Source organism: Pangasianodon hypophthalmus, chromosome 5 (genome assembly GCF_027358585.1).
Source record: "Pangasianodon hypophthalmus isolate fPanHyp1 chromosome 5, fPanHyp1.pri, whole genome shotgun sequence".
Lineage (NCBI taxonomy): Eukaryota > Metazoa > Chordata > Actinopteri > Siluriformes > Pangasiidae > Pangasianodon > Pangasianodon hypophthalmus.
In genome coordinates, this window is record NC_069714.1 from 9,738,289 (window position 1) to 10,004,729 (window position 266,441).

General features: G+C 39.9%; 9 protein-coding genes across 35 annotated transcripts; 4 read left to right on the forward strand and 5 right to left on the reverse strand.

Annotated features, from left to right (window-relative positions):
• Nucleotides 1–46,913: 46,913 nt before the first annotated feature.
• Nucleotides 46,914–104,952, reverse strand: plcl1 (phospholipase C like 1). The gene is made up of 8 exons (XM_026912336.3): nt 104,040–104,952; nt 61,474–62,097; nt 58,723–60,417; nt 54,293–54,655; nt 52,741–52,944; nt 50,767–50,842; nt 50,006–50,115; nt 46,914–49,793 (listed from the first exon to the last, which is right to left on the reverse strand). The coding sequence occupies exons 1-8, from the start codon at nt 104,199–104,201 to the stop codon at nt 49,626–49,628; spliced, it is 3,402 nt and encodes a 1,133-aa protein (XP_026768137.1). The 5' UTR covers nt 104,202–104,952; the 3' UTR covers nt 46,914–49,625.
• Nucleotides 104,953–117,748: 12,796 nt separating this feature from the next.
• rftn2 (raftlin family member 2) lies at nt 117,749–134,416 on the forward strand. Its single transcript, XM_026912459.3, has 9 exons — nt 117,749–118,318; nt 126,786–126,966; nt 128,173–128,281; nt 128,517–128,682; nt 130,122–130,340; nt 131,198–131,304; nt 131,598–131,701; nt 131,782–131,860; nt 132,881–134,416. The coding sequence occupies exons 1-9, from the start codon at nt 118,180–118,182 to the stop codon at nt 133,079–133,081; spliced, it is 1,305 nt and encodes a 434-aa protein (XP_026768260.3). The 5' UTR covers nt 117,749–118,179; the 3' UTR covers nt 133,082–134,416.
• LOC113525856 (MOB-like protein phocein) lies at nt 134,377–145,279 on the reverse strand. 3 transcript variants are annotated; one of them, XM_026912463.3, is made up of 10 exons: nt 145,178–145,279; nt 144,939–145,087; nt 143,000–143,161; nt 139,225–139,287; nt 137,470–137,570; nt 137,211–137,253; nt 136,950–137,036; nt 135,894–135,973; nt 135,522–135,633; nt 134,377–135,026 (listed from the first exon to the last, which is right to left on the reverse strand). In XM_026912463.3, the coding sequence occupies exons 2-10, from the start codon at nt 144,939–144,941 to the stop codon at nt 134,895–134,897; spliced, it is 783 nt and encodes a 260-aa protein (XP_026768264.1). In that variant the 5' UTR covers nt 144,942–145,087; nt 145,178–145,279; the 3' UTR covers nt 134,377–134,894. The 3 variants fall into 3 exon arrangements, with proteins under 3 accessions (XP_026768264.1, XP_026768262.1, XP_026768263.1); XM_026912461.3 differs by lacking the exons at nt 143,000–143,161; nt 144,939–145,087; nt 145,178–145,279 and adding an exon at nt 140,301–140,455; XM_026912462.3 differs by lacking the exons at nt 134,377–135,026; nt 135,522–135,633; nt 135,894–135,973; ... (3 more) ...; nt 139,225–139,287; nt 145,178–145,279 and adding exons at nt 142,518–142,724; nt 142,825–142,914 and having other exon boundaries at nt 144,939–145,096.
• Nucleotides 145,280–145,504: 225 nt separating this feature from the next.
• hspd1 (heat shock 60 protein 1) lies at nt 145,505–150,670 on the forward strand. The gene is made up of 11 exons (XM_026912458.3): nt 145,505–145,660; nt 146,874–147,049; nt 147,457–147,792; nt 147,903–147,998; nt 148,083–148,176; nt 148,270–148,438; nt 148,794–148,893; nt 148,983–149,228; nt 149,311–149,485; nt 149,579–149,757; nt 149,888–150,670. Exons 2-11 carry the CDS (start codon nt 146,876–146,878, stop codon nt 150,041–150,043), a joined length of 1,725 nt encoding a protein of 574 aa, XP_026768259.3. The 5' UTR covers nt 145,505–145,660; nt 146,874–146,875; the 3' UTR covers nt 150,044–150,670.
• Nucleotides 150,671–152,658: 1,988 nt separating this feature from the next.
• On the reverse strand, nt 152,659–159,949 carry coq10b (coenzyme Q10B). Its single transcript, XM_026912460.3, has 5 exons — nt 159,794–159,949; nt 155,654–155,806; nt 154,067–154,259; nt 153,842–153,943; nt 152,659–153,327 (listed from the first exon to the last, which is right to left on the reverse strand). Exons 1-5 carry the CDS (start codon nt 159,892–159,894, stop codon nt 153,160–153,162), a joined length of 717 nt encoding a protein of 238 aa, XP_026768261.1. The 5' UTR covers nt 159,895–159,949; the 3' UTR covers nt 152,659–153,159.
• A 6,419-nt stretch (nt 159,950–166,368) lies between these two features.
• On the forward strand, nt 166,369–177,412 carry sf3b1 (splicing factor 3b, subunit 1). 7 transcript variants are annotated; one of them, XM_026913113.3, is made up of 25 exons: nt 166,369–166,488; nt 167,274–167,446; nt 167,678–167,779; nt 168,644–168,758; nt 170,725–170,804; nt 170,951–171,136; nt 171,292–171,541; nt 171,653–171,865; nt 171,955–172,076; nt 172,174–172,371; nt 172,455–172,556; nt 172,653–172,832; nt 172,924–173,010; nt 173,111–173,381; nt 173,557–173,702; nt 173,820–173,966; nt 174,069–174,194; nt 174,306–174,527; nt 174,633–174,815; nt 174,937–175,048; nt 175,508–175,628; nt 175,943–176,074; nt 176,169–176,441; nt 176,544–176,760; nt 176,873–177,412. In XM_026913113.3, exons 1-25 carry the CDS (start codon nt 166,461–166,463, stop codon nt 177,029–177,031), a joined length of 3,945 nt encoding a protein of 1,314 aa, XP_026768914.1. In that variant the 5' UTR covers nt 166,369–166,460; the 3' UTR covers nt 177,032–177,412. The 7 variants fall into 7 exon arrangements, 6 of the variants coding, with proteins under 6 accessions (XP_026768914.1, XP_053090391.1, XP_053090390.1 ...); XM_053234414.1 differs by lacking the exons at nt 166,369–166,488; nt 167,274–167,446; nt 167,678–167,779 and adding an exon at nt 170,388–170,442 and having other exon boundaries at nt 168,742–168,758; XM_026913114.3 differs by lacking the exons at nt 166,369–166,488; nt 167,274–167,446; nt 167,678–167,779; nt 168,644–168,758 and adding an exon at nt 168,802–170,442.
• Nucleotides 177,413–182,096: 4,684 nt separating this feature from the next.
• ankrd44 (ankyrin repeat domain 44) lies at nt 182,097–209,560 on the forward strand. 3 transcript variants are annotated; one of them, XM_026911864.3, is made up of 28 exons: nt 182,097–182,577; nt 191,157–191,240; nt 192,950–193,028; nt 193,255–193,325; nt 194,297–194,497; nt 195,032–195,119; nt 195,329–195,471; nt 196,789–197,001; nt 197,095–197,173; nt 197,277–197,391; nt 197,486–197,568; nt 198,685–198,802; nt 199,585–199,653; nt 199,915–200,055; nt 200,682–200,747; nt 200,949–201,060; nt 201,346–201,417; nt 202,004–202,205; nt 202,320–202,407; nt 203,057–203,174; nt 203,436–203,655; nt 204,900–204,987; nt 205,381–205,464; nt 205,618–205,763; nt 205,849–205,931; nt 206,792–206,874; nt 206,980–207,071; nt 207,434–209,560. In XM_026911864.3, exons 1-28 carry the CDS (start codon nt 182,551–182,553, stop codon nt 207,676–207,678), a joined length of 3,210 nt encoding a protein of 1,069 aa, XP_026767665.3. In that variant the 5' UTR covers nt 182,097–182,550; the 3' UTR covers nt 207,679–209,560. The 3 variants fall into 3 exon arrangements, with proteins under 3 accessions (XP_026767665.3, XP_053090393.1, XP_053090392.1); XM_053234418.1 differs by having other exon boundaries at nt 207,531–209,560; XM_053234417.1 differs by having other exon boundaries at nt 198,739–198,802.
• A 2,660-nt stretch (nt 209,561–212,220) lies between these two features.
• Nucleotides 212,221–241,519, reverse strand: pikfyve (phosphoinositide kinase, FYVE finger containing). 17 transcript variants are annotated; one of them, XM_053234410.1, is made up of 44 exons: nt 241,362–241,519; nt 237,452–237,642; nt 236,717–236,755; nt 236,354–236,512; nt 232,186–232,233; nt 231,955–232,064; nt 231,081–231,252; nt 229,185–229,392; nt 228,636–228,662; nt 228,347–228,436; nt 227,853–227,988; nt 227,533–227,690; nt 227,065–227,176; nt 226,813–226,960; nt 226,503–226,721; nt 226,006–226,068; nt 225,784–225,913; nt 225,382–225,562; nt 225,187–225,261; nt 224,994–225,101; nt 224,746–224,886; nt 224,407–224,536; nt 223,013–224,253; nt 222,819–222,919; nt 222,620–222,691; nt 222,357–222,528; nt 222,010–222,188; nt 220,948–221,061; nt 220,746–220,854; nt 220,491–220,645; nt 219,508–219,604; nt 219,229–219,289; nt 219,011–219,145; nt 218,271–218,391; nt 217,620–217,715; nt 217,449–217,532; nt 217,240–217,337; nt 217,073–217,132; nt 215,656–215,832; nt 214,814–214,917; nt 214,372–214,500; nt 213,831–214,092; nt 213,670–213,744; nt 212,221–212,388 (listed from the first exon to the last, which is right to left on the reverse strand). In XM_053234410.1, the coding sequence occupies exons 2-44, from the start codon at nt 237,630–237,632 to the stop codon at nt 212,273–212,275; spliced, it is 6,393 nt and encodes a 2,130-aa protein (XP_053090385.1). In that variant the 5' UTR covers nt 237,633–237,642; nt 241,362–241,519; the 3' UTR covers nt 212,221–212,272. The 17 variants fall into 17 exon arrangements, with proteins under 17 accessions (XP_053090385.1, XP_053090381.1, XP_053090380.1 ...); XM_053234406.1 differs by lacking the exon at nt 241,362–241,519 and adding an exon at nt 240,484–240,964 and having other exon boundaries at nt 217,240–217,334; XM_053234405.1 differs by lacking the exon at nt 241,362–241,519 and adding an exon at nt 240,484–240,963.
• Nucleotides 241,520–244,868: 3,349 nt separating this feature from the next.
• On the reverse strand, nt 244,869–249,978 carry cfap97d2 (CFAP97 domain containing 2). Its single transcript, XM_026913079.3, has 5 exons — nt 249,843–249,978; nt 249,623–249,703; nt 248,278–248,396; nt 247,976–248,156; nt 244,869–247,844 (listed from the first exon to the last, which is right to left on the reverse strand). Exons 1-5 carry the CDS (start codon nt 249,936–249,938, stop codon nt 247,788–247,790), a joined length of 534 nt encoding a protein of 177 aa, XP_026768880.2. The 5' UTR covers nt 249,939–249,978; the 3' UTR covers nt 244,869–247,787.
• Between the last annotated feature and the right edge of the window lie 16,463 nt (nt 249,979–266,441).

Below are 266,441 nucleotides of genomic sequence, written 5' to 3' on the forward strand. Positions count from 1 at the left end.
GGGACACAATAAAAGGCATTATTGTTGCAGCAGTAAGGTTTCAGATGTTGCATTGTGTGTAATAAAGAGTTATTTGGGCGGCACTGTTGACTGATTCCTGTGTTTCTTCATGTTTTTTATATGTGTGTCCTTTTTTGCCTAAAAACCATGGCTTAGTTTACCATTTATATCTTTGTTTGACCACTGAACATTTGGAGTCTTTATAGATGAATGTTTTTTTTTCCTCTGATGTATTTGGTGCATCCGTGATGGACGGTGAGCAGGAAGGGAGATTGACAGCTCTCTGGCGGGGGAGCAGGGGCAGCTGCCAGGGCACTGCTGCTGGGGTATTAAGGCCTGATGGCAGCATGATTAGGGGCCATTAGAGGTGAGAGCAAGGGGGCGGCAAGGGACGCAGGTGCACCAATGCCAGCTATTACCCAGAATTCAGTGGGGTGGAGTGCAAAAACACACCTGTGGTCTCCCGTTGGCACGCTGTCACACTGCACACCCCCTCATCTTCCTCCCGCACATTAATACACACACTGATAAACAAGCTAATACCCAGAGCACTCTCTCTCCATCATGTGCTGTTTCTCCTCTTCCTGTTTGCCTGCTTGTCACTCAATCCAATGTGATATTTTCGTATTTCACATTTACACTGCCTTTGTACCATCAGCTGCAGCCCAAATATTTTAAATGATTTGATCATACATACTATACAAGATCTCATCTTTAACACAAATAAACCAACTGTGGACATTAACTGGGTAATGCAGTTTAGTTATCTGCTTCCTACACACTGAAAACATTTATGATTATGAACTGTGGCAATGAATGAGCATTATGAATCCCTGTTCTGGGATAAGTAGCTCAGCTAGTGCACTCAATTAAGGCCGTAAACCTGACAGACTGAGATGGAGAGAAATGTGAGCTGTGGTGATGGCCTCCCCAGGGACACCAGGCTAAAGCAGGGCATCTGTCACTGGCCTGTATCAGAGTGTCGTACGCCGACATTAATGCACTAAACAACAACACTCACATGAACACACACACACACACACACACCCAATAAGCACTCATGAGCAAACATTCAATTACCCCAACCAAGCAAAAACATTATAACTGTCTTCATTTGATTGGTGTTCTCAATTAGCATCACAACCAAATGAGAAATAGCTTTTGGCATATGTGAGAAGACTTTTATTCTACATTCCCAAAATTAAAAGATGTGTCTCAAAGCAGCAATCATAACTTTTAAGTGTAACCATCTAGTATATATAATCTTGAAAGAGAAAGTCCTTGTTAGTGGTTCAGGTATCGGATGAACAAATTATTTACACCAAAACGAGCAACTTGGTGCGTTGTGCATTGTGCTTGATTTGTCTAATTCAATCAGTATCAAGCATTGAGCACAATATTCAATAAGAGACTAAACAGATGCTGTGATTAAAAATATATTACTCTCTGCATTTCTCTAAATCCCAGAATTACTCGTCACATCCTTACGTGAAAAATGCATGAGGGGAAATGTAATGGTTTTGTCCATCAAAAAAAAAGAACAAACTTCAAGATTAAGAAGAGTATTTACCAGGAATTTATCTAGGAATCTATTCACATTGTTCAGGCAATGTGGTGGACTTTCACATGAGAATATCTCAGTTTAGTGGTTTAAATGAGAAACAGCAGGTATTCACTCCAGAGCAGAGTACATCTATAAGCAATTACATCGTTTTTAGATGAAGTATAGTAATACTGTAATATATTCATTTAACCATGTGCAACACAGGTAATTCATTCCTTCTCTTGTGAGTAACAAATATACAGTATATTAACTGTATATATACAGTATATAATATTATACACTTGTAATGTTATCAGTATATATTGTTTTCAGTTGAATACATCTGTTTATAAAGGTTTAGTAAGTTACTCAGGGTTGTTAACTGGTTGAACAACAATTCCACTCACAGAACACCACTTAAATGCCATCACTGCCTCCCCCTTCAGCAAGCGTGGGCATGGTGACAGGTGTGTGAAGCTGGGGTGCCTGAGGCAGTCCCGAGGCACCCACACCACTCTGCCCACTACTGATGCCTTCTGACAACATGTACTGCTATGAAGAAAATGCTGCAAAATTCATTCAGCTCAGAACATACTTTCTAGTCATTTCTGGAGACACATTAATGAAAAAAAAACACCTAGAGAATCACTCAGACGCCTGAGACCAAAGGGTTCATCAGCTCAAATGTAATGTTATTCCCTTGTTGTTAGGTTATGTCTCATGCGAAAGCTTTATCTACTTTAACTGTGCGTTCTATTTGATCTTTTTTTCAAAACCAATGATATATGTACCAACAGAGAAGAAAATACAAAGCTCTTGAGTTCTATCATTATTGTCTATAAACATCAGTCAGTTCTAATTCACCCTCTTACATGCAGTGACACACATTCTATGAATGATTGACCCTCTGAGACACGACGGTTTTTGAACCTGGCCTCTATCTAGGTATTAACTGCTGGACGTGACTGCGAGGACTTAAGTGGTGTCACTTATTGGCTCCGCACTGGAGGACTTATTAAAGAATCACTGGTCATGTCACTCTCTCACTCATCAGATCCTCTCATTCTCTATCAGATATTAAACTGAAAGCATACATTGTCAGCCAAAATAAACAAAGACTTTTAAAGATTTACTGATTTACAGAAATGCCATGTACATTAATAAACTTTTAAGAAACATTCAAGAAATTAAACTCTCAAAACTCATGTCTTGGGTGCTGTAAAATAGATTTGTGCATGTTATAAACCAGGCCCTGGGCAACACAGGGAGTGGCCTTTACATTGCATTTGTTCTCCCACACATACCATTTAAATCATCATCACAGACAAAAAAAAACACCCTCACAACCTCTGCACGCCCTCACACAAATATCTCTATACATGCAGTTTTCAATATTCAATGGCAAGCTGTCACATAATAGGTCTCTTCCTCTAAGACAATCCAATGCTGACAATGCAGCCCCAGAACTCTCTGCAGCTTCCCTCCCTCCAGCTAACCAAGCCACTGTGGAATGAAGGTTTCGGGGGCTTTCAGGTTTCCCATCTATGTATAGCAGCTGAACATCGCCTGCGAGGCCACGTTTATGCGGACAGTTGCGGCCGATTGTGCCTTTTACAAACTGTGGGCCCCAGTGATTGTTGGTCACTAGCGACTGTACAAAAATAGAGAATAATGATGGCCTTGGGGCTCATTGTGCCTCTTCATGGTATTAAAGGTTTGAGCTGCACACAGGGCAAGAGACAGAGAACTCGTAAAAAAAAAAAAAAAAAAAAAAGACCAGGAATAACCCCAGCTTTTCTGGTCAGCTCAATAATGCTTGCCCTGTTATAAAGCAGGGCCTTTTACACAAACTGGGTGTAAGTTTTAGCTCTATAAAGTTTGAATTGTGCAAATCAGAGTAAACAAACAAATCAAGCCTAAACAGGCTTAATTTAGAGATAGGTATTCCAGCTGGTTTTGTTGTAGGTGCCTCACTCACACTATCAAAACTTGGATGATGACTGGGATCAATGTAACATGTTCTCAACTCATTCACTGCCTTAAGACTTCAGTGGGGGGGGGGGGGGGGGTCTTTGTTTTCCCTGTCCTTTTTGTTTTTTCAGAAGGGATTAATGTGTGACAGATAGTGGTCAGCTCCCAGGCCAGTGTGTGCTTTAAATGCTACTGCTCTCTGACCCTGTAGCGGTTAATGGCTGAGTGTCAGTCATTAGGACAGTCAGTGCCATCAATGTTAACTTTCACCATTCAGCCGAGGGAAGGGGAAGGTGAATAAGGTCAGAGGCAAGGACAAAGAATGTCACAGAATGGAAAAATAATCAAATTTGAGTCCAAAGTTGTACTTTTTTATATAAATATAATTATAAACACATAACCCAAATACACTTGTTAGTTTGGTTAGCATAACGACTGTATCCAAAATTCAACAAAATATAGGGGTGTGTGTGTGTTTTTACATAACCATGTGTGGGCGGCTGGGCTGTATTAGCTCACCTGTGCCGCTCAGTACCTCCTATCCCCTCCGTCACGCTCAATTAGCCTCCACTGAGCGCGTGCAGAGCTGCCTCTTCTACTGGCTGCCATTGGCCGATAGCCTCTGGAGATAGGATTGAGCTGCTGTCTCCTCTGCAGCCCCAGCATGCAGCTCTCTGTCTGAAGATGGCTGGACTGATAGCATTCACAGCTATGGCAGCAGTCTTTCATCTACTGCACATCTCTCAGTCCCACACCAACTACAGGCAAGAGGGAACAAGCACTGGACCGTGCCACCTCTTATGAGGCTATCATCAGGCAGATGAAGTGTTGGAAGTCCTTGGCATATGATGTGAAGACATCCTGACTCATATATAAATATCATAGTTAAATGTTGGTAACTGGTATAGTTAATACAATATGACACAATGGATGACATTTTGAAATTTCAGTTAAGTCCAATTATTTATCACATTCAAGATGTCAGTTACATAAGGTTTTATGGCTGTTTTCACATCTGGATAATCAAACACAGAAATTTGGGTTTATAATGAAACTTATTTCATTTAGCTCTTTTTTATTATTATTATTATTAAAAGCCTTCTCAACAAAACATTAACTCAGTCAATTGTAATTTTAACTCCAATTCTAATTTTGATTCTTGAATTCACTCTGTAGCTGATATTTTTATTGCCCCCAGTGGAACCTCTGTAGATCATCTGTTGTAGTGTGTTTGTGTATTTGTGTGTTAATGATGAATCAGTTTCCACACTTCAGAGGCAGTGGCCCAAGACGGCTTTAAGAATGTTAACCTTCTCCCTAATAGATGACCACTGAAACTGTGACTGTTCACTCAACACACACCATTATCTGTGAATGAATCATTTGCTCATGTGTTCATAGCACTTTCACTAGGGAAGATGTGGAAACTAGTGATACTCTTAGGTAAGACTGCTCCAATTTTTAATCTTTATTTGCAGTACTTGATAATTAGTTAATGTTACACCCTTTCATTGCAGTAAGTCTTCTTCATGTAGGTCTGCACTTCCTTTTCTGCATGTCTGTAAACTTCACCACTGTTAAGGAGCTGATAACTCCTTATCCTGAACGTCAGCACTTATCAGAATGGGGATGAATGTGGGATGCCCACCCTCCAGGGCAGAGTTCTCTCTCCCCTCATTCCCCAGAGCCCCCTCTCCCTGTCCAAATCTATAATTGTGGTCTAATGGCTGTGTTTGAAGCTGATCTGGTGCATAAACAGGCGGAGGAAGTCTTTAGAGCCATAATCACTCTATTCCTCCTCTCTCCTTCGCTCTCCCTTGCTCTGCATCCCTCTCTCCACTTCTCTTATTCGGCCCGATTAGGCCCCTGCCTCCCAGACAACTGCAAACAATTAGGCAAATTAGTGGCTCCACCATCACCATCAAGAGGCCTGCTTGTTTATAATTTAATCGAAGCGAATGTCAAAACAGTCAAGCCTTGAGAGAAACAAGATGTGTCCGTGAGATGAAATTTAAACTGCCAGCCAGTCCAAAATATTAAGAGAGTTTGTTTAATAGGGAGGCAGGAAAATAAGAAAAGAGAGAATAAAGGGGGTAAGAGGTGGAGAACAAGTAAAAAAACACTCAGCATTTTTTCACATTTGTATAAAGATGCAGTTGGGTTCCTCTCAGTTCCCTTTTTCTCACACTCACTCACACACAAGCATGCATTTGTACTCGCTTTTCTCATTCTTTCTCAGAGTTTTAAGGGCGCCAGAGCTTGTGTTGCTGCAACTAAGTCAGATTTCCCAAACGAAAATGCAATGTTTACAAGGTTCTTTCCACACCGATCACAGGCAAACAGGAGTGACCTGATGTAGAAGTAAAAGGGACAAAATTCTGAAAGACATCTGTAAAAGTGCTGGATTAACACTCAGCACAACTGAATTTCCCAGCAAATATTGATAGATTAAAAAAAGAGATACAGAAGCAGCAAGCTACAGAGTGAGTGTTGGGCATCAGGCATATGTAGTAGCGAATACCACAAAGTGACATCTCTTTCCATATAAATGTTGCATCATCTGAATTGTAGAGAAATAATGGTTATGATCTAGGGTCAAATCACGCCATGCTGTCACTGATCATTTTCATATAATGGCGTGTCCTGCCATGTTTTACTCCTTATGTATAGCATGCACTCTAGGTTAATTCTAAACCCCTTAAGGGTACTTTGGCCTGTCTTTATGGAGGTTCTATGTTGAACCCTACAGTCAAGTGTTTCCCCATCAGAGAGAGTTTGAAGTAAAACAAGAAGAGCCCCTTTAGGAAGCTTGAGAATCCAGAGTTGAACTTATTACAGAAAGAAAGAAACAAACAAACAAAGAAGTCCATGATAGTACCATAAACAAGAGGAAATGATTATTTAAAGAACAAATTTCCTGTCAGTGGTCCTGATGCTATAGCTAAAGAGAGCATTGTTTAATAGGTAGATAGATGGGCATGGGGCAGGTGAGCTGAGAGCTTGGCTCCAGCACTAATGGCCCAGACAGACACACAGGCTCTACCTATCAGCCTCCAGTCTGCATACAGCCCACGAGTATCAGCCCTCTAATTGGATCAGTGGCACGAATGTGATTACCGGCGGCGTATTTATTTACATAATAATTATTACTGCCAGCCCTGTGGTGCTAGAGTAGAGAGGGGGCCTAAAGAGACGGTCAAACTGTGAACATGTTTGTGTGTGTTTGTGTGTGTGTGTGTGTGTGTGTGTGTGTGTGGGTGAGTGTGTGGGTGGGTGGATGGGTGGATGTTTGTGTGGGTGTATTGTGGGTGTGTGTGTGAGGGACATGCCTCCGCCCTCAGTACAGAGCTGATCTGATGGTATTATTCTATTAGTGCTGCAGTGTGAAGTTTGAAATGAGCTCTGATTGGATTAGTTAACAGCAAGGACTAGATAGTGGGGAATGAGGTTAGCGCTCGCACGTGCAAGCAGGCAGCCCGAACACAGACAGTCATAATTAGGCATCTGTCCACGATAGAAAAGCTGGACAGGTGCCAGCGCACAACAATAACGCCTTCTAGCACGCATATATAGGCACTCACTATAAAACACTCACTTTCTATTATTCTACTGTTTGTTTCCAGATTACGTAAACCCAACATATATCACTGCCAACTGATATGTATCTCATTAGATGACTTCCCCCATGATCTCCCCACCACCGCCCTACACACCCAAACCCAGCCCCCCCCCCCACCCCCCATCACTGACTGGGAACTGATGCTCTCTGAGGCTGGACTTTGGTAGGAGTGAAATGGTGCTTAATCACTGCATGCCTAAAACAGGCCATTACAGGAGCATTGAGCTCTGGCAATACATGGCGCCTGCAGGGCCAGAACAAACCACCTTTTGTTAATATCCCTCCATTAATCAATCATTATGGAAGCCACAAGACCAGAGGGCCATGCAACTTGATAAATACCCTCCAAAAAAAAACAATTTACTCACCTAGTCTAAACCAACCTCCCCTGGGTGCTTGTGTGTGTTCTTTTATATTTGTTTTGATATCTGTAGATATCTATGCATGCATAAACACATGGCTAGCTTCACGGTGAATGTGTGTGTGTATATGTGTGTGTGTGTGGTTAGCACAGGGTGGAACAGGAACTACACTCTATGGCTAAAGTGACCCAGAGGAGCAGTTGAGGTTGAACACTTGAGTTGTGTCTATGGGCCAACGAGGCTGTAGACACGGCTGTGTGTCATTCAGTGATGTGTGAGTCCTTTTCTCTTTCAGTACTACAGCTCCATAGGACCAAACACAATCCATCCACCCTCTTAGAACCCAATAAACTATCTAGCACCCATGCTGTTCTTGTGGGGCTTAGTAATATAATCCAAGTAATCATCTCAACCAGGACATTGGAACATGACCAATGACTAGTGAACACATTTATGTGCAACATAGCTGTGATCAAGTTGAAAATACAGAAAGGAGAGAAGAGCTCACACTGAATCTCAAGAAACATTAATAATCACTGGTCATTCATTTATTTTCATCTTGGTCAGGGTCACAGTGGATCCAGAGCCTATCCCAGGAACACTGCAAACTGGGAGATTTCACCACTGATGGGATGCCTGTCCAATGCAGGGCACCACACACACACACACACACACACACAAACACACACTCACATCTATGACAATTTAGCTTAGTCATCCCACCTACCACCATATTTTTGGACAGGGGAGAAAACCAGACAACACAGAGGAAACCCACATGAACTCAGGGAGAACATGCAAAACTCAACACAGAGACTAACCCAAGCTCAGGATCGAATCAGAGACCCTGGAGCCGTGAGGCAGCAATGCTGTCTGCTGCACCACCATGCCATCTAATCACAGTTCTAAAAAGAAATATTTGTATGAAGATAAGCCTCTCATGTATAAGATTCTTTTTCCTCTTTTCTGACATCTATTTGTCTCCTGGTTTTATTCTTTTATTTTTGTCCTTCTTACCTTGATACAGCCTAATTTTTCTGTCATCTTCATTTTTGTCCAACCCATTTGCTCATTAGTGGCATTCTGTTCACTTTGTAATTCCACCCCCGACCAACTCCCCCAACCCCACCCTCATGCCACATTTCTCTCTTTCTCCCCTCTCTTCAGAGTGCCTCATGCTAGTGGTGGGATCTTCACAACAGATAACAGCACTAATTTCATTAATTATAAACCAATATGTTACTGCAATCCTCCTGAGAATCCTGGCCCAACATCTGTGCACATATTGAGGAGGGAGGAATAGCAAAATTTAGGGGTTCAGACATGGTTAGAAAAGAGAGGAGGATGGGTGTAAACTTCCATGTCTGTCCTTGTCATTTGCAGATACAAGTGCAACAATAATTACTCTGAAGTGTAGGTTATATGATATGTTAAACCCTCTTTTGTGGGGTCACACAGGGACCACCTAGATAACCCTCAGCTTTCAAATTTCAATCTGCATAGAAACTCTAGGTTATATGTCATACATCTTAATATTTTTAGCAAAAATTCCAATTCTGTTTTTAATGCTCAAATGCTTAAAGTATGTGGAATTTTGCCTGGTAGAACAATTGTAAGCTACATGCAAGAATATTTCATAATATGGGATGTTCCGTGGATCTTTTTACCTAAAGATTAATCTCACATCTGCAAGTGTGTAGTCAATACACATTCAGAAAGAAAAAACAAACTGGATAATGCACACTAAGTATTAAGCCTAAATATGTCTAAATGACTCCAATATTGTACTGAAAAACAGTTTACTAGTGTGCAGTTTGGGGCCCAGGTATTCATGAATGTGAGGATATAATTATCTGCTGCTATTACTGTTGTTCCCTCAATATTACAGAAGTGTTATATGAATAAAACAACTTGTATACACTGTACAAATTAATGTGACTGTCACAGTTGAGGACCAGATAAAAAAGCAAAACCTTCTCTTTCCAGAGCTTGACATTTAACTACGGTCAGTTGTGACTGAATGTTCCAACAGGCCATGGTGGAACCAATGCTGTGGTGTAACTGTGCTCATTCTGTGGAATCATAAATAGCAGACAACCTACAGAATGAACTAGTCACCTAATGCTAGCTAGCTAAAATATAAATTCTGGCAGAAGGGGAAAGGGTTGCTCAGCTATAAGCTCACAACACCGTGCCACAAGTGAATTTATTTGTTTTCTCAGAGGATCCATGCAGGACTGAAGCTGATGGTCACGAGCTAGCCATAAATATAGCTAGCTAAAATCCAGTCTAGATAATAAATCACTTCCAATGTTTGTACTCCCTAGTGAAAAAAAAGTATACTTTATTGTATTTGTAATATATTTCCTGTTTCAATAGTACATTGCAAATGTACTAACAAAAGATTATACTAACTTTAAATATATAAAAAGTGTATTACCACCATGCTTTTACCTATTTTTACCATACAACTTTTAACACACTTTGAAATAATTGTAATTTAGTATATTTTCTAAAAATATATTTTGAAAAAATATACTTGAATTGAAAGTTTTTATTTTTTTAAAAGTGTATTTATTTGCACTTATGTAAATATATTTTAGTATTATTTTTAACTGTGTGCTGAAAATGACCATTGTAACAATGCATTGAAAGTATACTTTCAAAATACATTATTAAATAACCTGAAGTTGTAGTATACTTTAAGTTAAATTTTGGAGTAATTCTTTAATATCACTAATCAAGCATGCAATTATCTTACACAGGCATATACTTAAAGTGTCCTAAGTATACTTGAAATTATTCCAATTTAGCACATAAAAGTACACTAAATACACTTAAAGTTATGCTTTACTACAATTTAATTACAACTAAAATATACTTAGCACAAAATTAGTTGTTCCAAAATAGCACACTTCAAGTTAACTAATCATTAACACACTTAAACTATACTGACAATTAGTCTGGCTCCAAGTGTACTTAGCATATTTTTTTCTTCTTTAGGGCTTTTATTAACTAATCTGTGTTCTCTGTTAATTTTAACTGATCTGTGCATTTTGTAATCCAGTTTGTTTTCCCCAGCCTGGCAAACACCTTTTGTTGGATAATCGCTGGATATAGTTAGTCCTCTAGCTAAAACACTTAGCAGAAACTAAAAGACATATCTGTGGATAAAATATACACCAATGGCATTATCACAGAGTTTGAAGTGATGAAGTGAAGTGAAGTGACATGTAGCCAAGTATGGTGACCCATACAAAATACACTTGCCCACTAGCCTGGGTAACAATAGAAACTCCACAATGAGGATAAATTAACTGACTATATACGAATTTATATATAATCTATACAAGAAAAAAGCTAAACTCCATCTGTCCTGAATCCTTTCTCCTATCACAGTATTATGTTGGACTGTCACAGTCAGACAGCCATGTCTGTAGTTGGGGCATGGTGGTGTTTGACATATCTGAGCTAGCATATGACCTAAACACACACACATTTCCTGTGGATTCTGACCTGACATCCCTGATACAGCTCTGGCTGTGAATTACTTTTACTGTAGCTTTAAAGTAAAACCCTTAATAGTTATTTTATATACAATAAAGATTACCAACTTGCAGTCTTAAGCATTCAACATGCAGTAGAAGTAAGTACCAATGGTGAATAAACAAAACAATGTGTATTTTGCATATACTGAATAGTTATTCAACGTGTGAAGTCTATTTCAGTATTTTTTCTACCACAACAAAATGTTCCACAAATATGAATAGGCTGGTTGTTATTTTTTATTGTACTATAATTAACCATGACTAAGGAGCAAATTTTTTTTCAGGAGAGTGTAGTCTTTTATTTTGCTTTATAATAATTTTCACATTTGCAATTTACTGTCAAATAACCTTGATGTGACCATTACTGAACATTTTTTAGAGCTCATAAAATACTTCACTTATGCATTATAAACATTTTCAAAGCATTATTTTACATTCAAATGCAGCCGGTTTTCAAATGCATTTTACATTCAAATGAAGCCAGCCATTTTGTGGCCAGAAAAGCACATGGACCAAGTAAGGTCTATGGCCAAGACTAAAATTACTAAGGTTTACTTTTTTAATGCTTCTAAAAAAAAACCCACTAGTTTATATATATTATAACAGCACTTACAGCACTTTTGTATGTGGTTATGTCCCCCACCTTTTTAAGGGACCAAAAATAGATGAACAATTAGCTAATCAGCAGTTCCGTAACCAGGTGTGTGTTCCTACAAGTGAGCAGATAAAAGATGTAGAGATGATTTCAAGTGTGGCATTTGCATTTGGAATCTGTTGCTGTTAACTCTCAATATGAAGTCCAAAAAGCTGTCACTGCCAGTGCACAGCAAGCCATCATTAAGCTTAAAAATCAAAACAAACCCATCAGAGCGATAGCAAAAACAGTAGCTGTGGTACATTCCTAAAAAAGAAAGAAGGCACTGGTGAGCTCGGGAACACCAAAAGGCCCAGAAGACCACGGAAGGCAACTGTGGTGGATGCTTGAACTCTCCAGGAAGTAGGTGTATCTGTGTCAAAGTCAACAATCAAGAGAAAACTTCACCAGAGTAAATACAGAGGGTTTGCCACGAGATGTAAACCATTGCTAAGCCTCAGAAACAGGAAGAGTAGATTAGAGTTTGCCAAAACATCTTTTAAAAATAAAACATACAATTCTAGAACAGCATACTATGGTCAGAAGAGATAGAGATCATCTTGTACCAGAATGATAGAAAGAGAAAAGTATGAAGAAGGGAAGGAACCACTTATGATCCAAAGTGTATCACCTCATCTTATGGCATAGGCATGTATGCCTTTCAATGGAACTGGTTCCCTTGTATTTATTGATGATGTGACTGCTGACAAAAAACAGCAGGATGAATTCTGAAGTGTATAGGGTTATATTGTCTGAGCACATTCAGCCAAATGCTTCAAAACTCATTAGACAGTGCTTCACAGTGCAGATGGACCTGAAGCATACTTTTTTAAGGCAAAAAAAGTGGAATGTTTTACAATGGCCAAGTCGATCCCCAGAACTGAATCCAGTTGAGCATGCATTTCACTTGTTGAAGGCAAAACTGAAGGCAAAATGCTCCAAGAATAAGCAGGAACTGAAGACAGATGCAGCAAAGGCCTGGCAGAGCATCACCAGGGAAGAAACCCAGCATCTGGTGATGTCTATGGGTTCCAGACTTAACATAATCATAAAATTTATGATTGTTATTTTGTCCAATTACTTTGGGTTCCTTAAGAAAAGGTGTTGCACATATAAAAATGCTGTAATTTCTACACCATTCACCCAATTTGGACAGACATCCCTAAATTACAGCTGAAAGTCTGCTCTCTGAAACTCGTATTCATTATTTAATTTCAAGTCCAATATACTGTGGTAGACAGATAGTAAGTGAATAATGAACTAAAACTTGAAATGATACCTAATATGGAAAGTAGAATGCCAAAAGTGTCAATACAGATGAGAATGTAGGAAGCCATTGGAGTAAGAATTTGGGTGAATTCTGGGATCAGATCCTGACCATGTCATTACTACCACTATAACTGTACTACATTTGGCAGACACCCTTATCCAGAGGAACTCACATTTATCTCATTCATACAACTGAGCAGTTGAGGGTTAAGGGCCTTGAAACTTGTTGAGGGTTAAGGGCCTTGCTTAAGCCCAGCAGTGGCAGTTTGGCAGCACAGGGATTTGAACTCACACCCTTCCAAAGAGCAAGCTAATGTCTTAACCACTGAGCTGCCAGTTCCCCATGTCATATACCATGTACATGATGGGTCAATGTTTTGGAGTTATGGTACTCATTAATATTAAAATGTCCAATTTCTTGCAAATATCATATTGTTGCAAAATTTCTGTGGTGCTAGCACAGTGCAAGGCAATATGTTGTTTAGCAATTAGTAACATTAACCCAGAATACATAAAATATTGCATGTAACATTTAAGATACTACTTGGTTTCTGGTTTATATTATTTAGATCTATATTTTTAGTGAGTGTTGAATAAGATATGACAGGTGATTCCAAACTTGGTAATAAATAGTAATGTATATGTGAGCCACCTAACTATTTTAGGAAGGATCTACATAAAAGATATGGAAGCGTCATGGTAGGATTCTGCGTAAGGCTAACAGGTGTGTCCCTCACGCTACGTTGCCTCCCGGTGCACACAACAACACCCAATCAGTCATGCTTCACATCCACACAACAGCATTGCAGTAGATAAATAAATAAAGGAGGCCCCTGTGTCTCAGGCATTAATAGTAATTGTGTGTGTAAACTGTTTCACATCGTCCTCTTCACTCACAGCTGCCCCTTAATCACTACTATGCCAAGCAGATGATGAGATGTGTGTGTGTGTGTGTGTGTGTGTGAGAGAGAGAGAGAGAGAGAGAGAGAGAGAGAGAGAATATGGTCTCTCGTCAGTTGGTGAAGTTGAATAACACTGAAAAACTGATTTCAAATCTCACATCAAGGGAGCAGCACATCTGGCCCACTTGCAGATAAATGATTTTCCCACCTGCTTTCAGTTAGGCAAATTATGACACAGCTCAATGAGAAAGAGGGTGAAAGAGGGACAAGTGAGAGACTTCATAAACCAAGAAATAATAAATAACAATAAAAGAGGCAGGAAAGACGTGAAGTGGCGAAGGGTGGACATGATGATACAGAATGCTGCTAGCACCAAACCAATAAAAAGTGCCCTGTAGACCCCAGACAAATGACTGTCAATCATACCTACAGTATACAAACAAAAACAAAATGACAAAGCAAAAAAAGTGAATCACAGCTTTCTTAAAGTCCACGTATTCTGTAACTTGTATTTAGAGTTGTGCCAGTGTTAATATTAACTGCTGAATCACTTATTTTTTATGATTTGGTTGACATGCTGAAATCTTGTGTCAAGAGTTTATTTACTTATTTGCTTGTTTGTTTGTTTGTCTGTTTATCTGTTTATCTATTGATACAATGTAAAGGAAGTACCTTTACACTATAGTATCTACTCTGCTGGGAATGTCATTATTAAATATTCAAGTTCTGTTTCCATCTTTGGCTCCTTCTTTTTAAGAAATCTTATCAATAGCCATTTAAATAAATTTGTCTTTTGTTAGGTTTATTAATGGTTAAGAGCACCATTGTTTTAGGAATTTTTGTGCATTTATTACAGAATTTAGAGTGTTGTGCTGAGCATTAACAATCCTGATCTAATTGTGATTTTTGTGATGTATTATGATCAAATTGTGGGACAAGTGATGAGTATTGATCAAAAGCTACATGGCAATACTCAGTCCAATGTTAATACAAGTTAACTTCCATAACACACAGTAAACAATGTTACTTTTCCAGCGCATATTCAGAATAGTGTTGAATCTCAGCAGCACAATCCAGATGTTGACACATACACAGACAGTCCAACAAACATGCACACACAGTCCAATAAATTTATCCCAGATTTAATCAGTGATAGTTTATTAACATGTGGGCTTTCTCTCTCTCCACCATCTTTCCTGATCCTGATATATCTGTCTGCATAGTCTATCTCTCCTCCAATCCCCTCACTTTTGCTCTTCTCTTTACTGCTTTATTTTTTTTTTATATTTGTCCTCTGACCTCTGACAGTGTGTATATATATATATATATATATATATATATATATATATATATATATATATATACAATAAACATGTGAAATATGTCTATCCACTGAAAACCTCCTGCCTTTAATACAACTGTGCTAGAAATGAAAAAATAAACTATATGGCCAAAAGTTTGTGGACACCTGACCATCATACCCCAATCAACATCCCATGCCAAAACTTTGGGCTGTAATATGAATGTGGTCCCCCCTTTGCTACTATAACAGCCTACATGGGGATTTGTGCCTATTCAGCCACAAGAGCATTAATGAGGGAAAGCTCTGATTTCAGGCGAGAAGACTTGTAGTTCCACTTCATCCTAAAGATGTACAGTTGGGTTGAGGTCAGGGCTCTGTGCAGGCCGGTCAAATTCTTATGCATCAACCTTGGCAAGCTCTGTCTTTATGGCGCTTGGTTTGTGCACAGGGACATTGTCATTTTGGAATAAGTTTGGGCCTCTTAGTTCCAGTGATGGTAAATTGTAATGCTACAGCTTAAAAAAAGACATCCTGTACAATTGTGAGCTTCCAACTTTGAGGCAACAGGTTGGGGAAGAACCACATATGGGTGTGATGGTCAGGTATCCTAACCTTTGGCCATAAACGTAGTGTACCTCTTTGAACATGCAAAGAACAACAATATTTCAATTAGTTCTTTTTATCATGGTTGAGAGCTTTTATCAATGACAACCAAACACCGAACTTATTTTCTAAATAGTAGTGCATTGGAGTCCATGCTGTCACACCATGTTCTTCACTGGCTTAGAATCCAGACATGGGATCAGAGGGCACATCTTTCAGAGGTTTGTCAAAGGCCATGCTCTGGGTAAAATTCACGGTCTAATATTAAACTCTAATTGTAAAATCAATTGTTGCTGTGCTGTAATTTTTCAAAATATAGTTATTCTGGTTTGCAAATTCCATACATGAGCACACAATATTTTCCACTGAGTTACTAAAGACAATAAGTAATATTAAACTTAATAAATAAAATTTATTTATTGAATGCAGCAATATAATAAACTGTGCACTTACGTATGGACTTGAATTAATAGTTTTGTTTTATTTATGCTCTTCTTAAAACGAAAATGTAAATATGGATTAATGGACAAGCAGCAAAGTCAAATCAGTGTGTGCATTAACTTCTTGTATTAACTTCTAAATATGCAGGCTTAGTTCAACTCTAAATATGAGCTTACTTTTTATGTTTTTTTATTGCATTTGAACCATAACAATACTGGAGAACAAGACAAGGAGATCTGTTGTGGTTGTCAGATGAATTGAGGCAATAGGTGTAATCATAAAATGGGAGGTTGCTCATCTGTAGCCACACTGCCCCTTGTGCTGAGTGAAAATAACCGAATGGTTTTCAAACAAGATTGTTCAGTGCAACAGAAGTTAATCTCTATAAGATATTGATCTGAGTGATACCTTCCCCAAGCACAAACACATATAAGCGAATCCATAGCAATCTTTTAGATTTAGCTGTGCTTTTGGATAAAGTGAGGGACATAAAAACAAAGGCAGAAGAAACTGCGCCCTTTGGACTTAAGGATAATCCCTTGTCATAAACATACCCATCTCCTCCATAACCATGGAAAGACACACCCCCACCCACCCACATACACAGTCATCAGCACACTCTATCTCAAATGTAATGTACTTGTGCATCCAAACACAGAGGTTACAAAGGTTTAGGGAAACAGCATCTCATTGGATAATCTACTCCTTAATCAAGCTTGGAAATGTGGATGTACACAGTTTACAGGAAACCAACATTAGACAACAGCAGTGAGAACACATAAGTGTATTGGAAGAGACAAAAAGAACATGCCTCTTTAGTAATGAAAGACTGGGAGCAGAGAACAGGACTGACAGGCTAGTTTAGTGTTTCATGGGCTACCATAGCTTTCCACATTGTTTGTGTAAGCCAGGCTCTGTGATGTTTCCAAAGGTATCACATGTCCCTAGGTTCTCGTGGAGTGTGTGTGTGTGTGTGTGTGTGTGTTGATTACCACTGGAACAGCGTTGCTCTGTAATCAGACAGGTCAGAGAAAGCCTTGTTTTAAAAGCTTGTACTGTGTTTTTGCTACACCCTTATACATATATATTTACACACATGCAGATATAAAGTTTCCTTTAAACATTTGGACAAACACAGTGCAGACTTGCACAGTGGAGATTATCTAAGCAGAGGAGCCTGTTTCCTAACAAGGTAGTGGAGCTAAAATGCAGTTGTGTAACTATTGTGAAAAGGGGGGGCATAAAAGACGTAACAAGTGACCAATTCATAAACAGACTTTTAGTAGAACAATATGTTCATTCTGTCAATTTCAATTTCAATACTGGTGACTTGCTAAACTCAGCCCAGGCGGCCCCTGGAGTTTTTCTGTTTGCTCGTTTCCTAGCCAAGTACTAATAGCAAAGTCTTCAAATTGTGACTTCATGGGTGAAGACTATATAAGATCCCCACTATATCACAGTCATCCTCCTTCCTGTTCTTGCCTTGGAAGAACAGCACTTACAAATCTTAATAGTTTTTTTACTTAATAGTACTTAATAATAACGAAAAAAATTGTTATGGTAAAATATGCACCATCAAATAGAGTGTGTTGATGTTCCCCTTTGGTGGTGTTAACTTTATCATTTTATTGATATTCACCAGGGACGCAGAGATAAGATGTGGCCTATTGTCTATGTTGCAATGGAGCAGAATGGTGATGTGAACACAGAGTAATTAATAGCATAATGTTGATTCATTTATCTACTTAGTCACTTTCATAACTTTCTAACTTGAACTGTTTACTCCAATCTCTTAAGCACCTGGATTTCAGGGAACAATGGAGAGTTGTTTGTGCTGTCAGACCAAATTGTTTAGGACATGCAGTTACACGGCATTGCCCTAACTCAGGTTATAGAGGAACTGCTGCCTATTCAGCATCTTCTCCCAACTCTGTAGTATTGCAGTAGGAAGTGGGCAACAGATGTGACTGCCAGGCCCGCTAGGAAAAGGAAGCCGAGCTCCTCTGTGGCAAAAAGAACAGCAGCCAACAGAGGGTTTGGCTGTGCAGCGCTGTGGAGAGGAGAAAACGAGCGGCCTTACGCAGAGTAGAGGAGCTGGCAGCAGGCATGGGCCAAATGCAAGAGCTGTTAGCGAGTTGTTAAAGTGCAGAGCTCGGTGGAGCTTAATACAGCTTCCTTGCATATAGAGACAGACCCTGATATATTTTCAGTGGCTTCATTTGATTGACTAAGCTTGAGGCCCACCTTGGAGGGGAGTGTTAATAGCCCGCCAGTGGAGCATTCTGAAGGCCTGTGTAACAGTTGAACACAGCAAAGGAGAGGTTAACGCACTGCAAGCTGGCATTGAGGCATCCTTAGCAAAACTAAAGCTCCACCTAATGGAATGGATCAAATCCCTGACCCATTTTGTGCTATATTTTGAGGCCGCTGGTGCATGGGCAGGTCTCTGGCACCCAGGTTTCAGGAGACATGGGATGATCGCCTGTCCTTGGTTTACAAACTAAAAAACTAAACTAACACTAACTATGCACATGGGATGTCAGACTACCAGTAGGGGTTAGCCATGTTAACAGTGGAAGTGCAGTAATTTTTCAAGATATCTTCTGATTCGAAAAAAAATACAGGGTGGAATCTGGCCTTTCCTAGATTTGACAGACTTAAATGTCTTCTGAAAACAGCTGTGATTCTATATGCTTCACATACCAGATGTGATTTGAGCAGTGAACAAACCTGAAAAAAATCTGAAAGATGCATATCTCCACATTCCAATATGTCCAGACAGTTTGTCTGCTTGGACATAATTGGAGTGATCTTTCCCTTTGAGTTAGCTCTAGCACCCAGAACTCTAGGGCAAGTGTCTGTGGCAAGTGCAAGTTGCCCTAAAACCCCTGCAAATCCAGGGACTGTGTCTACTTCTCTAGCTAGACGATTGGCTTCTATGGGGACAGTCTCAGCAAGTGATGAGACAGAGCTCCTGATTTTACATATGGAAGCTCTGGAGCTAAAAGTAAATCATGAGAAGAGCCATTTGACTCTTCACAGACTGTGCAGTTCTGACACAAAACAGAGCAGCTTCAATTATGAAGCCAGTCACGGAAATGCAAGTGGCCACACATCGCCTATATGCAGCTTTTCTTGTGGGGATGTTGGCAGCAGAAACCCCAGTAATAAAACCAGGAATGCTTAATCTCAGCCCATTTCAGTGCTGGTTGAATGCTCAGCGCTCGGTCCTGAGTCTGGCAAAAGTCAGGTAAGTTAGGAACTTTTTGTTTACAGTTTGGCGTTTCACCGGGAGCTTACTGCTAGCAGTAGGTGAACAGATCTGAGGTAACACGTAAGACAAAGAGCAATTATAAAGCAGCCCCATCAAATGTACAAAAAAAGACTAAGTGTACCCTGCCTGGATTAGGGTTACTGGGACCCATCCCTGGAGCCAGGCCTGGGGGTAGTGTCTGCAGACGAGCACCCAACGAGAACCTTGTTATTGTTTCTTTTGACATATAGTGTCATAGCAGTAACCTACTGTTGCAGTGAATACATTATTGTTGCTAATGGATGAAAAACACATATCTCCACTTTTTTGCAGTATAATTGGAAAGTGCATTTACCACCTCCGTCCTTGAATGACCAAAACACACCTCACTAGACTTAGTAAGACATCACTGACGGCATTTATTTCTCTTTTATTCTCTAAATGAAGCCCCACCATACCCCATCCAGGGTGTCCCCTTCCTTGTGCCCCAAGTTCCCTGGGATAGGTTCCAGGCTCCCCCGTGACCCTGTGCAGGATAAGCGGTACTGAAAATGGATGGGATGAATGAAGCGCCACTATATTGGGTGGAAAAAAAATAATAACCTTGCTGGGAGTGTGTTCTCACCTACCACATTACTATACAACTGCATGCTGTCAACATGTAGTTCCATTAAAATGTGTTCTGCTGGCTGTGTTCTTCTGCATCAAACTCAGCCCAACTGTTAACTAAAAGAAGTTGTTGTCAACCACACAGGCAGTAAGACTCATTCTTAGTATAACACACACACAAAATTGTCATACTATCCTTGTGAGGACCTTTCATTGACATAATTATTAATGCTGCAATTAATGCTTTGCATATACCTAAATCTAACTCTAACCTTAACCTCATTAAACAAAATTAAACGTTTTTGCTTTTTCAGTTTTTTTCAATAAAAGCTGCATTTATTCTTGTGGGGACCAGCCAAACGTCCCCACAAAGTCTAAACGGTCTGTCTGTCCCTCTCTCTCTCTCTCTCTCTCATACACACACACACACACACACACACACACACACACTTTCTTAGGTTTTCTGTGTAGTGATTTTTTTTTCTTACCATATTTTGGGTTTATGCTTTGTTTGTGTGTCTCTGTGCAGAAATATTTAGCTGATCATGTGTGATTGTAACGTCGGGCAGCAACACCCAATTATTACCCTAAGAGGAGCCTTCTATTTAGGCTTATTCTATGGCTACTATATTTACCCAGGCATGCCTTGATGCCGCCGCACTGAAGGCCTGACTCTAGTATTCAGAGAACCTGCGCCCTGCTACATTCCTCTCTGCCCATAATGGAGGACTCAGTCTGGCCGAGAGATCCACCGACTCCCAAAAACAGAGTCAAACAGTGGAGCAGTGGTGTGCAATCCTTGTAGCATAAAATGCAGAACTTGATCTGAAAAGCATCTGGTTTATTACAAGGTAATGTTGTTTGATCAGTTGAATTGTGTTATCTACAGTGAACATAATCAGCTTAAATGAAAAAAGAGACATTTCAGATGCCCAGTATTGCTATTCTCACACACAACTCACCCAAGTTCCCAATTTTAGAGTCTGCTGGTAGCAACGAAGATTGTGTTACTTACATGCAAATGGAGCTGAAAGGAAAATTCACCCCATACAACCAAGCAAATACAGTCCTATATTAGTAATGTTTGCAGGTGCGTTTAATAATGCAGAGGGTTTTCTCTATAAGATTCATAGTTGAAGGATTGAGCAAAGAACATCAGTACAAACAAAAAAAAGGAGAGGAGGAAGGTGAATCAAGTAATTCATCACAGGGCTTAAAAAGCACTCATTCTCGGGTCATGAATAATTTGGCAACACAACACTAATTTTGCATTAGACTAACGATTCACAGCCCAGGAATACTTTCCAGCTCTCATGGGCTGTTTAGCCTGGTGTAATTTTTTTTCCATTTAGTAATGTTTTTCCTTTTTTCCCATGGAACATGGTTCATGGTGAATATAGGTCATATGGAGGAGCTTGGAGAGGCTGTGCAGGGACTCCACAAGCAGCAGGGCTTCACGCCACGACGCTATTAATTCAGGCCTCGGCAGCTTTAATATTTGATTTCGCTGATGGACTGCATCTGTGCTGCTCTGCGATGCAAACATTATTATACGTACTAAGTGGCTTAATTGTAATTAGAGCTGAAAATTTAATTAAACCCAACAATAAAGCAGATCGCTGAGAGTTTTTCCATCCACCTCTCCTCCCTAATGTGCTCTGTTAACTCTTTGTCCTCTCTAACTATCACATGTCCCATTTTTAGATATTTTAATGTATACGGGATATTTCAAATATAATTCTGTTTTATATTTATACTCATATTGTATATTAGTAATATTTATATTAAAAGTGTTTATATATGAATACTGAATCATAAACGATATATACTCGTTCTGCTTCATGTGACAATTAGGTATTTTATAAGAAAAATTTCTGTATATTCAACACTGTACTCATGAACTTTGTATGTATGAAAGGAACATTCAAGACAGATGATGATGATAGTTCGATCTAACCTCACAATTTCAGACCTATTTCTAGTATTTGAAGAGAGCTGTCTTAATTACTCACACATACATAGACACACAAACAGTGAAACACACTCGTTGCCTTACCAGCCCGTCTGTTGTGCTATATTATTTATTAGATGTGAGGCCTGTTAGTGAGGCTGCTGCTGGGCTGGTCTGTAAACAGCATGGTGTTGGGCTGACATGCTTTTGCACTCTGCTTACAGGCCCTGTGAGGCTGATCAGGGCCGAGGTGAGGCGACAGGCTGCCAAATACCGCCTCCCCAAACCCCTTTCCCTTGCTGACAGCTACAAATAAAGGCCACTCCATTAAATGCGTACCCAAGCACTGGCTGGAAGGATAGAACGAAACTGTCACTTTGGTGTGCAAGGTATTACAGTCAGTTATGGAATCTTTATGCAAATAATTATTTGCTTTAGTCAGTGATATCTGTCTGTATATGCAATGTCTGTGTGAACATTCACACTAGAGGAAAACAATAATTAGATTTCTCCACTCCAGGATAACCACATGGTACTGTTCAGATATTCCCAGATGTGTCACTGCTGTCCTCTTGTATTTCATCCTTTTTTGTCTACACCTTGATGCACCTCGTGACTGCTGCATGAACAACAAGACAGCAAGCAAACACCTAAGAAATAAACAATGAATTATTCTGTAGAGAGAAAAGGCGTGTTCAGACATTTTCTTGTCTGGATGGTCAAAGTGAATTAAGTGATTCAGGCAAAACCAAAATGGACCACATTCACATTCAACACAGACATTTCATTGTTTCTTTTTACTTTACTTCATCAAGCTTTTTGGGAATTCTTCTACATCACGTTAATCAGCAGGCCAATGTCAGTATATCTTCCTGAATGATTGACTTGCCAAGTCATTAAGAAATAAAAGGCAATATGTAGGAGTACAATGGTAACTCTATAGTCACCCTGCAGCAGCACTACACCACTTCATTCCCTAATGCCACACAATTTATCAGTTATGTGATGTTTAAAATCTTGACGCACTGATTGAACTCCTACACACCACATGCTATACAGCATATCTTCACTCCCCAGGATCCTAGGTTCCAGCTATAGCTCAACAAGACTTTTTGGTTTTTTTTTCCATCCTTTGCATGACACTTTTGCTTAACAAAGAACAGCACAGTACGCCTGCGCTGATCCACGTCACATAGGCTTTATAATGAAGACTGACGTTGTATTGTCAACGGCTCGGTGCACGTGACTATGCAAAACTATGTATAGCTCCACCTCTATCCTAGTGCATTTAAAAGGAGGCAGACTGTGTGGTATGGCACAGTATTGTTACCAGACTGAAACCAGAACTATTTGTACTCTGGCAAAGTGCTTTTTTCATTGCATAGCATTATTCATAAACGTTGGAATAATTGTGGATGTGGAGTGGCAACACTATTCCATAAGCAAAGCTAGTGTTAACAGTAACACAACAGAAGCACCAATAGAAGAGGTCAAGCTTCAAGTTTTGGCATTTAGTTTTATATGATAGAAACAGCAAGCATTTGAGCAGAATGTACAGTCCAACAGAAAAAGGAATGTTATCAGCAATACTAATATTTTTCTAGCTAGGAAGAGTTTTTTTTCCAAAATGGTGATGGTCTGAATTGAGTGAGACAATTCTGTGAAGATTGTGTTTGACTAATCAATGATCACTCTTCCCAACTCATCCCTTTTTGGTATCCAGGCAAGAAGGGTTAACTAATTCATCATGGGTACTTAGTCACACTATAGGTCATTTGGCAATGGTAATAATGACAAAATGTGAGAGTTTTTTTTTTTACCCTACCGTGGTGTGCTGCACTTGTCCAGCAGAAATGTGCTGCAAATTTGGGCATTTGGTCAGTTCTAGAACTAGAGTTTGAGTATTTTTCTGTTTCAGCTGTAATAACAGTGCCACTGAAATGAGCCACTGATTTTTGTCAGTGATGGCACCAGTATAAGACACTGCATCTGTGAGAACAGTGGAGATAGAGGCAGCACCAGGAGTGAAAGTGAATTGAATGTGACCTGGCAGTACTGTGTGTGTTTGCAGGAAGCTGTGAGAAGCACTGCATGTGGCTGGGGCTGGCGCAAGGCAATGGGGCATAGGCCTGCACATCTGCTGGCAAGCTGGAGCAGCATCAACCACCGCTGACTGCTTTTACCCCACTGAGCTTCCCACAGCCAACCGGGGCCAATGCAGCATAAGGTGTGTGTGTGTAAAAGTAAAAAGTGTGAGGAGGGAACATAGACAGCTACCTTGATTCAACAATGCTGGTTAGGTCGACCTGACTAGCGATGATCTCTCTCAGTCTGGCTCTATCATGCCATCTGTCTTATTTTCATCCACTTCATGTTCTTAATGTGGTAAGGCACAGAGGTTTAGTGTTTGGATATGCTAGCAGGTATTGTTCTCTTTTATCTGCTAGACTCATAAACATCCACAGCATCATCCTCAACAAGGCAGACAGCCTTGCATGAACTGAAGAACAGGCAGTGAAAAATGTGGAGGGTCTTGCAGTCTGGCACAACGAGTGTATGAGAGGGTGAGGGCATGCGGTTGAGTGTCACCAGGTTGTCATTAGTTCAGCATCTGCTCCCATCACACATTCCATTATTCGAGTGAGTGCTGGATTTCACATTTATTGGATCGTTAACTCAACCAGGCAGGCAATCAGTGTGGATGGCCTCCATGCCAGGATCCCCAGCTCCTCACATTGAAGACCTTTTTGCTCAAAATGGTGATTCTACAATTGCTTAATGGCCCCCCACTTCACCATCAACTGCTTTTGATATTACTGTTATCTTGGAATGAGTTCAATTATGTTCACTAATGAAGGTCCTCCACTGCAATAAATTTTATTTCAGTCCAACATGTAGCCCTGTACACAGTAAGCCCCAGGGCTTCAGTTTTCTAATGAACTAAAATAGGAATGGTCTGCTACAGTTTTGCCAAAAGAAAGGCTAAAAAGTATCATGATGAATGCTATTTTCCAAAGCACAAAAGACGTTAATTGGTATTGTTGATGTGTATTTTGATTCTGTGTGGTTTTGCTTTTTTACTGCAGTCTATTTTACTCCAGTAGGAGAAAACCTAATGATTGCTTCCCATTAATTTAAAGTGGCTGTAATGAACAGCTGTGAGTGGTATGAAGTTCATGGTGTGGTCACTAATTAGCAATCACACCAATGATGATAGGTACTTAGTAATACAATGACACACTTTTTTTTTTTTTGGAAAATGGGCATCCAACGTTGACTTCTTGAACAGCTGAAAACGAGCCTCAAAGAGCCTGACCTGATGTGCAGCACTCCTGAATATGACACACCTTCTGTAATTATAATCAGTGTTATATAATCTTTACAACAAGGAAGAGTAAACATGCTCACACTGACACTATCTAAAATCCTGCATGACCTTATGAATCCTGTGTGCAAAATATCTTTTAACCTCAATATTGGCAGTGTACGAAAGTGAGCTTTTTTTATTCTGAATTTACTTAAGTATAACTTAGTGATCATGTGGGAAGATTGTTTTTCTTAGATTTGTTTGAAACAAACCTCAAAAATATACATGGAGTCCTTAAGAGCTTTTTATTCAAACTGACAGCATCCAACCCTCAACTATGAACAACACAAATAATATGTATAAATGGAGGGCAGCATAGCAGTGAAATGGATTAGCCAGTAATGTGATTTCAAATGCCAATAGGTCATGGTCCTTATTTATACAGTAAATAAATGTTATCTTATATATTATTACATTGGAGAGAGAAAGAGGAAGAGATATGACAAGTTGAATCTCCGCAGGGATGTTGCATGTGAAAGGCATCTCTGTTCATGGAATGGATCACAACTGAAGCACTAGTTGCTCTATTGACAGTAGCCAGATGTTTGCCATGGATCGAACAAGAACTTCTCTTGGCCCTTCATGCTGAGGGAGTGACAGAAGCCAGCTGAGTGGAGCCACAGTGCCACAAGTTCTGTCTAACCTCTACATGCATGCTCACCACAAATCATTCTCCAGGTACAACACTTTTTCCTTCAGCACTGTGCATTGTAAAGACCTGTAGTAGTAAGGACAGCACTGAACCATAGGAGTCACCACTGTATCATTAACACGAAATGTTAATTCTGATGTATTTGACTGATTCAGTCTCCTGTGCTCATATGTATATAACTCTGTGAGCAATTAAATTGTCCTGCCCTCAAAATGCAAATAAAGGCTTATTATTATACTGCCACTGGGCTTTACAGTACATGTACAATATCCTGATAGACCAGAGTTAATGATCAGATCTAATGTTGAACTTGCTGTCCCTCCCAGTTTCAGTTATGACTAAATGAGGACACAATATGGCAATATGGCAATTTTATTAGCTATTGAGAAAAAAAAAATCTTGTAAAAATGGTCCTCCTGACCCCATGTGTGTAAAGCCTCTGTGTTTATGAGCTTTTCAAGGTTTCTCTTAGTTTGTAGTAAGTGCTAAGTCAGTGTGTTTTGTTTTTATTACCATATGAGGAGCATACTGCTGAAGGCCACTTCACTTAATAGATGCCCTGCTTTATGAGACCTTACTTGGCATTACTCACCGTGTCACTAACTGACATTTTGATTCCTGCCACTTCAAAGATAAAGCCTTTTCAAAGATGCATCATAATGTGGTTATACACACATCTCTCTCAGCCACTGTCCCATGACAGATCAACAGAGAGATAATTATTACCAACCTGCAGAATCCAACAGTACTCCAGTGCTTTTGTGTATATTTATTTGTGAGCAAACAGAGATAAGCAGATCCAGCATTAGCTTTTAGTGCATTTTGATGCCAGTTAATACAACAGGAAATCATGATTATATCAAGGATTAAAATTAATTTACAAAAATAGTGCTGTTGTAGTCTCTCTGCCTCCATGGTTCAATGTGTTGTGCATTCTGAGATGCTTTTCTACTCACCACAGTTGTAAAGAGTGGTTATTTGAAACTGTCAGTTCAAATCAGTCTCAAAGCCTTCAAAGCCATTCTCCTCTGTCCACCCACAAAACTGCCCTCACTGGATGTTTTTAGCGTTTCACACAATTTTGTGTAAACTCTACAGACTGTTGTGTGTGAAACTCCCAGGAGATGATCAGTTTCTGAAATACTCAAACTGGCACCAACAACCATACCATAGTCAAAGTCAAAGTCAGTGAGTCACATTTTTCCCCATTCTGATGTTTGATGTGAGTGTTAACTAAAACACTTGACCTTTATGTGCATGATTTTATATGCTGTGATGCTGCCCATGATTGGCTCATTGGATAATTGAATGAGTGTGCATGTGTATATAAACTGTATAGATACGTAGATATATCTGAAGAAGAAACCAGGGAGTAACTGCAGTGTACGTCAGTAAATTAAACAAACAAACAAACAAATAAAGAAAGAAAGAAACAAACATAGTGCATAAAATTTCCAGAAAAACAGGACATTCTGGACATACATTGTCAAATTAATCTATAATACAAAATGTATCACACTAACTATGCAGCTATTTTAGTCCCATTACATAGAAATGGTTAACGATGCATCATAATCGTTAAGTGCATTATTAAGACATACCATGTTAGCTGTTATTACACTGTGCACATGTAATTAGATCAACAGTGACCAGGCCTCCTTCATGAGCTTTCATTAGCCGTTCATTTTAGAATGGAAGTCAATGGAGGAGGCAGGCAATGAGAATCGATGAGGTCATTGGCTGTGATAACATGGCGGGTCTGTTTGCCTGTTGCACTGTCTGCCTGTCGTTTAATTCCCTATTAAAGTCATAATGTGTGGGAAAACATCATGTGGACTGTCCTACCACTCTATTGATGACAGTCATATGCCTTCCCACTATAAAACAAAAGCGAGTCATTAAGCCAAAGAGACAGCCAAGTCATTTAACACTACTTAACGGCTGCTTTTTATTTTTACTGCAATCGTAAAAATAAACGTGCACTTTACAGCATTATTGTTTTTAAACAGCCACTAAAAAGTAATGATAAAGGTGAGCAGAATATCTTATGAATGTCATTTTTGAGCCAAGATGGCATTTATAAAAAGCTCATTCTCACGCTAGGGCTGTCAAAAAGCTGTTGATGAATTATGCATTTAAGAGGTCATTAAATGATCAAGGATGTGCTATTCATGACCTACATGAGAGATAGTAATTAGAGTCGCATTTAACCCATCTGCATCATGCAAATATCTTAGTAAACATTAACAATGAATATCTGACTATCCCTTTTGCCCTATAGCCTTCATCTTAATGTCTTGAGAGTAAAGGAATTGATAAGACAATCACGAATGCAATCAATTTAACAGAGGTGGGGCATGGATGCCTGGCCATGTACTGAGCAAATCTATAGAAAGGAGCTTCGCTCTCTTATTATTGGGAATCACAATCAATCAAACAGTGAGGTACTGGCAAGTCTTGCCATAATAATTACACTCCTAATTCAAACAATTCTGTTTGTGGTTTATGGGTTTAGGTTTGCCTAAAATCCTTCCACCTACATAGAAAACAGATCCATACAATAGCCTCATCAAAACAACTGATAGCCTGAAATATCAGTAATGTATCAGTAAGTTTATTGGTCTAATTTCCAGATCATGGAATTATTTATTTATCTGCACTTACTATTCATAGATTCATATTACTGAATATGAGAAGCAGGCAGTATTTATTAGAGTGCTGTCTGATGTTGCCACTTGAGTGTCAATACTGTCAGTGATTGACCGGTCTGTTCAAAAGGAATCAGAAAGCAGGGTGTAACGACATTAATCTGTTAAAGACATTTGAGATGGTGAGTGTGAGACTACATTCATCATAAATAATTGCTTGTTAAAATCGAATAAATAAGAAATGAACATCAGTGATCAAAATTTTATTTCAAAAGGAATTAATTAATTGATATGAAATAATTTATAATGATTGGGAATGTAAAGGAGCTATGTAAATGTCAATTTGAAATAGAATGAGTTTGCCAGTGAAAGTATACATAGGTGAAATCAGTGAAGAATATGTAAAAAGTCATCAGATACCAGGTCTAGCCATCAAGTTTAGATAAAAATTCAGATAACTATTCATCAGTCACTGAAGAACACAGACACACCCACAAACCTCATATAAGATGGTTCACAAAGGTCAGAATCATTAATGGCTTGTCAGAGATGGTTATCTACATCGCCTTCTACTCCTCATCATCCTCCTGCACCTGCTTATCTTAAACGATCAGATCTGGTATTTACAATGGTGTCATAAAGATCCCTCAAAGCTCCCTTTCCGTGCCAAAGATGCACCACACACACACACACAAACACACACACGCACACAGACATACACACACTTCCTCTTCACAACTCACATAGTGACATTCATCACTACACTTCCCGTAAAATGCACTTTAACCAGCCTGGTCATTGAGGGAGGAGCCATGCATTGTATCTATGGACACCTATCAGATCACCCGATGTCCTCCCACTTCCCATAATGCTCATAAAAACTGGTGCTGCAAATCTCAGGGATGGGCACATAAATGCACCATTTTGCAGCTTGCTTACTACTGAAGACATACTGCAACACACACAGAAAGATGCACACATACACACACACACACACATACAGAATGTACATATAATTGGACATATCATTGGTTTTGAGCCACATGAACTTTCCTGTCACATTACAGTACCTAAATCATGACAAAGTAGGCCGTCCTCAATTCCAGTTAATTCATGTGCTCTGATCTCACACTCCCTGTGCCACACCGCTCCCCAGCCAGTAGTGGAAGAGTCCTTGGTGACAGCAATTCAGCCCCAGCAAAGACAAATCACTTAGATTGAGATTCAGTACCATCTGAAAATTGGACATTGGCTGAACTTTGGCTGAACTTTGAATGAGGCCAGTTTATCATTACAGCTACAGTGACCTTCCAACAAAGTTACCAAGTAACGTATGACACAGTATTTACAATAAATACAGCCATCGTATAATCTCTATCTATCTATATCTATCTATCTATCTATCTATCTATCTATCTACCTATCTATCTATCTATACCATTACAGTACTTTGACCGGTACGCAGCCCCATACGCAGCTAGCTGCGATGCACTCTGTTCTGACAGCATTAACTGTTTCAGAAATTAAATTAACTAACTTTCACTCTGTTCTGACAGCATTAACTTTTTCAGAAATTTGCGCTACAGTAGCTCTTCTGTGGGATCGGAACAGATGGGCTAGCCTTCGCTCCCCACATGCATCATGCATAGCCTTGGTGGTTTGTGACCCTGTCGCCGGTTCACTGGTTGTCCTTCCTTAGATGCCTTTTGGGTACATACTAACCACTGCATACCGGGAACACCCCAGAAGACCTGCCATTTTGGAGATGCTCTGACCCAGTCATCTAGCCAGTGATTATATGAGTTACTATATCCTTCCTGGCAGCTCGAACCAGTTTGGCCATTTCCTCTGACCTCTCTTATCACCCTATCACTCAATGTTTTTTGTTTTTCGCACCATTCTGTGTAAACTCTAGAGACTGTTGTGTGTGAAATTCACAGGGGATCATACTTAAACCAGCCCATTTGGCACCAACTACCAAGTCACAGAGATCACATTTTACTTCATTCTGATGTTTGATGTGAACATTATCTCAAGCTCTTGACCCATATCTGCATAATTTTATGCATTGTGCTGCTGCCACATGATTGAATGATTGGATAACTGCATAAATGAGCAGGTGTACAGGTGTTCCTATTAAAGTGGATGGTATATGTATATTTCATTAAATAAAAGACAAATTGTCTAATATTTCTCATTATGAGATTAGTATATAACAAATATAAGACCTATAATCCTATTTCTAGACATATTTGCTATAATCAAGCTTAGTAATGTTCTTATTCTATTGGCAGATAAGTTTGATTCTTTCTAGAAATAAACACTTTATGTAAGCACAACTATCTGTCAATAGAAAAAAAAAATCAAAGGAAAAAAGAAAATACTGAAATGAGTAAGAATATCTGGAGATAGGCTTGCTAAGATGTCAGTTTTTACTGTGTATTTTTCCCATTCTTCATATCAGATCACATGTACACTATAAGTAGAGTAGGACAGCTAACCTGACCTCCAAAGTTGGCAAAAGCCTCCTCTCATTTTTCTTCCCGTTGACTGTTTTTTTTGTGCATTATCAGTGCTAGTTAAACATGACAGAACTCCATGGTACCTGCTAGCTTAGCACTGGCATTCCATATTTAGCATTTCTGGCATTATTAGCTATCACTCATGGTACTGCTTGCTAGTTATCTCTACATATTTGCAGAACTTGCCTGTCATTCCCCCTGCCAGGGTGAGTTCTCCCTCAGTGATGTATCTTCCGAGTAATTCACATACCCCATCTAGCCAGCCAGTGGGACGGTGACTATGTGCAGGTAGCGTGGTTGACCCACTTCCCCTACTGAGCCTAATGAGCCTGCTTGGTTAGCTAACTACTAATGCTGGGAGTCGGATATTGGATATATCAATATATAATTGTATATCAATCATTAGGGCAGCACAAGGACAGAGAGTCTCTCTGCTTTACACGAGATCTGCTCAGGTGTTCCCATTCATGGTTAGCCTCACTGAGAGCAGCTCATCAACCAGGGCTGTACAGTAGTGCAGCAGACACATTCCCAAAATATATACTATTCTTCAGGAATCATTACACAGCAGAAAATCCCCAACTACATTAAAGGTGTGTGTGGCAGAAACTGCAGCATATCACAGCACCATAAACTTTTATATAAGAAGCAAGACACCTCCAGCTACTACAGTTCCTTATTGTGTGAAGGCCCCTCTAAGGAGCCTATGCAACATGCTGGTCTCAGATGGGTGTCTCTGAACTGTATTTCACCACTGTTCTCTTAATGGAATATTTAACAGTTATACCTAAATAACAATGAATTCAGTACATCAGTGCTTTCCTGTTTCCTTTGTAACAGGAAATGTAGGATCATTCCAGATGCATATATCACAAAAGTCCTTTAGGTCAATTAAATGACCAATAAACCACAACCTCATACCACAAAATCACCAGACCAGTGTAGGGCATATTTGAAGCCCATTAGGTCCACTCAAGGGTCACTGTTTAACCATTAGGACCATTTATGTTGGCATATTAACCCATAAGAAAATATTATATAGGATGACATTTTCATATTGCTGCTCTACTGAAAAGGCTATAAGCATGTTGTAACTGTCCTGGTTGACAACTTATAAATGTATGTAACATGAAACAAGAGCTTTCTTAGGACAATAAATAAGTGAGTGATTCCTAAATAGCTTTCGGGACAGTTGCACGCACACACCTGCTGCCAAAATTGTTTTTTGTAATTAACCTGCGGACAGTTAGTAGTCAGTCACACACTGTGCTCTGTGGTGAAAAGAAGCAGTGCCAAGCCAGGCCCAAGAGAGCCGCTGCTGCTCGTGTCTGCGGCTGCTGTGAGCCCATTTCCATGTGGGCACTAAGAGAAACCGACTCCATCTTTATGTGGTCAGCTTGGGCAGCATGCGGGTCGCTCTCTGGCTCTGGTCCTGCTCTGGCCTGCAGTTATGACCCAGGCTGGCCTTGAGAGCAGGCGCCAGGGGCGATGGCCCAGTGCGGTGACTACGAGCAACCGCACTGCACAGACAATCAGGGGCCACTGGACACTCTCACCCGACTGAAGAGATTGTGCTGCACGGTTTGGGCACATATCTGGGCGGACAGAACTCGCCTTCATTGCTTATTTAAGCCCTCTCTCACATTCTTAACCACATGCTTGTCATTTTTTGCTCAGACTGTATTTTATGCATTTCCTTTAATATTTAGGATGTTTTTGTATGTGCACTGATGATGTGTCACTCTTTTGCTACTGCTATACATATCTTACATATCAGAAGTTACGTCAGTTTTCCAATGTTTTATTTCTTATTTTGTCAGAAATATTTCTTCTACACTCTTGTTCCACAGCCCTGTTTGTTTCTCTAGTTCTTTCTCAGTTCAGCAGTAATTCATAGGGATTACACTGTTTATGTGGAGGTGGAGGTTCTTGGATGAGTCTTTTGTATGATTGCCCACCTTTGCAATAGAGTACAGCTGGAAAAGTCAGTCTGGAGATCAGAGAAGCTGACGAATTAAAGGGAGGACCACCAAGCAGACACAACAGACCTCAGGTCAGCCTTTTCCAATGTGATCTGGGCCTGGGCATTATGGTCTCAGAATTGGAACTGAACAGAGGTCAGAGAATCAGGTTAAAGTTTAGTGTAGGTCAATTTGGTTATTTGAGGCGTTCCAGCTCTGGACACAAAGTGTCACCCATCCCACTTTCTCTCCTAACATACACATGCAACACGCCTTCTCAACACACTCATAAAAACAGAGCCCAAAAAGCTTTCCTATACTTAGGGTGGTAATTACTGGTACTATTTTACAGGGTTATATATTTTGATTAGTCTATAATTTTGTTTCCTGTCATGTCTGTGTGGCTGTGAAAAGGACACGAGACATCAATGGAAAACAATGGCACCAGCATGGTTTCACCTAACAGTTACTTATGTGAGGAGTGTGCAGTGGATGAGCGTTACATCCCAGGTCGAAATCTCAGCTGTGCTTAAGTGAGTTCACTGGATAGTTGTCTTCAGGAATGCAACTGACAATGTTATGATGAAGAAGCTACAACCTGTCTGTTCTTACTTTTGTCTTACATTATGGAGATTGAATGAAACATGACTTCACACTCACGAACCAGTGGTGCTACCTTGACACATATGTGAGACATTCTGTACTGAAAATTGATTATCAGAGAACTCTGTGAGGAAAAAAATTAAGAGAGAATTGACCAAAAAGTGTACATCCTTTTGGGGACAGCTAGTCCAGGTGCACTAACACCTCCAATGCCCAGGAACCACTGGTGGGTCCAGATTTACTCTCATAACACACCCTTCCCATTAATCACATTCATTACTGAGTAATTTATAGTAGTTAATGTCTAATATGCTTTAGGATGAATAACTGAACAATGTACTATACAATGGACTCTGGCTTCTCAAGGGTTCTGTGGAAAGATAAGGGTTCTCTTCTTCCTAAAGGGTTTTTATTTGGAATTCTTTCTGATAAACATCCTGTTGCACAGGGTTTTACATATAACCTTCAAGGGTTCCCTCAGAGAGACAAATCAGAGAATTTTAAAGGTTCTATATTTAAGGGTTTCTTTCTGTTTGAATATCTTTATTATCATTCAGGCATGGAAAAAATAAGGTTCTGACTACATTTTCCCCATTTCCGCCTCAATCAGTAATTAGGCTGGAAGTTTGGAGGGTGACCGAATAAAGTAAAACGTACACACGCACACACACACACACACACACACACACACACACACACACACACTGTTTATGCTCTATCAGTGGTGTGTGTCTGTCAGGGCCAAACGTTTTCCTGTGTACAGCACAGTACTGTTGATGGATCCTTCACAGCACAACACCTCAGGGTCTGCCAATCAAAACATACACATACTCAAGCCAGAGCACATATTCAGAGCCCAGCACTAACGCAATTTGCACTGAAAAAAGTTTAAATAAGTCAGAGCACAACTTTAATAGAAAAAAATAGCTCAAATCACATTTTTACATTGTATTCAACATGAATCCCAAAAACACAATTTCATACGCCCAGAAACACACTGGGGAATGTAGACTAGCCATATTTTTGACACTCCAATACTAAATGGCAGATAAAGCCTAAATGGTAGATTAAGACCAACAGCATCAAAGGCTCCCGACCTGTTACTAAGACTTTTGCTCCCTCTAGGGGTCTATAACAAAATCCCAACTCCCAACAACACTCTGTAGGAACACACTATTTGCTTCTCAAATTTAAGATAACCTCAAAAAGAGCCTCTACTATGTTTGATGTTTAGACAGTGGTGCACTCTGTTTAGTACACAGAATATAACAGTCCTTCTCCACCCAACAGCCCAGCACAAAACCACTCTTCACCTCACATAAATAACTCCCATTGTTCTGGGTCAGGTGTGTATAAACCAGACTGTTTGAAGTGGACAAGTGTATTGTTCAAATTGTGTTTGCTTTGTGGAAAGGGTTTGCTTTGACCAAAAGTCACTGAACAGGATCAAGTTTCTATACAGGCAGGCCCACAAAGAGAAGTGTACTTTCTCAGTTGTGTGCTCTAGAACTGTAATTGTATACATACGAATATAAATATATTGTATATGGCCACAAATTAGTTCCATTTATGACGACACTGCAACAGATCGTGCCAATTATTTGCTTGCATTTGGCTAAGCTTGGCGTTGTTGGTCCACTCCCTTTCTGTCACTCCGACTCAAATCAGGTTAGGTTTATTAGAATGAAGTTAGTTCCAATGAAGTGAGATCACCTTTATTCAGTCTAATTTACTCTCAATAACAGGCATGAGTAGCACACATGGTAGCAAGGTAATAATCTTTACCAGGTAATGTAACAGTGCCGGTCATAACTGAAGGCAATATAGGCTGTAGGTTTATTCAAGTAATACCATCATTTGTTACTTCATATAATAGAGCGCTATTTAAATCTATAGAATGTGGTTTGCTGTATTATATGCTGGATGTGCAATTAGTATATAGTGATGCCCAGTAAATTTGGTATTTAGCATTTAATAATACCCCGTAAATTTGGATTTATAATATTGATGAATTATTTTTTTTATTTTACTGTATTTATTCTGGTACATTAATCAAGTTTATAGCCTGTATCTGTATCTGATTATTGCTGGATGTATTTATATCTGTATCTGTAATCTGTATCTGTATACGTGGGCATGGGTTTTTGTTTGTTTGTTTGTTTGTTGGTTGGTTTGTTTTAATTATTATTATTATTAAATTTTAAACCTGCCACTATGCCCCCAGAAACACAGGAAAATTCAGAGAAAAAACTCAAATGTAGAAATGTCCGTACTCTTAGTATGTTCTGTGAATTTATCTCACCTTATCACTGCAGTTCAGATTTCGTCTCAGCTAGGGATGTATGCTCGAATCTTTCTACTCCAACTCACACAGTTTTTTTTATACCTGCCCACGATATTTTCTAACAAATATATTTGGTTATATTTGCCAAATTACAGTATAAACAAATTAGTAACAAAAATCACTGCGGCTCTGACCAGGCAGTTGTTAAGGGCTGCCATACATTCACATTAATGTACATGGTCTTTAACTGAGCCTCGTTTACGAAAGTAAAAACCACTCGCTCATCCAACTTTTTGTTTTTTGTCCTACTTGTATCTGTATTTGTATCCATTTAGAACACACTATCTGTACAATCCTATTTGTATTTAGTTACATCCCTACTGTGTAAGTATCTAGGTAATCTAAGAATCTGGGTTATCCTTGTATCTGGGTTACATCACTGTGAATACAGTGATAGATTGCATGTATCATTCTACAGCACAGTATTAATAATTTTGTAATTTGTTCATTTTAATTGTATCCTATTACATTTGGAATGACAGTTGGTATTTTACTGGTAAAATACTGGATGATTACTAAATGTGGAAAAACAACTATGCACTGGTGATAATTTCAAGTTCTGCTTACATGGCCTTCCAAGTTCAGCCAGTGAGCACAATACAACAAACTGGTCTGTCAAATGAAATGCAAAGGACTGCAAATGCGGGTTGTACTGAATGGGTAAAGCGTTGTTGAAGCACCACTGTGCATTGTAGGTAAAGGGTTAAGTCTTTGTGAACGAGTGGGTCTGTGCTGCACTGATTGCGGCAGCATGGCATGCTCTCCTCAACAAACATCAGACCAGGAGCAGGAGCCTTATCTGCAGCTTTATCTGTGTGATCAGCATCAGGGAGTGAGGTAGAAGGAAGGAGGGAGGGAGAGAGGGACGGAACGAATGACACATACCCTGCTTGGTTGTCTAACACAGGGTTCTGTTACCAATGAGAGGAAACACGGCATGGCAAGTTTAAAAGTTTATGTGTGTGTGTGAGAGAGAGAAAGGGAGAGGCACATGGACAGAGAAAGAGAAATTTTACCAAGTGGTAACATTACTCGCTGTCTCTTTCTATTAGAATCCCTGTCTGTGTTTGGCCATCGTCTTGCTTCTAAGTGGCTGTATGAAGAAGTGTGTGAGTACATGAGATCCACAGTGTGTGTGTGTGTGTGTGTGTGAATGCACTATATTTGACAGTTTTGTCCTTGTGGAGACATTTGACTTGTCCCCAGGAGGGAAATTCCTTTTGAACAAAAAAAATGCAGTTTTAATTTAAAAATAAAAAAACTAAAAGACCCAAAAGATCTCCTATTGGTTGCTTAGGTTATGGTCAGGTTTAAATTTAGGCATGTTAGGCATGTACACAGTGTTAAATTGCATTAATAAACAGAGGACAGAAATGAGAATAAAGAAGTGATACGACAAGCAAAATACAGAGAAGTAAAAAGACAGGGGAAGGAAATAAAATAAGCTAAATAAAAACTAAAGAAAGAAGTGAAAACAAAAAGATTAAAGGTCGAAGGATGGATGCAAGGAGCAAAGAGGGAGAGACAATGAGGGAGGGAGGAAGAGACGCATATGTTATTTATTTCTCTGGTAAACAGAATTCGAGGCAGACATAATCAATAGGAAACTCCAGATTGTAAATAGGCTGTTCTAATAGCCTAAACACAGGGCACTATGGTTACACCGGCCCATCAGGACTGGTTAGTTTCCCCAGAGAGCGACGGAGCCCGACCGGGCCGCCGAGCCTTATTTACCAATAAAGAGGCTTGATGATAAGATAAACACATCGGAGACAGAGCTGGCTGGGGGAGGGAGAGAGCCAACGAGGGAGGAGAAAAGAGGGCACAGCTTTCATCCTCCATTTAGTACTACAGGAGTGAGCCAAGAGGAAGGAGGCTAGTGTCAAAAGGTATCAGAGTGACGCTGCACTGTGACCTGCCGACCCCATGCAAGCACACACACAGACACACACATATACACACACACACACACACAGAGACACACATTTTCTTTCTCATACACGCACACACAGAGTTGCAGATTGAATAGCAAGGCCCCTGACTAAGCTGAATGTTTATGATGCTGACTGTGGTTTTGTGGCAAGACCCAGAGTCTGACTCTGTTGGTGGTCCTATAGTTGCTCTATAGAGTCTGCAGCATGAAACATATCTCTGCATGACTACCAGTTCACAAACATCCACCATCAAAAAGAGAAGGGTTCTGCAGAGAAACACGTGGTGTAGAAAATGCACTATGCACTGCCTGACCTGGAGTTTAAGAATGTGCATTACAACAACATAAAAGTGAAGGGGTGTGACACAGGCAACTGAGTGACAGCGAGCAAAACAAAGAAAAAGAAAGAAGCGAGGGATGAAGGGGAGGAGGTCAGAGGGACGGTGGTCAGGACTAACCCGCTCATCTCTGCTCTCCTCTCTGCACAGACTGCGGACTGCAACCATTAATTGCTGGTGTTGTGTTTGTTCAAGCCAGCGCTTATTTTGTCAAAGGAATGCAGGGCTAGGCAGCGGGAGAGAGGGAAGGAGAGAGAGATGGCGGAGAGGAGTAATAACAGGGCAGAGAGGAACCAGTGTTTACCAAGCCGACCACGCAGGCCAGCGCTCCTCGTCCCCAGACGCCCCGTCTCCCAATGACCAGAGCATGTGGAGTTACACTCTAGACTAGAGTGTGCGGCAATCAGGTGGCCTGAGAGGCTTAAGGGGATTTACGCGCCATTGTCCATCGGTCCTTACGTGCCAAATTTATGTTGATTATTTCATCTCTCTGTGTCTGTATATGTCCTTTGTCATGCCACTGTCAACGTGTCACTTGATAGGCCACCCTTTAGTCCAAAGTACAAAGGATCCTCAACCATCCATCATGCAGAAGCCGCAATGCATGTGGGGGAAACTGCTGATTCTTCACTTTGTTCATACTTTGCATGAAGAGCATTTGTTTCCATCAGTCCTTTAATTTTTTTCCTTTTTTTTATCTTTCTCCTCATTCTCATTCTTTGCTATTATTTTTCTATTGGTGTTCTTCAGTCATTGTGTTTTCTCTGTATCTTTCTCTCTCTCTCAGTCACTTTATGCTTTCTCTGTATTTTCCTCTGTGTCTCTTTAGAAGAGACATGGATCTAAAGACTCTACAAGGAATAAATGATCTGAGCAATTCCCCACAGTCGCAAAACAGCAGGAGGCAAATGTCACTCACTTTTTGTGTGTGTATCTCTGTATGTTTGCAACTGCAGCTCTTACTGGAATAAGATGCAACTCATAATTTAAGAGTCTTTAAAGGCGTCAACTTTCAGAAATTGACGTGTTTAATGGCACACACACCATCACTTTTTGATGGTGCATTGATTCTTCAATAACATGTAAAGAACAAATTTCTAAAATGTCATTCACATCATTGTATGTCATATTTAAACTTATAAGATAAGTTTATCAAAATGCCTAGTACACTCATACACATGGCTTTTGAATTATGGCTGTTAAGCAAAAAGGGTCCATCTCTGGTCCATATTATCATATCATCTTTACTCTTAAAAAACATACTAATGGGATGATATTAAGTCAGTCATTTACCTTTGTACTGAGAGGGTTACTAGAATGCTCTTTCACTTCCTAATTGCTCAAAGAAATGCCAAAGGCATGCAGTAAGCCCTACCAATTAGCCAAGTGTATTCCTGCTTCTCTTAAAACCCTCTGTGTTTAGAGTGAAAGGCACTGGCTTGCCTCTCACTTGTTGATTTACCCAAGGGACCCTCTGAAAAATCATACACACACACACACACACACACACAAACATTTCATATTTCCCTTATGTAAAGCATCCGTGCACACACACATAAACATAAGTACGGCAGTTATATTTGGGCGCTTCACATTGTCCAGACGGCACACTGTCAGAGAGTGAAATGAATGGCTGTTTATATTAGAGCTCTGGTTTAATGAATTAACCAGCTGCCTGGCCATGTCAAACCAGAGGTTCATAGAGAGCAGAAGGGCCCACGAACTCCCCCTCTCTTTCTCTTTCTCCCTGCACACAGTGGCACACGATGATTGCATCCTGGGGGAGCATGTAGGGCAAGATGCCCAATGCCCCTCCATGGATCCACAATCATTTAGAAGAGGGCGTCTGGTGAAGGGCTTGCCTTCTCTCACCCCTCCACACTCCATCTCTCCTCTCCTCCTACTCTGCTTGTCTCACTCTGCCTGTGTGGTTGCTTCCATTTTTCAGAAATTGGCATATGTTTAAACAAATGGCAAAAATATGTATACAAGCATTGGGCTCCACTGAGTCTCAACACAGGCTCTGCTTTTTAACCAAGATTCTTTTTTCCCTCTCTTTTTTTCCTTTCGGTCCTTTTAAGTTGTCCTGTATTTTGCCACCACCTACATACTTTTTGATCTTGACCTACCTGACTGAGTTCTGGTTCTCTAATGACTTTTTTATGCATATTTTATAAAAGTGTATTGGAATACTGACTGTATGTGTGTTAAAGAGATTGGGTGTCATTTCAGACCTCCACTGACAGCCTTGGAGGCCTGAGATCAGAACTCCAGTCATCTAGCAGATGGAGAGAGATAAAAATCACAAGTCCTCTTCTCTGACTGGACTGTAACTTGGTACTATAGGAAAATCAGGTGTCACCTTATTGATGGTTAATCACTGGTCCCTGTCTATACACACAGATGATGGTAAAAAATGGTATTTTTTAATGGTTATGTAATTTATGTGAAATTATGAGAAATTAGATTTCTTTTTTTATGGGCATAGTTGTTTTTCAATTTAAGGTATTTCTAATGAACAGCCTCAGAAACTTTGGGAAAGAAAGTGTCAAGATAAATTGCAATGAAGATGCCTTTGTCATTTTTAAAATAACATTCATCATTACAACGCTTGTCTCCTCAATATACCATTAAGCAAAACTACAGCTCATGTTCTGTACAAACCTATGCCTCGCACGAAGACTTACATGTTTTAGCTCTGTTGTAAACACACCCTTGGGCTCCATACGCCGCTCCCGCACTAAATGGCCAATAATAGCCAGTTATTATATTTAAATCTCTCTCTTCAGTCTCCTTTGTTTTCCTCTGCAGTTTCTCTCTCTCCCTCTGGCCTCGTCCTCCTGCTTCTGCAGACTCCTGCAGGGCCCAGTTTCCTTTTAGGCTTTGTGTGGTCCAGGTCAGTGTGTGTGCAAGTGTATGTGCGTATGGTGGTGATGGTGGTGGGGGGGGAGGGGTAAGATTGCAGTAATTACCCAGTCATACCTGTTCATTAAGCTCACAGTTGGATTCTCACTCATAAACGGTTAGAAACCAATTAAAGCAACGTGGGCCATTAACAACTCCTGCCTGGCTGTATGGTACTACAGTGACGGAGAGAGTGCAAGGAAAAAAGGAAGGAAGATTCATCATAATGAGCAAAGATAAATGGCAGAAAGACACAGTGTGTTAATGACAAGGTCCTCAGCTTTAGCACAGTGAGTGATGTTGAAAGAGACTGGAGGAAGCAACCATGGTAGGTATAGAAGAGAAGAGAAGAGAAGAGAAGAGGAGAGAAGAGAAGAGAAGAGAAGAGAAGAGAAGAGAAGAGCAGAGCAGAGCAGAGCAGAGCAGAGAAGAGAAGAGAAGAGATCTGAACTGAGGACAAATAAGTACAACACAGTAACAGAGAACTCCAAAAAGCAATGCAGGGTCTAAATTAGTGGGTAAAAAAAAGGAATCCTGGCTAAATGGCTTGTGAAATGGAGGATAATGAATCCCGCCATGTAAAAGCTGAAGTGTGTGAATTGGAGTGATTATGATACAATAGTTCTTGGTGTGAAGTCTGATTGCACAGGTATCCTCTCATCAGTAGGAGGTAACACTCAGTCCACAGGGCCAGAGGAGGGGGCTAACTCTCAGCCACATTTGTACAGTGAGACAATTACGCTCCCTCTCCCAAACAACTTTCTCCTTAACTCTACCCCACACTTAAACAATGGGCAATGATTTAAGATTGACATAAAGAACCACAGAGTCCTGCCTTCCTCATTTGGAGTCTACTTCCTCATTTACAGACTACTTAGGTGCCACTGCTGTGCTGTAAAGAGGTTGTCCCTCAGGCTCTCAATCAGTGATCAACTTTTAGACTTGAGATGAATTAGCTTAAGAGTAGCTGGTTGTCCCCTTTGTATCATATACTTACTTGGATGTTAGTGAGCCCATTTGATTCATCAGAAACGTGACCGCTGTTTCAGTCGAGGATGGTGTCTAATCTGCAGTGATGACAGGACTTGAGAAGTCTTGTGCCTAGATCTGGAGGAGAGAAATATCTCTACTCTAAAAAAACGTTCAGGGCAGCTCACTTAACTCAGAGAGTGTAGGGATGTATTAAGAATCTAAAATGAGTTGAAATAATAGCTTTTAAACCAAGAGATGTATTGGAAGATAAAGTGACAGCACAAGACTGCTACAAAAACTTTGCCTGACAAACTTTTCAATCATGGCACATCAGTCCTCCTGTGCCACTTTTAATAGAGCCCAGATAATGGCACTGGTAATTGGTCACAACACACTTCTGCTTAGGAGGAAGCATGCCGCGCTATTGTCACCATCCCTTTTGTTGTGGTTAAAAAGAGGGGAAAATAAGATGCAATTTAGACACTTTTAAGAGGTGATCTTTTCTTGCTCTTTTTTCCCTTCCTCTCCTCCTCAATCACGGTAAAATTGCTGCTCGAGTAAGACTGTAATTAAACCCCAAAGTGGCTCTCTTCGGAGCCGCACGGCAGGCTTAAATTAAAAAGGCCCTATTAAGGCGGAAGTGCACCATGCTAGCGCCGGTGGCTAAGCATCTTCATAACGTAACTGCTTTTGGAAGGCTAACTAACCACAGAGGGGCTCCAGCTGCTAATGCTCGGCTGTTTTAGCGCTAGCTGTGTTCAGCTACTGATTGCTCTCTTGCTGTTGATAAGTAGGCCTACAAGCTGATAATGACGCGTGTCACTTTTAACTTTCTGAATGCCAAATGACTGCCTTGCTTAAGACATATCAATGGGGTTACCTACTTTAACATTTAACTGATTTCTCTTTCAAGCATTTAATAGGCTATGTCACTTAGTCTCTCAGTTGAGATATTAATTTCAAACGTATGTTCTCCTGAAGGTTTTAAAGCTACAGTGATTTTTTGCGATTTCTGTGAAATTAAACAATTAAACATTTCAACAACATAATAATATCCTTAGCTTTTTGTTAACTACAAATGAGTATTTGAGTAAATGAATATTTTAAAATATTTTGTGCTATTTATCTATTAACGTTATGGCAAACATTCGGAGGGGTTTGAGTTAGCCTGTGATCCTTTTCCTGATTTATAAGTGCTTTATGAAGACCAGACAAATCACTCTACACAATTTATTGAAAGAAAAATATTTTAAAGATCATGTCTGCACAGTGCACCTTTTAGTCAGATCCTTAGGAACAAGCCAATAGTTATAGGCACAGCGTTCTTAACTTCCTGGACAACTATTGCTGAATCAATGTGCAGTTACAGATATAAACAAATGATGAGGCAAATAATTATATTCTGTACACAGATCCAGATGAGGAGGTGAAACAGATGGAAAACCCGACCATCACACCCATGTGTGGTTATTCCCCAAAATGTTGCCACAACGTTAGAAGCAATAATTGTATAGAATGTCTTTGTATGCTGTAGCATTACAATTTCCCTTCACTGGAACTAACGGGCCCAAATCTGTTCCATCATGATAATGCCCCTGTGCACAAAGCGAGGTCCATGAAGACATGGTTTGTCAAGATTGTTGTGGAAGAACTCGAGTGTCCTGCACAGAGCCCTGACCTCAACCCCACTGAACACCTTTGGGATGAACTGGACTGACTGCACCCCAGGTCTTCTCACCCAACATCAGTGCCTGACCTCACTAATGCTCTTGTGGCTGAATGAGCACAAATCCCCACAGCCACATTCCATAATCTAGTGGAAAGCCTTTCTAGAAGACTGAAGGTTACTATAACAGCAAAGGGGAGAATAAATCTGGAATTGGCTGTTCAACAAGCACATAGGAATGTGATGGTCAGGTGTCCACAAACCTTCGGCCATATAGTGTATATGCAAGACAGTGTATATAGTTTATATTAGTATAGTATATATCAGTGATATAATTTATTTAACCCATTTTTAAATAATCAAGATTTTGTATAGAACCTTGGTGCCTGGATTAAAGGTAATTCTACCTGGAGCTTGATTTCAACAAAAATTTGATAAAACATTGAAGATGTTGGAAGATGTTTATTATTTGTTTTGGACTTTTTTTTTTCATTTTGGTTCACATCAGTCCAAATGACATGCTTTACCTGAAATGTCTTGTTTATTTACACACTGAAGTTAACATGGATCATGGAGCTGTCCTTTAACAAATTATTATATTATACTACTACTATATTTAGGTGTTGACAGTCTTACATGTAACTACTTTAATTCTATACTGAATCCAGCTATAATGTAGTTGAGGAAGTAGCGTTCCCTGAGATCCCTGAAAGTGGCTTGGCCCCGAGCAAAATCATAATGTAGACGAATGTGTGTTGACACACACAGCAGCAGCCAGATGTTGCCTACATTAGAGGCTGATGTCCTGTCATGTCACCTGTGTAGTTATCATAGTGTCCCATCTGCTTATGTCTGCTCCATCAGTCCCTGTGAGACACACAACTCCTAACAATATTGTACGGGGGCAGGAGAGAGAGATACTTTTACATATACTTTTACTCCATGTAGTGCACTAATTCAGAATATTTGTAGCTTTGCACACTGGGGCTAGAATCCCAAGTAATTCCAACAAACAGAAATACAGTATATTTAATTTATTTAAGTAATCATTTTATTCTGTGCAGGAAAAAACTGGAAAACAAAATTCTCTGTACCTAAAGTGAGTCTGAAATGAATGCATAATCTCAGTTGATCTAAGGTTTGAGCAAACTTCTGTCTTTACAGAATAATTTTATGACAATGTCTCCACCTAGAGGTGCTTATGCTAATAACAACTTCCAGTCTCTGGTAGTGTAGATGCAATGCAATGGGAGTGATCCTCATTACTGTACCTGAGATGAAGGCACAATGACAAAAGAATTGAAAAAGACTCTTATTCTAAAATAATTAAATCAGAGTTACAAACAGCTGCAAAGATTACATTACATTTTGTATCATCATTTGCATGTATCAGCTATATAAGAGGTCTTGAGAGTTAGCACTTTGATATGAGAGATTTCAAAGCAGTCAAAGAGTTCCAAAGAGGCCAGATAGTGAGGGCATAACCTGCAGCTACATCAATACAGAAGTGCATTGCAATAAAAAATCTTCATCAGCATCTCATTATTACAAGAAAAGCATCTTTTTATTGTGAGAAAAAGCACTTTGTTACTACAAGCATCTCTTCATTATGAGAAAAGCATGGTGGTATTACCAAAAAATCCATCTTGTTATTATGATATAATTGTTATAATAACAACATAACTGGCATAGCCTATTTGATTATGTTGATTCTGACAATTGGAGCAGTTGACAGCATCACTAAAATATTGCTTCATATTGCTTGGCTTAAATCACGATGAGTTTTTAATGTCACTGAGCAATGGCTCCTCAGATCCAAGTGTTTATACAGATGCTAAAATATTCTTGTAATATAATAACAAGATAAGTTTTCTTATAGTAATGAGATGTTTTCTCAAAATAGTAAGAAGCATCTTGTAATAATGATGCTGATAGGGATTTTTTTCTTGCATGGCAGCAATGCCCTTCTGTACATAAGTCACGTAAAATGGAAAATTGTTTAAAGTTTCATGGTCAACAGTCCCAAAAGTCATGGCAGCATATGGTATTTGCAAAGAGGGACAGTGGTCGTAAGTCAAGCCTCACTGACAAGGACAGACAAACATCATACAGGATACTTGCTAAATGCCCCAAAAACCTGTTCCGATGAGTAATGGAAAAATTAATACAGTCGGATGAGTCAACTTTTGCCATACTTCCGACATCTGGAGAGAAGAAGACAAAAGATGCCTGTTGCCAGCTGTTAAGTATTGTGGGGGATCCATAATGGTCTGAGTAGCCATCTTGTGGAAATCATTAGGTCCACTGATTGCTTTGCATGGTCCTATAACCACCAACTCATACAGTATGAGGCAATTTTACAGGACCAGGTGCACACTATGGTGCAAACACTCTTTCCTGATGATATTCCTATATTCCAGGATGATAATTCTACAATTACAAAATGATAATAATATATACTGCTAAAGGTAATTGAAGAGTGGTTTGATGAACACCAGGATGAAGTCAAGAAATTCTGGAGTGTAGACTACGAAGTTGATATCGACTGCCACCATAAAAGATCTTCTAAACCACAAACTATTCAAGACATGTGACAGCATTCCAAGAAGGATTAAAGCTGGCAAAGTGTAGCTCTTTGTTTTGTCCATTTTATTTTGTCCAACAAAAATAAAATTTAGAGCAATTCCTATCAGAAATGGTTATATACTGTCAATATCATTTACTTTGCAAGGATTACAGTACAGAATAAGGAAGTAGTTTGTTCTAGCCTAAATTTATTAAATGTCAGTGCATTTATCTTGCTGGTTTCAGATCTGCTGTCTCAAGCTGATGTTTATTTACTAAACATTGCCACCTAGTGGGTAAAATGGGAGCTCATTATAATAAGGGATAACAGAATTACAAAAATAGAAGCATATTGCATTAAGAAAAGAAACAGGCAAGTCAGTCTGACAGTGAATTAAAAAAAAAAGTACAAAAATAACAGAGACAGTGATAGTCAGTAAAAGATTTATTTAGTCTGTGCCACATCTGTATTATATTATCATATGTTAATCTTTAAGAATACAAAATGGCTTTTCAAAATAAAAGCAAAGTCGCTTTAAAGTTAATTTTCTTTAAAACACACTTATCACCTTTAATAAATACTCTGTTTATACAATGACAGCTGGGGATGGAATGTAGGCAAAAGCAGGTTTGTTTTGAAAGGTCAGAGGAAAGGCAGACAGAACAGAAGCAGGCCAAGCGCAGAGGACAGCAGTCACACAGGAAAGCTTTTTAAGACAAACTGGACTACTGTTGCAGATTCAGAGAGGTCATTCGGGTAAATAAACAATGCAATACCAAAGCACCATCTGAAGAGTTCACCTTCAGGCTACTTAATACCGCAGAGCTTATCTGGCTTGTCAGCTTGGCAGACTGATACAGTACATTTTTCATCTACGTGTAAATAGACCACAAGCTAGAGAACAAGCTAGAGATAAAAGCTATAGGTGCGCTGATACCATCTGTTAACCAGCATACTGCAAACAAGTCCTTCATTGGTTGGTATTGTTTCATTCCACACAGCAATACAAACTATCCTTTTTAATATAATTTACTTGTTTACTTGTTCATTCATTCATTCCCCTAACAAGTAGTACTTCTCTAATCTCACAGACATGAACATTGCCATGTAAAACTAACCTACTGACTACTATTCAGTGTCAAGGCAAAAAACTGAAACCGAAAGCTAATACTGGCATTCATTATTCAGTCATGAGTCCAGCTACAGGTAAGTGGATCCTATGCAGGATAGGCCATTTGTGGATCACGCATACAGGTCATTAAGGAATGCCTCAGTGCTCTGCTCTAGGGAGTGGATGTGTAAGTTTGCATTACTGGGATTGGTGACAGTCTCACCAACACACACTAACTGTTAATTAAGAAGCACTGAGTACAACATGATGCACATAAGTATGCACAAGCAGGGCTATACAAGTTCACCTGCAGACATTCCTCACCAGAACACCACTGTAATTAAAATCCCTTGTTCAGAGACACAGAGAGAAAGAGGGGTAAAAAGACAGACAAAACAAGGTAGAAAAAAGCTTTCATAATGTGTACCGCTGTTGAGATTTAAGAAGAAATGGTAAAAGGAGAAAGATAGGTACAGACAGACTGGAATGATTAGAAATACATACATTCATGCTAAGAAAATATTACATTGCCTGTTAGTTCTCTAGGTGATAAATCCAAAGTGGCTCTTCTCTGATTCGTTCAGATAAACCAGGAAACAAGAAATGAGAATTCTCAATCATTCTTAATCCTTCTGAATGCAACAATCTTTCAGCAAAGTTATTCATACACATTTTTTCCCTAATAATCACACAGATTTACGTACCTAGCTACAGATATTGGTGTATTCACACAAATACTGACTACTCACACATTATCTACTTGTCAACAATACAAAAAAGAAAAATATGCATACATAGTCAAAAGTCACATATTGGCATTTCTATATTACTATGTTAAAGTAAATTGTAGCATGAAAACACAGTCCACTTTCAGTGCTGTTTTTAAAGCAGTTGAGAAAATACTTTGGAAGGTTTCTCTTGTCTGTATCACAACACTGTTAATAAGTGTTAAACAATGTAAGTCATAACATTAGCCATGAAGTTGGTTAATGCTCCAGTGTTCTTCAGCCATTTCAGGTTTTAGCTGGTTATTCGGTGCTTACTTTTAACTAGGTGAGCTGGTTAAAGCACATCTTTCCAACATTCACCATGACAGGGCAGTCCTTTTCCTTCTTTGTCCTAGGCCATTAACTGCTGGTATTGTGAAGGATGTCTAGGTTGTAGATACAATACTCATATTATGGTGTGAATAGCATTGTTCACTCTTTAAAGGAGTTTGATCAGAGAGCTCAGTTAATGCAAGTGAGCAACACACACTGCAATTCATGCTCTCTCTCTGTAAATGTGATGAGACAGGGGGAAAAATCGCTTCCTTTTAAATATGTGGATATGTAAAGTATGTATCTGAATCCACAAAAGATTTGATATATTCCAGTCATAATGGGCCGGAGGAGAATGCGAATAGGATGTGCAGGAGATGATCTCCTCTATATGCTGGATGAGAAAGGATGCATGAGCTTGCTAACCTCCAGTGATACCACTTATCAGCTCTCAATCCAATTTTGAATTGAACAACTGGAAGTACAGCGCTGAAGTGACTGCACTCACGTAATCAAGGAAGTGATTACTGACTTATGGCAATATCAACAGCTCAAAGTTTAATGTTCCTTGCAAACCCAGGAGCTTTTAGAAGTTTTTACTTGCCACTACGGAAATATTGGATTCTCGTAACAAATAGTTGCCACAGAGCAAAACCGCTAACCAATTTATATGCTCCACTCAATAGTATTACAGGTATGCTACACAGTTTAGTTCTCAGAAACCAAGAAAGTTTAGAGTCAAACATTTCTGGTCATCACAAACAAGAACCTGCCCTTACATGTTTTTGAGGCATTACCTTTTATTGTCCCTTGGTTCTATCACACAGTACTTATATATTGACATGGCTACTGTCCAAATCACATCACCTGGCTACACTCTTCAAGAGAGGCTCTCATCTCATACAAGAGGCTCTCTTCTCTTATTTATTGCACCATTTATCTATATACATTCTCTGCAGATTCACCAACCCATTCTCAGGCCGGAAGGGCTCAGATGCGTCCATTGCCATGGCTGCTGCCCCTTCTGGAGGTTAGGCTGTGTGGTGTGTACTGGAGTTCAGAGGTCAGAGTCAGTCCGGAGGCTTCGCAGGCCAACACCAGCTGCCGCAGAGCATCCAGGGCATCCATTTTAGCGCTGCGCAGCAGATCGCACTGACCCTGGGATAGGGAAGGAGAGGTATCATTTGTTTTGTGAGTGACAGGCACTGAGACTACTGAATACTGAAAGATTTCATCATTCAACCGCTGCAAAAACAACATGGAGAAAAAGGTCTACAAAGAATAATAATACAGTGCTAAAAGCCCCAGTGGCATTTAATCTGAGAAGATTAGGGGAATGAGTGAATGTAGGAAAAATGAGGAGCATGAACCTTTAGTACAGTGATGTTCCAGATAAAGCTCTCCACAGCTTTACTCAGCTTCCTCTCCTTCAGGTTCTCCTTCTCCCCCAGCTTGGCCAGATCCTCATGAAACACCATGCCTTAGAGAGGAGTACAATATACATTAATGCATGTAAATAATTATCACATTCAAACAGAAATACATTATTTATGGTGCAGGAACCAAGTTGACCAATAGTGGCCCGTGTCTATTTCTGCTTGGAAAACATGATATTTCTCTTGATGGAATCCTCTCTGGTTTGTGTCTCTTCTCTCAGCTGCCCTCTTGCCTCTCTCATTTTCTCTCATACCAGACCAGCAGTGTGGCGCTCATCCTGTTCCATTACAGTGTTTCATCCTCATAAGGACATAAGCACCATCATTCCACCTCCCTCTGGCTGGCAGCTTTTTTAAAGTCATTTGCACACAAGATTAAATAAAAAACTTAAGTTTGGCTTAATAAGAAATGTCACGCAATATGTGGAAGTGTGTGTAGAGAGAATGGTAGCTGGAGAAAAGGAGCTTTATGGAGTCCCAATATATATCTCCATCTGCTTATCCAGGATAAGCATTTCCCATGACAGAAGATGGCACAGTACTATCAAACTGATCTTGGTTTATAGTCTGTGCTTTACTTATAATTCTACTGCAATAACTACTAGATGTACACTCTGATGGCTGTATCTTCGTCATGGACAGTCTGATATAACCAAGATAAGCAGAGCAGATTTACCCTCCATTAACATACTCACCTTCCTTCTGCACCTGAGCGATCCGCTCCTGTACAGCATCCGCATTCTCTATTAGCTGTTTATTAGCTGAGATCATCTGTGAGGACACACACACAGGCAACATGACTTTTACAGAGGACATATACTCACTGCCACACATTGTAGACTTGTCTCAGACTAAGCAGAGACCCTGTTTGCCCTCTCCCACAGTGTAGATATTTATAACATGCAGCCCAGCCAGACAGCCAGGCCAAACTCCTGCCTGTTTCAGATGCACCACATGAACCTGAGTCAACAGTCCTTCTGGAAGAGAACAAAAGATGGATGCAAGCTAGGAGCACAAATGACCATCACTACGCCAGATGTAATCACACCACAACTGGATTCTAATCAGTGTGCTCCACAGATGAACGATTCACCAAATTTGGTAGAGAAAAAAAAAGATGAAACCATGAGTAAAAAAAGAACTCTGTTGAAACAGGTTTATAGTTTGTAGTGTTATGCCGAGCTGCTCTGCTGTGTCTGAACCTGTCTACACACAGAGATATAAACAGAGAGAAATAAAAGCATTGGGCTCATTAGCAAGACAACTTCAGGTGGTTGCCCATGTGGAGCCAAGCATTAACGTTACCCTAAATAGCGCAGTGGCTCAGTACTGTTATGTTTGTGGGGACAAACAAGACAGCCCTCTCCAGCTCACTAACAGGAAACACCCGTGATGAGGGCTCCATATATTTGGTAACACTTTACATTACGTTTTCCTTAAGTGATATTATTTATTGCATAATGCGTTACAGTATTAACACTATAAGTGCTATAAGTAATATTAACGAATTAAGTAACTAACACGATAACATAACATAATAAACAAAATTATTCAAAATTGTTATCCACTGTTTATCCCATCGAGTAAAATTAAGTCCACTATTAATTTTTTTTGTCATTTACCATTCCTTGTGAGTACTGATACTGTGTTAAGTTTTAATATCTTCCATTTACAATATAGTAATCTAAATCTAACAACAGGTGATTGACTGTCTGTCAAATGACACTAGTGTCTTATTTTGACGCTTCAGGCCAAAGTGTTTTTATCCAGACTCACACAGCTGACTGATATTTATTCTTCAGGAAGCACTCAATATTCCCTCTGGGTATTTATGTAAATACAAAATTCATATAAAAACCTGAGAAGTTTAGCTTCCTCTTGTCCACAAAGAGTATCTATCTGAAGGCATGTTTGTGTATATATTAGGGATGTAACTGAACATGAATATATTATTCCAAATGAAAAGATCATGTGTTCTGAACAGAAGCAAACAGAGATAGACAGCTTGCCAGAAAGGTTCACAGGGCATCTGGTTGAGACTAGAGGTGTGCAGCTAGACTGGGATCCAGTGGGACACAACTAAAAAGTCACATTTTTTACTTTCATGCAGACAAGCAGTCAGACAAAAAGCTCAAAGGAGAAAGAAAGACCACATTCATTAACATGAACGTGATCGATGCATTTACAGCATGCATTCCTTTGTCCTTAGTAACTGCCTTAGTAACAGGGTCATAGTGGTTTATATTAGTCTGTTAGTTTGTTTATATTTTGTTTACAGTTCATTTGTGAATTCATTAGAAAATGATGCATGCAGTTACAAAACAAAAATAACAACTACTCGAGTGGGACTGAAAAAACAATTCGGGTTTAAATTTGAATACAAACGCAGATATGAATATTTGAATATTTGGAGCACTAAGATGCAGATACAGATAGTGGCATTGCTTGTGTATATTCTGTCTCCAGACATGAGTCAGGCTAAAGAGAGGCTCTGCCTTCCAAGATCTGTTTCTCCTTAAAATTGTTGCATTCGTATCTTAGGAAACAGTTTCAATGTAATCAATAAAACCGGGCATAACCCTTCAGTCTTTGCTGTGTCAATTACAGAGCTTTGAGGTCCTTCGAGTATATTTTTTCACAATAAATTATTGGGCATGTGAGTTATTCACCGTGTCATAGGCGTTAAGCAGCTTGCGTGTGGTGTCGTTCAGGTTTGCAAGTGGCTCCAGGCAGGGATAACCGTCTTTCAGGATCAGGCTGGCTCCTGGGGGACCGTCAGGGCCCTGCAGCCTTGTGGCTAAACTCTGCATGCACTGCTTCAGAGTGGACACTGGGGGGAGCCCACATTGCTCTTTGAATGCCACCGTAGCACTCTACAGTAAAGCAGAAATAATAAATAACTCATTGGTGATACTGTATGATTATTCACAAATACACACAAACAAACAAATGCAATAAAGCAAACATGAGCAAGAACACACCACTTTCATGTTTTCTATTTGCTTACAGTTATCTTTCCATATAAATAGTGTGGTGACCAATCATTGGACACTTCCTGTTAAATAGCTGGATATAATTAACTAATCTTACAAAAACATTGTTTTTGTCCTCTGTTGTTGTGTGATATAGTGACAGTTTATGAAAAGAAGCAGGGAGCAGTAATGCCAGTGCTTATTATTCAGTTATTAATATTAAAGAATATTATTTAGGAACTACTATGAATTATTCAGCAACTACAGGAAATGAGAGTGAATAATGTAAGCCTGGATGCCCACCTTGGTCCTGGGAATTTAAAGGATTATCTTAGCAAGTCTTTTGTTTTTCTCCTTTCTGAATTCCCTTCTTGTCCTACAGTATCCCAATCAACTGTTTTACACTGACTGGCTGACACCAGACACTTTATCTGAATGTAATCTAAATACAGCAACGGATAACAGAAAAACAGAGTAATCACAAATGTAATCATTGACTGAGTTTACATTGTACTGAAAAATCTACAGTTTTATCAGCTTTTATCAGTCTCTTTAGTTTTGTTGAGCTATTGTTGAGCTTACATCTTTTGAATGTGTTTAAGTTTTATATCACTTCTTCCTTCATTAGAATTTTCCACCTGGCAGTCATGTACCTTGTGTCATTATTACCATAACCACCTGTGGCACTGTGTGCCTTTGTGTGTGTGTGATAAGTGAAAGGTATTTATACACCTGGAATAATCCTACCCGCCTGCTTTCTCAGTACAGGCAGGTAACATCTCATTCCACAAAATACCTGACACACATCAGTGTATCAGGAAGGCAAGTCCTGGCTGCTCAACGTAGGAATGAATGGATGCTGAATGTGGTCCAACCTACACGTTTTTTAATAGACCCAAAGGCTTTAGCTGACAATTACATATAAACACAGGTTGTATTTAATGATGGATATATATACAGTATATATACAGTTGGTAACGGGTTTTTCAGATCGTCTTGGTTCTTGCTTCTCATTTGATTAGAATACATGGATATTTTTAATTCGCTAAATCAGAACAGATGGATCATATCATTTTTCCACCAACTTATTCTGCCCCTCAGATATATTTCTCCATATTACACTGGTACATGTAAACTGCAGAGTAAAATATATAGTGGTGTACAAGCGAATTTAGCACTGATCCTTCGATACAGTCTCTGAAAAATGAAACAATCAAATGTGTTACGTGAATCTACCAGTCACACTTACCAGTGCGTTCTCTCGCAGGTCAGTGGCCTCTCTGAGTGGAAGGCCAGCAGAGCGAAAGGTGTCGTCTAACACTTTAATGGCCGTGTTTCGGAGGGTGACATACTCCCTTCCTCGACGCACTCCTCGCTTCACAGATAGGCCCCGTCTTTGAGCCTTGCCTCCACCACGGCGGTTTGTGATAGCCACGTGCACAAACAAGCTGGCATGGGCTAAAGGCTCTCCCGCCAGCCCCAGCAGTGGCACATTCCTGTAGCCAGGCTGTAGACATTCAAAAGCGATGGTGTACTGGCCAATAAAGTCATCACCAATGTAGTCGTCATCCAGAACGACAAATCGCAGCAGTGCCAGTTCTGGCATGTTCACCTATGGAGTGAGGAGTTTAAAGCCCACACACATAATAAATAAAGAGAGCAGAAAACTCAACACATTAAAATATGCTTTTTTGGCATTTAAATTTTTTAAGGTCTAATTTGAATGTTACAATTAAAGTGATTTTGAAAAAAAGCACTCACATACACACAACTGTCGGCATAAATCCAAATACTAAGCACCAAAACACACATTTACTATTAAACATTTACTATGTATTAAACTAGATTTTTATCCAAACACTAAATTTTCACAGTTTGTGCACCATTTTAATGTCAGTGTCACAGTAAGTCACAGTAAGTTTAAACACATTATCAAACTGAGCTGCTCTACCAATAATGTATATCAATATCAGCCTATATTGCACCATTACTCCTAGTTTATTGTCAAGGCCAATATGATGTCAACCCTATTCATTTATTCATTAAAAAAATTTAGAGTACAAATGCTCAATCTGTGCAGCGTTCTTCTCATCAAACCTTTAAATCAATAGTCATGTTTGGGAAAAAAGATTGTGTGCATGATACACACACACATATACACAGAGAGAGAGAGAGAGAGAGAGAGAGAAAGGTAAGTCAAGGTTTTGCTCAATAATCACAATTGTTCATTTTTCAATTGTTCTTTAGCATTTTAAATAAAAAGAAATTCAAGCTTTTCTTCCATATTCTACATAATAAGCCTATTCCTAAAATATTTCCTGAATATACCCTAAAATGTAGAAATGTATTTGAATCAAAATAAAACTGCTCCTTAGTCACGTCAACTAAGTGTACCTTTGTAGATTCAGTAAGCCTGTTACACTTAAAATGAATGACTTAATATTTATAAATGTTAGATATTGGCCAATAAAAAACAATTATTGTGATAATTAAATAATAAAAGTGTACAGAGAGATGGGTATGATTAAGGTTTCATCACTCTCTATGATGAATGTGCGTAATGAAAAATCACGAAAGCAAACTGAGGAAGCAACAGTCAGCGATCATACCACACATGGTTTCTGAAGTGTGTGTGTGTGTGTGTGTGTGTGTGTGTGTAGAGCAGATCTCTTCTTGATAATTGTGAAGCAACAGTCACCAAAAGGCCATAGTTGCAATAAGATGCATTTAATGCTCAGTGCAGTCTGGTACAGAATCAGTGTGGGTCAGAATGAGTCTTATTTACACAGAGTTTGAATCCTCAAACATATGAGCATTCAGAGGCAAAGTAGCCTTGTTAAGTGGTCCAGGGACAGTTTCTCCTTATCTGCATTCCTTAATTACAAGCTGACTATGATCTGAAGGTGTAGTGTTAGCAGTAGCATTAGTTGGTGCTTCCATAATTGCAGATCTGAGAGAGCTGTATTGTCCATTTGCACCTACATCTGTGTCATTACTGAATCTAAAACCTTAATAGCAGGTCTTAGTCATTATCCTTATTATAGCTTTATAACACTGCATTAGCCATAATTACATGTATGTTATAAACTCCATTAACCTCATTATAGCTTGTAACATGCTTGTATAATTTGTCAAACACTTCACCACCAAAGTTCAACAAGATCAGAGTAGCCTTCTGGTCATTTTCACATGATTTCTTTTTGAGATCATACAAAAGCAAAAAAAAAAAAAAAAAAACATCTCCTCAGATCTCCTTAGTTAGAAGTGCAAAGTCCCTTTCAATGGCAACTACAGTACATCCTAACAGACACCATTCTTTGGGAGGAGCAAAGTCACACCTACTATAAACATATGTCACGAACCCCCTCTCTCTCAGCATGCCAAACACTGTTTTCATGTTGTGTTTTGTGTTCCTGCCATGTGATTATGTCTAGACATGATTTTTACTCTTGTTCGGCCTTGATTAGTTCTTCTGTTCATACACTGTTGTATCTTAGTCCCGGTGCGAAATTCTATCGTGCATTAGTGACAATTCGTTTTAAGCCCAAGCCTGTTTTCTAGTTCTGTGTTTTCAGTTTCCAGGTAATGACCCTAGCTTGTGTTTCATTGTTTTTTTGTTTTTTTTGAGGATGGATTATTCCCACGCATTACAGTATAAAATGTAATGCAATTTGATGCATAATTTCCTATGTTGGCAAACATTTTATTTTGGAAGATTACATTCCACATTCCTCATGGTCTCATGAGATTAGCTGGGTGAAACAGCAATATTAATTAAGAGTGCTTGAATGTGCATATAAGTAAAATGAAAAAAAAAAAGTGGTAAATGCACACGATTGCATAAATGCAAAAGCTATTTTGATACAGATCTAGTCTCACATATAGACTTTCCTAATGTGCGAACTCATATGCGGAAACTAGCATGCATAGCATGTATACATATACTATGTCATTTTCACTCATTTGCATGTGTGCTACCGTACAACCTTTTTAGCATTTTTTTGTAAAACTTCTAAAACATACACTCCTGTGACTCAAGGCCTTGATGAAAAAATATCAGTGGTCAGAACAATTTGTTCCCATTGTATAATGCGTTTGCACAAGACTTCTGCACATGTTCAAACTAGATTACAATCTCTGTTTTTAGAGCAAATCATGATTATCATGATTCATATGAAACTGGCTTACTTAGAGTTTGCACTAAAGGGAAAACTATGAAACATTTTATAATCACTGTGCGTAAATGACCATGGAACCATGGAGCTACTTCAAGCTCATTTCAACCTCCTGAGAGTTAATTAGATCAAACAGGTTGTTTATAGTGGTTGTCTAGTGAGAAACTGTTTTTATTATAGTCAGCGTGTATACATGTGCTCATTCTGTATTTGTTTCCATAACAATAATTTACAGTGAAAGTCCATAATCTTATCAATTTGATCAATTTGTTGAGGGCACAAGATCGGATGACTCCAGGCATCCTCTCCATGGAGATTTGGCTTCTAGTTTTGAGCTACACAAAGAGTCTGTCTTGTTTCAGACCTCAGAGTTGCATTGGCCCTCTGCCATAGTGTGGTACTCACTCAGATCTTCCTGAACTGTTTATGCAAAGTCCAGGCTAAGCAATAATATTTCTGTTATTGTCACATTTCAATAAGACATTACCTTAGCAATAGGCTATAGTAGCACTTTTTTGTGAAATGTTGTAAAAGCTAAGGTTGTGACATTTGTGGTGTCTCGTTATAGTGGTACATTGTGCATAAGATATTGGTGAAACATTTAAACATGGCAGTGTATGCAAAGATACAGTGACAGCAGTCAGTGCTACATTAAAGGAAAACCCTTAATATGTTTATAATGAAATATTTGTGAGATGCTTTGCAATTCTAGTGTTAATTTGTCAAGTAGTGCTATATTTTTGTCATCCCTATGAGAAGTTAGTGGTTGTGTGCTGCACTGAAGTCATGGGGTACATTACTAGCGCTGTTAAGTTGGCGTTTAAAAGGAGAAAAGATTCAAACATAAGAGATAATGGTGAAGCTTCGCTGTTCGCTCCAAAAAAACAGAAGAGCAAGAGCTTCTTTTCTCATTCACCATTTTCCAGTGATGTTGAAAGTCATATTACTGTGAAATCCAGCATAGAAGTAGTGGAGACAGCATGGAAAAACAAAGTTCCAGATTGCAATTACAACACAGTGGCACTGAGTTATGGCAGAGATACGGCTCGGCTAGTTGTCGATCTACGAGATGAAAATTAATATTCATGGATTTTTCTTTCCTTTAATGATATTAGTGTAGCTGGTAGCTACAAAGTTTTTGTTCGTGGTTGTGTGTAACATGATCCAGTTGATCATGTTCCAGGCATATTCACATAAAAGGCTTTAAAGCCATCTTCTACCATCATATTTCAAAATCATATTTAAAAATTTCAATCAGGTAAGCATTTTATAATGAATGTATCAATCAATATGGAAATGAACCAGTGAAATATATATATATAATTCTTCCCTGCTGTGTTTTGTCCTCCAGTAATTACAAGCCTGTCTGATTCTTAATCCCAATTAAAAACCCCATTTAAATAGCTTGACTGTTAAATCCATCTTGTCAGGCTGGTCTTTAAATATGTCTTATGGAATATATAACTGTTACTGTGAAAATCTGTGAAAACAAACTCTCTCTTACCTGAAACTCAAACGTCTCATCAAACAGCGGGTTATCCTGGTTCTGGGCTGCGGTGCGAGTTCTCTGCTCAGCACAGTCTGCTGGTATGCCATGCAGTTCTAGCACCACATAGGGGTCGATGACTTCACCTTTGGCCCCAGAACCCTGTGGTTTGGGCAGACTGTGAGCACTGATAACCTTCACCCTGAGAGTTTGCGGTGGTACACCAGGCACGCAGCCCTGTGACTGGGCACTGAAGTAGGAGACCTCATCTCGCATGACAGCTGGCCTCAGCACATATCCACAGCCTCCATTCTGTGCAAAGCGGCCTCGGCTTAGATCCAGCATGGCACCTGGTGTCTGCTGGTTGAGTGCCACCAGCTGAACACCTCCTTTCCAGTAGCCTTGTGGGTTGGGGTTGCTGGAGTCCAGCCGGACTGAGCTAGGTCGAACTCGAGTAAGACAGCGCTTAGTGAAGCTTACCAGCTCCTCGGGGCTTTCACTTGCCAGCCGGCCTGCTTCACCCTCTCCTAAAGAGCATAGGGACCAATAAGGAGAGTCTGGGAGACCTGGGGTGCTGGGTGTGGAGGGAGTGGAGGGAGGAGAGGCTTGTTGAGACTGCTGGGTGTTGGTACGGTGAGCATAGAAATTACGGCTACCAGTGCGAGCCACTGCAATCAGATCAGAAAGCTCTCGCCGCAGTCGAAGTCTCCTTGGCTGAGGGGGTGGTGGAACCACCAGAACAACCCCTAGGTCCTCCTCCCCAGGAATGGTCATTCGACGACCAGCCAGTGGACCTCCACCACCGATCTCCTCATCCTCCTCAGATACTTCTCCATCAGAGCCCTCCTCTTCTGGAGGCAGCTTCTTACCTACCAGCAGTACCCTTCCCTTTAACTGCTCAGGAGAGGGCAATGTGGTAGTGCGTCCCCCAGGAGTGACTGGCAAACATTCAGGCCTGTACAGTTTTGCTCCAAATACCTTCTTTAGGTGCAGTGCTAGAGTGTGCTGCTGACTGGGGGAACATCGCTGACACAAGTATAGTAGCAATGGGTACTGAGAGGTGAGAAAGGCATATTTGTTAATCACTTCCAGAGCACTGTGCAGTGTGACTAGGCTATGGTGTTGATGATGATGATGGTGGTGATGATGATGGTGCTTGGTGTCTGACTCATGATCAACCCCCAAAAGTGGTTCGCCATCAGGTCCATCTGTTACCCCAAGCTCCAAACATCGACACCCAGACTGTAATGCTCGTATCAGCCCTAACAGATCAGCCTTGCCATGCACCTGATCATCTAGCAGGTAGGAGCGGTAGGAGGTGCTGATGTAATAGTGGACCAAGGGCAAGGTCATGTCATGACATACATACTGGTGCTCAGGGTCAAACAGCTGGCACTCAGTTGACTGAAGGTAGTGGGTGAAGCCATCCAGGCCCAGGAGGCCTTTCTCGCGGCAAACTGCAGAGGGTTCAAAGCGCCGCAGGAGCTCTAGGCAGCCTTCAGTGGTGGCCAGCGGCAGCCCCTGCTCAGTCTCCAAGAAAAGTCGTAGGTCCTGTACATCTAGGCACTCCCGGTCTTTTGATAGCTGCACTAAAAGGAAGTAAACATCAGGCCGGGTGCACAGCTCACAGTAAGCCTCCTGAAATTCTTCAAGTGTCACATGAGATGTCAGCTTCTCTTTGCTACGTTGGATCTCCTTAAAGCGCAGACGCACCTAAACCATGAGTGTAGAGAGGGTAGAACTTTGTTCAGTTCTATAGTTCTATAGTCTACATGTTATAAACACAGTTGGAAGCTTAGTCAATAAAAAGAACACACCACATTAAACAATAGTAAGAGATGATATTTTTAAACATTATGGGAGGCATTTTACAGTTTAACAATGTTCAGTCTTAAACCCATAAGGGTTTGGAGGATCACGTAAATAAAACATCATGTGCAAACCAGGGCTTTTCTTTAAGAAAAGTTCCAAGAATGTAAGATTCTCTAAAGTTGCCTAACTGTCAAAGATTCTTTAGTGCAAAACTTAAAGCTTAAAAACATAGACTATCTTTGAACTATCTGTTTATCCATCTGTCTCTAAATTCAACCTCTACACAAATCCTGCACATACAGTAATGGCAAATTTCCATAGAAATATGACATGATCAAGCATATCCAAGATTGCCGTACAGTAATGAGTGCTGCAAATCACAGCCAGCAGCACAGACTCTACTCTTTTCTGCCCTCTCTGTTTGCCCTTTATTGCCTTTACTTGTCTTTTCTGTTGCCACATGAAGCAGATGCCTCCCACCCCCTGTCACAGAGACTTAGAGGCATGGTACTGTTGCTCTTGTCTGTCCTCCTTCTGTCCTCAGCTGTCAGCAACCCTCCCCTCCACACACACATAAACATGCAGCTGTGCAGCTGTTAAATTCCGCTCCCCCAGTCACTGTGAAGTGCAGCAGCCAGATTGAGTAGTGATGCAGAGACATGGGCCTTGGAATAACCACTGATCCTGAAAACTGCACCCATATAATTTGTTTTGTTTAAAACTATAAACGGTCCCCTACTTCTTTCAACCTCTACATTTTACTCTCACTTATTTAATGAGCACACTCATTAAAAACACCCTAATTTACAACTTTATCATTCATAAGTTCAATTAATAGTAACATGTGTACTCCTTTTACTACTATGTTGCAATCGATTTCAATACTGATAATGGCAAACGATCATATACTTGTACAGAGGTTTGACAAATCATGTCTGTCCTACCCAGCTGTCTCACCTTTGCCTCCTTAATTCCAGGGCATAGCCTGCAGATGGTAGCCACAGCTATGTCCTCGGACACAATCCCGTGCCCATCCTCATCTCCCAGGGCAAACTCTGCTGCCAGCCAATCCCTTCTCAACTTGCTTCCCACACTTCTCTCTCCTACTCCTCCATCTCCTCCACCTCCTCCGGCCAAGGCTCCAGGGTGGGACACCAAATACCGCAGGCCAGTCACCCAGATGTTTGCTACATCAGGCGACAGTGCCACCAGGTCCAGGGACTGATATTCATCTCCATGAATGATGGAGAAAGCAGCCTCTTCAGCCAGGTGGTCTGATGGGCCATTGTGGAGAAAGGTTTCAGTGCTTCTGCCTGTGCGGACCTCCCGGATAGAGGAAATGTCCAGTCGGGCACGGTCCGCGTCCTTTTTTGAAGGCTCCCAGCGCAGACAGGCTTGTTCGGGGTCCAGGGTGTAGAAACGGCAATAAATACGTGAGTTGGGGCGCACTTTTTTTAACTCACAGCCACCCTGCATAAAGGCCAAACAGTCAGCTGCACTGCTCACTTTCTTCTCTGATGGCATGCTGCTGAAAGAGACCGTTTTCTTGCGCCCACCGCCAACTTTGGTTACTGAGGGGTCCTACAGGGAAGATAGCATGATTCAGGTTCAGTTACAATTCTGGAGAAATGTCTTAACCAGAGATACACTGGTACACTGAAGGACATTGAAAGACATGGTGTCCAGGATTTTAAAAATATTCAGTTGAAAACATAATTGTGATTTTAGATGCCAAATTAATGTCATATATTGTAATATGTATGCAATACTACATAACGCAGACTATTGTACCACATTCTACTCCATTCCATCACATTCCACCCAATCCATATCTCATTAAATTTCATCCTAAGTCACTTTCATTTAAAAAATGAATTTATTTCAATTAACTAAAACTACATTCTAATGATTAGAGTTCACAAATAAGGACGTAAATGTTTCCACTTATAAGCTGTAATTGGAAGCAAACACAAGGTTGACTTACACATTTGCTTTGTAGAATAGTGTGGAACTCAATCAAGCTCCTTGTCACATCAGCACAGGACTTTACACCTCCCCACTAGCAGAGCTCGCCCTCCCCTGAGTATGAACTACTTCACTTACACTTCTGTATGAACGGTGTATAAAGCCAGTTTGGCTTTTTGCCAGTTGTATTCGTCTTTCATGCTCAATGTCTGTTGACCACTGCCCTCCTTACAACATTGATTTTGGATTCTGTATTGGTTTTTTATGTAATAAACCACCAGCAAACCTCAAACCGCTTACTACTGCTGTGTGTTATGCTTCTTCATTTCCTCTATGATAAATGTGCCCTATTTTCCCTCCATGCTCTCATACAGTACTGGCCCATTCTCCCTTCCACATCCTGAGGTTGTTGTACGGTCTTACTCTGATGAAAGAGTAGTGTGTGGAAATGTCAGCGTGGTTAGGGCAAATACAGAGTGTTGGTACAAAAAAACCTCCCTGTCCTCTCAGTTTTATCAACTATTTTTCTCTGCACTGCTCATATATGACTGTGCAGGACTGTTTCAGATTATATATTTGAATGTGCTAGATAGATTCCATTTATCATCAAATCATAATCTGCATAACTATGCAAAATGAGACAATTAAAATACAAAAGAACAATTACACAATATTATCTAGGTATCAATTTAAATTTAAAGCATATGTGCCACATTAAACAAGTTTATGACAAATAATAATACATTAAATTTACAATAATACAATAAAATAGCAACCTAAGGCTGACAAATGAGGTATGTGTTAAGTGATAAGATAAATAAGATATGCTTCTTTCACCTAGCTTCAGCAAACATATTATATAGTTGAAGTAGTTATCCCTATTATTGTCATTATGGGTCTATTACAACATTATTTATTTATACTGTTGTGTAGAAGCTGTATACTGTACCAGATGTTGCCCTTCAGCAGACAGGAGAAACTTTCTGGATACTTTTTTTAGTTTTAAACATAATCAAGCCTTTCAGGTCAAAACTAACAAGATAGCAGACTTTGGAAGAGAAACTGCAGATCCTCAGACTGTCATCTATCTCAGTCTGCCTGCCTCATTACAGGGCTGGCAGACGTCATTCTTTAAAAACTGCCTGTTGCTCTGGATCAGGACCCAGCAGATGAGCCAGAACCAACTGCTGAAAATCCAGGTCTGCAGAGACTTGGACCAAACAGCTGAAAGAAAGACGCCAGCAAGGTAAAGCAACTCAACCGTAAAGAGTAGGGCCAGCAACAATTACCATGTAGGGCTCTGGGGCTAGAGGCATTATTGCTGCTGGTACCAAGGACATTGAGGTGGGCACAGGAATGTGAGTAGGTCCATGCCCCTCTGCAACAGACACCAAATCAGTATTCTCCAGGAAATCCTGATGCCTTTAGCAAAGCTGTTAATCCACTGTGCTGGTTTATAAGGGCACCTACATATGAGACTTAATCTCTCTATGCTTGCTCCATTTTATTTCATTTTTTATTAACCATTTTGATATTTTTCTCTAGTTATTAAGCTCTTGCCATGGAGTCAGCACTAAGCACCATGTGAAAATTACAAGATATAACAAGTAGTAAGGAAGTGGTAGTAGTGGATAGGAAAATGTGTAAAGATGGTGTGTATTAAAAGTGGGCTGAAAGGTAGCTTACCTGATGCTCAAATTAGCAACAAAAATAGTGCCACGTTTACACTGAAAAATGGTTCTATAAATTACAGCGACAGCATGCCATAACCCCAACTAAATAAATATAGAAAGGATAAATAAGCCACCTGCACAGTAGAGTGGCACTGGGAGATGAAATGGGATTAAATATAGTCTCAATCTCCTCTCCAACTAATCAAAAAAAATACAAGGAGGGTGACGGAGGGAAGAGGAGATAATGGTCAGTACATGGGGAGAGACTGAGGAGTCAAACAGTACAGGATGCTGTTAGAAAGTAACAAATTGTGTGGGAAAAGAAAACAAAGGACTAAAACAACAAAGTGAGATTCAAGTTGATGCTCTGGGCCACTGGTTGTGAGAAACCATCTTTCATTTTTTTTTTTTAAATAACTGCTTAGACCCAGGTCCTTAGGAGTGTTCTGGGTTATCATCAATCATTAGAGAGCTATAGACTAAAATCAGATCAGCTCTTCTCTTATTTAAGCCCTCAGTGGGCCCTCCTTTTGTACCCGAAGATGAGGTTAATTCACACATCAAACGCAATAAGTTAAAGACATAACAATGGCTTTCAAACAGTCTGCTTCTGAAAACAGACAAATGCAGTCTGTATCATGGCAGAAGAGAACAGACTATACTGAAAAATGCAAGTGGTGGAGCCATTTTATGGCTATTTTTGGCACATTAATAAATCAACTATAAATCAATTGTCATGAAAGGTCATGCCTTTTGGTAGCCTATTGAGAGATCTATCTTCAGTATAAATTTGTGAGTAAACCAAGATCAAGAACAAAGAGAACGCAGAAACAGAAGCTGCAAAAGGAAACAGCACAGTAACAATATAATGCAATTATGCATTGATTATTCCATGTTCAAACAACTCAGCTTTGGGATAAATGGTCATTCGCCATTATAGGAACAATGCCGTTGAGACAATAAACCATGGCTCCCTATTGATCAAAGAACTCTATATTGTGTGCATATGCGTAGCTAAATACATTCCCCTCTTGGGCCATCAACTGATCTATAATGGCTATTGACTTTTCCATCTAATAGCTAAGGCATTAACCCACTTACCACTAGCCCACCCCTTCACCCACAACCAACATATTTCCACTCACACCAACACATGGTGCTGCATATAATCTGTTCCTCCACAGAGACTTGAATGAAGCTTAAATCCAGCTAATGACCGACCTCTGGAATTAGTACCACCTGTAGCATGGCAATCCACAGCTAATCTAAGTCAGACGCAGGAGCAATAATTCTATGGTGGCAGTGAACTTGGATTAGCCCACAATGAGTTTAGGTGCTCAACAATCCAACTGTCTGACAAATTTAAATACAAATGTCCTGCAATAATGAAAATGGGACCTAGTTTTGAACTCCTGAGGCTGAATTTATTAATACACAGCTTGATATGTCAGAAATAGAGGTGTGCTTGGGAACTGGGATCCCACAGGACCCACAGGACCCAACAAAAAAGCCTCTAAAATTAGCGGTTTTTATTCTCATGTGGGAGGGAGTGTGCAGTCAGATATGAAACACGCAGGACAACAAAAGGCCACGTTGATTAACATGGAAGTGTATCGGATTCAGTGCATTTAACATGTTCATTCATTCATCTTCAGTAACTGCTTTCTTGGTCAGGGTCTCTTTCATTTAAACTAAATCAACAAAGTTCTTTAGCAAATAGTGGTGGCGGGTACAAACAAAAATAGTAACTGCTGGAGTGGGAGGGATTGGTCAAACTTTCTGCAAGTGCGGGCAGCATTGGTCAGAATTCCTTCTGGAGCAGATGGGAGTAGGATTTAAAAAATAGCTACGCTCACACCTTTCAGTCACAAATGTGGACTGACTCAAAAAAGATGATTGTCACCAGACCACTCACATGTACAAAATGATTACACACAGTTCAAATCAGGAATGTGAACTGAATAAACTGCCTGCTTCTATACATTGAAAAATATATACTGCAAGACACTGAAGCACTCTCCAAATAACCTAGATCTTCAGTTACTTGATTCTAATTCGAAAAGTCAACGATGGAGCTTTTAGCACTCTGATCCCATACTGAGTCTTAAATTGCTTTATAATGAAGTAGTAGCTGTACAGCTTATCAGTACTTTAAAGCCAGTCTTTGAACTATGTGGAAGACATACTAATAAAATTAAGGACTTAACACAAAGTAATAGCACCACTGCCTCCATAAAACATATATACACATATCCAGTTTCTATCAATATACACTCACCATCCACTTTAATAAGAACATCTGTACAGCTGTTCATTTATGCATTTATCTAATCAGCCAATCATGTGGCAGCACAATGCATAAAACCATGCAGATAGAGGTTAAGAGCTTCAGTTAATGTTCACATCAATAAAAAAGACCAGGTGATTTTTTTTCTGATCTTCAACTGTCCAGTTTCGGTGAGTCTGTGCCCATGATAGCCTCCGATTTCTGTTCTTGCCTGACAGGAGTGGAAACTAATGTGGTCTTCTGCAGTTGTAGCCCATCCAACTTCAAGGTTCGATGTTCTGTGCATGTTGAGATGCTTTTCACCACGGTTGTAAAGAGTGTTTATTTGAGTTTCTATATCCTTCCTGGCAGCTTGAACCAATCTGGCCATTTTCCTCTGACCTCTCTTATCAGCAAGGCGTTTCCACCCAAAGAACTGTCGCTCACTAAGTGTTTTTTGTTTTTCACACCACTCTGTGTAAACTCTAGAGACTGTTGTGTGTGAAATTCTCAGGAGATCAGCAGTTTATGAACTACTCAAACCAGCGCATCTGGCGCCAACAACCATGCCACGATCGAAGTCACAGAGATCACACTTTTTCTTCCTTCTGATGTTTAATGTGAACATTAACTGAAGCTCTTGACCTGTATCTGCATGATCTTATGCATTATTTAATCAGCCAATCATGCTGCCATATGCTGCATGAATGTGCAGGTGTATAGGTGTTCCTAATAAAGTGGAGGGTGAGTGTATGCAGTTGTGTTATACAAAATTGAACAGGTATACAAACCAGTGGTGTACAGTCCTTGAAGATTATCTAGGGTTTCTATAAACAGAAGTAACAGTGTACCTATGTTGTTAATTCACGATGGTGGTAAGAAGATGGAGAAGACTTCACTAACTGTTTTCCTCCATTTTCATATGAGGGTAAAAAAAGTTTTCTTACATCAGAGTGCAGCACTATTTGCTGGCCATTTCCATAATAAGGATCCTCTTATCACAGCCCTGAATGCAGCCTACATAAGCTACAGAGATTCCACCAGCCTACACTGAGCTTCCACTCAGAAAACAATCGCCCACAGCACTGGGCGCTCTTCCAAGCAGTTCTCACTAAGGAGAGAGAGTACTCTAATGTGCTGCTCACTCCATCAACTGCTTACCAAGTCCCTATGCCAAGAGTTGACTTCTAAGCATTATTTACTTTCTTAAAAAATGATTCTGTCAGGCTTCTAGAGATTTCATAAGCTGCCAAAGTGCCTGGTCTTCCAGACAGATGAAAGAGTAAGTTAAGACAGGGTTTCTATTGTCCTTACACTCTACAAGAGGGTTGGAGGGCAGTGGAGCAGTGCTATCTTACTATAATATCAGTATTTCTCTGCTGGTTTCAGATCAGTTATTCCTCCGAGCAGCTTCACAGACCAGGCTGAGCATCAATGGTTAATTTTAAAGAGATAAGCAGTGGATCTATGGTTAAAGCTTGCAAAATGTTTGTCATTTCATGTGTACTGAAGGGATTTATTGTAATGTTTCTGCTCTACCTAACCACAAAAGCACTTCATGGTCTAATCAGGAACTGCAGAAATAGTGCCAATATTAACTCTGTGTTTATTAACAAAGACTGACATTATTTAATGTATTATTTACCATGACCTTCAGCATTAGTACATCATCAGTGACATTAACAAAGTAACTAACACTTGTATTATGTTTTTCTTTTAACAATAAACCAAATGAGCAAAAATAATCGTTAATATACATTAACCAATAATTATTATCACATCAATGAGTAAAATATAGCAATATGAACTAAATCCTTAATGATCATGTATTTTCAGAACTGAGGCTGAACAGCAAGGTTCAATATTTACACCTGGAGTTCAGTAGTTATCAGCATTTAGAAACATGTTGTAATTTAATTTTTGCTATTTATGTAGACTTATTTTAGTCATGGATTGAGTAAAGTTTAGTCAATGTAGGTATATATCATTAAGTTTTGAAAAAAAAAACAACAGTTAATAAAAATTAATAAAAATACAAGCGTTAACTTGCTTCTGCTATTACTTATTACTTACTTATATTACGTAATACACAACACAAAATTCCTACCATAATTAAAGGAAAGTTTCTACTATAAAAAGTCCTTCCTCTCTTCACTCAAACTGAGTATTCACTGAAAAAAAGGATACTTAATATGATTAGTACATGAGAATCTTTCCACCTTTGAATTATTATTTCAGAAAGCCTCACTATGACACATGTTGAATTTATTTAATTAATTTCATATCATTTGTATTTACGATGAATGTATGACACTACTACGTTTTTACAAATGCACACCCACTTCATTGCTACTTATCTTTACATTAGCAAAATGATTTTCATTACACTGCTCGTACAGAGTGATTCAACTGAGTTTTTCTAAATTTAATAGTCTGACGTGCAAGAAGTTTTCTGGAGGATTATGAGTTCAAAACATCTCATAGGGCATCACTGAATCCAGAGGCTTTGCCTTTCACTTTCCTGCCTTTGAAGGACCACAGGACACATCCTGGATTCTGCAGGGAACCTTTATCCACAGCAAGCATGCACTGAGGGAATCAGCATAATTACACTGAGTGAAGAAGCACTCTGATGCTCTACAAATCCCCTCTCACTCCGAGTGGTGCAAACAAAACAACAGTGGGTCACTCAGTAAGCAAAGACAGTCATGCTAGTAACAAACAAACTGCACACATCCCAATGCATTTAAGGATAAGATTCTCATTTGGAAATGTAAGAGAGAAAAAAATATCTAATTTAATTTATTTGGTGAGCTGTAAGCTGCAGCTGTGACAAAATGGCACAAATGGGGTCATAAACTCTCAAAAAAAGGTACCAAACTGTACCATTCCTTGTCACTGGGTGGTTACCTCAAGGGTACACCTTACGTACCTTTAGTATGCATCTTTTACCTAGAACAGTGCATATATTTTTCCTTTAAAGCTTTACGCTAAAATTAGGTCCAATTATGTACCTTAAATCTTTTTAAAAGGCACACTATATCCATCTTTCCAGGTGAAAGATAAACATTAAAGGTAAAAAAAGTTTAGGAAACCATCCCAGCAACAAGGAAAGGCACAGTTTACCCTTTTTTCTGAGAGGGTGCACTCTTCAGCATTCTTCATCAGGATGGGAAAATGGCTCAAATCTTTGAAACGATTGTATGAAAGAAAATATATGATATATAAAGAAAAAATTAAACCTGGGCCCTTTAAGTACACAGTGTACAACTAAATGTAAGATTGTTTGGGGTGACATTAACTTTGTTTAGCAGAACATTACTGCCAATTGGTCTATATTATTGCAAACAGAGTTCATCTAAGCTGCCTAGCAACCAGACATGAAGGGCACATGCCCAGGAAATAAAACATTAATGGCAGCATTTTCTATTATCTCAACAAAAAAGCCTTCCAGACCCTATTCACTGTATACCTGGGCCAAGATTTTATTTATTCAAGATTAGGTGACTCAGGTTGAAATAGATTGTAGAAAAGGCTGTAGCTTTTTTAGCAGGCATAGAGGTCCAAGGATTCCTTGTCTGAATTTACAGAGTACAGTGACTAAGCTCCATTCCACTGGGTGCCTCCAGCCCCAAGGAGTTGCTTTAAACAAAATGTTAATTAGCAAAGCTCTTTCCTGCCCTTGTGGTAATTACAGAAGGCAATACCACATGGGGAACCTGAGTTAGGATCAGGCATGGCATGGCACCTGCTTGCAGTCAGAGGAACTTTTGTCACACTCATCCTGTTTGGGAGATTTATTTGTTGGTGATATGCTCAGCTGGATGTAGGAGCATGTGTTTGGTGAAAATGCCAATGTCTATGGATCAGAGAAAGTGAAGCACTGGGTTCTTCACAGCATGCCAAACAAGACAGTGAGGCCAATAATGATGGGTGAGAGAAAAGATTTGAACTCTTTTAACTGGTAAATAGGCCTGAGGATTAAAGGGATTGCTCAGCACTCAGTGCATCATTGAAGAAGCTAAACCAGGAAGAATCAGGTCCACTTACACTTGCATTGCTACTGCAGCTGAACAACTCCACATTCACTATAGAACACATCAACAAGGGCTTCATTGGACCTGGTTAACTGCTTCGGCCAAATAAGTAAAGGGAAGTAAGTGGGGGGAAATCCTATGGCTACCTGGTATTTTACATTTTGTCCTTCATTTAAGGATGTGAGTACTGGTATAAGCTAAATACTAGTCAGAAACATTGGATTTAGCATGTTTTCCTGTCTGTGCCATTGACATATTCTGCCTCATGATCATATGTTATGTGGATACAACACAGACCTGAGACGTGAATCATGAATACCGGGTACAAATTGTCTTCATCACACTTCTGATGTTTTGCAGAACTTGGCAACAAAAACTTGAACGAAGTCAGCTTGGTGACTGTCATGATGTCAGTAACGGACCAGTACCAGCTACTGACTGATACACAAACTCTAATATTGGTAGCATATTAAAAATGAAAAATGTGCAATCAGTGCTTCCCGAGCTTAATTATAAATACATATGTGATGCTCAGAGTAAGAGGAAGTGTTTAAAGAAGCAATGTGTCATTTTCAGAGCCACCTGAAACTGCTTCTGCAATGAAAACACTAACAAGCCTTTCCCTTTTCCCAAACCAACCTAGTGATAATTTTGTTGATGAAAACTAAGACGAAAAATGTTCCTTGGAGATCTTTATTCCATGATGAAAAGCAAATGATAACTAGATAATTATTCACCTTTCTGCTCATTTCGAAAAAGGTGATAGTACAAAAGAACTAATTAAGTCATGTTGCACAATATGGCAGCTTTCACTCCGGACTTCTCTTCTTTCATCTTCATACGTACACTAACAGTTTTGGAGGAAGATCTTGTCTTGCTCCTGACTTGCTTGGTAACATTAACAACCTTTTCGATTATAGTAACTGCTAATATCAAACTAGCCAGCTAGAATTAGCATACTGAATGAACAAATTCACAGAAATCACTTTAATTTTATTAGGTGTATGCTTATTAGTTTAATATTATTAAAAGCATCCACTTCCGGTGCGCCTCCGTTTGCAAGGTGCGAATATACCTTGGGTGGGATTCTAGTCTATGGGGCAGTGACTCAAGCCCCAGTAATGCCAAGCTGCCACTGTTGGGTCCTTGAGCAAGGCCCTTAACCCTCTCTGCTCCAGGGGCGCTGTATCATGGCTGACTCTGCGCTCTGACCCCAGCTTCCTAACAAGCTGGGATATGCGAAGAAAAGAATTTCACTGTGCTGTAATGTATATGTGACAAATAATAATTCTTCTTCTTCTCATCCATTGCAGGGCATCATGCACACACTCATTCACACGTAGTTTAAATTTTTCAATGTTTTTGTCTCCTGAAATTGTTTCAGCCATTGCATAACATTCATTTGGTCAACACATATCAACGAAGGAGCAAGACTTTAGCAAGCCCATAATGTGCATTTGGTACAATGGTCTGGTGTTCCATTTAATAAGGAATTAAAACTTCTGCATTTTGAAAACTGAAAAGGAATATTTTGGGGACTTTTGATGAGGAAACTAACAAAACTAACTAATGACCAAAGCTAATAAAATCCATATGCATTGTGAGCTGCCTTTTAGGGAAACGGGCAAAGCTGATCAGTTCAGCTTCTAATCAGCTGCTACCAATCAAAGTTTATTATTGCTATAAAAAATATGGTTGGCATCTATGATATAAAGGTTTACTGTGACATACAGTAATTTTTAACAGTATCACTATTATATGATCACATTGCCCAGCCCTAAGCCAGAGGTAACAATGACAAGGCAAATCCTCCTGGGACAACATGAGAAAAACCTGAAGAGGAACCAGAATCAAAAGAAACCCATTCAAGTTTCTGTGACATGAGATAGCAGGATTATAAATCAAAATGATATACAGTTATATAGAGAGAAATCAAACAGTACTGCTGAAAGAACATGTGATGGAATGTTTGGTATGAGCATATTTTGAATATGATTCCTGGGATGAGCAAAGGAGGCTGTATTGAATATGTGTAGAATACATAAGAACCGGCTCCCAGATGGCGAAACGCCTACCTTGAAATTAATGCAAACATAGTGCACTTTTTCTTCATAGTCATTGTTACATTTCAAATCCCATGTGCCAGAGTTGAGAGCCAAAACAACAAAAAACTGTCTCACTGTCCAGTTATTTACAGACTACATGGCATATAGAGGCATAAAGTCTGTTGGAAAGTGATTAGAGATCACAGTGTTGTTTATGAAGAATTTTATGATTTCTGTCTGTTCTGACACCCTTGAAGTTTCACACAGAAGTTTATTTCTGCCTGATTTACACCATTTAGAGATAAGAGCCCAACAGGTGGATCATAAATCCGCTAAGATCCATAAGAATGAATAATACCACAACATTTTTTTGTAGCAGCTCATCTTTTTACAACAGTTTCTGACAGCTCCATAATGACTACTGAACTAAAACTGACCGCATTACAGAAGAAAAGGCAGTTAGAATCACCACTATAAACATGACAGCTGACTTGTGATTTAAACACAACGTTGTTAAATTGTCTTTAAAAAAATATTCTGTCCCTTCGTAGGGTCTGGGAACAACAGACAAATCTCGTGGACTAATGCAAGGTGCGCCAAGGGGTTCATATAATGTCTCTCAGAGTTGCCATGGGATTTTATATACTCAGCTGTACTAAAACCTGATCATGGATCATCACTCAAAACCAAGTGCCTGTGTTAACCTTTCGTGCCTTCAGTATACCAACTTTACACTTGATACACTCTAGTAAAGCACGCCAAGTGTAGTTTAGAAAAAAGACAACTTTAAATTTCCAATTTGTGGATACGCTTACAGCAGGAAAAGCAGCTGATCTTCCTCCCATGCAGAAAACACAGGGGACTTGGGCCTGACTCCCACACGCTAAGGCAAGGTCACATTGATTCCTGCTGCAAGCCAATTAATTCAGCATTGAACACAATATGGCACTTATGTATAAGGTGAAACTAACAAGTGATGTGAAATTGAACGTAAATCTAAATCCAAAATCTGATTTTAAAAATTCTGTGCGAGTACAAAACGGTCTAATTAATGTAGATTAATAAAAAGTGGTGAGGCTCCAAATCCCCTTATCCTACTTTTCCACAAGTGAGTAGAGAGAAAGAATGACAGATAAAGAGAGAGAAAAAATGAATAAGACAGAGAAGTAAAACCGAGGGATGGAGCAGGAGAAGTTAGATGCTATGAAGTTAGGTCATTAGACACGTACCCTAAGCAGAGCAATATGGGCCTACGAGCATAAAGCTTTTATCACAATTTATCTTTTATCTTTTGTGTATGCAGAAGGAAAAAACAAACAGTAAGCCATAAATAATCTGAGAGAGGAAGAGGAAGCAGTCACGAAGGATAGTGAGCATGGGGACAAGCGGAAGAGAGCAAAGGTCTCCCTGAGAGAGAGAGAGAGAGAGAGAGAGAGAGAGAGAGACAGACTGTGTGTGTGTGTGTGTGTGTGTGTGAGAGAGAGAGAGAGAGGGAGAGAGAGACAGGCCCAGAGGGAGTATGAGAGAACAGCTGAGGGAAGAATCAAAATGTGCTTGTATGTCCGTGTAATAACATTGTGGTAACATTAACCCACGAATCTGAGGAAAACAAACTTCACCACACCACCCCAACGGGGTTTTTAGACTTTTAGAACGCTGACCTAGTGAACTAGCATGATTATATTTTGATAGCGACTATGAAGCACTTCTGTAAATCGGTCTGGATAAGGGCATCTGATAAATGCTATAAATGTAAATATTTTGTTCATATAAATTATTTAATTAGAAACACTTAGGTTTTTACATTTTTTTTCTGAATGTATGAATGACTGCTTAAATGTACATAAGCAAGCATGTGTATTTCTATACATCTGTGTGTGTGTGTGTGTGTGTGTGTGTGTGTGTATGTATGTGTGTGTGTCCAGAGGCCCATAGAGAGCCTTGCCAGGCCAGAGTTGGCCTCAATGGGACAGCATGGAGAATTCACACACTCCAGTGGGGGCTGAAATGCCAACAACATGACTCAGCATTCACACAGGACCGACACACTACGTGCCATCAGCAGCCTTCGCCAGACCTGTGGGAGCTGCTGCGGAAATTCGCCCAAATGAAGTGAACGATCACATCTACCCTCCTGCTGTGAGACGAAATTACATTAAACAAACAAGGAAGCCATTACAACTCTCCAGTCAGCCAACACACGAAATAATCCACTTTATAAAAATATGACAGTGGGCTGGGAGGCTGAGTTGACGTCTTAGCTCCTTCAAGTTATTCTGTATACTGAGCAAATACGCAAGCAAAATCAAGCGAGTCTTAAATAATAAAGCACGGCATTATTTGATACACCCATACCACACCTGCGCAGAAGAATAAAAGAGGGAGAACAAAGCAAAGCCAGTAGGTCCCAGCACTGACTGATATGCAGATAAAGACATACAGGTGGAAAGGTGGAGAGAGGGATCAGCAGGGATGGAGAGAGCAGAGAGACATTATGATGCCAGTGTATTCTCCCTGTGGTAAAAATCAGGAGCGTAGTAAAAGGCAGAGAGAGGAGGTTAGTGTGGTGCACACTGGGATTGAGAGATTTAACAAAAGTGTGACCGTTAATCTGAGGAATTTTTATAGTTGTACTCTTAAAAGTATTTTTACTGGTTCTGTTATTTATTTAAAATGTACTAAATGAAAGGCACAAGAGCAGTCACCTATCAGATCGTCGGCTCTGATCTCCCTCTAAAGATGAACACAAAAACACACTCACCTACACTCAAAATCATAGGTGACCTGAATTACCAGGATAGCAAACCTCATTATTCCTTTATATTCCAGTCTTATGCTGATGTCTATGTGTTCACTTTATAGAGCCGCAAAATCTTTATGCAAGTACTCTTACAAGTACACAAATCTATACTTGCAAAGCAGAACACTGACTGTCAAGTATACTTACATTTTACTTTTGGTATATTAACACGTCTTAATTTGCTTGCACTGAGGTACTCTAGTGTAATGAATAAACAATTAGTTAGGCTTTTGATGTGAACAGGGTTAAATCTATTATTAAATAACGTTCAGAATACGTCTTAACTAGCATTTTAAATTATATTTGGAGAAGAAAGTTTGAATCCCGTTTACTCAAATTCATGCTGAAGCTAGTTATATAGTTAACTGTGGTTCTGTGAACCCGGTTAACTCATAGGTGTGGTGAGAATCACCTGGATACCTTCCTGTGTGCATGCACACGCATGCTGAGAGCTTCAATAAAGTCAAATAGCAATGTATGACACATTAGTATTTGCAAGAACCTTGACGCCAAGTCAGCACTAGTACCGTAACTAGCATTTAATTTCACATGTCCTAACAGCCATGGGCAGTAATAATCATCTGGATGATGTCAACAGTGTCATGAGAAACAGGACGTTAGGACTAGTCATCAAGGTGCTCAGAGATGACATGGAGAAACTTCCTGGAACACCGCACCTCCTAATGATGTCCGTGAAGAAGAAACACTTCCTGTAAAGTGGCATGACAGATTTTATATGTATCCTGTGACACACCTAATGGGTTAGTTTTGTGTTTGATTGAGGTATTTTAATGTCTCAGCCTGATGTTTTGCCATTAATACTTTTGTGCCTCGGGGTGGCAGATAACATCAGAAGACTGCAGATGCAATCCTGCAATCCTACAATCAGCCCCTTTTCCCTCTCTAGTGCATATACTAATGACGCAGCCACATACATTCAGCCCAAGATATATATAAATGTAACTGAATATAATGGTTTGCTTATAAAATATGGTTCACTGAATTAAAAATATTATTATGCATGGGTCAACTATGTCTGTGTGTGTACATGTGTGTGTGTGTGTGTGTGAGTGAAAGTATGCTGTGCGTGAGAAGTGGTACCCAGCTGAGAGAATACACAAATGCAACCAGACACCCCCACACACGCACATACACACACACACACACACACAATACATTATTATTATGACTGTACCCATTTTTTGTGTGCAAGGACACTAGGGTGAATGTCATACTGGGAAAAAAATCTAAACACAAACCATGTTGTGTATGTTTGTCCCTCTTGACAGTAAAAGAAAGCTCTTACGAAATATAATCTGCTTATGCAACATACAGGAGACCCAGCTACTGGCCTGCCTCCCTTACTGCCGCTCTCTCTCCTCCAGGAAATGACCTCTAATGTAAAAATCACACACAGGTTAACATATGAGTAGGCACATACAATGAAATCCATTAACAAAAGAGGCATGTACCCCATTTACACACACAATGAACAAACAAACACACACACAAACCCCTAGAGTCACACTCTGTAATACAAAAAAACAAGTATGTACACATACTGCATGTGAAGTTGAAATGCATTGAAATGCAACAGACATTTTGATTAATTATCCCATTTCACAAACATGAATAGTGATTATATCATATTGCAATATATTCACAAACCTTTGCTTAAACACCCCATATGTCCAGTGTTCACATAATCAATCAAAAAGACACAAACACACAATGACGCTATACTAAACACTCCCATTACCACACACTCTAAAATGAGCATCCTTGGAAACAAATACAAATAAAGTGTAATTACATTTTGTTTACAGAAACCACTCAGCCTTATACACACACACACACAAGCCTACAGTGTACATGTTTAAAACACTGCTGTCCATGTCACTATAGATTCATCACTGTATCCCTACAAGTGCAGACTTGTACATTTGCTGACGCACAACCTCAAACTCTCATTCCCACATAGCGACATACTCTTTGATGCACTCAAACACCCACACACTCCAAACACACACACACACACACAGACCAATCGTGAGGAAACCAGAAGATGTTCTCAGGATGCATTTAATAAGAAGCCATTCTTAAACAAAAGCCATTAAAATGCAGTATATATGCACTTTCTCACACCCACAGTATGAACACTCACAGATATCCAAGTACTAACCAGGCCTGACTCTGCTTAGGGATCAGTCAAGATTGGGCGTTCTCAGAGTGGTGTGGACATAAGATGGACATGTGCTGCCACTGAGGGCTTGGTTTATAGACTAGTTGTGTGTCTGTGTGTATACAGTATATGTGCATATGTGTGTGCTCATATGTCTGGGGCTCAGGGAACAACGTGGGAACTGTGAAGCAACCCTGTATTGAGTTCCCAGATAATAGGCTTTATTTTTGTGCAGACTTAGTGTAAGTTAATGGTATAATTCCAGCATAAACATTTTTTCCTACCTGCAGTCAGAAATGATCAGCAATGTCAAGGCCTGCAGGGCCACTTTAGACCAAAATGCACTTGTATTAACACCTACAGAAAAGCCCTTTTGGCACAAAAGCAATAGCTAAAGGGTATATTTCTGACTTGAAGTGAAGGATTAGACATCCTGCCCCATTTCTTACAACCCTGTTTTGTGGATGTTCACTATTTAAGTCACCCTACCCTACAGTATTAAATAAATACAACTGACACAGACATGAATGGTCTTTTCTGTAACAAACAAAAACAGACACATATGTGAGAGAACTCCCAGAAAAGTGCCTGAGACAGAAAACACATATGCTGTATATTTCTACCAGTAAAATATCACCATTAAATCTTAAGTAATAACTGACCGCATAGTAGAGGATCCCACGGGATCCAACAAAACAAATCACAGCAGCTGGTGGTTTTCACTTTCATGTGAGGGGGAGTGGGATGAATCTTATGGGAAAAAGAAAGGCCATGTTAATTAACACAGAAGCATACTGGGCACAGTGAGTTCCCTGAGCAGTGTTAGGTGATGAGTTAGCCACTTTCGTTCATTTCATTCATTCAGGGTTGTTGTGATTTAAATTACTAATTCCTTAATAGTGGGCAAGATTGGTCAAACATTCTATGTGAGGAGGCAGGATTAGTCAAAGGCTCTACAGGATTGAGTGGGATTTGACAAACAGTCTACTGAAGCATGTGGGTTTGGTCAAACATTCTATGTGAAAAGGTGGGATTGATCAAATGCTCTACAGCTGCAGGAGGGATTGGTTCTATAGAAGCGGGTGGGAATAGTCAAACGTCCTACAGGAGGTCGGTGAAACATTCTGTGAGAGAAGGCAGAACTGGTCACACATTCTATGTAAATCCTGCCCTCTCCCAGAATCTTCAACCAATCGAACCAGCTCCTGTAGAAAGTTTGACCAATCCTGCCCTCTCCCGCGTAATCTCTGACCAATCCAACAAGCTCCTGTAGAACTTTTGATCAATCCAACCAGATGTTTGGTCAAATGTTCTATGTGAGTGGGTGGCATTGGTCAAACTTTCTTATTTTGGTGCTTGTTGGTTACACTACAACAACAACTCCACACATGGACATGGACTAAAAACTTGCTATTACTGGCACGATTACAGAGTGATAACATCTCATACACACACACACAAACACACACACACACACACACTCCATGTCTATCACAAACTCTCACTCATAAACATACATACAGTACACAGTTTAATAATATAAATGCATGTACAAGAGTGCGCATGGAAAAAAGTTTGGAGCTTTTTCCTTTCTGCTGTTACCTCTTAACAGCAGAAACATCTATAGCAACCATTTCACATATGTTTTTTCTCTGTACGAGCCCTGTAAAGCTTCATTGCCATGTGTGTGACAGTGAAGGTAAATCATCGTCCTCTCTGTCCTGTTTGTCCCATCACTTACTGCGCCAGTGTAAGGTCATCGCCATATAGGCTGCCACGATGACAGCTCAGGAGAGCATGATTAGCTACTGTGCCACTGTCCCCGTGGTGAGACTCTTATCAAATACAACAAAACCCATATCAGTACTAAAATGTTTTGTGGCAGATTTGATGGTTGACTGGAGTCTGTTGTTTGGCGGAAATATTTAATGCATTGGAAATAGTTATTAGTCACATGCTTCATTTGCAAGTGGGTACGTCTGAAAGATCTTAGGCTTTGTTCATGATCAGCATATTCTGCCAAAAGATACTCTGACACACACATGCACACTGCACATAAAACCCTAATCACACACACATATGTACAATACACCCCTAATCACATACACATATGCACATTAAACCTCTAATTGACTGCAGAAACAGTATAAACCCCAGAAAATGCTCTGATTTTACATGGTAAATGTGGCGTGTAGACAGGTTGTAGCATTGTCTGTAATCTGAAAGGCACCATTGCATTACCAAAAGTAGAAGCAATTCCTACAAAGCAATAAAGCTGCCATTCACCTGAATGGGCTTTGTTTCCTCCTTCCCATCGTTCGCCGGCAGCTCCAGACCTTCTCACATCCTTGCCCAGAAAGACCTACACGCTTACCATAAACCTTTCCATCAGATCTTCCTGCTATAAAACCCCTATAGCATGAGGCTCACTTCTCCTTTCTGACACACCGCTCCCAGCCTCAAAAGCAGAACTGCTTATGGATTTATTGTACCAAACTATAAATGGTTATTTTACTTGATATAAAACATTTTAGTTGGGACTGTCAAAGAATAAGCTTAAAGGTCACATGCAGAACTTTGGGAACTGGATCCAGGCACTACACAAGACCAGCAGACCATCTATTAAGCAGGGCTACAATGGTATGAGGGCAGAAATCTTGTCACAGCACAGCTCAATCTTTCAATGGGATGGTGGAAACAGTGCTCACACTATACGAGTGCTTTATAATGGAGGTGTACATGCTGTGAGAAGTTAAATATCAGTGACATTACTAATAACCCTTACAAAAAAAAACTATTTACAAGCAGGCAGCGCTCAGCTCTGATTATTTGTGCAATTGTATGAGCTAAAACATCACAGAAGAGGAGAAACACACATTGGTGTTGCTGGCACTGTTCAGTTAGTGCAAATTCTATCGCCTTTTTTTTTGGGCCATTATCACTCAAAGTCAATTTGTCAGTGGATTCAATATCATTAACATTCACATGGAAAAACAACGATTTGCTCCCATGTGGTGCAACAGAAAAGCGTTCGTCACAGCCATCCATGTCCAGGAGTCCAAGAGAGCAGAAATGGCCATGATAGATGGTTAGGATGTCACTACTCCCTTCTTGTCGACTGGAGCATCATACATACATTAATATTTTCCTCTGAGTCTGTTTAGCTGCCATGTGATGTACCATGAGGAGCAGTACGAAAAAAAATGTAGTAGCTAGCTTCATGTGTTTCTCAGGACATATGTGTTGCCCTCTCCTTCCCAGGGTAGTAGCTGTCATATGAAATGGGAGAGCTAATTAATGGGCAATGGCAATAGCTAAAACGGGGGTTAAAAAAAAAAACAAAACAGCAGAAATATGAAAGCCAGTCACTCATGCGCAGTACACGAATAAGGCTACTGAGTAACACCACAATAGCAAATGATAGCAAAATCAAAAATCGGCAAATCCGATTAAATCTGCTGATCTCAGAAATCCAGTATGTGTTAAACACATTTTCTGGCATCGTTTACTCTACAAATGCTATTGAATTCATACACGATTGAACACACTAATATTTTATAGTGTAATATTAAGTTCACACTAGCAAGAAATGGCAGGAGAACATTCATTTCCTGTGTGCGTATGTGATACAGACCCATGATTTCAGCAAAGACTGGCATATAATGTAAATCAAACAACCAATTTTCAAACCAATTTTCACCCACAAATATTACTGTGCATTGTTTAGCTTAAAAAGCATTTACATTTTGGCTATTACTGTTTCTCATCGGGAAAAAAAAAAGAATTTAAAAAAGCGTCACTTGCTGGTGTGACTGTAGGGTCAGCCAAGCTATAAGAGTGCATCAATCCCTCTATTTCCATTATCAAAGCTCTGAGTATTGATCACTGTATGAATACTCACATCCTTCTACATAACCATATCAAATCTCAGCAAGCTTATGTTCCCAAGTTATGCTCAACATCAGAGGCACAATGAAGACTTGAATTCTTTATAAACAAAATCTGTATTGTGTCTTCCAACATCACAAGTGTTCACAGCATCAAACAATGAATCATAAAATCATGAATAGGATATAGAGTAAATCCAATCTAAAAGTGATCCCGAGTTTTAGGGCTGTGCAGGCCCAATACACAAATCATTGCACTCCTGCAAACTCTCAGTCTTACTTATATAAACGCATTCAGCTTTTACAGCCAACACAGTGTTCACTTTTGGGCCAATATCTCAATATCTCAGTAATTCATATTGCTGATTTAGAGATGCACAGCACCAACCCCAAGTGGCCACACTCATGCCTAATTAAGTGCTTTCCCTCCTCTCACATACAAATAATGCAGTTCAAAGCTGAAGGGCATGATAATTAGCTGATGACTTCAGATGGGGTGTATTAATGAGGAAAAACACTGCTCTGTGTGGGCCTGGAGTTGAGTACTCGTGTATCAAATATATAAAAGTAAAAAGTTACATGGAATACAATGGTTTACAAGTAAACGCTCAAATATCTTGAAAACGAAAAATCTTGAACTAATTGTGAACATTTTTGCGTTGTGTGTTTCACATACTAATGCCTTAAATACTTTACTTTAAAACCTTTAATAGTTTTTTCCTTTGCTGTCTCATCTGATCTTCAGGCAGGTGCCCACAATCCTGAAGCTGCTGACGAAAAATGAACCACAGGAAAACAAAGCAGCATGTGTAGAAGAATGCAAGTGAAGACTTACACCCATATGTGAGAAAGAACTGGACTCTAAACAGTTCTATATAAGGCAGCGATGCTGTTGAAGAGGTCTGAAACATATACAAGGAATAAAACAGGATAGGATATGCTGTTAATCAACCATCAGGAAATATTCAACAACAGGGTGGTGTGATGCGACCTGATGTGAGTGAAGGTGATTATTTTCTTATAACAGCATGTGCCAAAATGGTTTCTTCCTCTTATACCACAGTAATTCGCCAATGATTACACTTTTTAACTTATTAAAAAAGTCATGCTTTTTATCCATTTATAGTTAGATATAATGTTGTGGAACATCTAAGACTTGCATTACAGCAGCTATAAACAATCATTCCCTATTCGATCTCTCTTTTTTTCCATTTCTTGAAGATAACAATACAAAACAACGCAGCTTGTCATGTTACCGAGACACCGGAAAGCTCAAACTGCTCTGTCATGAAGACTCTCCTGTTAAACCAACTTCTAAACTCTCTTCTAAAAACTTCACCATATCATCAATTAAGAGGGTTTTTTTTTTTTTTGAAAAAAGGCCATTTTTATTCCATTTATTATTAGTCTTAGATTATGATGAACAGCCACTATACAAGTCCCTGTGAATTAGCTACTACTATTGACAGGATAATGTATTATAGTAAACATATTAATATAAACCTATGTGTTGCCTTACAGTCTGCATTACTGTCAGAGCCACTGTTATAGAAAATAAATCATCATAAAATCAATAAAACATCGAGAATTCAACAGCACTGAATATACATGTGCATGCAGAGAGTGACATTAATCAAAATGAAAGAGAAAATATGTACTAGATTATGTATTAGTACCTAAAATAAATGGATACGGAATAGTAATATGACTCTCACCTCCCTGATGCAGGAATGTTTTGGCTTTCCCTATCTCTGCTTACCTCTCACACACACACACATTTGCACGTGGGGGCATGCAAAGGCGCAAAGTCACGCATACACACATGCTGTTGGAGGCAGACCCACATGGTGAGGTAATGAGGGCTTGAGCTCAAGTCTGCAGGAGACTAACTTTCATCTGTGCAGTGGGGTAATGGTTGCCTTGGCAACGGGGGCTACCACACTTAGAATCCCAGATGCTCCAATTCACCTTGTGAACCACACACAACTTACTTTCAATCAAAATGTTTATAAATCCACAATGTGGCTTCAACAAACTGTCAAAATGTCCAAATGCCTAACAACTACAGCTGGCATACTCATCACCCTGAAGGTTTTATAGGCTCAAGAGTACAAGTTAAGTGACACTTTGCAATTACCGCAAATGTCCTGCAATCATAACACACATCTACTGTATATATAAGCACTACTGGTCATCCTCATAAAAGCTCTTGCAAACTCATTATCATCCAACAAGAGTCATAGCACTCAGAAAAGAATGTACTCAATTTAATGAGGCATTAAATTGTCTGAACATTTTCAGGTTGACCAACGGTTGTTTTCCACATTTCTTAGCAATTGCATCAGAGAATATCACTACAAAGCCACTAAGTAATAAAAAGTGCTTTGATTATCCTTAATCTGTAAACGGAAGCACCTTTTTACTTTCAGTGATGTTCATTTCTTTGATTTTGGTGTACTGCCGCACAGAACTGGTGTACTGGTGTATAGCCACACAGAACGCATTGAAAAAGGTTTTCAAAGGTTGAAAATATTTGAGCTTTCGATGACCCTGAACATGGATCTCTCTGATTTGTGCCAGCCAGAGCTCAGCAATGGATGTGGCACACAATAGATAGATCCTCAGGCAGAATTATCTACAGTTCTTCAATAATCATTTACATCTGTGCATCCAATTAAAGAGAATACATCTGAAACCTCTGTGAATAACGTGAAATCTCATTCACAACCCTCCACCACGGCAGAAAATAGTTTTGGCAAATATGCATCTATAACTGTCTGTCTAAGATTGACATAACTGAAATACTTAAGGCTGACCAAGAACTTTGATCCATCTAAACTGTAGATTTCCGAGTAAAAACTCTTGTCACTTGAATGGAACCCTCAAGGGTACATCTTTTATGGCTCTTGTATCTTCAGTACTTTGCAGGCCTACATTTAAACTCATTTAAAGCAGAAAATTGATGCTTACAGACCTTGTACATTACATACATTGTACACTTGAAGATATTTAATTTGTTTGTACCTTGTGGCTATATAGCACCACGTACACTGTGATATAGCAAAAGACAACTGCGAAGTGACAGCTATAGCATAACAACCAGTTATTTTTTTTCTTCTCCCTTTTCCATTAAAACACTCACTCCCTACCCATAATTCCTCTCAGTTGCTGCCCCGCCATGCAGGCATCCAATCACCTGGATCCTGCTCTGGTGTGAAGGTCAACTGACCGCCTTATTATGAGAGGAGGTAAGCTTCTCTGCTGGAGTGTGAAACTGGCAAGAAAAGCAATCCTGGCTCACCTGAGCTGATCTGACCATGGACTAGAGAAGCAGAGCAGATGAAGGATCCTGTGCTCAGAGTGATGGAAGTGGAGAGGTGATGAAAAGAAAACAGCTGTGAGGCTTATTTGGCAGGCGGCTGCCTGCCATAAAAGAGTGATGACAGAGAGGAAAGAATCAGCGCTGATGAAGAAAAATGAATGATCCAGACAGCAGCAGATAAGGAGAACTGGAGCGATGAGGAGTCCGTCCAAGAGTGACAGTGATGTAAGAGGATGAGAAGAAAGGTTCAAAAGGTTCTTGTCATGACAGTGGAGTTACCTTTAGAACAGGAATGAGAAAGCTATTTTTTCCTTTGTGTTTTGGGAACTCATCCACATGCACATGGTGTCTCTGGTCACTGAAGAGGAATTTTCTGGTGTGGCGAAAGGGGAAAAATGTACGTTTTTTGAAAACACTTATGTCACAGCATCAGCCTGCACATGACTATTGTGGTTTTGCATGTGTTATGAATGTGCTAGGACTCTTCTACCACGAGTACTGACCTGGTTGTTAGTTTGTGGTCTACAATTTCTTATTTGGTAGCATGTTTGCAATCCAGAATGTCATTCACGTGTAACCTTAAGCAGCAGTTCCACCTCACTGGCAGTCCAAACATATGAATCCTTGTGTTTGTCAATTTTTGGACATGTTGGTGCACGTTGGCGGACAATTTTTGTGTTTGTCAATTTTTGGACATGTTGGTGCTTTTCTGCATTTTGCCATCTCTACACATGCTCTTAACATTATTCTTGGGGACTTTATGACACACTGTCACTGAGCTGCCATGCACATGTCAGCATTTTCAAATCATTTTCTTGTGGACTGAGTTTCAAAAACACTACTGGTGTGGTCTTGGCTTGTGCAATAAAAGAGTTTAATCATTCCTATACAGTTTTTACTGCATGATGTCCAGTGACCTGCCAAGCTTTCTGCATAGGAGTTATTATATTATTTATTTAATAATAGGAGTTCTTTAATATAGGAGTTATTTAATATTGGAGTACCCTTGTACGATTTGCCACTCAGTGGAAAAATATGTGAAAAGAACTCAAACCCCTAAAAACAGGATATCAGCTAATAGACGTATGACATCTGGAATGATTGACAGTGTTTTAACTCTCCAATATTAGCCGACACCACCTGGAAGCCCCGCCCTCTTCCCTCATCTAACGTGCGCTTTATTAAACACACATGCACATTTGCTTTCTGTCAAGCTCTGCATTCGTTAGTGTGAAATTTATCAATGTGTTACACTTAGTTAACACTTAGCTTAACTTATAGTTAACACATGTTAACAATATTTGTTAGGCGACCAAAATAATCACCTGAAAATCCACCATCCTGCTGGGTTTTTGTAATTGGCTCTGCCAGCTCCCAACTGTGCAGCTGGTAATAGCATTATTACACCCCATACTCTCTTTAAACCTGAAATGGTGGAAAGGCTTGTTTTCCTGTTGGGTCTGGATGACTAATAGCAATTTTTTAACGCTAAATCGTGAGCAGGAAAAAATCACTATTGCACAAGCCTAGTGTTGGCAAGAATCTTTTAATAAAATGGAGGGCTCAAAAAAAACGCTTTCAAAAATATCCGTACACATGTGAATGAGCCCTTAGAGATCACACTGTACAGGTAACTCAAAGGGCACACAATCTAAATGCTTTTCCAAAGACAACTGCTTTCAAGCAGGACACTGAAATTGGTACTGAGCATCAAAGCTGGTTTAAATGGTGTTTTTAGAGGTGGGTGACTTTTAGAGGTGGGTTTAGAGTGTCGATGATTAAAAGCCACGGGCTAATAGGCAGCATTTTACGGTATCTCCTGAGAGCTTCCATGCTCTGTTGCACATGTGATGCGTTGCATTACCCACTGAAGGTGGATTGTGCATGCAAATGACACAGAGCGGAGCAAAAGGGATGCAGCACATGATGGCAGTGCACCATGGAGACGACTGATCTCACACACACACACACACACACGAACACAAATCCTCCACACGCTACTGAAAGGCTATCTGTAGCACATTCAGGCTCAGACATGTAAAAGCTGCCTTCGTAATCAAACTGGCAGGTATAAGATGTCTAGGCAGAAAGAAAGAACCAAGTACAATGGGGGAGGACAGAAAAAGTGAAACTTTATCTTTCCTGATATTCTGTATCCTAATCCTAAAACCTTGGGAGACATTTTGATATCCTCAGAACAAAAAAGACTGAACTGAATAACATGTGGGTGGGTGGATAATACAAAAGTGAAAAAATGAGCGCGAGGCATAAAGGCGACAGAGAGAATAAAACAGAGAAGAGGTATGACAGGTTAATAAAAGCAGTAACCACAACAAGGCAGACAAAGGACACATGAAAGCAGGGAAGAAGCACTGGCTGGAGATATAGATTGAGAATAAAAAGGTGTCAGAAGGTGAAAGAGAGAAAAGCAGAACAGAGGGATCAAGAGGACAAGCAGAGAAAACACTGACAAACCAAATACAGAACAAATAACAGTAGACTTTATTCGTATTAGCAAGATTAAAACATGGTACAGCTACAGAGGACTGAAGGCAAAGAGACAGACAGATAGACAGAGACAGAGAGAGGAGCAGAGACAGAAGGAGCATGCAGACACATTAAATGAGATGGAGTGACAGGCCCAGGCAGAGATGGAGAGCCCCGATTAGAAGCCAGGTGGACAGTAAATAAATCAGCCTGCGCTTGGGCTAAGTGTGACTGAAATGTCTGTGTAGTACCATGTTGAAAGGCAGAGAGAAAGAGAGAGCAGGAACAGTAAAAGGCAGAAGAGAGAATCGTCACCGCCTGCCTCATCTCAGACAGAGAGAAACAGAAAGGCTGACAGCTGAGACACAACCAGTACAAGTGTATGATTGAGGGAGGAAAATGTCACACTGGGCCTGTAAAATGACAGGTGGCCTGTGGGAGATGAGAAACAAGAATAGAGGTGGCAAGAAAATGGGCTTTAGTGTGATGATCTGTTTTATGTGCCTTACTGGAAAATGAGGAAGCTGCAGCCTCATTTATAAAACTTTGCATGGGTTCCAGTGTGCGCAAAAATAATGCATTTACTAAAAACATGCTTACGATGTCTTCTAAGCCACATCATAAATCCCACTGAACAAAAAAATCATGAGCATACGCACAAACGCTTCAGGTCCCATGTCCTCTGAAATACCACAAATCATCTTTAAAGTGCCAATATTTTGTTTATTTATGATCTGTACGCATCTCAGTAGAAATACCAGTGCAAAAATACAAAAGGTGAAAAGGGAAACTTGTAAATGTAAACATGTAAATACTCAAATACACTACTATAAGCTTAAAAGCGTGACTGTTTACTCAGGCCATCTTGCAAGTTCATTAGTCAGAGCCAGTCGTGCCTCACATATCACTCGCACGTTAATAGTGTGAAAATTGTAGTTCGAAAAAAGCTAATACATTTTCTGACAGTTAATTTTCTGTCAGTTTCTGACAGTTAAAGTGCTCAGAGATGCCAGAGTTAATCAGTCACTTAGATGCGTAAAGGAACACGAATTGTGTTATTACCGGTTTATTACATATGTATTTGATTTTATTACATATGATTCCTTCAGATTATTCAAAGTGATGTCTTATTTCTTCCTGATGGGATCCCAGTGCACGTTTAGTACAGGGCTTCACACATAATGAAACCTGGCTTTTGATTAACTCAGACTGAAGTACTTTGCCTTTTAATAGTTAAGTGTTTTGCTTTAATCTTGACTGGGGAATTTAATTAAAAGTGGACTTTCAAAGCATTCTGCTAAGTTCCTTACTTTGCTACTCGACTCCATCAAATAAAACACACCAGTAAAATTGTGTATATTCACGGTTGAGAGTATGAGTGATGGTATGGACACCTCCATTCTCATTTCCTTTTTATAAATGCCATTATATGTATGTGTGGGGATTGACGCACATACTGTATGTAGATGCACACATTCACAGACACACACACAGACACACACGCACACCACTTCTTCAAAATGTGAAAAACACTGAAAATGTCAGAGTATCTTTACAGTTTAGCATTTTAAATATCATGCAAAATATGCCTCTAAAAACAGCTCTAAAATCTCTAAAAATGGTTTGACTTGTACAGCTAAGTACATGTCCATCCAAGGGAAGTTATCCTGCTGATGATGAATATTTAGAGCTTGCCTGGTTGTCCTAGCCAGTGACCTTATTATCCACATACTCTCCACTGACTCCCTCATTTAAATCAAATCCTGAAACTGTAAACCAGACCACCTACCATCCCCTAGCTTCCCCAAACACCTCTCCTGCAATTATGTCTATTCAAGACCTCACAGTAGAAGAGCAATTAATCTTGAGCAGCCAGATGCTCCTGTCTCATGTTTCAAGCCTTTTAGTGTCAAGAACTATTTACCTCAAAATTAAGGCAGCACAATCCTGTCTCATCCTGTAGCTCTATGGACAAATCCTGATAGTCCTACACTCTTGGTGGTCATTTGGATGGCTAATAGTTCAAGCTTTCTAATGTGGCTCTATTTGGAACATCTGAAATGAAACACTTCATTTTAGAGTTCTACATAGGGACGCATCAATACCATTATTTTCAGAGTATGAGTACAAGTGCATGTTTTTTTGGTACTCTTTGATACAGATACCTAAACGAGTAAAGAACTCAGTATTTAGCAATGTGGGGCATCATGGAACATCTAACGCTGCTTATTTAAATTATGTTTATGTTAAAAATGATTTGCACCTTGACTTGCGAGCAAATTGCAGACCCTGGCGAGCAATGGGAAAAGAAGTGTGTGTTTGTGTGTGTCAGTGCTCACTGCTCACAGAATTGAAGTGCTTTCACACACAACAGTTTCTCTGTACACTCACGTCACTGCTTCACACTCTCAAATGCCTTTGTGTGCACACAGTTTGGCTCACTGAAGCTGCTCAGAGCACTCAGGTCGGCCGTCCTGAATCTCTCTAATAAAGATGCTATTTAAATTTACAATTTAAATGAGTTAGATATTGAATTGACCCAAATATTGGTATCGATGCATCCCTACCTGAGATCATAGTGCTTTCAAAACGTCCTGCTCTATCCACTAGCACCTCTTCCTAATTTTAGGAAAAATAAATGATAATAAATATGTAATCACACTGAATAAAGGTGTCCTGCTGATCACTGTTTGCTGATTGAAAAAGGTACATCTGCCATATATCTGAACTTGCCAATATCTCAGACGGGAAGCGCTTGTGTGATGGTCAGGGTAACCCTGGTAACAAAGAGCTGAGAGCCCATTAGTGTTACTGCAGAGTAGAAAATCACAGAGTAAAAACTGATTTCATACACAGTGGCTGCCTCTTAACTCAACGTGCAAGTTAATACTAACCTTTCTCCTCCTGCTTTCACTTTGTTCGTTCCATGCGAGGGCCCCATGCCCTCTTGGCTGACTCGCCTGGGTTGATCGGATTACAGAATTAAGTACGATGGGAAGTCATCAGCAGCGGTTGCAGTGCTAATCTGATTTCAGCCAAGTACAGGGCAGACGAGAGGCGAACAAAGGCCAACGCCTTGCCCGTGCTATTGTAGGTCTATGTGGATAAAGTCGGTGGAACATATGCATAATTATTACCAAGAAAATAAAAAGTAAAAGTGAGGGAAAAACAGAGCTGAACAATTTGACTGATTACAACAGCAGCTCTTTTAATGATATCTCTTACTGACGGACTGGAAAGAGCAGTATAATAAATAAATATACAGTATATAAATATATAGAGTATATATAGTACATTATAGATCTTTCCAGGCTGTATATATATATAAATGTATGTATGTATATTTTAAGCTTCACAAAAATAATCAAGCATCAGGAATATAGCAATGAATGTAGATAGTGAGAGCTACAGAGCTAATGCTTTGCTCGAAACAAAGCTACAACTTGGAATTCCTGAATTAAATGAGCTTATAGCAGTACTGTCTTTAGATCAGTTAATATACAGACACAGTACTTGGTTAAATCTATAACATTGACCATAATAATCACGAAGGTAATCATCAATGTTATTAGCCGGCTAGCTTTTTGCTAATTCTACTCGCTATTGTCTGCTGGCTAACTTGCTGCTAATCTCCTCACTATTGTCTGCTCTTGTTGCTGTGCTGCAATTTGAGACCAAAATGTTGCAAGAATGTATGAAGTTCACTGCAGTAGAACAGAATCAATAGGCACCCAGGCGTGTAACAGAAAAAGTGTGGCTAAAGAGGCTTTTCACAAGCTTTACATGCTCTGACAGAGCAAACAAACAACATGCTTTCATGCAGCCGTCTATGTTTCAGCAATTTCTTTTTTGTTAATCCTAATTGCGTTATCCTAAGTGCTACTATGAAGTAATACAAACTTTACAGTTGTAGCAATTAGCTTCTAACTAAATATCTCCTGTCATGTGTGTTGGTGTATGAGTGCATGCATGTGTTTGTGTTCTTGACATTGGATTGGATTGCAGCCTGCATGTGTTTTTTCCCATTATGGAGTGTACTTATTGAATTAAATGGCAAGTTATTTAAAAAAAAAAGTCTATGATTTTTCATCAATTTTCTTCCAAATAGTTGTTGCAGCCCTAAATAGCATCTATCCAGGAAATGTTTTTTCCTACTGATTATAGCCAGCAGCAATCAGCTGAAAAGGACCTGTTTTGGATGCTTATTGCTGATCCTAGCCTGTATGCTATTGGTCTCATTGCTGTAATTGCATGACCAAACACAAAGAAACACATGTTCTCATATTCCATACATTCGGTTCATTTAAATTCAGGCCAAGCTAGACATACTATAGAAAACTGATTCCGCTTCAGCTTAATATTTAAACATAAAGTGTATCACAAGGCTACTTCCTTTCTCCTTCATGTCTGTTCTCACTGATAAGCTCCACCTGACTAGGTATACAGTGCACTCATCAGCATCAGAATATAAGGCTGTGCGCTTTAACAGTAATAGCCATCTGGAGAGCTCCCAGGTTTGCTTCCTCCCATTAACGTGACAGAAAAAGACAATCAGATCTCGTCTTTAATGGTCTAGAATAAATTTTAACATTCAGAAAGTCATATAGTAATGGAAGTGGGCAAAGTAAGATTACATAAAATATCTGTCAAATCAAAAGAATGTTGAACAATTTCTCTAAATTATCCTAAGAGGCCAGAGATTAAGGAGTAAAAGCGAGGAAAAGGACAGTGGAGCAGAGGAGCTGGGCAAGCTGGTGGAGCAGTCAGGAGCAGAAAGCAGCTATTTATGGCTCAGCTGGCTCTAATGAAGGCTGAGTTCCTGCAATAAGAATAAGGGTTTTAGGAAAAAGCCACTCTCACCATGCTCCAAAACCACTAATTATTTCAATTAGTCTCTTGTTTGCATGTGAATGCCAGCCCAAGGCACTTTTTTTGCATCACTGCATGTGTGTCGTTTTTAGTGGCCTGCACTGAGGCCCAGAAACTGCCAGTGATTTCAAATGTACAAATGCAACTCTTGTCGACAGGAGGGGTTGGCAACATGACAAAAATACCATCATACACGAAGAAATTTCTACAATACGCGACATGTATCATGATATGAAGGTTTGCTAGGCAAAAACTGAAAAACTATGAAAAGCTGAATTTGATTATTTAACGTTTAGAAAAATTAATTATTTTATTTTAAATATTTAAAAATTACACTAAAAGTAACAAATCTGAAAAAACTTACGAATTTAAAATTTTACAATTTTAAAGATTCAGTATGAAATCAAATGCTTCCAATGTAAAGTTTGTAACTGTTATTAAAACAAAAAAAAATTTTTTTTTTTTAAAAAAGATAGAAAACTGGTCCGAGACTGTGACATAATTTATCACGTTATTTTGCATCATCATATTGCCCAGCCCTAGTAGAAACATAAAGTGATAAACGATATATAGATCACAAATCACAGTATTGGATATAAGGGAGACCCTTCCTGTCTTGCAGTTAGCTTACATTCTATTTATATCTTGCTGAGGCTTTATCTGTGTTCAGTGGTCTGGCAGAGCCATGCAGAGCCACACAGCTCTCCCTTATTGCCTGCCATTATCTGTCTGTGCCATTTAAACCACAATCACTGATGCGCTAATGTTAGGAACAATCCCAAACCCAATACAAATCTCCAAGCGGGCTGATTTATCATCCACTGCCAGATGACCCTGGCCTCTCTACAGAAGGTTATGATGGATTTCTGTCATAAAACAGAGTGAACCGCTGGCCTCCATGTACAGAGAAATCAAACAGTCTTTAATCAACTACTAATGGAAAAAGGATGATGAAGTATTTGCATGTATCTGTGCCCTTTGGTATTTATTTGTTTGTTCATTTGTTTACATGTATTAGGTATTTGGCTGATTATCAATGTTTGTTGAATATAGGCTAGTCAAATTTTTCTAGTATTTCCTATTATAAGATTAGAATAAACCAAATATGATTATTAAACCTATGTCTAGACATTTTAATTAATTTCAAGCTTTAAATTTTCTTATTTTTGGCAGATAATTTTGCTTCTCTCTGGAAATATATGCCTAAAATTAGCAAAATCTGCCAATAGAACGAGCCTATTTCAAGCTTGAAATTAATTTTAAAAAAAGCATCTAGAAATAGGTTTAATAATCTTGTGATAAGTTTTCTGTTATCTTATAATCGGAAATACTAGACACATTGTACTATGCTCAAGATCTTTTCACTTGCGAAGATGTCAGTGTTTGCAGTATAGCAGGTTAGTTGTCTATTAGTTGTCTATATTGTCTGTTAGTTTGTCTACTCTTTGGTCTTTCCACTCTGTCCTCCTGCCTGTCTGCTTGCTTTTCGTCAGGGTTTCTGTGCCTAAGAGACTTCACTGAAATGTCAGCAGAAGGATCAGATAAAGAAAAAAATGAGGAAAATGAGACAGAAGGGGAGTTTAAGACTAACACGTTGTTTTACCAAATAAAATAAAGAAAGCGTCCACCGATTTTTTTTCTAGCTGAAAGAAAAACTTAGCTTACATTTGCTGCCAATAAGAAAAATTATGTAATAGCCAAAGGGTTTGATTGCTTTTGATTTGATTTTCAGAGTTGGGCTCAGTGGAGCACTACAACAGCTGTAGTTTAGAAAACTGGCAAAAAACAAAAATCCAGTTCTGTGATCAGATATCGGCTGGCAATTTGTCTGAAACGCTCCTGCGCCATCACATCGTCGAAATCACTCTGTACAGACGACATTCATTCAACAGAAGAGAACTGGCTGAATTAATCAGTGCTCCAATGATGTCGGCATGAACAGAGATCAGTGGAGTGAATAGACGATGATGAGGCTCGTGTTTAAATGCCGTGAAAGACTTTCACCTCAGGTGATGAGTCTGATGTGGATCATGTTGATAATAAAAGTGATAACTCTTTTGCCATTGTAAACTACATTTTTGCAACAGTAAAGTTTTTCCAGACATAGACTTGGCTCTAAATGTAGAGGTAGGCGAGGCATCTTTCAGTGGCATTGGAATAAAATCTTTGAATATAATTTTCTCCCTTTTGACTTTTGGTGGTAGCCAGACTTCAAAATGCCGTAACTTTACTCGTGATTGAGATGACTTAGCAGAGATAAAACTATGTTATCTGGCTTTCGTAGACATATCAGATAGGAATATTAATGGCCACATGGATGTTGGAGAGCAGCGTCCATAAAGTGAAGGAGATAAATCTTTGGACAGGACACTGATAAATGTTAAATGAGAGTAACTGCGCAACAGCTACAGCGAGCCAGAGAGAGAACAATATACAAAAAGAAAAGTGGGAGACAGAATCCATGTTGCGGAAATAAGTAGCCGCCAGCACAAAAAAAGACAAGAATGGAAAACTGGAGAATATCTACTGGCCATGAGAAAAAGAAAAGTTTGCCAGTCTTAACTTGAAAATAAAATGCTGTGTTGTTCTTCTTCCCACCAAAGTTAAAACCTATGAGGGCAGTTATACTGTGATTTATCTGATGTAATACTCAACAATGTGTTGCTAGGGATACCACAGCTGACTTTTTAATAACAAATGAGGTCCTCCTGAGGGTTTAAATTTAAACATTTGTGCAGGACAGATGGAAATAATTACAGCTATTTAAGGACTGATAACCAGCGGCAGATGACATGAAGCTATAGCTATTGCATCAGCCTCCTACTGATTTTAAGTTGCTCACATTAATCATTTTAGTTCTCAACGCCACACAATGGTACACACGTTCCACTCTGCTACGAGTGAGTACAAGAACACTTTATTTCTACTCGAACAGAATGGATTGAATTTTGATTTCGTGATTTTGGCCGGCCCACATGTGGAAATGTTTGGGTGATTGCACAGCATTACACACCATAATGGCTATCCAAGACCTGTGCAGTTGTGGTTCATTTTAAAAAGTTAAACTGGCTGAAATAGTCCCTCTTGCTTTATGCCAATTTGGTTCTGCTGTGAGTCCAAGCAACACACACAGGAATCTAGGCTCCCCACACACAATTCATCCACTTCTGATAACTGCTCCAACTGGCAAGCAGCTTTCTTCTTTTCTGCTGGACCAAGAGTCTTTTATGGAGAAGATTAGGACTGTAATCCTGTTATAGATGCTGTTTCTAGAAATCAATGCTTGCCATGGATTTACCATTTAGCAGCCTGAATAATAATAATTAAAAAAAACATTTAACTATACAATTGACAACAAGACTTCAGTTGTTCCTTCAAGTAAAAGTTAAAAAAATATATCAGATTTAAGATGGAGGCTCTTAACCCACATGCAATTTTGGGCTTGTATGTGTACATGTTTTTATATCCTGGTGGGGACCAAATGTCCCCACAAGGATAAGAAAATCTGAAGGTTTTGTCCTTTTAGGGACATTTGGCTGGTCCCTACAAGGAATTTTTTTTCTGTTGTTGGTGGGGTTTTTTTGTACAACAACTGTAGCTTTTTTAAGTAAAAGAAAGAAAAAGCTTCCTTTTGGCTACTAAGGTTAAGGTTAGGTTTAGGTGTTGGCTCAGAATTAATGAGCAGCGCTAAGTCAATGGAAGGTCCTCACAAGAATACTAAGACAAACGTGTGTGTGTGTGTGTGTGTGTGTGTTATTTTAAGTCTCTCCATCTTCTTGTGATGGGCTACAGATGTGTAAAGTCCTGTGGTGCTTAACTGTTCCTGCTGGAATTCCTTCCAAACAGGACCACTTACCTCCAAAATTTTCAACACCCCCAATGAGCTTTTGAGCAAAAACAGAGAAAGCAACGTGACAAAGCATGAAGACTTGAGAGCCACTACAGCTGAGTGTTTGGGTGGTAACGTGTAAGCAGTTGTCCTGTTATTGAGAAAGAGATTTCCATAGCAAGCTGTGATGATGTCACTCCACTCATACTGGGAGATTACATTTCTCCCTTCATCCAAGGCTCCGACTTGCCATTTACATCCAAAAACACACTTAACGCACACACACACACACTTCACAGTTCCATTTCAATAGACATATTCAGCACTAAAGTATGCACAACTTAGTTCCTTTTATGTTAATGCATTTGGATCCCTTACTTACAGTTCCTTTTACTTCATGCTAAAGAATGACGAGACACTTAAGAGTCTACTGCATAGTCCAACCACTAAGGGTGTGTACACAGTGTCTTGGTTTGTACGTGGAGTTGAGAGATGGCACTTGAAATGGATCTCAGACTAGGAGGACCTTCACTGCCTGATTTCTGTGATTTCCCAGCCTGGCACTGCTGGGAAAAGGCTCTGACAAACTACAGGCTGGAACAGCTGAGCTCAGTTGACATATGAGGATGAACAATAACAGCTTAATCCTAGCTATCATGGCAGACTTAGAAAGCTAGTGACTTTTTAAACAGGCAGGCAAACAGTCTGTATCTGAGACGCCTCATTGGATCTACATCAAGGGACAAATTCACAGAAAAGAGCTGATTAGATTTTTCTGAGCAGGTGATTTGATTTGTGTGTGTGTGCGTGTGTGTGTGTGTGGACAATGTGGACCACAGTAAGGTGTGTAGGATCCACTTAAGCAATTTCATTTTACTTCTACACTGAAATACAGAATGTGCTCCACTTAATGTTACAAAAAAGTAACATCACAACATCACAACACACGGGTGAACATCTCTTATCTGGCAGTTATACCACAGCACAGTTGATTTCTCTAATCTGGTTAATCAGAAGGTGTTGATTTCAGAAGGTGTTGAATTTTCTATAACAGCAGCTCTGTCGGGAGTCACACACAGGTTTATGTTAAGGCGCTCATTCTAATACTTTTACATTTCTGTAGTAACAACTCCAACAGTACTCCAAATAAACAGGAAAAACAACACTCCAGATAAACAGAAGAAATGTAAAAACACAATAATTTAGTGTGGATTAGTGTGTGCAATTATGTAATGGATAATAGACATCCCACAACATTAAACGTAACTATAAATAGATAAAAAGTACGGCATTATTCTTTAATAAATAACACAAAATGTTAGTATCGTTTAATTGCTGTGGTATATGCCCTGTACAGTTTCATTCCTTACTTGTTCTCTTTCTCATCTTCATTTTAATCTTACAATCTCAGTTCTACTGTACTTCCTGTAGCCTTGTTTAGCTCACACCGAGCCTTCACCCTTCAGCATACAGCTCTCCATTCTCTGCTGTCTCTGTCTCTGATGGTGTCTTCTTCCACACTCTCCCCCATCTTTGTTTGGATGAGCCTTCCTTGTCATGACCCTAGCAAGGCTCTAACAATAACAGACTTTCAGATACATTAAACAGCACAGTGAATGCAAGATCTCACAGCAGCTGTGAGTTGGGTGTTACTAAACAGGAAGTTAAAAACAGATAAGGCTTCCCTGCCATCTATCCCTCCCTCCCTCCCTCCCTCCCTCCCTCCCTCAATTCCTCAATGGCATATGCAAAAAGGTATAAAGAGAAAGCACAGCGATCTCTTCCTGCCGTTTACCCGCTTGTCATGTATTCCTCCAACAGAAAACCACTGGAAGGGTTACTGTGGGAAAGAATGCAATAAACTTATGTAAGCTGAAATCAAAATCAAAATGCTTTAAAAGCCTATTTAGGTAATTAAATGCAGGAAATTGACAGAAAGAGAGACCTTTGGAGGCTATGAAGATCAAGCCAGGCCATCAGCTCATTAAACTGTGTGTGTGCGTGTGTGTGCATGTGTTTTGTGTGTGCCTGGCTCTTTTCCTCACAAGAAAAATTAGAACAAAGTGTTCTAAGATATAATCCAAAACTGTTCACCAGATATCAGAAAGAAACAAAGAAATAAACAGAGGTATTGGCGAGAAAAAGTTATGAAAATGTCGCCATTTGCATATGGTCGTATAAGGTTCCACTTCCTCTTCCAAGAATAAACATTTCTGAAGTGCTATATGTTGCAGATATCCACAGCAATGTTCAGGCACCATATAGATCCTTCTTTCTCTCTCTGGCGCTCTCTCTCTCGCTCTCTCTCTCTCTCACACACACACACACACACACACACACACTCACAGTTAAAGTCATCGGAATGATCATGGTGAGTCAGAGAGATGCTGTGTGACTGAGAAAGGACAACATCGCTCTGTGTATTGTGGCACCAGTAGCGGAGTGACACGAGTACACAGAAGTCCTACTCTGCCCCCTGCCAACACCCAACCTGCAGCACACTGACACACACACCCATACATGCACACACAAACACACACAACAATAGCTCATGCAACTACAAAGTCACGCACACTGTCACAGCTGTTACATTGTCATTCCTCTTTACCAGAACCAGCGGCACTTTGTAAAAAAGTGATTGTCCAAAGCTGGGAACAGAGTGAACACAAAAAAACCTGATAGGGGATCACTCCAGAAATGTATTAAAGTATTTACTTTAATACAGAAATGTATTAAAGTATTAAAGTACTCATGAACTAAGGTAGTGTTTTGAATTCGAGCATAAATATTAGCACTCCTTACACTGATTATTGAAATGTTTCATTGGTTCTTCATAAATATCTGTGTTCATCATTAATGTCTTTGTTGTGATCTCTTCGTAGACCGTTGTTTTTCTTTTTTTTTTTTTAGTTAGGAATAACAACAGAAGGACCACAGGAGGAGGTGAAATCTACTCACGCTGATTACTGAGCAGGACAGACTGAAAATGTTAGAATCCAACAGATTACACTGAGGGATTGTAAATAAAATATACTATGAGGATGAAATTAATATAGAATATTGTGTTGCACTCGGAAAGCGCATACTGAAGGATGAGTCCTCCGCACCATTGATTTTCTGGACTAATTAGAGGTAAAACTCCTTCATTGCAAACTTTTTCATACTTACGGTTTACAGTTATTAAACTATACGATTGTATCTAGAAGTAAATATCAGGGAATGAAAGCTGAAATTCTGATCTATCGTCTCATATTCATCTTTTGATCTCACACCCAAATGTCTTCAGTGTATAGCAAAACAACCTTGCCGTTACAATACTTTCAGAGAGGTCTGTATCTTAGCGCCACTTTTTAGTCTAGTCATTTAGGCAACCAAAGCAAGCACACTGGACCTTTTACGTAGCTGACTGACTAATTAATAAATTTAACAATAACAATAAACTGACTGCATAAGTGTGCACACCCATTAACTAATACTTTGTTGAAGCACCTTTGCTTGTAATACAGTCTTTTTGGGGTAAAAGTCTACCAACTTTACCAAGTACATCTTGATTTGGCAATTTTATTCCACTCTTCCTTGCAAAAATGCTCCACATCTATCAAGTTGTGAGGGGATCCTCCTGTGCACAGCCCTCTTCAAGTGATTCCACAGGTTTTTTTAATAAAATTTAGATCTCGGATCTGACTGGGACATTTCAAAACAGATCTTCTTCTTCTGAAGCCTCTTCTTCCTTTTACTTGGATCTGTGCTTTGTCATGCTGGAAGGTTACAGTTTTCGTCATCTTCAGCTGTCTAAAAGTGGCCTGCAGGTTTTGTGCCAAAATAGATTGGTACTTGTAGCTATCCATGATTCCCTCTATCTTGTCTAGACCCCCAGTCCTAGCTAAAGAGAAGCAGCCCCATAGCATGATACTGCCACCACCATGCTTCACCATGGGTATGGTGGTCTTTGGGTGATAAGCTGTCTTGTTGCTACACCAAATATATATTTTAGAATTATGCCCAAAAAGTTCTATGTTGGTCTCAACAGACCATAATGCATTTTGCCACATGGTTTTGGGTGGTTTAGACAGACTTGGATTTTTTTTGTGGGCGTGTGAGAAATGGCTTCCCTCTCGCCACCCTACTCCGTAGCTCAGACATGAAGAATACAACAGATTGCTGTCACATGTAGAGAGAGGCCAGTACTTTCCAGATATTCCTGCAGCTCCTTTATTGTTGCTGTTTTTTTGCCTAAGACGTTTCTATTTGGATTTCACTTGATTTTTGTTGGTTACTATATCACATTAAAGGTGGAAAAGGATCTGACATGATTATCTTGGTTTAATTTTTTTTTTTACATCACAAAAACCTGCAGTTTTTACAGGGGTGTGAAAATTTAACAGGGGTGTATAGACTTTTTATATCGGCTGTATATGTATTAATCCAGGCCAGTAGATTTCCTTCACATTTAACACAAAGAAAAAAAGGCTTACTTCCAGAATCAAGTCACAAGCACTGAGTACATTTAGACATACCTAAAGATTCTGAGATCAACCATTTTTTTTTGCTATATACAGTATATGACACTTATTAATGCTTAATAATGCTTGACACATAAATGCTTCTGAAGGAAACTCATCCAGTGGTCAAGGTAACAGCGTAACCAGGTGAACTGCAAAGAAGTGATGTACAATTAGAGCAAGTCATTGAAAGTGCTGATATAATTACCACAATAACACATAAATCAGGGCACTAAGCTTAAGCCTACATTAAAGTTCACATACAACACATTAATCTGGCAGCTCTGAGCCATTCACCCCCAAGGACACAGAGACGGAAATCAATCTGCCCTTATTATCCGTTTTCTGCTTACAGAAAATATCGACATTCAATTACACTCTAACTGAAGCTGTTAAGTCAGAGTATCTTGCTCAAGGGCAGAAGGACCATATTCCTTAAGTAGCAGATCTAAACACTGGATGCTCATGCTGCACTTGATTCCTTTTGCCTGTGTGAAGTGGGATTGTACACAGCTTAATATGAGACATACACACACCTTTAACAGATCTCCTAGGAGCTCAGACAAACACTTCTACCTCTGCCTAGATATGCTGTTGCTGCGCCCTAGACAACTATGAAACAACACTGCCTCATGTGTCTTCGGAGATGGGCTGGGTTTTTCTTTGGCTTTTGCTGGGCATTACTCATACTCTGGATCTAGAAAAGGCAGAACCAAAACCCAGAGCTGGAGAAGTCACATGAACCTTCCCCCCCAAAGCTCCCGTGTCTGTGCCTGTCACTGACATCATCATCCTCTTTGCCATCTGTCAGTTAGCCAGAGCTGCTTCCAGCCCGTGTCTCAGACAGGCACCGCCAGCTGTGTGAAGACCAAACTTTCTAAGTGGTAGACAGGAATACAAGTCTCGTTTTCCTTTCTACTGAGTACAGGAGATTCCTCTTCACAAAAAGCTCACATAAGTAATTTACAGGAGTCAACTGAGATGCATTCAAATTGGTCTCTTTTTGTAAATGTTTACAAATGTTTGCCAAGTCAACTTCCTTTTTCAGTGAACTTCAAGTTCACCACAACTGTATGCAGAACAGAGAAAATGGGAAAGTTCTGCACAGCAAATAAAAACCACAAGTCTTACATCAGGATGCTGCCTTCAAAAGAAACAATAATTACTTTTACACACATGCAACAGCCCAACGTGTAGTTTATCTAAAAAACTAGATCCAATGTACATGTGATGTAAAAAAAAAAAAACTAGCTCATTTATACACAGGTTTGATCCTTTAAAAAAAAAGAAAACATTACCAGAGTTTCAGAAGCTGACATGGTTAAATTTTTTTTATTCACTGCAAATACTTTCTTGCCTCACATTTCTATCCATCTGTCTGCATTTCTGTATTTCTGACCATCTAAGTAGTTCAAAATTTATGACAACAAATTAATAATGCAATTAATATCCCCCAAAAGTGTGAACCATTTCACTTCTTGCCCATTTTTATCGTCACATATAAAGCTGCCATCATCAGTACACAAAGCATGATAAAATGTTGAAAAATATCTGATTGAGAGTCAGTGGAGCAATTAAAGTGATTACATGACCAAATCTAATCTGCACATTCCAGCCAACATCAGCCTGGACCATATGTATTAGGCCTAGCTAAGTTTGGTTCTGAGATTAATATATAAATGCATACATAAAGAGGAAGAAATCACGCTTACACATCTCATTCTAACTACTACTTAAGTCAGAGTACGCATTACCTAACACTGGCAGCATAAATATAATCTCTGGTTCAGGAAGGCCATCCGGTACAGTGGTGTGGTTGAGGTCATATTGCATGTACTCACTTTTTATACCAGGCTTTTATACAGATAGTAAATTCTAATGCTGGGTTTATGTGTAGAACACATAGTATACCCAATATTATATTCATAATTTAACTACAGCAAAATCATCCACCTGTTTGGAAACATGGCCCATAATTTGATTGGTCGATTTCATATGATGCTTATTGAATCGTTCTGAAGAGGTTCATTGCATGAGTTTCTCTGGATACCAAAGAATTTTAAGAAACTAATAAAAAAGCATAATTAACTTGTTCAGATGTCTGCAAATCAGTCTTAATCAGTCTGAATTCTCCCTGATGATTCAGCATCGCTAAATGTCAGGAATGACTGAACAACTTCTGTATACTGTAATGCGAATACATCGCATAGACTCTTGATTAATTTTTATTGTAAAAGACACTTCGTGATGTCAGTGTCTGCTTTTTTACAGACGACATGTAGGTGTCCAGGTTTTACTCTTGAATAAATACATCCATGGTACATAAGCATTAGTTTATTTACTTTTTGGTGCCAGATACCTCAGCACACTTTTTGTCACAGTTTGGGTTATTTGTGTTGTTGTATGTTGTGTATATTGTATATTACAACCTGTTATAAACCTAATTGTCTAAATATTTCAGCAGTGAAAAACCACATACCTGGTTATCAGTAAAGCTCCATCTTACATCCTGTAGTTAGTTATATAAACATTTGTAAGATATAAATGGGTGGGCTATAATTACAAGATACCCACTAGATTGGACCATGGTCAGATCTCTAGTACATTTTTCCTCACCTTACACTCTTAGAACAATAGTAGCCTACTAAACTGTACCTTTCTTTACCTTCCTAGGGTGGTACCCATAACTTTTGTACCTTTAATGTGTATATTTCACCTGGAAATGTTGCTATAGTGCCTCTGAAAAAGATTTAATGTACACAATTGGACTGTAATTTCCTTTTAGAGTAAAGCTTTAATAGTACACTATATGCACCTTAGTAAAAGATACATATTCAAGGTACACTGTGTGGCCAAAAGTTTGTGGACACCTCACCATCACAGTCATATGTGCATTTTGAACATCTCATTCCAGATTTATTCCCCCTTTGCTCTTATAATAACCTCCGGTCTTCTGGGAAGGCTTTCCACTAGATTTTGGAGCATAGCTGTGTGGATTTGTGTTCATTCAGCTATAAGAGCATTAGTGAGATCAGGCACTGATACCAGGCGAGAAGGTCTGGGGTGCAGACAGTGTTCCAGTTCATCACAAAGGTGTTCAGTGGGATTGAGGTCAGGGCTCTGTGTAGGACACTCAAGCTCTTCTACTCCAACCTTGGCAAACCATTTCTTCATGGAGCTCGCTTTGTGCACAGGAGCACTATCATCCTGGAACAGGTTTAGGCCTCTTAGTTGCATCCTATATAATTATTTTTTTAAGCAACAGTTTGGAGAAGGCTGACATATGTGTGTGATGGTCAGGTGTCCACAAACATTTGGGAATATAGTGTAAAGGAATGGTACAGGATAGTGCCCTGCTTTCTGAAAAAAAGGCCATATGATCAAGTTTCTTCTTAGAAAGCATGACTATTTCACAACTTCAGGCTTGACTGTAATTTTTCGACAACAACGTGATCTTATCACACGCAGTAAGGATGTGTAAAGGAGTAAGCTGTTCTGCTCAGTCATTCTCTCAGTGCTCTGTTTAGCTGCACATGTGGCGTCAACACGCTGCTTGCATGAGGAGCAACTGAGTCACAAGCTCAAGTGGGTTTCTTACTGACGCTACACTCTTGCGCTTTGGGGATCGCTTCCCTGGTGAGCTGTTGTTCCAGACCTACCTTGATGATGCTGCTCCTCCGTGGCGCTGTGGCCGCCTTCACGCTCTCCAGCAGCGGAGTGTCGGAGTCAGACAGCAGCACTCCAGTCCTGCGCGCGCCGCGCCACGCGCCCGCGGGGATCGAGTCCGCGCCTTCCTCCCCATCACCATCCCTCTCCGACATCACAGCTCAGATCACAAACATAAACCAAAGGGGTTTTTTTTTGTTTTTTTAAGTGAGTTTTTATGTGTTTAGACCTGCGTCCTGCATCAACAGCGCATGGACTTGCTCCAGAACTCCGCGATTAAAGAAGTGCAAGCTCGGCTGTCCTTGATTAAAAGCGCTATTCGAGATGGCCGGTTGCAATTACTTCAATTTCCTTAATCGTGCTGCAAAGCTGTGCTGTAGAGAAGGGGGTAACTCGGCTCACAGGGCAATCGACATGGGAACTGAGGCAGCAGCGTTGCGCGCGCGCACCAAGCTGGAGCCTATGCGATACAGCATGCAACAAGTTTCCTGTCTAGTGAATTAGCAAAAAACTAAAAAAAAAAAAAAAAAAAAAAGGGCGGGGGGGATAGAAGAGTGAAGAAGCTACTTCTCGGCATAATAGTGGAGAGGGGTTAAAAAGACACAAATCCCTCTCACGTCAGCAAAAAAACAACACAAGTCTCTACAAAAATACCTCATGCAAGATTCTATCCTGGAGCATGACTATCGCACATCCAAATAAAAACGTCCTCCATTCACTTCAGGTGTTGTCTGGTGTTGGAGAAGCGCTCGGGTTGGGGCAGGAGTCATGTCATGTCAGCTCGCCGTGAGGAAAACAGCCTGATGCTCACTCAGCACACGCACAACGTGTGATAAACCCGCACCCTGCCCGCGTTTGACAAGAAAAACGGAACAGCACTCACCAGCAGCGTGGCTCCGCCCCTCCCCTGTGATTGAGGCGTGTTTCTGACCAATCATGTTTGATTCTACAGGTCTCTCTCGCGCGCGCGCGCTCTCTCTCTCTCTCTCTCACGCTCTCTCTCTCTCTCTCTCTCTCGCGCTCTCTCACCAAAGCTGCCAGACTGGTTCTCCAAGGGGCGGGGCTATGATATAGGGGCGGGACTGGTCCTCTTCTGCCAAACCCAAACCACACATTATGGTCAGTAAAGTTACAAAATACCAGCGGTTACCATGGTTACCAGGGATAAAGTACCATTTGACTTGTAGTAGCCAACAGTAGTGTGTAGTTTGTCAAAGTAGGATACAAATACTGCTAAATGGAGAGCTTACTCTACCTTCAGTCTGTGTAAAAAATGATCCAGAGATGTTTTGTTTTCTCATTTAAATTCCAAGGTTTATCTATCTAAACGTAAACAAGAAGAATGTAGGCTATGTAATTAGTGTTAAAAATGTATATATAGTGATTAGACCCAGGTGCACTCATAGGTCTACTGGAGGTAAAACTCCACATACCACAACACTGTTCTTCAGTTCTTGAATCTGATTGGTCAGAAGGTGTTGATTAATTTTCTATAACAGCAGCTCTGACAATAGCACAGGGACTTATAGTGGACAATCTGCATAGCCTGAGACAAATAATAAATAGATTTAACAAGTTGGGGGTTCGAATCCCCGCCTCCACCCTGTGTGCATGTTGAGTTTGCATGTTCTCCCCATGCTACAGGGGTTTCCTTCAGGTACTCACACTTGAAGCTCAAAAGTCCTATATCCTGAAGGCCCTCCCATAATGGAAAACTTTCTGTCACGGAGGAGACTGGAGCCTCGGGTTTCCTCCCCCAGCCCAAAGACATGAACTGTAGGCTGATTGGCATTTCCAAATTGTCCGTAGTGAGTGAATGTGTGTGTGTGGGTGTGAGTGTGCCTTGCAATCGGTTGGCACCCTGTCCAGGGTGTCCCCTGCCTTGTTCCCTGGGATAGGCTCCAGGCTCCTCCGTGACCCTGTGTAGGATAAGCAGTACAGAAAATGGATGGATGGAGTTGTGTTAGGAGACATTTTTTTAACATTTATGAATGAAGTCTCTGTCGTCAGCAATTTGTAATAGTCAGAAAGTTTTCCATTACAGGAGGGCCTTCACGATATAGGACTTTTGAGCTTCGAGAGCGAAAACAAAGAGAGGATGGTGAAGGAACCACTGTTTATAGCTGTTATAACATAGGTGATAACAGAAACAAACTTGTCTCGTGGGCGTTCCACAACATTATCCATAACTATAAATGATTTTAAAAAAACTTGGTGCACCATATATTCGTAAATTATGAAGTAAAATCATTGGCAACCCTCTGTGGTATAATTAGGAAAAACAACACTTCAGGGCAAGCTGTTATAGGAAAATAACCCTCTTCAGGGTGGTAATGGCCTCACACCAACCCACTGAGTATTATTATCCTATAACAGCATGCGCCATTATGTTTTATTACCTATTTATTAACAATGGGAAATTTTAATTATGCCAGTCATTACTACAGCACTGCTGTAGTAAATAAATATATGACTTAAATATATTATTAAAAAAATTTAAATAAATATATAAATAAATAAAATTTGTTCCAACATTACTGTTCCATGTTTTGGAATCTGTAACATTTTAAGACAGAAGTTTAACATAAACAGAACAAATTTCAGAACCAAATTCAGAGGCTCATAGGAAATACAGTATTTACAGTGGAGTTGCACAATAGGTGTTTGTGTAATGTAAGCAGATAGGACATGAAAACACGCCATTATCTGATACCACAAGATTGCTATTAGATAGTATTTGGCATATTTTCAGATCTACTGGTGTACTTTAAGGTCATGAAACTCTGTGATGTTGACTGACACAACACAAATCTTATATTTGGAGTATCATCCCAGCTCACTGATATCAGTATTGTGTCAAAAAATTGATGTTGGTGCATCCCTATAAGTCATACAGTAGCATTCTTATTTGTGGATTAGAATTTGTTATGTAAATCATCATGCTTAAAAATAATGACGTTTAACATAACAAAAATCAAAGATTTTGTGATCTCAAAAAACAGGACACTAGGATGGGACTATGGGAGACTGTGGAATGTAGATAGAGCTCAAGGGTTATTAGCAAGGGTCCCAGAAGTCTCACACCTTTCTGAGGTTAGTCACTAGCATCTCAGTGCTACTGTTATACTGAACTGTCATATTGTGTGTGTGTGTGTGTGAGTGTGTGTGTTTGACATTAAGAAATACCTCCAATATATCTAATAAGCTTAGTATGTATGTATGTATATATGTATTTACATATGTAGGATAATGTGTTATGTGTTGTGGTATGCAGGTTGAAGTCTGTGGGTCACAAACTTTGGGTTTACTCAGTTCTGATAAACACAATAGGACTTTAAATGAGGACTGTGTGCCTGCCAAAAGTAATGTCTTGGCGTAAGGTGATGTATGCATGTTAACAGCTTAAGTGGCAGAGAAGTATGAAATATGGTTAGAACATAACAGATGCATGCCTGAACTTTCCACCTGCTCTAGTTTGGCTATACACACACACACCTCAGTGTCCTTCTGTTTGTAAACCAGCTTAAGAAATTATGCAAGCACATCACTGAAATGCATCCCTCTGCTGGTGTATGGAGTGCATTGTGCCACATGTTTTATCTTTTTTGTTTACAGCCAGGGACAGTGTTGGATCGTGCAGTTGGCAATGAACAGGTGCCTGAGAGAAAACGAATAATCAGCTGTTTTGAATGAGACTCTCTGTACTCTATTCTCTATGTTGTCACCTTTTCAAAGAACTGTGCTCCTGTCAGTATATATGCTAGACCAACAGCTATAACATTATAAGTACACAGGATATAAAAACACACTGTATGCCATACAGTAGGGATCAAGCTTATAGATTATAGGCTTATACCAACCAGGGTTTTTTCATTATTCACTGTTTATTATCTTCAGATGATTATATATATATATACACACACACACGGATCAGTCATAAGATTAAAACCACCTGCCTAATATTGTGTAGGTTCCCCTTGTGCTACCAAAACAGCTCTGACCCATTGAGGCATGGACTCCACAAGACCTCTGAAGGTGTGCTGTGGTATCTGGCACCAAGACATTAGCAGCAGATCCTTTAAGTCCTGTGTGTTGCGAGGTGGGGCCTCCATGGATCTTACTTGTTTGTCCAGCACATCCCACAGATGCTTGATCAGATTAATATCTGGGGAATTTGGAGGCCAAGTCAGTACCTTGAACTCTTTGTCATGCTCTTAAACCATTCCTGAGGAAAGGGCATCAGTGACCCTTGGACATCCATGACCCTGTCACCAGTTCAACGGTTGTCCTTCCTTGGACCATTTTGGTAGGTATTAACCACTGCATACCAGGAACACCCCACAAGTCCTGCAGTTTTGGAGATGTTCATCTAGCCATCACAATTTGGCCCTTGTCAAAGTCACTCAGATCCTTACGCTTGCCCATTTTTGCTGCTTCCAACACATCAACTTCGAGAACTGACTGTTCACTTGCTGCCTAATATATCCCACCCCTTGACAGGTGCCACTGTAACGAGATAATCAATGTTATTCACTTCACCTGTCAGTGGTTTTAATGTTATGGCTGATTGGTGTGTGTGTGTGTGTGTGTGTGTGTGTGTGTGTGTGTGTGTGTATGTAACTAAAACGTTGCTCAAAATATGACCTGTAATTCTAGGTCCAGTTTACCTAATACTGTATACATAGCCTACTTGTATTGATGACCTTGGTCACTCTTCCCTCCTTACAAAAGCTGTTTTTCCTTCATCAGCTCTGAGAAACTGAGAATGCTGGTATATAACATTAAAATAATTAGCTGTACAAAACACTGTACAAAATAAAAAAATTATCTAGGGCCTCTGCATTTTTAGGAATTATGTGTACAACAACTGAGCCGGAATGTTTTGCATCAACCTCACCATGTCCACCCATGTGCACTTCTTGAACCATAACAGAGTCATGGGTAGGAGAGGTGTCAGATGTGTGTCAGGGGCCTTGTTGTTTTTAATCCTTCCATCCGTCTCGCCTCTTATCCTCCTCCCTCATGTGCTGTTTTGGTAAAGAACAGAGACATGTGCAGGTGCAAGGCCCTGCAAATTCTCACAGTTTCCTGTGCTGAACACAATTTAAAGCTACAGTTACTTAGTAATAGATGAGTTTTCTTATTAAATGCCACAACATCATAAAGATCTACGCACTCGACCTATTTTGAATTTATTTTGAAATAAAAATCAATATACAGTACATATATGATCATAATCTTTTTATGCACATATATGTATGTAAATAAAGATAATGAGGTGCATAAGAGAACATGATTATAAAGTATTATAAATTAATTATTATATAAAGTATTATAAAGTAATTTCTTTAGAACTAACAACACCAAGAAAGATCAGAAATGATCTGTAACATGATCTGTGCATTTTTATCTATCACATCAATTACCACAGTACCTGTTTACTCAAACCTCATTTATAAAGGAAGTCATAAATTATGTGAATATGTTGTAAATAATTTCTGTAATTTCTACAAAAAAAATACTGTTTCCAAGCCACTAAGACACCGTAAACATGATTCACGGTATAATGCTACAATATCGTGGGAACATTTTTACAGTACTGGCAGATTATATTATATTAAAATGGCTTAATGTATTGCTACTGTAACACTCATAACTATACTGAAACAAACACAGAGCATCATTAACTTTACAGTAAAACTACACACCAAAATCATTTACCTGAAGCCCCAAAGGAACCTCATCTGTCAAATTCATCCATTATTTTGTCATCCTCACATTTGAAGGGAAAAAAAAGGCTAGCTTGCATTTTTGTATCTAAGTAGAATAAATGCATGATCAGTGCTAGATGTTATTCAATACTAGAAATGTTAGCCTAGCTAAGTAGCTAATGTTTGCTAGCTAGCCTGATATTTTAAAAAGATAACTCATCTAGCTTGCTTTTTTCTTGTTTCTTTCTCTGCTATTCATGACTGTGACTTTCTATTGTTCTTAATGTTTGTTTTAGCAGTTTCTTATTGTGTAATCTGATGTCTTATGCTTATTCTTATGTTGTATGAAATGATCGTGTTAATAAAAAAGACATTTTCAGATTTTTTTTTTAGGATTTTGTCTGATGTTTATTTAAAATGTATATTGGCAATAAAAGAATTAAACATATATATAGACACACACACTGATCAGCCATAACATTAAAACCACTGACAGGTGAAGTGAATAATATTGATTATCTCGTTACAGTGGCTCCTGTCAAGGGGTGGGATATATTAGGCAGCCAGTGAGTCAGTTCTCAACAACAGTCAGTTTTTAAAGTTGATGTGTTGGAAGCAGGTAAAATGGTCAAGCAGAAGGACCTGAGCATCTTTGAAAAGGGCCAAATTGTGATGGCTAGACGACTAGGTCAGAGCATCTCCAAAACTGCAGGTCTTGTGGGGTGTTCCCGGTATGCAGTGGTTAATACCTACCAAAAGTGGTCCAAAGAAGGACAACCCGTTGAACTGGCAACAAGGTCATGGGTGCCCAAGGCTCAAATGGGGAGCAAAGGCTAGCCTGTCTGGTCCAGTCCCACAGAAAATCTACTGTAGCGTAGACTGCTGAAAAAGTTAATGCTGGCTATGACAGAAAGGCAACACACAGTGCATCACAGCTTGCTGCATATGGGGCTGTGTAGCTGCAGACCGGTCAGAGTGCCCATGCTGACCACTGTCCACTGCTTAAGTGCCTACAAGTGGGCACATGAGCATCAGAACCAGACCATAGAGCAATGGAAATAGGTGGCCTGGTCTGATTAATAATGTTTTCTTTTACATCATGTGGATGGCCTAGAGCGTGTGTGTCGCTAACCTGGGGAAGAGATGGCACCAGGATGCACTATGGGAAGAAGGCAAGCCGGCGGAGGCAGTGTGATGCCATGGGCAATGTTCTGCTGGGAAATCTTGGGTCCTGGCATACAGGTAGATGTTACTTTGACAAGTACCACCTACCTAAACATTGTTGCGTTCCAAGTACACCCCTTCATGGTAGCGGTGTTCCCTAATGGCAGTGGCCTCTTTCAGCAGGATAAAGCGCCCTGCCATACTGCAAAAAAGGAATGTTCAGGAATGGTTTGACAAAGGAACATGACAAAAAGCTCAATGTGTTGACTTGGTCTCCAAATTCCCCAGATCTCAATCTGATCGAGCATCTGTGGGATGTGCTGAACAAACAAGTAAGATCCATGGAGGCCCCACCTCACAACACACAGGACTTAAAGGGTCTGCTGCTGGTTTCTTGGTGCCAGATACCACAGCACACCTTCAGAGGTCTTGTGGAGTCCATGCCTCAATGGGTCAGAGCTGTTTTGGTGGCACAAGGGGGGTCTACACAATATTAGGCAGGTGGTTTTAATATTATGATTGATATAGAAAAAAAAACTATATATATATATATATATATATATATATATATATATATATATATATATATATATATATATATATATGTGTGTGTGTGTGTGTGTATGTATGTATATATATGAAAATATACATACATATACATATATATATACACCATAAACACACAGTTATATGTAGCACTCTAACAGTTTTTGGATTTGCCCCTCTGGAATAAATTCAAAATTCTTCCTCTTGAATATTTAGACCTTAACTACTGGGGAATGTGTCAAAATTACTACCCATGGTTTAATAAAACACAGAGGTCTTCTTTTTGGGTCAATTTTGTTCTCATTATTGTCATTATAGAGGAAAATTTAATTTTAGGGTACAAAACTGTGTTGTGGATTAGTTAATATACTTCAGATTTGGGCTCCATTTTAGGGTCTTATTTGTGTCTGGAAGTTTTGACTTGTGAAGACCTTGACTGCAATCAGCAACCACAGCAACCAGTAATTCACCACACTACCGTACAAACATACCATATTAGGTACAACAGCACACACACACACAACAGGAGATGATTTAGTTAGAAATAGACGCCAGTATGTGGTGTAACACTTTTGTACAATGTTACGTCGTCACAGCTTACGGGAAAAAGTTGCTGGTTTCTTCCAAGCTATCACGTGAACACACATACACACACACACACACACACACACATACACACATACACACACACACACACACACATACATACACATACAGTGGATTAACAGAAGAGGAGGACTGTTGAGCACAGACCGATCTCAGTAATGTGCAGAGATTTTCCAGTGCAGGTGTGAGTGCCTCCCTGTCACAGTGACCTCATGATAATGGATTAGGAACTGAAAGGAGAAATTTAACAATTTCCTGCTACACAGAAATGATGGAATTAAATACAACCCATGCTTCTCCATAGAGTCCCTTTATAGGGACTTTATTCCTGTAGTATTACAGGATCACTGGGCATGAGGCAGGAATACACCCCGGACGGGATGCAAGTCCATTGCAGCGTACCATGCACACACACATTCACAAAGTCATTGACACCTAGGAGCAATTTAGAGTCACCAGTCCAACTACTGGTGTGTTTTCTGAGGTGGGAAGAAACTGGAGAACCCAGAGGAAACACAGGGACACAGGGAGCACAGGCATAGAAACTTACTCGGTAACAAGAGCTCAGGATTTGAATTAGGAACCCTAGAGCTGTAAGGTTGCAATGTTACCCGGCATGCCACCATGCCACCCTTCATGTGTCCATTTCAGTCCAAATATATACACAACACAGCATAGAAATTTTACTACATGTGAGCATAATATTATTTTCTTTCCTCAACAGTACAGCTAATTGCACACTGACCGCACACTGAACCTTACCCGTAGAGCTTCCCTGCCGTGCTTAGTTTCAACTAGGCACTAACACTCCTTAGTCAGCTCATAAAGGGTTTTGTATTTCTAAAGAGTCAGGTGGATTACAGTAGAGAATTTAGAAAAATGTTTCAGAAGTGGGGTCCCCAAGACTAGAATTAAGAAGTGGTGTGTAATATAGTAATGTATCTGACAATAAAGAGGTCAAGGTAAATCCTCATTATTAATGCCAGTTGTGTCAGATGTCAGTTGGAGCTAAACTTTGCAGAGACAAAGACAGTCTTCAATGTTCATTTGTTAATTCAAGTCTAACAATACACAGATTATCACAAATGTGAACCTCTATCAACACGGCTGTATTTTGGGGTTGTGTTCCACTATGTTACCATAAATGGCTGGTTCCTCTGAGAACCTACTTTGCTGGTATAAGCTACATGGCCTACAAAACCAGTGTGAGTTCAGTGTGTGTGTACTAAAACTTACCCATCATACTGAGTGTAAAAAGATGCCAGCTTGACTGAGCTCATGATTCTATGAAGTGACATAACTTCTGTGTGCTTTTGTCCTTTGATAACGTGAATGTTCTTTTATGTCAACCACAAGATGGTGCTGGTTCTCTAGAATTACAAGCTTCTAATCTTTTTCTCGGAGAACAAGGTCATATGGAAATTTTGAGAGGATTACTAACAAGATTAGTCAAATAGTCAAATAGTATGATGAAAGACATCTGTGAAAAGTATGTAGGAATGTGTGTGTGTGTGTGTGTGTGTGTGTGTTTTATCTATTTTCCAATGCTAGCTTTGCATTTAAGTCCTTTAAGAATGAAGTAGGCACTAAATTGGCTTTGCCCCCTTCTGTGTTCCTGAGGTCAAACTATTTTCTGGAGAATAATTAGCCTTGTTGTGTTAAGATTTTGAATATAGACAGCCTGCTGGTTTAAAAAGGACATGGATGTCCTTCCGCACGACCCTGGGGTGTGGCTCAAGAACTACATTGTTTTCCTGTGGGTGGCCTAGATTTGAAAACATTTTTCAAAATGGTTATTTTTGAGTTTTGGCCTTACAAAAACTCATGAATCCATGACATGTCAACTGAAGTGTATGGCACTGGTAAATTAGTGCAGTATATTGAAATCCCCTTAATTATACAGCCTGAAAAATAAAAGCAAAATAAGATTAGCAAATGGCTCATATCCACAAAAGTAAAAACAACAGGAAATTTGACACAAAGATGTTTTGGAAGGATGAATTTGGAAACAAAGTAGAGGTGGAAACAACACTCTTATCAGCTCTCTTCAATCTGACATGTGTGCAGCAGGTCCTCAATAATGATTCATAAAATGAGCCATAAAACCCTTTTTACACGGAATGCTTCCCTGTGGCAGGTTATGGTGATTTTATTTTGTTCTGTGCCATGCAGAACCCAGCAGGTGGGCATTGTTTGAGACTGTCTGGTTGACAGGTGGAACAGAAACAAGCTTTTCCGTCAGCTCAGTGTTTTCCTCATTTCCTTCCACACTGGCCTCCTCTGGGCCTGACTCACCCAGAATGTATTAATAGATTCATACCCTCTTGTTCGGAGGTGGGTTGAGGGTAAACTATGTCTTTTTCCTCATGATCCCTCTTTCCCTCTATACCGAGGCCTCTTTCCTTCCTCTTCTCTTGTTTGGTTTGTTTTTGTTAAAGCCTCAAGTAGGCATGGCTACAACTGGCAGCCCCTCTTTTTGGTATTGCAACAACATAACCTCTGATAAAGAAAAACTAAGAGGTCATGATTACTAAGATGGTCAAAATCTGTGTTTACCACTCTTTTGCACATGCAAATTTAATATGGCAAATCCTGGTTAAGCGTTTAACAAAATTGTACTGCTTGTACCTAAGCAAATCTGTTAGCCATATGTCTTAAAAGAGTTATGCATTGATGTTTTTAACAGTAGAGGCTGTATGACTCTGTGTGTGTGTGTGTGTGTGTGTGTGTGTGTTCATTCCTGTTCTTCATCTATTACCATTAACATTGGTATTACATCTAGCATTATTCCTAAGCCCAGAAATGACGGGGTTTGGTTTGTATGGGCGAGTCATCCTTGATGACCCGTATGTTGTTTTAAGTGTCAGCCCGGAAATGGCCTCACAGCCTCACAGTAAACTTTTTACAACAAGCACAAAAATTCCAGCAACTCACACAAGAGGCTAAACTTACCTGAATATAAGATGAGATTTACTAAATACCAGCTCCTGTATCAATTTTGTCCAGAAATGATGTAACTAGTATATAACAAAACACATAATATGAAGGCACTCTTAACATTCCCTAAAAAAATAGCCAATAAAATTGTATTGTATCCCTGTAAAACTACAAAGTCTGTGCGGAAGCCGGTTTGTCCATCAGCTATCTGATAGCTATTAGCTATCTGATATACCTTAGGCATCATGCTTCTCTTTACAGCTGCTGAAAAAAAAATCTGCCAGCAAGGCTGTGTGCGTGTGCATGTGTGTGAGGGGCAGAGAGAAAGAGAGCGAGAGAGAGAGAGAGAGAGAGAGAAAGGAGACTTCTGTGTGGTCTAAAGGTGTGTGGATCCCTGACCATCACACCTCTATGTGCTTGTTTTCATTCATCCCAAAACCATAGGCATTAATATAGTGTTGATACCTCCTTTGCTGCTATAATAACCTCCACTCTTCTGGGAAGGCTTTCCCTTATATTTTGGAGTGTTGCTGTGGGGATATGTGCTCATTCAACCACAAGAGTATTAATGATGTCGGGCTAGAATGCCTGCGGCGCAGTAGGTGGTCCAGTTAATCCCAAAGGTGTTTGGTGGGGTTGAGTGAAGGGCTGTGTGCAGGACACTCGAGTTATTTTTTTACTCCAACCTTGTCAAACCATGTCTTTATGGATCTTACTTTGGGTACTGTCATGCTGGAACAGATTTGGGTCTCTTAATTCCAGTGAAGGGAAATTGTAATGTTACAGCATACAAAGACATTCTATACAATTGTTTGCTTACAACTTTGTGGCACAAATTTGGGGAAGAACCACATATGTGTGTAATAGTCATGTGTCCACATACTTGTGGCCATATAGTGTATGTAATACATTAAGCAGAGATAGTCATTGTATATACAGTGGAGATGAAAATTAGAGAATAATTTATGAACACTTGATTTTTTCAGGAATACTGTAATCTTCATTGCTCAACATTTGAAGGAATTTTTGTTGCGGCTATACCATGCTAATAGAACAGTGTTTTACAAAATAACCAAGGCACTTCAACAAAAAACTTTATTTTGTAGAAAACGCAATGATCAAAATCAGAGAACAGCAATGACTGTAGCACAGAGAAAGATAACAACTAAAATTTCTGAAGGTTTACAACAGTCAGTAATTAGTAGGAAGTGTACAGGCCCTTGCTTTGAATGACTTCAGCACATCTGCGGCCACAGGACTTCACTAGTCTCTCACACTGCTCTGGTGTGATTTTGGTCCACTCTTCTTCCAGTCTCTTCCACAGTTCGGTGACTGTAGTGGGTTTCTTGGCCATAACTTTGTCGCCAAGGATTTTCCAGAGGTTTTCTATTGGGTTTAGATCAGGACTCTGGGCTAGCCATTTCATTATTTCAATGTTTGCAGCTTCAAGGAACTGCTTTAGCCGTTTTGCTGTGTGACAGGGGGCATTGTCATGCATGAAAATTGCTGGCCGATTGGGTGATGAACGCAGGGAAGGAACCACGTCTTGTCAAAGAAGGGTCTGATAAACATTTGCATTCACTCTACCATGTAGCTGTATAAGAGGGCCAACTCCTGCTGCAGAAAACATCCCCCAAACCATGACACTTCCCCCTCCACCTTTCACTGACTTCTTTACACACATTGGGTTCAGTCTTTCCCCAGTTTGACGATGAACATAATGTTTCCCATTGGACCCAAATAAATTAAACTTGCTTTCATCACTAAAGTGAACTTTGAACCAGTTCTCCTCTGTCCACACAACATGCTCCTCAGCAAAGGTTAGTCTAGCCTTTTGATTCTTTCTGCAAATGAGAGGTTTGGTCACTGCAGAGTGGGCTTTCAGTCCAAATTCTCTTAAACGTCGAGACACTGTATGACGAGACAGATCCTTACTCTGTTCAGCTCTGAACTGGTGAGCAATCCCAGCTGCAGCGTTGAACCGATTGCCCGTTGAGATTCTCCGCATTATCCTGTCCTCTCTCGAATTTGTCTTTCGTGGACGACCAGGCTTCTTGGGGGACTTGAATGAGTTTGTGACATTGTAAAGATGCAATATTCTAGAAATCACAGATTTGGAATGACCAACTTCTCTTGCTATGGCTGAAAGGGTCATCCCTTTGGCCTTCATCTGGACAACCTGCTGCCGGAGGGTTTCAGTTTCAGGGTTTCACCATCTTGCAAAGTCAGTGAAAACTGGAAAGTTAGACTGCCAGTTAAATAGGGTTTGTCAGATAATTAAAGAAATTAGCACCAGGTGCCAGAATAACACCAATAACTGGGAGGTATCCGAAAGTGTTCTCTAATTTTGATCAGTGTTCTTTTTCAAATCTCATTGAAGTTTTTTATTCTGTGCTTCAAAATATATGTAACTCATGAAATATGCTTTAAAAAACTGCTCTTTTACTCCTGTTTAGATCATTTCAAATAGGACTAAGCAGTGACCTTGAAATTTAGGAAATTGTAGGTTGTTCTCTAATTTTGATCTCCACTGTATGTAGCATAAACTAGATATTTTCACATTTCATTCAATCCAGGGCTATTAGAAAGTCTATTAAACCTTGCCTGTAACCTGTGGAGCATATACAGTACATACTGTAAGAAAAACCCCATTATTGCATGTCTTTTAGACCATTTTAAGATATATAGTCTACGGGTTGGACCATCATTACGCATGCGCACTCCCCAGACAGCTCTCACCCCGCCTCGTTTCCCCGCCCCTCTTTTCTCCAGCCACGAGTTTGGGTTTTTGTTTTAACTGCTAAAGCGCGTTTGGTATGGAAGCCATTTCTTCACCTCGCTTTAGAGTTCAAGTTAACAAAATTATTGAGCACAGAATAGCCGGAGCGCAGCTGGATATCAGTTCTCTACACAACTTTTCTCACTTTTGACTGTTTAACCTTTGTTTTTTTTCTTAAAATTTTTTCCCAGTCTGTTTTTTTTTTAAGTTGCGGCTGAACTTTTTCCGCCGGGCGCGCGCAGCGCTTTGTGTGGTCCAGTGTTTACGGAACCGAGAATGGAGAATTAGGCGCGTGCCCGAAAGCGCGCTCATTTGCGCGTGCTCGGGAGAGGGTTCGGCTGCCCAGGTTCGGGTTCTAGAGTGCGCGCTCGCGCCGGAGATCCCGCCACGATGGGATGTGGGCTACGGAAACTGGAGGAGCCTGAGGACAGCAGCCCGGGCAAAATTTACTCCACCCTGAGGAGACCGCAAGTGGAGACCAAAACCGACACCGCGTACGAGTACGTGCTGCTGGACTTCAGCCTAGAAGGTACGTCTGGGTTTTCTGTTCACGAGTAACACTAGGATTCATCCCCTTTTCAAGAAAAAAAAAATCCTATTGGAATTTCACTTTGTCCTGTAGGATCTCATTTGAGTTTTACAATACTGTTGGAACTTTACTTGTATTTTACTGGAAATAATGTGTAGTTGTTGGAGTTACTGGAAATTACAGAGTGTGCTATGTATGTGTGTGTGTGTGTGTGTGTGTGTGTATATATATATATATATATATATATATATATATATATATATATATATATATATATATATGTATGTGTATATATATATATATGTATGTGTGTATATATATATATATATATATATATATATATATATATATATATATATATATACACACAGTACTGTGCAAAAGTCTTAGGCACCCTATTTTTTATTTTATTTTTTTTGTGAAAACTTTGTTATAGATTTTAATTTTATGACTTCTACATTACTGATTCAGTAAAAAACATTTTAGATTTCCAAACATTAGTTTTCCATCACAAAATTAAATGTTACAGAAAAATGTTTGTATGTCAGTAAAGAAAGCAGCAGATTACATAAGAGACACTTTTCAGACAAAAATACATAATGAAGGCTGCTGGGTTTCGCTGCAAAAATAAGACGCAAGTGTGACAGTCAAAGTCTCCAGAAGAACTGTGGCTGCTTCTGCAAGATGCTCAGTAACACTTACAGCTCATTTTCTTATAAAACTGCACACATTGTACCTGAGACTACTATTTTTTTTTTTTAATCAAAGGGTTGTCACACCAAATATTGACTTTGTTTCATTGATTACTGTTTACTGCTCTTTATAGTATTTTATTAAATGTAGAAATATTTAGTTTCATTATTTTTGAAAGCATCTTTGCTCTACAGCATTTATTTGCATGTGCCTAAAACTTTTGCACAGTGCTGTGTGTGTGATATATATATATATATATATAAAGAAACCATCCTTTAAACATCTTAATCTGTATTAGTCATTAATGGTTTTCAATCAAATTGCGAGACACACTCAAAAAAGTGCCATTTCTTTAGTAACAAAAAAAAAATATGCTGGAATTCTTAAAAATATCACATTGAATTCCCATATAGGCCTGAATAGGAACCCAGATGGATCCCATAAAAAAAAAAAAAAAAACGCCTGTAGAGGTGGTCTTACAGGATATTTATGTCTTGATGATTCCTGTAGGAATTGTCTTATAAGAATAGTTCCAAAATATGAAAAAAATTCTGATTAGAATCCTGTACAAATTTCTTATTGGAATCCTTTAGGATTTTTTTGACAAGCGTCTGGAGAAGTTTGGCAGAGATTCGTGATTCATGGTTATATGATTTAAGTCTGTTTTTTTCTGATGTCATCTTTTTCAGATATGTAAATCTACTAAATATGTTACCCAGTGAAATTCCTAAATCTTTGTATTACAGTGTATAAATGTGACAGGTTGGCACAACTCAGTTGAAGTTGATGGATCTTCCCATTTCTCATAGCAACGGCAGGGTCAAATCTAGAAATAGGTCAGGATGGCTCTTCTCATTCTCATTCTCCTGGCATTAAGGCAAAAAAGTGGTGCTTTTCACATGAAAGCTTTACACAGAAAATTCCTGTCCACATTCCTGTAGTGTAGACTGTGTACACAGTTCTTAGTCCTGCTGTTGTTGTTTTTGTTGTTGTTCCAGTGAACCCATACAGAATCTGGGAACTACATCTATTTGAAATGTTTATATCAAAGACGGCACACTGCACATGATTTGGTTGTATAAATATCAACCTACATTCACTGTCCACGTTAACAGGAACACCTGTACGCCTGCTCATTTCTGCCAATCATGTGGCAGCAGCACAATGTGTAAAATCATGCAGATGGAGGTGTAGAGCTTCAGTTAATATTCACATCAAACATCAGAAAGGGGAAAAAGTGTGATCTCTGTGATTTTAGTTGGGGCATGGTTCTTAGTACCAGATGGGCTGGTTTGAGTATTTCAGAAACTGCTGATCTCCTGGAATTTTCACACACAGCAGTCTCTGGAGTTTACACAGAATGGTGCGAAAAACAAAAAATATTCACTGAGCAGAGGGTCTGCTGGCTGAAACACCTTGTTGATGAGAGAGATCAGAGGAGAATGACCAGACTGGTCTGAGCTGACAGGAAGTCTATAGTAACTTAAATAAGCACTCTTTATCTCAGAATGCACAACACGTCTAACCTTGAGGTAGATGGGCTACAACAGCAGAAGACCACATCAGGTTCCATTCCTGTCAGCCAGGAACAAGAATCTGATGCTATCATGACCACAGACTCACTCAAACTGGACAACTGACGACTGGAAAAAGACGAGGTGATTCTTTTCCCTAATCTTCACCTGTCCAGTTTGGATGAGTCTGTGCCGATGTAGGCCTCAGATTTTTGCTCCTGGCTGACAGGCATGGAACCCAATGTGGTCTTCTGCTGTTGTAGCTTATACACTTCAAGGTTAGATGTGTTGTGCCTTTTGAGATGCTTTTCTGTTCACCACAGTTGTAAAGAGTGATTATATGAGTTTCTATATCCTTCCTGGCAGCTCAAACCAATCTGACCATTTTCCTCTGACCTCTCTTATCCACAAGGCGTTTCCACCCACAGAACTGTCGCTCACTCATTGTTGTTTGTTTTTTGAACCATTCTGTGTAAACTCTAGAGACTGTTGTGTATGAAACTTCCTCAGATTGCTGTTCTTGGCTGACAGGAATGGAACCCAATGTGGTCTACTGCTGTTGTAGCCCATCCACTTCAAAGTTCAATGTTTTGTGCATTCTGAGATGCTTTTCTGCTCACCACAGCTGTAAAGAGTGATTATTTGAGTTACTATAGACTTCCTGTCAGCTCAGACCAGTCTGGTCATTCTCTTCTGATCTCTTTCATCAAGCTGTTTCAGCCTGCAGACCCTCTGCGCACAGGATGTGGTTTTTTGTTTGTTTGTTTGTTTGTTTGTTATTTGTTGCTGTTGTTTTTTTTGCATCATTCTATGTAAACTCTAGAGACTGCTGTGTGTGAAATCCCAGGAGATCAGCAGTTTCTGAAATACTCATACCAGCCCATCTGGAAACAACAACCACAGTTAGTCACAGAAGTCACACTTTTTCTTCATTCTGATGTTTGATTGGACATTAACTGAAGCTCTGCACCTCTATCTGCATGATTTTATGCATTGTACTGCTGTCACATGTTAGGCTGATTGGATAAATGCATAAATGAGTAGGTGCACAGCTGTTCCTATTAAAGTGGACAGTGAGTGTGTATTTCAAGGCGATGATCTTTCAGCCATCACACCACCATGATGGTCTGATGTCTGGTTGTAACATGATGTGCAGTTTTTCCCATTAAAGCTGCTGTTAGCAGTGTTAGCAGCTATGGCTTGACTTCCATTCAGACATCTCTCCACTTTCAACTCTTTCCACCAAAGACATGCACACAAACAGTTCAGTGGTGAGGAAAAATAATAATGGAGACCAGCAGAGCATTTGTTTAAGCAGTTGCATACCAGATTTCAGATTGCGAAATTTAAAAACCTATTGCAGTTGAATTTGTGGTATTATTTAGGTGTGCAGCTGCTTCACTGGATTAAAGGTTATGGACATAGCTACGTAATGTAACTAAATTAAATAAAGCTAAATAGTAAAGATAACATCTAAAATTACTAGGTAACATTAAAAGATTATGAAAGCAAAGTGCAGGATCTACCAAAAACAACAATGACCTGTGAAGCCAGAGTTTTGAAGCCCTTTGAAAGTAGTCAAAGCTGTTATAATCTTCTACTACATCAAATTAGTAGTTTCCTTCTTCTCCATTTATAGCCTGTATTTGTCTGGGGTGTCTGTACAGTTTCCTGATTGGTTACTACAGCTGGACTGTGATTAGTTGCTCTATAGAGCCAAGGGCAATCACATATTTTATTTCTCAGAGCATTGATTTTAGATTTTATTTTCTCGATAAGCATCGATTTTAGTGATATCTTCTTGAATGCTAAAAAAAATCACTCACAGCAGCTATAAGAGGTATTCATGAAAATGAATGACTTCAGGCTGAAAACCAATTAACAAAACAATATTTGAATATCATAGTCTTGATACATAGATTGAACCCAGCCATTCGGACATCACTCATTTCAGAGCCACAGCTGGACAGAACTTTATGTCCTGCACAATTTTGTAAAGTCTGTATCTTCTGTAAGCCTATTTCAGAGAGAGAGAGAATAAAGAAAAATATACATGACTAAGGTTGTACAAGAAAGAACTGGCATCCTGTTATTACATACTGTTCAGTTTTAAGAATATAGGGATCTGAGGTCCAAGATACTGTGCTTGTGAAGATTTAAGTGGTCAGGAATGGTCGAGGAGGAAGTTAACTGATGATTTGATGCAAATTAGTGCTTATGTTTCCTTTAAATCTAAATGAGAAGTGGAATGCAAGGAGATTTCTCACATCTGCCTAACAATTTCAACTTCAAATAATCCTGTGAAATCAGGCTGTTCTGTGAATGATTTAGTTTGGATAAACAATAGCAGGAGCCCTCTCTGGCATCGAGCATGTATTTATGTGTGTTTTTAATGCTGGCTGATGTCTGATTGCCACAAAGCTATTACCCACAATAACAAGAATCTTCATCTTTTGGGTTGCCTTCACTGCTCCTCAGAGCCATGTGTTCAGAAGCATAGCTATCGCAATGTAAGTGAGGGGATTAGCACCGCACTCAAACTCCTTGAGAATGTTTACACTGACATTGCCACAAGTTCTAGACTATCAGTCTGTCTCCTGACTCTAGACAAGTTTAATTTCCAAGCTTATTCATTCACAGAAGTGTCTATAGATATTTAAACTTCATAAGCCTCATTATACAATGCCAAAGTTAAAATTGCTCACTGCTTGTAGAGGTCTGTAAATTATACGTTATACATGGTATTTTTAGCCCACGGCGGTTGAGTATATGGTGCTGAACCAGCATGGGCCCAAACAAGTCAAAACTTATTGCGCAGCTGTAAATCATTCTCAAATGGTTTTTTTTCTTCATTGCTCAATAGTACAGAGCAGTACGTAACTCTAGCAGTGTTTTCATCAACGCCATTTACATTTATTCATTCAAACTCACAGCTTTTCCGATCATTAGACTAGAGTCTTAACCGCTGAACCACCAGTGTCCCACAATCAATTTGCTAGTGTGTAGCAAATTGAGGAAAATGATGGTGAATAGTATTTTAAAATCTAATTGACTCATGTTAAATCACTGTGTCTAGTAGAGTTTTAGAAAAGCCCTTGCTTGTGGAAGGCCAGATGTTGTGGTGTAATATAGCTAACAGACAGATTAAAACTGACTGGCCTTAATCGCCTACTCGGTTTCGCTGAACAGCTGCAGCATTGGGGATTCAGTTAATTCGATATGGATCAGAACTGAATACATGTTTGGTGCTCAATTTGATGTGGTGTAATGGCTGCTGTATTCACATGTAGCTCATTCAGAATGGTGACCTTTTTTATTTTTACCCCAGTTTCTCCAAATTTGGTCATTTACCAATTCATACCCACTAGCAAACTCTCACCTATCACATAAGAATTACCACCTTGAGGGCAAGCACATGCTTCCTCCAAGACATTTGAAGCCATCACATCTTTTCAATCTGCTGCTCATGCTACGTCACAGGGAGCTGAATACACTCAAGGGAAAGCGCTGTCCACCCTCTTCTACATACAGGAGCTCGCAGACGCCCATGATTGGCTGGTGTCGCACTGATTGACAGAGAGAGTAATACCATTCCTCACGCTCTATCTTGGACTCCAAGCCAGAGATTCAAATGATAGGGTGAATGCTTTTCTGTTGTGCCACTGAGGAGCCCAGAATGCTGACTTTCTTTGTAGTCAAGAGGCCTACAGCTGATGGAAGTGATTAGGGTCCACTCATTCTAATGATGAAAGCTAACAATTGAGAATGGACTTCAGTTAGGTTAGTAATTGTGAAAGAGAAAGAACAACTCCATGTACAAGCATGATTGCATTACCCAAGTCAAGGACTGCGAGAATGGTGCAAAGATAAACTGCCCTTCAGTATGGGGACATATACATGTTGGAAAGATATAAAATGTCAGGAGGGGTTGATTAGTGTAACAAAGTGTCCAAACTAATGATGTCTCTAACCTGGCCATCTGGGTTGCCAGTTCTCAATCTCCCTGTAATCAGCTGTAATCTTTCTTTGTAGTGGATCGTTCTTTCTCTTGTAGTGTGTGTCTTTTTCTGATGCAGAATTTCATGTGTAATGGATCTAGAGGCAATTTTCTCAGACAAGGTATGGCTAGTGGTGGGATGTTCTTCACCAAGCATCTAAAAAATAGAAATGCTGATCCAGAATCAGTATTTGTGAAGAGGAATCAGCTCTGGATATTAAGACCTGGGCCTTGTTCTTCTTGTGTCCCTTAACAAATCCAGAATAAAATGATATGTGCCAGATGAACTAATTGTAACAATTCAAAATAAGGTTTGTTCTTTGAACGCACATGAGAACCTGAGTTTAGTGTAACTAGACTGAGTTGTTTGAGATTACTGCATGCCACTGTGGGTGCCACTAATGGGTGACAAATTAAAGGAATAAGTGAAAATAAGTGAAAAGTGTCTTAGAAAGATGTTTGCCCTTCCCTAAAGAGGACAAGTGGATTCAAACCAACTACTGGCTACTAATTCCTCTATAATTTATCACCTTGGGACTCAAAACCATGATCAGGGAGTTAGTGATTGGCTAATGCAAATGGTACAGAAGCCTGCAGAGGCCATTAAGAGTTTTCTGTTTTAGTTTCTGATTTCAGGTTTTCAAATTAATGCCATTGGGCCCATAAAATTTATATTTGTGTAATCATTAACGTGAACTGCGTCTACATGACACTGTTAGTGACACTGTTTTCATCCCTTATATTTCAACTTTTCTTTTCTGAGTTAGGAGCAGCAGACATAAAGTTTTTCCTCACTGCAGCTTCTGTTTCATCATTACAACATGTCTGTCTCACCCTCCCATATGTTCCTTTAATACACAAAGTCTTTTCCCTCAAACTCTTTCTGCACCATAAAACCTCCCATAAATTCTTTCACCCTTCTCTCTACGCCCCACCCCCCCTCGCTTTTCTCCTCTCCCCACAAACTGCAACCCTGCAGCCTCACAGTCTCGCTACTTCATCTTCAGTCTTCACTTGCTCTTTCTCCATGATTCTTTCTTTCACCTCAGCCTCTTTACTTCATTTTCTTTCATTCTTTTACTTGCACTTTCTTTGCAGTTCTCCCATTTTTCCTTCGCATCTTATCCTCGCTGCCTCCTCCTCCTTCTCCTTCTCCCTCTCCCTGTTGCTTGATGAGCAGAGAACAGAGGGCTCAGTGTGCGAGTTTAAATGGAGGTGGGGAGGGAGCATGAGAGGGAGTCCCCGGGGAATAAAAGCACAGCCCTCTCTGAGGTCGGTGTTGTTCTTGTTGCCCAGCGAATAAAAACACGCTCTCTCCTTCCTCTATGGGCTGTCAGCTCCATGTCTCTGCTGGCTCAGGTTTGATCTTGGGCACATGGCATGCAGTGACAGGGACACATTTCTGGCCAGCATGAGACCTTGCTTGCAGACACAGTAGTCTGATTATCCTTAAATGACTGTAAGCATGAGGAAGCAGAAGTGTGGTTTGAGGTGAAATTTGAATAGGAGATTTAGTTTGAATTGCTTCATGTCTGTGCCTGTCCGTCCTTAATCATACATGAAAAACTGAATGGCAAACCGTTTTAGCGTAAGTGTGTTTGTGTGTTGCGTATATGTTGGAATGTTGTGGGAATGTGTACATGTGTGCATGCTGTGAACAGCAGCTCTTTTGTGGATGCAGGAAGTGTGTTTGGGGTTAGTGTAGCAAGAAGGGCTGCTCTGCCAGAAACTTGAGACAGATGTAGAAAGACCCCCATATTCATTTCATTACAACTCCAAACCAAAACAACAAACTGGCACTACCTTGTGTTTGATCACTCTGTGTGTGTGTGTGTGTGTGTGTGTGTGTGTGTGTGAGTGACTTTTGTTAACTAACAGTCCCTTGCTACTGTCTCACTACTCTAATTTGGCTTCTCTAAACTGCACCTAGGTGTGAAAGAACTTGTGTGTGTGTGTGCGTGTGTGTGATGCTCTTCAAAGGGCTTGCCTCACATCCAGGGTGTATTCTCGTTATGGCCTCCAGATCCACCTCAACCCTGACCAGAATAATCCGGTTACTGAAGATGAATGAATATTACTCAATCAGTGGGCATTTTTGCTGAGAAGAATCCATGTGATTCTGCTTTCAAATAATGCCAAATTAATGAACGTAATGAGGAACAGTTCCAAAAGGAACAGTCCTCGATGTCATAAATGTGCGCACACATGTAGCCAGCTAGACTGGATTTTTCATATTTATTTTGCATGATTTGGTGTTTCTCAGGTAGTCGACCCACAGTGCAGTATCTGTCCTCTCTGTGTGAGCTGCCTCAGGCCCTGCAGCCATACTACACTCAGGGCTATGTGCTGGTCACCTTGCATCCCATCATCCTCTCTGTTGGCCGCACACGCTCCCTGCCCTGCAGCCTGCTCTACCGGGCCATCCTGACCAGACCACGGTCCAGGTAATTCAGTTTTATTTGTATAGAACGATTGAGAGCAGCTTTACATAATTCCAGATTAGATTTAGATCCCTAATGAGCAAACCAGAGGTGACAGTGGTGAAGAAAAACTCCTTGAAATGACATACTTGAGAGGAGCCAGACTCAAAATGGAACCCATCTTCTTCTTATAAATCATTACAGAATACAGTTTAAGAAGCGTAAAGGCAAATAGCACATGTGTTGAAGGGATATTCAGTGTTAGTATATAGAGTTCTGGAATAAGCACAGGACATTCTCTATGATTACAGCAGCAGTTCTTGCGTACAAATCTACCGTATCCAGGTGAGATTATCCACTGAAGCAAGGGAGAGTCTTGGAACTGTTTTGGGGAAGTGCAGCTCTTTAGGGTGTCCATGTGGAAACATCCACAGCAACAGAAAGTGATTGTCAAACTCCACAAAGCTCCAGACAGAAGTAGAGCATCACGATTGGTCAGGTGAGAGGAGCCAGAGTGGTTGAAGTATGACAGAATCAGGCACCGAAATCACATCAAGCAGCAGGAGTACGCATACACAAAGAGTGAACAGATTATTAGATAATTGCTTTAATCTCCTCCTGTGTATCCTTGTCAAATTTACTCAAATTTGACTCTTCCTCCATCATCAATCCTGTATCCAGGGCAGAATAGGAAGACTAATCTCAGCCCACCTAGTCTAAAATACAGTATATGATGAATTAGGAGCTTTTTAAGGAGACTGTAGACCACACAAAGGTGTAAACATGGAATACACAGGAACCAACAAGAGAAAGAGAAGCATCTAGGTTGGCATAGCTACTGAGGCATGACGTAGTTAGCATTGTAGTAGAGGAAAAAGTAAGAAGCAACAGCTTGTGCCTAGAGAGTTGTTTGGACATGCAGGAAAACACTTAGGCATGTCATGCAAACCCACTGAGCCTTTTATGAGCCTCATGTGCTGACATGCAGACCATGACAAATCAAACATGACCTTCAAGTATAGTAGAGGTCATGCATTTCACAGGCTCTGCAGCAGGACGTTGTGTAAAATGACATTGCCCTCTGTGAGAAACGTGCGTGCAGTCACCTTGTGGACTTCTTTTCCTATCCTTGCTTAGAACACCAACAACGTTTTATTAGACCCAGTGCAGAGTGGAATTTTCCTAAACACTTACGTGAAAATGTTGTGTGTGGGCCTGTGTTTGTTGCAGTAAGAATGCAGTGGCCGTGTTTCACAGTGTGCCAGTGCTGAGGGTTGAGGAGTGGCCACTGCCTGGAGATTCCCTGACCAGTGACACTGTGAGAGCACTTATAGACCGGGTCAGTGTTTACTCAGTGTGTATATAAATGCATTTTGTGACCATTTTTGGTGCTGCATTTAATTTCTTTCCTATTTTTGTTTTTCCCCCAATTCATAAATCTTTACACAATTAACGAAAACCTGCAAGGTTCTTCTTGTTTTTACTGAAACAAAATTGTTTACACACATCACATGCACAAGTAGCTATGTGTCACTGATGTTTAAGCTGCCACTGTGCATTTGTGGATTGTTCAGGTTAACTGTAATGCTCGGGGAGGCGTGCGCTTCGTGGGCTCTGTGCTCCAACAGGCAGGAGGAGGGAGGTGTAACGGCAGAGTGGCGAGTCCCAGACGGAGCTGTCGCTCCCCACCACACACTCCACCAGGAGACAGAGACATGGAAGACGGTGGATATGGTCCAGGTTACACATCTCAAAAGTCCCATCTCCATACAGTCAATACACTGTTGAGTATTGGTATTGGGGCAGGTACAGGGTCCAGAGTTTTAGACCAGTCTGAGTAATTTTATGCAGTGAACATGTGTGAGGTTGACTGACATGAAACATTTCTTGCATACGACGCAAATTGTCCTGAAACCTGTCACCATCACGTCCCTGATGTTTTGCTTAACTTGGCAAAAGAGGCTTGTGATGAGGAGGTCCTTATCAAATCAGTATTCTTTAAAAAGTTACTTGTGATAATGCACTCTATGTGAGTATTACAGACCATCTCCTTTTGAATATATCACATTTTAATTGATGTATTCTCACTTCAAGCTGTAAATGCTTATAGAGGATGGTATCTTTGGGGACAAGGATGTGCAAGACAAAAAAAATTTGGGCCACTAACTAACCTAAATTAAAAGAAAATACAATATACTAAAATATCTGTCTAGCCCTAAAATTAGAGAGGAAAGGTAATCTAAACGAAATGCCATTTAAGGTCCTTACCTTTTCCACACAGTTTATTGCATATCCAGAATACAACAGGTTCTTTTTAACCACAAAATAGCTGGTAATTCACTAGTACTGTGAGAGATTAAGACTCTGAGACTAAAGATTCTGTCTGTTTGGTTTGTTTAGGTGGCACTTTCAGTTATATCCAAAAGACCCTTCTATGTCTCTGTGTTATGTTTCTCTCTGATTGTAGCTGGCTTGTATAACTGACATACTCCAACAATGGAAAAAAAAAGGACAGAAACACAATCAAACCAGTCAATTTTATTTGCCTGTAGCTTTAACAATAAACATTATCACAAAGTAGCTTTACAGAAATCTGGATGTAAATTTAGATTATGAGCAAGCCAGAGATGACAGAGGCAAGGAAAAACCGCCTGAGGTAACTTAAGGAAGAACCCTTAAGAGGAACCAGACTGTTTTCACAATTATATCAAACAGTACTACGTGTTATAAACATATCACTATGGAAGAGAATCTGGTGTCATTGTGCTGTAAACCTATAGCATTTAAATCAACTAGGCAAATATCTGCTTAGATGTGCCTACAAACACACAACCCATACTCTGGCCACATTTCTCACACTTCTTCACTTTTAATCAAAGCTCATCCACCTGTAATGTATTTTTAGCTTGATCTGACCGCTCCACTGACATGTCATGTCAGCTTAGTGTTAGAGATTGATATCCGTTTCCACACCCTCTTTGTGGCAGTATGCTCTGTTCAATCGTAGGGCTCGGCTGCTACTCTCCTGCTTTGAAAATGAAGAGGTTCTTGATCTGCTGTCCTGATGTATTTGCCAGTCTCCCAACTTCTCAGTAAAGAGCTTGTTATGAAGGCTAAGGAACACATCACTTTCTCCATTGGCAGGGTCTTACAGTGCCTCTGTGTTGTCAAATCTGCAGATTTGAGGTTGCTGGTGCTGTTTCACTCCTGGGCTCCAGGTTGTGTTCCGCTGGATCCACTAGTCTGCTGCTACCACCAAGGGGCACTCTCCATGCGCGTGTCCAGGAAGGGCCAAGTCGTCAGCGGTCTGGAGGCTGATTGGCTCGAGCTGACAGCAGCCTATTACCGCAAAGGCTGGTCATTAGTTGACTCTTTTGTGTACTGGGACACACCTAAAGGTAACTTATTCTGCCTAAGTCATGAGATTTCAGCCAAAAAAATTTGTCTAACAATTAAACTATGATAAAAAGGAAAAAGTACTAAATTGTTGTTGTAAAACAAAGAGATTGGCAAACCCTTCCCTGCTCTCTTCCTTAAAAAAGGTAAAAATTAAAGCAGTTCTGACTAAAAACACTTCATATCTGACTGATATGACTGACTCATGTGCTCTCTGTATTATGTTTTTTTTTTTTTCCTTCCCTTTTTTTCTCCCAAATTTATTGTCTTCATCCTCTCAATGTCTGTTTCTGGTTTGTTTCCTTTCCCCATCTCGTCTGTCTTCTACCACAGTGACTATATTTAGTGCTCACATCTCAACCTCATGACCTCACTTCCTCTTTTGCACCAGACTAATAACAGCTAAATCAGATGTGTGTGTGTGTGTGTGTAGACATCTGGGGTCTGAAAATATAGAACATGATAGAGCACACACATAACAGCTCTGTCTCTCTCTGTCTCTCTCTCTCTCTCTCTGCTAATACAAGAGCAGGGCCATGTTCCCTCATTTGTCTTCTAAGTAGTTCAGTGTTGCTTAGTAGGTCAGTGACACATTTTCAGCACTGACGTAATGAGACCAGTTTAATGTTGAATCATTTCATGGTAGATAACCACAGTGAATAAAACTCATACACAGTACATCCAGCTAAATAAATACATGATTGCTGTTTCTGTGCATTAGGATATGAGTACATAATGGTACACACATGGTTATGTGGAAATGTATATTCACAAATTTTCCATGTGATTATTATGACTGAATGATACCATTCCAAATATCAGCTGAGGTACATGATGAGGGGATTTTTTCTGTTTATAGGTGATCCAGTGCCCAGGTCTTTAGAGGGCTTGTTTGTGTATGAGGAGAGAAGTCCTGCACCTCCTGCCAATGACACTATTGTTGTTGAACAGTGGACTGTTATTGAGGTCAGCAAAAGCATTGCATAAAGGTTATACTTGATGAGTATACACAGTGTAGTGTGTCGGTGTCAATAAAGGTAGACCCTAAATAGAAAGCTTGATCTCCTACACTCATGTCTATCCAACATACTGTGTTTCCAACATATAAATATAGTGGAAGTGTGCCTTGAATTTTTTTCCTCACCAAAGAGCACCTTGAAACATACTCCACAGAACTTCTGAGCATACCAGATTTGTTTTTTTGAAGATGTGTAATAGTTATTTGGCTGGTGAAGCATGTGATTTTGTGCCTGTTACAGGGCTCTGATGTGAAGACGGATTACGGGCCACTCCTTCACACTCTGGCTGAGTTCGGTTGGTTACTGACGTGTGTACTGCCCACGCCTATCATTCGCCATGACAGGTAAAACACATGCACACTGTTCAGACTCATCTTTCTCCTCCTTTTTTTTTGTTTATGACTGCAGGGTTTTTTCTTTGCAGTGAGGGAAATCTTGCCACTAAACAAGTGGTGTTCCTGCAGAGGCCTGTTAAATCCCCCTCCATCCGACAGAACAGCCAGGTACGGCAAAGACTTTCTGCTTAAATGGTGCAGGTTATAAACTGACACCAAAGTGATATCAATTTTAAAACAAATTGAAACTACTTTTAGCCAGACATGAAAACTTGTATACTTAAGGAATAAAATACCACAGAACACACTGTTATAGGAAAATAATCAACAATGGAGAGAATGTGAAGCGAATTATTGATTATTTTGCAATAATAGTATGTCCAGTAGTGTTTTATTTCTCTTATACCACAGCAATTTGTGTCAATGTCAATGACCATTTTTAATTTATTAATGAACATGACTTTTAACCATTTATAGTTACTTTTCATGATGTGGAACATCTGTGAGACAAGATAGTTCCTGATATCACTTGTGTTATTATTGCAGCTTTAAAGAGTTCTCAGTTCTTCTCACTAGCCTCTCTTTTACTTTTAATAAGATTTAAAAAAAAAAAAAAAAAAAAAGAAAGAAAAACAAAGCCTGTAATGTTACTAAGAAAGTTTTCAGTCCTGAAGACTTTCCTGTGGTGGAAAATGTACTAACTGTTACAAAGTGCCGACATCTGAGACTCCTCCTTTATAGAAAGTTTGACCGCAGGATAAACAGAAAAGCATGCACCCAGTCTTCTGGAGATAACAAGTTTGAAGTCCAACAAAGCAAAACTGGCAGTGCTCTCTGGATGGGAGGGATGGCATACTCTCTCTCCCCGTCAGATTAGAGTGACGCTAGCCAGTCATGGTTGGTACCTGTGGTATGATAGGGAAGAGCTGGCTAGTGGGTGGGAATTGGCCAAGACCAAATTAGTATTATTACAAGCTCATTAATATAAACCTATTAGAGCCACAACCAATCAAAATTCAACAGCACTGTGATATAATTAATAATACAACTTCATAGGAATGTTATTAAAAATTACTTTTAAACTCAATTTTAGGTGCATTAATGAATGCCTGCTATGAATGTGCAGACTCAGTCCCACTTAAACACAGGTACTGTAGTAATCTCCTTCTGCCCCTTCATGTGTCTCAGGGTAGCTGTACTCGGAGAGAGAAGGCCAGTCACTCTTTGAATCGAGGGATGGGAGCAGCTCACTCAGAGGAGCTTTCCCCCAGTTCAGGGGGCACTGGAGGATTCCCTCTGTTTGGAGGGGGCTATCCTAGCGCCCTGTCTCAGCTGGAGGAGGGCGGCTTCGAGCAGGACGACGGGGCAGCTGAGGTCACCTGTATGTGATCGACCCACACAACGAACAGTCTCAATAGAGAACCGGATCCAAGATGCTCAGCTCTGTGCTGTGGGAGAAATGATTTTTTATATCATGAATAATTTAGGTTAAGCTTCCTTGCATTTACTCTAAACCTATTCTTATATAGATAAACGTATAGCACTTTTGATAATTTTATAAAGCCATAATTTCTTAATGGGGTGGATTTCATCTCATTTTTATACCTTTTAGAGCAAGGCATGACAGACCTACAAGTTAACCAGCTGCATAGTACACATCCATCACACTACCAGGATGTTCTGTAAAGGCTTCCAACACACATCTGCACTGTCACACACCTTCACTGTTTTTTTTTATTTTATTTTTTTTTAGTACTTTTGCACAATACTCAGTTGATGTTCTTTCTCGTTCTTCACGAATTACACATCAGTCAGCATCTCTTGTCCTCCTGACACCTGCAGAGACTTAAAGCTACATTTGACTTGGTCACTGAGGTTCATCTCGGCTCCTCTGCTGCTTGCTGCAGGATGAGAACGCTTAATATGTGTATTTCAGACTTGCTTTTTATGGTACTGAGGATGCCCAGGCTCTGCAGTCAAAACAGTCAGGGAAAATGCCATCCTCTTTTGGATTTTAAAAGGTATTTTTTAGGGCCAGGCTATGGAAAAGTAAATTTTTCATATGCAGTGGCCCTAATGTGGTTCACCCCATCTGATACCTCAAAAAAAAATATCAGACTGGAGGCTGCGTATCTGTGTGCAGTTTTGAACTCAGGTGGTGCTACAGAAGGTCCTGTTTTTTTTGGTGTTAGTTCACAGTTCAAAAAGGTAAAGTAATGCACGTATTAGTTCTCACACAAGTTCGTGTGCATGGAAGGATTGTTAATGGAAACGGTGTTTTAGTAAAAGACCAGTGTGTGATCTAACTAATCACTCATTCACTTTAGTATAATACATGTTTCAAGTATTATGTTTTTGGCTGGATCAGAGTGAGTCTGCAGGATATTTAACTTGACTTTGTACAGCATCGCTACTCAGAATGTTAACACTGATGGATTGTAGTCACATTCACAAAGACAGAAGGCTGTTAACATTCTGCATTTCATACTTTTTTCCCTAGTGACTGTGTTTATCTTGGTTTAAATTACACTATAAAGAAATACAGGTTGTAGAATATTATAATGCTGTATATAGGATTAATAAGCCATGAAATGCTGAGGTCCTTTTTTCTGTAAGATAATTTTTTTAAGTGACCAGTATAATGTACCAGTGACAGTATTTTAAATAATGTAATTCAACACGTATTGTTGGAGTTAATATTTTATTAAAACAGTTATTCCCTCATTTTGCTCGTCATTTTATACATATTTGTTTTGCATGTCTATTCATAAACATGACAAACATGAAAAGCTACTGAATCTATTCGCTAGTACACTGAACAGTACAGCTCAGAGCCAGCTCTGGGTATGAGGTGTGTTTTATTACTATCATAATGTAATATCTAACTTTAGTTCAATTTAAAAAAAAAAAAGAAAAAAGAAGAACCAGTTAGATAAAACACCTCCACCCACACAATAATTTAACAAGTAAAGAAAGGGTGAATATCACCACACTCGTTTATATAGGATGAAAAGAAGCAAAGGAGAGACTCTTGCAGTTTATCAGATTCTTATGCTGGAATGCAAGAGTAAGACGTATGTACAAGGGCCCTTCTCTGGATGTAACATGAAAAAATGAAAGGGGGAAAAAAACAAAAAAAAAACAAGCCTTAATTGTGTATATCTGAATTCCAGTTGTTCAGGATGCTCTGCAGAGGTGGAGGTCAGGCTTCACTCTCTCCCGCAGAGCCGCTCTGGTTCTCCTCCTCCATGATGGGCACAATCAGGTTGTCCTTAGACATCAGGCTGTACTTCATCACAAAGCGGGTAAAGCGGTGACACAAAAACGTCTCATTCTGCAGGTGATGTGAACAAGAGGGTGACGCACAATTTTCATACAATTATTGCCTGTGTACGATATCAGAAGTACCACTGTTCCTTGGTTAGAAGAACTTTCCTGGTATTCTCATCCAATAAACACCATTAAGGGATTACTTCCAAAAAGTATACATGCAATGCTACCATTAGAACAGGACAGACACTCTAACCAAAGCATTGTCCAAGAGTGCTACCTAGCCTATTCCCAAATGCAAGGACTAAGAGTGGCAATATTGTGTCCATTGTTGTATTGTGCCATGGTTTTCCTTAATGTCAATGGAGTGAGTCCTTGTACTCTACCGCTTTGGTTAAATATTGTCACAGGATGCCACCTACTGATCAAGCTAAAGAATGCCATTCAAACATGATTTCCTTTAATTCTGTACATGCAGCGTTTCATGAGCCATAACCTTTTAGAGATACAGAGAGAAAATAAAGAAAAAATTTAATATGCCAAAAAAATGTCTGCTGACCTCATATGTGTCGAATATTTGGCGATGGTGAAAGTAAGCATGGGAGAAGATCCTGTAGATGCGACGGCAAACTGAGCCTAACTTCGCCACTGACGATTCCTTAATGCTGACGCTGTACAGAGAACACACTCATAAGCACAGCATACTGATTTTCTCCAGTAGTGTAAAAAAATAAATAACTACAAAATACTAACATAATCGTAATGTAGTGCAAATCAAATTAGATTTCAGCAACATAGAAATATGCTACTATGAGTAGGACTAAAAAGTGGTAGAAATCATAATTTGCATGGTTTGCCTTGTAAATGTTCGAACAATGTCCGACTAGTTTATCCACAATCTATAATACAAGGAATGTGTGGAAGCACTCACCGACTAGGGAAATACTTATTGCTGTTGAGAAGGCATGCTGCGCCGTCCAGAGTGTGTCTGGTGTAGTCAATGGCAGGACACTGAATAGGAGAAAGAGAAAAAGATGTGACATGCTGTTAGAAAGTGATCCTGTAGTAGCTTTCAGGTACTGTTAGCATGTTTTACGTGTCCTGTTACAGTTCGAGGCACTACAATGATATCAGGGAAGAGTCATGGATTATCCGAGTTTACTCTGATTACAGAAATGTAAGGAGCTGATTCGACAAGTGTTCCTTTCAGTGACAGAAACTGGGGAGTCTATATCAGAGATCAGAGAAGTCAGATGTGTCTGAAACAGAAGACTCGTTATAAGGTAGCGCTTCGATAGTTATTAAGATACCTGTTAGAAAACCTGTTAGGTTTGAGATTTCAAAGGCAGCATACTCAACCACGTGTGCAGGTTCCCGATATACGGTACAGTGACTAAACCTAAAGTCCAATAGTGAATATTCCATGACAATGTCAGTGAGTTCTTGCTATGAATAACTGTTGTTGTTCTTTCAGCTGCTCTCCTTGGGGGTCGCCACAGTGGATCGCTGGTCCACATGTTTGATTTGGCACAAGTTTTACGCCGGATGCCCTTCCTGATGCAACCCTCCCATTTTATCCAGGCTTGGGACCGGCACTGGTACACTCCGGGAATCGAACCCAGGCTGCGCCGAGTTCTTGCTAAAAATTACGTTTCTAAATGTCCCATTCTTTCCTCCAACCTCCCTAAAACACGACAGTAGGTTGACTGGCTATTATAAATTGCCCCCATGTGTGAATATGTTTGTGCATAGTGCCCTATGATAAAGTGCCACCCCATCCAGGATGTATTTGCAGGAAATGCTGCGGATCCACAGTGAAACTGACTTGGAAAATCGGCTAATGTAGATTAATCCTTTTTTTGCTCCCTGTCTCCTCCACTATTTTACAGGCTGGCTGACACACTGCATTATGGGATATGTAGCACTGCAAAGCACTGCATCTTTTATGTTTCGGACACACCTGTGGAGAGGCACACATTATACTCACTTCTTTTGGGGTCTTGTGGGCGGCACAAAGAAAGATCCACTGCTCAGTGGCAGTCATCTGGGTACACGTGTCTGGATGGCACTCACTCTGCCCGCACAAAGTGCAGGAACAAACCATTAAAAGGGAAACAGAGACAATTAGTCAGTACACAAAGGCACAAAATTGGGTCAACATGGGTGGTGCCACTATTTTACCTGTTTGTGCAGTACCTGATGGCTGAGCATTACTTTATACAATGTTCAAATTACAGCTGGAGATTACCTGGAGTTTTACGGCCAAGCCGTTGAGTTCCAGACAAAATTGCCTATAAAACAATGAAACAATGTCACTAAGAGAAAAGAAAAACAGACTCTGAAGTCTGTAGCATGCAGAGTTAAGATTTCATTATAGCACTGTCAGCTGAGCTGCATGCAATCAAGCACATATACTGTGTTATTGAATAGAACCAGTTGTGTCTAAATTCGTCTTGTGCCACCTCATCAGTGTCGTTTCACTGTATTCGATTAAAAGTGAAAGTTACCTGAGATGTTCGTACTTCCACACTCCTTCATCCTGTCCTTCTGGAGGCTCTAAGATCTTCTCTATGTTGGAGCAGTCCGAGCGAATATTTTGCTGGATATACTAAAAAGGTCACAACAGAGACTGTTATCACCTTGTTACATCATAACACAGGCATAAAGAGCAGCATAAAGCAAGTGCTGTTATAGGAAAATAATCAACAAAGGTGTGTGATGCGATACCGTTACAACCCTGTTGATTATTTTTCTATAAAAGCACATCCTGAAATGTTTTATTCCTCTTATTCCACAGCCATTTGCCAAAAATATTTTATTCATTCAAATACATCATACTTTTTTTTTTTTTTCAGTTTATGATTATATTTAATGTTGTTCACTGTCTTGTTCCTGTTATCATTTCCTTTATAGCAGTTATAAACAGCTGTTCATTCACTTTCTCTTGAAGTTAATAAGAGACAACTGCAGCATGGGACAGAGAAACTGCTCCCAGGATAAGAAAACTTAAAGCAACAGGTTTACCCTGGACTGTTACCGAACACTAACATCGGAGACTCCTTCCAAAAATGTTAAATCGTCCCCCCACAGAAAACTTCACCATAATCAAAAATTTATGCTTTTTTAACACTTTTTTTTTTAAAGTCTGTTTATTATTAGGCCTCGATTACGTCCGCCATACACGCCACTCCCTGTTACTATAAAAACAATAACTTATTACCACAAGCACATTTATATAAACCTATCATTCATGTTACAGCCGGAACTACTGTCCAAGTCATGTGTTTATATAAAAATAATCCAAACCTTCTAACTCCAAGGTTTTCCAAGTGTGGTCCAGGGACACCCATGAGTCCATGAAGCATAGCCAAGAGGGCCAAGGTTTTTTTTTTTTTTTTTTTTTTATATAATTTTTTTTTTAATAATTATTTTTTTAATTTTGTTGCAGTGGTGGAAATCACAGCCTACATTATCAAAGTTATTATATTTAGGAGTCCAAGCACCAAAGTCAACTCAAGCTTAAAGTTCAGGAATGGAAAGCTCTATGGCTCCAAAAAATATTACAGTATTACTGAAAAAATGTTTATAATATTCATGAAATTCCCATACTGAGGTGGGATTTGTTTTACATTATCCCTGGCTGCAAAAGGTTTGGGAACCAATGATCTAATTAACCAGATTGGAGAATTCAACAGTGCTGTGCTATATGACTAAATAATACACCCTGAAAAGTCATCCCTCACTTGAAATACATTAAAAGTATATGGACGCCTGACCATCACACCTATATGTGGTGTTTCCCCAAAGCAACAACTGTACAGAATGTCTTTGTATGCTGTAGCATTACAGATTCCCTTCACTGGAACTAAGAGGCCCAAACATGTTCCAGGATGACAACGCCCCTGTGCACAAAGCGAGCTCCATGAAGACGTGGTTTGCCAAGTTTGGAGTGGAAGAACTTGGATGGTCTGCAAAGACTTCTGAACTCAACCCCACTGAACACTGAACTGAACCCCAGACCTCCTCGCCTGATATCAGTGCCTGACCTCAGTAATGCTCTTGTGGCTGAATGAGCACAAATCCCCCCAGCCATGTTCCATAATCCAATGGAAAGCATTCCCAGAAAAGTGGATGCCTAAACCTGGAATGTTTAGAATGTGTCCACAAACATTTGGCAATATAGTTTACATCCTTAACTTATAAGCAAGCCTGCACAAAGTACAAGTTTAGACATTACAGGTTTAGTTTTGAGCAACGCCCACCTGTTGCACTGCCAGAGTGCTGTCCATCTCCTCAAAAGACTCATCGGGCCAGCTGTAGAAGTCCTGGCAAAGTGGAGAAAACACACAATGTAAGATTAAATATTCCAGAGTGAGCGATAAACATGGCTGGAAGAAATCTGAAGCTTCGGGACACATTAAAACACCATTAAAGGCAAATCGTGTACTGACTGAGGACACATTTTAATGTAAATTAGTGTTTGTCTCACTTATCTGTGTATGTGGATAAGAGCACTAACTGCCCTGCTGAAAAAAACAACAGAAACCCTCACAGAATTTGTAATGGTTTTAATGGTTATAATGGGAATAATCTGTATGGTATGTAAAGGTAATCTGTTGCTTTCTATTGGTGGCATGTTATGTCTAGTGGATACCATTAAGGACCAGTAATGGTTTTAATGGTTAGCTGATGGTTTGTGATAGTATTTGTAGTGGAAACCATTAAAATTTCTGTGATGGTTTCTATTGTTTTTTTCAGGAGAGTGATGTGATGGCTAGCTGGCTAACAAACAAATTAACCACTAAAAACCAAGGATCTAGGTCTACTACAGTCCTAAACCAACAAAGTAGCTGGGACTCCTGCCACATTGGCGTTATTATTATCATTATTATTATCATTATTATTATTATTATTATTATTTAGCAGGAGTGCTGTGTTTTGAACATGGCTAAGCAGTTTGTCTGTCTGTTTACAGTTAGCATTCAGCTAACTGGCCAATAAATACCGCAAGATAAAGAGTGTTGAGTCTGACACGATTAGATGAAATGAAGACTATCTAACCAACTGATTAGTTATAACCACTTTATCAGAACACAGTTGGAAAGGGAGTGGCATTGAGCCACTGAGAGACAGAGAGACTGAGCTTAGCGTCCATAGCCAGTGATCTGAACAAACCCAGTCAGCAGGCTAAGCTAACCTGCTAACGCTAGCGAGCCGTGTTTCAAGCCACCTAGCCACCCGAAACAGTGCCTTCGTCGAGGTTAAATTGTATTGATATTTTCTCTACATGTTTCCTGGGTAACTGGCTTATCTAAAAGAACCGCCGGAGGTGGTGTACCTTCGCCTTGGTGCCCGGTCTGTTCCTCCTCAGAACGGTTGTCCCCTCCGCCATGACCATCTCGACCGACTTAATGGCGTGCGCGCGCCTCTAGCGGTCGCCTGTGGTACTGCTACTGCTCAACAGCGCCGGAGTGAACATTACACTACACACACACTGTTACCAACTTAGCGACTTTTCAGACACCCTTAGCGACTTTTTTTTTACTTTTCAGAAAAAGACTTTCTGGAGGACGTCAGGTGACGTCGCGGTTATAAAATGGGGATGTGAGCAGTGCTAGTTAACATGTAATCTTAATGATTCAGTCACTCAGACACTATTTCACACTCTTTCCGCTGCCTGACAGCACAAACAGAAAAACATGTAAATGAAAACAGTTTTACTGAGAATTTGGCTGTATTAAAATACAGTATGTGAGCACAGAGACTAGGAGAGAAGCAAACACATGTACAGGGCTGACACTAGGCAGAATGCAAATACGTTATGAATATGCTAATTAGCGCATGACGTCACCGAGCGACTTTTCGTGCAGGCTTTAGCTACTTTCTGTTGAAAGAAGTTGAAGACAGTGAACATACAGATCCTGTGTACCCTAAAATGGTAAATTGTGGCCATAAAGGGATGCACATGGCCAGCAACAATACTCAAATGTGTGGCTGTGGCATTCAAGCGATGATTGATTGGTATTAACAAGCCCAAAGTATGCCAAGAAAACATTCCCCACACCATTACGCCACCTCCACCAGCCTGGACTGTTGACACAAGGCAGGCTGGGTCCATGGATTCATCCTGCTGGCACCAAATTCAATCCCTACAATCTACGATTCATCAGAACAGGCTACATTTTTCCAGACATTTTTCCAGTGAGTCTGTGCCTATGATAGCATCAGATTCTTGTTCTTGGCTGACAGGAGTGGAACCCAACATGGTCTTCTGCTGTTGTAGCTCATCCACCTCAAGGTTTGATGTGTTGTGTGTTTTACGATGCTTTTCTGCTCAACATGGTTGTAAAGAGTGCTTATTTGAGTTACTATAGACTTCCTGTCAGCTCAAACCAGTCTGGTCTTTCTCCTCTGATCTCTCTCTCAACAAGGTGTTTCAGCCAGCAGACCCTCTGCTCACAGGATGTTTTTTGTTTTTCACACCATTCTGTGTAAACTCTAGAGACTGCTGTGTGTGAAAATCCCAGGAGATCAGCAGGTTCTGAAATACTCAAACCAGCCCATCTGGAAACAACAACCATGCCACAGTTAAAGTGACAGAGATCACCCTTTTACCCATTCTGATGTTTGATGTGAATATTAACTGAAGCTCTTGGCCTGTATCTGAATGATTTTTTGCTTTGTGCTGCTGCCACATGATTGGGTGATTAGATCACTGCATGAATGGGCAGGTATACAGGTTCCTATTAAAGTGGACAGTGAAAAAATATATATATATCAGCTACACCAGTATTTATTTATAATGAATAAATAATTTATTATAGCCTGCCTTCAGCTACACCAGTCTATAACGTTAAAGTTTAATACGCATAAGTTTAGTTTAAATATGTACATATGCGTGAATAAGTGTAATATGCACAATGTTAGTCATTTAGTTTAAGCACACATCATTTATTGAAGCCATAAAGATGTGAATCTTGAGATTTTTGAATATATTGGTTCTAAATTCAACAATATGAAAGTCTTGAAATTTTAGGTTAAAATATTTGGGTAATAAAGACTTCAAGTAAAAAATTCAAGCAGTTGGAAATTCAGAGAAAACATCTAGGATGCTCTGTAAAAGCAAACGAGCCAGGCACTAATTGAACTCAGTCCTGGCCTAATCACAACACACCTCTGTATTCATGGAAGTGGGCTTTATTTCTTGCTCACATTTTATGCAGATGTATGATACCATGGTGGAGAAACAACCCACTGTTCAAGGAGCAAGCCCAAGTTAATTCATATCTGTAAAAAATCCAATATGCAGTAATCTAAAAAACAGTTTTCTGTGGTTATCAAAGTGGACTAATAAAATAAACTTATTATAAAATAATGCAAATATGACCTGTGTGTCATTACTACTATAGGAGAAGACAAGATAAGGCTGCATTAGACTAAACCAGTGCTAGACTCTCATCAGACTCCGGTAAGCATTAAACAGGCTGATATACTGAATATGAGACAACCTCACAGCACATTTATACAGTCTCAAAGTCAGACAAGACATCAAGAGTCCCCCAAATTCACTTTATTAATATAACAAAGTATGATCATGATTATTTACAATTGACAACATAGAAAAGAAACCAAAAAAAAACAAAAAACCGGAAAAAGAAGCAACTACTCCTCTGGGATGACAAGCTTGGCTATTAATGGACACTACCAGGGATTACTCAACATATTTTCCTAGAATATCTGCATCCCGGAACAGGAAATAGTCCTAGAATTGAAAATTACACAATGATTAGAACAGGTTTTATGAATGTTTATGAGCAGAATCAAATTATCACAAATTTATCACAATACAGGAAGACACGTACCTTATCATCAAGAACCACCTTCGTGCCTCCGTATTCTGGTAGTAGAACCTTCTCTCCAACTTTCACACTAACAGGCGTTACAGCTCCATTCTGACAGAAAAAGCAATGATATGGTTTTAAAAATCTCCCTGCACTAAAAGGGACATAAAAGAAACATTTTTGTGACAATAAACACCTTGGTGGTGGTTCCAGGTCCCACAGCCACCACTGTGGCCTGCAGCACTTTGCCTTGGGACTTTTCTGGAATCATGATGCCTCCTTTCGTCACAGTCTCTGCTGCTAACCGTTCCACCAACACTCGGTCAAACATGGGGAGAAATTTCCGGAAAGCCTTAGCCTAAGGAAAGGTAAAAGATAATAACCGGCTGAGACAAGTCTTGTGAGACGATATGAAACAATGGTCACATCCACATTAGCTCCAGTAGGGGGCAGAGGGCACTAAAGACTGCAGGATTACACGCATTTCATTCATTCGTCTTGTGTAACAGCTTTATCTTGGTCAGGGTCGCTGTGAATCCAGAGGCTTTCCCAGGAACACTGATTTCACCCTGGATGGAACGCCAGTCCATCACAGGGTCGCCCCCACCCCCCATCACAAACTGCTTGTCTCACTGAGCCTAATTTTGAAAACCCTTAAGGCCACAGAACGAGAGATTTGCAACACCAGCTGCATATAACCAGTGTGCCGATGTCCTTGAGTGAAGGTCATGTGCGAGGGAGGGGAGGATCAAGGACAGAGTACTATGGGGGGATGAGGGGAGGAGGGATAGAATTTGGAGGCTTTGTAAATGTTTACCAATTTGGTGAAGGACAAAGGACACTGACACCAAGATAATCCTCTATGGCTAAAGCAGACAAAAATTTCTGGAAAGAACTGGCTGGTGAAAAAAACAGCTGAGGGGAGAGGGAGAGGCGATGCAAACTCCCTCAACATTTACATTCATTCAGCAGTTTTTATACAAATCAACTTATAAGCACACAGCTATCACAAGAGCCAGTTTGGATGCATGTGCTCCACAACTGGTTTATTTTCTTTTCAGGAATAGACTAAGAGTTGCAGAAAGTCCACAACAACCTAAACTCTACTCAGTCTTTCATCACCAGTTAAATATGAACAAAGTGTAAGATGATTAACCACCGAACGAAGAGTTCATAGTGGATCTCGAAATGCTCCCTAATCTATGTCCACTACACAAGATGTGACCTGATGGCTTCTCTATCAGAGGTGATGCACAGAGAATCCAGGACTTTTATTATTATTATTATTATTATTATTATTAAAGGAATGTTTCATTAGAATTAGAATGTTACAAGTAAAGATTAAGTAAAAAAAATATATATATATTTAACATACTAAATAACATAGTCTGAAAAGAGAGGGGGGGAAAAGACAATAAATTATCTTCCTTTTTCCCACATAGAGAATCCAGGATTCACCTCACGTGCGACGCGACGAGAAGTGACGTGACGTGCAATAACCCGGAAGTGGATGTAGACAGAGCGCGCGCACATACGACTCACCTGTATCAGTGCCGTTTATTTATTTATTTATTTATTTATTTCTACCTACCTATTTATCTAATTTATTAATTAGACAGTCGAACATTACACGTGTCTCTGCATGTTATAAAAATGAACAGACATAATCAGTGACCATGTGACAGCTGATCACACTGCACAGATTGGCAGAAACTGGCTAGCATTTATAAAAAAAAAAAAAAAAAGCTGGCAGTGCAGCAGCTGTAGAGCAGTTTATAAAACCAAGGACGTATACCAGTTATTAAATCGTGTGCTAATCCATTACACCCGTGTTAGAGAGCATAAATGTCTCCAGATCCTATCCAGAAAGTCTCGGTACCTCAATATACATGAAGGATTTTATCCAAAGATCCAGCAATATGATCCATGCTACTATTTCTAAATCTCATCAGGTCCTGATGGCTGCATGATGACCTTGCCGGGTACATCATCACTGCACTGTGTGTTAACTCGCCAAACTGATAGACGAGGAGGAAAAAAAAGACAGATCCTCTTCTGGTAGTTAGATTTAATATCGAGAAAAGAAAGTTAGCAGCCTTGCTGAAATAATAAGAACATATCGGTAGTCTTCTTACCATGTCTGCAGTGAATCTTTAGCAGCTCTAGGTCCTGGCTGAGTGAAAGAGCAAAGAAAAGCGAGTGGCACTGAGGAGACACCACGGCGAGCGACCCACGTGAAGAAAGCTCTAGAAGCCCAACCGCGCATGCGCGAACTGCACACTGCCTGAACAGAATGTTACAGGATGATTATTATTATTATTATTATTAATTCTATACAACACAATGAATGTACGCTGGCTTGTATGCTCAGTACCTCTGAACAATTAGCTTAGGAGATATTGAAGAATTGTTGAATAGGCATTGCTAAAACGTTATTTTAGCCAGTGCACCCTGCACAGGGATGAGTCAATGTCAACCCCTGACCTCGCGTTTTTTTTCTCCAATAGCGTTCGCGAAAATTCTGGAAGTCCGGGCCCCGGAACGAGCATAAATACTGTTTTTTACTAATATTGTGTAATAAAGAGACTTCTATATGTGTCTTTTTTGTTTCAGTAGGCATTGAAGGATATAATAAGATATCATAATACTAGTCTGTGTTAATAATTTCTTTAAAAAAGAGTGTTAATTATGAGTAACAAATGGTTATTCAGGTTTCGGGGCGGGCCGGTTTGTTACCCGGATGTAGAAGCCCATGTGCGTTGCAGTGGAGCTACTTGAATTGCAGCAGGAGCGCACTCCTTGCGTTATATCATTCTCTCTCCTCCAGCCGCTTGCTTCGGTTCCAGGCATTGCTAAAGTAAGTTTTATCACATCACTATACAGATTTATTTACACAATAGAGTACAAATGACATTTATTCTATAGGATGTTTAAATTAAATCTATAAGCTTTGCAAAAGTAGTAGTAGTAATAGTAGCAGTATGTAGCATATAATTTGATATATGTATATATAATAATAAAGCTTAGGCTGTGTTAAACAGACACATTAATGAAACTCTGTATGAACCCAGTGCTTGTTCTGTATTAAGTTGTGCTGCATGATCGAGAAATTTCCGTGTATTACACCTGCTTAAATGATAAAGATTAACCAGGTGAATAACTGGCCATGTTGAGAAATTAACGCCAATAAACCCCAATTTAGCAAATATTAGATGTTTAACGGTGCTAAAACTTTGGTTTTAGGAACCTTTAGTGGTTATAGTCATATGCACGATTATACCATCTAATTCCTCTTCTGCATTACCTAGCTAGCAGCTATGCTACCTATTTTACATTACATGAGTGTATGTGTTTATGTGGCAGGCGCTTTTCCTCCAGAAGACCTTGCTCTAGAGCTCAGCTCTGACAGGCCAGGGACCTGAACCCACAACCTTCTCTGAGCTAACATTATTAACCATTCACTGTTCAACTGGCAACTCTCAGTGTCGGCTAGCTAACAAAAGAAACATGTGCAGTGCTTTCTTCTGCACGTTACAGCACCTTCTGTATAATATTTAACAGAGCTTTAATATTTTTTTTTGAGCCAGTTGTGCTGCTAGTGTGTGCTCTGGCTAACGCGAGGCTGGTAGACGGCGCTTCCGGTCGTGTTGCCATGAGGACGTTGAGCTTGACCTTGTGACGCATGACCTGGACACACGTGGGCCAGGGGGGGCCACGTGAATGAACCATCCTGTAGTTTTAAGAAAGCTCGGAGACAGTGGTGTATATAACAGGCCCATCATTGCTAATTAAAGTTGGATTGAATTGATTGATTTTGATACTAAAGCTGTGATCTTGATGAAATGTGGTTCACTGGAAGCAAGCTCACTATAAGAGGAGAAGCCCCGCTTCCCTCGCCCAATGGACTGCAGTTCAGTTAAGCACCAGTAGGGGCGCCAGGTGCCATCTCGGGCTTGTGTCATGTGACTTTTTAATTTAAATTCAGTACTGATCAAAGATGGGTGGATTATATGTAGAATATTTCAGATTTGAATGAAAAAGCTCATCAGGTTTTTTGTGTTGTTTTTCAGAGATGCTGCGCTTGCCCAGTGTGATGAGGCAGATGAGGCCAGTGTGCAGGGCTCTAGCTCCACACCTCACCCGCGCCTATGCCAAGGACGTGAAGTTTGGAGCTGATGCCCGGGCGCTCATGCTCCAGGGAGTGGACCTGTTGGCAGATGCGGTGGCTGTCACTATGGGACCAAAGGTTAGTTTATTGTTCGCTCGTTTGATGACTTTGTGGAAAAACACCAAATAATGATCTTACAATATATTAAATACACACTGGTAGAGTTTTCATATAACATGGTTAAAGGTTGGCCTGTGTTATTATATAAATTATTTTAGGTGATCATGTGTATAATCGTATAATATATTAGTATTGGTAATAGGAATATTAAAGTATTAATTAATAGTCAGTATTAATTTTAGAGTATCCAGACAACATTGCTTTATACTTTACAAAAATAGTGACTGGTCAGTGGGTAGTGTTTGATGTACTTCCTTTACACTCCATCTTTATGTTTGTAGATTATATAACTGATCTGTTTCTGGGATATCTTTTAGAAAAGAGCTTCAGTTTGTATATGTCCTAATATCTTCGTCATTCATCAGGGTCGCACAGTTATCATTGAGCAGAGCTGGGGCAGCCCAAAGGTCACCAAAGACGGAGTCACAGTTGCCAAAAGCATTGACCTTAAAGATAAGTACAAGAACATCGGGGCCAAGCTGGTGCAGGATGTGGCTAATAACACAAATGAGGAGGCAGGTGATGGCACCACCACCGCCACTGTACTGGCACGGGCCATTGCCAAGGAGGGCTTCGACACCATCAGCAAAGGTGCCAATCCCGTAGAGATCCGCAGAGGAGTCATGCTCGCTGTGGAAACAGTCATCAACGAGCTCAAGAAGCTGTCCAAACCAGTCACTACACCTGAGGAAATTGCTCAGGTAAGAGTCTGAATGTGTAACATCATTAATGGAAGGGACTGTGTTCTGTATAGAGATAGATTAATACTTCAGTCAGTTGACTGTAAAATATTTCTCCTTCATACTCACAGGTAGCTACTATTTCTGCCAATGGAGACACTGAAGTCGGTACGATCATCTCTAACGCCATGAAGAAAGTGGGACGTAAAGGAGTGATCACTGTGAAGGTATGTGTTTCTCTGCTTGCTCAGTTAATTATTTATAAATGCGGTGAACATTTCCATGATTGTTGACTCTTCTGTGTCATCCAGGATGGCAAAACTCTGCATGATGAGCTGGAGATCATTGAAGGCATGAAGTTTGACCGTGGCTACATCTCACCCTACTTTATCAACACAGCTAAAGGTCAGCATATACACAGTACAGTCCTTGAAACACATCTGGTGTAATTATTCCAAAACTCTCCTTCACTCAGTATCTACTGTCTGTTCTCTATAGGTCAGAAGTGCGAGTTCCAGGATGCCTACGTGCTTCTGAGTGAGAAGAAGATATCCAGCGTGCAGAGCATTGTACCAGCCCTGGAGATTGCCAACCAGCACCGTAAACCCCTGGTCATTGTGGCCGAGGATGTAGATGGAGAGGCCCTTAGCACTCTTGTACTCAACAGGTTTGTCATTTTTTGCTCCCTAGGATTTACATAAGTGTTGGATGGCTTATCAGAGCTCAGAGGTTAAGAGGCTCTGAGCTGCCACTGCTCCATGGGTGCCATATCATTGCTACACACTGACCCCCAGCTCCTTCTAAGCTAGGATGCACAAAGGAAATAATTTTAACATACAAGGCATGTATCTATGTATAATGACAATAAAGGTAGTCTATTTCTCTCTCATGTATGCCCTGGAGTTTTTAAAAGCCTGTTCTAAATAAAGCCCTTTCTAAATAATTTTAAATTCTATTTCTGTTCTCAAAACTGTTCTGTTAATTAGAACAGTCAGGTTGTAACATGTATTTAACTCCTCTAGGTTGAAGGTTGGACTGCAGGTTGTGGCAGTAAAGGCCCCAGGCTTCGGAGACAACAGGAAGAACCAGCTGAGAGACATGGCAATTGCTACTGGAGGAGCTGTATGTGTTTCAATCAAAGACATCTTCATGTCTTCCAGATACAACTTAGACTGTGCAAAGTTATGATATATGCCTCTCTGTTCACTCAGGTGTTTGGCGATGAGGCTGTCGGCCTAGCTATCGAGGACATCCAGGCGCACGACTTTGGCCGTGTGGGCGAGGTAGTCGTGACCAAAGATGACACCATGCTGCTGAAGGGCCAGGGTGACCCAGCTGTCATCGAGAAGCGTGTCGTTGAGATCACCGAGCAGCTGGAGAACACCACCAGTGACTACGAGAAGGAGAAACTCAATGAGCGCCTGGCCAAGCTCTCTGATGGCGTGGCTGTACTCAAGGTAAGGAAGCAGGCTCAAAAATGTTGTTGTCTATTTACCTGCAATACGGCAGGGTAAGAGTGGATTATCTGCTTTGTTGTAGGTTGGTGGAACGAGCGACGTGGAGGTGAATGAGAAGAAAGACAGAGTGACTGATGCTCTGAACGCCACTAGGGCTGCTGTCGAAGAGGGCATTGTTCCCGGAGGTGGCTGTGCTCTCCTGCGTTGCATGCCTGCCCTGGACACCATCAAACCTATCAACGATGACCAGAAGATCGGTAAGTCTTCTAAGAAAAGTACTGAATTAAAGGTTGTAAAGTTGATGTAGTATTTGGATGTGGTCTTAACAAATACATATATGTGTTTCCCAGGTATCGACATCATCCGCAGAGCGCTGCGCATCCCTGCTATGACCATTGCCAAGAATGCAGGAGTGGAGGGGTCTCTGGTGGTGGAAAAAATCCTGCAGAGTGGCACTGAGATCGGCTATGACGCCCTTAACGGCGAGTACGTCAACATGGTGGACAGAGGAATCATCGACCCTACAAAGGTGTGTTACAAATGATAAGCTGTTGAAGATTTTTTTTTTTAATTCCTGCATGGTGAACACACTGGTGCCCTCCTCTGTGAATGGAAGGACACTGCAGATGTGCTAATAGACTCTCTGGCTCCCCCTGCAGGTGGTAAGGACAGCACTGCTGGACGCTGCTGGTGTTGCATCCCTGCTCTCGACCGCGGAGGCTGTGGTCACAGAGCTGCCCAAGGAGGAGAAGGAAATGCCAGGAGGAATGGGTGGTATGGGTGGTATGGGCGGTATGGGTGGTATGGGATTCTAAACTCCACTACCACATGTGCCATACAGACTTTAAGGTAGGGAGGGTGAGGGCAGGGGGCACAGGTTGACCCTTCCCTTGCACCCCCGTACCTGCCCAGGAGTGTGACAATGCAGAAGAAATGGATGACCCCCATCCCGCATTCTTCTAAAAACCAAGTCTGATCTCGCCTCTCCATTCGAGGCTGAAGCTGACCTGACCCTGTTGCTCAGAAGACAAGCATCACGTGACCAGACTCTGCCTGTGTGATCAGTCCATACTCAACATGCTCAGTTTAATCGATGGTTAATAATGGAAAGCAGCAATAGTGCTCTTTTAATTTGTCCTATTTATGCACTGAGTGAATTAGTATTAAGGCTGGAGTACTTGTTGCTGGATGTGACTCTGTTGTTGTTCTGTGTAAAAAAAAAAAAAAAAAAAAAAAAAAAAAAAAGCTTCAGAAGCAACACACGAGGGTTGAAATCTGCCTTTAAATGGAGAACCAATGTTTTGAGGAACTGGAGCCAGATGTCAGCAAATTCCTTAATTTTTTTTTTTTTGTCCAGTTTGTCTTTTTTGTATACATGTCATGTTTACACCTGTTCTAAACATTCACTTGTCGGTCAAGACAATTAAAAGTATCTCACTGAAGACTTGCATGCTTGGGGTTGTTCTTGATGTGAAGTAAATAAATAATACTAAAAATGCTGAAATGCTAAAACAAGAGCTGCTTGCATAGAATACCAGGAAATAGATCTGAGTTTGTCGAGTGTTAGGCCTAGATTCTGTGTCACTTGTCTTTGTCTGATGGGTTTGAGGGGGTTGATGTTTCTTCAGCAGTGAATGGATTGGAGCTATTGGAAATGTATTTTTCAGAAGTTTGTTGGACAGCAGTTTTAAAGAAGCCGTACGCAAGCTTACCACAATGCACATCCTCCTACGTATGTCCAGTGACGGTATTAAGACTGCTATTCAAAATCAAATAACATTCGTAGTGAATAATCCTCCAGCTTTTTTTCCAATTAAAAAAAGTTAAATGTGTGACATTAATCAACAAATGTTTTGTACAATAGTTATTAGTAATTGTTTTTTTTATTTAATAAAAAGTGATATTCCAAAAGAACTGGTGTGCTCAAAAGATTTGACCTCCTTGGATAGATCTGCAAGTTATTTACCAATTATAATGCCCCTTAAACACAAATTACCTTGTTTTGTCTAGTGACCTTTTAAATAGCACCATGTTTGACAACCATCAGACAGACATACTGTTGTGAAATCAGACCCATTTGTTTTGTTTCTCTTCAGGTGAAGAGAAAACCACTAGGACCTTCTGATTTTCTTAGAACAAAACTGCAGCATGTCTAGCCACTTTGTTGTTTTGGAGAAAAGTTTTATATATTTATATATATTTATTTATATAATATATATATATGCATATTATGTATAAATATATATGTTTCACATTCTCCAGACTTGTTTATTTTCACTCAATTATATGCAACATTGTAATGTAAAGTTAAGAGTACACTATCCATCCACCAGCTGTTGTGAAGCGCATAGCTAGAGGTGTCTAATATTATCTCTCACATGACCCATCTATTTGAAGGTGAAACTAGTCTGAACTAGATGCTGGCAAACAAGACACTGCATAGAGACCACACCACACAAGAAGCCCAATTTTTTTAAATATAAAAATAGTTTATAAACCATGCAGGCAGAATACATACTCGCCACAACACTCATTGAACACCCCAATCAAAACTACTAAAATAAAGCCTCACTACATGAAACAAAAACAAAAATCTATTATACACTGTAGTCTAGTCTGTGGTCTTACATTAGTTATATACATGTGGTTTTTCCCATAACCAAAATAAATATATCATATGATGTCTATGAATATAGGTTTGAAGACAATGATAAATAATACGTGATGTGCTAGGTTCAAAAGCAGTAAGGGCATGCAGGTCGATTGGAATCTTTAAGGTCTAAGCTTGCAGATAACCTCACTTTACAGCAATCTCATGAGAGCCATGAAGTGTATTTACCCATCAGCCCCCTGAGTTTGGGCCCCTTCAGTAAAGGTGCAAGGATCTATCTGTTAAAAATCAAACTTTACAAATATATTGCACACTTTTACAATAAAACATTTGTCCCTTGATTTGGACACTTATTGAGACACACCATAAGATGTTACATATCGTGCTCCCATCAATGAACGTTCAGCAGTTAAAACTATTTACATGTGCCAACTTCACATCCCTCCTCCAGACTTGGCAACCATGTCACCACACTGCACAGGGAAAAAGTTATTACTATGCAAGTGAAGTGTTTGTAATATGTTTGATTTCTCATAGCACTTGTGTCATGGAAAGCCCTACTGATGCTGGTGTGGAAGGATTTCTGCCTGTCAGTCTTACATGCAGCACCGACTGAATGCATGCCTTCAGCCACTGCAGCAGGCAAAGCATGAATACAGTGTACCCTTTATATACAGGGCACTCAAATCAAGTCTCCTTGCGAGTTTGTGAACAAAAAAATAGACATGATTGAAAAAAATACTGGTGCTGATTATGGGGGGTGCACAATGCCCTCCACCCACACTGGACAAGTCCAGATCTTCTTAAATTGTTTTTGTGTGTTTATTTAAAAAAAAAAAAAAAAATCACACATGTCGAAAGCTTATAACATGATTGGAAAAGCAACTTAGACTCTTGTGAAAAACAAGCCCGGTTCAATCCTACTGAAATCCCAATCCCACACATGCCAAATAACCGTCTCCATCTCTTCTGCACCATTCACAAAACCAACATCTGTTCACTGAGCTCTTGACAGACCTTCCACATAGTCCAGCTGCCATTAAACAGTATGGCTCAAAGTGCAGTTCTGAAATGTTATTAGAGATGGAGTGATGCAGCTATACGCTTAACTCGCCCAAAATGTTAAGCCCCCAAATTAGATCCAGCCTCAAAAATAACTTAGGATAAAAATGTAAAATCAAATGGTTTAGTTTGGACCAGGCACTGCAGATACTGAGGCACGTGAAGTTGTGTCTGTTAACTACCCCTCTCCAAAAGCACCCTTTACCAGAATTCCCTTAATGCCCTCCCGCCCTGGAAGCCCCTCCGTGTGGAGAGACGCTACGTGTGGTGGACCTCATGGAACATCAGCTCGCGTGGGATCTGTGTCTCTGGGCCGTACAGTTTGCAGGCCCGTCGTTCAAACGCTGACACCATCTGCTTAACTACTTCATCGAAGAACACGGTGGCCAACTGAGAATGCAGCAGGGAGCGGAACTCGAAGGAAATCTGTCACAGAAAGAGACAGGGGAAAGTGACGATGTGGGCTGATTGTACTTAATGCAGTCCCAAGCAAGGACCTTATCTTGTCCTCACACATTGTGAAACTAAAGACAATTTAGTTTCATGCCCCAAATGACTGAAAACTTAACCAATGTGTCAAAGTATAAAACGTTATTTAAACAATATATGTATATATGATTAAACCTTGAGCTAAAGACCATTAATAACACTGGCCTTAGACTACAAACTAGGCTTAAATATCTACCCTATTCATGCTGTACAAGTCTTTTTTTAGTGATGACATTGGCTTAGTACTCAGGTTAAATTGTAACAGATTCAGTAGAACAGCAAGCTACAAATGCTTTAAACATACACAATGCTGATTGCACATGACAAACTAGAAGTTGCATCAACAGGTAAATATCGTGCATACTTTTACACATGGCTCTTTTAAGGATAAGCTTCTCAGATGGTTTGACAAAACAAAACAGACAAGTACGAATCTTCTCGTGTTACTTACAGCAAAGTCCAGGGTGCACGTACGGGGGTAGCCAGGGAGGCCAGGACTGAAGCGCCACACTGTCTCCAGGTGATTAAACAGTTTACCGTCTGAACATGAAGCCTTGGGGACAAAACAGGAGACGTAATGAAATATGCATCACCAGCAAAATGTACCTTGGTCATGAAGTTAACATTCAATTATTTCAAGGCGTACCAAAAAGTTCTTTGTACAGCAAATGCCTACCTTCACCAAATGGGGGCGCACTGTCGTAACAAGAGACGTGTAATTCTCCACCACGGGAGGAAAGCCCACTGTTAGCTTGGCCTTACAGAAACCAGAACGCCGGAACACTACATCTGAGCGCTTGCACCAGGGCACAAAGTGAAGATAGTCTTCAACCTTGGACACCACGTCATACATTTCTTGCATGGAATACCTGAAAGCACATAGAGAAATAGAGAGACTGGAATGAGTGCAACCATACCACACACGTGGGGCCAGCAGTACAAGCGTGACTGGCTTAACACGGAAACCATGTGAAAAATGTCTGAGGTGACACGTTAGGGGACAGAAAGCGTCAATGGAAAACTGGGCAACACGGTCATGAGTTATGGGCATGACCCCTACTCACCTCACTCTCTTTCTCAAGCTGATAAGGAGTTGCGCAAAGGTCAAACATTTGTTTATTATAGTCTCGCGAGCTAGCCAGCGGTGAATTGGTTAACCTTTTTAATCATTATAACTTTATGTTATACATTACGAACAGTTCTCTTTTGCAGTTTTATAAGCACTGCAAAGATTAGTGGAGGTGACTCCAACAGAAATTGCTCAATCAGTGCCAAGTTGGAGTTCCTACAAGTCAGTTTAAAACCACTTTTCAGCAGCCGAAACCAGCTAACTGCATCTTTTTGAACTGCTGCTCATGCTTTAAAGAAGTGTCTAAATTACATCAGTACAGAAATTAGACATGCTGGACAAAAGTAATAAAATATTCCTTTGCAAGGGTTTTCTTAAAGTACTATTTCATGACATGCTGCTTCCTTAAAATCTTTACGTAGAAGTTCTCAGGCTTCAGAGGAACAGCCCTAGTTGCCTGCTCTTTCTATGTAAACTACAGGGGCAAAGGAATGTGCAATGTGATACTTATGAAACTGGGCTGACTATATAACATTTAGTCCCGTGTGCACAGGCCTTGTGCTTCCCTTGCCAAAAGTAGTTCTCTAATGCCAGCTTGAATGTGAGTTCTGTTAAACTGAAAGTACCTCTACGCTTGGCACAGATAACTGCAGAAACCCAGAAGGCCATCAGGATATAAGTATTTCCAGCTGTGCTGTACAGATGGGTGCATTATTACTACAACACAGCACTACTGAATTCTCAAATCTGGTCAGAAATGTGTTGATTAACAGCAGTTCTGACAGTAGTGCATTTTTGTCTTACTAACTTCGAGAGAGAAAAAAGAGAGAGGATAACAGGAACTAACTTGTCTCGAATGTCCCAGAACATTAAAGCTAACAGTTAAAAGGCATGAAGTGTCATTCATTATAAAATAAAAAAAAATTTAATCACTGACAAATCACTATGGTATAAGAGGAATAAAATACCTCAGGACATGACATTATAGGAAAATAATAAACTTGTTATCGGCTTCGTATCAGAGCGCATCACACTACCCCGTCACGGATTATTTTCCCATAACCACATGTTCCGTCATGTTTTATTCTGTACTTGAAATGTATACATTTATTTGGGTTATATAGTGACAATACACAACATATAGACCTGAATAAAGCTGGAAACATTTCAGTCACGACATAGATGACACCTTACCCAATGATGCGTCTCTCAGAGTACTCTTTCCTCTTGTTAAAGGAATCGGTGAGGTTGAAAAAGCTTCTGGTTGGATTGAGCGCATGACGGCCAGACACGGTCCGCAAGAGAGGAGGCACCCTGGTCATCAGAATCCCACACGATGACAGATATCTATACACGATATACAGAATGCAGCCAGTGATGAGAAGCTCACTATAATGCTTTTCACACAGTAACTAAAACCACAGAAGCATTATCAAATTTGCTTGATTTTCCCTAATCTCACCAGGACTATAGAGGTATTTTAGAGATGCAACAATGACATTTATCAGCCAATCCCAAGTCGTTCTTTGTTAGACGGATTGGATTATTGACATGATCCTGGAATTTACTGCTGATCAAAGCTGTTGTCAAACTGCCAAGATAACGTGTCCATAATAGCCGGCTTAATCAATGAAAACAAGATTACATGACACTCTTAGAGGCTTATAGATATGCATGAGCACGATTTACTTTTTCCTGCTCTCAATTTACTACTGTCAGCTATCAAATGATCAAAATTGTGCCAGTTTGTGCTCTCATCTAAATAAAACGCCCTTAACAATAAACTGACCAAGGAGGTTACAACTTAGGACAGACATTTTTAAATAAAATGTGCTATGACTTACAGATGTTTTATGGAAATGTACTGAAACATTTTGCTGTTGCCTCCCATTACATTAATGTAGAAGACTCTACACTGCACACTGAGACCGAATCATAACATGCTTTATTCATAAGATCAAGGGCTTGTTTTCTTTAAATGAGAGTACAAATCAGCCACAATCTAGGTATAAAGGCATTAATTCAAGGACTCGAAAAAGCAAACTGAGAGCACAAATAAAGTCAATTGTGCATTCCAAATCTATTTTACATTGCGCACACACACACACACACACCAAATCCTGTATTCATTATATTCCCTAACAGCGTCTCACAAACACTCAATATAAGCACCGTATCAATGAGTGCTGTCCCATAAAGCAACGTATTATTTAATATGCCTCTCCTCCCCCACCCCCACCCCGGCTTGTTCACTGTTCCTTCAGCCAAACATTTGCTGTGTCTCCTGAAAGGGGAATTCTCTTCCTGCCCATTTTTCCTGACTGTTTCCCAGGCCTCTGAGCCACGTGATGTGATTCCTTAATCGCTTACCTACTTACGTTCGGCCTCTTGTTGGTCTGTGTTGTGCTCTGTGAGGTTTGGTTGCTATATTTCCACCCTTGTAGTTAATCAAATCATCTTTGGCTTAATGAAAAACACTGCCAAAAACACTGCTACTCTGTGCTTCCCCAGAAGCTAATCATTTTTATGGCCTTTGTAGCCTGCATGTTAGAATTTTTCTATCTTTCACGCCTACTGTGTGCTGCACTAAGCTGTACCACAAGGTCAGTGTAGGGTTATATCTAATCTAGAGTCATCAGGTTTACAAAGAATCACTAATATCGGGGAGTTTGTTTACACTAAAATCACTTTTATCATTTACTTTATTTCACAATGTGTTCACTAACAACAGTAAAGTTAACACACTAAGCACAAGCAATGTTCATCAGGCTACTGTCACTATTCTCCTAAAGCAGTAATTCTGTGATTTCACCTCACTGCTAAACCACACCGACTTCACACTCTTTTATCAAACACATATCTGATACTCTATGGTGCCCTAACAAATTTTAAAATAAAATAACAATAAAAAAGTACATAAAGCCAACAACCAATCAGCTTCTTGTTGCAGCTCTTGAGGGTTGTGGAAGTACAGACACTAGCAACTTCTGTGATAATATCTCCTTATAGTGCTTCTGTCAATTTTTCACCCCCTTTCAGTTAGTCTAGTGGCCAGAATAGTGTACAACAGATAGTGGAATAGATAGTGAATGCAGCATCTGAAGCAGAGACTGCCAAAGATCAGCGATGGCTTGACTAGAATCAGCTAATAGAGAGAAGATTTTCACAGTGCAAGAGTTAACATTATTGAGATGTGCACATTAGGTACCCTGTGAGCTACGAACCCTAGCCATAAACCTAATGTGAGCTACGAACCCTAGCCATAAACCTAATGTGTGCTACGAACCCTAGCCATAAACCTAATGTGAGCTACGAACCCTAGCCATAAACCTAATGTGAGCTACGAACCCTAGCCATAAACCTAATGTGAGCTACGAACCCTAGCCATAAACCTAATGTGAGCTACGAACCCTAGCCATAAACCTAATGTGAGCTACGAACCCTAGCCATAAACCTAATGTGTGCTACGAACCCTAGCCATAAACCTAATGTGTGCTACGAACCCTAGCCATAAACCTAATGTGTGCTACGAACCCTAGCGATAAACCTAATGTGAGCTACGAACCCTAGCCATAATCCTTGTCCCTGCATCTTAATGCAATTTTTTTTTGCATATTTGCAAAAAAAAAAAAAAGTTCTGAAACTTTTTGTGGATATGAAGTTTCACTGCACCCGTCTCGCTAGAAATTTGTCCTTTTTGCTGCCTTTCTCCACAGCTATTCCTGACCTGCGTACACAAGAGCCCGTCAGCAAACAAGCACGATTTTCTTGTTTACTCACCACGTTTACTCAGTGCCTAAAACAAATCTCTTTACACCTCTTTAATAAGTTTTAATCACAGAACTCTTAACATTTTTCTTCGATCCTTGAAATACAGGGTGTCTGAAAAGGGAATATGTTAATCCGAATACGTTGAGCAAAATCCGCAAAAACATGATACAGACTCTAAGAAAATGCTTAGAGCGTACAGATGAACATGTACAGCAATATATTATAAGCAATAAATGCAAAATTAAGTAGATGTAGTTTTACTTTCATTGGTTTCTGCCTTTTCAGGCACCCTGTACATCCTGGATCATTGTGTCACAGTGTTCAAAAGTCTGCGTTCCAACACACGGAAATGCGTATACGTGGATGTAGTGACAGCCAATCAGATTACAACTTCCTAAGATTCTGAAGCTCATGGCCAGAAAGGTATACAAAAAAATACTGGACATATCGATCTGACCTTAAATGGACACTCATACCATATCAATCAAGGAGACAGATCAACATTGTCTGCTCCTGTCTCTACTTCTGGAAGGCTTTTGACCACTTGCCAGCTTCATTCAGAACAAGAGCGTGTTGTCATTACGACGATAGCTGAATGTCAGGTTTTGACATGACACAAATAAAGCAGCTCGTTTGCTAAACCTAGACGTGAGGCTCACGGCCAAGTATGACGAACGTGTCACTACTAGAGGACTTGTTCTGGACTTTGGACAGCAGCTGAGCGTTTCGTGCTGGACCGCCACCGCTTCTGTGTTGTAGGTACACTGTGTCCCTGCACCTGCACAGGAAGGGCAGCTGACACTGAGACACTGAGACACAAGGAAGTCTCAGGTATCACTTGATATGACGTCACTGCCCCCATGTTACGTCACACGCTGAGGTTTAAATGCAAGGCTTTAAATGCTTGAATGAAGTATTCAAAATCTCGGCATACTATCCACCAAATTACACAGCTGTCAAAATTCTGACCTAAAGCAGATCTATACCAAGTGGTTAACTGAAACCGGTGTTAAAGAAACGCTTCCAGTGAAACTATTGTGAAGAGTTTCATTGCTAAAGAACAATAAGATGTAACACCGGACGTAGACCAAATGCGTAACTGACTACTCAAGGGCACGAGAGAGAAACGACGTCAAATCTACACGCTTGCTATTTACTTGCAGTGACACTAGCAAACCAAACATAATGCCTGAGCTGACATTTAAAGCTGATCTGAGGTTGATCAGAAAGCAGGTACAGCACTCAGGGTTTGCTCAAGACAACAGCTGGTGAAAATTACTACCACTAGCCACAGGTATGCAGCTGAGCTACGCGGCTAGCTTCTCTTCAGATAGCTCATTAGCTCGCTGAACGGTCTCCAGGTTGACCAGTAACTAACTACGAAACAAATTAACAAGCAGCGGATGTGATCCCGGTGAACTTCGCTGGCTAGCTGCTTTTATTATCAGCGCACTACATTGCTAGCTAACGCTGGCTAACTTAGCTGAAGGCTACTGTAGCCAGCTAGCGATGCTTTAATGCTACACTGCAAGTGCGGAAATGTGTAAAGTTTGCTTGTGTTACCTGACTCCATTCCTGCCCGGTGTTTCTCGAGTAGCCGTGAACGGTAACTGTTTAATACACTCCGCTACCGCTCTCCGCAAACACCGGGAGCCTCTCGCCATCTTCACTTCAGCTAGCTTTTTTTTTTTTTTTTTCACCTTCCCCCCCTCGCGAACTACACTTTTTCCAGTACCAGAGCCCGCCCCCTTTTACGGGACCCTCCCAATAACATTCAGAATACTATTGGACGGAGCGAGCCGGTGCTCGCTGCTCATTGGTGGAATGTTCCGTCCGTCACGCTGCCTCTTTCGTGTATGTAAATTTACTGCGATGACGTGCGCAGCAATGTCACGGGATGTGGGATAGAGTTGCCCAGACTGAGCGCCCCATCTCCAAAGCGCATATCTCCAAAAGGTTAGAGTTAAATTGGTTGAGGAACGCAGAGGCAAAGCTGTGATATTAACGTAAAGTGACTGAAATGAAGACAAAACATAAAACGCACCACATTAACATATTCATTTCGAACAATAAATGAAACTGGAACAAACATTCTACATGATTCTGGAGCAGATTTGTACTCAGTGTGTAAACACTTGACCTGCTCTGCACCCCTCCTCTATTAAAACCACTGCACTCAGTCTGTATGCATGATGCTTCCATATGAACTCTACATGTCTCCTGTGTGAACTAACTGCATGTTGTCTTCTGTTCTAGTGCCACTATTTACATCTATATTGTGAAGTTTGAGTTGAGGTGTGTAAGAAACACAATTTCATTATACTCTATACACATGAAAATAAAGAGCTTTACCTTTGAACATACTGAATGTACCGTAATTTGAACACTTGCAATGATATTTTAGGATGATACATTTGAACTCTGTCCAGTACAACTACATTTTGTCAGACAACTAGTGTTAGATTTGCAGATCTCATATGCTCACCAGCATATCCTATCAATTAAAACCCCAAATCACTTAGAAACTTTGATGCCAATAAGAATATGTACGACTTTTATCAATGTTGTGCAGCTCAATCGGATCCGTGTACTTTACTAGGTGATTCAGTGCATATTGTTGTTATTTACCAGGGTCAAGACCGACCCATATTAGGGCTGGCTGGAAAGGTGTTCAGAGATGACAGCCACATTCATGCCACTAGGAGGGGTTAACCTGGAGAATATGCACAGTGACACCCAGGAAGTTGATGTTCCTCACACAGTGGGCGAGGCTCTGTTCAGACAGGCGAGCTCCTCATGTCTTTCATCCCTGACAGATGAACAAATGATGATCAAATCATTTCCATCTGGTCCAAAGACTACTGCAGGGCAAACATTTGGAATAACATTGAACGCTCACCAGGTTCCCGCTAATGGAAGGTTAGTCAATTAGTTAATAAAATTAGGTGATATGACTTTGGGCAGAAACCCAGAATTAAACCACAAGGTCATTCTAGGCACCTACACACAAGGCCAACTTATCATCAAGGCCAGGGATGCGGGAAGGCCGTTTACATTGGAGGTGATGGACAGTATACAAGTGGTGTAAGCTATGACATCACACATGAATGATAGTCAAATATTTTTTTCTTTTAACAGAAATTGGGTGTTGTTTAATTATAGCCTACCATAGCATGGCTGCATTATCAAAAAAAGGTGTTGATTATTTTTCTATAGCAGCACAGATCTGAATATTATTCTTCCTATAGTAACCGGGATTTGTATTGCAGCTGCATTTGCAGTTCTGCAAGGATTCAGGGGTGCTGCAGCACCCTCAGCACCCTTACTTCCCACATCCTTGACCAAAGCATAGGTTCTCCTAATCTTTTTGCTTTTCTCAGTCCTTAACCTGTACTTTACTCTGAGGTGCCAACCTCACAGGTGCAGGTAAAGAGGTTGAAAGTGCCAAATCTTTCTGTCCATATGGGCCAATAGAACCATTTGGGAAGAGATTACTCAAGGTGTTCCTACCACTAGTAAGAGCAGCAGTGGAAATCAAGGTCTGGCAGGCCACTTTGGTATCACACGCAGGACTCTGTGGCCTGATTTCTGAATTCTGTGCAATGTGTCTTTGTCTATGGTAATTGGGGTTTAGCCACAGGTTGATAACCCATTTTTGAAAGTTCTTTAATTCCAGCAGGCCTAAGGCAACTTAGCTGCAGTTAGCAATACTAGCCTCCTCAGCTTCGGTATTCAGGAACTCTTTTCCTAGTTCACGGTGAGACCAAGCACCATAATGTGTGTGAGGAGGATGAACGTGGCCTGGGTGCCCTGCTCCTTGGTGGGGGCACGTAGGAGTCCAACTCCCAAATACAGCAGCATTTCTATTCCTCTGGCCATTATAGGTGACAGGGCCAGCTCGAGAATACCTGTGGCACTAGAGTGAAGCCAGGCGCTAGAGAGAAGCCAAAGTGTAGGACTATAATAACTATTGGAATGCTTATCTTTTGAAGGCAAACCTCAAAAAAAACAAAAAAAAAAAAAAACCTTTGTTCTGGGGCAATGTGCATCATGTAGATCCACTGACATGAACCAGTCTGTGGCTCTACAACATGAATAACATCTGATAGCTTTAACATGTGGCCATGTGGATTTTAGGAACCAGATCAGCTCTCTCAAATCTAGAATCTAATGCAATTCACCATCCTTCTACTGAACTAGGAAGTATGTTCTGAACCCATTGTTCAGATGATTTGAGAATTCCATGCATTCATTCAGTTTGGTTGTCCTGGTTTCTAGTTTCTGAAGCCTCTGCCCTTCTCTCCAGGTCTTTTTGGCCTCAGGTGTAAAGAGCAACCCAGTCATATAGGATAAGTTTCACAGGGTTGACTTATATGTGTCTCACAGTGCAGAAACACAGTTGCTGCCCTCCAGAAACCAGATTAGTGGAGAGCTGCCCTACAGCCTGGCCTAGGGGCCCCACTGCCAGAAACGAAGTTTCAATCATCTCTGTCACAGAGGGGTTGACAACTGCAGATTGGAGTGATTGTTCCAATGCATGCAGAAGAATGGCTAACAAATTGCTTCTATACACAATATGCAAGGCAATGTTGTAAGACCTCACCAGAATGTTATTAGCACATCTGCATTTGGTGTGAGGTCTGACATGAGTATAAGGTAAGAAGGAGAAAATGAAACAATGGCTGTATGACAGTGGTATTTATATCAAATGCTACATCACATGGTCACTTTGCTCAAGATGTCAGCATGCATGCGCATGTGCACAAGAAGATATCCAGGTGATATTCAAAGGTCCTGGTTGTTTAGTACAGGGTGATATAGAACATAATGTGTTTCCTCAGGGTAACAGTAAACCATATAGGGTTAACTACCTGTTAAGCTTGCCAACATACCCCCACCAACTATTTTAATAGCAACACCTGCTCATTTTTGCAGCTATGCAATCAACCAATTATGTGGCAGCAGCACAATACATAAATCATGCAGTTACAGGTCAAGAGCTTCAGGTACTGTTCACATCAAACATCAGATTGGTTGAAAATGTGTGATCTCTGTGTTTTTAACCAGGGCATGGATGTTGGTACCATATGGGCTGTTTTGAGTATTTAAGAAACTGCTGATCTCCTGGGATTTTCACAGACAACGGTCTCTAGAGTTTACACATAGTTGTGCAAAAAACAAAAAAGACTGAGTGAGCGACAGTTGCATGGATGGAAACGCATTGCCACACAGGCTACACAGGTGCTTGTTCAGTCCCTTGTCATTTCAAGACTAGACTACTGCAACTCACTCCTGGCAGGTCTGCCTCTGAGCACAATTCATCCTCTGCAACTGATCCAAAATGCAGCTGCATGATTGGTTTTCAACCTTCCTAAATTTTCCAACACCACCCCATTGCTACACTCCCTCCACTGGCTTCCTGTAGCTGCCCCCATCAGATTTAAAACACTGATGCTTGCCTACAAAGCCAAAAACAGACCAGCACCCACTTATCTCAAAGCACTTATCACACCTCGCACGGCACCACGCTCCCTCCGATCCTCTAGCACTGCTCAACTGGTCCCACCATCTCTCAGGGTACAAGGAAGGCATGCATCGAGACTCTTGTCTGTTCTGGCACCAAGGTGGTGGAATGAACTTCCGAACAGCTGAGTCACTGGCAGTCTTCAAACGACGTCTAAAGACTTACCTCTTCATAAATTTCAGCTCGGCTTTCAACACTATCATTCCAAACCTCCTCCTGTCCAAACTAACTCAGCTATCCGTGCCCACCTCCGTCTGTCAGTGGATCAACAGCTTCCTGAGAGACAGGCAGCAGCTAGTAAAGCTGGGAAAATTCTCATCCAGCACCCGTACAATCAGCATTGGTGCTCCTCAGGGTTGCGTCCTCTCCCCACTGCTCTTCTCCCTGTACACCAACGACTGCACATCTAAGGACCCCTCTGTCAAGCTCCTAAAGTTTGCCGACAACACCACACTTATCGGCCTCATTCAGGACGGTGACGAGTCTTCCTACAGACAGGAGGTAAAAGAGCTGGCTGTCTGGTGCAGTCTTAACAACCTGGAGCCCAACACGCTCAAAACAGTGGAGATGATAGTTGACTTCAGGAGGAACCCCCCTGCACACCCCCCCACTCACCATCATGGACAGCACTGTAACGATGGTGGAGTCATTCAGGTTCCTGGGCAACACTATCTCTCAGGACCTGGAGTGGGACATTCACATTGAGTCCATTGTTAAAAAGGTCCAGCAGAGGTTGTATTTCCTTCACCAGCTGAGGAAGTTCAACCTGCCACAGGAGCTGCTGAAACAGTTCTACTCTGCCATCATTGAATCCGTCCTCTGCACTTCAATAACTGTCTGGTTCAGCTCAGCTACCAAATCTGAACTCAGAAGACTGCAGAGGATCATCTGGACTGCTGAGCGAATCACTGGTACACCCCTCCCCAAGAACTGTACTTATCCAGATTGAGCAAAAGAACTGTTGCCTACAGAGCACTGAGCACCAGAACGGCCAGGCACAGGAACAGTTTCTTCCCTCAGGCAATCCATCTCATGAACACTTGACAATAAAACGTGGAACACACAACACTATCATACATTTATTTACTTAACACACATACCTATTTACTTTTCAAATTTGCACATAACATATCTGTACATACAAAATTGTCTATTTTGTATATTGTGTTTTTGCTATTTTGTACATTGTCTATTTGCATATTTGTGTATTATTCTTTTTATTATCTGTGTCTTGTCTTGTCACTGTCATTCTGTTGCACTGTGGAGCTTCTGTAACTAAAACAAATTCCGCATATCTGTAAAAATACCTGGCAATAAAGCTCATTCTGATTCTGATTCTGAAGTACTTAAGTTAGCACTTACCAAAAAAAAAAAAAAAAAAGTATTGTCTGAGCGCTTGTCTATTACCTCCCCAACAGAGTTTTGGACTGATGGTATTCCTAGTTTGTGGCCTAGTGAGCCAATATCAGAATGTATTTTTGATAGACTTCAAAGTACTATTGTAAGTCGCTCTGGATAAGGGCGTCTGCCAAATGCCATAAATGTAAATGTAAATGATAAGAGAGGTCAGAGGAAAATGGCCAGATTGGTTTGAGGTGCCAGGAAGGATATAGAAACTCAAATAATCACTCTTTACTACCATGGTGAGCAGAAAAGCATCTCAGCATGCACAAAACATCTGACCTTGAGGTGGCTGGGCTACAGCAGCACACGCATTGGGTTCCACTCCTGTCATGCAAGAACAGGAATCTGATGCATCATTGGCACAAACTCACTGAAACTGGTCAGTTGAAGATTAGGGAAAAAAAAAAAATCAACGTCCAGTTTGCCTCAGATTCTAGTTCTTGGCTGACAGGAGTGGTACCTGATGTGGTCTTCTGCTGTCCCACCTCAAGGTTTGATGTGTTGTGCATTCTGAGATGCTTCTCTGCTCACCACGGATGTAAAGAGTGTTTATTTGAGTTACTATAGACTTCCTGTCAGCTCAAACCAGTCTGGTCATTCTCCTTATCAACAAGGTGTTTCAGCCTGCAGACCCTTCGCACACAGAATGTTTTTTGTTTTTTTGAACTAGTGTGTGTAAACTCTAGAGACAGTTGTGTGTGAAATTCCCAGGAGATCAGCAGTTTCTGAAATACTCAAACCAGCGCATCTGGCACCAACAACCATGCCACAGTTAAAGTCACAGAGATCACACTTTTTCCCCTGATGTTTGATGCGAACATTAACTGAAGCTCTTGACCTGTATCTGCATGATTTTATGCATTGTGCTGCATTGTGTTCCTAGTAAAGTGAACGGTGAGTGTATAGTGAGGGCTGAATTACTGTCAAACTGCCTTCTTGACAAATTTATCATATTACTACTAAGCTTATATTTTGTAGACTAACATTTTGTAGACTAGATTTGCTGTCAATGGTTCCTTTGTGTATACTGGCATATGTATATATATATGGCAGATAGAAAATTATTATTTCCAGTTTCAGATTATTATGTGAATCTCAAATGGTTGTCTCTTTCACATACAAGTCAAATACACAGAGTAATAAAGTAACAGCTGTAAGTGTTGAGCTACAGGTCTAATACCCGGCTATTTGTGATGTCGCTGTTGTTTACGCCCAGTGTTGTTCTGCGCATGCGTGGATGTATAACGTAGGAGAAGCTGAAGGCCTTCCGGGACTGATCGGCGTACGCACATACAGAGAAACATGGCGAAGATCGCCAAAACACACGAAGGTGAGTGTATTTTGAAGTGATTATTGTATCAGCAAACCATAAACGCATGTGTACGCATTTAGTAGTCCACGTTGTTGGTTTGACTAGTTAATGCGAAGCGTGTGGAGTCGCCGTGATGCGGCTGAGTGCAGCATGAACACGGCGCTGAAAACAAGATGGCGCCTGTGCGCTTTTATCAGGCTTTGACCGGATGGATATTGCGCATTTCAGAAACCACCTCAGGTTTCTCACAGACTCCTTGTTTTAAAAAAAATCCCACCACGTCTAAAATTACGACTCATGTCCTGAAAATAACCTTTTTAGTCTGAAGTTTTCGTTTTTGGGCTCCACAGAAAGAGCAGTGAGAATAACTGCATCTGTGTGTGTGTGTGTGTGTGTGTGTGTGTTTGCTGTTGTTAGCTATCGTGCTAACTAAGATGGCTTCTCAAAATGGCGCTAGCTCTCTATAAACCTGAAAAACAGAGTGCTTGTGAATTTACAGCATTGTGTCAAAACGCTTGTTCTGGCATGTTTCGAGGCCTGAACACACAAACGAATTCTTCTGGTATGCGTAACTTTTAAATTAAATTTAGTTTTACTGTCACATCACATTGCTACAAACAGCTAACATGCTAACACAACAAGGACGGCGTGCCTCATTATTATGCCGCCAGGACATGCTGCATCGGCCCACAGACCGCTTCTGTGTTTATTTTTGGTATTGTGCTAGTTTATTTATGCAGCGTATAGTGTCCGCTGTGTGTATTGTGTATGTTTTAAGCATGTCTGCTGTTTGTGGTGTTCAGATATCGAGGCGCAGATCCTGGAGATCCAGGGCATGAAGGCGGCGCTGCTGGAGGAAGGAGCTCAGGGGGTCGGGCTCGATTCTACCGGCTACTACGACCAGGAGATCTACGGAGGAAGCGACAGTCGTTTTGCTGGATATGTCACCTCTATTGCTGCCAATGAGCAGGAGGATGTAAGTGTTGCACTTCTCTCTTTCACGCCCAGGTTGTGATTTATTTATCAGGTGATGACTGAGTCAGAGTGGCTGGACTTGTGCTATAAACTTGTTTGCTGCTCGTCCATCAGTTTTGCATCTTAAAGTTTATACAAGTCTAATTTTGATTTCTTGAGTATATTTGATCTGGGATAGTGCAGGACTGCAAAACTAAACCAGTCTCTCTCTCTCTCTCTCCCTGTCTCTCAGGACGACGAGGAAGACTCTTCTACCACTCTGCTTGGCCAGAAGAAACCGGGGTATCATGCCCCGGTGGCAATACTCAACTCCATTCCTCAATCAGATGAGCAGGTACTTGATACACCCTTCTTTCTCCTTTTCCCACCTTTTTTTTTTTTTTTTTTTTTTTAAACCAGCTTTATTGTGTAATGGTCCACAGTATGGATGAACAGTATAGTCAGAATTTAACATTGTGCTGTTTTCTACATTTTAGGCCTTAACAGTATATATGACAAAATACATGATTTTATAGAAATTTAAATTATAACTTTAGATATTTATTATAAGTTTAATTAGTCTAAAACTCCACTACAACAATTTTACCAAAAAGAAGCTTTTTTTTATAGTGAACAGTTAAAGGCTTCAGCATATTTCACTCAGAGATGTCATTTGAGCTGGCTTTCACAAACAATATGATGGAATTATGGCGCAAACGGGCATCTTGCGTCGTGTCTGTCCCGTGCACGCCATCTAGGCGAATTCCGTGGATGAACGATCTATGCGACAAAGCCTGTGATTTTCACATTTATATGTGAAGGCCAAAACAAAATCATTTGAACTTGCTTCATCTTCAGTTGGTTTCATCATCAAGCAGCCCTCACAGACATCATGTCCGCATTAAGCATGCTGAGGCGTTTGGAGCTTCCACAAAACCTGTCTTGTGGTATTGCAGAAATGAGTGGCTTTTAAATTCTGTTAAAAGATCTGTAATTTATATGGCCATTGGTTCTGGTCTCTATGTCGTTCAGACAGGACATGCTAAATGTGCTTATTGCCAACTTATTGCTTATTTGTGCCCTTCAAATCATAATAATCTGTTTATTCTGAAAACTAAAAATGTAATGTTTAGTTGGCAGATGTCCACTGCTGTGTGGGTAGCGGCCTGTTCTAAAACTGGTTAAAATGTATTGACGGTCAGTTTCTCCTCCTCTACAGTATGATCCTTTTGCCGAGCACCGGCCACAGAAGATCTCAGATCGTGAAGATGAGTACAAGAGACGTAGACAAAAGATGATCATCTCTCCTGAGCGTCACGACCCTTTTGCAGACGGTAACTATGGCACCATAATTTGACTTCATAGCCCCATCCATGTCCATACTGATCAGTGCACTGTTGGTCCACACGTTCACCACTGCTGGTCCAGATCAGCTGTTTTGGTGCTTAACCCTTCGAACACTACCCAACATTGTGCTCTCCCAGACTTTAAAAAAAAAAAATTACATGACCTTTTTTCTAGTTAAACATCACAAATTTACAAACAAATTGGACAGTGACTGACTGTGGGATATTACAGAGGATTAGAGGTGCTATCTGTCTGTGGGAACTGCTAGTTGGGTGGTGTTGGTTTTAAAGTCTGTAAATCCAACCAGACAGGTTGCAGGTAGGTGTGTCTTTCGAAGGGTTAATGAATTATGTATACTGAAATGTTTTAAATAGCCAGGCAGGCAGTCAAAACATGAGCGCTCTAGAAATGAAAGTAATTACTTGTCAGAAAAGCATCTTTAATTTGCATGTATTTAGGTAGCGCCTTATTAAGTAAAAACAAAGCACTGCTAAAAGGAAGAGCTTTATGGAGGCTCTGGGAAGCCAATGTTGTTATTTAAAACTCTGTTACTAGAGGTAAACAGATGAGTGTTTCTCAACAAGACAGCCAGGCTGGTGGCAGTTTACTTTAATAGCAAACTTTATAGTTTGTTTTTTTTTTTTTGTTTTGTTTTGTTTTTTTGCCCTTTTTAGATATATCTTTATTTGAGCTGCATTGCATTTGCTAACACCATATGACTGTAAAACGTTTGGTGTTGCTGTGGCCTGCTAGCATTGTAGTTGCATATTTAATTCATTGCTAATAAACTGATGGTTAAAAAGAGCGGAAAGTGTGTATTAAGTAAACTTGTACGCACTATTTGATAACTTCACATGGAGAAATTTTTTCAAATATACATAGCAAGGAACGCGGTCAGCTTAGGAATTCAGTTATACGCTGGATAAATCACCTTGCATGTAGCAGATTTCAAACAGGAACATCCTCTATATAAGTGTTGTGTAAATATATTTCTATTTTATCTTTAAAATAGAAATATATCTTAAAGAATCTGTGTACAAACACTCCACAGCCCCATACTAACTGTGCTTAATTTCTCTCCTACAGCAGTACTGCTATGCCAGTCCTGTCTGCACTCTCTTAAGGGTGCAGCACCTCATCCTGTGTAGGTTATGGTGAACAAAGAGAAGAGAGTTTATCAGATTTAGGAATATTTTGTGTGGGGAGGGGGGCTGGTTTCAACAACTCTCTGTACCCAAAGTTCTGATATAGTAATCATACAAACTTCCTCTCAACCTCATCCCTCCCCATTTTGTCATTTCTAATTTATTTTGTCCAACTCATCCTATTTTTGTTTAATTTTATTTTTTCAACAACAAAAAAAATTCAAGATCCAGATATCCAAATCTACCTCTTTAAAATGCACATAGGTGCTTTAACACAATTTTTCCATTCCCCTAATGGTATAAATCTAGTTTAACACATCATTAATATTGCTTTGTAATTCTAATTAGAGCTGTAGTCTTATATGAGGTTTGAGTACAGTGAGTGACAAGGGCATCACAGGTGCTATACTGTTGTGTGTGAGTTCAAACCATTTTCCAAAGTGTTACTAATGGTAAAGAGCAATTTTCTAGGCTTCTTTTCTGCCGGTTGAAGTCTGACTGCAGATGGACCCTTGGCACTGAAAGTGTACGTATTCTGGAGAGCACAGCCCAGGACCCTGCAACATTGATGGCTATATCCTCTCCTTAACATAAACCACTATGTACCTGCCTGTTTTTAAACTATGAATGTTAGGAGTGTTTTAATGTTAGGCTGTTTTGTGATGCAACCTGTTATGAGAGAACATTAAGTAAAAGTTTTCTGTGGAGTAGAATGAGGGTCAGTTGACTGTTTGAAATGTCAGGAAGTGCTGGTGGTAGCATGTACCTGGCTAACTGTCTTGCATTTTGTTGGTGCTCTTTTGCGCAGGGGGCAAAACGCCAGATCCCAAGATGCCTGCCAGGTCGTACATGGATGTGATGAAGGAGCAGCATCTTTCTAAAGAAGAGGTATACAAAGCCTGCTGACCTCTTTATCCTCGTAACTTCTTCTTTTTTTTTTTTTTTTCCCCCCCTTGTAGTCGTACATCTATAAGCAAATGTCAGGAAGGTTTTATCAAAGTGTTTTCAGAAGTCTTTATCTTTCTTTTGTACAGAGAGAAATCAGGCTGCAGATGGCAGAAAAGGCAAAATCAGGTGACCTGAAAGCAGTCAATGGCTCTGCTGCGTCTCAAGCTGCTGCTCCCAAACGCAAGCGTCGGTGGGACCAGACTGCTGACCAGACCCCAAGCGCTACTCCCAAAAAAGTGTCCAGCTGGGATCAGGCAGATGGCTCAGCAGAGGTATATTTAACTTAAAAGTTTGGTTAATGGTGGTGGGTGGGTCTTTCCAAATCAGTCTTCCCGTTTTTTTTTTTCTGGAAAGAGGTTTTATGGTGAGTTTACAGAATACCATAATTCTTGCTTAACAAAGCTTAATTTTCATTTTTCCTCTCCAGACACCAGGACACACACCCGGACACACGCCTTCAAACAGTCGCTGGGATGAGACGCCTGGTCGTCCCAAGGGTAGTGAGACTCCTGGGGCCACCCCCAGTACACGCATGTGGGACCCCACACCCAGCCACACGCCTGCTGGTGCTGCAACGCCTGGCCGAGACACCCCTGGCCACGCCACACCCGGCCACGGTGGTGCCACGTCCAGTGTGCGCAAAAACCGCTGGGATGAGACACCAAAGACAGAAAGAGGTTTGTAATTAGTCTGAAATCTACTCTCTGAAAGTGAAGATGAATGAAACAAATCAGTGAATAGTTTTATGAATTAATCTTATTTTAAATGGCCCTCTTCCCTTTTTTTAGAGACACCTGGACATGGTAGTGGCTGGGCCGAGACTCCTCGTACAGACAGAGGGGATGAGTCTGTGGGCGAGACCCCAACTCCTGGGGCAAGCAAAAGAAAGTCCCGTTGGGATGAGACTCCTGCCAGTCAGATGGGCTCCTCCACTCCTCTGCTCACCCCTGGAAAGACCCCTATTGGCACACCAGCTATGAATATGGCCACACCCACTCCAGGTACGACTGCTCCAGAAAAGAGTATATTTTTAGGCATCTGTAGAGGCATGCACAGGTTGCATATAATGGCTTTTATTTTTTTCCCCTAGGTCATTTGATGAGTATGACTCCTGAGCAGCTTCAGGCATGGCGCTGGGAAAGAGAGATTGATGAGCGGAACCGTCCACTGACTGATGAGGAGCTGGATGCTATGTTTCCAGAAGGCTACAAGGCATGCTGTGGATCCTTCCAAGTTGTAACAGAAATTGTAAATGTCATTAAAATAATTAATGTGATCATTAACAAGTTTTGTGTTACTTTACCACCAGGTGCTGCCACCACCAGCAGGCTACGTGCCCATCCGCACCCCTGCCCGTAAGTTAACTGCCACTCCAACACCCATCGGCGGCATGACTGGCTTCCACATGCAGGCTGAAGACCGAACCACCAAACAGATGAATGACCAGCCATCTGGGAACCTGCCTTTCCTAAAACCAGATGATATCCAGTATTTTGACAAACTTCTGGTGAGATTCTTGATTATATGAATGGTAATTCCTTTTAGAGTTTGTTTGTTTTGGGGAATAAAGGATTATTTTGTCTCTTTCAGGTGGAGGTGGATGAGTCCACTCTGAGCCCAGAGGAGCAGAAGGAGCGCAAGATCATGAAGCTGCTCCTGAAAATCAAAAATGGCACCCCTCCCATGAGGAAGGTATGTAAATTTACTTGTGCTGAATCATAGTGTTTCAGCTTTCTTATCATCTCATCTGACCATGAACTTTTCTAACCATCTCTGCTCTACTTTTAGGCTGCCCTCAGGCAAATCACAGACAAGGCAAGGGAATTTGGTGCTGGGCCTCTTTTCAATCAGATTCTGCCCCTGCTTATGTCTCCTACCCTTGAAGATCAGGAGCGCCATCTGTTGGTGAAAGTCATTGACCGCATCTTGTACAAACTGGACGACTTGGTTCGACCTTATGTCCACAAGGTGAGTCTGTAACATCTTGTGTTAAATACTACTTGCATAGGAATTATTCCTTATGTATGAATTATATTTCATCTATGTCTTTTTCCTCCAGATCCTTGTGGTGATTGAACCCTTGCTGATTGATGAAGATTACTATGCTAGAGTAGAGGGCAGAGAGATTATCTCCAACTTGGCAAAGGTGGGCAAAAATCCTGATGATGAATATTCTAGTGATAATTAATTGGTTATTTCATATGGACGTTGACAAAAATCTCATTTATTTATTTATTTTTACACAGGCTGCTGGTCTGGCCACTATGATCTCCACAATGAGGCCTGATATTGACAACATGGACGAGTATGTGAGAAACACAACAGCTCGTGCCTTTGCTGTTGTGGCATCTGCTTTGGGTATTCCCTCCCTCCTGCCTTTCCTCAAAGCTGTGTGCAAGAGCAAGAAGTCGTGGCAGGCTCGGCACACAGGCATTAAAATTGTGCAGCAGATTGCCATTCTCATGGGTTGTGCCATCCTGCCTCATCTGCGCAGCTTGGTGGAGATTATTGAACATGGTCAGTATGTAGTATTAATGGTAATGTAAACCTATATAGAATCATGCTGCATGTTTTCATGAGATATGGGTGTAATAATTTATTTGAATTCTCACTAAAACTCCTTTATGGTTGGCAGTGGTGTATGTCCCCCCCCCCCAAATCCTTTGTTAATTATCTGTATTTGTATTTACAGGTCTTGTGGATGAGCAGCAGAAGGTGCGAACCATCAGTGCTTTGGCTATTGCTGCTCTTGCAGAGGCTGCCACACCCTATGGTATCGAGTCTTTTGACTCTGTGCTAAAGCCCCTTTGGAAGGGTATCAGACAACACAGAGGCAAGGTGAGAATGAGCTCAGATTTATGAGCAATGATGCTTATTACACTCTGGTTTAGCAAATGTCACGGTAAAAAAAAGATTAAACGGGTGTAAACAATATTTGTGTTTGCATTTGTTCAGGGTCTGGCTGCTTTCTTAAAAGCCATTGGATACTTGATTCCTCTTATGGATGCTGAGTATGCCAACTACTACACAAGGGAAGTGATGCTTATCCTCATTCGAGAGTTCCAATCTCCAGATGAGGAAATGAAGAAGATTGTCCTGAAGGTTAGGTGAACTTATAATGTTAGAAAATAACTGTTTTAATGGATTAGATACTTTGTATAATCTTATAGAACCAAGTCACACTTTTGTCTTTCATTCTTTCAGGTGGTGAAGCAGTGCTGTGGGACAGATGGTGTGGAGGCCAACTACATCAAAACTGAGATTCTGCCCCCTTTCTTTAAACACTTCTGGCAGCACCGCATGGCCTTGGACAGACGTAATTACAGACAGGTATGCTGAAGTTACTTTTCCAGTGAGGGGTTATTGAACTTGGTAGTTTTTTCCCCAGTCCTTTATAGCTCTTGTTTATTCCATGCTTCACCACTTTTCTCTTTCCCCTAGTTGGTAGACACTACAGTAGAGCTGGCCAACAAAGTTGGTGCAGCAGAAATCATCTCAAGAATTGTGGATGACTTAAAGGATGAAGCTGAGCAGTACAGAAAGATGGTGATGGAGACAATAGAGAAGATCATGGGTAATCTGGGTGCAGCAGACATTGACCACAAACTGGAAGAGCAGCTTATTGATGGCATTTTGTACGCCTTCCAAGAACAGACCACTGAGGTAAGCTACAAAGGGTAGAAATACTTTTCTTTTTTTCATGTCTTGGGTAGTTTTTTGGAATGGCTTGTCTATGTTTGAATTGGTGATATTGATTCATTCCACCAGGACTCTGTGATGCTGAACGGTTTCGGAACAGTGGTGAATGCTCTGGGCAAGCGAGTTAAGCCCTACCTGCCTCAGATCTGTGGTACTGTTCTGTGGCGTCTAAACAATAAGTCAGCCAAAGTCCGTCAGCAGGCTGCTGACCTCATTTCTCGCACAGCTGTGGTTATGAAGACCTGTCAAGAGGTGAGGGAGAAATAATTAGTTACCCCAAATCATGACTTCCTGAACATATTCATGATAAAATCCTGTTATTTGTGTTCTCTGATTTAACTTGTTACATGTTGCTCTCTCTCCATGTTAACAGGAGAAGCTGATGGGTCATTTGGGTGTAGTGCTGTACGAGTACCTGGGAGAGGAATACCCTGAAGTGCTTGGAAGCATCCTTGGAGCCCTTAAGGCTATTGTTAATGTGATTGGTATGTCATTATCCAATAGCTTTTCTGACACACAAGGTGCACAAGCCTGTGGTTTGGGTTCAGATATGCATGTGTGTGTCCTGTTTGGCAATGGGCAGCAAGTTGCTGATATACATAAGTAAATTATACCGATCATGCTCCATCTGCATTTTCATTGGACACCATCATTTTTGCTCCACAGGCCAGGTGTAACTCAAACAAATTAAACATTGGTATAAGTGAAAATTGCATGTATTGTCCGCTACTTTTTTTAATTATTTTTAATAATGAAGACAAAGCTCAACATCTTAATTAAAGCGGAAAAAAAAAAAAAAAAAAGGAACAAAATGTCCAACATTAGATAGATAACACTGGTTGATTCTCAAAAGTCATGTATTGGTGTTGCTATTGAAATATAGGGTTCATTAGCCTTGGGAAGTTATGTACTCCTTCTAATATTGATTTTACTCTTCCCCTTAGGTATGCACAAGATGACGCCTCCAATTAAGGATTTACTTCCTCGATTGACACCAATCCTGAAAAACAGACATGAGAAGGTGCAAGAAAACTGCATTGATCTCGTGGGCAGAATTGCTGACAGGTCAGTGTTGAGTCTTGCTCCATATGCTGATAAAACAGGGGGTCTGCTGGTCCCTAAAAATTTTTCATAGTGTTAATCACTATGGCCTTTTAAGCTGAGTTACACATGAGGCCTTTCTATCTTTCACTGTATAAATAAATGCAACTGGGACGTGTCTGAACTACAGACTTTATATTTGGCATAGCACTGCAAATATGGTCTTAAATTTAGTCTTAAATTTAATAATTTAATAGTCTTTTAACTTGGGAATACTTGCAGGCACCTTATAATACCATATGAGCCTGAAAGTTTCTGTAACTGCTCTTTCCTTGTAGAGGTGCAGAGTATGTGTCTGCGAGGGAGTGGATGCGAATCTGTTTCGAACTGCTGGAGCTGCTTAAAGCTCACAAGAAGGCAATCCGACGAGCCACAGTCAACACTTTCGGCTACATTGCTAAGGCAATTGGGTAAAAACAGCTGTCTTTTATTGATTCGATTCCATTTCAGTGCTTGTGATGGTGAAACAAAAAACATTAACTGTTTTCCTCTTGATTTGTCTAGACCTCATGATGTGCTTGCCACGCTCCTTAACAACTTGAAAGTGCAGGAGCGTCAAAACCGAGTTTGTACAACAGTAGCGATAGCCATCGTGGCAGAAACATGCTCACCCTTCACCGTACTACCAGCACTGATGAACGAGTACCGTGTACCTGAACTGAATGTTCAGAATGGTGTGCTTAAATCTCTCTCCTTCTTATTTGAATATATTGGTGAAATGGGCAAGGACTATATCTATGCTGTCACGCCATTATTGGAGGATGCTCTGATGGACAGGTGAGCTCAGAAATGAGAAATCATTTATACTCATAGTATTACAGTTGTTTATTTCATTTGCTTTTTGTAATTGATGTAACCTACAAATATTTTTTTTTACAGAGACCTTGTGCATAGGCAAACAGCCAGTGCTGTAGTGCAACACATGTCTCTGGGTGTGTATGGGTTTGGCTGTGAGGACTCTCTCAACCACTTGCTCAATTATGTTTGGCCTAATGTATTTGAAACATCACCACACGTTATCCAAGCCGTAATGGGAGCCCTTGAGGGACTTCGTGTGGCTATTGGACCATGCCGGATGTTACAGTATTGCCTGCAGGTAAGTGATCATTAAGAATTTAAAAGGATGAATTGACCCTTGCAAGGTTTCTTTCAATCGGCTTCAAATCTGTCAGCTAGATTTGATTTTTTATTTCTCTTTTCCCTTTCAGGGTTTGTTCCATCCTGCACGGAAGGTTCGTGATGTGTACTGGAAGATTTATAATTCCATCTACATTGGCTCCCAGGATGCGCTGATTGCACATTATCCCCTTGTCTACAATGATGAGAAGAACCCATACGTCCGCTATGAGCTGGAGTACTTTCTGTGAATACGTTTAAACTTGTGCACTCTTCCTTTTTGTTTCTTTTATTCTATAGACATGGTTTATAGTACTTTGTCAGTTTACTTTTAGTTATGTTGGTTTGCAGCTTCATCTACCACACATGCTTGGGGTTAGCAGATCTGTTTTAAATTAAAGTACAGACCATTTAAATAAGAAAATGAAACTACGTATTTGGAACGTAATTTTTTTTTAAACTGAAAGCATAACCAGTTGCAGTGAAATGTAGCGGCGGAATTGCCAGGAAATATTAAGCCCGTAGTAGGAAAGTCTTGACAACCTTATGATGTGTAATAATTTCTGTGCAATCATCTGTTCTTACTGGATTTTGCTTGTTATGGCTGAATAAACATTTGTGTATGAAAAGGCTCCCTTTGTTATGGGTTTATATTGTAATTAAATCAGGTGTAAAGTAACAATATTCAGACACTTTCATAGCTAGTTCATTTTATAGTTTTCAGTGGTTTAAGTTTGGCAGTGAAGCGTTCTAGACTGTAGCTCCACAGGGGCAGGTTCAGGGATTTTTCTCAACAGTAGGTGGGAGTGGTTCTGGAGTCACTCTTCAGCCAATAACTTTATGCATTGAAGTCAGAAACATCTGAAGTGGTTTGTCAGACACATAACACCAAAATATCCTGCTGTGTGAAATGGATTTAGACAGCTTCTCATACTGTGGAGCTGTCACTCCTCCAACTGTGGACCTAAAGTAAGTGGGAATGTGTGGAAAAAAACCACTCACATCATAGCAACGATGTTGTATAGAACGTTTGGTGTGCAATATTGTAAAACTAGCGAACAGCTCAACATTCGATATTGGTTCAAGTTGTCAGTGAAAGGAGATGAGCTTTTGTGTACACAAAGCAGTAGTAATCACATTATATTAGCACTTGCAAATATGGGTGAGAATAGGCACAGATGCTAGTGCATTACCCATGGTTCAATAAAGGTTCTTGTAAGAGCAAGTATATGGTGCTAAATTAGATTCAGCTTAGATAAATGATCATTTTAAATGTGCAATTTTATTCACTTTCATCATATGTTTTTGTCTGTCTAGTGGTAGCATCACATTTAGTTGGTGTTTTGTTAAACTGGTTAAGTCTTAAGATTCCTCTTAAAACATCAGAAAGATAAAAATTACCACAACAGTCTGCCAGTTCTGCTCATAAACATGTCACCCTGTTGTGCAAAATTACACAGACATTTGATTTCATAATATTTATGCAAAATATACTGTCAGGTCCATAACTATTTGGACAGTGACACAGTTTTCATAATTGTGCGACTGTACACCACTACAGTGGATTTGAAATGAAGCAATCAGTATGTGACATTTTGGGTCATTATCCACCTGTCCTGTGAAGTGATGTCTTATCAATTTTGCAGCATTTGGCTGAATCTGAGCAGAGAGTATAGCTCTATACACTTCAGAGTTCATCCTGCTGCTTCTATCAGCAGTCACATCAATAAACACCAGTGACCCAGTTCCACTGGCAGCCATGCATGCCCATGCCATTACACTGTCTCCACATTTTTGACAGATTGTGTGGTATGCTTTGGATCATGAGCCCTTTCTTTCCTTCTCCATACTCTTCTCTTCCCATCATTCTGGTAAAAGTTAATCTGGCCTTTCTGTTCTTGAGTGTTACCTGTGGTTTGGATCTAGAATTAAACCGTCTGTATTTACATGAAGGTGTCGTGAAAGTGTCTTTTGACTGTAGGAGTTCCCATGAACAGCTACCAAATGTAAATTCAATGCTTGGAATCAACTCCAGATCGTTTATCTCCTTAATTTGTCATGAAATTAGGAGGAAACAGGCCACATAATTCCTAAACGGTTAATGCAAGATTTTTGTTAAACCTCTTGAATTAAAGCTGAAAGTCTACACTTCAATCACATCTTGATCGCTTCATCTCAGATCCATTGTGGTGGTGTACAGAGGCAAAATTATGAAAATTGTGTCACTGGCCAAATACTTATTGACCTCACTGTAGCTGTTTAAAATTATGTTCAAGGTCAACCATTATTCTACCACAATGACTAATTTTAATAACCATTTACATCATATATCCACCCTGTTAAACCTGTTTCCTAACACAATGGAATTTACACGTCAGTAATCAGTAAGTTATTTTGAATAATTGAATATTTTTATTATATAGAATATGTACTCACCAGCTCTAGGTCATTCAAGCAATTATCCAATCAGCCACTTATGTCATAGCAGCTCAATGCAGAAAATCATGCAGATGCAGGTCAAGAGCTTCAGTTCACATCCAAAATCAGAAAAAAACGTGATCTTAATAATTTTGACCATAGCTTAGAAGTTGGTGCCTGATGGTCCGGTTTGAGTATTTCATATATTGCTGAACTCCTGGGATCTGCAAGTGCAACAGTCTCTGGAGTTTACACAGAGTATTGCAAAAAAAAAAAAATCCAGTAAGTGGCAGTTCTGCAAGTGGCCATGCCTTGCTGATGAAAGAGGTCAGAGTAGAAAGGCCAGACTGGGTCAAGCTGTCAGGAAGGCTGTGGTAATTTGCAGTTGAATAAGCACTCTTTACAGCTGTGATGACCAGAAAAGCATCTCAGAATGCACAATATGTCGTACCTTAAGGTGGATGGGCTACAACAGTTTCCACATCAGGTTCTTCTTCTGTCAGCCAAAAAAATCTGAGGCTATAGTGTGCACAGAGGCACCAAAAAAAGACAGCTGATGATTGGGAAATGTTTCCTGTTCTGACGAATTTCTACTGCGACATGAATCCATGGACCCAACCTGCCTTGTGTGAAATGTTCTGGCTGATGGCAGTGGAGTAATAGTGTGTAATAATGTTTTCTGGGCACACATTGGGTTCCTTAATACCAGTTGATCCTCATTTGAACGCAATCTGGGTATTGCTGAGCATGTGCACCCCTTTATGGCCACAAATTGCCCATCGTCTAATGGCTACATGCAGCATAAAAATGTGCCATGTCACCAAGCACAAATCATCTCAATCTGGTTCCATGAACATGTCAATGAGTTCAGTATAGAGTTCAATGGCCTCCCCAATCACCAGATCTGAATCCAACAGTGCACCTTTGAGATGTAGTAGAAAGGTTGATTTGCAGCCCTATGTGCAGCTGACAAATCTGCAGCAATGTGATGTAATCATGTAAACATGGACCAGACTGTCAAAGAAAGTTTGCTAACATCTTGTGGAATTTATGCCACAAAGATCTGAGGTTGTTCTGAAAGCAAAGTAAGGTCCTTACCCAGTATTACTATGGTGTTCCTAATAAAGTGGCCAGTGAGTGTATACACTATTTACATGCTTGCACTGTAAACGTGTTAAGAGGGAACTCAACTGCATGAAAGCAATGACCAGTATATTAATTTCATACATGAACTATCAACATGATGCTACCACCACCATGCTTGATTGTGGACGATGGTGCTCTCAGGATGATCAGCAGTATTGGATTTCTGCCAAACATAGCACTTTCTGCCAAGGCCAACATGTTCAATTTCGGTCTCATCAGACAAGACAACCTTTGTGGAATGTCCAAGCTATGGTTGTCCCGTGAACAACTTCTTCTCCCATCAGAATTGTGGATCTCTCTAACTCTTTCTGTTATTCTTGGCCTCTTGGTTGCTTTCCTGACTAATGTCCTCCTTTACACAGTCATTGACCTTCGGTAATCGCTTCCTGTAGGCAGAGTTGTGCCATATTCTTTCCATTTTACAATAATGGATGTAATAATGGTGCTCTGTGGGATGATCAAAGTCCCGGACTTGTTTTGATAGCTCCTTGGTATTCATGGGGCTGTTTGTTTAGGTATGTTCTCTAACAGACTCTGGGGCTTTCCAGGAACAGGTGTTTTTTTTAAAATATTGAGATCATGTAACACTTTAACTGCACGCAACTGGATTCCATTTAACTAATAATGTGACTTGTGACACAACTGGTTGCACCAGATCTAATTGAAGGGTTTCACGGCAATGGGGGATGAATTCAATTCTAACATTCAATATTATGACATAAAATCTCAATTAAGTCCATTTCACATCCAGGTTGTAACACAAACAACATGTGGAACTTCAAGTGGGGTGAATATTTACGCAAGGCACTGTAAGCTTTGTTTTAGGTTTAATATTTGCATGTTAACTCTGCATCCGGGTTAAATCTTTGCATCCCAAACATACTGTTTAGTATCACAGATGCCCAGTTTTATCCCCCAGTGTATAATTACAGGATAATGAATTTAATGTGGCACTGTGTGTACTTTTCAGCTCTAAGGTTCCCCGGTTTGATGCTGAGCTCAGCGTACTGACCGTGTGGAGTTTGGCATGTTCTCCCTGACCAGGATAAAGTGATTACTGAAAATCAGTGGTTATATAGATTTCAGATGGTGTGAGAAAGGGAAGTTGAAAAATAGGCTAAGTTCACTTTGTCTTGAGTTTATGCAATGAAAAGTTATAATGCTGTAAGTGGTTAACTTACAGGACTTCACATTTGGCACTGTGTTGCTGGTAAAAGAGGAAGAATTGGATTTCATCAGTGTGCATACAGACTCTGCTTTAACAAGCAGTCCATTACAAAGTGGCTAATCCATGCACTTCCTGTTTTCGGTTGCAAAAATACAAAACATCTTCATAAGTGAAATGCTGAGAAAGGAGAATTAATATGACTCAGATACTTGTCAAACACCAGGTTGGGCCTCAGTGCCGAGTGGAGTGTGAAGGTCAACCCCTGAGTAGAGCTGTTGCAAGTGTAAACATCTAGGCTACCATCATGGACACATTCAGCATTTACACAGATTAAACTTTTAGCAAAACACAACCTGTTTGTAACTGTAATTGCAAAGGCAGTGCCTTTTTTTTTTTTTTTTTTTTTTTTACATTTACAGTCTGCATTTCCTCACATCATTGGAGCTCTGTTTTACACCAGTATCACTCTTCAGGTCCAGTCTCCTCATCTTTGATTGGCTAGTCATCTGCGGCATCGTATCGACTATTAGCCAATTGCAGTGCAGGAGGCGGGGCTTGTTGGACTATGGGTGAAAAAAAGAATCCGTCTGTTTAGCTGAGCGGAGAAGCAGAGGGGGGAGGAGAGAGAAATCGTTGACTTCCTGTTTTCTGAAAGCATCCGAATATATATCACATACAGGAAGATGTGCAGCGGATACACACCCGAATCAAAATCTGACTGAGCCCTGCTGCAAATGCGGATAGTTTGCAGCTTTTCCAGCATCCCTGCATCCCTCCCCTGGATCCCGGGTCCTGCTCCGCTCTCTGGCTGGAGGTAGCGACTCACCAGCCGGCCAGGGCCGCCATCGAGCCCCGGGGCCCGAGCAGACGAGCTGCATCAGCGGGGCATCTTTCTGCGTCGGCGGTTTTGTGCCTGCAGCGAGCAGATCAGTGCAGAAGCAGATCAGTGCAGAAGCAGATCAGTGCAGAAGCAGAGCGGGTTTTATCATCAGTGTTCATCTGCAGCAGATCGGATGAGTCGCTTCAGGTGACCGCGATATGGCAGTGCTGAAACTCGCTGATCAGGTTCGTCTCTACATACCTCAACACTTCCACTGAGATGAGGCAATGTAAGGTATTGTGTCTGCGCGATCGGAACGCATCTGTAAAAAATACTTCGAATAGTTTTAAATGTTTTATATGCAGCTTTACTTGAGTAGTCATGAGCGTCTATTAAGCGTCATGAGCAGGGTGTGCGGTTATAACGCGTTTTCCTCATACAGACTGCTTCCTCTGTTCACTAGCTTTCTGCAACTGCTCGTGCCATATATATATGTGTGTGTGTGTGTGTGTGTGTGTGTGTGTGTGTATGTATATATATATATATATATATATATATATATATATATATATATATATATATATATATATTTATACACACACACACCCACACACACACACACACACACACACACACTGCTTCCACTGTTCACTAGCTTTCTGCAACTGCTCATGCCATATATATATGTGTGTGTGTGTGTGTGTGTGTGTGTGTGTGTGTGTATATATATATATATATATATATATATATATATATTTATACACACACACCCACACACACACACACTGCTTCCACTGTTCACTAGCTTTCTGCAACTGCTCATACCATATTTTATAATATATATATATAATCTATCTATCTATATAATCTATATATAGTTATACACTCTCAGATGTAAAGGCACCAATCTCTACGTTTCCTACTATCATTGATGGCACATCTTCTGTACCTTTAATATCTATATTTTCCACCTTTAAGAATAATTTAAGATACATAATTTAACCTTTAAACCTTGACTCTAAAATACAAGACATGCACCTTCCCAGGTAAGAGATAAATACTAAAGGCACGGAAGAGGGTGCCTTTATTTCTGTGAGTATATAAGTCTCGTTATATTAGTGCTGGTTTAGTGATTATTTCTTCTGTTTTTTTTTTAATTATTATTTTTTAAATTTAAGTTCAGTGTAAGTGTGTTCCACTATTAGTACTTGATTGTGCCAAACTTCCCTGTTAATGCACTTTTTTTTTTTTTTGCTGAGCAAGCATGGATTACCCAAAAGGCACCAGTGTGCTGTGTTAAGCTGTCTGTGCTGCTGATGATAGTGTTAAGAGTGTATGGTTATACAGCATGACTCACTTTCCCTGTCTATAACCACAGCACTATTACACATTGTAAAGCTCTCGTCCAGGTACCAGGCTAGCTTCAGAGATGTTTTATAAAGATTAAAATGTGATTCTAAATCAAAAGGTTTTTAAAGACATTAAGGCAAGACTCTATGGGTGACTCTAGGGTATTTTTTATTAATGGTAGCTACTACAAGAAAGCAATCCTTGCCTGTTTATTTCAGATATTTTCACAAAAACTTTAAAAAAATGACATCTGCATGCAAATTAGGCTTTGTCTATGTAAATATGTGTAAATTTGCATACTCAGTCACGACTCACTGTGAAAGGGTTAGCACGTTTGCCTCGTCCTTCCAGGGCTGGATGTTCGATCCCTGGCTCTGCCCTGTGTGGGGGGTGTTTGCATGTTCTCCCTGTGCTTCAGGTTTTGTGCTCACATGGTTACTTCCAGGTACTCTGGTTTCCTCCCCCAGTCCAAAGACATGAGTTGTAGACTGATTGGCATCTCTAAATTGTCCACAGTGAGTGTGTGTGTGTGAGTGTGTGTGTGAGATTGTGCCCTGCAGTGGGTGGGATAGGCTCCAGGCTCCCCGCGACCCTCTGTAGGATGAGCGGTATGGAAAATGGATGGATAGATGGATGGACTTCACTGCGAAGATTTTATTAAGTGAAAGACTTACAGACTTGAAAGACTTGTTGGGAAGTTATTTCTTTATTATTATTTAACCAAGACTGAAAACACCAAAGACTGTTATAAAAACTGCTTTTGGTCATTTTTGGTATTTTTAGTATATAATATCTAACATAAAGCCAACTATAATCAACATTTTGGGAAATTTCCAAAATTTGTAATATCTGCCTAGGAATAGGAATGAACATGTAATTTTTTAAAAAGATTTTGCTAAAGCCTAAATTAAATTATTTTTGTTTCAGTTATTCTATGTTATGGATAAATTTTAAACAATAAGCGACAATCCAACATATCCAAATACTTTACTGTTGAAAATGACATTGTTTTCACAGGGTGTGATATTAAATGACACTGTTGTTCTCAATTAACCTTGTCAGGGCGCCTGCTTCTAATACTTTAGTTGTCAGGGGCGGAGTAAAATGACATTGTTGCTAAGGAGGAGTGGTAACACCCTCACTCCAACGAATAAAACAATCTAGCATAGTCACTGACTCAGAATGCACAGTATGTTGCCGCAATTAACTACACTGCTACATACACTCACCGAGCACTTTATTAGGAACACTATACTAATACTGAGTAGGGCCTCACTCTGCCCTCAATTCTTCATGGCATGGATTCCACAAGATGTTGGAAACATTTCTTTGAGATTCTGGTCCATGTTACATCACACAATTCCTGCAGATTTTTCAGGTGCACTTTCATGCTGCAAGTCTCCCCTTCTACCACATCCCAAAGGTGTTCTACTGGATTCAGATCCGGTGACTGGGAAGGCCACTGAAGAACACTGAAATCATTGTCATGTTCATGATACCAGTTTGAGACGACTTTTGCTTTGTGACATGGTGCATTATCATGCTGGAAGTAGAAGATGGTAAATTGTGGCCATGAAGGGATGCACATAGCAACAATACTCAAATAGGCTGTGGCATTCAAGTGATGATTGATTGGTATTAATGGGCCTGAAGTGTGCCAAGAAAACATTCCCCACACCATTACACCACCTCCACCATCCTGGACTGTTGACACAAGGCAGGTTGGGTTCGTGGATTCATGCTGTTGGCACCAAATTTTGACCCTTCTGTCTGTGTGCCTCAGCAAAAATCGAGATTCATCAGACAAGGCTATTCAACAGGCAATTCAACAGTCTTCAGCTGTCCAGTTTTGGTGAGTCTGTGACCACTGCAGCTTCAGCTTTCTGTTCTTGCTCACAGAGGTGGAACCTGATGTGGTCTTCTGCTGTTGTAGTCCATCCCCCTCAAACATGTTGTGCATTCTGAGTTGCTTTTCTGATCACCCCAATTGTACAGAGTGGTTATCTGAGCTACTGTAGCCTTTCTGTCAGCTCGAACCACTCTGGCTATTCTCCGATGATCTCTCTCATCAACAAGGTGTTTATGTCCGTAGAACTGCCGCTCACTGGATGTTTTTTCTTTATTGCTCCATTTTGAGTAAACTGTAGAGACTGTTGTGTGTGAAAATGGAGTTTAGAAATACTCAAACCAGCCTGTCTGGTACCAACAATCATGCCACGATTAAAATCACTGAGATCACGTTTTTTCCCCATTATGAGGGTTGATGTGAACATTACCTGAAGCTGCTGTATCTGTGTGATTTTATGCATTGCACTGTTGCCACACGATTGGCTGATTAGGTAATTGCATGAATGAGTAGGTGTACAGGTGTTCCTAATAGTGTTTGGTGAATATAGTTAAAACATTTAATGCTTGGGGTTTGATAAAAGGAAAACAGAAAATTTGTCCTAAAATATGGAAAAAACAGGATTTGTTTATTTGAGCTGTGGATTTCTCCAGCTCAGAAGCAATTAAGAGGCCACGAGTAACTCGAAAGGAGCTGGATAGACAGTTTGGATGGAGGAATCCTGTTTATAGTCCTAAAGCTGGCTGTCCTGCACAGTTTCAGTTTTTCTCTACTCCTAACATGTTTCCACTTATTCAGTTTATGGACAGCTTTGGAGAAAACTAGAGGTCTGGCTCATGAGCCTACAGTACTGACGAAAGTTTGGCTGATTAATAATAATAATAATGTAGTAACATAGTTGAAAGATTTCAGAAAATATGGTTTAAATTATTATCTAACATTAAATGAAGTGAAATTAGAGTGCTGTCAGACTATATTAAAATAAAACAGACATAGACAGACATTTTTTGTCTGACTTTTAAATCTAAAATACTACTATAAAATACCCTAAGTAGTGATATATAAGTAGTGATATATGTCAATCCAAACATCAAATGTAATATATATAAATATATTATACATATACATATATAGTAAAAAGGAAGACAGTTCAGATTCACCTTAACTTGAGGATTTCTTTGCACTATTTCTAACTCTATTCATATGTCCCTGTTCAGTAGAAGTTATGTTCACGTATCCATGATCTGTCTCAGACGGGCTCCATCAATGCGAGGTCTTTGAGAGACAACATTATACATTATGTAGGATATGTTTTCTCTGATTATCAAAAATCTTGTGTTACAACCACTTTTTAACAGTTGATTCAGATCACCCTTACTTCATATCTCACATAGATAGATATATGACGTAATGACGGTCCATCCCAGAACCCTTACTCACAATATAGGCATAGTCAATTTACAGATAATCGCACTATCCAGTATCACCCAGAAGAGAATGGGATCCCTTCTGAGTGTGGTTCGTCTCAAGATTTTCTCCTCATGTCACCTCTATCACCTCTGGTTTGCTTATGAGGACTCTAAATCTACGTCTGGATTTCTATAAAGCTGCTTTGTGACACTGTTTGTTAAAACCACTATACAAATAAAATTCAGTTGAATTGAATCATCCTGCTGTGGGTGGGGGCAGGTTGTGCAGTTGGTCGTATTGGGGGTGAGGTGCAAAATATTGGGAAATTCCCTGTCAAGGCGTCTTAAGAACTATTAAGATAAATGTAGTGATAAAGAGCTGGTGGATCAGAGTACTGCTCATGGTTTCTTGCAGTCCTGCAGTGCTGATTATTAAGCAGCGTTTGAAGGATGTGGAATGTGTAAGTGGCTTGGTAACTGCTGTAAAATTCAGCAAAGCTCTTGCTTTTCTAGACCTGCCTTATCCAGTCTAACTAATCTAACTAATCAATTACATTTGATGTTTGGATTGACAGCTGTATCCAGAAATGCTTTTTTTGCATCATGAGCAGTTGATTCTGACTACTAAAGGACTCAAATTTAAGCAAATTTTCCAACTGACTGTGTGGAGAGAAAGGGACAGGAAGTTGTTGTATCTTTTTTGCTTGTCCCCCTTTCTTCCACTCTCTGTGGGTTTGATTTCTTGCTGTGAGAGAGAGAGAGAGAGAAAAAGAGAGAGAGCAAGCATGTAGAGCTTCTGTTATGTGTCAGCACAAAAGCGTTTAGAGTGTCATTTTGGTGACGTGCATTTTTAAAATTTAGAAATGTCCCCTAAAGGCACTAAGGCTGTAAATTGATCTTTGTTGCTATTATGTACAGATTTCATTTATATAAAAGACATTCCTCAGTCCTGTCTTCTGCTTTTGCTCCATGGACGACAGATACAAACAGTAAAGGAAATAACACAGTCATATAAGGCATCTCTTTTCAGTTTGGTGAGGTATCAGCAGTTCTGCATCATATCCTGCTGCACTCAGATTTTTGGGTTAAAGGCATAATACAGAGGAAGGGTCTGCGGTGCTCGAGTTGTCAAAAGCAAAGAAACTCCTACTTATCCCCTCCCCCATTTGGTAACAGGAACTCATTGGCTCTTGAGTAGAAGGATTGAGGGAGTGTAGTGTATGTCAACAAAGACTTCAGTGTTTGGAGTGCTGGCTTTGCCTAGAAGGAGTGCTGGGAGGGATATGGGGTATGTCCTCGATTGTTATGGGCCATGTTCAGAGCCTTGCTCCTGTTCTCCAGACCCTCATCACACAGCAGCTCTGTCACGCTTCAGCACAAACAGCTGGTCACTTCCTTGGAGAGTGGAGGACCATGTGATAATAAGAAGCAAATGAGTCCCTACTGAAGCACTTCTATCATGCTACTATGTATTACTACAAAGATATACAAAGTATTCCTGCAAAGTATTTCTTTTTTTTGCATTTCAATGAGCTAAAAATATCTTGTTTCTATGTAGCCCTGTGCAGACATCTTAGACACGTCTTAGACATGGTGCATCAGAATCAGTGTTTTATTCGCCAAGTACATGTGTACAAGGTATTTGTCTTGGCATTGGAGTCAACAGTGAGCCCAATTCATACAATATTCAATACGCATTATACACAGTAGTTTACATGGAAGACAGTAATTTACAACAGACACACAATAATTTATATTAAGAGCTTCTAATGAAAGATCAGTAAAACCATAAATCAAATTAATATTAAGTGTGAGCACACTTTGTCTTTAAAACAGTGTCAGTACTCTTAAGTACACTGTCATGCAGCTTTATAAAGAAAAGTTTTGGCATGTTATTCCAAACCTCAGTTGTTCACAGTTCCTCTGCAGACCTGTTTAATCATTCACTGGCCTATACAGTTACAAAATGATCAAAAGATCTAAAAACTACTCTACTCTGTTCTTCGATTAATATTAGATTCTTTAACAACATATTGAAAAGAGGTATTCATCTAAAATTTGTAAAGGGCCAGTTGCTCAAAATTTCTTGCTTACATGACTGTGTGGCGACAATATTTACCTTTTAATGCTTAACCATTAATGATTAGTTTATGGCTATATATTCAAAGACAATTCAAAGTGGTTATGCTTTGTTTCGTATCACAACTGACTAGCGCCATGGACTCAACAGATGAAACATCAGTTTTGAATTTGATATTTTGATACAGGGAGAATGATCACATTTTTCTCTGACCATTCGTCTTAACTATATATATATATATATATTTGGTAATCAGTCCAGAGAGGGTAAATAAATTGAAACATTTCTAAATAGTGTCTTTGAAAACTCTCTAAGCCTTTCTGACTTAATATCTCTAGCCTTGTAGCTAGTCTCTGGTCTGATGAGCTGCCTTCAGCTGAATAATTTACATAAATGCATGTGATTGGATGAACTGCAACAGAGGGTCTGCTACAAAAGCCATGCTGGTTTATGTTTAGAGAACTAGAGTCGCTGAACAATGGGCAGTGTTTTTCATATTTATTGACTCTGCTGAAGTATCTTTTTCCAAGTTATTTGTGTTCTGAAATACTTTGCTGGATCCGTAATTGGTCCGTGGTCCTCAAGTTGAGGACGGTTAATATAGAAAGTTCTTTGTAACGGTTAATATTTTGGAAAATCTTTATTAATGTCTCTCAATGGAGCAAATATTAGAAATCTCATAAAAACAAGTTTGCTGTGAATATGTGGAGTATAAGAAGTATTGTGTTATTTAGCAGCTATGATGCTGCCCAACCTTAGACAGGAGCAATAATTTTTGTCAGCCTACACCATATTCTGGAGAAAAATGTCTGACAGATCTAAATAGAACGGAAATAAATGAGTAAGTCTGCTCTCTCCAGTGCAGAACTGAGCTAAATAAAATTCCCTCAAATTTGGCCTACATTCTGTAAATCCACACATTTACCTTAAACCCAGGTTTTGTTACAGATATCGTGGCAGAAAATGTTAGAAAAGACACCGAGGCTGAAAACTGGTTTTGACTGGTTATACAGTTACTGTATAGAAGGATGTTGTCTATAATTTAACAGCAAAATTTGCATATTTTTGCAAAAGGGCTTTGTCAGTGGCATGGTGGTATATTTGGGAACAGAGCTAAAAGCTGTCTTGTTATATTCTCTCTAAAGTAAATTTGAGTGTGTGTGTGTGTGTGTGTGTGTGTGAGAAGGCAACTGAAAACAGAGAGATCTTGACAATATACATCCCACTGAGGGAAACATCACTTAACAGGGCTGTGTGTGAAAGAAAGAGTGGGAGCAAAAGACAGAATGATGTCAGTGGGTTTGAGAGAATGAGAGAGCGAGGCAGCCTTATTTGTGACTTTCTTCCCTGTCCAGTACGAGGCCACATTACCACATTTTCCAAAGCAGTTGTTGGCAGTTTGCCTGTCGCTATTAGTGCGTGTGTGTTTGCACAACGACGAGTGCTCTCTCCTTCAAGCGGAACTGAAAATGCTTTCCGAGCTTCCCCTCGATCTTTTCTGAGAAGGTGACAGCACGCAACAGGAAGTGTTGCTTTCTTTCTGGGGGTGGTGGCAGCTAGGAGACACAGACAGGAAGTGAACGTACAAGCAGGTTTATTACAATGTTGCTGTAAGTGGCCTGTTCTGTTCAAATATTTCCCCTTTTTCTTAAGGAAGCTCTCCTGTATGATTATGCATGATAATGCTGTCTTGCCTTCCTTGTAGTTTCAGCGGTGAGATTTTGGAGAAGTCACGCCTGTGTGCTTTCAGGTTTTGCTTTCAGCTTGAAGGTGATGGGGACACCGGTGTACTGTCATGTGGTCCTGAGTCTGTGTTTAGCCTTTCAGTAAAGATATCACTTCTCATAATGCATGAGGCATGGGGATGCAGCTTCACAGGCTGATGATTATCACCCTCATGCGGTCGTGTTCTGCCAGATTCGCAAGACAAATGCCTGTTCTGCATGCCAGCAGTCAGAAGCAATCCTTCGTGCTTTTATAGGGCATGAAGCTAATTCTTTCCTATGCACATATAATAATAATAATAAAATAATAATAATAAAAATAAAGTCTGTAAAAATAAATAAAAATAAAGATGGCTAAATGCTGTGATAAAAGCGTGTATACATTCTCACTGAAATGCCCTTTGTGTGTCCGCAGCCGGCTCTTGTCCAAGCCATCTTCAATGGAGACCCTGAGGAGATCCGCATGCTCATCTACAAATCGGAGGACATCAACGCACTGGTATGCAGCTCTTCCCTGCAGCTTCATGACCCACATTCAGTTTCTTTGTCTCTCAACTCTACAGACAGTGAGCTGAGTTGAAATCTGTTTACCCCAGAGCACCTAAGACAGGACAGTGTCGTTTTCCACACAGTGTTTAGTCTGCTTTCCTTGCAGCAGCCTCCATCATGACTCCATTTTGAGTGACTTCATTGTTCTGCCCTGCTCTGTTCAAGAGACGGCACTGAGCACATTTATCTGCTACCATTGCTACACACTGTTACAGCCCTCATCACTGATAACACTGTAGATTGAACCTGATGACTTTTTTCTGCCCTCCTAGGAATTTGCGATGGTATGTTAACAGAAGCCCAGGGATTACGCTTTTTCAGGGTTCGGTTGGCATGGTAACACTAAGGGATGTCACTGTCCCTTATCCCAGGGGTTCTCAAACGTTTTACAACCACTTTAATAGTAAAAAATCCATGGACCCCCTCAGTACAGATTTATTTTATTCAGATATTAGGATTATTATTTAAAAGTGTCCAATCATTTAGTGTGAAGGCTAACATGTGCTTCCTCCAAGACACCCAGCCAGCTGCTTCTTTTTGAACAAACTCGGAGGAAAGCGCTATCTGCCCTTTTCCTCATACATGAGCTCGCAGACACACACTATTGGCTAGTGTCGCTGTGATTGACAGGGGAGAGAGAGCATGCCATCCCTCCCACACATACGCAATGGCCAGTATTGCTTCCTCGTCTCCAGGGCATGGATGGCTGTGGCATCATTAGAATTTGAACTTGTGATCTCATGACGACAATGCAAATGTTTTTTTTTTTCTGGCCACTGAGCTTTTTATTTCATTGATTTCAAGTTATTGAATTCTGGATTAAACCCATTTAATTTAAATTACCAGTTGAACAGATTTAGTGTAGTTATATAGTTATAATAATGATATTGATATAGTAGTAATAACATATAAATAAATTAGAGTTATAATAACTCAATAATTAATAATGTTTTGATAATGGTCGTTTGTAATTTGTAACAAAATGTTTAAAAATCGTGGACCCCCTGCCTATATTTCACAGAGCCCTCTTTTGAGAACCATGGCCTTATACCTTTGTGTTTTTACATTGTTGTACAAAGGTGTTTCGTCCACACTGAAATGCTGGAATGATTGGAAAACACAGATACTGAGCACAATATCTGTCTGCCATTTTTTGCACATAACACTGTTTACATGTTTTGATGTGAGACACACCAGCAAAAATAGAAGTGACAAATAAAAAGAGCATATTTGCACATCAGTGAATATAAAGTACTTCCTACTGCATGCAAAAATGCTGACTTTATATTGTATTCACCTCTGATCAGTTGCAAATGATTGACCAAAACAGAACCAACAGCAAGAGTCAAGTTAAGTCCTCCATTGTATTGGATGTTGGGATCACATGACAATTAGGATGATTTCAAATATCTCTAGTTTCCCTCATCCACGCTAAAGTGGGAAAACTCCATATTCAAATCTGGCTGGCTCTGGAGAGCGTATTCAAAAAGAATGGCACTGGTTGAAAATACTGCTTGAGTGTGGACAAAACAGGGAAAAGTGTTTGTTTGAAAGTGCATTCTTATTACAGTGGACGATGATTTAGAGAACAGCTGATCTATGCAGTTAAGGCTGATAAGGATGATATGTATCCTCTTCTTCTCTGTTTCCCTCTCTCAGGACACAGAGAAGCGTACTCCCCTCCATGCAGCAGCATTCCTCGGTGATGCGGAGATCATTGAGCTCCTTATCCTCTCTGGTAAAGTCTTCTCTCTTCTTCTCTACTTAATACCTTCATCTTCCTAAAAACTTGTATGAAGTCTTTCTTAACAACAACAAGGTCATCTTCCTTCTCTACCATTTTCACTGTGGTGTTTGTAATGCGCCTGAATTAGATGCGGTGCCCAAATGAAAGGTGTTGAAATGAAACCTTAGCACGCTTTCCTCTCTGGCTAATTGGCCTCGCCTCTCATTCTCTTCTCCAGGAGCTCGGGTCAATGCCAAAGACAACATGTGGCTCACTCCTCTTCACAGGGCCGTGGCGTCACGGAGTGAGGTGGGTTTAGCTACCGGCCATTCAGAGGTGTTGTTAAGCCACAAAATGTGTTCAGAAAGGTAGAGTAGGTTGCGGTGCAGGTGTCAAGTCACTAAGACAGCACAAACAGTGCAGACTCTGCAGCGTATAGTAATGCAGCCACATAGTGAGAGCTTATCTTGTTAGCTCACTTAAACTGCACTGGAAATAACAGTCTGAAAGTGGGACAACAGGAACTGTCACAAGATCAGTCAGATAGCAAGATTCATTCTGCACCATAGCAACATGAGCAACACGTATGAGTGTGTAAAAAAACACACACAAGAACTGTCATGAAAATGAAAGATCTAGTAAGTGAAAACATTCCTGTAAACCTATACGAATTGGGCAATATGATGATACAGTATTACACACTTTTCTGCGAGTCACATTAAATCTCTTTTTCATCTGTTGTTTAATATTTTTAAAAGCATGTAATACTTTAAAAAAAAAAATACATTGGTCTTGCTTTTTTATATTGTGGCACTGCTGATTTGCTAGTGTGTATGTTACAAATCAAGCCTCATTCTCATGATCTCTGTCATGTATCGTGACAAGTATTGTGATGATATAGTGTAAACAAATTACTGTGTCATCTGACCCTAGGCAAAAAAAAAAAAATCTAATAGAAGAAAATTTGCAGCAGCTTGTAAATGATTCTTTTTTTAACATTGGTTAGAGCAACATCAGTTCCTTCCTGTTTCTGTTTCATAACCTGCCACATGACTAGTTATATGCATCCCACAAGACAAGATACAAAACTTTAGTGTGCCTAGAAATGATAAAAATACCTTACACACTAATTTCTTTGATTATAGATTTAGGCTATAGATTTTTCCTTCCATATTCTTGTGTGAATGCAGGATTGACTTTATGAATGAGAGGTCACTGTGAGTGTGTCTGCTATACGTTCTGCGCAGTTACTTCTTCACACCCACTTTTTTTGTGTCTAGGAGGCAGTGCGTGTGCTGATCCGTCACTCGGCCGACGTGAACGCACGTGACAAGAACTGGCAGACGCCTCTTCATGTGGCAGCCGCCAATAAGGCTCTGCGTTGTGCTGAGCTCATCATCCCACTGTTGAGCAGTGTAAATGTGTCGGACCGCGGCGGGCGAACTGCCCTGCACCACGCCGCCCTCAACGGACACACCCAGGTATAATAGACACCCCTATGTGTACATCCACATGTGTACGTATGTTGTATTGGCCCTGTAGCTCTGTGGATCTACAGTATGCAGCACTATTTGTAAAATGTGAGTGCAAATGTGTGCAATTGGCAGCCTGGTAAAAGACAATACGTTAAAATTTAGGAATGATCTCACATTCCTCAATCCAGGAAATGGACATCACCAGTAGAGTTTGTCCATTTTGTCCATACCAAGCACCTCATTAACACACAGCTGTGGGTTGAAACACACTGAACTGCCTTCAAGTCATTTCAAATGTTTCAATAGGATCCTCCCACGGACTCACTTTCATGGTTTGAACTGGCTTCAGGCATTGGTTTTGGTGGAGCTGTCATCCTGAGTGGTATTTAAAAGGATGTTATATAAAGTGAGACACACACCAACTGACGCACGACTGACTCACAGCCTGTAACCGGCTGTGACTGGCACAGTCGTTCCTTTTTTCCTTGCCATCTTTCCATCTCTGAATTTCTTTGTTTCTTCTGTCCCTTTACTGCTTAGATGGTCAATCTGCTGCTGGCGAAGGGGGCCAATATTAATGCCTTTGACAAGAAGGACAGCCGTGCTCTTCACTGGGCGGCATACATGGGTGAGACGGGAAGGCCGAATATGCCACTCACACATTTTAACACTGTAGTTTTGAAATATAGCAGCTGTGGTCAAGAATGCACTTTACATGGGTCTGCCTCAGATCCAATCAGGAAGTCCAATCTGGTGGCATGGAAGAATAAAGAAAAAAGTAGGAAGGAAACACATTGTTAACTAAAACTTTTGGGGGGCTTTGCTTTGCCTCTGCAGGTCACTTGGATGTGGTGTGTTTGCTGGTGGAGCAGGGAGCGGAAGTCAGCTGTAAAGACAAGAGAGGATACACACCTCTTCATGCTGCTGCCTCCAATGGACAGATTACTGTGGTTAAATATCTGCTCAGCCTGTCTGTGGAGGTAATTGCACATGAATTTGCATCCACTTATTCATGCTGCATAACACGTTTTCACTGCTCCGACTTCTCCTACATACAGCAATGTATGTATTTGTACACATTAAAGGAATAACTTGAGCAAAAATGAAATGTACACATTTCCCACTTTAGGAAGAAATGCAGTCGATCAGCAAACAGATGTTTATTTTGGTGGTTGAATGGAAACAAATGTCTGTCTTATGGTTTAGAATAGAATTCCCAAATGGTAGAAATGTGGGTGTATCCTGCAACAAGGCAACAGTGCGTGAGGGTGAGTCAAAACCTTAAAAGTGCAACCTAAATTAGAGGAACAGGACATTAAATTTGTAGTTGCAAAATTAAAAGTGTACTACTCATCTATTGTTCTCAATAACCTCTTCTACTGCTGCCTTAAACCTGATCCACTTTTCTTACACCTATTTGAAATTAACAACGGAAAAAAATAGATTTCCGTTTGATTCACCCTTATAAAACATCAAAATCAACATAAAAAATTTGATAATTTACATACCTGATCTGAAGAAGGCAGGACATTTATAACAAATATGTCAGGTGGAATGTCCGGCAGTGCCGAATGTTACAGCTGAGAGGATCCAAATGCGTAAACACCTCTTTCCTGAAAACTCTCCAATGGCAGAAAGCTTACTAAATGTTCCACAGAGCAGAACAGAAAACATCCTTTCACCATATCAACAAATATACTTTTTCTTTGTAAACCAACAACTTGTGTTTTTTTTTAATTCATCTATTATTAGAGTTAGATTACATGTAATGTCTGCCATACAAGTTTCTGAATGAGCTGTTACTATAGTAACTATAACATATTAGAATGAGCACATTAGACTCTAATACGTTACTGTTTCTGTAGTAACTCATTCACAGGGATAAGGAATCATTTATGCCTGCTCAGATACACTCTTGCTTCTAAATCACATGACATTAATAACATAATCATTCTCAAAAAACAGGTCTATAGATATGAATAATTGCGTAACTTATTTGTCCCTTCTTTGGTCACTGGAGGTCTAGTGGTTGGGCCCTGTCGTTCTCACCGCTGTGGCCCGGGTTCGATTCTCAGCCAGGGAACCAACCCCAGCCAATGGGGTTGCACAAGACAGTGCATTCCCAGTGCTGGTCCCAAGCCCGGATAAAATTGGGGAGGGTTGCATCAGGAAGGGCATCCGGTGTAAAAACTGTGCCAAATCAAATATGCAGACCGATGATCTGCTGTGGTGACCCCTAACGGGAGCACCTGAAAGAAGAACAACAACAACGTTTGTCCCTTCTTTATCTCTAACAGATAGATGAAGCCAATGCGTTTGGGAACACGGCTCTGCATGTAGCATGCTTTAATGGTCAGGATGCCGTGGTGAGTGAGCTGATTGACCATGGAGCTAATGTGAGTCAGCCCAACAACAAAGGCTTCACCCCTCTCCACTTTGCCGCTGCGTCCACACACGGCGCCCTCTGCCTCGAGTTCCTGGTCAACAATGGAGCTGACGTCAATGTGCAGGTGATCTTCTGGCTCCCTTCTATCTCTCGTATCTCAGGAAACCTTTGTTTCTTTTCATACCCTTTCTGAGACGTTGCCATTATTCTCTTTCAGAGCCGAGATGGGAAGAGTCCTCTGCATATGACTGCAGTGCATGGCCGCTTCACTCGCTCTCAGACTCTCATTCAGAACGGTGAGAGCTTTAAGAGTTATCAGTGGGCTGAAATGTGAGCCTCAAGCTATTATCATGCACAAAGTAAAGTCTGTAAGAAGTGTTGGTGTGTTTGTAATGACAGGCGGAGAGATAGACTGCGTGGATAAGGATGGCAACACTCCATTACACATTGCCGCTCGTTATGGTCATGAACTCCTCATCAACACCTTAATCACCAGTGGGGCCGACTGCACCAGGTGTGTATGTGTGTGTGTGCTTTTATAACCAAAGATTAATGCACTGTTTATATTGGATAACACTTATGAAGTCTCTCTCTTTGCCCGTCTCTAGAAGAGGAATTCACGGGATGTTTCCCCTGCACCTGGCAGCTCTAAATGCTCATGCTGACTGCTGCCGGAAGCTTCTCTCCTCAGGTACCTCTGCCTTTGGAGAACTGACACAGCATAAAAATGTCACAGTACTGGTAGTGTGTTTTTTTTAGCACATCTGGAAATGAGCTGGAATGAAATTTAAAGCACACACAGGACTTTAAATGTGTGCTCAATAATGTTGTAGACCTATACTAAAGATCCCTTAGGAAACTGACTCATAATATTGTAATGCCATGAATTTGGCTAGTTTTCTTTGTTTCAATTTTTTTCGTTTGTGATTTTATATTTTCTGGCCCAGAAATGAACTCTGCTCCTAGCTGATCAGCTGCTTTCCCTAAAAGGCAACCCATAAGGCATATGTAGTTTCAACAGAGGGTGTAGGATCAATGTGTAGGTGGAGGCAAACCAATGTTTCCATTGCATTTGCCATTTTGCTCTGAAGCAGCAGAGGGTGATCAGGATTACAAACTGCTCCTTTAAGTTCAGTGCCATATTAAAGGCCTCAAATTTCCCTTGTTTTAATATTTTTGGAGCCATGCAGCACACTGTCAATATGCAATTGGCATTAATGAAACCAACAGTTCTCCCACTCCTTCATGAAGGCATCTTGATCCATAGCAGCAGATCTGCAGAGCCCAGGGGCCACTTCAGGCTTGTGATTTCTACAATAGGAAAATGCGTGGTTTTGATCTTTTACATGATGTTTCTTGTGTGCTTGTGCAGTAGCTGTGCTGTAGTGTCACAGCGTGATCGTTTCCTGTCGTGTTTTGTGCTGTGTCTGTCCTTGTGATTGTGTTTGGTGCAGACTTGAGCTGCTCATCGTTATAAATTTAGGGTTTGGAGTTAGAATCCCTGAAGAGAGACTTAGATGCTTCGTTTGCAGATGTATTGCTGAAGTGGGTGTCTTTAGTCACTGTATTTCTGTCTCTGCCATCTATGCATGCATTTGTCATCTAAAAACTGTCTTCCCTTGCACTGGGTCTGTGCTCATCCTGCACTAACACTCTTCTCTTTCTTTCTCTCACTCTTTCTTTTTATCTCCCTCTATCCCTGTGTTTCTCTTCCTCTCCTGGGTCTGCCACTGTGGCTGTCTGCGTGTTTTGTCGGGGGCTTCTTTTCTTCTGTGCCCTTCCTCTTCATGCCTCCATCCTCGCTCAGGACGGAGGTATAGCATAATCTGCACCCTCAGTAATGAGTCGGTCCTGTGTGCAGGCTTCCAGATCGACACCCCGGACAGCCTGGGCAGGACTTGTCTCCACGCAGCTGCTGCTGGAGGGTGAGTGTCTTTCCGCAGGATGTTCGAGTCTGAAAGAACATGGCAGTGAACTTCTGCCTGGCTGAGTGTCCTAAGAGCGTCTAAGAGCGTCAGATTCTTTGCCTATTTTCATCATTACAGATATAGGTCTGATCTTTTGATAGTCAGTGATACATGTACTGATCACTCCAGCCATATAGATGAACATTACAGTTTTACAATTATTGACTGTATCAGCAGAAAGGGCTCACTATAGGGCCAAGATGTCTAAAACCCTGCCGAAGTTGTTGGATAGCTACATGCCATAGTGAAATGGACAAAAGGCTAATCAATTCAGTTTGTAATCAGATACCAGCTGGTAAAATGTGCCTCATTCTCAAATGAATCTTTAAATAAACTTAATTTTCTCCCTTTTCACTATATTTAGTAGAAAATGTAAAAATTGCACTACTTGAAATCCACCACAAATATACAGTATACTCAGCAAAAATAACTCTTAATGGATGGATGGGTGGATTTGGTAATAATTCACCTGCATATGAACATTCAAAGTCTGATCTAGTCAAAATGGTAAAATAACACTTGCATTGTGTGACACTTGCTGTTGAAACGTCACTATTGTGATGACCACAACTCTGGTCAACTGAAATGAGTCCGTTGACTTAGACATGACTGCAAGTTTGTTTGCCTTTCTGCCTTCTCTGTTTATACTATATTTACACACAATTTACAATTTAAAATATATCTTTTTCCTCATTTAAAGTCTAGTAATTCTACCTTCTCTCATTCCCCTGTTCTTTCAGCAATGTTGAGTGTGTGAAGCTGTTGCTCAGCAGTGGAGCAGACCACAACCGCACAGACAAGCATGGCAGGTCAGTGTTTCGATAACTGTTATACTTATCAGTTTATCAGGAGTTATATTCTATAGATGCACATTTAAATATCTGTTTACAATGCTCAGTCTGATTGAATATATCTCAGGGGTGAGTAGCACAGCTGGGTCTGTCTGCAGTACAGAGCAGAATTACAGCCCAGACAGTCCATCTCACAACATCTTCACAACATATCAGACACACACTGTTTGTTTTGTCCCAAATACAACGTGTTTATGGTTTGTGTGTGCCTTATCATAGGACTCCCCTCCACTATGCAGCTGCAAGTCGTCATTTTCAGTGCTTAGAGACTCTGGTGTCGTGTGGTACCTGTATTAATGCCACTGACCAGTGGGGACGGTCTGCCCTGCACTACGCTGCTGCCTCTGACCTGGACAGGAGGTACAGATCTACGCTCTACCATGTTTTCTTTCCATGCTGGTTTCCCAAACCAAAAAGATGCTAGTTTGCAAGTCTAGTTTGCCTAGCAAATAGTTTGCAGAACTTGAGCATTTGCATAGAAGCCCAAGGTTCCCTAATCAAACCACAGCAAAACATCCAAACATTTAAGATAAGAGCATGAATAACACAAAGAAACGTAAATGGAGTAATAACAGTAGGCAGTAGGTATTTGACACAACTACTTCTTCCTTCATTGTTGTAACCAAGTGGAGCCTTGATGAGGGTTGGTACAGTATTACCATTCTGTTCAAGTTGCCATGGCAACTCTGGGATATTTTTAAGTCCCCAGTAGACAATGCAGAGACGCTGCTGTGACGTCAAACTGAGGCTGCGTTTCTAATCACTTCACACTCAAGAGTGGATAAAAGGGAACAATTAGGCCTGTTGCTAATTAGTCAGTGTGACTGGGTTTGATAGGCAGGTATGATGTGGCATAGAGTCACCTTTTTCTTGCCCCAATGAATTGTTACAGGTTTGGGGCTTGAAGGTCTTGCTCAGAAGACCACTCACTTGAAGAGTAAAGGGCTGAATGTGTTTTGTGTGTGTGTGTGTGTGTGTTTGTGAAGGCGACGTGTAGCCCTGGAGCCAGAGAGTCCTGGAGTGCAAGCAGAGAAAGAGAAGGAGGCAGCTCTGTAAGTGCACTTTACCTCATTTTTACTAAAGACCCTAAACTGAGACTATGAGCCCCAGAGACTGACTACTATTATTATTTAGAGAACTTCTGTGCTGTTGTCATTGTCCTCTGCTCACACCTCTTGTTCTGCATTCACACTTATCCTGCTCTGTGCTGTAGTTAGCTGAGCTAATGTGTGTGTGTGTGTGTGTGTGTGTAGGTGCCTTGAGTTCTTGTTGAAGAGTGGTGCCACTGCCTCACTGAAGGACAAGCAGGGTTACAGCTCTGTCCACTACGCTGCTGCCTACGGCCATCGACGCTGCCTGGAGCTGGTGAGAGGCACACACACACACACACACACACACACACACACACACACACACACACACATGGGTCATATTGCAATGTAGTTGTTCTTTACTTAAAAAGCACGGGGTCTTGTAGTCAGCATGCTTAGTTGGATTGTGTGTTGAATGTCATGTTAAATCTACCGCATCCTCGGCTAGTGTCTATACAAGGTAGTCGTTTTTGGTCAGGAACTACTTTTTGCTTTTTCCTTTCATTGTATTTATTGAACATTGATTCACTGAATGTTTTTGTTTTTGTTGTTGTTGAAGCTTCTGGAACGAGCAGAGCAAAATCAGGATGAAGGCAAGAACTGCAGCACCCGGAGTCCACTACATCTAGCTGTGAGTCATGCTAGCCCTCTCTATAGTCGTTACAGCTCAACCTTCACCTTGCTGTTTTTGATTCTTGGGGTAAATCTACAGCTACAATCACTGATACAAATGCCTGGTCACAAGTTAGTGTTTTCAGCACTTTTCCATCAATATGGGGAACCATTCCACACTTTTCCACTACAAAAGAGCTCAACACACACAGTCATTTCAGATCAAGCGACAAAAAAGTTGATGGAAGCAGTGATGGTGGATTTTGTGGGCGGGGCCATTTCTTCCCCATGACAGCATCTCATGCACCTTAAGTTATTTATGTGACTGCCGTTAGGTAAAGATGTACAAAGCGTGGGTGGTTTTAAAGGATATTGCTGCTGGTCCGGGTCTTAGAATAATTTGTAGGTTGCAGCTCAGGCATCTCAGTGGAAAAGGGGCAACTGTCATTTTTCGGCATTGAAATTCTTGCTTAAGTTCGGCATGAGCAACTTTTGACAAAACGTCCCAAGTTATGTGTGTCTGTATGGATAGATTTGGCGCTATTGCAGTGATTGAGTTGTATATAGTGTGTGTGTGTGTGTGTGTGTGTCTTTGTGTGTTGCAGGCATACCATGGCCATGCGCAGGCTCTGGAAGTGCTGCTGCAGGGCCACTGCGATGTGGATCAGGGTGATGAGGTGGGCCGCACAGCTCTCGCCTTCGCCGCCCTCAGGGGTCACACCGACTGTGCTCTGACACTGCTGAACCACGGCGCTTCAGCACGCTGCAAAGACACGGTCCGCAGACGCACGCCTATCCACCTCGCAGGTACTGTGCCATGCTCTGTGTGTGAAGGGGTGGAAGAGGATTGCTAATTAATGATGTGTTAATAACATGGAGAATGTAATTTCATTACCTAATGGATCTGACTGTATCTCTCAGTGATGAATGGCCATACACCGTGTGTTCGCCTCCTGCTGGAAGATTCGGACAGCTCAGATCTGGTGGATGCAGCTGATTCTCAGGGACAGTGAGTGACTCATTATCATGTGCAGTTGTTTCAGTTTACACACTTCCCAGTGACTTTAGATAAGGCGTGGAATTGGGTGAATGGGGAGAAAGAGACCAAGAACTGTTTTTTATTTTCTGTTTGCATGGGCATTTTATGTGAAATAACACTAACAATTCAAAAATGATAAACATACTGAAGGAATGGATTAATGTAGAACTGAGCCCTTTCTATGGAGAAGTTGTTCTCTAGTGTTTTTTTTTTTTTGCCAGCTAGCTTGGTACAGTGGATATTACAAGCTGCTTTCAATAATCCTTTAAGATATTTAAAGATAGCTTTAGTTTAGGAGATGAGAACAGGTTGTATTACTGATATGGAACTACTGACATGCCAATACAGCTGGAACATCATCAGTAGTTGCTACTGGATCTCATTTGGAGCCACTATATGTTAGGATCCGTAGTTTGCGCTGTCAATAGGCACATTTTTTATGTTTGCATTAGAAAATACATGATGTGCATAAGCACAGAGCTTTAAAAGTTGTAATGTGTGATTACCAGGGTTTGTGCCGTATTAGGTTTAAGATTTGGTTATATATTCAAGTCTGATGTGTGTGTGTGTTTGTGTGTGTGTGCTTGCATGAATGTGTGTGTGTGTGTGTGTTTGTCAGGACCCCTCTGATGCTGGCAGTGCTGGGGGGTCATGTGGACGCGGTGTCTCTGCTGTTAGAGCGAGAGGCCAGTGTAGACACAGCGGATCATCAGGGACTGACTGCACTTCACTTAGGGGTGAGTGCACTGACACTGAATTACTGCAGTGGTACTGCAACTATGCCTACACACACACACACACACACACACACACACAAGCACACAAGCACACACACATTCACTCCTTCTTAAGTCTGTGAATAATATTTGTAGCACCATTAGCTTAATGGTGTTAAGCCCAACTCTTTAACACACTCTCTCTCTCTCTCTCTCTCTCTCTCTCTCTCACGCTCTCTCCCTCCATCTTGCTTTCTTTGGTCTCTCTCTCACCTCTCTCAGTTGCTGTGTGGTCAGGAAGAGTCTGTGCAGTGTCTTTTAGAGCAGGAGGCTTCGGTGTTGGTGGGTGACTGCAGGGGGCGCTCAGCGCTCCACATTGCTGCAGCGCGGGGTCACGCGTCCTGCCTCAGTGAGCTGCTGACTGTGGCCTTTGCAGAGTCGTCCATCCTTCCTCTGAGAGATCGCCATGGATACACACCCCTACACTGGGCCTGCTACAACGGTCAGTCCTCTCCTCAGCCCACAGGCATCAAGTGTACGCATGTCACAGTAGCTTCAGTGTGACCAGCACTCCCCGTCTGTCTAGATTTGATATTAAAAGAGATGCGCAATGCTTTCTATGACAATAAATATTTTTACACTGCCAGTCAAAAGTTTGGGCTAGATTGAATATATATTTATAATTTTCTTAAAGACATTTTGATAAGGGCTTATGGTTGAAATTTGTTTAAGTGAAGTTAATGCTTATGTATAAATTAATTTCTGAGTCAAAGTGTATCTGTAATACATAAAACGAGCAGTTTTACTTAAACGTAAATTGATTCCCTAAACAACGTGTGTTATGTAGAACTTAGGGACGCAGCCATGAAAAGCCTCCTGGGTGAAAATTCCTCGTAAAACTGGTTAAATATGCCAAGAGTGTGCAAAGCTTCATTAAGCTTCAGCAACAGCAAAACTGTTAAGAATTTAAAATATAAAATAGCTTTGTTTTGTTTAACACTTTTCTTGGGCACTGCGTAATTCCATGTGTTATTTCAGAGTGTTAATATCTTCATTATTATTAAAAAAGTAGAAAAATGTATTACCTTTTCTACACAATGAAGTAACTCCTTCTGTAAGCAGGTGTGTCCAAACTTTTAGCTGGTAGTGGATATACAGATGGGTGACAAATTAAAGGAAAATGCAACATAAAGTGTTTGCCGGAACAGTGTCTAGAAGAATGTGGAACTGTACTGGAGCGATGAATACCATTCTTTCAAAAGCTATTCTCTCAGTTTGTTTTGATGAAGGGGGTGCAGAGTGCTATTTAACATGCCACTCCAAAATCTTCTACGTGTCTAATTGAGTTGAGATCTGATGACTGTGAATGCCATAGCGTATGATTTACATCATTTTCATCCCCGTCAAATCATTCAGTGGGCCCTGATGAACTTAAAAAACAAAAAATAAAGAAATAAATAAACATATCTTGGTCTCCCAAGTGGCACAGTAGAAATGTGTTTGCCTTATAGTCTCTGTTCACCTACAACATGGACCAGCAATAAATAATAAAGTGACCAATAAATGTACACAGTGTTTAAAACCCCAGAAACACTCAGGAATCCTGTGCAACTCGTCTCCTCGATACATTGCCTCACAGATTATGAATTGTCTGTGCATTCAGCAAAATGAAATCTAATGTGTGTGTGTGTGTGTGTGTGTGTGTGTGTGTGTGTGTGTGTGTGTGTGTGTGTGTGTGTTTGGCAGGTCATGAGGGCTGTGTGGAGGTGCTGTTGGAGCAGAAAGGCTGTCGATGCTTTGATGGGAACCCCTTCACCCCTCTGCACTGTGCTGTGTATGTCTTCATTCCTTCAGTCCAGGGTTTTATTCCTGTTCTATGCTCTTACAATGCAAAAATGATATCTTAGCAAATAGAAATGTCTCAAGTGCTGCAAATGCATCTAAAATGTTTCAGTAAGGGATTATTAGAAAAGACACATAAAAAAATATTAAGCCTATTTCTTTTTCATTTTTAATAAGTTGATCCTGGAAGTTATCTTATGCTATTGGTAGATAATTTAGCTAATTTAATAAAGTGTCTAGAAATAACAATAATCTTTAATCCTGTATTTGTTTAATCCTGTAAAGAAACCTTTATTTAGGGTGTCATTCTTAATGAGTGTGTGTGTGTGTTCATGTGAGCCCACATGCGTGTGTGTTTTAATTCCATGTCTTTCTGTCTGTGTAGGATAAATGACCAGGAGTCCTGTGCAACTCTTCTCCTGGATGCATTGGGCTCAGAGATAGTAACCTGCAAGGACTCCAAGGACAGGTGTGTGTGCGTGTGTTTGTTGTCGTTGTTGAACAAGAGATACCTACTTGTCTGAGATGTATGCATGTGTGTTGTTTTTTATAGACCCTACAGTCATCTTAAATCAATCCATCTTACGTGCTTATGTCATAAATCAAATCTACTACCGTTTAGGACTCCTCTTCACGCAGCTGCTTTTGCTGGCCATGTGGACTGTATTCAGCTGCTCCTTGCCCATGATGCTCCTGTGGATGACGTGGACCAATCAGGGCGCAGTGCGCTCATGATGGCAGCAGAGAGGGGGGCGATCGGAGCTGTAGGTATGGAGCAGCTTCCTCTTCTAACATCTCTTCGACTTACTCTGCTCAACCGTTGTGACATTTTTAATTCTGTGTGTTTGAACAGAGGCTCTTCTCACCAGTGCGAATGCTGACCTCACTTTGACAGACCAAAAAGGCAACACTGCCCTGCACCTCGCTTGCAGCAGTGTGAGTGTTCACTTTCTTTTGAGAGAATTATTTAATCGGTTACAAAAACAGGTTTAGAAATTGAGACTGTTTTCTCCAAATACAGTGTAACAAATGAGCCAAGAGATGATGGATGTGTGCAGTTTATTTCTTTAGTTGCAAGATTTATGGAGCTAACAAACTAACCATTATAGACAATTGATCACTTTGCAAATGATCACACACTTTCCTCAAGCCATTGTTTGGCACAGTAACTGCATTTATACAGAAATAAATCATAAAATAGCAAAATAAGTCTATAGTAAAAGAATAAACTTGCAAATCAGATTGGAAGTGTATTACTATGCAGATGATTTCTGATATACAATTCCAACTTTAACACCTTTAGGCCAGAGCTCCTACCTAAGTTTGATGTTTGGACAGAGTGATACCAGACTATGTGCTGAGGAAGAAAGTGAATCTGGTCTCAAGATGGTTGCATTACTGGTTTCAGCTATGCAATGTCCCACTGTCCAGTTTTATAGATAACACTATAACTTTGTTCAGATGGGAATAGTTTTTCAGTATGTGTCTGTAATAAAACATTAATTTTCATATTTCCTTCATGATGAAACTTATAGGTTGGTTATAGGTTAACAGCTGAGTTTCTAACAACTGTTTCCTATGAATATGATGGTGATATGTTCACTTTTTTTCCTCCCCAATTTGGTCACCTGCCAGATCACATCCAGCTCTCTCTTTCAACCTTTTTACACACATTTAGGAGAATTTGTGTAAATATCTTTACTTGGACAAGTTGTTCCTAATTCATTTGAGTTCTTCAGTGCACAGAATCTTATTGTCCTGCTTCCTGTCCTTTATTCTTTTCTCTTCTTTTACAGGGAAAAGAAGAATGTGCTTTGTTCATTTTGGAGAAACTTCCAGATGCTGCCCTTGTCAACGCCACAAACGCTGCGCTCCAGACGTAAGTGTGTTTAGCTAAGTACTTGGAAAGGAAAGTATGCACGTTGCAGTTTGATTTGAGGGTGCATTCTTATTGTTCTGTAACTGTTTCCTGTCTGTCTCTCAGTCCCCTCCACCTTGCAGCTCGCAGTGGGATGAAGCAGACAGTGCAGGAGCTGCTGTCTCGCGGTGCCAGCGCGCAGCTTTTGGATGAGAACGGTGTGTCTCACTGAGCCTGACTCCATAGTGCATGCTGCCTGCTTGTCCTTAATGAATTCTACAGCTGGTTGTCATTCTGCAGTGTGTGTCTTTAGTGTCACTGCCCTCTATCTGTGCTTTGAAGCTTTAAAAAAAAGCCCAGTGCCAAAGCAGTGTGCACTTTTGCAAATCTTTGACTGTGTACATGTGTCTGTCCCCTCTTCCCAACCCCTGTCTGATTGTCCGCCTGGCTGTGTATTAATGGAATGCTGCTCTCTCCCACCCACTTTCCTGCCACTGTATTATGTCCCATCGCCTCCCTGTCCCTCTCTGTCCTCCTTTCTGGCTGTCTGTCCGTCTCCCTGTTTCTCTCCCTTCTTCAGGTCTCACTCCCGCTCTGGCTTGCGCTCCTAGCAAGGAGGTTGCTGAGTGCCTGGCTCTCATTCTGGCTACCATGATGCCTTTTTGCTCCCCTTGCAGCTCCGACACTCCCTCTCCAGGCACCCTGTTGAGATCTCTTCCTCGCCAAGCCAAGGGCCTTCAGGCTCCACGCAGCCCCAGAGATCCTTCCGGCCCGTCCAGCGAGGGCACGACCACCGAGAACGACTCCGACTCGGAGACCTTTTGACCTCTGCCCTTCCTGGAGTCCTTATCCCTTCCACCTCTAGAGTTCTCACAGCACTTAAACTCGCGGACCTCCCAGAAGCTGTACGAATATCCTCCGTTTCTGTGAATGGAGGAAATAGAGATTATGAAGGCTGGTCTATGCTTCATGTAGCCACATGATTATGAAGAGTGATGTTAAGCTCATGGAACTTTATGGAAAACAGTTTCATCCATAGCTAAGATATTAGCAGCTGTTATTGATATAGACTGCCAGCTGTTGCTGTAAAGTAGAACACCATTGCTACATTAATATTGTAGTTTTGAAGAGCTCATTGGCTTGAAAAGCATAAATCAGCCTTCACAAGAACATCGGTACACTTCCTGTGTAATTCTGACTACACAGAGACTTTTGAAAGCCATTTTATAATTCCTTTTACCTACCTGATCCATAAAACAGATGGTGTAGATGTTTTTTGATTTTAGTTAATGGATAAATTTGCCAAATATTGACTCAGCAAAACCACACTTAGGGTACGCTATATATATATAGTGTGGGTTACAGAATCTTGCACACTGTTTGCAAGCACAAACCCCAGAGAAGCACAATGTCAAATGTCATATGTTGTCACTAAACAGTTGTTACTAACAGGTCCTCTTACATCATTTTAGTTTGGACCAAGGACATTGTTTCTAGACAAACAGGGAATTGCAAACTACTGCCACAGACTGATTGGGATTATATATGTGTTAAAATACTTGCAAAAAAAAAAAAAAAAAAAGTTGGACTAGAAATGTGCAAGCACATTGGCAATCTAGAGTGAGATAACTGTGTGTAAATGAATTTAATTAGACTTGATAGATGCCATGACCAAACGGTCCTGAATAGTCTATTACAATACAGAAAGCTTATGAAGGTCTATATTTAAACCTAATGCTCGGGGAGTGCTACTCTGTCACTTTTATAATCATTTACACTGACAGTATTAAAATTAAAATAATTCCACAGGGCCAAGTGAGCACAGCTGCCACACACTCGTGTCTAAAGAGTGTTTTATTAATAAAACGGTACTAAATTTTGTCTGCACTTGCATATCTGGAGGAAGAGGGTTGGTTAGGAGTTGAGAAAAGAACCATGAATAACCATCCCGCTCTTCTTAGTTTTCCTCTTCGTGTTTTGTTCTACTTACGTGTATATTTCTCCAAATCCAGTCAAGTACCAGCTACTAGCAAACATGTGCAACTGCAGTCAGGCTTTCTGGAGGAACGTTACATTTGTTCACCTTCAATTTTTATTAATCTGAACCAGTTGCTTGAATTGGATCAGATGGTGCTAAATTTTTGGCCTTCAGTGATTGTTGAAATTTGACTATTGAAATTGACCAAAAGATTAAGTAAGATTGAGTAAGAATGAATTTTTTTTCAGCATCCTAATCATTTTTGTCCACAATGTGCCAGTTTCCTAAGCTTGTCCAGTGCCTTGTTTTGTTTTTGAAAATGTGAAAAGGGGATTTAATGCATTTTGGTGGTTGATTCTTACTGTACTCCTGTGTTTTCACTATATTGAGATGTGTGCGTGTGTGTGTGTGTGTGTGTGTGTAATACATCTGACAATGTTGGCTACATTCCTAGCACAGTCTGTATTTTGGCTCATGAGAATCAATACACAAGAATTGCACACAAATGTTGTCTAACAAAAGCACATGACTAATGTTTTTCTCCATATGGCTTGGATAAGTAGAGAGCTGAATGATGCACAGAAGTGAAATCTATCAGTATTATGCCAGACTAAGACTAAGCTTTGCCAATCATGACAATCCTATTGTGTGCCACATGTTCCTCATGCAGTATGAAATGCTGTCAGTCAGCTAAACATTCTTTTCTATAAATTGTATCCTTATAAAATGTTTTATGTGTGTTGTCCCTTTTTCCGCTGTCACTGTCTTCCAACATGCACCAGAGTCGTTTATGGATGCTTTATCCATAAAATGGGAGTTGCGTGCACTTACTGACATACACAAAGTTATTATTTTATCAGGTCTACCTAACATACTGGTCCACTTGCAGTGCCTTGCGTAAGTATTCACCCCCCACCATCCCCTTTTGGTGAACTTTTCCATGTGTTGTCGTGTTACAACCTGGAAGTGAAATGGACTTAACTGGCATTATAGTATGTCATGAGTCTACACAAAATAACCCATAATACTGAAATGGCATAAAATTAATATAGTCTGCAAAATAAAATAATATATAATTTTTAATAATTTTTAATAATTAATCATTTTTATAAATAAAAATTATTTTTAAATAAAAACGTAAACGTTGTGAATGCGTAAGTATTCACCACAGTTGGTGTGAAACCCATAAATAAATTGTGGTGCATGCAGATGCCATCAGAAGTCACATCATTATTTAAATGAAGTGCACCTGTGTGCAGTTCCTCTTGGTTGCGTCTCTGACTATTGCCCTCCTTACTGTTGACTTTTGCTGGATGTCCTCCTTTAAAAGTTCTGCCATATTCTTTCCATTTATAAATAATGGATTCACTGTTGCTCCATGGCATGTTCAAAATTCTGGATGTTTTTATAACCAAACCCTGATGGATACTTCTCCAGAACTTTGCCTTGGACTTGTTCTGATAGCTCCTTGTTCTTCATGATGCTGTTTATTTAGGTATGTTCTCTAACAAACTCTGGGATCTTACAGGAACAGGTGTTACAGATTTATATTGAGAGAATTTTTTATTGCACACAGTTGGACTTCAACTAACTATGTGACTTCTGATGCCAACAGGATTCACGAGAACTAATTAAAGTGTTTCACATCATGAATGCAACATTTAATTTACTTATTTACCAACTAAACGCCTTGTTGATGAGAGATCAGAGGAGAATGACCTGACTAGTCTGAGCTGACAGGAAGTCTATAGTAACTCAGATCTGTTACATGAATCTGAGGCTATCATGAGCACAGACTCACTGAAACTGGACAGCTGAAGCCTGGGGAAAAAAAACAGGCAATTTTTTCCCCTAATCTTCAACTGTCCAGTTTAGGTGAGTCTGTGGCTATGATAGCCTCAGATGATAGAACTCTTCCTGTTCTTGAATGACAGGAATGGAACCCAATGTGGTCTTCTGCTGTTGTAGGCCATCCACTTCAAGGTTAGATGTTTGGTGCATGCTGTGATGCTTTTCTGCTCACCACAGCTGTAAAGAGTGATTATCTGAGTTTCTATATCCTTCCTGGCAGCTTGAACCAATCTGGCCATTTTACTCTGATCTCTCTCATCAATAAGACATTTCCACCCACAGAACTGTCACTCACTCAGTGTTTTTTTGTTTTTCGCACCACTCTGTGTAAACTCTAGAGACTGTTGTGTGTGAAAATTCCAGGAGATCAGCAGTTTATGAAATACTTAAACCAGCACATCTGGTACCATCAACCATGCCACAGTTAAAGTGACAGAGATGACACTTTTTCTTCTTCTGTTTTATGTGAACATTACCTGAAGCACTTGACCTATGTCAGCATGATTTTTTTGCATTGCACCGCTGCCAAATGATTGGCTGATTAGCTGAATGTGCAGTTGTACAGGTGTTCCTATTAAAGTGGACGGTGAGTGCATATAGATGTTCTTGACATTTTTTCGGAATTAAGTCCACTAAGTCCATAAAGTATCGGCACTTTACACCACAAAATGTGGAAAATGTTTAAGTGGGGGTGAATACTTATGTGAGGCACTGGACACAATTACTGACTGTAGCCTATCTGTTATTATGAATAGTTTTGTCAGCCCTCCTCTACCTTATGTTTTCAGTGGAAAAGGATCACTATAAGATGACCACTGATCAGATATTATCTGGAGACCTTATTATGAGTATGATGCTGTTATGAATGGATCAGGTGCAGCAGTGATAATGCTGCTGTACCGTTACAACACTTAATATCTAGTGAGCAGCGGTCTAATGGTCTCCCTGTCCACTGATGGACTGGGTAGAAGAACTGGTAAATGTAGTTAATAAATATACCTACAAAATTCAGCTATATCTTTTAAACACCATCATGTTGTCCTTATATTGATTTGATCTTCCTGGAAATAGTTGAACATTTAAATGATAGTTTTAATTTATTAAAAATGTATCTCTGCTTGTAAAATATTCTTAAAATAAAACACTTATTAAACGGTAACTGGTAGATCACCTAGGTGCTCTTATTAAAGTTGCAATATATAAAGGTTGTTACATTAAAGACCCAAACAGTGTTAATAATCTTTAATTACATAATCTCTGTACATTTAGGAAAGTTTTACATTATCCATAGTTAGATTATTAATATATAAATACATAAACAGCATTACAGGTATCTAGCTTGTTAATGCATTTCAGTGCGACAGTCTTTAAGGGTCTTTTTGAAACCCACTGACCTTTTATCTTATTTCTAGTAAACTGAAATGTGCAGTGCACAGCATCCTGCCATGCTTTTGTGTGCATATGGATTAAAAGGTCTTTCTCTAGTTTCCCATGTGCTTGCCGCTGTCCACCCAAGCAGGGCTTTATTTTTTTTAAAAAAAGTTTCCAGTCAGTGTGGATTGTCTACTGTAGCATGTGCAGTTTCAGCACTCAGCAGTTCACACCCAGTCCGGTCCAGTGGTCAGGGACCATAAGGAAGTACTTGTCCATGGCTTCACAGAAGCGGGCACGGTACAGCTCTGGAGAAACAACTGTGGGCATTTTACCTGTGGGGCAGCAAGAGCACACAACACGTCATGTCAAACAAGGATGCAGGAACAGCTACCAAGTAGTGGACGTTTTTATACTATCCTGTATATGCACTACATACTAAAAAGTGTGATTTCTGTGACTTTAACTGTGGCATGGCTGTTGGTGTCACATGGGCTGGTTTGAGTATTTTAGAAACTGCTGATCTCCTGGGATTTTCATGCACAACAGTCTCTAGAGTTTACACAGAGTGGTGCAATTTTCACACCGTTCTGTGTAAACTCTAGAGACTGTTATGTGTGAAAATCCCAGGAGATCAGCAGTTTCTAAAATACTCAAACCATCTGGCACCAACAACCATGCACAGTTAAAGTCAATGAGAGCACATTTTTTCCCCATTCTGATGTTTGAAGTGAACATTAACTGAAGCTCTTGATCTGTATCTGCCTGATTTTTTGCATTTGTGCTGCTGCCACATGATTGGCTGATTGGATAACTGCATGAATGTGCAAATGTACTGGTGTTCCTAATAAAGTGGATGGTGAGTGTATATACACAATATAAATTAAAATTATATTGAGTACCCCTGATGAACCAGGATGTTTGTGTCATACTTGGTAATATACCCACATTACTAAATAATGAATTTATTTATTAAAAACCTGCCTAATAATGTGGCATAGGTCCATAAAAAGTGAGACTTTAACCTGCATTCATTTCATTATGGCTGGAAGTGTGTAAAAATTCTCTGAATATGAGCAAAGATGCCTTCAAAAATAATGAAATTAAATGTTTCTACATTAAAAAAACTACTATAAAGAACAGTAAACAATGAAATGTTTCATTAATAACGAAACAAAGTCAATATTTGGTGTGACAATCCTTTGCTTTAAAAAAAAAATAGTAGTCTCAGGTACAATGTGTGCAGTTTTATAAGGAAATGAGCTGTAAGTGTTACTGAGCATCTTGCAGAAGCAGCCACAGTTCTTCTGGAGACTTTGACTGTCACACTTGCTTCTTATTTTTGCAGCGAAACCCAGCAGCCTTCATTATGTATTTTTGTCTGAAAAGTGTCTCTTATGTAATCTGCTGCTTTCTTTACTGACATACAAACATTTTTCTGTAACATTTAATTTTGTGATGGAAAACTAATGTTTGGAAATCTAAAATGTTTTTGTACTGAATCAATAATGTAGAAGTCATAAAATTAAAATCTAAAACAACGTTTGCACTAATAAAATAGGGTGCCTAAGACTTTTGCGCTGTACTGTATAATAAGCAATGAACAGAACTCTAACCTTGCCCGCCGAGAATTCCCGTAGACTTGACCACCATCTCGAGCTTTTTATCCCATGTGAATGTCCGGATGTAATCTAGAAAAAGAACGGGACACGTTGTATATGTCACGAGCTTCTCATGTTGGAAAACACACAAATGCCGTGTCAGTCTGGTGACGTACCTATAATGCCCACGACAAGCTGGTCAGAGGCGTCATCACGGCCCACCAGCAGTGAGTAGTCGATGATGAGGTGGCTGGACAGGAAGTAGGCGTCGCTGTGGATGGCGGCACGCAGGATGGCCTTGCAGTGCGATCGGATGTAGAGCGGATTATCGTGCACCAGCTTGAGCAGGTTCTCGTCCAGCAGCACCACCTCGCAGCTCTCCTTACCCTGCTCAGTCTTCACGTTGCGGTTCCTCAGAGAGCCCTTCAGGTCGAACACCTGGGAAAGTATAAATGACAGCAATCTAGGGTGAGTCTTTGAGCAAAATAAGATTAATTACATGACTATCTGATTGGAGGGACATTATGAGGTTAAAGCATAAATTTATTTATAGTGCATGAACATGACAATATATTACAATATAACAAACATTCCTTTGCAGAGGCAAGACACATCAGTGGAATATAAAAGCCCCTAGACTGTCATACAGTAGATGTCACTAATGAGCCAAGTGACTTAATCTGTGTACAAGCAGACACACTCTCTGGCCTCACACACCTGCGCCATCTTGCGTCCATAGAAGAGGTTCTCCATCACAAGCAGATCGAGCTTCTTCTCCGTGTTGTTCTGTGAGTTCTTGTAGCCAATACGGTAAACTCCCAGTATCTTTGCCAGTGCTGTAGGCCGCTGAGAACAGGAAGTGGAAAGAGGGGAGAGAAAGTGATTGCAGCCCAAATACATCTTTCTATATGATAAGAACACTGCAGAAAGACATAGTTACTTATAGCTTATGGTTATATATTTTTTTTCAAAATGGCAGTTTTAAAGACAGACCTTTCATTTTTAAATGTTTATTTCTAGAATAGTCTCACAAGCTAGCAGTGTAGGGAGCCAATCTGATGGCAACCTTTAAGATACAGAAATTTTGAAAATTTTGAAAATTTTGCAGGCCATAAACTGAGGATGAGACTAATTGTAAATTAAACTGAATCTTAGCTACCTTCTGTTGAACTGCACCAGTGATGTAAGTGAAGTAGTGTGGGGCAAAATCCAGGAAGGACTGTACTTCCAGCCTGGGCATCTGCTTCAAAATAAACCGGTCATCTGAGGAGAGAAGAAAGGACTTCAGCTGCTAAATTACACTACACCTGTTGTAACAACCCACATCTTCTGACTTACTGAACAGATGCATTGTAACTGCAAATGTATAAAAGATTAATGAAACCTAATAAGCATGTTCTCCCTGTGTCCACATGGGTTTCCTCCCAGCTCCCAGAAACATGCCTGTAGGTGGATTAGCTAACATAAATTGGCCCTACATGTTAATGAATGTGTGTGTGTGTGTGTGTGTGTGTGTGTGTGTGTGTATACGAGGATGTGAATCCCAGGATTGCCGAGATAGGCGACCCTGACCAGGATAAAGGGTTTACTGAAAGTGAGTGAGAGAGTGGAACCTCTCCCCATTTTAGATTTATACCCAAATTTTTCTTATATTTTAGGCATATCTGATTTCTATCTGGCAGCTGTTTTTCAGTTGCATAACGACTAATGTGCTTCTGCAGGTCAAAAAGTCATTTTGTCTAACTGTAGCTCGTCCAGTGTCAAAGAGCAACTTGGGGAGTTCACAGACGCTCATGATTGGCTAGTGTCGCTCTGGTCAACAGGACAGGAGGAAAGCCATCCTTCACATTATGCTCTCTTAGACTCTCAGAAACAGACAGCTGTGGCATTATCCTTTTGATCATCTTGCAATCACCCATTGGCAGGCTGAAACCTTAGACAAACCTCAGACAACTCACAAGGACGCTCGAGAAGTGCTTATTTTGAATTTCTGAGATTCACCTTCAGTGGCGTAGAAGACCGCTCCTGACTTGCCACCTTGAGCCTGCCAGTTGACACAGTGAGAGAGTGAGCGGACAAAATCTTCCTCTGTGCTCTCCATCACCTCCTCCCTCATCTTATGGAACTCCTCAGCGTAGTAGATGCGGCAGTAGAACTTTGCACTGGCGTCTGAGAACTCTGCAGAGAAAACACAGTGCACACACAGATGAGCTCAGACGTTTTCCCCTCGGTCACACAAGTTGTGTTAAATTGACACTAATTGAATGGAAAATTTCAGCGAGGACAATCTTCTTTAAATCTACACAATGCTAGTTTTAAGGGTTATACTGTATGGTCATGGAGATAAAAGTTCAAATCATACCCGATTGCTATATTAGTCCTGAAAAAATAATGCTAAAATGTTTCTGGTCAGAACTGTAAAAAGATTTATTTATCTATAAGGATGCTGGTAAAATCTGGGCATTTGGGTGAAAGCACACATGAGTTTGCTTGCTAAATGAGACATATCATACATACTTCATACATTATGCCTATTTTTTTTACAAATCATTTTCTAAATTACAATTGATTAACAATTACAATTACACAAATTGCCTAAGTTTCGCCAGCAAACCTTTGTTAAATACTCTCAACAGATTGTCGGCTTGTAGAATAAACTTGCTAATCAAATTAAGAGCTCACTGAGATATGGAGGCTAGAGGAAACTAATGTCACTGGGCTGAAACTAGGATATTACTGTAAATATTTTACTGCATCATGTATTTTTAACAGAAAAGAAGATAATTTGATACCATTGATGCCAAAGCTGATAAATAAGTAATATTTAAAACAACACCCAACTATACTTAGTAAAATTAAGGACGGAACAGATGTACTGTATTTTAAAATTATACATCAATAATAACAACGTTGAAAATTCTACATAGTTAAAAAAAAAAAAAAAAAAAATCAAAAAATACTGTTTCCAGTTTGTTGGCACCCATAAACGAAACAGAACTCCTACTAAATTCCCGAATTAGGGAACATGAAAATGCCTTTTCATTCACTTTCCTAAAAATGAACGAAAGCTTCTTAGGACCATGTTTTTATGTAGCTAAATAAAGCAATAACCTATAACAGAGTGTGTTACAGTGATTTAATCACAGGTATGGGTGTTCCTAGGCATGACATAAAGCAGAGTGCATAAAACCCTTGTACTGTTAAATAAAATGGTGAAAAAACAATATGATAAAATCCTAATAAAAAAATAGTTTAAAACCTGGCATATTAATACAGAATGTAATAATTATAATACTGTCACAGGTGTGCATATATTACATTGGCTTCGAAAGCAGCTCAGCCAATCAGATTTCAGAGCCAAAAATATCCATTTTAGAATATTTTTTTTCTCAGTTAAAATTTCTATTTAAACACTTACGCAATTCAATGTGCGGATTCCCCGACTGCTTCTTCTGTTTGTCACCACTCTCAGTCTCCTCTGTGAGAGCAAGTAAATAATGATATATGAAACCGAGATGCTTCAAATTGATATTTACATCCTCTTTTGAGAAATCCAGTGGATGACTCAGTGTTTCATTTACTCACTGGGTGGGTCTGTGTCTATGCTGCTGCGGCCAGCCTGAGAGGTGCTGCCATCAGTCACCTTGGCAGGGCTGTTCTTCACCTTGTTCTCTCCAGAACTACTGATATCGAAGAGGAATGGATCAGGGCAGGACTAGTCCTGTATCACACATAGCAACAATCCTACAATTCCATGAATATAAGAGTAATTTCATATAAATGTATATGCAAACCTGCTGGTCTGAGAGATCTCCTCTCCAGGGGCCTTCAGTGTAGTCTTTGAAAGGTCTTCAAGAGCAGTTTTATATTCTTTACAGCTAAAAGGGAAATCATTTCATTAACATTTAAAGAACAAATAGGAAGAGTCAGTGAAGCAGGATCGTATTGTATAAAATGTGGATTACCTCAGAGCGAAGGCAATGATAGAGCTCGGTTCTCTCTCACACACGGCAATGGGGACACGCTCATGATCATACATGAGGTAGTGTTTATCTGGGTCACTAAAACAAACAAAACATTATCTGGAATTAAAGAATCCAATAAAAGTACACAATATACAAGGAATAAAACACTTCAGAACCTCACACCACCTGTCATTATTTCCCTATAACAGCACATCTTGAAGTGTTTTATTCCTCTCATACAACAGCAATTTGCTAGTGATAAATTTCTGTTTATTAAAAAATGACGCGTCATACTTTTTATCCGTTTATAGTTATGTTTAAAGTTGTGGAGCTTCCATGAAATGAGTTCCTGTTATCACTTACATTATCCTTCCAAACCACCTCACAGAAAACTACACACTTCTTTAATCCGTTTATGTGGAGTGTCTGCCACAAGTCTCTGCGTTTAAGTTATTACTATAAAATTGATATATAACATATTAAAATAAGTGCATTAATATACAGTAACCTTACAGCTGGGAACTACTGAGTTGTAGTAGCTGCGCTGTTATAGAAAATTAATCAACATCTTCTGACCAATCAGAATCGAGTATTCTACAGCGATGTGATACAAGTATGTATAGAAGATGATAAATGTAATAAGATACTTACAAAGGTAAAGGAATAGGGTTATAACTGTTTCCTGGTAACAGGTTGGCCAGAATGGTTTTCATGGTGGTCTTCTCCTTCACTTGACTGTCACTGGAGCCTTGTAGGTGGCTATCAAACACCTCTGAGAGAGAGACATGGAGCAAACTGATGTTATGGACTCTTACATTCTATGACTCATGGACTATATATGATGCATATTCAGTGGGTACTATGCAGATGATTTACAAAGAGTAACTGTTAAAATGAAGTCATGTGCAAAGTAGGGGGAGGAAACATTTATATATAGATATATATATATATATGAGGGTTCTGCATGTGTGTATGTAATATAATTAAAAAACAATTATCTTAGCATTTAAAAAAAAAAAAAAAAAAAGCCACGATGATTACGCATTTCAAAAATGTTAGTAAGGAAATCTGGGTTGCTATTGTCTCTGGAGTGTGGATATGCTGCATATGGATTATAAAACCAACTTTACCATGGTATTATAGAGTCATAACTTTAAAAAACTTTTCTAATGAATTCATGTAAAATGAATGTAGTGACACTGTAGTTTGTAACTTTATGTAGAAATACGCCAGATTTCACGTAAAACAGACAGTGGTATTTTACAGTCTGTTAATAAATCAGCCTGGATATTTTTGTGGGTATTATCAAGTTTGCACATACATGTTTTTACATATGTAAGCGTTTAGTAAATCAGTTCCTGAGACCATGTCTGTATGTGCATGTGTGTCACCTCCTTCAGAGTCCTGATCATGGAAGGAAGGACCAGACGTGGGGATCTCTGAGCTCTGCTCGGCTGGTGATGGTAGGGGAAAGGACGAGGATCCTGTGTTTGAGGGCAGGGTGCTGAGGTAACGATCCTCTAAGGCTGGAAAATAGAGCTCTGTCATCTGTACGAGACAATCAAAATGTACTGACAAGTTTTATATGTTAATTAGTTAATGAACTCACCTTTCTCACCATTCTGTACCACAGGGGAGGGGTTGCGGGGGGACGACTCCAAGACACTCGTCTGTCAATCAAAAAAACAGAACACTGATATTAATTTGTTGATATTAATTTGAAACTGAATATATTAAAAATGTTGATATTAATTTGAAATTGAATAGAGTAAGCATGACATTACAGGAAGTTCTCACCCAATTACAGTCTAAATAGCATGCCACTGTGCAAACATGCACTTTTTGGTCCCAGAAACACAAGAATAATGTGCATTCTAAGGATATTAACCTTGCTCTCATCATTGGTGGCCTGTCTGTGTCTGCCAGGGCTGGGTGGAACAGACAAACGCTTCCTGCCCTTCTCCAGCTGGAAGAGGTCCTGCAGTCTGACACACACCCAGAGTTATGTCTTCGACTTAAACAATTTTATTCCAACACCTTACTCTAATCTCTACCCTAATCTCAATACACAAAAGAATACTTTGTTTTTGTTTCAAATAATAACAGTAATAACTGCCCCCATCATGATCTGGCTTCTACACTCACTGTCCACTTTATTAGGAACACCTGCACATTCATGCAGTTATCGACTCAGACAATCATGTAGCAGCAGTGTAGGGTCACCCAAACTGGACAGTCGAAGACTGGAAAAAGACCAGGTGATTTTTTTTTCTAATCTTCACCTGTCCAGTTTGGATGAGTCTGTGCCCATGATAGCCTCAGATTCCTGTTCCTGGATGACAGAAGTGGCACCTGATGTGGTCTTCTGCTGTTGTAGCCCATCTACCTCTAGATTCGATGTTTTGTGCATGCTGAGATGCTTTTCTGCTCACCACAGTTAATAGAGTTATTATACGAGGTACTATATCCTTCCTGGCAGCTCGAACCAATCTGGCCATTTCCCTCTGACCTCTCTTATCAGCAAGGCGTTTCCACCCACAGAACTGTTGCTCACTAAATGTTTTTTTAGAGCTTGTTGTGTGTGAAAATCGCAGGAGATCAGTAGTTTCTGAAATACGCAACAACCATGCCACGTTCAAAGTCACAGAAATCACACTTTTTCTTCATTCTGATGTTTGATGTGAACATTACTCACAGCTCTTGACCTGTATCTGCATAATTTTTTGCATTGAGCTGCTGCCATATGATTGGTTGAATAGATAACCGCATGAATGTGCAGGTGTACAGGTGTTCCTAATAAAGTGAGTGTATTTGCTCTGTTGGTATGTGCAGTGTACATATTTGAAAGTCACTGTGATTAGGGTTTATTACTTGCTGTTCCAAGATTGCAGTGTTTCACACAAGCTCTGCTTCTTCATCACCACAGACTCGAGAACAGTCTGCAGTTGCTGTGGAGTGTCCACAGTCGAGGCCTGCAGACGTCCCTGCAGCTTCTCCATCCAGCTGCGCAGCTCACCCTCCTCCATCTAACCACACAGAAAGAAACACAAAGATATTAACATCCCATACAGCAGGCTCACAATACTGAAACAATATTAAACAATATTATCAATTTCTCAAACTTACATCTTTCTGCGCAAACAAGTCCTCCATTTTCTCCTCGCGAGTTTTACTGAACGTGTCCGTTTTAAGAGAGGTGAGACGGTCGTCTATTGCAGCATACACCTGAGTCACCCTGTTTGAAAGAGGAAATCAAATCCATCTGCTTTAAAGACATGACACTGGAATGGGAAATGGTGACAGGGTAGGGCCAGGTAAAGATTCTTACTTCAGCGCAAAATCTTTGAGGTCCTGTTGCAGAATGGTCTTACTGGGGCCCTGGTTCCTGATGATGATCTTAGGAGCAGGCAGGCAGATCTCCAACAGTCTCACTGGGATATAGCTATAGATATGAAGCAGCAAAAATATATTTGGAAATAAACATTAAAAGAATAACATTTATGCAAATGTCACTGCTTCATGAACAGAATCTGGAAACTGTGGAAGTGAATGGTTTGTGAAAATAATTAAAGGAAGGCTGAAATAAATTTATTCTTTGAACCTTAACTGATGCAGTGTGTAGCTTCTCATGTATAAACAACCATGGCAGATTATGTATCCCGTGGTCGTGGAAAAGATGTTACTGAAGGGGAAAATTGTTGGCCTGCATCAAGCAAAGAAAACAACTAAGGAGATTGCTGAAATCGCTGGAACTGGGTTATGAAATGTCCAGTGCATTATTAGAGCCTGGAAGGATAGTGGTGAACCGTCAGCTTTACAGCAGAAATGTAGTCGGAAAAAAATCTTGAATGATCGTGATCAGAGATCTTTAAAACGCTTGGTGATGTCACATCGTAAAAAAATCGACAGGAGAACTCACGGCTATGTTTGTGTGGCAATAAAATGAAGTCAGCTGAGCACCTGAATGTACTGAATGACCAGGTTATCCCGTCAATGGACTTTTTCTTCCCTGAAGGCACAGGCATATTCCAGGATGAAAATGCTAAGATTCATCAGGCTTAACTTGTGAAAGAGTCGTTCAGGGAGCATGAAGAATCATTTACACACATGAATTGGCCATCACAGAGTCCTGACTTTAACCCCACTGAAAGTCTTTGGGATGTACGGGAGAAGAATTTACGGAGTGGTTAGACTCTCCTGTCCTCAATGCAAGATCGCAGCCAAAAATTAATGCAACTCTGGATGGAAATAAATGTTATGAAGTTGCATAAGGTTGTTGAAGCAATGCCAGGACGAATGCGTGCCGTAATCAAAGCTAAATGCAGTGCAACAAAATATTAGATTGTGCGACTTTTTTTTTGGCCAGGCAGTGTATATAAGGGATGTTCACCTGAAAGAGGCCACCATCTGGTTGTAGGAGAAGTACTGGTGGTAGTCCTTGTGGATGGAGTGTCCGCATGGCTCGGCATTGGCACGGCGAGTGTACTGGTGGCCATAGAAACGCAGCTCCAGATATTTAGCAAAGGACATGGACCATGAATCGTTGGACAAGGGGACAACTGGAGTAACCTGTCACCATGGAAGAATGAACACCATTAGGACACCAAATGTCAAAATGTGTTTGGGCTAGTGCCCACAGCTAATGTTTACAGCTCTGATCATTGCATATATCCTTAAATTAGAGAAGTAAAGGAAATAGAGCGTGTGATTTGTCAGCCACTGCATTGACCCAAATACCTGTTTGCAGATTCTGCACCAGGAGTAAGTGAGGATGGTGTGTTGGTATCCAGGCACAGGTGAATCGAGCTCTTTTAGAACAATCTGGACACAGCCATTGCCATGCACAAAGCGGCGGATATGGTGTACCATGGGAGTTTCACAATACATGCTGGGGCACTGGTAAGATGGCCTGCATTACACACGCAAACAGAAGTCATTAGGCTTTCAGAAATCACATGTACTAAATAATTCTTAAAATTTGCCATTTAGAATAGTTATACCTGAAACAGTATCTTTCCAGAAATATTCCAAGAGTCAAGTCATTCTTCCCATAAAATTCCATGGTCACAATCCTAAATTGAAGTAACAGATGCAGTTTAAACCACGTTCAGAATTTCACCTAGATATCTGTCTGATGGAAGAGATGATTCTCGTTAATCTATGAGAGATTTGAAACACAGAATGATAAGCAGGATTTACCAAGGGCTGACGCAGTGGTTAGGGGCATTGTTGGACTGTGCTGAGGAGCTGCTGAACAACACACACAGCCGTTGGTGGTTTATTGGATTCAGGCAGTCGAGCTGCAAGGGAGGAAAATAGCACAACACACCTCTCAGTACAAGTGTTTTACACACATTTCACATTATGACAGCCACATGGAGACCTATTTATACCTTGGCACCCCAGACCATGTCGTTCTGCCCTGGTCCTTTCTCCTCCTCACTGTCTGCCTTGGCTGGTGCCTTTGAATTTGGAGCATGTGTGGGATGAGCAAATGGGTCAATGTCTCGCTGGATTCGTCCTCCCTGAGCGCGGTAGTCTGCCAGCATGCGGGCCAGATCCTGACTGTTGCCCAGCTGCTGTGTGATGCGGGTAGTAGTGAGTTTATGGGAAGGCAACACTCGGACTGGGCGGTGCTGTGGCCCGATCCCATTGCTCAGAGAACCACTAGATGGGTTTGAGTCCTTGAGCAGGAGCCTCTTGCGGCGGCTGTCGATCTCCTTGAGGTCCTTGTTTATCAGCAGTGAGAAGTAGATCTGCTCAGGGAAGTAGTCACGGCTTGGGCAGCGTAGGCCAGCCAGTGTCAGCAAGAAGGGTTCACGAAAGGTCATAAAGGGCGAGATGCACAGGATAACGTCCTTCAACTCCTGCCTAAAGCTGGCTGAGATGGACTTAAGCCGATCATCTGCTGAAGTCACTTGCTCAGCCACGAACAGGCCACTGTCATCCTGCAGAGGGTCTCTGAAGAGCTGTGTTGGAGCAAGGGGCGTCTCTGAACTGGTGCTGTTCCCTCGCACCAGGGTGTCCTCGTCCTCTCTATTTCTAACTGCCTCAGCTGGTTCTTTCACCTCCTCCTCTACGATCTCCTCCATAGACGAGAGATAAGGAGGGGACGTACACTGTGGCTGGTTTGATTGGCTAGACATGGGAGTGGAGGTCTTTATCTCATCCCCTTCTGCCACAAATGTAGACATGGGTGAGTCATTTCTGCTTACTTTAGGACTTTCTCCGTCCTTCAGTGAGGACTCAGAGGTAGAATGCTGCCTACTGTGGCCTTTTATTATCTCTCGAAGCCCTGGCTCAAAGTCGAAGTCGCCTTCCGAGTGGAGCTCTGCATGCTCCTCCCTTGTTTCAGCTTGGTTCCCCTGGCTCTCCTTGTCCACCTCCTTTTCTGTTTCCTCAGCTGCACTCTCCAGCAGGCAGTGGAATGACGAGCTCTTAGAAAGGCTAGGAGGCATTGCAAACTCATCCATAAGGAAGGAAATCTCTAACTGAGAGTGATAAGCTACACACACCATCAGCATAATGATCTCCTTAACTCGGGCTAGCTCATATTCTGAGGCACCACGCAGCTTGATGGTGCAACCCAGATGAGAAGGACATCCATCGAAGAACATCAGTGTCTTCAGTTCATCTGAAAAGAAAAAAAAAATCAGTGAAATAACAGGATCATTTAACATCCTGTTAAGCAAAGCAGCTTAAGTCACTGATTTTAGTGAGTATTGGGAAAAAAAACTGAACATTATCGTAAGATCAAATCAAATATGATATGATATATGATACTTACTATTAGTGTTTAATTGGAAGGAGTGAAGGTAGAATTTGTGGCAAGTTCCCAAGCGAGGTTTGGTCAAAAGCTGATCCATAGACATGACTAAATCTCCCTGAGTCATTCGACTCACTCGATCTAGCACTTGCTACAAAGACAAAGAGGAGACATGAGCAAAAACAGAGTACAAACCAATAATGTCAAAGTCATGTGTAGGTTCTACCACTGATCTGGCTCTGTGGTGAAGCTTTCATTGTTGGAAAGCAATCCACACATACAGAACTTCATTTGGTTAAGTCTAAATGTGAGTCTGAGTGTGTGTTAGTTTATTTCCACAGCCACAGTAGAAGCACTAACAGGTTTGACGTTGATGACTAAAGTGATGCCGTGCTCAAGCAGCATATCCTGAGCGATGCGTGACACCGTCTTCTCTACCAGCACCAGGTTAGGACGCACATCAACTATTCGTTGCACATAGTTCTTCAGAAACTCTCGCTCCTACAGATAACATTAGTTATGCTTTGTCAGTACTCCAATCTGACTTTTAGTACTGCAGTCAAATATTTGTGTAATAGACGACACATTACATCATAACAGAGAGATACCTGAAGCACAATTGGATCAATGCAGGTGAACTTTGTCTCTTCTCTGTAAAGATACTCAATGGAACACTTGAGCAGAAGGATCTTGGGGTTCTTAATGTAAGAGTTCATCTGGAAAACGAGACGACCTATGATCAGTCAAGAAGAACACAAATGTGCACTCATAACAAATTCACGTATGAAAACGCACACACACCTTCTTGTGGGCAATATTTTTTGTGCAAACAAAGCCATTCACCAGGACAGAGTCAAACTTCTTTCCTCCGGGTATCTACAAAAAAAGACCAAATGCTCTTTTCTCACATAAGAACTTGACCGAGATGTACAGATTTGCTCTTTCGTCATAAATGGACTGCCCAGAGAACACTGAGATGAGAATGCGAGATCCTACCTTCTTAATGTGGACCAGCTGGCGAATGTCCATGTCATCGTCACAGCTGCGAACATCTGGACGCACCGTCTGCACTATCTGCCGCACCACGGGCACGATGATGTCTCGCCAGGAGAGAGAGAGTGACTCGCTGTAGAGCAGCTGCTGCAGCAGGGCCATCATGTGGCTGTGGTTGGCCGATCTGAATGACGTGATTAATGCAAGAATCCGCAAGAAAGAGTCAATGTTTGGAAATGTTTGTGTCAAAATTTAACAGGGGCTCTTTAATTATCTCCGTAGCTTCTGAAAGTGAAAGCAGCTTCAAGAAAGTGAAACATGAACATTTTTTTGACATATGAGCATAGAATATTTTTTTTTTAAAAGATATTGCCAACATTGGTCTGTGTGCTCTCAATAACTCACAGAAGTCTCTCCATAGCTTTCTTCTCGCCATTCTCCTCCCTCAGTTGGTCTAGGGAGCTGTGGTGCCAACCCAGTGGAGTGAAGAGCATTTCTTTTGCCTTCTCTTCTACCCGCCGATTAAACAAAGACTCTGCCAATACAAAGAAAAAAAAAACTCAGCTGGGGACCAGATTTAATTAGCAAAAGAAAATGATTTAGATGTGAACTCTGAAGAATACATACCTTTAATGAAGGCATCACTAATGGATAAATGCTGGCCGCCGTCTTCTGTGACAAGGACCTCAGCTGGATGACAAGCACAGAAAGAGTGAGACAGAGACAACGCAATACCTCAGACAACATCAGAAGACAACCAATTCATTCTCTGTAGTTGCAGTGAGTCAGTCAGTATCATGGCAGACTGTATATCAGCTTTGTGTTTCGATATTTTTAAGGAAGTGGAAGTCAGTGCAGTTAGGGGAAGGGCTGTGAGAGTCAGTGCAAGTCATGCTTCTGAACAGTACGGTGCAGCTTCATAGTAGTTTTAATTTTAGAGAGGCTGTTAGGCAATTAGTGTTGTGAAAGACTGTTAATTTCGTGTCTGGGAATTTTTAGGAGGGGAATGAAGATGTGGTAAGTCATGCCTTGGCCAAACAGGGCAATGAGTTAGTGCTGCTTAATGAGTTAATGCACTATGAGGCCAACAAATATGACCAGTAGGTCTCTAAGCCTCTCCTCACTTGGTGTGTGGAAGTCAGAGTCGGGGGCGAATGGGTCAGAGTGCGCCATACTTTTCTGTTCGGCCGGGTGAGGAGGCACGTGAGGGTACTTGGCCTGCTTCTTGATGTGGAAGTTGACGTTGTCCTGCTCCACATTCAGGTTAATGGAGGCGGCTGAATCACTGTCCACCGCTGAATGGAAACTGCTGACTGACGTTCTTTTGCTGGGGCTGGCTGAACCTGAATAACAGAAACATTCTTAAAAATAAGATAGATATGCACTGAGAAGATGTGATAAATATGTAACCTGTCATATCTAGAATCTTCTCACTTGTTGTTATTAAGTCATTTTCATCAGCTAGCTGTTCTGTGTCACTATCGTCGAACTTGATGTCTTTGAACCATGATGGTTCTGAGTGTCCCTCCAGGGAGGTCACACTGTCCGAATCTGGGGACGGAGTCTCTGAGAACTCTGTGCTCTTCAAAAACAAAACAAAAACAAACAAACAAAAAAAAAAAACAATCTTTAGTATAACACAATAACAAAGTAGTGACATATGTACAATTTTAATTAAAAACTTACCTGAAGAGGGCGATACAGTGCATACTCATCACGGAAAATCTGATCGTGATGAGTAACACAGTCAAGCCAGCGCCCATCAACCAGAGCCTGTCCAATAGCTATGGCCTGAGCCCTGTTTGGGGAGGAACAAAGGACAACGACGTTCAAGAAGTTTTAAATGAACATGTGTTTTGAGAAAGGTTCCATTTTCACACCAAGGCACAATGTTGTAGCTAAGGTTCAGCTACCAAGAAATAGCACGAAAGTTTCTCCCATATAGTACGTTAGTGTAAGGTTACATCACTGCAAACCAATGGAATGATTTGGGGGAAAAAGTCTTACAATACACTAGTAGGAAATAGGTGCTGTGTTTGTTGTTCGGGAAAAAACTAATATTAGCGACACAGCTTTTTCCATGATATTTTGTCATCCAATGGTCCAAGACCACATTGTGTAGTTTTGAATCTGTTAATGGCAGTTATATCTTACCTAGTAGAAATGGTGCCATTTCGCAAGAGCCAGTTTACTAGATCTTTACCCACAATGCAATTGGGGTAAGTCCGTAGCCAATATCGGTGGTCCTGGAACTCCATCCCGGTATTGCTGTGACAGATTTTCTTCCATAAATCTTTTAACTGAGATGAATCCTACAAAAAAGTTTGAAAATTATATAAGTAAAAGAAATGTAGTCAAAATCCATGTGACGTGAAAAACACACTAAAATTAAGGAGAATGAAAGTTTGTCATGCCATAGAAACCCCACACTATATAGTTGTGTTGGTGTGATTTTTGGGGGGTGGGATGCGTACCAAGAGGATCTTGCGCTCCTCTTCGCTGTGGTCAGGTTTGGACGCCGCTCGGCTGCTCTGCGGGCTCACTGAACTGTCGTATGACGGAACCATGGAGCCTGAACGGTCCAGAGACAAGTTGGTCACACTAGCTGATCTACAGAGAGCAAAGGCAAACATGTGACCTTTCAGTTTGTCCATATACTCTGTAACTAGGAGTGATACAGCAAAAAATATCATAAATCATTACGCACAACATGCACCACAAATATTAGTTGGGCTGAGTTTTAGAAAATGTTTTAAAATAAGCATTTACAAAAAGAAACTCTATGAGCAACAGAAGGAAAAATAAACAAGTTGTCCAATGAGCTACTTGTCACAGTCAGAAATAAGTTCTAAAAGAAAATGAATACACTGTAATATTGTTATCTTATAATCATACTGCCCAGCCCTACCTATAATCATTTCCACAAAGAAAGTTACATAACAACATAAACACACAGACACACACTAACCTCTTTCGTGCTGGTGATTTGCCCAGATCTTCTTGCACTGCAGACAATCTAGAGTTGAGCCCACTATTTTGAGACTCTGGGTGAATCAAACTGCACCAATCACACACACACACACACACACACGACAAACAGACTAAAATAATCATAATGACTATGTAAATTCCTGCTACCTACAGAGATCTGGTTAGTAAAACACATGCACGGCATGCATGTCATTGTTGCATTCGCTACATCTAGAACAACGGAAGCCTCCAAATATCAACTAAAGGTGCAAACACCAGAGACTCACTTCTTCCTCATCCCAATGGGAGTTTTTCTATGCATGAAGAGAAAGGAGAAAAGACATGCTTTGAAAAAGATCCGCAGAACATGAGCAAAACAAACAAACAAAAAAAAAAACTGACTGCTTACACAGCAATGAGAACAGCTAGTACAAAGGCAAAATCTTAAACTGGTTTTACTTACACACACACGCACGCACGCGCACGCACACGCACACACACACACGCACACGCACACACGCACACGCACACACGCACACGCACACACACAGTCTTCAGCCTCATGAATAGTTAGAAGAACCAAATTTCTTCTGCATTCAACCACTTCTGCTTTTCAGATGGTTAAAAGAATAGAAGCAGAGATAAAATTCAAGTGTATGACAGTCCCCGGCAAATATTCTCTGAACATAAAACACTGAGGCCAAATAAGAAATAACATGGCATAAAACAAAAAAGTTTTGAGGCATAAAACAAAAAAACATGGTATAAAACAAAAAGCAAGCATTCTTTAATTTTTTTTTTTACTGGCCCTCATTCTTCCGCTGCCTTATGTTCACCTTTGCCAGGCGAGGTCCTCCTCCAGGAAGATGTTGCGGCTGGCTTTGCGTCCGCCGACGGGTGTGCGAGGCTCTGTGGGCTCCAGCACACACACAGAGCACGGCGAGTCTGACAGAGAAGTCAGATCCTCTCCAATACATGCCGAGTCAGCAGAGTGCGCGTAGCTCAGTGCAATCTTGCGACAGTATGTGCATGCCCGTAAATCACCTACATCAAAAACACACACACACACATACACACACACACAAAAAAACAATTTCACAAATGTCTGATTGTAAGTGTTCTCTAGGAAGTGTTTGGAGATTGTTCAGTTGTACAGTGTAATTATCAGTACTTTGTCAGTGTGCTTTCCAATAATGCTGGAACTGTTATCAGTCCAGGAGTTCTCTTTTTACACTCTTTTACCTGTGTTAAAAAAAAAAAATTAATAAATAAAAACTCTGACCACCTCAGTACAGATTCATTTTCTGAATCTAATCCAACTATTCAAATATTACTCTCATGATTAATTGTGTACAATAAAATTCCGGTTATTTTTGAAGCCCTTGAACTTTCCTCAAAATGAAAAAGAAAAAAAGAAATTAAAATCTTAAAACCTGTCCTAAAACAACTGGAAAAACAATTTAACAATTAAAAAAAGACAAGCTTGTTCATCACTTATAAACAACTCCTACTTTCTGTTTCCTATTATTTTAGCTGAAAAACTATGACACATCACTGAGGAATCACAGAGTTTCATCAGTAAGTAAATTAAATGCAATATGTCAAACCATGCACATTCACCAAAAAAATCTCAGTTTACAAAACCAAACCACACCACAGGTTAAATAACCTCTAACATCTAATATGCTGCTATTCTGAACAACCAATGCAAAATGCTAAACAAGTGATTTTTCTGAGTGAACACAGTTAATTAATTGGTATTCATCTCATGATCTCATGCCAATCAGGCAAAACTGTAGGCAGCTGTGTCATTCTTGCAACAAATTTTCTTTTTTTTGAGCTTTTTTTGAGCGTTGTGACAGTTCACAAGTTATTTGCTTATTTTAGGACTTCGGGCTTCTTATTATGTGTATATGCAGTGATGTCAGCAAAGCCTTATTGTTCAACTAAACTACTTAAAAAAACATATTTAGGGGGCCAGGCACTGAAGGTGAGTAGGCACCCTATTGTTATTCTACCTTCTCTTCTTCTTCTTCCACTTCTGCCTAGGGTGTCTATGGCAGCCCATATAGCCATTTGGTAAACTGATTGGGGAGGGTCTAAGGAACATTCTGACCAAATTTGAGCAAAGTGCTGCCAATGCTCTAGCACCACCATCGAGTCAAAGTTGGGCCTCATTTGGAAGTACGTTCATAGTCATAACCTTTGAACCCTGTGTCCAATATTTAAAAGCCACAAGGAAAAGAACCTTTGGAATCTGTAGTTTCCACAAAATATCTAAGTATTCGTGATTAACACACCCAACTAATATCTAAACGATACTGACTGAGTTCCCAAAAGGATATAGAATTTTATCTAGTCTATCCACTCAGTGGCCATCTTGCCAACGCTGCCTGCCAGTCATACTTGAATGGGGAGAGACCCGTAAACCAAATCAAATCTACACAATGACATCTGAAACATGGATTTGAAATGGCTTTTAAAATCAGATATATGATATGATAGAATGTTGTCTGTGGAAAGTCTCACTGAGTTGATGACTGTTATAGAGCGGACTCATCTGAGAGCTATCAGCATCACCAATGCATGGCCATTTACATGGAGATATTTGCTATCTCATATAAGCCCGTTGAGCTTTGTGTAAGAAGGTATAAGTCGTGAAAATGGGAGGGTGAATGTGAACATAAGATACTGACAGTACTGAGCTGTGCTTTGAGTTCCTAACAACTTACCTGTGTATCCCATGAATTTGCCGGGTATCTCCTGGTTGCAGCAGCGGCTGCAGAATATCTGGCCACAGAGACGGCAGTGGTGGCGCCGGCGGAATGTAGTAAACTTCTCATTGCAGTCGTAGCACTCTTTGCACTGGCTGTCCGGCATCCAGTACTGCTTCAGATCGCTGTCCTGTCGGCAGCAATTCACACAGAATTAAAGCAACATTAAGTATACACCCACTGGGCCTTGGCTTGTGTCAACAGTCCAGGCTGGTGGAGGTGGTGTAATGGTGTGGGGAATGTTTTCTAGGCACACTTTGGGCCCGTTAATACCAATAAATCATAGCTTGAATGCCACAGCCTATTCGAGTATTGTTGCTGACCATGTACACCCCTTTATGGCCACAATTTCGCCATCTTCTAATGACTACTTCAAGCAATGAGTTCAGTGTTCTTCAGTGGCCTTCCTAGTCACCGGATCTGAATCCAATAGAACACTTTTGAGATGTGGTAGAAGGGGAGACTTGCAGCATGAACGTGCATCTAAAAAAATCTGCAGGAATTGTGTGATGCAGTCATGTCAACATGGACCAGAATCTCAAAGGAATGTTTCCAACATCTTGTGGAATCCATGCCATGAATTGAAGTTTTGAGAGCAAAGTGATGCCCAACTAGTGTTCCTAATAAAGTGCTCTGTGAGTGTATGTTCATTATTTTGTAGATAACTGTCTATGCATTTGCTGTTCCTAAGCATATTTAACATCAGATTTCAATCTTGTGAAGGTTGCCAAGCATGAAAATCTGCCTGTTTAATGACATTTCAACTGAAAAGCATATAAAGACAGAAAGGAAGTGCTTACTTGTTAGAAGTTCTAAAACCACATATCCATACCTGGCTCTTTCCCTCCATGATCTCCTTCAGTCTCTTCAGGGCAGTACGAAGTTGGACTGCTGTTCGAGGGTCATGGCTCCCAAGGGGAGTCTCTGACTTTCGTCGTCCCTCTGGAAACAAATATACAGAATATATGAGTGACGTGCAAAATGTGAGAAAATATCAGTGAACATGCAATTCAGAATATTCACACCGCTCATGCTTACTGTCAATTCAATCTGTCTCATTCACCTCTTTCAAAAAAATGGTCACATACCAACTCATGATCTGATGGGAGCCCTAAAGTAAAAAACAATGACAGCTATTGTGAATTGTTCCAAGACCATGAGTAATTTTGTGAACACAGAAAACGTGAATCAGGTTAAAAATAAAAACAACTTAAAACAAAACTTCAAAAAAGGGAATGTTATAGTGACGTGATGTTTTAGTGCAGCTGTTGCATGTCTCAGAATGTGTTCAGCCAACAATAGCTAAATGGTCATTAAAAGAAAAATCAACTATGTAATTATAAATGTGACACGCTGTAGAACAGGGGTCTTCAACTGGTGGATCGAGGTCCAGATTTGGACCCAGCAAAGTATTTCCAAGCAAATTAAGTACTTGAAAAATACATTAGTACAGCCAATAAAGGTGAACGAGCATGGCTTCTGCAGATCCTCTGTTGCATACAATCACATGCATTTATGCAAATTTTTTAGCTGACGGTAATTTAATAGACCAGAGACTAGCCAGAGATATTAGGTCTGAAAGAAGAGAGCTTTCATAGACAATATTCAGAGATTCACCATTTTTATTTACTCTCTGGACTGATCAGTGCACTGATGAATGACTGAAGAAAAGAATCACCAAAGAAAACAAAATGTTTAAAGACGAATGGACAGATAAGAATGTGGTTACTCTCCCCACATTACAATTCAAAACAGATGTCTCAAGGGGCTAGTCTGAAGTAGTAACGTGAAGTGCAGTCACGAAACGAAGCAAAACCACTACACATAGTCTTATTTATAGCCTTAAACTGAACATTAAACTTATAAGCTATTAAACTGATCATCGTTGCCATTCAGTCATGTTAGCTGCATATCTCCCTGGACCTTTGTAAACAAGGAATTTTATATAACTGGACCTTCACAAATTTTAGTTGAACAACCCTGATGTAATAGGTGACACACACACGCACACACACACATGCACGCACGCACTCACACTCAAAGAGTATTAATAAACAAAAGTTGGTTGAAGTGTCAAGCATCAAACCATTTCAGAGATCCAGCACACAAATCACACTTATTAAAAAAGAACCCTCACCTTTCCACTCCACTGTGAACAGAAGAGAAGATGAACAAAGCTTTATATTTAGGCTTTTTCTTTACTTGAAATAAAATAAAATATCTGTCAGGATTTCCAGGCCCTGATCCTGACAAGAATGAAGAATGCCTCAGTGTTGCCTGCATGCTAGCTAGAAAGCCTCTAATGCCAGCCACGAATAGAAATATTACTGTATTTTCTGTACAACAAAATTACCAAGTTCAAGATTTGAGTCAAACAGCCTGTATACAAAGTGTCTGAGAATCTTTTCACCACATTGAAAATCTGGGATTTTTTTTAATGTAAATTGGAAATAAACAGAAAGTTTTAGAATTTTGAAATATTAAAAAAAAAAGAAAATGTTCAATATCTTGTACATTTAATATTCAATATTCCACACTATTTCTCAGTCCCTATTTAAATGCAAGCAAATGTGTAATATTGACCACGTTAACTGCTTTGTACAAAAGATCAGATTTTTCCTCATGTCTAATCTCTTCTACTGAAGCACCATAAGGTTTTGCACAAACTTGTGGAGTCTGTGTCAGCTCGAGTGCACAGTCATGAAAGCAAACTAAGAAACTCTGAAATTCATGTAAATATTTCAAAGATTCTACTTTTCACTCAAATTGTTGTCAATAATATAATTTGAATGAAAATTGTTGTATTAAATGAAAAAAGAATACAAAATACAAGCATTTTCACTAATGCTCTAAGACTTTTGGACACCAGTAGATATATCCAATATGTAAATGTATTCACATTTTGCTTCACTGCTGCTATACCAGGCATTTTTACATAAGGATCGAGGTCTCTAAAACGGCACTTCACAGCCACCTACTGGTAAAAATGGTAGTACACCTACCATCCTTACTTTCTTACTGTCGTGTGCAAGGATATATTTATGAAAAAAAAGAAGTATATATTTATGATGCTAAATTACACTCTTAGTATGCTTTCTAGTTAGTGAATGAGTGAATTGCTCCAGACAGAAGAGTAAACAGCGTTTTCTCTGGAGAAAGTGTAAACACTGGAACCATATTGTGGGGAAGCCTATAGCAAGTGCGTGCCATTTTTTGGGAGGTTTTGCAGTTCTAAATTAACACATAGACATATTAGCTGAGTTACAACATCTAGACGACAAATTCCGTTTGTATGTTGCAGTGGTCCAGTCGATCTTTCAGTCAGAGAATGTTCAGCTCGCTCAGTTAGCACTCTTGGCATCTCTAAATCTTGCGTGTCTCCAAACCATGCTGAGAATTAAAGTTAGTTACAATGTGCTTCTGTAAAGAAAAGCAAGACCAGAGGGACATGTTTGATAGAAGAATCTAGAAAGTCTAGAGCATAAAAGCAAGCCTCGATAGTGAACATTTAAGAGATATTGTATTATTATCCTGAATACAGATGTGTGAGAGAAGCCGTATTACATAATAAGTCCTGAGCTAAGATTTGAGATATAAGATCATACAGTCAATTTAAGAAAGCCGAAACTACTTAAAGTCAATAATCCATCATCACATCAAGTAGCTGATAACACATAACAAATTATAGCTACATTGATACCACTGTAAAAACAAACAAACAAACAAACAAACAAACCCAAACAAACGTTGGTTGAAGTGTCAAGCATCAAACCATTTCAGAGATCCAGCACACAAATCACACTTATTAAAAAAAAAAACTCACCTTTCCACTCCACTGTGAACAGAAGAGAAGTTGAACAAAGCTTTATATTTAGGCTTTTTCTTTAATTGAAATAAACTAAAATACCTGGCAGGATTTCCAGGCCCTGATCCTGACAAGAATGAAGAATGCCTCAGTGTTGCCTGCATGCTAGCTAGAAAGCCTCTAATGCCAGCCACGAATAGAAACATTACTGTATTTTCTGTACAACAAAATTACCAAGTTCAAGATTTGAGTCAAACAGCCTGTATACAAAGTGTCTGAGAATTTTTTTCATGTAAATTGGAAATAAACAGAAGGTTTTAGAATTTTGAAATTCTAAATTTGAAATTTAAAATTCTAAATCTAACTTTAAGGTTATCAGTAGGTAAGTTATTAGATGTGACTTGACAACACCTGCTTTGACACATGTGGCAAAAATCCCTGCTGGAGAAATTGATGCAGAACTTTTAAATGTCACCACACAATAAGAAAATTAATTTTAAAAAAAGTAATGAAGGTCAACAGGCCAGCACAAAAAAAAAAAAAAAAAGGAGCGATATGAATGTCGTAAGCGAGTGACCAAACTACAGGTGCTCAACAAGATTTATCTTAGCAGTTATTTTCTCACTACAAATTATATTAAGTCCTTTGATTACTGTATCATTTTAAACATTTTAATGTTTTTTTTGTACAGAGCATGGTGTATAGTTAGGTTTGTGTGCTTTCATTCCTTCTCAGAATTCCTCTCTTCTGTATGTTTTTTTGTAACCAAACACTGCAATACTTGCACTGCCACTGTATTGATATACAGTTTTTAATGGTTTTCTCTTTGAAAATCTGAAGTTATATATCCTGATGTACTACAACTTGTGATACTGTGCTGTACAGTTACTGTACTGATCATTTCTGATATATTTCATTCATACTCCTCCTCCAGTGGTGTCTTACTTTGTCCATGACTGTCTCAGCTTTCCATGGAAGAATACCACAAAAAGAGGGTGCAGGAAGAAGCTGAGCATGCACAAGATCCATAAAGGATCCAGCAGATTCAGCAACAGGATTGCAGCAGTTAGTCAGGTCACATGAGACACGAATCAAAGGAGGATTTACCTTCATTACTGTTTCTAACCTTTTAGTCTTTAGCCTTTCTTAACAAAAAAAAACAAAAACCAAAAAAAAAACACAAAACTTTAGAAATGACCAATTTCCAGTTCTTACTCATGCTATATCCAGCTAAGATAATCCCAGACAAATGCATTATACAGAAACACAATTACCATTTTAAATCAACATTAAACAAATCCAAATATTAAAAAAATCAATCTAAATACTGAAGGTCAAGTTAGTCGAGTGACTGAATGATGGTAACCGCACCATTATGACTAATTCAAAGCAGACGCATGTGAATATGCAGACGCATGTGATTTACCTGATGCCGTCGAGGTTCTCCTGACCAGCTCTGAGTGTTTCCTGTGTGTCCCAGAGCCATGTGTGGACAGTGAGGAGCTGGCCCAGCTCCGGCGCTCCCCCTGTGGTGATGGTGCAGCAGACTCAGGTTTCTCAACCGCCGAAGGAGGCCGACCTTCCTCTGTGTGCACATCAGTAGGAAAGCAAAAAGACTGAAATTCAGCCCCAGCCACAGAAACGCATCACTATGATGAAGGGATAGTTAGCTGTTTCAGTGTTATCGCACCCACCGCTGCCAATCTGCTTTCCCCTGAATGGTGATTTTTTTTTTTTAAACAATTCCTAGCTGTGCTTATATTTTTTGTATAACAAGGGCCAGACTTACCAAGCTTTTTTGCTGGTGCAATGTTTGCACCTGACTTTTCTAAAAAGAATAAAAGGCAGAAATTAGATATTAAATCACTGTGTAATTACATTTCCTCCTGGTTTAAATTTGTTTTCTAAAACGATTGGAAATCAGTAAATGTTGATGTAATTATATAAAATACTGTGATTAACAAACTCTACTCTTTCCAGGTAACCATAGCTTACTAGTTTATTCTTCAGTTCTTTAAATAATACTTTTTATCAGATCCCTTCTACAAGTCTTCCATAAACCCTTGCCAAGAAATTCACAATCATCAACATTGTTTTGACCAGACAGGCCCTTTTCCAGCTCTGTTCTAATATTACTCGCCAAGAGGAAGAAAGAAAGCTGGTTAAAATGAGGCTGGAGAACCGCATGACTGTGTCTATGAAATTCCCACTGTGTTCATGGCACTGCTCCACCTACATCACATGACTTCAAACTCTTGGCAATGTCCCTGTTATTATCCAAGTGTTAAGAAGTCCCTGATCTTGGATACACTTGTGAAAAGGCTCTATAGCTGAATGCATAACAAAGCAAAATCTACACTGTCACACCTCATGGTTATCACACAGTCATACTTAAAACTAAACTGTTAACTCTGGATACGGTGCAGTCCCTTAAAGAGCAAAGTTAGTATCTGAAAGTGTCTGATCCAGCTATTAGCAAGGGCAAAGGTTCCCAGGAAGGTTTATAAAAACCACTATCAGGCACCTTTGTTGAAGCGGAAGAGGCTGACTAAGGAGCTGTAGGCCGAACGCAGCGGGGGCTCATCCTGATCCGGAGTGAGCGGTTTGAAGTGAGTCAGGCGAGAGGGGCTGGGGGGAGACAGGGGCGGCTCGGAGTTCCAGTCCAGCGTGGACGAGGACGACGTGGACTTGTCGTCAGCAGCCATATCACTGCCCCTGTAAGACGTAATAACATGAGAGACTGTAACTTCTGCTGGGCAATAAACCACATCATGTGTCAGGCTTTTGCGTTTTACTTTGGACCACGGGTTCTCTTAAAAAAAAAAAAAAAAGGAACAGAGTGCCTGAGTCCCTCTCTTGTCTCATAAAGACTTGCCTCTTCCAGGTTTAAATACTTAACTTGACATATAGCACAAACTCCTTGACCCAGACCGAGCTATTTTTGCAGATAAAACCCTTAACACTGTGCTGTCAATCAATCACCATTACATTATCACATCTGTTACACTGTCTACCATGCAGGCTGAGATCATTTAACTGGAAAGGAACAAAACCTCTAACCCATTCAAACCGGATGATGGATGTTGCATCACATCTTCATGTAGACAAAAACATCAAGCTCTCAGTGAGAGAGAATGTCAGCAAGTATCACATGTCAAGTCTTTATAAACTAGTTCAATAACCTTGTACTGCGTTTTTGTTGTTTAGCTCGTTCTGTCACTTTATAGATAACATCAATTTTCTAAATATGTACGTATTTATTTATTTTTTTTTCCCAGAAGAAATATGCATGCTATACAAAACCCCCAACAGAAAGCACAAAACTACACCTAGTACACCTGTAGCCTTGAAAATGAGAAATGAGAAATGAGAAAAGCTTTCCTAGAGCAAGGATTATTTTGAAGCCTGTGTGAAGAACAGCCCATAGACATAACCAGCCCTAGACATGTGCTCTGTGTATCATTCGTCATGCTACAAAAAAGAAAGGAGAAAAAAAAGTTATGTAAAGTGTGATGCATACAGATGTATCTTTTGTCAACCAGGAAGTCAAGGCAATTAAAAAAAAAAATCTCACAGAGGTCCTTGTGATTTCTGCACAGAGTAATTTTATCAGCATTATACAAGCAATCAGATATTAAGCACCTGAGGAAAACTGGTACCATCAGATTTTTTTTTGGAGGCATTACAGCTTCTAATAACTCAGAATTCAAAGCAGTTGTTAACTCCTGCACACTCCTGGGCAAAAAGCCCAAAATGGAAAATATTAAGCTTGTAATGGGTTTAACAACAAATCATTGGCCAGAAAATGAGTAAAAATTAAACAGATGCATTCCTGAGAGCTCCTGTGCCACCGTTTGCTCGTTTACTTCTGCTGCAGTGAACTGTTTGGGGGAAAAGCTAGAAACAGGGAAATTCACTTATATAGTCTTCTTGTACACAAAGGTAAAATCATGATGATTAAAATGTAAAATTCAAACTAACATGTCTGGGTGTGCAAAATTTTCCAAAAATATTTTCTGACAGGTTTTTTTCCTTAAAAGATTAGTCATTATTTGGTTATCTGCCACATCTGATGCACCCAATCACAGGCCACAAGGCTTAAACATTTAAAGAAACCAAAGGGAAAAGCTATCCCATACTAAGAGCCTTTATCTATTTGTTTAATTCTTGCTAATTTCCTGACCAATAATTTGTTGTTAAGACCATTAAAAGCTTAATATTTTGCCATTTTGGGCTTTGCCCATCATTTTTTTTTTTTTGCCCAGGACTCATTTTAATAAAATCACAGTATTCCAATTAACATCATATACACTCCTTGTGTATAAAATGTTGTGTGACTTTATTTCAGGAATGACATGACATCAGTGTACCTGGCATCATTTTAAACTCATTCTCATTCCCAATAAATGATTTATAGTTATACTACCTAATAATAATGGGGTAAATAATACTGATAGGAGTTGATGGATTGGTTCCCTCTTTGAGAGACACAAGATTAAATATTCTTTCAGGATTTTAAAAGAGGAAAACCTCTCTCACATCAGTGCGAATAGAGAGCAGAAGACAGCAGAAGACACTGTTATAAACACTAACACCCCTGCTGAAAAAACAACAACAACAGAAACATCGCAGAAATTCTAATGGTTTCCATTACAAATACCATTACAAACCATCAGCTAACCATTAAAACCATTATTGGTCCATTATTGGTCCATTATTGGTCCATTATTGGTGACATAACATGACACCAACAGAAAGCAACAAATTAGCAGTAGAGACCCACAGGGACTGTTACAGTTTCCATTAAAACCAATACAATTCCCATTCTCTGTACTGCTTATTCTCCACAGGGCAGGGGGAAACCTGGAGCCTATCCCAGTCGCATGTCTTTGGACTAGGGGAGGAAACTGGAGAACCTGGAGGAAACCCCCAAAACACGATACAAGCACCACACATACGGCGGAGGTGGGACTCGAACCCTGAATCCTGGAGGTGGGGGGCAAACGTGCTAACCACTAAGCCACTCTACTCCCTCCCACTATAACCATTATAACCGTTAAAACCATTACAGAGTCTATGAGGAGTTTCTACTGTTTTCCTAACTAACTCCAGATTAAACGGAAAAACTACACCGTTAGGAAAATGTGAACTTGGCTGAAGCTGAAGAAGGAGAAGAACATGATGTGTTTAAATCTGTACACAAACACACTAAAATATTGTAAACACTTTCTTCACAGACAGAGACCGGTTTGTACGACGACTTTCAGCAGAGTTCAACTTCCGGTGTGCATCATTAAACGCAGATATAGGACTGACAGTGTATAAATATGTGCTTTGAAATGTGGTTGTATATATCTAATGCCAAAACTGAGCTCGGATAACAGGTTGTTTGCCCTTTTTCCCACCTCACACGTCAAATCACCAATCAAATAACGGCTCGCTTCCGGTTTCCCTACTGCCACAGCAAAACAGCTAAAACAGCTAAAATGGCTAAAACACACACACACACACACACACACTGCAAAGCATGTCTTGGCGACTGAAATGAAATCTTACCGCTTACTAAAGGCCACTGAGCTAGGTCGCAGTGAACAGGTCATAGTAAGAGACAATTTAAAAGAAAAGCCCGAGAATAAGATTGAAACATCAGCATGGAGTGACTCCAGTTCCAGATCAGCACAAAGTACAGCACTGCTTTCACACAGCTCACCAGGTCATGTGATGAGCAGCTCATCATGCAGGCATCACAGCTCTGCTTCACACAGCGCTTCATCCCGCGCTTATTATTACATTATTACATTAAAAGTATCTCAATTTAGCCAGCTGAGGATTAAGGGCTTTGCTCAGATTGGCTCAGGTGGTGGGATTTGAACTCACGACCCTCTGAACAGTAGTCCAACATCTTAACCACTGTGCTGCCACTGCCTTACCTTATGCCTCCTGGCTTATATTATAAACTTCTCATGCTTCAGGTGTTACACTGCTAGCCTGCTAAATCAGCGAGCTTATGTAAGCAGTCATGCAGAAGCAGCTATAAATCTACACGACATTCTTCCTGCTGCATATCGCTGTTATTATGACAGTCATCTCTCTCTCTCTCTCTCTCTCTCTCACACACACACTAACATTGACTATAAACTGGCAAAACCATGGATGCTACTAAACACAGACATGCCCATTACATCATTTCCATTCTCTGTAGCTATCGAGATAACCTTATAGTGTTTTTTTTTTACCCGGTTATCTAGCTAGCTAGGATGAATATAATTCAACTGCGTTTTCCCAAAGACCTTACCCACCTGACTGATAATATCAACCTTCCGGTTATAACAAACACAAGCGACCCATCACCTGCCTGCTAACCGCCTTCCAGCTCAAATCAGATCACCGCGAATATTACTAGCCAACTGTGAACAAAAATAACCTCCGCTTACCTGTTTTGTTGTTGGTTTCTACAGCATAACTACACCATCTAACTAAGATAAAACACTCGTCCTTGCTTGACACAATACAGCATTTTAATCCACTTCACATGATCAGTTGTGTTAGCCCGCTAGCAAGCCAGAAAAGGGAGTCTCATCTGAGTAGACAAAAGTAATCGATCACACAGCGCTCGATCATTGTTTTTATCACGAGACAAGACATTACTCATCTATTTGAGCAATCGAACTTGCCATGTACACAAAGCATACTTTTTTTTTTTTTTTAATAAAGGTGAGCTTGTTGATTAAGCTACAGTACTTTGGATTTTTTTTGTTAAAATGGAAAAAAGTACTACTACTACTACTACTACTACTACTACTAATAATAATATGTTCTCTGCAGTGAGCCATCCTGACAATGCGCCCTTTTCAGACTTCCCAGTTTTGGCCTTGGTAGAGTAACTTTATTTCTGCTACACCAACAACAATGACAATACTTATTTTTACATGCACATCAAATTCCATTTAAGGTCTCTATTCGAGTTGCAGCCATATTCCGAATATGATGTTTATATGTGTACAGGCATTGGAATATTCCTGTATACATGGTTGTTGTAAGTATGCCTGCGTTTCCATTCCTAGCCTACAGCTAAGCATCTGTTAGCACCCACAATTCCTTGCGGCTTGAGCATGTGCATATATCTCCTTTCAGTGGAATTTCTGAGTAAGGTGTTTACATGGAACAAATTTCCAATTAAAACAGGCATATTCCAGGGGTGGGAATCGGAATTTGTGGAATCAGAATATTGTCTTAAGGGCAGTCGGATTGCAGTGTTTACATGACTCAATACTAATTAGAATATTGCCAAATTCCAATTAATGTCAGAATATTGATGTGCATGTAAACATAGACAACGAGTCGAACAGTGTTTATTAGAAGTATTATAGAAAAACTGTGAACTTCAGTGGCACAACAACAAAAATCTTAAAATATGATTGAGTTTAGACGGCAAATAAACTGCAACCACAGTGAGTAACAATGCTTCACAATCTGAACAAAGCTAATCTGACAGACTCTCAAGGCAACCGATAGAGTTTCACCTCAGGTTTGTGCTTCCACCTCTATGTCAACTACATTTGTTACTGAACAAACAAAACACTTGTCATTGTCACTAAGCGTATTAGCTCTCAATTAACTACAAGGTGTCCCAAAGGTCTCCATACAAAGGGGAAATTAACACTTTTTAGCAAAATGTCTTCCAAAATCTTTCCTATTTACTATATTTTATATATATATATATATATATATATATATATATATATATATATATATATATATATATATATATATATATATATTTATTTTTTTTAATTTATTTTTTTTCCCAGATAGCCTTTAAGAATGCCTTTGACAAAAGAAGAACATACTGAAACCATTCTCTTGGCTGGATTGAGAAGCTGTTGCAAGGTTGCGATGGACTTGATCAGGAAACAATGCAAGCACATCACACACAACACTGTTGCCAAACTGGGAGCCAAAGATGGGATACATGACTCTGTGTGTTTTTACAAAGAAATGGCAATCATGTTGAGGATGTTTTGTATGTTACATTTTGCTAAAAAGTGTTAATTTCCCTTATGTATGGAGATTTTGGGACACCCTATAGAAATACAGCTAGCTAATGTTAGCAAAAGGATTCTACTAGTGATAAAAGTTTTACTAACACTTCCACCTATCCATACTTTTATCATTTTGTACATCAATTAATGGAAATACATACACCATCAACGCTAACATCAGTCAACACTCTGATAGCCTGATATAGACCCTGGACCTGTTGGAGAGATTATATCTCACACTTGGCTTGGGAATGTTAGGGGAGCCTTCAGAAGGAATTGTAAAAGAAAAAGTAATTACTAATTGCAATGCATTGCATGCAACCAGAAGTCATAGTATTATTCTCTACACTATATTTAAGCTAACTCACTAGGGTTAGGGGGTTAGTGTGCATCTATGAGCTATTTAGGTGGACGGTTATGCCTTACTAGGTCAAGAAAAGATGATCACATAACCCCAATATTATCATCCCTGCACTGGCTACCTGCTAAGTTCAGAATTGATTATAAACTAGCACTACTTACGTACAAGGCTCTAAATGGTTTAGCTCCCATGTATCTAGCCAGTCTTCTAACACATCACAATCCACCATGCTCCTTAAGATCTCAAAACTCCGGACTTCTGGTAGTTCTCAAAGTCTACAAAAGGGGGTAGATCGTTTTCGTATTTAGCTCCTAAACTTTGGAATAGCCTTCCTGACAGTGTTCGGGGCTCAGACACAGTCTCCCAGTTCAAATGTAGATTAAAGACATACATCTTTAGCCAGGCACACACTTAACACATAACCATAACCTTGTACTTCAGTACATCTGATTAATTGCAGATTATGATCTAGTACTTGCTAATATTATGAACAGCAGCTACGCTAATTCCTTTCCACTTGTTTCCCTTCTTCTACCTATCCCCGAGGCACATAGAGATTGTGCCAGCTCCAGTAGACGAGGCCAACCCTACGAGGATCCTGAGGCATCCAGAGATGGACCTGCTCCAGCCGGTTTCTGCCTCGTGAGGATTTGGGTATTCAAAGCAATGCTGCCAACCCTATGTGGACTTTGAGGAAGACAACAACCTCCAAATTACTATACACATAAAATTCTACATGACTATACATAAATGCAGAAAGGACATTGTTCATATCACACTCTCCAGTGTCACCCAAATGAGGATGGGTTCCCTTTTGAGTCTGGTTCCTCTCAAGTTTTCTTCCTCATATCATCTAAGGGAGTTTTTCCTTGCCACAGTCGCCTCAGTCGCCTCAGGCTTGCTCACTAGGGATAATTCCGTCTAACATCTAGGACTGTTTGCATGGTTTTGTTTCTGTTTGCATGTTTTTTGTTTCTTATGTTCTGTAAAGCTGCTTTGAGACAATGTTCATTGTTAAAAGCGCTATACAAATAAAATTGAAAAAAATTGAATTAATCGTGGTTTGGGATGTGGCCCTAATGTCTCTTTGAATGTGTACACTCACAGAATTACCCACATAATGAAACTAACATGCAATAACATTTTTCTGTCAGTGAGCACAAAATCTCAATACATAAGCACAGAACAGTGACATATCTACAGATATAAAATACATTATTAACTGTATCTTTTTTATAGTTCTACATACATAGAATTTATGCATCTATTATTGATGCTTTGTTTCATCATTTGGTGTTTCAAATCAGGTCCCATAAGCAGACATTTTGATGTTTCAGAGAACCAGGGTTACAGCAATAGTAACCTTATTATGTTTCAGCTTTAAAATTAATCTGTGGTATAAAATATAACGAATGTAACGAAATGTGGAACAGGTGAAAGAGCATCCAAAACAGAAAGCAAGTTTTCAGGTTTTGAGTAAAGGTATGGTATGTTGAGCACATAATGATTTACCACTGAGCCTGCGAGCTCAGTGCTTGATAAGTACATTCCTTTATTTGTATGCTCAGATCACAGTTGCCCTCTCAACATTTAATATTTCTCTGTCAAATGTAATACTTTACTCACAAACAAATGTAATTCTATATGTCTGTGTTCTTGCAGCTCCACTCAGTGCAGGCTGTGTGAATCTACTGTACATACTGGTAATAGTGGTTGGTTTTCCTCAACCAAGTGGTGATGAGTTTTTCATTTTATTTGAGAGGTTTTTTTTTTGCTGTTGCTTTACATGTAGTAGATTTGCTCAGTTACCAGATCATCCACAATACCACCAGACTGGAATGTGTTGGTGAAATTGACACAAAATTCATAGCTTGATAACATAAACATACTGATATAAATTGATATAATTGATAACATAACATATAGCATAATCCGACAACCATAATGTCCGAATAGTTTTAGCTTTAAAACTGCTGTGTACAAAAACTTTACTGAACTGCAATTAGGGGCAGCAGAAACGGTTCACTTTCAAACTGACCTCTGGTGGTTATTACTAATTAGGAATACGCAGATAACCTCATAAAACCATGCTCTCTGGATTCAGTGCATCAGAGCAGGATCTGTAGTCTGATATATGATAATATTGTAGTATAGGACATTAATGTTATCTCTTGTACTTACTGATATTATGTAACATCTCTTGGTATATATTCATTTTGTGTCAATGAACAGTTACATTTCATTACAGGGCCAAGTGTAGAAACTTAAATCTTGTCTAATAAACTAAGCTTAAAATGCTACAGCTGGGTGGTTAGTCTAAACTATAGCTGGAGAGACACGAACAAATGAAAGAAGTTGAACAAGTGACCAAGAGGATTCAGATTAACTTGAATTATCTTTCCTCATAAATCATAAGAATAAATCAAAATACCAACATCCACACAGCATACATCTAAAAATATTGCTCCTATTTTGCCTGAATGCTTGAAAATTCATCACCACAATAATAAAAAATTACTGTAGTATATAAATAGTTTTAGAAGTTTCTATTTTAGCTTCATGATGGAAAATTAACTCCTCCAGCTTACTAAATCAATTCTACCTAAGGTTTTCTTATTGAGCTGTAAAAAATATTAATAAAAAAACAACACACACATGAACACACAAATGAAGTGTTATGTATCCTAGTCTAATATATGTCATGTTTACACAATGCTAAAATTAGTGCTCATATGTTAACTCCTGCAATATGAATATGCCAAAGGTCAGTGCAGGTGCTATTAGTCAGCAAAATTCAAAGTTCAGGTTAATTGTGAAGTTTTGCTTGCAAAATTTACACCAGAAGTCTCACAGCAGCAAATTCCATTGACATGCTTCTTAATTCTTACTGCAATTTTTGCTGACAAGTATGTTGCTAGTGTGAGTGAGCACTTATTTGTTTTCATTAAATATTACCAAAGTCATCAGAGTACATACTTCATATTATTAAAATAATTACAGAACAGTATTACTCTAAGTCACTGAAAAGGTTGAATCACTCAATAGTATGTCGAATTTACAGTTTGTTAATATATGACTAGCCATATAACTAACCCTCACATTTCACAGGATTATTTCCAGTACCCTAAGTTAAATAACCTATAATTAATTACAATATATAATGTGTAAGTTGTCCAAAATACTGTAGGCACTGCATTTATATTTATAGTAGTATTGATATGTGAGGGTGGATCACTGGATTTTGGGAGCTCAGTAGCTCTGTATCATAGAGCATTGCAAATCTATAAAGAGTTTTAGTACTGTATTCCAGGCATTAAAATCTTTATGCTTCTTTATGACTGTAGCAAAGGCTAAGGCAGCAACACAAACAAATTTTAAAATTCGGATGCAGCATGATTCTTCCATAGCAGGTAAATCATCAACAGGTACAGTGACATGTTCAAATATCAGGGTTATACAGTCAGGTTCATAAATATTTGGACATAGGCAACTTTATTGTTATTTTAGCTGTCCACCACTGTATATTGGAGTTGAAATTTAATAATTAATATGAACTCAAACTGCAGACTTTCACCTTTAATTTGAAGATATTTACGTTTAAATCAGGTGAATGGTGTATGAAGTACAGCACTTTTTATATGTGGTCAAACCTGAAGACACTTTGAGGTCATATTGAGACACATTGAGGTCATATTCGTTATTTAATTTCAACTCCAATATACAGTTGTAGACATCTAAAATAACAATAACATTGTCAATGTCCAAATATTTATGGACCTGACTGTATATGCTTACATATTCAAGTAAAGTATTCACACATCTTCAGTAAACCGAATGCTTGTCTTCCAGCCACCATTTTGTCGCTCTTGTTCAAGTCGCTTGGAAAATATGTTATGAATTTCCTTAATGATTACAGTTTAAAGTAACATCTCGTCAAATTAACATGCTTCAGTTAGGTCATTTTAGATGCAAACAACCTCATGGACTTGGCCTTGTAACTCACTCACTCATTCATATTTATCAAACTGAAGGTGCTTCATAAGGGTGAGTATTAACACTTAAGCAAACTTTGGTTGTATTATTGTAAGACATGAGCTCATGAATGAACGTACAGTATGTTTGCAGTCTACAAATATTCAATTCAACCTCCCTAATATTCAACTAAGCCTAGAGGGTAACATTGGTGCGCTCATAAACTACAGGCTAATAATCATTATATTACATGTAATCAGTTCATGTTCAGTGATTGTAGTTTCTGTAATGTAGTCTGTTAAATACAATGATTTTAGCTTTACTATGGAAAATCATTCATATAAAACTGATTATCTGAAAGTAAAATTGAAAGTATTTGGTCAATTTTATGAGCCTCAGGTTCTTTCTGCATGTTCTTGTCTTTTTCTTCACTCTCCAGTGTCATGTCCTTTTCACTGTGTAGAAATTCATCTCATCTGTTCTTCTTATGCTTTTCCTTTAGACAACACCATGGTCTTCTGCGGCAAAACATCTACAGGTGGCTGTAAAGAGCAGAGAAAACAAATAGTGCATGATCTGCATTTAGAATAGAAATGATTTAAAATGTCCTACTGTAGAAACGTAATGATAACATCTTTAGGTGATGACTGACAGATGGTACTTCATAGTTCACCTGAGCATGGCTTAATGGTGGGAATCGCCCAATGCTCTTCATAAGATCAAGGGTTTTTATCCACTGTTCATTCCACACCTGTACGCTGTAGTATGGTGTGCATTGTGATAAACGTCGGAGCATTATTTTATTATCCTTCACAATTTCAAGCAACGCTTCTTGCCTTTTGTCTGTGTCAAGCCTGAATATGAGGTACAAAAGATATTTGCTTTAATTTAATTTAACACAGAGACACCATTAACTCAGTGGTTCTGTGTTAGTGAAGGTCGTCAGTTTAAATCCCAGGACTATAAAATGCTTACCTTTTATTGACATACTCATTTCTACAGTCAATTTGCCCCGTGGTTTGCTTGATGTGGGATATTTTATCCAGTAGCATATGATTTTCTCTTTGGATCATTGAAAGTCGTTCTTCCTCCAGCTGGTGGAGTAGAACATTAATTAGAAACAAGAAATGTTATCAGGGTTTAATGAAACAATCAATGAAGCATTATAAAGGTGTGAGGGAAAAGTTGGTAAATGTATTTCTGTAGATGTAAATTCTGAAAACACTGCGCTATACCTGATCCAACCAAGGAAAGTATCAAAGAGTGTCTGAAAAGTGTGTTAGCTTTGTCACGAAACCTGCAGGTTGGTCTATGTCTAGGTCCACGGTTGTTATTCAAAGTTGATACAACAATAAGAATGATGAGAATTGCAATGTTAGCTCCGCACTCAAAAGCTGAACTGTAATGATGGAATAAATACATGAAATCTGGACATGTGCAAATCTATCTTATCTAAGTTGTAGATAAGTTGTAAATAACTTTCCTTATCACTGTTATCTGCTGAACCATTATAGCTTGACTTACTATTTTTTTTATATAGCCAATATTTATCTGAAGTTCACGAATCAGATTTTTGGCAAAGATGAAATACCCATAGCAAGAAAGCTGTTTAGGAAAGTTCATTCATTCATTCACCTTCAGTAACCACTTCATCCTGGTCAGGGTCATGTTGGATCAGGAGCTTATCTGGGAACAGTGGGTGCAAGGTGGGAGAATTCACCCAGTAAAGGACACCAGTCCACTGCAGACCACCATGCACACATATACACAAACACATTCATAAGGGCAATTTAGCATAGCCAATTCACCTACCTGAATGTTTTTGGAAAGGGGGAAGAAACCGGAGAACCCAAAGGATTAGGGGAGAACAAGTGAAACTCCACGTAGACAGTAACCTGAGCTCACTGGAGCTGTAACAGCAGCAACACTACCCTGTGCCACTGTGACTCTATTCAGGAAAGTTTTTTTGTCTAATAGTTTGACATTCCATAAATAAAGTTATATTTTCAATGTATATGTATCCCAGTTGTTAAAAATGGAAAAAAGTAATTGTTTTGAAGTGTACCCACATCACTGTTAAATCAGAAACTGACAATGTAAGCTGACAACTTTGAAATATATAAATATATATTCTTTGAAGAATGTTAAACTTCAGAATTTTTCAGACAAACCTCCATGGTAAGCCTTAAATAGTTCTATGTATGTGCTCTTCAGTTTCTGTATCAGATTTAAGAACTACCCAGAGAACCACTGAAGACTTCTTTTTAACTTACATTTAACGAAAGCTATGCAGGATTAAGTAATTAATCATTTCTCTTACCATTTTCTTTTTCCTTTTCATAAGAATGTGATCATAGATCTTAGGTGGACTTGTGTTAACCGTCGCCTTCGCAGACTGAATCTTGAAAAGTAACACAGTACATGACTTGAATAGTCTGTATAAGCAGTGGTGGCACTGAACACAAATCCAATACGGCTTCTGCATTGCCAAACTTTAAAGGAAGTAAATCTCTCTTTCCATTTACCGCTGAATGTCTTACCTTTTTCTTGTGTATGTCATAGCCGCTCTTATCCCACCTGTATTGCAGGTATTTGCTGGCACAGGGCAGCAGTGGTTGGTGAGCTTTATGCTGCATGGTGGTGTGTGACTCAAACCTCTAGCAGAAGAAGCAAACAGCTCAAACTGAACACAGACCTTAATGCAGTCTGGTTGGAGTCTGTCATGTGGATGTTGTCATGACAGTCACAGAGAAGCAGAGATCAGCTACACGTCGTCTCTGGCAAGTTGCACAATGAGCAACTTCATATGGCATTCATTTACAGATGTATATGTATAAACAGTGGCTATAGTCGGGTGATATGTTCAGATCAAAGCTTCGAGACAACAGCTAAAGATTTCCAAAACCTCTCAGAAATTGCCCTCTTATCCATATAAAGCTTGTCCTAGTTAATGTTCCTGTCCAATCTGAATTTTCAGTGTCCTGAAAGTGCATTAGACCAGAGTACCCTAGAAGGCAGAACAAGTAAGCAGTCAAAGATAATGTGAACAAAATGGAGCACAAGAACCTGGCCTTGATATGTCACACGGAGAGGTTTGGCATCTAAAGCCTAAATTTTTGGGTTAGTTCTGTTTTTAGGCACAAGCATGATTTCTCATACCCCCTCTTTCCAAGGACAGAGAGAGTGGTGACTTGCTCTCATTGCATCTGCATCTCTGTAAGCATCTGATACATCTAGACGGACAGATTTGGAGTAAGATGTAGCTGATGGTGAGTCACAATTTACCGTTCATCATTAGTCTAGAGAATGACTGTACTCCTACATTAGTTTACTTCAGCTTAAGTAAGGTCAGCTCATTGCATAAGGCTCTGCTTGATAGGATGCAGCTTTAAATAAATTCACAGGACCACTGCAAAGACACCGTTGTTTAGGACTAGTTCCTGAGAACGCTCTGCATCTTTGCAAGGCTAATGCCAGCGTCGATCATTTCATATTTTCCACAGACGTACAGATTTACAGACGAGTGAATTACTAGTTATATTTGCACTGCCTGTATATTGACTGTCTGTTACTAAATAATTGTGAACAACAACAACAACAACAATAACCATCATCATCATCATGGCTACACAGAGCATATTAATTTATAATAAGTAATGAAAGACAAGTGCAGATTCCTCCCTCCCACCATATGATAGTGTAGACAAGCTTTAATCTAACATGCATGTGTATATGTATTGCTAATAAGGATTATAAGCTAAGGAGACAGTTTCCTAGGCACTGTCGTTATTACCAGCGTGACTATAATAAACAGAAATGCAAACAAAGGTTGTATTAAACACCTCGTGCTAAATCACTCAGTTATGATCAACCTATTATTAGTTCAGGTACATTTTGATCATGCTTAGATTATTAGATTTCTCACTGTGAGGAGAGTGGTTATTGAAATGTAATTAATGCACAGGTATTGCAGGCTTGAAAAACAGTATAGCAACACCGCCCCCTTTTGGTTGGATTGGAGTATTACACACCCAAGATCATTAGTGTAACAAGATTGTCAGGGCTACTCACAGCAGCTCAGGAACATCATATAGAGTATAGCTTCTTTCTTGACTCAGTCATTATGGTTTCATTTTTAGGGACAAAATCCTACAGACTGTAACTTTAAATAATATGATAAAATACATGAAAGAATTCTGAAAGGATGTATGGTTGTATGGCTTTATGGTTACAACACAATAACTAATAAACTTTTCTATTATTCATAGATTTTATTACATTTTTGTTTTAGTTTGAATGAACATATTAGAACATATTTGGGGACATTTTAGAAATTAATTTGATGTATTTTAAATGCCTCTTAGCTCATAAGAACTGTACTTTGTTACAGGAAATACATTACACTTTATAAAAAATATTTTAAATCTTGAAGTTTTAATCATTTTCTGGAATTTATATAATGTCCTATCATTACATTTAGTTTATTGTAGGGACTTAAAGGTCATACTGGACATTGAGATATATTGTTTGCAGTACTTGCTATTGTATAAGCACAGGATAAAAAATGTTTGAAGAGTTAAACTGAGAGAAAAGCCATGTTTCTACAGCCATTCGTTGCCCATGGTTCATGTAGAATCACAGATACAATATATAAGTTGAACAGCATTCACAGTTCACTTTGTAGGGGGTGTCTGGTTGGAATTGGCAGAAAATTTGCAAGCATTCCTGCTCAAATACCTCAAACGTTGTCAAACCAGAATGTCAGGCATGAAAGAAGTCTGACCACACAGTGATTGGCAGGAGCCACAGCCAATCAGGAGGCAGAGAGAGTGAGGGCCTGTGAGAGAGTAAAGAAAGCAAACAGGAGTGAGAAACTGAAAGAGTTTGATATTATACTATAAGAGGAAAACTGACTGATAGTTTTTAGCTTTTCTTTTGCTGAACATTTATTTGTTCTTCAATTTGGTTTGAAGCTTGAAATGATAGAGGATAGTCAGTAAATGTATCCGCAGTTGAGAAGCTGGTGAGCTAGAGGACCATTATACCTGATAGTGACAAATGGGAGATATTTTTCTGTATTTTATTTCAACCTTGGCCCGATCTGTGTCTTTTTAGTGTCTGGTGTGGTTTGTAGCTGGTAAACTAACACTAGGCTTTTTGTGCTAAACTTTTTTTGACAGCTTCAGGGAGAGCCCTTACATCAGCCCACAATCCAGTGAATGATTTCTCCACCCTTTCCCTTTCTATCTCAGGTTTTCTTACATTTATGAAGCACCATATAATGTTTGTGATAATATGAGCAATGCCCTTATATCCTCATTGTTTACCTAATTCACAGCATCGAACAATATGGAGATATCTTGTATATTTACTGTACTGTATCTTAATGTACCTGTTCTTTTAGTATTATTGTAACAGTGACAGTAATATGAATTCTCACCAGTGGTGTAAAAGCTCATGAATGAGCTTTGCTCTGTTGCATACAGCCCATTTTAGTGATAGTAGGTGTCATTTATAGCTCATTTACATTTATTCAACTGCTATCTTTGTAATGTGTAACCTGAGGTCTAAACTAATGTTTAATTCATTTACTCGGCTTAAATATCATTTATAATAGCTCTCTCTGGAACTAAAACGCTGATTTGTGTCATTTCTCAGTTGAAGGCTAGAGAGGTTAAAATGTGTAGAATAGATGGTTTGAGGACATTAACATAATTGGTAAAGAGCTCTTAAAGCTGTTGGTGCTTCACAGTGTCAGAAAGCGGGTTCTCAACTGTCCTTCTTACTCAGGCGCTCTCTTTTTATATATAAAGATAATGCTGCTGGCTGTGGAGCCGCACAAGATCGCTAATAATGATTTAAGTGTGTCTGTTTTTGCTTGGTCATGAGATATAAACATCCCTACTGAGGATGTGCTGAAGATAAGACAGTGACCTACTGAAATGGCTGTAAAATTTCACACCAAAGACTTCTTTGGTGTCTTCGACTTCAAAGATGTCACACTGTCGCCATTTAGACCTGCTCTTAGCACCACAACAACCTGCTGTCGTTTTCCCCCCAGTTGAGCTGCACTGCCGGTGCCTTCTTTTCATCAGCACAGTCTTGTGTCTAATATGTGCACAGGGAATCAAAGAGGAGGCTGAAAAGGTCTCAGTGGTTTGGAGTGTTCCAGAGAATTACATCAAGGGAGAGTCTCAGAAGAAAGCAGTCAGGAGCGGGCATCATTAACACAGAGCATGTTTGCTAAGCCTCTCTCCCCAAAGGTGTAGTTCGTGTGCTTAAGATCCCTCTTGCACAATTTGACCTGTTGGTGTCTAATTAACGAGCAGTGGTGTCTAATCTATTCTGGGCCTGCTGAACTTCCTGAACTTCCTGTACCAGATGAACATCAATTGCATTAGACGTGTACTGATTAATAATATCCGATTTAGACATTAACACAACACATTGGCATTAAAACAAACCTGTTTACCTGTATATGATTTTGTACATGAAGACCCATGGTATATGCACTAATAAACAGAATGTGATCAAGACATTATACACTGCTGTACAGGAAAGTTAAAAAAAAAAATCTCTTTTTTTAATCAAGTGATGTTGAGCATCCACAGTAGTCCCGTGTGAATTAGCTGTTAGAAATGATAAGGTATTAGAATAAGTGCATTAATATAAACCTGTGATTTGTCTTGCAGCAACACTATCGTATTATCGTACTAATCAACGTACTAATCAACAACCTCTGACCAATCAGATTCGAGAATTCAACAGTGCTGCTGTATAATTCAGATTAACTTCCTGCCTCAGCCCTATTTCACAACAAATCACACAAATTCAACACAGTTATATCACCCCACTGTTTTAGATGTTGTACAGTAGAAGGAATTTTCTACACTCTAACTGTCTCAACCTACAAGATGTTTGAAATGCAATATTTAAGATATTCATGACATTGATTTCCTAGCAGATCCACAGATATGTCTCACTATGGCATGTACATGCTATAAAACTTACAGGTTGTTAGTGATAGCAAAAAAAACATGTATTGCATTAAAATGTAAATGAGAAGATGACATGCCAATTATAATGTGTGGCATCAGTGGCTGTATGCCCTTACATATAATCTTGTATTTATAATATGTATAAATATTACATATAGGCTTAAAACAAAAATCAAACTTTCTTTAAGATCTGGCAACCAGCTATTGGACTAATTAGGAAATATTACTCTTTCTTTCTTGGGAAATTTTTTATCTTTCTTTCTTTCTACTCATTCATTCATTGCTGTGAAATATCTTCCATTGTGTCTTATTTGCTTGATGTATCTCACTTGTGTTTTAGAGTGTTTTACTTTGTAAAAAAAATCTTGTCAAGAAGATACTGAAAGGATACTTTAAATGAAATCAGTCATATACGTAATGCGGAATCCTGCTCTGGACCTGGGTCTCTCATATTGGCTGTGCTACACATTCACAGTCTGTGACAAATACACACATATCCCACTTGTTTTGCTTGCGAGTATTGGTCTCTACTGAAGGGAAGAGCCAGCTGGGTTTCCGCAAGGAGCCTGTAAGATGTTTTTCTCATGCTGTGATGGAAAGTGGCCAAGGCAACAGCCCTCAAGGGGAGCTCTGGCCGTGCTCACGTCTTCAGCAGGATACGTCTGCAGTGAACAGTGAACGTCTGCAGTGAGCTTTGTTCCACACAATCTAAAGCTGGTTCTGAACTACACGACTTATAAAACTTGTAAAACAGATTTCACACACAGAAATTAAACAAGAAACAAACAAGAACTAGACATAACTGACTAAAGCATAAGAAGTGTGTTTGCAAACTGGATGAAGAAGGAATAAAAAAAAACGCAGATATCTTGAGGTCTTCCATATCTGCCATTCACTGCACATACTAAGCGTTTATACTCCACGCCACATTTTTACTTTGCTTTTTCTCTCATCCCTATCATTGTCTGTTGCATATTTCAATTTCTTCACTGTCCTTCTCACATTACAAGCCTCGTGACTTTACTTGTTTGTCCTCTTACACCAAATTCTGATCGAACTCCTGACATGGAAATTCACTTTCAATTTTAAAAAAATGGTCAGAAAAGCCAAACAGTGGATAAAATTTGGCTGAAAGATGAAGACTTGTCTCCAATGATTATTCAGCTTGATGTTTTTGACGCTTGTTGCTCTCTTTCTCTCTCTCTCCTTACTGCAGTGGCTCTGAACCTGGCATACACAAAGATTAAAAAGTCATCTTAGTATTCGTATTAGAAGACCAAAGACCATTAGATCACCAAATGGATTCACTTTATAGATGATGTCTTGATAAATCAAGTCTTATTAATCTTTTTGCATTTTCTAATTAGCTGATGATTTACAGTATTTTGGTATATTTATTTTCTGTAATCATACAAGCATTTTAAACAATTAAATTGTGACTTGTGCAAATATACAATACAAATTTAACAGCTTAGCAGACATTAGATTAGACATCAGATTAGTGCATCAGATTATTTAAAATGAAGTTTTGGCTCACACTTTAATTTTTGTCCTACAGTCTAATGATGCAAGCATTTTTCACATTGTTCTCACTTTTTTAAACACACCATTTAAACACATCAAACCTGATAGAGTACATCTGTATGATCAACACAGCACAGAGAGTGTCATAACTTCTGTCTTATTGGCTTCATTTAGGGCTTGAAGCTATCTGAATTAGACTAGGACTATTTTATACTGTACTGTTAGAATGAAACCATGGTTCATTTGATCATCATTGTTATGGAGTACATTTAATTAAAGCTGATTAGTTCAGCTGCACTTAAATCAGTTAATATGCAAATTGTAATGACATTGTTTTTGTGAAATGGAACACACATTTACGTACATAGTTCAGGATTTACTATATTTTTAGTTATGAGCAGTTAAGATTCCTTTAACAGTCGTTTTTTTGCACTTCCTCTCCTCCAGCTCTGCTCGGAGTGTGTTAACTTCAGGAGACCAAAGTCACGAGAAGCTGCAGCATACAAGGGTAAGTTCTTTTAATGTTTCCACACCAATGTCTCACACTCATGGTATAGTGTGGAGCCAGTGGTTAAACATGCTTATTTCAAAGTTTAATACATTTTTAATTCTGCAAGCAATTGTCTGCCATTTTACACATATTAGTCACAGACATGGTACAATTTTCAACTCTTTACCCCATGTCTAAACATTTCATTTTGGCAATATGGAAGTGAAATGCATTTTATGTGCAAAAAATAATAGAAAGTGATCAGTGTCATCGTATCATCTAGCCCAATTGGTGGAACATGATAGAACATGATGAACCATTGGTCGTCACCATTATTTCTGTGTGAGGTGCTCAAAACAAATCTCTAAGATGATTATCACAAAGCATGAGCATCCACAGGGACTCTTATGCCAGACGCAACCCAGACTATAGACAGGCAAATGAGATGCATTAGCATCCCTGACAATTTACATGGCTGCTGCTTCACTGAGGCTAAATCAGGGCCATGACAGGAAGACTGTCATATAATGTCAAAGTTGCTTGCATTAGCCTCAGCAGCACATTAGGTAAAGCCATATCCGCTTTAATCTCAAATCCCTATAAAACTTTAGTTGCTCATATAAGATATTTTATACTAGATATTATTTGTTTAAATACCATTTCATACCAGCCAGGGTCACGGTGGATCCGGAGTCTATCCTGGGAACACTGAGAATACACTCTGGATGGGATGCCAGTCCATTGCAGGACACCATACACTCACATACACACAATCATTCACACTTGGGGCAATTTATCTTGGCCATTCCACCTACCAGCACATTTTGGGGAGGTCGGAGGAAACCAAAGAACCTGCAGAAAACCCACACAGACACGGCGAGAACATGTGCATAGACACTAATTCAAGCACAGAATCAATCTGGGGGCTCTGGAGGTGTATAAGGGAATTGGTGGGTCAGTGGTTAAGGATTTAGGTAACTGACTGGAAGGTTGTGGCTTCAAATCCCAGTACTGCCATGCTGCCACTGTTGGGCCCCTTAATGTTTATCTCCTCATATGAGTCCTGTGACTTTGTACAAAAGAGTCAGGCAAATGCAAATACCCACTGCGATGGGTAAAAATTATTTTCTAAAATCGCAGTCAATTCTTCAAAACACATGTGACAACATTATTAAAGAATACAAATCCAAACAAAATGATACTTTTAAATGTATTCCATATTTTTAGTTGATCTTAAGTACTCCAGGTACTATTTAATATAAATGATACAGATGGTTGTACAAATAAGGTAATAGATATTAAAAAGAATTAAAATTACTATTAAACCATTAAAATTACCATTAAACTCAAAGATATAAATATTTTTAGATTTCTGAAGCTGTTGGAATATTTGGATCCATGAGCATACTGACCCCTGCATTCTGAGGTGGATGGATAGGCAGGAAAAAAAGATCAGAATTGCATGGTTTAACTGATTATTTGGGTCATCAACTTTCAAAATCAACCGTAGCAAGATATCTAAACACACATCCAAATAAACACAAAAATGGTTGCAGGAACACATACACATCATGTTTTGTGACTAGGAGAAATATGCATTTGTCATAAATCTGAAGAGTTGTTTAATAGTTTCATGAAATAGAAATATTTTATTTATCACCTATTTCATGAATGTCTGACCATTGGGCATGTTCTCACAAAACAAAACAAAACAAAACAAAAATCTTTAAATCCCTTTGATGAAAATGGAATTTGGGGTATGCAAATTAGCACAGATTTAATTATTTCTTCCATCATTTGCATATTTACATTATTTTGAGAAAACAAAAAAATAATATACAGTATTCTTCTACTGCGTTATTATATATTTATTAGAATTTGACAGGTTAATTCGGATAAGTTTACAGGGAAAAATGCTGACTGGGCTGCGGAAACTGGTCATAGAGTTCAGCTCTTCAAAATTTTTAAATGTTTTTCAAAAGTCACACTGAAAATGCTAGTTACATATGTAACTGTGGCTGTATGCACACTCGTGCTGAGATATTTCATCCCGGTCACATAGCGACATGCAGAATTCACAATTAAAAAATCTCTACAACTTCTCTCCTCCCAACTGCCAGGGGCAGTGTATAACACCTGGATAACATCTGTCAGCAATGTCCTGAGGAACAGGGCCTGGCCTGAAAAGTGCTCAGAGATGACCGCCGCACTCCCACCACTGAGAGGAGTGATGTTAACCTCGTAAAAAGGAGAAGGTGTCCATGAGGTGGAGATGCTCCTCGTAGAGTTACATGTGTCTATGGGCTAAGGTGATACCATCCACCACCCAGTAGGCAGACAAGGGAAGCACATTACAGCTGGATGGAGGATACAATTGCTGCAGTCCTGTCCAAAAAACACCCCATGACGGAACTGTACATCATTGCCTCAGGACCACTATGGCTCTCCCTAAAAGATAGATGTGTAGCACTTAAATAAGTGAAGATGTGGCCCCATGCTGAAGGCAGTGTGAGGGAGATGGGCACCTTGTAAACATTGGAAGATGAAACCGTGTCCCTAAGATGCTCAGGGACACGCATATACTCAGTACTCAATATGATTTATGGAGGGCAATTCAATCCATGTGTAGAAAAGCGGAATCCCCACTCCTACAGATGAGAGAGAACCAACTATGTGATGATTGTTCTTTGAGACTTTCAGGCATTGAAGCTTAATGCTAGTGGAAAATACTGTGCTCAGCAGTGTTTAAAAATAATTCTTGTTGGCTTATAAGTAGTGCAAAAAAAAAAAAAAAAAAAAAAAAAAGAATATATTTGCTCTACCATTGGAAGATTAGGATGGCATTACTCCCTCCTATGTCAGTCAGAGTGATAATAGCCAATTAGCATCTATGAGCTCATTTATGTGGAAGAGGATACTTAGCATTTTTCCATTGAGTGTGTGACGTAGCACTAGAAAAACCACCTGAGAAGAACCCTGAGAACTTTCTCAAAAACCCTTAGAACTAGCAAGTGGATGGGAATTGGCAATAACTAAAATTGGGAGGAAAATGGGGTAATTTAATTCTTGGAAAAGGCAACATACCCTTATGAGAGTGCTAGCCACAACTTTGGAGGACAGGACACTGACAATACTAGCCACTACTTTGGAGGACAGGACATTGACGATACATGCTAATGTGTTTATGTAGTCTGTCATGCATACAGGTGAGACGAAAAAGAGGAATGGTTGTATGACAGCAGCATTTCTTGCGAACACACTGTGACCTTTCTGGAATACACTGCCCCTGGTGGTGAGGAGGATTGAAATGGATGTATTTGGTTGATACAGAGGCAAACATTAGTTTTATACTTTAATATCTCCAAGGAGTTTTCAGTTGACCTTCATTTGATTTTAGTATCTTGAATGAAGAGTCAATGCATCTTATTTTATTTAGAGATGTGGCCAATGTCAGTCCAGATGGAGACTCCCACTATGATATTTATCACATGGAAGTGGGCATGTTGGTGCAGAGAAAATACCCCAAAGAATACAAATGTAACCGCTTGCCAACAACGGTGTCCTGTACCATTCTGAGAACAGACAATCGAAATTAAACAAGTGTTTGGTTAATAAGGGATGAGTCATAAATGTGTGGGTTTTATCAATTTATTTTCGTACTGTGAGTGTGACAGTATGGGAGTTTTTACACTCAATTTGGTTTTAACCAGTTCCCAGGATAATAGTCCAAAATCACGTGCTAGCACTGGCAGATTTGGAGGGTCAAAGAAGTAAATTTTTCCAACTATCTATATTAAGTCTGATATCTGTTTGGCCCGTGCTGGCCTCACAGCATTGCCAGGCACCTGTATATCCTTGGAGTGGAGTGCATATGGATTGAATAAGCAGACATTTGACTAGCTGGGGAGGAAAGACCATGGTGCCCATCTCATCCAAAGAGATAGTCATTTTGTTGTAAGGCTTTTCAAAGCCGTGAAAAATACAGCCATGGTACTGGGACTCTTCTTACAGCAAAATAGACAGAGTAGGTAGTGGAGGTTTAAACTGTAGACTTGGCAAAGACTTGGCAAAAAACACTGTTCATATATCAGCAAATGCTGGGAACTGTGCACAGTCGTCAAGCTGGGTGGATGTAGGCCACAGTCTTCACAGCCCCATTGCACATGACTGAATTGTATTAATGCTTCAGCTGCTATCTGATATCACTTCCAGCTCTGTGTGTTTTGGAGGCTTTTTCCATTTGAGGACAAGTTTTGCCACAAGCATTGTGGACTCAAAGCTGAAAGGCAACGATATCCATAATGCAGTGGTCTGCCCAGTCACTCGAACGTGTCTCCATTGACCACTTGTAATCACATTTTGTAACTACAAGGATTGCCAGATGTGCCAAAGCAAACTAAAATCACTCAAAAATTGGTCCTTCAAAACTAGCACAACACCAAAATAGTGTAATTTAGCCATTTAATGGCATTTCCTAAGTAAACTATTATGCACACAGATTTGTTGAAAACAACCCAGTCAAGCTGTCAGCATCAGATTTTGCTGTGGCTTTTTGTGCAGCCATTGCTCAGCCAAACATGCCAAACATGCTTTATGTGCTTTAAGCAAGCACACAAATGAAGAGCAGCTCTTAACCATAAAGAAGAAAATAAACATTTAGCCATTGCCAAATGGGATTGCATGCTGTCAAGAGGTTGAGTTTAAAAAATCAGTCACATCACATCACAAAGACAACCTTAAGAATGTGATTACAGTGCACAAGGCTATAAACTCAGAGTCCATACTAAGTATTGAGATTCGTTCATTCTCTGTTTTTTGTATACATTTATTAAATTATTATGAATTAAGCTCATTGAATTGTAGAGAAGATATATTACACATGGCCTATAGCTACAGAGTCCAAGCTTGTGGTTGGAGATTTATTTGTTGTGAGCTTTCTGTTTGATCTAGTGGCTTTAGGTGGAGTACCTTGAAAATAGATAGGAAAAATCTATAGACAGGTTTATAGACAAAACAATGGAATGATTTGCTAACTTCCTGGCCCCACCTTCCATCCGTGCACATGTGTGTGAAGCCCCACCTCCCAGAATCTAAGGTGACTGTTCATGCCAATTTGTTCATCTGCCTTAGATCAATAGCTAGCTAACTTTTCTTCCTCTCATTCTACTTGGCTCACTCATTTACTCACTTTGAGTAACCACTTTATCCTGGTCTGGTCACTGTTTTCCCTTCCACAGCACTAGTCTGTAGTAGCGCAGGCCATTTGGCGTTGGAATCGGCCATGTTTACATTTACATTTCAGTAAAGAAGGAGGTAGGATGAAAGGCTTTTTTGGGTGTATCTATAACATGATTGACAGGACTATCTTTCTCTCTCTCACACACACACACACACAAACTGCTGATCTCCTGGGATTTTCACACACAACAATCCTTAGAGTTCCCACAGAATGGTGCGAAAAACAAAAAACATCCTGTTAGCAGAGGGTCTGCAGGCTGAAAGAGATCAGAAGAGAATGACCTGACTGGTTTGAGCTGACAGTAAATCTATAGTAACTTAAATAAGCACTCTTTACAACCGCGGTGAGCAGAAAAGCATCTCAAATGGTATAACACATCAAACCTTGAGGTGGATGGGCTACAACAGCGGAAGACCACATCAGGTTCCACTCCTGTCAGCCAAGAACAAGAATCTGAGGCTATCATGGGCACAGACTTCACAGGCAGCTGAAGACTGGAAAAAGACCAGGTGATTTTTTTTTCTGCTCTTCAACTGTCCAAATTGGATGAGCCAAATATTTATATATATATATATATATATATATATATATATATATATATATATATATATGTGTGTATGTATATACGCACATATATATTTCCATGTTATTGACCTTTAATGTACAGTCAGGTAAGTATTCTGCCACTGTACACCACTACAATCAACAAACAACTCAGCATTTGATGATGTCCATGGGTTCCAGACTTCAGCAAGTCACTGACTGCAAAGAATGTGCATCCAAGTATTAAAAAAATATGTATAATTATATTAGTTTGTCCAAATACTTTTGAGCCTGTGAAAATGGAGGAACTATGCAAAATATGGATGCAATATTTTTGTAAACCCCTTGAATTAAAGCTGTAACTCTACACTTCAATCACATATTGATCGCTCCATTTTGGTGGTGTACAGAGGCAAAATTATGAAAATTGGGTCACCGTCCAAATACTTACGGACCTCACTGTAATTAAATAAATGGATTAATTTAATTTTAATAAAAGGATAGACATACTGCACCTCTGTGTCTGCAGTTTATAGCAAGCATGGTCAAATCTAGTTTTTTTTTTAAATGATGTTTGACTAAACGGTCAGGTGATATTCCCCAGAGTGCAATGATACTTTACATGAAACAGATCAATACAGAGTCTGATGCAGAGCACCACAAAGGAATGTCCAGTACTCTATACTTCCTCCTCATACTCCTTAGACAGCTATAGTTTCATTGTTGGTAGAGTTGTTTCTTGGAAACCTGTTGCAAATGTGATACAGAACACACAATAAGGTTTTGTTCCTGCTTCCTCTAATAGACTAATACCAAGTGTTTCCAGTCCTGGACTTTCAGTACCCCATGCACTGTACACTTTATTGAAAATCTCTGCTCCCAAAAAACCTGACTCATCTCAATGCGAATGTTCAAGCAGGGAAAACTGAGCAGCACTGGTACTGGTTTATAGCATGAAATGTCAGTATCAAGATGTAGCAGTAAAGTAATGGAAAGTAAGAAACCATGCTGTTGTTTAATCAAAATAAATAAAATTTCTCATTTAACTCAAATAAATTCATCAAATAAATAAAAAATCTCAAAACCCATGGGTTTGTGTTGGGTTACTGCCAGACTCAGTGATTTGGCTATGCCACTCTTTGAAATTTTGACAGGAAATCTAGCTTTTTGTTGCAAAGTGGCCCACCTCCCTGTAGGCTCAGTACTGACAGACACGCAACAAGACCTGGACTTAACAAAAGTAGGCCATTAAAGTGGATTAATGCTGTAATTTGAAGAGTGGAGCACATCCCTTTAATCAAATCACTGGCATTTTGGGCTCTATTGAGACTGTTTCCCACACTCCACCACGTGTTCAGACAGTCACCTGTCACGGGGTCCACAATGGTAGGCAGGACGATGGGTGTTTTAGAGATTGTAGTCAACTACAGATCAGAATTTGGAATTTGGGGCATACTACAAATGAAAGGGCAAATGATGTTCACCACCTTTCTAACCACTAACAACAGCTTTAATTCAGTAACTGCTAATTGTCTACTGTTTAATAAGGAGTTATTTCTTTATTTTTCATGCTAAATATTTTTCTACAAGTAAAAAATATCTTGTGCAATGTAATCTATAAAATATTTATTAGTTTTCAAATGGTCTGTAACCTTGAAGCAAAGCTGGGGCCTGCCTCCATTTTTTAATATTTTTTTATAAAAGCTCAAATTTGTGTGTTATTATCAGTTGCCCTTGTCAAAAAAAATAATAAATAAAATAAAGGATTCCAATAAGAAATTTGTACAGGATTCTAATCAGAATTTCTATCATATTTTGGAACTATTCTTATAAGATTCCTGTAGGAATTGTCTTATAGGACAAGACATAAATATCCTTTAGGACCACCTCTACAGGCGATTTCTTTTTAATGGGATCCATTTGGGCTCCTGTTCAGGCCTATATGGGAATTCAGTGTGATATTTTTAAGAATCCTGAAAGTGCACTTTTCCACTGTAATTTTTTTTAAACAAGTAGTACTTTTTTGACTGTGTCTTGCAATTTGATTGAAAACCACTTATATGTATATTTGTCCAGGGCATCCCACAGATGCTTGATTGTATTGAGATCTGCAGAATTTGGAGGCCAAGTCAACACCTTGAACTCTTTGTCACTTTTGCAGTGTGGCAGGGCGCATTATCCTGCTGAAAGAGGCTAATGCCATTAGGGAAAAGCATTGCGAAGAAGGGGTGTACTTGGTCTGCAACAATGTTCCCCAGGTTAAACAATGCACACGCACTAGGCCATCTACATTATGTAAAAGAAAACGTGATTCATCAGACCAGGCCACCTTCTTCCATTGCTCCATGTCCAGGTCTGATGCTCATATGCCCATTGTATATGCTTTAAGTGGTGGACAGTGGTCAACATGGGCACTCTGACCAGTCTGCAGCTACACAGGCCCGTATGCAGCAAGCTGCAATGCACTGTGTGTTCTGACACCTTTCTGTCATGGCCAGCATGAACTTTTTCACCAATTTGTGCTATAGTAGCTCTTCTGTGGGATCGAACCAGATGGGCTAGCCTTCGCTCCTCATGCGCATCAATGAGCCTTGGGCGCCCATGAACCTTGGACCATTTTTGGTAGGTACTATCCAAAAGACCTGCCAGTTTGGTGATGCTCTGACCCAGTCATCTAGCCATCACAATTTGGCCCAATTTCACTCAGATCCTTATGCTTACCCATTTTTCCAGCTTCCAACACATCAACTTTGAGAACTGACTGTTCATTTGCTGCCAGCACTCTACTCTAACTTAGAAAATACTCTAATTTTATAGAAATCTTTTTAGGATTTTAAAACTCCCAATGCACCCTCTTTAATTTCCAATAACTTTCCAATAACAATGCGTTATTTCCAATAAAATACAAGTAGATAAACTGAAATTCCATTAAAAAAATCACAGTGTTCTAAAAATCAAATAAGATCCATACGGGACAAACTGAATTTTTTGACAATGGGGCTGTTGCTATCAATGATGTTTCTGGCTTTGCTAATAAACACCACTTACCGGGTGCTTACCCCCCCCAAAACCTAAAAATTTTTCATTGACCAACATGATGTCTCTCCTGAAAATGTAGGGGAAAAAAACACATGACTTGATTTGCAAGAAAGGTTATGAAGGTCATAGTTTGGTATAAGGGTGAAAATAAATTTGACCCCATTATCATAATTTGTATGAAATTGTGCACATTCTGACTTTTTCAAAATGAGATCAGGTTCCACTTACAGAAAGAAAATGAACAAAAATTTTATTTTAACCTAAGTAATTTGCCAAATTACAAAAAAAAAAAAAAAAAAAAAAAGTGCACATAAGGCTCAAATCAGTCTTTCATTGAAGATGACTGGCAACAGTGTACTACCTTTTTTCAAAATGCAACATACCTAGATAACTTAATATTCTTAAACATAGAATATTACATGGTTTTGGAACCTCACCTTGCTCACTGTAGAATCACAACCTTTATTCACAATAGTTACGACTATAACATATTAACGCTATGCAGTGTGTTTATATATTTATTATGTATTGTGACAACTAAGAATTCTCAACACATTAAACTTTGAAGCAAATGGGTTACAATAGCGTAAGACCACATCAGGTTCCCCTCCTCTCAGCACAGACAGGAATCTGAGGCTATTGTAGCAAATTCACCTCAAGTTTCAACATGCTGTGCATTCTGAGATCCTTTTCTGCTCACCACAGTTGTAGAGAGTGGTTATATGAGTTAACATATTCTGTATGTCAGCTTGAACCAGTCTGGTCATTCTCCTCTGGCCTCTCTCTTCAGTGAGGTGTTTCTGCCTGCTGAACTGTCACTCACTGGATGATTTTTGTTTTTCGCACCATTCTGTGTAAATTCTCGCATGTCGTGCATGAGATCAAACTCAAAAAAAAAAAAAAATTGTGAAGGTCTGTCATTTAATAAGCATTCACTAATGGTAGATCCAAGACATATTCACTCACAGGCCACTTTATCAGCAGCACCTGCACACCTTCTCATTCATGTAATTATCCAATCAACAGTACAATACATAAAATCATGCAGGTTAAAACCTTCAGTTAATCTTTACATCAATCATCAGAAGGGGCAAAACTGTGATCTCAGTGACTTTGACTGCGCAAGGTTGCTGGTGATGTTCTGGTGTAACACTTGAAACCATGTTGCCAGGGGCTGGGGGTAATGTATTCGGAACTCAGCGTTTTACCAGATATCACATCTAATAATTAAAAAAGGCTTATGATTGATATACAATTGCAATATGCTCAGTTGTATACTCAAATCCTAAACAACAGTATTTCTCCC

Bases quoted from the DNA above. Each gene is read 5' to 3' on its own strand.
- plcl1 (XM_026912336.3), bottom strand. From the start codon at position 104,201: ATGTCGGAGAGGGATGGTGATGGGGAGGAAGGCGCGGACTCGATCCCC. The intron at 62,098-104,039 runs GTAGGTCTGGAA...TCTTCCCTGTAG, and splicing joins GGAGGAGCAGCATCATCAAG to GACCCCTCAGTAACCAAAGT. The intron at 54,656-58,722 runs GTAAGAGAGAGT...CTCACTCCATAG, and splicing joins ATGAGACGTTTGAGTTTCAG to GTGAACATGCCAGAACTGGC.
- rftn2 (XM_026912459.3), top strand. From the start codon at position 118,180: ATGGGATGTGGGCTACGGAAACTGGAGGAGCCTGAGGACAGCAGCCCG. The intron at 118,319-126,785 runs GTACGTCTGGGT...GGTGTTTCTCAG, and splicing joins GCTGGACTTCAGCCTAGAAG to GTAGTCGACCCACAGTGCAG. The intron at 130,341-131,197 runs GTAACTTATTCT...TTCTGTTTATAG, and splicing joins GTACTGGGACACACCTAAAG to GTGATCCAGTGCCCAGGTCT.
- LOC113525856 (XM_026912463.3), bottom strand. The intron at 137,571-139,224 runs GTGGGCGTTGCT...TGACCTTTTTAG, and splicing joins GCACTCTGGCAGTGCAACAG to TATATCCAGCAAAATATTCG. The intron at 135,634-135,893 runs GTGAGTGCTTCC...TTCTCTGTACAG, and splicing joins AATAAGTATTTCCCTAGTCG to CGTCAGCATTAAGGAATCGT.
- hspd1 (XM_026912458.3), top strand. From the start codon at position 146,876: ATGCTGCGCTTGCCCAGTGTGATGAGGCAGATGAGGCCAGTGTGCAGG. The intron at 148,177-148,269 runs GTCAGCATATAC...TGTTCTCTATAG, and splicing joins CTTTATCAACACAGCTAAAG to GTCAGAAGTGCGAGTTCCAG. The intron at 148,894-148,982 runs GTATGTGTTTCA...CTGTTCACTCAG, and splicing joins CAATTGCTACTGGAGGAGCT to GTGTTTGGCGATGAGGCTGT.
- coq10b (XM_026912460.3), bottom strand. From the start codon at position 159,894: ATGGCGAGAGGCTCCCGGTGTTTGCGGAGAGCGGTAGCGGAGTGTATT. The intron at 153,944-154,066 runs GTAGGCATTTGC...TTTGTCCCCAAG, and splicing joins TGCGCCCCCATTTGGTGAAG to GCTTCATGTTCAGACGGTAA. The intron at 153,328-153,841 runs GTAAGTAACACG...TTTCTGTGACAG, and splicing joins CGTGCACCCTGGACTTTGCT to ATTTCCTTCGAGTTCCGCTC.
- sf3b1 (XM_026913113.3), top strand. From the start codon at position 166,461: ATGGCGAAGATCGCCAAAACACACGAAG. The intron at 171,542-171,652 runs GTTTGTAATTAG...CCCTTTTTTTAG, and splicing joins GACACCAAAGACAGAAAGAG to AGACACCTGGACATGGTAGT. The intron at 173,382-173,556 runs GTCAGTATGTAG...TTGTATTTACAG, and splicing joins GGTGGAGATTATTGAACATG to GTCTTGTGGATGAGCAGCAG.
- ankrd44 (XM_026911864.3), top strand. From the start codon at position 182,551: ATGGCAGTGCTGAAACTCGCTGATCAG. The intron at 182,578-191,156 runs GTTCGTCTCTAC...GTGTGTCCGCAG, and splicing joins TGCTGAAACTCGCTGATCAG to CCGGCTCTTGTCCAAGCCAT. The intron at 195,120-195,328 runs GTGAGACGGGAA...TTGCCTCTGCAG, and splicing joins TCACTGGGCGGCATACATGG to GTCACTTGGATGTGGTGTGT.
- pikfyve (XM_053234405.1), bottom strand. From the start codon at position 240,527: ATGACCTGTTCACTGCGACCTAGCTCAGTGGCCTTTAGTAAGCG. The intron at 219,146-219,228 runs GTGAGTTCATTA...TCTATTTTCCAG, and splicing joins GGTACAGAATGGTGAGAAAG to CCTTAGAGGATCGTTACCTC. The intron at 215,833-217,072 runs GTAAGTGTTTAA...TTTTCTCTGCAG, and splicing joins GAATCCGCACATTGAATTGC to AGTTCTCAGACGCCAGTGCA.
- cfap97d2 (XM_026913079.3), bottom strand. From the start codon at position 249,938: ATGCAGCATAAAGCTCACCAACCACTGCTGCCCTGTGCCAGCAAATAC. The intron at 248,397-249,622 runs GTAAGAGAAATG...CTACTCCACCAG, and splicing joins TGAAAAGGAAAAAGAAAATG to CTGGAGGAAGAACGACTTTC. The intron at 247,845-247,975 runs GTGAACTATGAA...TGCTCTTTACAG, and splicing joins CACCATTAAGCCATGCTCAG to CCACCTGTAGATGTTTTGCC.